Source organism: Polypterus senegalus, chromosome 12 (genome assembly GCF_016835505.1).
Source record: "Polypterus senegalus isolate Bchr_013 chromosome 12, ASM1683550v1, whole genome shotgun sequence".
Lineage (NCBI taxonomy): Eukaryota > Metazoa > Chordata > Cladistia > Polypteriformes > Polypteridae > Polypterus > Polypterus senegalus.
This window is the reverse complement of record NC_053165.1, coordinates 28,476,782-28,716,464: the sequence shown is the minus strand read 5'-3', so window position 1 is coordinate 28,716,464 and position 239,683 is coordinate 28,476,782. Positions and strand designations below refer to the sequence as shown.

The 239,683-nt window shown below is 38.3% G+C and overlaps 4 protein-coding genes and 1 long non-coding RNA gene across 7 annotated transcripts; 2 read left to right on the top strand and 3 right to left on the bottom strand.

Moving 5' to 3' along the window:
• Positions 1-21,120: 21,120 nt before the first annotated feature.
• crebl2 (cAMP responsive element binding protein-like 2) lies at positions 21,121-38,252 on the bottom strand. Of its 2 annotated transcripts, none has more exons than XM_039770839.1 (4): positions 37,986-38,252; positions 31,151-31,348; positions 29,158-29,331; positions 21,121-23,325 (listed from the first exon to the last, which is right to left on the bottom strand). In XM_039770839.1, exons 1-3 carry the CDS (start codon positions 37,998-38,000, stop codon positions 29,185-29,187), a joined length of 360 nt encoding a protein of 119 aa, XP_039626773.1. In that variant the 5' UTR covers positions 38,001-38,252; the 3' UTR covers positions 21,121-23,325; positions 29,158-29,184. The 2 variants fall into 2 exon arrangements, with proteins under 2 accessions (XP_039626773.1, XP_039626772.1); XM_039770838.1 differs by having other exon boundaries at positions 21,127-23,325; positions 29,184-29,331.
• A 327-nt stretch (positions 38,253-38,579) lies between these two features.
• On the top strand, positions 38,580-119,347 carry pes (pescadillo). Its single transcript, XM_039770761.1, has 15 exons — positions 38,580-38,810; positions 39,899-39,978; positions 52,448-52,601; positions 56,812-56,921; positions 83,354-83,525; positions 88,438-88,527; positions 93,736-93,852; positions 98,618-98,695; positions 101,226-101,315; positions 103,070-103,200; positions 112,223-112,348; positions 115,864-116,048; positions 116,137-116,261; positions 118,143-118,304; positions 118,595-119,347. The coding sequence occupies exons 1-15, from the start codon at positions 38,787-38,789 to the stop codon at positions 118,673-118,675; spliced, it is 1,725 nt and encodes a 574-aa protein (XP_039626695.1). The 5' UTR covers positions 38,580-38,786; the 3' UTR covers positions 118,676-119,347.
• gal3st1a (galactose-3-O-sulfotransferase 1a) lies at positions 119,339-178,171 on the top strand. 2 transcript variants are annotated; one of them, XM_039770762.1, is made up of 3 exons: positions 119,339-121,014; positions 175,588-175,735; positions 176,334-178,171. In XM_039770762.1, the coding sequence occupies exons 1-3, from the start codon at positions 120,957-120,959 to the stop codon at positions 177,487-177,489; spliced, it is 1,362 nt and encodes a 453-aa protein (XP_039626696.1). In that variant the 5' UTR covers positions 119,339-120,956; the 3' UTR covers positions 177,490-178,171. The 2 variants fall into 2 exon arrangements, with proteins under 2 accessions (XP_039626696.1, XP_039626697.1); XM_039770763.1 differs by lacking the exon at positions 119,339-121,014 and adding an exon at positions 135,280-135,350.
• LOC120540205 lies at positions 126,803-135,137 on the bottom strand. Its single transcript, XR_005635775.1, has 3 exons — positions 135,066-135,137; positions 128,793-128,896; positions 126,803-128,417 (listed from the first exon to the last, which is right to left on the bottom strand). It is a non-coding gene; the product is annotated as an uncharacterized LOC120540205 (long non-coding RNA).
• Positions 178,172-188,207: 10,036 nt separating the features above from the next.
• lztr1 (leucine-zipper-like transcription regulator 1) lies at positions 188,208-233,304 on the bottom strand. The gene is made up of 20 exons (XM_039770718.1): positions 232,909-233,304; positions 229,610-229,672; positions 229,469-229,525; positions 229,284-229,363; positions 228,014-228,122; positions 227,242-227,325; positions 226,856-226,913; positions 226,555-226,694; positions 225,692-225,893; positions 223,304-223,414; positions 217,749-217,841; positions 209,283-209,378; positions 204,607-204,790; positions 202,438-202,607; positions 199,495-199,651; positions 199,258-199,384; positions 197,069-197,218; positions 195,979-196,084; positions 195,051-195,131; positions 188,208-188,943 (listed from the first exon to the last, which is right to left on the bottom strand). Exons 1-20 carry the CDS (start codon positions 233,055-233,057, stop codon positions 188,827-188,829), a joined length of 2,334 nt encoding a protein of 777 aa, XP_039626652.1. The 5' UTR covers positions 233,058-233,304; the 3' UTR covers positions 188,208-188,826.
• Between the last annotated feature and the right edge of the window lie 6,379 nt (positions 233,305-239,683).

Below are 239,683 nucleotides of genomic sequence, written 5' to 3'. Positions count from 1 at the left end.
TGCAGCTGGGCAGTTACATCATTTCATAGGGATAATTTATTATTATTACAAAACTGCTGGGGGTATTTTCCGTACGTCGCTTAAATCATCCGAGATCTGATGCCTCATCTTGGATGTGTTAATGCCGGTGAAGCTCATCTGGGATAAGTCAGTTTTTCAAACGCAGCCATGTAGTAGATTAGTCTAGTTGGACCTAATCATCCGAGATGAATGCGCGCGTCCGCGCTGATTGAAAAGCCCAAATATATTGAGTCTAGAAAACATGATCAGCAAGTCTTTGACAGGCTGCCACAAAATGACCAAAGAACGGGCGCTTCTTCATCCTCTTCTTCTTCTTCTTCTTCTTGCAGCAGGACCTTTTATTCGAAGGATATGAAGAATTTGAAGATTTAATATGCACAAGGGATAACACTGCAAAAGCAGCCCAGACCAGAAAAGACGGCTGGCAAAAAGTGGCCGACAACTTAAACGCGAAGTAGTGTGCATTGTATTTACTGAATGCAGCATTTCATTTCCTAAGTGTCAGATGAATTATTATTTAATATGTCATAATTCCAGATCAAACGTGAGCACAAGGAGAACATGGGAACAGGTTAAAGTGAAGTACAAGAATATACTTCAAACTGGTAAATATTGCTGTAAAACTATTTAAAGTATTGTTGACATAAAGAATCATATATAATATAAAAAACATTAATTTTAAAGCTAATAAGAAGGCAGACAAGCAAAAAAAAGGTGGAGGTCCACCTAACGCCTGCAGAAGAGTTGTCTCTCCAGGAAAATACCCATCGCCCTGTTTCTGAGGGCATTTTCTTTTGTTGGGTCAGTTGCAGTGAATGTCATATCCCTAGAACTTGTGTCAGACCAACGAGATATTGACGGAGGTCAAATATTTGATGAAGACACTGTGCCTGATTATTCATCAGGAGGAGAGGTACATTTTCCAAATAATGTTTGATCAAACTCCACTCTGATCAGTCCCATGTGCCCCAATCACATTTGGAAATCCTGGGTAATGAGAATGTTAGGCAGATTGTGAGATTCTTTACGGAACTCTGGGTGTTTTGCCTTTGTACCTGCAATGGCATGAAATGCCTCTTTTATTGTTTGCATACGCAGGTGTCCAGGAAACACTATGAAAACCCGAAGGAAATATTTCAGAGCCAAACAGACTTTACGAATTGCCTGGCAAACTGCACTTTTAGACAGATTTTCCGCATCGCCTACATTATATAAAAAAGTGCCGCTTGCAGAAAACCTCAAAGCAATGCATACTGTCTGTATGGTCGCCGAGTTTGACTTCGAATATAAGGTGCTAATAAATCTTTGATGTACAACATTCCCCCTCGGCTAAAGCGGTATCTTTCGAAAAGAATTTCCTCCAGGAGCAATAAAGGATCTTGTCGATCGCGCAAAACTTTCTCTTCTTATAATTTGTATACCGATAGCAATTGGTCGCTCATTCATGAACGGCGAAGCCATAACTGAAAGAATTCCATGCGTGGACACTGAAGTGTGTGAGCTAATCGTTGTTTACATAAAACAAACCTGCTCCGAGCATTGAGGATTTGGATGTGCTGCTATGACAACACATCCAGCAAGTGTTTCGAAAAACCGACAGATCCAGGATCAGGCCAAATCTATTACATCCGGCTAAACGAGTAATCCACGTACGTAAAATACCCCCCAGGTAGACAATGATTTTTTTTTAAATGCAGTGAAACATTAAAACAGTAAATACAGCAGCATTTCTTTACGTTTTAAAATAAACGATCTGATTTAAATGCCTGTTAGGCCAATGGTGCTTGTGTATGTTCTTAGCAACTGAGGAAACTTTGCGTGAATATTTTCCCAATGCGATTGCATTTAGAGAAACACACTTTGTCAAACACCTGGCGCAGCATTTGCTTTGTTTCAATGTTGTGTCCTTTCATCTGTATCATTAGCACAATGTCACTGTTGCACAGCAGCATTTGTGGTACACAAGTCTTTCCTAGTGAAAAGTGAGGTTCATGCAAGCACCAAAAAATGTAAAAATGCATGCATGCACCATCTAGTGGCTGTAGTTGAGTGTGAGTAGAGCGAATAGTTCCATGCACACACAAGTCTTTCATATATATATATATATATATATATATATATATATATATATATATATATATATATATATATATATATATATATATATATATATATATATACACTGCTCAAAAAAATAAAGGAACACTTTGAAAACACATCAGATCTCAATGGGAAAAAGAAATCCTCCTGGATATCTATACTGATATAGACTGGGTAATGTGTTAGGAACGAAAGGATGCCACATCGCTTGATGGAAATGAAAATGATCAACCTACAGAGCCCTGAATTCAAAGACGCCCCAAAAATCAGAGTGAAAAAATGACGTGGCAGGCTAGTCCATTTTGCCAAAATGTAATTGCAGCAACTCAAAATTGTACGCAGCACTTTGTATGGCCCCTGTGTTCTTCTATACATGCCTGACAACATCGGTGCATGCTTCTAATGAGATGACAGATGGTGTTGTGGGGGATCTCCTCCCAGATCTGGACCAGGGCATCACTGAGCTCCTGGACAGTCTGAGGTGCAACCTGGTGGCATTGGATGGACCAAAACATAATGTCCCAGAGGTGTTCTATTGGATTTAGGTCAGGAAAGTGTGGTGGCCAGTCAATGGTATCAATTCCTTCATCCTCCAGGAACTGCCTGCATACTCTCACCACATGAGGCCAGGAATTGTCGTGCACCAGGAGCCACTGTACCAGCATAGGGTCTGACAATGGGTCCAAGGATTTCATCCTGATACCTAATGGCAGCCAAGGTGCCTTTGTCAAGCCTGTAGCGGTCTGTGTGACCCTCCATGGATATGCCTCCCCAGACAATCATTAACCCACCACCAAACTGCTCATGCTGAATGATGTTACAGGCAGCATAATGTTCTCCATGGCTTCTCCAGACCCTTTCACTTCTGTCACGTGCTCAGGGTGAACCTGCTCTCATCTGTAAAGCACAGGGCACCAGTGGTGCATCTGCCAATTCTGGTATTCTATGGCGAATGCCAATCGAGCTGCATGCTGCTGGGCAGTGAGCTCAGGGCCCATTAGAGGACATGGGGCCCTTGGGTCACCCTCATGAAGTCTTTCTGGTTGTTTGGTCAGAGACATTCACACCAGTGGCCTGCTGGAGGTCATTTTGTAGGGCTCTGGCAGTGCTCATCCTGTTCCTCCTTGCCCAAAGGAGCAGATACTGGTCCTGCTGATGGGTTATGGACCTTCTATGGCCCTCTCCAGCTCTCCTAGAGTAACTGCTTGTCTCCTAGAATCTCCTCCATGCCCTTGAGACTGTGCAGGGAGACACAGCAAACCTTCTGGCAATGACACGTATTGATGTGCCATCCTGGAGAAGTTGGACTACCTGTGCAACCTCTGTAGGGTCCAGGTATCGCCTCATGCTACCAGTAGTGACACTGACTGTAGCCAAATGCAAAACTAGTGAAGAAACAGTCAGAAAAGATGAGGAGGGAAAAATGTCAGTGGCCTCCACCTGTTAAACCATTCCTGTTTTGGGGGTCATCTCATTGTTGCCCCTCTAGTGCATCTGTTGTTAATTTCATTAACAGCAAAGCAGCTGAAACTGATTAACAACCCCCTCTGCTACTTAACTGACCAAATTAATATCCCATAAGTTTCATTGACTTTATGCTATACTCTGATTAAAAAGTGTTCCTTTAATTCTTTTGAGCAGTATATATATATATATATATATATATATATATTTCATTTCTTATGCCTAACGTCATATCGCTTGCATTTCCTTTTCATTATTCATTCTTGTTATTTCATCATTGTGCCTATCAGTAAGTGTCAGAAAAATGACTGACAAAGTTCTTTGTTTCTAGAGATTTCTAGCAAAAGGAGATTCAGCTCCTAGATAGACAATGATTTGGTTCACTGAACCAAAACAATATTGTTTTACATTTTACAGAATACAGTTGGCACACCCTGGAGTCTGAGACCTTAGAAAATCCTGGAAGTTAAATGACATCATCAGTGCAACAGCGTTCAGAACTGACACGTCCAATGCTTTACTATCTGAGTTTGTGGATTCAAAGAAAAAACAACTTAGTGCATGTATTAGTTTTGCTATGTAGACTTCCCAGAGCTTGACTTTGACTTTAGATTTCCTTGGTATGATTTTTGCTTTTAGATTTGTGTACAGACAAAAGACGATCAATCTTTCAATCAAAAAACAGAGCTCACTAGAGCCCACACTTTCAACATAGTTAGGCAAAAATAACAGTTTTAATTTTTAAGCCATATTCATGTTGGGTATGCTGTTACTGAAATAATTAAATAAAGAAATAATTAAAGAAATACATAAAGAAAAAAGAAACAAAAGATTTCATAACACATTTCATTAATTATGCTGACATAGTGTTATATTTGTATTTATTTATTGCCATACTTCACAATAAATGTGTTCATTTGCATATTTGTTTACTGTTTTATTTATTTAATTTTGTTCAAAATATTCCTCCATGGGCGGCACGGTGGCGCAGTGGTAGCGCTGCTGCCTAGCAGTTAGGAGACCTGGGTTCGCTTCCCGGGTCCTCCCTGCGTGGAGTTTGCATGTTCTCCCCGTGTCTGCGTAGGTTTCCTCCCACAATCCAAAGACATGCAGGTTAGGTGGATTGGCGATTCTAAATTGGCCCTAGTGTGTGCTTGGTGTGTGGGTGTGTTTGTGTGTGTCCTGCGGTGGGTTGGCACCCTGCCAAGGATTGGTTCCTGCCTTGTGCCCTGTGTTGGCTGGGATTGGCTCCAGCAGACCCCCGTGACCCTGTATTTGGATTCAGCGGGTTAGAAAATGGATGGATGGATATTCCTCCATAGGCAAATGCCATTTACCCTGGAAATGCCAGTAACATCTCTGAGTACGGCACCCATGACAATGTAAGAAAGACAAAAAAGCAAAATGGCATTGCATAACAACAAAAACAAGATGGTAATGAAACATAGCAAACCCAAAATTAAAGTGAAAGTAAAAACGAGGGCCAAAAATGAAATCTTACAAATGCTACAGAAAAGTGTGAGGAAAAATTACCAAACTACTACAGTACTATTCAGTGACAGTGTTGTGATTTTTAGGAGGAATTGTTTCAGACAGATCAGAAGAGACATAGTCAAAGCGAAACAATAGTCAGTACTGGGAAACCGCAATATCTTATGACAAAACCAAAAAGTGAAACCAAATCTTAGCCAAGAAAGTAAACTAAAATCAAAACCAAACCTCCAAAAGGACTGATTATTTTAGCAAAGAGGATAAAGTTTGACATACAGTATAGTATATCTATAAAGATGGATAAGGAAGTGTCAGAAGGTGACCTTTAAACCCATAGCATAGTTAACATGAGGGTCTCAGCCTTCATGACACTGCCCCTAGCAACCATGGCTGTGTTGGCAGGTAAAAAAAATGCTGACATCCATAATAAACAAAATTGCATGAGAAACAGCCCAAATAAATTTACAAAACCTAAACTATAGATTTTTGCTACTAACAAACATGAAAGTCCAAAATAAAGTTTCAAATTACACAAATCTATAACCAATAATGAATTAAAAAATTACTAAACACATGCTTTATAACCGGCAGGGTAGTAAATTGGTTCATGACATGCAATTACCTTAATCTATATTATAAAATAACCATTTTATTGCTGATCACAGAGGATCAAATTACATATATTTCATGAAAAGTACCTATTCTAATGATTCTGGTTAGATGTGCCTTGTGTATATATACTGAGTGATATCATTCTCCATAGCTAATTCTTTAAATATCCCATAAAAACAGAGTAAGATTTCAATGTTCTTACATTTCTTGTATGAACATGTGCTATATAAATAAATGTTGTTCAGGCAATAATGGAGCACTAAAAAGCTCCTCCGGATTTCTGCAATTTGTGATTTTAAATATTGGAGAAACCAAATTTAACATTTAATTTCACCTTTAGAATGTTTTTCATGAAGCTAAACTTATTTCACATCTTATTGTGACACAAATATATTCTTACTTTACACCATTTTGGGGTACCTTTTGTTAATGGTTATCATAGTGTTACTGTGCAGGGTTAATGTGAATGCTATGCACTTACTGGTCAATTCATAAAAGACTTAGTGTGCATGTTCAATATTTCTTGTGTATATCAGACTTCATCCTTGTCAGTCGAACTTTGGTTAGTGTTTTTGTTTTGGCAAATACATTCCTGCTATTACAGTTTCGACAGTTGTCATGGTTTCTGACTACATCTCATCTCCTGATCCACGTCAAGTCAGGTCAGGTTGGGGAGCCTGCACTGGTACTGCGCATTGTCATACCCACCACACGATGAAACAGCTCGGGATCCCAGTTGGTAACCCCCACAGGCAGATATTGTGGTCCAGTCACACCTTCCAGAAATGACCATCTATCTGCACGCAGCCAGATGTTACATGGGTGTCCCCTTGGTCTGGTCCACTTGCTCAGATCCTCAACAGTTAGAATCATGTGAGCCGGATCACCCTCAGGGAAATCGCACCACACGGCCGTAGTGCCGTAACTGATACTCCATCACAGTCCAGCAACCTCATGATTCCCCATGCACTCCCAATCTGTCTATTAACTTCATCTCCTGGTCCCTTACTGTATAATCATTATTATCATCTGCTTTCTTTCGCCACTGGCAGAACAGTATACAATGTTCCAAAGTGAATCTTGAATTAATGAATTTTGACTGGGAGAAATTCAAAAAGTGTTTCACACCAGACATTGAAATTTTGTACCTCACTGTGACCAAACAATGGAGCCATGGCAAATCTCAAACAATAATAATTTACAAAATCCAAGGCAACATCATAAGATCTTGTGCACAGTTTTTATTATATTGAAATTGTAAACCATATCAATCATATAATACAAAAAGCCTAACAAAGCTAATCCTGTTCACCTAATTTCTCGAAAATGATATCAAGTTGAGTTTTGATAGTCACTAAAGTCCTAATTACCATGTCTTTTATTTTGATTCCTAACCTTTCATGTAGGGTCTTATAAAAAGCACTCTGAAAATCAAGCAAGATCATTTGAATCTCCCTGCTCATAGCCTTCTTTTGCTCTCTCATACAATTCCAACATATTAGTAAAAATCAACCTCTCCTATCTAAACTCATGCTGGCTGCTCACTAACACAAGCATGTGATGCTCAGTCTTATTCTTAATTCAGTAATTGCTTTCATTAATTTATCGTGATGTATGTTAAGAGTACTGTCTTATAGTTACTTGGATCTGCCCAAGCACTCCTTTTATATAACAGGATAATATTTGCAATCTTCCAGTCCTTATGAATCTCTACAGCATGCACTGACTTTTGAAAAATATGTACCAAGGGTTTATATATGCACTCGCTAACCTCATTAAGCACTGTCACATGGTCCTGGTGATTTGTTTGACTTCAGCCTCCCTAATCCCTGCAGTACTTCACTCTCTAGAATTTCCATATCACTCCTGTCACTTTTAGCAAGTTATCCACTTTTTCATACATGGAAACTTCAGAAAAATGCAAGTTTAGAGCATTTGCTATTTTACAAACCACATATTTTAATTATTAGTTACTAATACACTTAGCCTCACCTGTGGATCTGAAGAAACACCACACTCATCTTTTTCAATAGGACACATGTGACTACCACCTTTCCTACACTCTGAGGAGCTGTTTGTGTGGAGCGCACTGCATCCAGACCTCAAGGCAGCTACAGAAGAGTAGGTGCAGAACCAAGGCGTAATATTGTATCCGAGTGGCTAGAAAAGCTTTGTGAACATTATAACAAGTGTAGTACTGTCCATTGAAATGATGTTCAATAATAAAACTTGATTGGGTTATTGCTTCTATTAATAAGACACACTCACAAATATTTGATCAGTCTTGATTTATTGGAAGAGTGCCCATCTAGCGCCACCTTTGTCTGACTAGTTACTTTTTTTGTCCTGGTTCTTCTCTTACCATCAAACTAATTTATTGTCATTTAAATTAATATTGAATTCTCATTAAGAGTGATTTATACAATACTGTAATAAAAAAGACATCACTGCAACATTTGGTATTGTTCTTGAAAAGAAATACTCAGAAAGATAGTATATATTTATGGGCTATCTGGAATTCAGCCCTGTATTTCTTATGTGAAACAGAAAAGCTACAGGGCGGATGTATAAGTAGGAGAAATTAAAGCTCTTGGTATCCATGTGAACGCTGCCATCATTTATTAATTCTAAGAAAATAAATCTCATAAAACATTTCAGTGGAGACCTGCAGTATTCGCTCTGTAGCAGCAGAGCTGAATGTAACATACAGCCAAACCACCACTGCTGTAAGTGAAACTACAACTGTATCATGGAAGACAATGATACTAAAATAATTAGAACATATATCAGTAATCATGAAAATATGAAATTAACAATAATGAAATAAAGATTAAATAGATAATGACACCTTGACATTGCACATCACCTCCACCCTTTGGCTAGTGGGTGGTGAGCCCACATGGCAGCTCCATTCACTGCAGCTGATAATATCATGCATTTGTCCCAACCTTAAAATATATTTTTACAGAGAATTCTTATTTCCTGTATTTCTTTTAAATACCATTGAATTCACAACTTGATCTGTGTTAATAAAAGAAACAGTTGACGCTGGTGCCATATAAAAAGTGAATTTGTAGAAGCATATTTTGCATCATACACTGTACATCTGTGCAGCTATTGCTGCCTCCTACATCATGCATTCAATTAGCAATATGTGATTAATATTTACACAACGTTTTAGGTCTGGATTACTTACTGCATTTCCAAGGGACAGAAATATGTGTGCATAGTAAGTGCCATGGTTCAGCCTGGATTTTCTCCCTGTCGCAAATGTGGCGTCTGTTTGTTTAATCTTTTCATTATCTCTTAAATTTTATTTTGTAAATATTATTGATTTTGTTTTTATTTTCTTTGAGCAATTCACTGCCAAGTGGAAAGTGACTGGGATCAGGATCAGCACCACCAAGTCTGAATTTAGATAAAGGGGACGTAACTGGCCTAAGTGGAGAAGTTAAAGTATCTCGGGATCTTGTTCATGAGTGATGGAAGAAGGAAACATGAGGTTGGTAAGTGGATTGGAGCGACGGCAGCTGTTCTATGGGCACTCTACTGGTCTGCAGTGGTGAAGCGAGTGCTGAGTCTAAATGCAAGAATGTTGGTTTACCAGTCGATCTACATCAATGTCCTCACCTATGACCATGATCTATGGGTAATGACCGAAAGAATGAGATTGTGAGTAAAAGTGGTAGAAATGAGGATTCCTTACAGGATGGCTGGGCAGACACTCGGTGATAAGGTGAGAAGGTAAGTGAATCAGGAAAGCCTCAGTAAAGAGTCACTGCTCCTTCAGATCAAGATGAGCCAATTGAGGTAGATTCAGTATGTCATAAAGATACCTAACCAGCTGCTCCCCCGGGTGGAGACCCTGCATCAGACCCTGCATACATTGGAAGTATTATATCTCTCAGTTGAATTAGGAATGCTAGGTAATTCTAGGGAAAGGGAAGTCTAAGCTGGCCTGATGCCACCATGACCTTCACCAGGAAAAGTGGCTTCAGAAAATGAGATGAGAAATTAGGTCATTTTCTTTATTGATATTTTTTAAAGTTTGTTTTCTGGTGCCTTGACCTTTAAACTATAATTTTCTTCATTGCCCAATCCATCCTTGGCTGTGACTATCAATGTCATGGGTTCAAAAAGGAGTGTGCCAGCTGCAGACAACTCTGGCATCACATGATCAGTGAACAAGTTTTAGTTGACCAAGGGCATGCTTGGTGTATATTGAACAAGTATGTTCCAGAATTCCATTCCCCTTCTGAAATTTTAATTGAGAGATCCCTTTCCCATCGTTCCCTAAGAAAATTAAGGGGCACTCTTTTTCATTGTAATTTTTGGAATATGGAGAACCTTGCACAGGATAAACTACTACAATGATAAAATACATATTATTTAAAAACAAAGAAAATTACAAAGTAAAAAAAAAAACAGATCAAAAATACAACATGACTCATGTTTTCTCTTGCCAACTCTTGATTACGTTTTAGACTTTAAGATCAAGAATCAGTGATGTGTGATTCATGTTACATTACAGTTGCCCTGATGAGTGAGAATATACACATGGGCAAGCAAGTTACCAGGCAACGATAAAATGATACGTCTGAACTGACCAAGGCTGAACTGGAGTAAACTTTGCCATGCTATGAAGCAGTGGAGACTCATTGAGGTTTGGTTCTACCTTTCCATTCAGCTGGAGGACCTGGCTGGTGGGTGTGCCCCCTGCTGACAGAAAGGCTGGTTTATACTTTGGTGCATAAATTTCAAACTGCCAGACATAGATAAAATGAAGAGAGCACCTGTTTCATTCCTGCTGTCACATATAATGAAGCTGTGGGAATGGGGAAAAACCCTAACAATATTAAAAGTGATTGGTTACACATGTTAAATACATTTTTTAACTCCATTTATGTTGCTTGATAGAACTCTGTGAGGTTAGAAATATGTAATGTCACTTCTAGGCTCTCTTTTTTCATAGCTAGATAGATAGATAATACTTTATATTTGTCCCCAAATGGAAAATGCAATTTTACAAAAGCTCAAAAAAAATTATTATTTGGGTGGTTACCTAACAGGTATCACTAGTAGTTGCTCAGCCATTTGGCAAACATCCGCCATGTAATGAGAAATGTCCAATTGTTTTATGTAAGATGTGGGAACTTTTACAGTGACTTACGGCGAATTCAGGTACTGTGAAATTTTGGGTACTGCAGAGAACCTAATGCTGGAAGGGTTTCATCAGACAGAGTGGAAAAAGCAGGAGAGGGACTGGAGATTTAGAAATGAGAAATGGTAAAAAAAAAAAAAAAAAGTAAAATTAAATGTGTGATCCAGACATTGAAATGCAAACTGAATTTGCCTTTGTCACTGCCCAGGGAAATAAGCTACATTATCTTGTCTGACTCACCAATAGAAATAATTTACCCAGTTTATAAGGACATCACAATATTATTTAGAAACTCTTTTCTATTCTTTTTTAATTATCAAATAAAATACCCTCTTCAATGTGAGCTAACCACCTGTAAAATGAAGCAAAGCTACATCTCACTGAATTCCTCTGAAAGCTATTTAAAAGCAGGTTATCAGGGAAATTCATGTTATTAATGAACAGCCTGCTTTATTTACGAAGAATGGAGAAGTGAAAATGCATCCCTTATAACGAAGTGATAAACATAATTATATTTTGAGTGAATCCTATGTCTCATAAAGTTAAATTCAATGCTGTAGTCTTTCAAATAAAGATTGGGTTTTAAGGTGTGTTTGTTTACTATGTTTCCATCAGTATCTGTGTGCAGGAAACAAAGTGTCCATCCATCCATCCATTATCCAACCTGCTATATCCTAACTACAGGGTCACGGGGGTCTGCTGGAGTCAATCCCAGCCAACACAGGGCGCAAAGCAGGAAACAAACTTCAGGCAGGGCGCCAGCCCACCACAGGGCACATACACACTAGGGACAATTTAGAATCGGCAATGCACCTAATCTGCATGTCTTTGGACTGTGGGAGGAAACAGGAGTACCCGGAGGAAACCCACGCAGACACAGGGTGGACCTGAGAAGCGAACCCGGGTCACCTAACTGCGAGGCAGCAGCGCTACCCACTGCGCCACCCGGAAACAAAGTTTCCATACCAAAAATGTATTCTTGGAAATTGTCTTAAAAGTAAAAGCACTTAACCTCCTTGACAGACTCATGCTTCCCTTCACCACGCTCACTTTGCATACCACAAAACAGCATCATACAGGCACCTCAAAATGTATTCCTTTTTTACTGAGTAGTGACAAACACACAAGTATGATGAGTGTTTTACAGGTTTCAAAGCAAAGGTACACGGGCGTTGTGAGAAGAGGACACTGTCAGTAACTGAGCTTCCACTTTCCTTCTTAGATAGGACAAATGAAGTCAGAATGGGACCAATGGCATCACTTCTGCTTGCATTTAAGTCCATTCCATCTGGTCTGTCAAGATAAAACGGTGAACAAGACTCGAAGTGAAGGGTCATTTGACTACCTCAGCCAAGGAAACTACAATGCAGCTGAATTGCTGCCATTTTCATGCTTAGCTTTGTTAATCAGGGTTCTTCCCAGCTGGGATCCCATCTCTTTTTATGTATTTTCTTTATAATCATTTTATAGTGTTATCATTTTTGCTTTGGACATCTGGAGCTACATAATTAACTTTTCTTTGCAGATTTTTTTTATTTTGTCAACTCAACTTTAACTTTTGGTCTGGTTAAAATTCAAGCATTTATATCAGTTTCCTACACCTGTACAACTTTATCTATAAAGCCTGTATTTTAAAGTAGTGGTTAATTTCCTGAGGTTTAAAGAGTGCCCATTGCACACCGTACCAGAGCTGAATAACCCCTATACAAACCTGTATGATTGTTTCATGTATAGAATGACACACTTTTCCATTGACCAGTTGGTTTGATCCAGGAGTGTGATGGATAGGATATGCTCAGCATAACAAGACTCAAGACACCAGCGTAGTTTTCCAAAACCAGGGTTACTGTTGTTACAAAGCAAACTCATTTTAACAATGCAAGCAACTCTTGGTGTAAGATATAGGTTTTGCTTCTTGTGCTTTCAAAAAATCCATCTTGTGTACCTATTGTGAAAGGTTCATCCTCTTTACTCAAGGCCCAATTGCTTATGAAAATATTTTTAAAGTTAGAATACAGAAAGTGGAGAAAATTGTGATCGATTTGGACTATTTTTTAACTCCCCCTAAAGTAGGAGACAGTCAAATTGAATATAAAATAAGCAAGGTGTGAAATACTGTATTGTTGACTCTGTCCTCCTAAAAAAGATGCAAGAGTTCTCTGAAAGTGTCATTCATGAAAGTTTTTCTTTCAAAGCAACAATTTTTACATACTAGCTTGGGTCAGCATCAGCATATGTATCCTTTATGGGTGTGTATAGATGATTGTGCACTTTGTTTTAGAGCACCTTGTATCAGTGAAAAGCAAGATAATAATAATTGCAGGTTGCTGTGAGGTTATCGCCTTCACATTACTGACAGTTCAGATGATGGTGTGTGAACAGACTCACGCACTGGGACTGGGATGCTTTGCCATTCTAAAAGCATGCATGTGCATGTGACCTGGAATAGAGCAGCTTAAAGCCTTAGTCATGTGGCACACCTCAGGGGTTTTAATAGTAGGCAGCCCTTGCCTGAAGTAAGTGCAATTTGTTTTTAGTTTGGATCAGGACTGGAGACCTTGTGCTTAATTACAAGAATTGCCTATAAATGGCTGTAATAATGGTCATGATGGGTACTAGCAATCTCCTTAGCATGATGAGGAATTTGGTTGCAAGGAAGAGACAGTTTTAAACTGGGGCTAAGTTTATTTTTCTTTATGAGCCCATTAAGTGCAAAGAGACTTTATGGCTCCTTTAAATTGATTTTCTTGTGTAGTTGGAAGACATTTCAAGTTCTTGTTTTTGTTGCACTTTTATTACTCACTTTTTAAAAGTATTTCTTATTAATTTTTAACAAAGTACACCTTTGACTGTTTTTAAATTAAGATTTGTGTTTTTTTGCACAATTAAAGCCCTTTGTTTTTGTAACTATGCCTTCTGTGTCTGCTGTCTTACTGTTCCGCTAGCCCTCGGGCCCCAAATTTTAACAAAACACTTTGAAGATCTTTGGATGTGACAGTATGTATTATAATTGTATGATAAACTAGCTGTGTTTAGTCATCTAAGTTGGGCTGAAATGTAAGCAATCATTGTAGACCTCAGCGTTAATATTTGCAGTGCACCATGCAATGCATAGGTCTCTGTTAAATGTCTAATTGGTATGGAATTATAAAAGAAGTGTTAATGTTTGTGAAATGCCATCTATTTGGATGACAAATGTAATGTATTTTATTATTAAAATTGTTTTTGATACATCATCTTTTGAAATGATAGAGACAGAGCAACTGGACAGACACACTGACATACACTTATTTTTTCAAGAATAATTTTCAATATTTCATTTTATAAACTTAAAAATAAAATATACTATAACTATTTTCCCTACAGATGTTCATTGTAGGTGGAAGAGCCAAATCATTTATGTTAATGTAAATGGTAAATTTACACAAGTTTTTGCTTAGTTGGAACTTGAATATAATGTTGCTTTAACAAAGATATGGAAGATTCTGTTCCACTCCATTTAAGTTAAAGGAAACAGAATGTTCTTAATATTAGCTCTGTGTGACAATAGTATGGCTCTTAGACTGAAGTTATACAGCTAGAGAGGAACATGAACTGTTAGTTAGGCAGTCATTAAGGGCATATAGTTTTCTATGCGGTATATGAGATAACATATAGAAACCTCAAGAAATGTAATCAAACTACTTAAGCCTCAGGTGGAATTACTTACTTAGACGTAGTTCTTCCTGTGATGGGCGGCGCCAAGCAATCAGCATCGAGCTTGGTGAGCAGTTGACTGCACAAATGTTTTTCAGAAAAGTGTGCCACCAGGTTTGCCTCAGTTGTCTTTGCTTCCATTTCCCATGCACTGGTGTCGACAACATGGCCTCTTTGGTAGGCATTCAGAGAACATGCAGCGAACATGGCCTGCAAAGCTGAAACCGGCATTCAATGACAATATTGGCTGGAGGGCAAGTGGCATTTCAATTATATACTTCACTTTTGATACAGTATGGTCAGGTGGAATACCAAAATAAACATTTTCCATTTTTCCCTATTCTTTTTTTTTTTTTTTTTGCATAAATGGTCAACCTATTTCCTTATTTCATCTGCGAATTATAATCTTCAAAACAAAGAGACTTGGACTTTTTGTACAACGAGCCATATTAGCGCTAGAATATCTTTCTGGTAGCTGCATTTGAACAATTTTTTAACTATTTTAAAATCCTCATCAAACGCAGCTATGATAGGTAACATTTCCATTTCAGTTTTTCTGAACTGTCAGACACTCTTAAGTAATTTGAAATGCACACAAATTTACCATTTAGACTTGGTGAAATGTTTATGGTGCACAGAATGAGAATACAGAATTATTGTCTTTTTTCTATGTCTTTCAAGAAAGAACAATACCAAAAAACATGGAGCTGCACTTTAATGTTTTGATTTTACAAAATAACCTAAACTGAGTTATTTCTTCTATGTTGCTAATGTTATGTCAGTGAAAGCCAATAGCTCTAGTTCTCCAGACAATATTTTAGGAAGCAATGGCCTGACTGTTGAACCTACATAAAAGAATATGGAAGGAAGTGACGCTACTGTGAAGTCATCCCACACTGTTCTATTGGCATATAAATAAACCAGTAAAGGGGAAACAAGGCAAAGGAGCATAAGACATGGCAGTATTAATGCAAACAGCCTATTGTTTTCTGAAAAGTGTTTACATTTAGCTGTGTAGTTCATCAAAATGTTGCAGAAAAAAAATCTGTATGAGCCACAACAGCATACATGACATGAAAATGCACCGAAGCCACAGAGATAAAGCACAAGGGATGGCCTCCTAAGAAAATGAATTTGACATAATCTCCAAAGAAACAGGGGTTTCCCTATACATTCACAGCCTACATTTTTTTTGTTGTTGTAATGTTACACCATCCTGTTCCAATTCATCCATGCTAAAATGACAGAATTGGACTGGAATTCCCTTTAGGAAAAATGTATATATTTTTGTTGTATCTTCAAATAAATAATGAATGTAATAAACAATAACAGCAGTTTACCTAAATAGTAGAATAGATTGGGACAGCCCCACAAACAAACAAGAGCAAACAGGTTTTGTAATAAATGACCAGAGATTCTTTTTTTAAAATTCCTGTGCAACAAGTATGCACGACCATATAAGAAAATAAACCTCTGGCATCTACAAAAAGGTTTCTCAAAGAGAAAAGGCCACGCCTTTGCTATGAAGTGCTGAAACGTGCACAAATAAGCAGAACAATTTGAGTGATAAGACACCACAAGTGCATAGTATTACAGTACTGTTGTAACAAATTGAATTTGTCTATTTAACTTCATTACAAATGGATAAATTTGACATTTTTGCCCATCAATCTACACTTAATTACCTATAATGTCAAAGTGAAAATAGATTTTCAGAAAAGTTTGCAAATTTATTTACAACCCAAAAACTGAAATGTCTCATTTCTCTAAGCATTCAACCCATTTGCTGTGGCACTCCAAGTTCTGCTCAGGCACACCCTGTTCGCTTTACTTCTCCTTGAGATGGGTGTAGAACTTGACTGGAGCCCAAATGTGGCACAAAACACACACCAGTGTACAAAAGGTCCCACAATTCACACTGCATGTCTGGACACAAACCAAGCATCGAAAGCCAAGGTAGTCTCTGTAGACTCCCGTAATCAAACTGTAGCGAGGCATAAATTAGGTCAAGGGGGGTAAAACCATTTCTGAAGCTTTGAAAGTTCCCAGAAGCACAGTGGCTTCAACAATTTTGAAATTGAATTATCTTAATTCTGTAGTGTAAGGAGAATGTATGGTGATTCAACTTTATCTTGCTGTCTTGCCTGCCATCTAGTGGATAAAACTAAATAATCCATGTTAGGTGATTTGCAGTATATCTAAGCAATTGCCCGTGGATCCCAGGATGGAAATCAACTATGAAGGAGGTTCGTCTTTGTTGCAGGTAACAAAACCTGGGCCCACGATGTGAAATCACAATTTAAGTAAGCATTCAAGTCACTTGTATCATGTTGGTGATTTGCTGCACAGGGTAATGTATAAGAAATTTATAATGTCTTAAAAATGAGGGGGATTCATGCCATAGTTTCACTATGAAACAAACACCAAGATGAATTTTGATAATATATGAAAAAGTAGTGGTTGATTCTTGAATCCTTGTCCATTTATACAAGTACAAGCCTTCTAATAAACATACAAAGCATACAAAAGTTGTGTTTTTTTTTTTTTTAAACTGATACAAAACCTTTTTTGTGATCACTTCAGGAATTTCCTCCGATTGTGGCATTTCATGCTTGCCGAATCCTTGTGCTGGCAGCTTGGTTAGGATCACAATAAGAGAGGTTGGCTGTGTTTAGTGGGACAGCTCTTATAATCTCTTTAACTAGGCAGATTTCATGAAATACATCTATTTTTCTTAACACAGTGCCAGTTAGTATAACTTTGTTCCATACATAAAAGTGGTATTTGTTCACTCATATGACCTTTATCTAATATTAGATGTTGGTTGAAGACCTGAAAACTTTGTTACAAAATCTGCAAAAACAGATGAAAATAGGAAGAAAATAACTTTTTCATGGCACTGTTTAAGCTTTTGATAGGGCATGCACAAATGCAGGGAATTGGTTTAAATTTCAGATTAATTCTTGTGACTGAATCTCAAAGGCTATTTTGATGAAATTGGACATTTATATTTTGAATTTGGATTTAATTATTGATGCCTTAAAGCAGGGATTTTCAAACTCGGTCCTAGGGAGCCACTGTGGGTGCAGCTTTTTGTTCCAGCCAGTTTCATAATCAGTGACAACAACCGATAATTAGCCCCCTTATTCTACATTCGGAAAAGCTCAGCCACATGATTTTTACATTTCTAAGACATTTAGAAATATTTCTATTGTTGCTATAGATTTAAATGCTGAACTGTCTTTTGTTGATTTCATTAAATGTTGCTCTTTTTCTGTGCAGTTTGAGGTCTTCATTGTATCTTAATAATGACAATTAAAAATGAGGAGATCAGTCATCCAGGCAAACAACTCAGAATCATGAAAGGCTGCAACTGATTTAGTGTCGGACCCACTAATTAGAAAATAATGGATTAAACAAACAAAATATTGTTAAAAAGAAAAAAATATATATATTCCCATGCAACTGCATTTTTACATTTTAGTATTTTTTTTTTTAACCAAACCTAGTTTCCTTATTTCCATATTGTTCCAAAAACACAGAATCTGGAAAATAACCGTTCACTTAATTAGCCCAGAAGTACAACTAAAGACAGAAGCTGGTTGGAACTAAAACCTGCATTGATAGCGAGTCGCCAGGGCCAAGTTTGAAAACCCCTGCTTTAAGATACTGCATTGAATAGCATGTGAGATTTAATGGCATCATTTCCTCTGTATAAACCATTAATACTGGAATGCTCCAAGGCAGCGTCCTGTCTCCTGTACTGTATTTTACAAATGTGTGTCGGGCTTTGTCACCAGCCAGCACATTTAATAAACATGCAAACAAAATGGTACTGGTGGGGTTCTTAAAAGCTGTCACTCCAGTTAGTATTTGGTAGAAAACTTTACTAAAATAGAGCTCTAAAAATGTTCTTGAAATAAATGCAAAGAAAACTAAAAAGATGGTAACCAATTTTAGAATAATAAAGAAAGAGATCCTATGTATGGAAATGAATGGTGAACTAGTAGAATCCTACAGGCAATTAGGAATGGAGACCGATAACCAATTAAAATTCTATCAAAATGCTTTGGATAAAGACAAAACAAAATTACAGCAAAATCAGTTTTTCTTCCATAAACTGGCTGACTTTAATGTGAACTGTCACATTCTCCATGTTTAACTTACCTACTCTTTCTTTTGGCTTAGTCTGCAAACTCCAGTGCCAATTAAAAACAACCAGTAGTGTAATTTGGAGTGGAACAAAAATTAGTGCAACAGCTATAGGAGGACCAGGTTCTTAAAAAGCTTCACTAAATTCTCAATCACACACTCCCAAATACACTGCAAATTTAATTTTAGCTCTGTGGCATTAAATAGATTCTTACAACTTGAATAAAATCTGACAGATACAAGAGACCACTTGTACCCTCAGCAATCAAGACTGTTAATTGAAAACAGTTAACTGGAATGCTGACATTGATGCACAAACCAACTGAATTTCCCTGTATGGAATAATGAAGTTAAGCTGATTGCAAAGAAAGTACTGTTTCAACACACACCACTTATCACAACACAGAAATCATTGGAAATAGTTTTTTTTAACACAACAGTAATCCTTTAACAGCTTATATGAAGTGTGATTTAGATGGATATTTTTTGCAATGTGATTGGATGAGACTGTAAACTGACAATCAGCTATGGGTTTGCTATGTGTTGGAAATATTAGCACGATAAAAAGAACTAAGCTCTTCTTCGATGTATACTATGAAAGCTGCTGAAACACTAATCAGTCAACTTCAAAGTTGTGCTTTCTTCTATTGTACTGTTATGCAATTAGAACATTGCTGTCTTCTGTCTCTCAAGGTTTTTGTTTTTTGATGTCTTTAAGAACTGATCAAGAATACTTTCAGTAGTACACGTGACAAGCTTACTACTCATATCTTACCCTGTTCCCCATTAAATTGTGCTAAATAAAATGTTTTCTATTACCTCATGTGCCGAGTTTACTTATTAATTTTTGACAAATTGTATGAACTTGCAGCTGGCTAAATATAGTCACTGCTGAGAAATGTATTTTGACTCCTTTTGTTTAACCAGAAAAAATTATTAAAACACAAATAAACATTGTGTGTGTGTGTATATAAAATATATATATATATATATATATATATATATATATAAAATATATATATATATATATATATATATATATATATATATATATATATATATATATATAAAATATATATATATATATATATATATATATATAAAATATATATATATATATATAAAATATATATATATATATAAAATATATATATATATATATATATATATATACACACACACACAAACGTTTGGATCTTACCATACAGGGAGTAAGAACATGCACAATAGTCCTTAAAATCCTTATTAGCTTCTGGTACAAGGTTAAATTCATTGTTATGTTTGTTTAGAATACTGCAGTGGGAAACCATACAAACCTGAAGAAGTCAAAATTTGCACAAATACATTTAAAATGTACCCTTTAAGGTAATTTCAGCTTGGTGCCAATTCAGTACATACTGTATGTAACTTCCTTCTCAACAAAAACAAAGCTGTGGTGTTCTCCAATATGCAGACTTGGTGTGATAAGTTATTGAAAACAATCTTCCCTGTTCTTCCAAAATTCTGTTTCTTCCCCTAATCTATCCGATTGTCTTGCATCCCTTAAAATGCCCCTATACTGCTTTGCTTCTGCACAGAAAGTAAGCAAACAATTTTTTTACCCTTGAAATGTACTATCCTTTTATTTCCTTCAGACTCCCGTTTGAATTATTATTATTCTAGGCCCTTCACTCCTGACTAGAAAACAATACATTTCCAAAGCTCTACTGATGCGGCAACAATTAGGAAAAAAAAAACAAAACAGAAAAAACAAACCAAAGGCAGGTTTCACCCTTTGAGTTAAACCAACCCACACCTACAGAGGTTAGGTAAGTGTGGTACCTGACAACGTTTTGAACAATAGACCTTTGTAAAATTCAATTCTTATCAATTAATCACTTCTTCTACTTGGTCCTTCTTTAAATCAAAAATGAACTGCTGCACTGTTACTCTCCAAAATCTTTGTCAGGTATGTCATTGCCATTATGTGTTTTCTCTCTGTAAAATACAGTTAAAGTCTAAATTATATCATATAAAAAAGCTAGGATCCACTTAGGATGTAACCAAAATATATTTATGAGTTTAAAAAAATGTTCTGTAAAAGTGGTACATTTGAAAGACAAAATGGCTATGCATTATTGTACAAACACATAAAAATCATACATATGATGGGTACAATTTTATGTACTTGATCAAATAACCTAGACACACAGACATATTGTTACTGTTAAATCAGTGTATAGTGCTAAAGTAACCCCAAAAGTATTTATTTGGTAGCAGTGTTCCTAAATGAATACATTAACATGTTCATTTAACACTAGTGATTTTGCTGTGCAGGCTTCTAAAGGTTCAAGCAAGTTCCCAGCTTAAGTAGTACTACTTATATAAGGTAGCATTAAACCTTTTAAATATTTCAAAACAGACAATTATAAAAAAAATCCATGTTACAATCACTAAGAAAGCACTTTTAATAAATATCAGAAACAATTTCTTACATTATAGTCATATATACGCAACAATAGATGAAAAGTTCAAAGAAAACAAGAATGATTGAACATTACCTTTTCAGTTGTTATGTTTTACATGAAATTTGTGTTATAAAATGTTGATGCTAAAGTTTAGCAAGTCTATATGCTAATGCAAATGGGTCACGTGGCCCTTTTATTTAAGAAAGGAAAAGTGGTCCATACTGTTAGGTAATATCAAGTATAATCTTAAAGGCATTGAAAATAATGCTACAAAGCATAGATATATACCCTAGTTATTTGTATTAAAACATAAACTTGATATTTTTCCAAGACAAAAGTTAGTTTTTCACAAACAAGTTTTACTAATAACACTCCAACCTCCAGTCCTCGCAGAAGCAACATCATTAAAAAAAAAACACCCCTGGTCACTCCACCAAGTTTGTTAAAATGTCCTTCATTGCCAACCGATGACATAGTTCGTATCCTGACAGAGACGCCATCTGTTTCTGAATTTCTGAATCAGTTTTTTTCTTGGAAGCCATGTGTGGTCACGCTGCTGTTCACCATGCAAAAGGACCCAAAGTCCAATTACATGCACAAGGTACACCACAAATTCAATTCTTGCATCATGTTACACATATCACGTCATAAGGTCTCGATTATGATCAAGGTTCAAAGCCCAGTGGTTTGTAAGACAACCCTTACAATTTTATAAATTAGATAAAAATAAATATTAGTTTGTCACATGAAACTGCATTGTACAGTGAAGCATATTTTATAAAAAAATAAAAAACTAATCTGGTCTTCCATTGTATAATGTAATGAAAACCCTCAAAACTTACCAAATATGTCTATTTTGCAAGCCAAAAATTTTGAGTATTGATCCACTCCTTGAGATTATAAACATACTATCTTGTGCTACCCATCTAAGATGGGATGCAATCTAAGAAATCAATGTAGACAACAGCATATTCAGCAATGGTAGTACACCATCTATTTTGAAAGCATTTTGTAATGCATTTACCAATAAAACGCATCACATTTTTATTCCAACAGATATTCCATTACCAACATTAGCATTGTTTTTACAAACCGCATGCCAAATTGCATAACAGAGACGCAGAAAATTAACAGTCCCACTTAAATACACTTGTTGTTTTATAAGGACGGTTCGCAAAACAGAGCATCCTCATCATTTTAACAAGGAAAAAGGCAAACCATTGGTGTGAGATTCAACAATTTTAAAAGGGTCAGGGGGTATAAGTTTACCCTGGAAAGTCATAGCCAACTGTCATTACTGACAGTGAATGTGGATGGTCTGATGTGATGTCTCAGTTGTGTAGACAACTAGACAATAATAACTGAAAAAGTCACTCAATAGACAATAATAACTGAAAAAGTCACTCAATCACTTATATTCATTCACTACACAGACATTTTTTTCTTTATTTCGCAAAGATTCTGCCTGCTGTAGCTGTATTGATAATGCACACAATGTAGTTCAGTGAAAGAAGGTATCGGCATCCATTCATCCATTTTCCTAACTCTCTTAACCAGGACAAAGTCACAGGGAGCCTATCTTAGCAAACCTCAGATGCAAGGCAGAAACAATCCCCGGACAGGGTGGCAGTCCATCGCAGGGTGAACAAAGAAACACACATGGGCCACTTTAGCAATGCCAGTCCTCCTAACCTGCATTGGAGTGCGGGAAGAAACCAGTGCTTCCAGAGGGAACATGCAAACTACATGCAGGGAACCCCATTCTCTTCACTGCAAGACAGCAGTGCTGCACAATAATAATGCTGTCCTCTATATCCTGCATGCATGAATATATTTATATATACTGTATATAAAAAATATGGAAGGCACATTTTCTTAAATCAAAACATTTGATATTTCAAAGAGGACATATTCAGTAAGGTTTTTCATCACATTGGGACTTCTGTACCCTTTTTTAAATGTATAAATTATACTTCACTTTAGTCTGCACTTTCATGTGGGAAATTAAAATTTAGCAGGATTGTGAGGAAATAACTGACTTAAAACTTCAATACCAAACTGGCCCCTTAAATGTGATAAGTAATACTCCCTTTGTTACACATGGAACTTTTCACTTTTAAAATAATTGTTTATTAGCATTGGAGATCACAAGAAAGAAGTGCTTCAGGTTCATTCTTCTTGCTGAAAAACAATTATAAAGATAATATTACAATATATACACATAAATGTATATGAAATGCACTCATTCATTGACTCACTCACTCATCAATAAAACACTATTTCAAATGTTTAAAAGCTGAAATTTGGCAGGATGGTACATCTAGGACAGTTTTGTATCCACGAAGAAAGAACATTCTGATATATCAATAGGGGTAAAAACGCCACCTACAATATAAAAAACTAAAATATCCCAGAATCAAAAAAGGTTTTGACTGATATGACTGATAGCTAATCCCCATTTTTCTCAGTAATAATAGAGTAGGGAGTAGGCTCTGCGGATATGCCAAGTACTATACATTGACAGTACGGCGCTGAAACTTAGCCTAGACAAAAACAGTGCCAATCGGCTGTTTGAAGCCTTGCCTGTTAAAGCAAATGAAGGCTACTAGCAGAAGCAATGGACAGAGTACACAAAGAGCACCACTGACCAATAGGGTCAATAGACAAGTGATGAAGGGGTAGCCTCCTGGACAGCAAAATGTGCAGTATGGACAGTGAACTGTGAATTGGAAGAAGGTAAGCTTTGCAAAGCTCAAATGCTGGTGCCAGGCACTGTGGTTGTGAGTGCTGGTGTGTTACTTGCCCAAAATACTTCTCTTGTTCCAGCATAAGCAAGGATCTTGTCACAAAGAGGTAGTTTGTATGGTAATTTTCCCTAAACAATAATGGAATGTGAACTTTTTTATTAATCATAAAATGTGCATTTGGTAAAGAAGGAACACATTACCGAAGAGTTGAGCAGCAAGTGTAAAAATCTTATTCTTTTTCAACATGCTTAAATATTTAAAAAAAAAACTGTCAGAAATAAGTGGGGCCAACAAACACATGGAATTGACGTCATTTTCTGAAAAAAAATCCTAAAATCAAAATCACTTGATTACTACATTGTGTTGTGGAATTATTGACTTTAAAAGGGCCAAAAGTCCAGGAAAAATGGCAGCCTTTAGTGAAGTTGACGGATTTTATTTTTATTTTTAAGATTAGGGGGCTTCGCTCGCCAACCCCCATCCTGCAGTACCTGCCAGCCACTTTGCATCTTTGCCACTCACGTATGTGGATTTCACTTTCACCAAACAACAAATCTTAATTCTCGCGAATACGTCTCTTCATTGGGAAGAAACACTACTTTTTTTTTCCCCCCTGATGGTAACACGAATTAGACAATCTACAAGTCTCTGACTTAAAGTTTCAATCTGAACAATATATTCAATCTCTTTTTGCTGTTCCATTATTTCACGAGTAATAATTTCCGTTTGCAGTAATACGATCTTTACGATCATTTTTTGGGACTTTCAAACTTTAGTACTTTCATTATCTCTAACCCGCTCTGTATGTGTATCATGCCGACATTTTAGAATTCTTTACAATGTTCTACTTTGTCATCTACTTTTTGTCTTTTATTTCCGGCCCTGGGCGTGGTTAAATCTCTTGGCACAATGTCTCGCCTTGCGGAACGTGAAAGTATCTGTCTGAAAAAGTCACATCTCGTCTCGTCTCAGGCTAAAAAGTCTCGTCTCATCCCAGGATTTCTTTTATATATAATAGAGAGATATTTTACATAGAAAAGCCAAAATTTTATGAACCTATATTTAAATTTAAGACCGTACAGGAATTAACAGAATAACAGAAATATTTTGTAGAAATAGGTGTGGTGGTTTTTGCGTGATGCTCGAACAGACAGGCAGAAACTCAGTTTTATATCTGAATATACCCTATTTGTTTAAAGTATATAAAACAACTGTAAAATAAACTAAAATCAACAAGCTTTTAGATGCAATGCATGAAATGTGCCAGATTTATTTTAAAAAAATTGATTAATCATTTAGTATTACTAGCAACTTATTGTATGTATTTCAGATATAAAGGAGCGGTCTACATTATTTCAATCTGTCTACTTCCATACTGTTCACAATCTCATGTAGTTTACTTATTCTGTGAGCAAATCTACTCTGCTCAAGTGTGCTCAAACAAATGGACTAGAGGTGTTAAAAACAGATTTGCTGCAGTGCTTGGAAATGACCACTATAATTTTTTTATAGGCTTAAGATTAAAAGGAGCAATGCAAAAACACTTCACTACCATATAAAAGAAAAACATATGCCTAAGGCATTATAGATTAATTGTATTAATTTGCTAGCAGAATACCCGTGCTTCGCAGCAGAGAAGTAGCGTGTCAAAGAAGTTATGAAAAAAAAGGAAACATTTTAATAATAACGTAACATGATTGACAATGTAATTGTTTTGTCATTAGTGTTGCTGGCATATATATATTATATTATATATATTATATAAACTGCTCAAAAAAATTAAAGGAACACTTTGAAAACACATCAGATCTCAATGGGAAAAAGAAATCCTCCTGGATATCTATACTGATAATAGACTGGGTAATGTGTTAGGAACGAAAGGATGCCACTTCGTTTGATGGAAATGAAAATGATCAACCTACAGAGCCCCGAATTCAAAGACGCCCCAAAATCAGAGTGAAAAGTTATGTGGCAGGCTAGTCCATTTTGCCAAAATTTAATTGCAGCAACTCAAAATTGTACGCAGCACTTTGTATGACCCCTGTGTTCTTGTATACATGCCTGACAACATCGGTGCATGCTTCTAATGAGATGACAGGTGGTGTTGTGGGGGATCTCCTCCCAGATCTGGACCAGGGCATCACTGAGCTCCTGGACAGTCTGAGGTGCAACCTGGTGGCATTGGATGGACCAAAACATAATGTCCCAGAGGTGTTCTATTGGATTTAGGTCAGGAAAGTGTGGTGGCCAGTCAATGGTATCAATTCCTTCATCCTCCAGGAACTGCCTGCATACTCTCACCACATGAGGCCAGGAATTGTCGTGCACCAGGAGCCACTGTACCGGCATAGGGTCTGACAATGGGGCCAAGGATTTCATCCTGATACCTAATGGCAGCCAAGGTGCCTTTGTCAAGCCTGTAGCGGTCTGTGTGACCCTCCATGGATATGCCTCCCCAGTCAATCATTAACCCACCACCAAACTGCTCATGCTGAATGATGTTACAGGCAACATAATGTTCTCCATGGCTTCTCCAGACCCTTTCACTACTGTCACGTGCTCAGGGTGAACCTGCTCTCATCTGTAAAAAGCACAGGACACCAGTGGTGCATCTGCCAATTCTGGTATTCTATGGCGAATGCCAATCGAGCTGCATGCTGCTGGGCAGTGAGCTCAGGGCCCATTAGAGGACATTCACCCCCATGAAGTCTTTCTGGTTGTTTGGTCAGAGACATTCACACCAGTGGCCTGCTGGAGGTCATTTTGTAGGGCTCTGGCAGTGCTCATCCTGTTCCTCCTTGCCCAAAGGAGCAGATACTGGTCCTGCTGATGGGTTATGGACCTTCTATGGCCCTCTCCAGCTCTCCTAGAGTAACTGCTTGTCTCCTAGAATCTCCTCCATGCCCATGAGACTATGCAGGGAGACACAGCAAACCTTCTGGCAATGACACGTATTGATGTGCCATCCTGGAGAAGTTGGACTACCTGTGCAACCTCTGTAGAGTCCAGGTATCGCCTCATGCTACCAGTAGTGACACTGACTGTAGCCAAATGCAAAACTAGTGAAGAAACAGTCAGAAAAGATGAGGAGGGAAAAATGTCAGTGGCCTCCACCTGTTAAACCATTCCTGTTTTGGGGGTCATCTCATTGTTGCCCCTCTAGTGCATGTGTTGTTAATTTCATTAACACCACAGCAGCTGAAACTGATTAACAACCCCCTCTGCTACTTAACTGACCAGATTAATATCCCATAAGTTTCATTGACTTTATGCTATACTCTGATTAAAAAGTGTTCCTTTAATTCTTTTGAACAGTATATATAAATATACACACACACACACACACACACACAGGGTGGGCCATTAATATGGATACACCTTAATAAAATGGGAATGGTTGGTGATATTAACTTCCTGTTTGTGGCACATTAGTATATGTGAGGGGGGAAACTTTTCAAGATGGGTGGTGACCATGGTGGCCATTTGGAAGTCGGCCATTTTACATCCAACTTTTGTTTTTTCAATAGGAAGAGGGTCATTTGACACATCAGACTTATTGGGAATTTCACAAGAAAAACAATGGTGTGCTTGGTTTTAACTTAACTTTATTCTTTCATGAGTTATTTACAAGTTTCTCTTTGTTTACAGCCATTGACATGTCGCAGAGGTTAACACGTGAGGAGCGGATAGAAATTGTGTTGATGTCTGGTGAACGCAGTAACCGGGTCATTGCAGCACATTTCAATGCAAAACACCCTACGAGACCACCCATCTCCAATGCTATAGTTAGAAAACTGCTTGCTAAGTTTCGTGAAACTGGTTCAGTGTTGGATTTGCCAAAATGTGGACGCATGAAAACTGTCACTAATGAAGAAACATCAGTGGCTGTCCTAGCTTCATTCAGCAAGAGCCCACAGCGTAGCACTCGCCGCATGTCACTGGAGAGTGGCATTAGTCGAACATCCCTTCGTTGGATATTAGCTACTCACAAATGGCACCCTTACAAACTCCAGCTACTGCAGCATCTCAACGAGGATGACCTAGATCGGCGCACTGAATTTGCAGAATGGGCAAAACAAAAATTGGAACAGGACCCTTAGTTTACGCAGAAGATTTTGTTCAGTGATGAGGCAAACTTATGTGAATGGTGAAGTTAACAAACAAAACCACTGCTATTGGTCTGACACTAACCCACATTGGATAGATCCCTCCAAGACTGTTGGAACAAAAAAATTGATGGTATGGTGTGGTATATGGGGTACAAAGTTAGTGGGGCCATTCTTCATCAATGGAAACCTCAAGGCCACTGGATATGCTAAATTGCTACATGATGATGTGTTTCCCTCTTTATGCACTGAAGCTGGCACGTTCCCCGAGTTTTTCCAGCAAGATGGTGCACCACCACATTATGGGTGTCAGGTCCGAGCATTCCTAGATGAACAGTTTCCTGGAAAGTGGATTGGTCATCGTGGGCCAGTTGAATGGCCCCCAAGGTCTCCCGATCTGACCCCCTTAGACTTTTATCTTTGGGGTCATCTGAAGGCAATTGTCTATGCTGTGAAGATACGAGATGTGCAGCACCTGAAACTACGGATACTGGAAGCCTGTGCTAGCATTTCTCCTGCAGTGTTGCTATCAGTGTGTGAAGAGTTGGAGAAGAGGGTTGCATTGACAATCCAACACAATGGGCAGCACATTGAACACATTTTATAAGTGGTCAGAAACTTGTAAATAACTCATGAAAGAATAAAGTTACATTAAAACCAAGCACACCATTGTTTTTCTTGTGAAATTCCCAATAGGTTTGATGTGTCACATGACCCTCTTCCTATTGAAAAACAATATATATATATATATATATATATATATATATATATATATATACACATATATATATATATATATATATATACACACACACATTCATATATATACATTACAGTAAATGGAGAAGAATAGCTTTTAGTTATGACCATTACGCGTAGAATTTCAAAATGAAACCTGCCCAACTTTTGTAAGTAAGCTGTAAGGAATGAGCCTGACAAACTTCAGCCTTCTACCTACACGGGAAGTTAGAGAATTAGTGGTGAGTGAGTGAGTGAGTGAGGGCTTTGCCTTTTATTAGTATAGATAACAGTATTAATGTAAACTCCTGGCTTTTTAAAACAAAAAAATAACTCAGAAGACAGTCTTGATTTTAAACATAACATAGCTCATGGAAAATATTAACTATAAATTTATACAAATACTTAATTACTTTTTTTACCTTATTTTATACTTGGAAAAACTCACATTAATGATTGCCAGAAGAATTATTTTTTCCATTTTTTGAGGACTTGCTTGCGATTTGTGGTGCTTTGTTAAGTTCATCCCCAGTCAGAAGAGCCTTGATTTCTGATGGAATTTTTCCCTGATCCATTGCAGAGCACCACTGTTTGTACTAAAATAAAATCCATACATACATAGTTAGCATGTTTGAACATTTAATTTGACATCTTCTCAAACATTCACAACTACCAATCTATTATAAAAAGATGTATAATACTATTATAGAAAATTAAATTAAATTGACTCACAGGCAGTTGTTATATAATGTACCGAGTTAAATTATCTGATAACAGTAATTAAATTTTGCCAGCACCAACATCAAAATACAGCGCTATAAACATTTTGCGCCCAACTGGTTTATCTGTGTTATTTCATATTTTTCCATATTGAGTCTGGTCTCGGTCCAAAGTCTGGTGCCTCATTGTTTGGTATTCTATGTTATTACACAACTCACTCAACATTGTAGACAACATAATTAAAAAGATAATTAGGGTTAGTCATTAAAATACTTGAAAATTCAGCAGTTAGCATACTCGTATCTCATATATACTAGTTGTAAATCCATGCCTGAGCACTGTTTATATGCAAGTACTTCTGCATCCTTTCTCATTACAAAAATATGCAGACTACATGTGTAGAGACTCTTAACAGTCCCATATAAACAAGTATGTATACTCTCATGATGTAGTTAATATTAATTTGAGTAGTTGCTCTTATAAAATACACCCAAGACCTACGATGTCCCATTAAAGTACAAAGAACATTAAAATAGTATTTAACAATTTCCAGACATCTGCAAATAAGGTCAGTGATCATGCACCCTTTACAATAAAGACCTTATTCAAAAACGGGATCCGTGACAGAGAACCTAGGTAGAAAACCATGATACCATACTACATAAGTTTAGATTAACGCATAAAATAATATCCCCATGTTGTATTTATTCACTCAGGAGTTACCGTTATATATGTTTTTATTTGGAAATCTAATATGTGACAATCTTTGTTAAATTATTCATGACACACAAATTATACTGAAACCCGCTGAAATGACAAACATAAAAAATGTCATGCTAATGAACTATTTTCTGAATCCTTATCTAATTAGGTACATTGATTAGGGAAATTTGATTTTTTACAAAAGTTCTGTCAATCAATAGATACACACAAAATACTAGAGTCAGAGTTGCCAATAATTGTGGCATCTTGGAGGTGTTTTTTCTCAGAATAAATTTATTTCAGTTAAAAGGTTGGATGTGTAATTTTTTTCAGTGTGCAATTAAAGTAATTCACCTAAAAAGGTGTTTTTTTTAAATATATAAGCTTTTTTTATATATCTTTACATAAGATGACAATAATAGTGAATGGAACTGTATTTTGGGGCATTTTAAAATGATCAGAACATTTCTTATGAATTACAAAATACTTCTGTGTTATGTTAGCAAGTGTCCACTTTCAATCCTGAGAATGCATGGCACTCAAGATTGGAAAAGTTTCTTTTAATAAATGTAAAAAAAAAAATTACTGAAATAAACAGAGCTTCAAAGAAACTGTTGATTGCACAGTTATTTTGAATTAGTCTTCAATGTGCCTGGACATTACACATCCAGCGGAAAAAGCAAAAGTCAACTGAATTTACTGAAGAATGGAATATTTGATTAGCTCAACCAGTAAGTTAGATGGTATGCAATGCAAGAATCACAAAAGTATGTATTTTGGACCACTGCTCATTTTAAAAATGAGAAATTACTTATGTAAACATATTGTACTGAGGTACATTAGCAAATATAGCAGATGCAATAGACAATTAAAACTTAACATATTGACAACTCATTTTTGCAGAATTTTAATTGTATTAAAATTTAAATAGCTGTTTTAGCTATTCGAGGTGCCACTTCATTTTCTTTTTTTCTGAGGGGTTTTTCATATTACCATTTCCAGTTCTTCTCGAAGGGCACAAATTGCTCGCTCTCGGCTAGACACTAATTCCTCTAGGTATTGATATCTCAGCTTTTTTCTTGCCCTGCATTCTCGTGCACTTTGTCGACTCCTCTCAAGCTTTGCTTTCAAATCAATTTTCACAGGTTTACGTCCTCTCTTGCCTGGCTTTTTGACCTTTCCACCCATCATCTACAAAAGGTGAAGGAAAAAAAAAAAATCAAAAAGCTCCAAAAGAATGTTCAATTCAGTCACAATAATGTATTTATTCTATCAAATCTAATAGCATAAATACAGCATACTTACCAAAAGTTACTTTCACTCAAAAACAATTTAAAAGGTTAAAAATGTAATAATTTGACTTTTTAAAGCAAGGTGTAAACCTTAAGTAGTAAAGTTAGATATACTAGTATGATAAAAGTTTGGAACTGGGCAACAAAGTCAAAGGATATTAAAAACTACAGTATTAAATACAACCAATAGAGAAGACAAATAAATAAATGTAGGTGTTAGTTGACTGTTCAGCACTGAGGAGATCTGGAAACCAAGTATTAGGATTAGTGAAGTTGGCTTCTAACTTAAGCATGGACTTTGACAAGAATGAAAGTAGGACATCAAATTCTGCATATCACTACTAAGTTTGTAATAGCAAACAATATTACAATAGAATTCTACTCAAAAATGAAGTACATTATGCAATAAAGGCAAGTTATGATGGAAAAAATGAGTCCCACATTACCAATTATTTTACAGCATATGCGGAGTCGCCTTTGATGAGAATTTGACAGAAAGACAACATATCACACTATCCTAAAAATTGACGAGGAAACTGATAGGGTGACAGCATAAGTTCTCTTTCTGGGCCATGCACTGTCAAGCAAAAGAGGTAATGACAGTATAAATTAGGTCATTCTGACATTTTGAACCAAGCAAATCTAATTAAATGTCTGTGATGGTTAACGTAAGTATTCCATGGGTTGTGTGTGTGAAAAAGATCCAAGTCTTCAGCCTGATAGGATTATAGCAGTAGTAATGAAATGAAAATTATCAACACTGTAAACTACTGTTTAAACAGTTCTGTCTCAAAAGGTCCAGTTCCACGTTTGAATCTTGGCCTAAGAACTGCTTATGCGGAGATTACATTTTCCACCAAATCAGAAATTAAGGACACTGCCAGGATGTTATGAAAATGGCCTTTAATATATTAAGTAGAAAGTAAACCATAAACAGATGAACCATGGTATGTCACAAATGCAAGAAATGCCGCTTTCAGTTTTACTTCAGCGTCTCAGTAAATCATCAGCAGCCTTGCTTGCACTCTCAAATTGTTAATAATAATAATACTACATTTTATTTATATAGCACCTTTCCCATGCTCAAGGCACTTACAGAATATTTAGTTAACAGACATAATAATGAACTGCAGAAAAAGCCACAAACAAAAATTCCAAGTTCCGAAACAAATTTGTTGCATGCCATTCTTGTATGCCAAGATCTGATAATATTTCACTTTGCAAAAAAAATGTATGCATGTATGCAAGGAAGTATCATGTAACCCTAAGAAAGCTAGCCCCCTTTAGCATTATATTTGGAATAGCATTAACTGGAAATATGGGTAAAAAAATTCAATTTTTTTTAAACAGAAATAAGAAAATATCAAAACATCAATATAAAGATTAGGAAAATATGTCTAATGTTCTCTGCTGTACTGATGTAGATTTAGTATGTGTCCTTCATGTTTTAAAACAGTCACCAATGCACAGCATGACATTATAAATGGGACAATAGAAGCATTTCACTTTTCACAAGCAACTTTTGCTGCTCATGTATAAGAGAGTAGAATGACAGTGCCTGACCGGCACAATCAACACACTCCTTGTGTTATTATAAAGTACCACACTGCACAAGGCCTAGTAAATTCCAAATTTCCCAACACGAACAACAGTTTCTGCATTTTCAACAGTTCTTACGGGGACAAAATGTTTTTTTCTTATTGCAATCATTTGGACTTTTGGCCACACAGCTACATGCACCATGGTGAACCTTCAGGTGACTTAACTCACCAGGCATATCACAGTCAAAGTCTGATAACCAATTCACATTGTCATCACTATTACGTGATTCAACTAATGGCTCAGTTTCAATTTATTCTAAAGTTGGTTTAACAGCTTTTCATGTGCATGCCATTGTGTTTTGGTGAAGGCTCTGCCCAACTCATGAATATTGCGGAGTTACCTTACAGTGGCAAAATGCATAGGAACAGTTGGGATTTTTGGCAGCATCATGTTAATTTTACACACTAGATGAAAGCTTAAGACTATCCCAAGTGTTATTTGGGCTTAACATTGTAAAGTGGATCAATAAACGTCACCTCGAATCAGACTTGGGCTGAACTGTATTTTCATAGAATTCAGAGGCAAAGTCACACGTGGGTTTAATACCAAGGTGTTTAATTAATCTGTAGTTGAGCTTTAAAAACAAAAACAGCAAATATGCAGTTGTAATGCAACATATGATTGTAAGTATCCTTAGGTAAGTGTGTTTCCCAAATATACAATAATGGTAACAAATAGTACTTGTTTTATTTCTGGAGTGCCATGATCATAATGTCAACAAAAATTTTCATCAGCCTCAGCCAGGTTCATGTGCTCCATTAGGCAGCGATTATGCCAGCCGCAGTGACTTTTGCATAAAAAATTAGTTGGCGGACTGATAAAATTACATTAAATTGTTCTAAACATTTGTTATTAAATAATAACACCTGAAAATGTACACTTACTTGTGGCATAGCAGGTCCACGGCTCTGAAAGAATGGCTTTTTTTTTTTAAATAAATTCATTGGCCTGCTCACCCGTGGGGAGTTGATGAGGTAACTGTGGCAAGATGCACCTGCATGTGAAGGTGCGATCGTTCTCAATTGCTTCGTTCGCACCCCGAGCAATGCACTGTGGACACTGTTTTTGGTTTTATTTTTAATAAAAGCGCTTTTGTACTTTGCTCCTTCCCCTTGCTTCAAGAGTGTTTTATCCTCATTTGCACAGCTCATCCGGTTACATCAGGGGTTCTCAACGTCAGTCCTGGGGACCCCCTGTGGCTGCAGGTTTTTGTTCCAACCAGATTCCTAATCAGTGACAACACCTTATAGCACTGATCTCATTTATTTAGCTGGTATTTTTTTTCTTTAATTCGACATTCAGAAAAGCATAGCAGCATGACTTTTACATTTATAAGACATTTATAAATATTTCTGCTTTTGTTCTAGATTTAAATGCTTAACTCTCTTTTGTTGATTTCATTATATTTTGCACTCAGTGCAGTTTTTCCCCCTTCGTTGTATCTTATTAATGACAATTTAAAACAAGCAGATCAGACACCCAGGCAAACAACACTGAATAATCAAAGGCTGCATCTACTTTAGAGTCAGACCCACTAATTAGTAAATAATGGATTAAACAATTAGAACACCTAGAAAAGTAGAATGAAAAATCAAGATGAAAATGCTGTTAAAAAGAAAAAAAAAATACATTATTCCTATACAACTGCTTGGTACATTTTTATATATACTGCTCAAAAGAATTAAAGGAACACTTTTAATCAGAGTATAGCATAAAGTCAATGAAACTTATGGGATATTAACCTGGTCAGTTAAGTAGCAGATGGGGTTGTTAATCAGTTTCAGCTGCTGTGGTGTTAATGAAATTAACAACAGATGCACTAGAGGGGCAACAATGAGATGACCCCCAAAACAGGAATGGTTTAACAGGTGGAGGCCACTGACATTTTTCCCTCCTCATCTTTTCTGACTGTTTCTTCACGAGTTTTGCATTTGGCTACAGTCAGTGTCACTACTGGTAGCACGAGGTGATACCTGGACCCTACAGAGGTTGCACAGGTAGTCCAACTTCTCCAGGATGGCACATCAATACGTGTCATTGCTAGAAGGTTTGCTGTGTCTCCTTGCACGGTCTCAAGGGCATGGATGAGATTCTAGGAGACAAGCAGTTACTCTAGGAGAGCTGGAGAGGGCCATAGAAGGTCCATAACCCATCAGCAGGACCAGTATCTGCTCCTTTGGGCAAGGAGGAACAGGATGAGCACTGCCAGAGCCCTACAAAATGACCTCCAGCAGGCCACTGGTGTGAATGTCTCTGACCAAACAATCAGAAACAGACTTCATGAGGGTTGCCTGAGGGCCCAAATGTCTACTGCGCCCTGTGCTCACTGCACAGCACCGGGGAGCTCAATTGGCATTTGCCATAGAATACCAGAATTGGCAGGTCCACCACTGGCGTCCTGTGCTTCTCACAGATGAGAGCAGGTTCACCTTGAGTATACTGTATGTGAAAGACGTGAAAGGGTCAGGAGAAGCCGTGGAGAATATTATGCTGCCTGTAACATCGTTTAGCATGACTGGTTTGGTGGTGAGTCAGTGATGATCTTGGAGGCATATCCATGGAGCGACTCACAGACCTCTACAGGCTAGACAACGGCATCTTGACTGCCATTAGGTATCGGGATGAAATCCTTGAACCCATTGTCAGACCCTACGCTGGTGCAGTAGGTCCTGGTTTCCTCCTAATGCACGACAATGCCCGGCCTCATGTGGCAAGAGTATGCAGGCAGTACCTGGAGGATGAAGGAATTGAAACAATTGAATGGCTTTCACGATCCCCTGACTTAAACCCAATAGAACATCTGTGGGACATTATGTTTCGGTCCATTAGGCGCCGCCAGGTTGCTCCTCAGACTGTACAACAGCTCAGGGATGCCCTCATACAGATCTGGGAGGAAATGCCACAAGACACCATCCGTCGTCTCATTAGGAGCATGCCCGACGTTGTCAAGCATGCATACAAGCTCGTGGGGCCACACAAGATACTGAAAAGCATTTTGAGTAGCAGAAATTAAGTTTTTGAAAAAATGGACTAGCCTTCCACATCTTCATTTCACTCTGATTTTAGGGTGTCTACACAATTGAGCCCTCTGTAGGCAGAAAACTTTTATTTCCATTAAAAGACTTGGCATCCTTTTGTTCCTAAGACATTGCCCTGTCGTTATTTGTATAGATATCCAACTTCATATTGAGATCTGATGTATCTAATGTGTTTCTTTAAAGTGTTCCTTTAATTTTTGTGAGCAGTGTGTGTGTGTATATATATATATATATATATATATATATATATATATATATATATATATATATATATATATATATATTTTAGCAAACTTTCTAATTAATACATTGTTCCTTAAACAAATAACTTGGGAAATATCAGTTCATTTAATTAGCACAGGACTTTAATTAAAAACAGAAGCAACAGGGGGTTCCCCAGGACCGACATTGAGAACCCCTGGGTTACATTACCAATGGTGGTGGGTTCGAGAGGCTCTCAGAAGAGAAGTGGGGGCATGGAGCAGGACCTGCACTGGTCGCATTACTATAAACACTTATTCCATTTCAGACCATAAATTTTCATTTGATACAATGTGAAACTCACTTGTAGCACATCCAAAACAAAAATAATCTAAAATATCAGACAAGAAGAAAGAGAAAATCATTTTTACATTTATTTACTTAGCAGATACTTTTATCCAAAGTGACATAAAAGAGGTCAACATAATCAAGTAGGCATCAGTCTGGTGAACTCTGTGGGCAAGCAGCAAAAATTTGAACTTAAAAACGTGCCACTACAGAAAGCCACTGTTGTGCTCTAAAAAACAGTGACATGTTTGGTGACACATGCCGTTACTCCTGCCAGTGGAGGGCTGCAGTAGTCCTGACATGACAAGACCAAAGCCTGGACCAGGAGCTGCACTGCATTTTCTATCAGATATGGTCTGATCTTGTGGATATTGTATAGACTGAATATGCAAGAACAAGAGACAGCAGCAAGATGGCCAGTAAAAGACAGATGGTCATCAATCACAATCCCAAGGTTACAAACCGACTTGCAAGTGTTTGTAATAATGAGCCAAGTTGAACAAAGATAGGGGGCTGAATAGACGGACAAGCTAGCACAATAAGGGGGTCTGTGCACGAACTAGAAAATGGTGCTCCTTTATTCAGACATGAAGAGATTCTGGAAGGCCTTACTGCTACAGCTGCGTATCATTAGCATAGCACCGATAAGGAAATCCATGGAACTGAATGATAACGGCCTAATACCGAGATGCATAAAGAGAACTGGTACTCAATTAATCCTATGAAGCCTTCATTGAGCTGTTCTTATTTCGCGTGAATTGTGTTATTTGTCAAATTTCGATCCATCTTTCCCATGACTCCGTCTGTATAACTATTACCAACACTGCTGGAAATTACTTGACCACGTTTTAAATCACCATTATTTAAAAACAACGATCATTCGAGTATATATATATATATATATATATATATACACACACACACGTACGCAAATGTAACAAATTACAATTTTCTTCTCTATAATTTGTTCATGGGTAAATCGTCTCAACTCAGCACTTACTAGGATAAAAATCACTACAAGCAAAATCGAATGTCGTGCTTCAAACTAACACAACCACAGTGAACGAGCCCTTTTTGTGAAAAAGCGTTGAGTGTTTAATGCGAAATCATGGGAGTTACCCTCAATGAGAAAAACATAATCGGACATGATTCATTTTTAATCATTGAACAAAACAATAACATTATTTTTTTTACCTCCAATAAAAATGAACTGGAATATTGAAATTAAAAAATAAAGTAATTTAGGTAAAATGCATCCTATATTTAAAATCCACATACAATTTTATAATTCCAAACAGTCATCCATGTTTGCAGATGTGTTTAAATATAAGCATCATACGAACTTACCTTGTTATCGTCCATTTAACCAATTAAAAAAAGTTTCAGAAAAACACGAAGAAAATAAGTGCAAACAGATGGAGAAAATCACTAATAAATGTTGTAAAAATAAAAGTTAGCTGTGTAAAACTCAGTAAGAAACAAACATATTTAACGGTATAACTGACAATGCACTGCGGTCTTTAAAAAAGAAAACCTTCTTGTTTTAAAGCCCTTCATTGTCGTGCGCTCTCAGTAAACGAGCAGCTTCCTGTTTTGTTTCGTGGCAGGAATTTCAATATCCGGGGTTACTTCAGGCAATGACTTTTAATTTCCGGGATTGATTGTAAACAAATCCGTTATCCACGCCTTGCAATAAATACGTATTCATTTAAAACAATTTATAAATTTAAAAATGGATCCATTATCATTCTCTTATTATATCATATTATAATTTTCCTGTTAAACACTCCAAGGTACTTTATTTAAAAAAAAAAGTTGGCGTTCGGTGAACCAATACCTAGGGAACATGGCGTCCTTTTCAATATCTGCGTTTGTCAGATGTTTCTATGGCCGAAACTTGGGCCGACCAGTCCGGCCCAGAGTGTTTTTTTTCGGTGTCGGTTTATGGGTTAAAAAAAATACATGTATTATTTGATGAAATCGTATGATATATTTATTATCCTTCCCACAAGTGCCTTTATTTTTCACTGGAAAAAAAATTATAGTTGAAACAGGCACGAACTGGGACGTCCACAGGTCCTGATTTTGGACAGCGTTTCCACGTGCAGATTAGACGACGCGTTTCTGAGCTGTACGTTAATATCAGAAATGGGAGGCCAGGAAAAGAAAAAGGTAAGGTTATCTTACTTGCACTTACATGTTTTGAGAGCTAATTATTTGTAAATTTAGATAGTGTTAATATTGAATGTCTAGTATGATTTGTACTGTTAATAACCGTACCAAAACGATACTAATATCGCGTAATTGTAATTTGACTGTGAATATGTCTGTACTACAAATGTAAAAATAATCATCTGTAAAATGGCAGTGCTTTTTAAAGTTTGCCTTAAGTTAAGTTTTCTTCTTTAAAAACTTAAAGCAATGCAAAGCAAAACGTACAGCGAAAAAGATATTCAGATTTTGTTGTATCTTTTCATTAGTTTCCTTTACTCTGCTAATGCAGTATAGAGGTGCGGGATGTTAGAGTTGTGTAGAGCGTACAGCGTACCTGGTCAGAGATAAAACCAGGACGGGGTGCCAGTGCATCGTAGAACACATTCACGTACATATAGAGCCAGTGCCTAGGGGTACATATAGACAGCAGAGTGGACTGGTCTGACAACACAGTGAAGCTGTACAACAAGGGCCAGAGGAGACTTTCGTCTTTTGAGTTGTGCAGCGGTTTAAGTCATGTTCTATTTTATCTATGTTTTGTTGCACATGTTTCTTACACATTAATTCGCTCAGTAAATTTCTTCAAATTGCTTTCACTATGTGTTCATGTGCTGAGCCGGTAACATCACTTAGAGAGGCCCAAACAAATCAGCTAGGTAAATTTAATTAAAAGGGTAGGCTCAGTTGGGGGGATGCATTATGGAGCCCATGGAGGTAGTAGCAAAGGAGAGTATTAAACCAAAACTGAGTGCCATTATGAACCGTACATCAAGAAACACTACTGGGGCTCCTTTATATCAACAGCAGTACTTATGCAAAACTCCTCCTGTGATTGCCAAGCCAGGAGTTTTCTTTCTTTTTATTTTTAGTTTAATTTTAATAATTTTGGTGTGTGTTCAGACCATTTTGGTGCGTTTGTGTATGTTTATGTATCTACTTATTTAATAACATATTTACCATACTTTTGTAAAAAAGCCAGAATTGCCCCTGGGGAGAAATTAAATTCTGTTTGTTGTACCTTTTTACATTTCCTATTTCCTTTGCAGTATGAAAGAGGATCTGCCACTAATTATATTACTAGAAACCAAGCAAGGAAGAAATTGCAACTTAGCCTTCCAGATTTTAGGTAGGTAATTTTTTCAGTAATCAATTATGAATGTTTATCAAATTAGGGGAGTCTGATTTGGTTATGTAAAAGAGCATAAAGTATATATTTTAATATTTAATAATTTTTTTAATCATAACAATTTGGTACTCAAGGGTTGATTTTACATATGGCTACCACCTGTTTGGAGTTGTTTAGTTTAAAGCTGATAGATCAGTCTTTTACTTTAGAGAGTGTGTGGGTGTGTTTATGTGCACTGACCTTTTTGAGGTGCTACTTCAGTGTAACCTAAAACATCAACTAAAATCTGTTGTTTATGTAAACCTTTTAGAAATATTGGTATATTAACTAGGATAAAGTCACTACAGTGTTTCTTGCAAACACAATCAAACCATCATCATGTATTATGTTTCTGCAATTAAAACTGGAAGTGAAACCGCATTAAAACATCAGTAATAAGGTCAAATCTGCCCATCTATTTGTCAGCAATCACAGCATTTGTATAGCAGAAAAAATATAAATATTACTTAGATATTACAGCTATGATTATATCCCAGATCTTATCCAGATTCTTTTTTTGTGATCTTTTATTGAATTTATTAAACAACATATAACATTCCATCCATCCATTCTCTTCCGCTTCTCCGGGGTCGGGTCACGGGGGTAGCAGCTTAAGCAGAGTGGCCCAGACTTCCCTCTCCCTGGCCACTTCTTCCAGCTCTTCCGGGAGAATCCCAAGGCGTTCCCAGGCCAGCCGAGAGACAGTCCCTCCAGCGTGCCCTGGGTCTTCCCCGGGGCCTCCTCCCGGTTGGATGTGCCCGGAACACCTCACCCGGGAGGCGTCCAGGAGTCATCCTGATCAGATGTCTGAGCCACCTCATCTGACTCCTCTCGATGTGGAGGAGCAGCGGCTCTACTCTGAGCTCCTCCCGGATGACTGAGCTTCTCACCCTATCTTTAAGGGAAAGCCCAGACACCCTGCGGAGGAAACTCATTTCAGCCGCTTGTATTTGCGATCTCGTTCTTTCGGTCACTACCCATAGCTCATGACCATAGGTGAGGGTTGGAACGTAGAACGACTGGCAAATTGAGAGCTTTGCCTTACGGCTCAGCTCTTTTTTTCACCGATGCAGAGCCCGCATCACTGCAGATGCCGCACCGATCCGCCTGTCATCTCACGTCCATTCTTCCCTCACTCGTGAACAAGACCCCGAGATACTTGAACTCCTCCACTTGAGGCAGGATCTCACCCCCAACCCTTTTCCGGCTGAGGACCATGGTCTCAGATTTGGAGGTGCTGATTCTCATCCCAGCCGCTTCACACTCAGCTGCGAACCGCTCCAGAGAGAACTGAAGATCACGGCCTGATGAAGCAAACAGGACAACATCATCTGCAAAAGCAGTGACCCAATCCTGAGTCCACCAAACCGGACCCCTTCAACACCCTGGTTGCGCTTAGAAATTCTGTCCATAAAAGTTATGAACAGAATCGGTGACAAAGGGCAGCCCTGGCGGAGTCCAACTCTCACTGGAAACGGGCTCGACTTACTGCCGGCAATGCGGACCAAGCTCTGACACGGTTGTACAGGGACCGAACAGCTCTTATCAGGGGTCCGTACCCCATACTCCCGAGCACCCCACAGGATCCCCGAGGGACACGGTCGAATGCCTTTTCCAAGTCCACAAAACACATGTAGACTGGTCGGGCAAACTCCCATGCACCCTCCAGGACTCTGCTAAGGGTGAAGAGCTGGTCCACTGTTCGCGACCAGGACGAAAACCACACTGTTCCTCCTGAATCCGAGGTTCGACTATCTGACGGACCCTCCCTCCAGAACCCCGAATAGACTTTTCCAGGGAGGCTGAGGAGTGTGATCCCTCTATAGTTGGAACACACCCTCCGGTCCCCCTTTTTAAAGAGGGGACCACCACCCCGTCTGCCAATCCAGAGGCACTGTCCCGATGTCCATGCGATGTTGCAGAGGCGTGTCAACCAAGACAGTCCTACAACATCCAGAGCCTTAAGGAACTCGGTGTATCTCATCCACCCCGGGGCCCTGCCACCAAGGAGTTTTTTGACCACCTCGGTGACTTCAGTCCCAGAGATGGGAGAGCCCACCTCAGAGTCCCCAGGCTCTGCTTCCTCATTGGAAGGCATGTTAGTGGGATTGAGGAGGTCTTGAAGTACTCCCCCACACCCACTAACGCCCAGTGAGGTCAGCAGCGCACCATCCCCACCATATACGGTGTTGACACTGCACTGCTTCCCTCCTGAGACGCCGGACGGTGGACCAGAATCTCCTGAAGCCGTCCGAAAGTCGCTCTCCATGGCCTCTCCAAACTCCTCCCATGCCCGAAGTTTTGCCTCAGCAACAACGAAGCCGCATTCCGCTTGGCCTGCGGTACCTATCAGCTGCCTCCAGAGACCCACAGGACAAAAAGTCCTATAGGACTCCTTCTTCAGCTTGACGGCATCCCTCACGCCGGTGTCCACCAACAGGTTCGGGGATTGCCGCCACGACAGGCACCGACCACCTTGCGGCCACAGCTCTGGTCTGCCGCCTCAACAATAGAGGCACGGAACATGGCCCATTCGACTCAATGTCCCCACCTCCCTCGGGGCGTGGTTGAAGTTCTGCCGAGGTGGGAGTTGAAGCTACTTCTGACAGGGGACTCTGCCAGCCGTTCCCAGCAGACCCTCACAACACGCTTGGGCCTACCAGGTCTGACCGCATCTCCCCCACCATTGAAGCCAACTCACCACCAGGTGGTGATCAGTTGACAGCTCCGCCCCTCTCTTCACCCGAGTGTCCAAGACATATGGCCGCAAGTCCGACGACACGACCACAAAGTCGATCATCGAACTGAGGCCTAGGGTGTCCTGGTGCCAAGTGCACATATGAACACCCTTATGCTTGAACATGGTGTTCGTTATGGACAATCCATGACGAGCACAGAAGTCCAATAACAAAACACCGCTCGGGTTCAGATGGGGGCCATTCCTCCCAATCACGCCCTTCCAGGTCTCACTGTCATTGCCCGTGAGCATTGAAGTCTCCCAGCAAAACGAGGGAATCCCAGAAGGTATGCCCTCTAGCACCCTCCAGAGACTCCAAAAAGGGTGGATACTCCAAACTGCTGTTCGGCGCATACGCACAAACAACAGTCGGGACCCTTAGAAGGCGGAGGGAGGCCACCCTCTCGTCCACCGAGGTAAACCCCAATGCACAGGCTCCAAGTCGGGGACAATAAGTATGCCCACACCTGCTCGGCCTCTCACGGGGCAACTCCAGAGTGGTAGAGAGTCCAGCCCTCTCAAGGAGATTGGTTCCAGAGTCCAAGCTGTGTGTCGAGGTGAGTCCGACTATATCTAGCCAGAACCTCTTGACCTCGCGCACTAGCTCAGGCTCCTTCCCCTTCAGAGGGGTGACATTCCACGTCCCAAGAGCCATTTTCTGTAGCCGAGGATCAGACCACCCAACTCGCACTGCACCCAACCTCCTTGGCCTCTCCCATAGGTGGTGAGCCCATGGGAAGGAGGTCCCACGTTACCTCTTCTGGCTGAGCCCCATGGGTGCAGGCCCGGCCACCAGGCGCTGGCCATCGAGCCCCACCTCCAGGCCTGCCTCCAGAGGTGGGCCCCCGGTGACCCACATCCGGGCAAGGGAAAACGTCATCCAAGGTTTTTGTTCTTCATCGGAGGTTTGTTTGTTGACTCAAGTCAAAACTTAACATAACTAAATTCAAATCAACCCCCACCCATGAGAAAGAGAGGAAGGTCAATAGCCAGAGTAAAACAATTCAGAGTAGTAAAGAGAGAAAGGTGTCACTCTCCCCATGTAAATGCTTATTCTAAAATATTATTGATTAGATATTGATTTGGAACAGATCCTCTAAGTGAGAATTTCATTTTTTTTCAAGTTTCAAATACTATATAACATCAGTTACACACTGACTTAAAAGAGGTGGGGTAGGATTCTTCCAGTTGAGCAAGATAAGTCTGCATGCTAGTAGTGAAGTAAAGGCAATTACAGTTTGTTTGTCCTTCTCCACTTTAAGTTCGTCTGGGAATATACCAAACACATCTGTTAATGGGTTAGGGATGATTGTGACACCAAGTTTGTCTGTTAGGGATTTAAAATGTTTTGTCCAGAAAGATGTTGGTTTGGTGAAGGCCCAAAACATGTGGCCCAGTGAGGCTGGAACTTGATTGCAACATTCGCAGGTTGGATCTTGCCCTGGAAACATTTTGGACCATTTTTAAGCAAGATAGATGTGCTCAATAAAATAATTTTGAGTTCAATTATTCAATGTTTTGCACATATGGAGCTAGAGTGAATTCTGTGTTTGGCTGCCTTTAAAAGGAAGGAACTTTAAAATGTTTTTTATATTTTATAGAAATTCTGTGCGAGTCCCCAAGACTGATCAAAGTGATGAAAATTGGGCAGATTTTGTTTAGCAAAGTTTCTAATTTAGAGATAGTGGAAAAATTGTTATTGATGGGAGACTAAATTTGGAGTGCAATTCTTCATAGGTTACAAAGACATTATTTACTGTATATACTCATGGATAAGTTCTCCCACGGATAAGTTGGGACTTGATTTTACCATATAATTTCCGGTATTTTATAATGTCGGTCGTATAAGTTGAATGCGGAAAACTCACACTGCCTTTTTTTTTTTTTTTTTTATTTTAAAAACCTATATGGGTGTGCCAATGTGCTGTATCAGTACATGCTCCTAACCTTTCTCTCTCGTGCCTATGTGACCACACGGCAATACCCAAACTATTCGAAGCAATGTTTGCAGTGAATTGTTTTTTTTATTTTTTTTTTCTCTTCTCACACCCTCGTACACCTTTATCATAATAGCATCCCTTATCTACAATGGAGCATTTGATCAGAAGAAAATGTGAAGCTAGTTTTAAATTAAACATCGTTGAAGTAGCGAAAGAAGTTGGTAAGTGCACTGCTGCAACAAAATTCGATGCGTCTGAGAAACTGACTTGAGATTGGAGGAGGCAAGAAGATGATAAAAAAAAAAAAAAAATTAAGTGTTGCTTTTTTGAATGGCCATTGTTCTGATTCTGCGTCTGATTTTTTTTTTATGATCGATTTTTCGGGTTTCAAGACCCGAATTATACAGGAGTGTATATGTTATCTACAAATCTCTAAATGATTTAATCCCATTTGTTTTGCCAAGCATTAAAAACTGTAAGTTTGATAGGGTGGAAAAAAGTGGTTATCATGTAGAGGAGCCACAGATAAAATATTCTCTAACTTAAAGTGCTTCCTACATAAATTCAGAAGGAATATGGAAACAAAGACAATTGTGTTGTTAGTATATTGGTGATAACTTGTATTTATGGGTGTACGAAGCAAAGAATATAAAGAAGTACTGCAGGATTTTATTTCTATTGGAGACCAAGCTAGTGTGTGTTCATCTATTTGTGTCAGCGTCCAGGTTTTAATAGCTTGTATGTTTGACGCCCAGTAATAAAATTTAAAATTAGGTAGCGCCGTGTCACCTTGTGATTTAGGTTGTTGTAGGGTCACCTTTTGAATGCATGGGTTTTTTGAATTCCAAATAAATGAGGTTATGATTGAATCTATTTTCTTAAAACAACATTTGTTTATGTATATGGAGATGTTTTGAAATTGAAACAGAAGCTTATGGGGGATATTCAGTTTAGTTAAGTCAAGTTGGGGAGCATGTACTGATACAGTGCGTTGCCAAAACCCCACTACACGACGAAACAACTCTGGATCCCAGTTGGCAACCCCCCTGGTAGACACGTGGTCCTGTTCCACCCTCCAGAAGTGACCCTCTATCTGCCGTAGCCAGGTGTTACGTGGCGACCTCTTGGCTTGGTCCAGCCACTCGGGTTCCCAACAATGAGGATCTTACGAGCCACATGGCCGTAGTGCCGTAACTGATGCTCCCTCACAATGCAGGTAAATGTGCCTCATTCGGAACTCCATGAGCAACCACTCATTTGACACAAAGTCAAACCAACGGTACCCAAGGATTTTCTGGAGAAACACAGTACCAAAGGAGTCCAGTCTTCGTCTCAGGTCACTGGATAGCATCCATGTCTTGCACCAGGACTCTAAAGACTTGGACCTTCGTCCTTTTTCATAGATATTGGGTGCACCGCATGCCTCTTTCCAGCGACCTCATGGCGTCCCCATGCTCTCCCAATCCATCTACTGACTTCATAGGAAGATTCACGAGAGGCATGAATGTCACTGCCAAGGTAAGTAAACCTCTCAACAAGGTCAACACTCTCTCCACAAACGGACACACTGCTAATGGCTGTGCGCAAGAGGTCATTAAAGGCCTAGTTTTTATCCAGGACACTCGCAAGACCAGACACTGAGACTCCTCACTCAGTCTCTTGAACCTCCATTGACTCTGCGAAGATCTCCGCATCGTCAGAACATCAAGATCCGTGAATCTTTCTTCACTAACAGATGCCCCACAGCCACTAGACCCCACAACCTTGTCCACATTTCTCAGAACAATTTTTCTCTTAAATCACAGGCACATAGTGCAACGATGTCAGGCAGAAATTGAGGATCGCATTGAAAATGTAATTTCTATACCACAGCGGTCGTGTAGCGTCTTTCACATGGGATCTGCTACCGAGAGATGATCCAGATACATTTAAGCTGCTGTTAGTGCTACTTACCTGTTGTGTTATAGCGCTCTTAAAATGTATTTTACCTGAAAGCACTCCAGTACTGCTCAATGTATCTTCTTAAATGTTAATGTCTTACTGTTTAATAATTTATATACTACATTTTATTTTTTTCCCTTGCACTCAGTGAGCAAAGTCACTGGGTAATCGGCTAGTTGTTAATAATTAAATGTGAGGGCATGGTGGCATCAGCGGTAGCGATGAGCTGGCACCCCATTCAGGGATTGTTCCTGCCTCGAGCTGTATGCTTGCTGGGACTGGTGCGACCCTGGATGGATAGATGAATGGAATAATTAAACATGTGCAACAAATATTTTTCAACGTTCCTTAAAAGTTTTGAACAATCTGCGTTCTAACCTTACAGATGACTTGACATTTATTACAAAGCTGATTGAGTGGTAACTGGTTACTGGGAGAAAAAAAAGATGAGAATTGGGGATAGTACGTTTGAAAGAGACAGTACTGCTGCAATAAATTATTTAATTAAGGGTCACACAGGAACAATCTGTGGACGGGCTGTAGCTCATTGCTACCACTGCACCACCATGCCCCAATGTTTAATATACACTTTAATTCCTATCATCATGAAAATTATTTTAAGTATACATCTTGGTTTTAAAATTGTTCAGAGAGCTGAAATATCATGAATGTAATGTATTCTGTGTCCTTTCGGCATAAGAGAAAACCTGTTTAAGATGCATGTAATGATTCACACACTAGAGTACATAGTAGAACACATACAATACGAAACATTTAACATGCTTTAGTTACGATGGGATCTGAGAAACTCTAGTAAATGAAACATTGATTTTAAGATTAAGTGTATGACGTTCTACTTTAATGACAAAATAAACTACTAGTTTGAAGTGGACATTTAACCTTTTTTTAATCTATGTCCCAATTTTTTTTTTCCTCTATACACTAATATGCTTCCGTATGATACTCGAATGGTGGCAATGACTCGCCTTTTACGGCAACTTTATCTGACCACTTTTTTTATTTTTTATTTTTTTTTATTTTGGGCACTGTGCCTTTCTGAAGTTGAACTTTGGAGTTTCTTCACACTTTGTATCACTCGATTGACTTCCTTTTGTTGCTTATACCACTGCTTAAGCCAACAAATAGTCCGTTTTTCCTTGCCTCAACTTTTCTGATTCGTTGAAATTCTATTTTTCACATGCCTTTTTCCATTGTCTTTTAACCGAACACTGAACAGAAAAGGCTGTTTATATTGATTTGCATATTAAAATATGCAAAATTCTGAGTGAAGTCAGGGTGGGGTGTTAGGCGCATGCACAAGCGTTACTTTTCACACTGACCGGGATTTATGTAGCAGAAGTGCTTGAAAGTTTTGTGCATCTGAATTTTTTTGTGCATACGCACATTTCCACTTTTGTCCATATGCCATATTTTACGCACGCCGTTGTGCATGAGGCCTCTTGTGCTTTCCCGCTCTGAAGTGCGTTTATAGTGTCTAATAATGCTTAAAGTGTCAGAGGTTTATCCAATTCCTATGCACTTATAGTATCTAGCTGTTGGTATCCATAAAGTATTAAAAATGCATTAGATTGTGTCTTCTTTAAACTGGGTAGAATATATGGACTTGTAGTAGTCTCTTAATGTGTGGATTAGAATCATTGGCCATGAAAATATATCTCCATCTGTGTTGGTGATTACTGATATTACATTGTGAGCTTCCTGCTTATGGATTTGTTGTATGATCTGGCCTCACTTGGGGAGGCAAAATGGGGGGGTGGGGGTTTGGGGGAGGAGAGAAAGAAAGCAAGCTATTTCTGATCTATCCTTTTCATCCCTACAATTGTTAAGTGCCAACACAACAATAGACTTTATAGCCATAACTCTTTGCAGTATTGGACTTTTAAGGTTAAAGCTATCATATATAATAATGTACAATCTTAATTTAAGATTATAAAATAACAAAAGATCATAAGCAATACCTCAATGACCAAATGTCAAAGATCTCAATCACGAGCTAAAGAGAGAGAAAATATTCTCTCACCTAACCGGTCTAAATGCCAAAATAGTATTTTTACAGGAGACTCACTTAATCGACAAGGATCAGTTTCGGTTGCAAAGACACTGGACTGGCAAAATATTCCACTCCAGCTATACAAAGAAATCTAGACATATCAGAATCTTAATTCACAGAACAATTTCATTTGTGGTATTGGATGTAGTTTCAGATCCTGAAGGGCGATATGTGCTGGTTATGAGTAATTTATTTAATTGCAGAGTTTTTTGGATAAATATCTACGCACCAAGTGTGGATGATATAGACTTATTTATATAAACGTATTTGCTTCCATTTCTAATTTTGAACACTCACAAAATTATAATGGCTAGATAGTTTTAATTGTGTTTGAAATCCAGACCTGGATAGGTCTTCACCTACAGGGGTGACAATATCTAAGTGCAAAAATAATCACACCATTTTTAATTGATCATTACTTATCAGTTCCATGGTGATTTCTAAACCCATACATGAGAGCTTATTCCTTCTTCTCACCAGTACATCATTGTTACTCAAGAATTTAGTATTTCTTTATAGGTAACAATTTTTGCCCACAATTAAATCTTGCAAATACAACACCATCGCTATCTTTGACCATGCCCCTCTAATCATGGAGCTCACATCACTATGCCCCACTATGCTTTGCATTGATCACTATAGCACAAATTATTTTTCATACACTGGTTAGTGCTGGGAGGTATAGCAGTTTATACTGAAAACTTTTTTATTTTTGTTATGATATGGATTTTTCTCATACCGCAACACCAGTTTAAATAGCCTAAACAACATTCGGAATGAGGAGCAGCGGGAAACTGTTTAAGGGGGGGACCTTTTTCACTGCTACACCGCTAAACATGCATGTATGCAATGGAATACATGCATTAGTTGAGGTATTGAGCGGTGAAAATTGACCGAGAACATTCCGAACTAAAGCTGTAGCAGACAATAAAGTTGAACATGATGATACAGAAGAACTTTTACCGAAAAAAGGAGTCATGTCTGGAGATACTTTGGTTTTAAAAGGTTGGATATGGGTCAGACAACTATTTACTGCAAATGCTGTTGAGCTAAAGTTGTCGCCGGAGGCAGCAACATGAGCAATGTTCTGCGCCTCCTTAGCCACAAACATGCTTTGGAGTACCATGAATTTTTGGAACTAAGATTGGCATCCTCCATGTCCTCAGGTAAAACTGAAAAAGCTAGAGGACACTTGAATCAGACATCACTTTTAGACGCGTTTGCTAGAGGTACGACAAAAAAAGCAAGTGGTGGATCGAGATAACCAACGCCCTTACAATCCAAATACAATACAAACATTAACAGAAAGTTTAGTTGGGTTACAAAAAATTTTTACTACTAGACATTAAGCCCATTACAATAACGGGCACTAGAACAGTATTGCATAAACGTTAGTAGGAACAGTCTATATTAAATGGCAAGGGACCTTGACCTCATTCCGTTTGTTGTTTTAATTTTTTTGTTAAAAATATTTTTGCAAGAAGCCTAAAGTAAAATATTAAAAATAAAATGGAAATGTATATGACAATACAGTAAGTATAATTAATATTGCCTTAATGTAAAACTTTGTAACAATCTGTAATACACAATATCTAAAGAAGATATTTTGGAAGAAGTTTTTATTTTTTTTACCTCATGAAATTTTTCAATAAAATTTCATTATAGACAACATTTTTTGTATATACTCTGAGTTTGGCAACAGTTTCCCTTGTTCAGGACCATCTACCACGTTGACAACAACATCTGTAAAACTTCTAAATCTTGATAATGCAACATATAACTGACTGTGGCTGAATACTGGTTCTGGCAAGTAAATGCCAACTTTTTCTAAGGTTTGCCCTTGAACTTTATTAATTGTTATGGCAAAGGCTAATGTATCTGGAAATTTTCGCCTTCTTAAGGTAAAGGGTAAATTAGTAGAGGATGGAGCCAAATCAATACGGGGAATATTCTGACGCTCATTTTCTTTTTCTTCAATCGATCTATTTGCTCGTATTTTTCTTTGTCTTTTAGCCTTTCTTTTGTTGATATTTGCTTGCTGAGCTGACCATTCTTCCAGGAGATGTTGCTTATATACGATTTGAGTGTCTGTGTCTTTTGTCCTACTTGACGTGTCCTTTTTGGGTGGCATGTTGTTAGTAGATAGTTAGTTAGTAAACATGCGCGGGGCAGTAGTGTGGCGTCTCCCCAGCAACAGATTTTATGTGCGTGGCTGCGACTACCCAATTAGCACTCTCCCCAGCAATGCTGTCCTTTATTTGCTTATCATGTGTGGCGAGGCTACGCTATTCACTGTGTGCCCAGCTTCCAGTGTGTGTGCGTCCACGCACCGAGCCCCGCGCATGCGCACTTCACCAGAAGAGACGCACACAGGGCTTTTATTAAAGAGGATTTATTCCTTTTCTAAGACGTGTTCAGTGCAATACAACTTTTGACAAGCACCTCTGGATATTTTACTAAGTCTTAATGCCTCTTTGGATGGTTGAAAATATGTTGTCAAAATTATAGTTTAAGTTTTTCGCAAAATTTGTTCAATAAAAAAGGTTCTATATTTTGACTACAACTGTCATGCAATGTGATTCCTTCTCTTCATTAGTGCCACCCCCTTGAAAACTATCAGTTTACGGGGCTATTCAAACCTGTATTAATACTTGTGTGCACATTAAAATGTTTTTTTTGTGCAATGTAAAATTCCCATATAGTGGAATAGGTTATTCTTAGCCAGTCTACTGCAGTAATTAAATAAAAATACAGTTGAATACTGTGAAACCGGTATAATTTTGAAAAATACCGTGATATAGAATTTTGGTCATACCACCCAGCACTAAGTGTCTGCTCTAGAATACTGTTACACTTCCTAGATTTCATTCCAACCAATTTAACTGTTCATGTTGTCTTGTCATTTTTACATTTAATCTATGAAAAGGAAGTTTCCTATTTGAACTTGAACTTTTGGTAAAGGGTGTCAGTGCTTTGGCACTGCCTCTTAAACAATGTGCTAGTCAGTGCTGTTTTTATTCCAATGAGTTTACTACTCTGTCAAATTGTTATTTATTCTCTTAATCCATACATTGTGTTTCAAACACATGAGAATTTCTGGCTTGGATAATAAAGTGCTGCTGCTGTGAATAATGTGTGCAGGTGTCATTAAGATGGTCAAACCTGTCAATATGTACCACATGTTTATATTTAAATGTATTAACATTTTAATACAGCTGGTCCCGTTGTGTCCACAAAAGAACATCATGTTAGAAGTTTGTTCCATCCATGCTTCCCCAGCTGAAGTCACTAGCATTCAGAATAGCTCTTCATTAGCGTACACTTTTCCAGTATCACATAATGCAAAAACATTGTTTCTGAATAATTTTTCTTTTAATTTGAAACAATTTCTTAAGTGTGTATTTTTAATTGTTTTTAAATGTTTTTACAAATGACAGTTGACAAAGAAGACAACAGGTGCTAAAACAAATAACAATGTCTTCCTATAAAAGTAATTCACAAAAACAAACACATGTGCTTACTGTATATCAATTATCTAATTAAACACCAGTTGTAGTGAAAGAAATAAAGCTTGGGAATTAAGTGCAAGCTTTTGCAGAAATAGTGTTTTTTTCCCCTCTGTTGCATGTGTGCTTCTCTTTGTAGTAATTTTAGTTATGTTTTAAGCTGTATGACCCATGTCAAATTTCATTTATACATATATGTAAATTATGGATTAACCTGTTGCATTTTTACTCCTAGGCGATTGTGCATACTTAAGGGAATATACCCTCATGAGCCCAAACACAAAAAGAAGGTGAACAAGGGTTCTACAGCACCTCGAACTTTTTACCTGGTGAAGGATATAAGGTTTCTTCTGCACGAGCCTATTGTCAACAAATTTAGAGAGTACAAGGTAAGGTCCAGATCCAGGGCCTCTTTCCTTTATGTCTATGAAGAGACTTGTGTATAATATTTCATATACTGCTACTTGATCAGTGCTGAATTCCTGAGAACTATGATAAAACAATTATGATATTGGATATAGGGAAAAAGTGCTAAAAATGTGAGACAGTAGAATATATGGGAAAAGAGGTACCATTCAGGTACCCAGTGTATTACTAATGTAATACTAATTGGCTCATAGATTTTTGAAAGCATCTTATACTGAAGTAGCTCCTCCTGCACATTCATACTTAAATACACATTTATCCTTAAACTGCCACATACTTTTTTCTAATCCACCCCTGAACAGCAAATACTTTTTTGCTGCACTTATTAAGAAAACGTTACAATTCAAGAAAAAGTGAAATTTTAACAGAATACATTTTTTTCATGCAAAGCACACACTGCCAATAAACTGTAAAAACTATATATAAAAAAATACTGCAACAATCTATTATTATATAAGGAAATTCAGTGAATCACAGAGCCAACTGCGCATGAAATGGCTGCACACAAGCACACAGATGCCAACGTTGATTCTTGCAGGTTAGTCTAGTGCAGTGGCTGAATATCAGGGATGGGGACAGCAGTGGTCATGAGTTGGCTGCTCAACGATTGTACGTTACTGATCAGCTCCGGCGTGCTGTCAAATTGAACTGGGAACTAACTACAGCCTTTGAATGTATGTCACCGAATATACTCGGCTCCTGCATGCTGGCAAATTGCAGTGGGAACCGACTATAGCCGCTTCCGGTGGTTTAAGGGTTAACAAATTTTTTTTGATTAATGTGCTTAAAGAATAGTTAATGACTGGTACAGTGCTGAACTTTTTTGTTTCTGTATTTCTTATTTAAATGTCCACATTTGGGCTTTTCATGACAGATGCCCATAATTTTCATTTCTTTAAAATGTTCACGATGAGCTGACTGCCTTTAAAATTAAATCTGAAAAATCATTAACACACAAAATAAGAAACAGTTCTCATGAATAACTTACAAGAAAATTGACCGTAGATGTACCCATGGCTAAAGCTAAAAGAAGGACATTGAAGCAGAAAAATGAGGACTTTGTAGGATCGTTTTACCTATACCACAGTTCTCCAGGTGCTGGATTTGAACCTAGTGCACTGGATTTGTAAAATGGCATTGCTAATCAGTGTGATTTATTGTGCCACCAAAGCTAAGAATATATTAATTATATTTTAATGAAATATTTCAAATTTCTTAAATTCACAGTTATAGCCTTGTGTTGACTGCTCAACTGTCTTAAAGTTCCAGACAATTATACTCTGACAAGATACAGGGAAAAGTCAAACAAAATGACACCTAATAATAGCTAACTGAATAGATTACAATATGCAAGCTTTCAAGGCAACTAAGGCCCTAAGAATGTGTATAGTATAGACTAGCAAAATACCCGCGCTTCACAGTGGCAAAGTACTGCCTTAAAAGTTTTATTAAGAAGAAATTTAAATCTTTTTATACTGAGCGAAAATATACCAATAATTATTTGTTAAGAATCTCTTTGTATACCACATTGTGAGTTCGGCCCTCCGGTTGTAATATGACCAAGCTGTGTGCTGAGCTTACTCTTAAGCATGCAACGTACAGTTGGCCATGTGAACAGTAATCTTGTTTCAAATCTCACAGCTTGGATTGCTGCTGTCATAATTGGTTTGAGTTTCATGGTTTGTTTCAATTATGACAGTATTTGTAGGACTTGTGTTGAAGAGACATTCGGCGTCTGTCAAGTGCTGCAAGTATACAACCAGTTTCATTGATAACTTCACATCCAGCTTTTGAGAGTTTAAACATTCATAAACATCAAAGTGTCCACTACTGAAATTGTCACCTGTGAATCTAAGATGTTGACGAGGCATTGGCGGTTGTCCAAAGGTGTAAAATATTTGGCCATTTCGGTACACTTGAAAGCGACAACCGAACAATTCAGCGGCAGCCATCAACTCACATGCAGATGCATAGGTGAAGGGCTTAAGCATTTCATTCTTATAGTGCTCCTGTGTAGTATAATTATCTCCTGTACCGTCATTAGTCCACACCTTGAACCTGTCCCAGTCATTCAGTACATAAGATGTTCCTCCGGATATCAAGAGTGAGCCTGATATGGCCGTGCAATATGTAACAAAGAGAATGGAAAAGGTAGGTGCCATCTCCGGGCATGGAAACCACTCGGTAAGTGGCAGTTCTTTGATCGATGGTGATTACCTTGATAGACATGTTAATGCAGGTACGGTTGGAATGATAAAGGAAATGGGTACCTGAACAATGTAAAGTAAGTCTAAAATACCTACACAATAACTACAATCGTAATAAATGAACAATAAAACAGCGGAGAAGCCGTGGATTAAATAAAAAGGCTGTAGTTATCAGCAGGGAGACATGAATCCCGTGGCGAAGCAAGGAAGGGAATGTAGAGACTGGAGCGACGGATGGCCTTATATAGGCAGGCAGTGAACAACGTGGGAGGCGTTTGGATGGGGGACCCAACGCCGCCTCACATGGTGACCGAGCTGCAGGCTATGGACGTATATATATGTACGTAAGTACGATTCAGTTAGTGTTGGGAACCCGCGTATCAAATTTCTTGAAGATGGGCCCATAAGTAACAAAGACTGTTGAAAAGTTCAATATGGCAGCCGACAGTGGCATCATACCACCGAAATAAGTACCAAATTTCAGCCTTCTACCTACACGGAAAGTTGGAGAATTAGTGACGTTGGAAAGTTCAATATGGTGGCTAAAAGTGGCGTCATACCATCGAAATAAGTACGTACATCAGTTTCGGTTAGCGCAGGGAAGCCGCCTACCAAATTTCGTGAAGATGGGGCCATAAATAAGAAACTTCAACATGGTGGACGTTATCGACCATTACGTTTAGAATTTCGAAATGAAACCTAACTTTTGTAAGTAAGCTGTAAGGAATAAGCCTGCCAAATTTGAGCCTTCTACCTACACGGGAAGTTGGAGAATTAGTGATGAGTCAGTGAGTGAGTGAGTCAGTCAGTAAGTGAGTCAGTGAGGGCTTTGCCTTTTATTAGTATAAATTAAAAAAAACTTAAGTTTATGTTATGTAGATTTTTTTGCATTAATTTACTGATGTAATTCTTTCTTGTTAAGTTTGGCATTTTGGCTGACTAGTGGAAATCTCTACATGCAATCTTTAAAATATTTAAAGTTAAAATATTAGATGTAACACATTATTTGAAAGACTGCCCATTAACGTTATCCAGTTAAAATATTTCAAACCTCTGTAAACCTTAAAAAGATAAGTTGTGACATATAAAAGGTGCCTGAAATAATATCAGAGTGCTTTTCAGACTGTGGGTTTTTGATCCGTACAGCATGTTTTCATTCCCCCCACTGTGGTGTCTGAAATACCCTTTTATGTTAAATTTAAAGGGGTGGATTCCCTGCTTTTGTTGAATCTAGGAATACTAATGCACATTTACAGAATTAGGACATTTAATTGGTTTGAATTGTTGCTCTTACTATATCTGTTAATTTTCTATGTTTTAATTAACTGTTTATCATAGTGCATGTTGATTGGTCATGCAAGTAAGAATTTCTCCATACTGTGTATAGTCTGCCATACTACTACTAGTACCATATTTCTACCTTTAGGGATATGGTTTATACTTTTACTTTTTATTTAACTGTAGTTTATAATAAATTTCAGTGTATTGTAGAATTGAATCACAATATTTAGTATCTATAAAATTACATCATTATTGTATCAAGACAGTTTCTGTCCCTGCTGGAAAACATTTTAATATGTATGATGTTGCCCCCTTTATTCAAAATAGCACTAGCTATATTGTTTAAATTTGTTCTTTTTCTGAGACTCTGAAAAAGCCTAACTATTGGGTATATGGTATTTCTTTTACAAGATTGAGTTGTTTCCTTTCATACGTTATTTATTGGTGTCGTTCACTCTTTTTTTGTTTTGAATGAGTGTTCAATTGGAAAGTCCTTCATTGCTCTGCTTCCTTTAAAATAAAATTGCAAAGTTTTAATATGTAATTGACTTTTAGCTGCATTTCAATTTAGTGATATTTTTCTTTACGGGTACTGATAGTTAAAAGTAACAATGTATTGAGTGCAAATAATGCTCACTGGAATCCTGTTATCCAGTTAAAACTGTATTGATCTTCTCCTTTCCAGGTTTTTGTTCGAAAGCTCCGAAAGGCATATGGCAAAGCAGAATGGTCCACTGTACAACACTTGAGAGAGAACAAACCCAGTTATAAGCTAGATCACATTGTCAAGGAAAGGTGGGTATGGATTTGAACACCGTTTTGTTAATGATGCAGTTAAATAGACAAGAATGTTTCACTGCGAAGAATATGACTTAGTTCAGAGATCAAAAATGCTTTTATATTTATGTTATGTTAATGTGATGTGGGTTTGCACCTGCAGATTCAATTGGAGCTGACCAGTATTTGAAATTTTAAAATATATCACACATCCAAATTTATGTATTGCCATTACTGAGCATGGTGGGGTTTTTTTTGTCTCCTGCATCATGTTTCAGTCACTATTGAGGATTCATTCATTAAATCTTTAAAATATGACTGAGAAAAATATTTTGCCGTGTGTTTGACTTATTGTGTTAATTACAAAACATAAGCATGCCATTCGACAGTGGACTGAGTCTCTTACGGGAATTACATTTTTTTTTTTTCTGACAGAAAGGCAACACCAAACCCCTCTTGCAGCACCCCCTCCCCTTCCCAAAAAAACAAAAAATGAAAACAAGGTTTTTTTTATTGTTTTTATAAAGTGGCTATGAAGTAGTAGCATGCATAAAATCAGGAACAGGAAATTTACCAGTTTAAAAAATATAAACCATGTTCTTCTGTAGTTTTCAAACAAAAACAAAGCTTAATTACATGAACAAAAACAGTTTATATATTAAACTTGGAATACAGTTATAGAGTAGAATAGCTGTTAAATGCAATCCAAAATTAACTCAATGCAGTGTTCTAAGAAACATAATTGCTTCTGCCAGATCCTTATTCATACAAGCTCTTAAATCTGACTTATTTTTAAAACTGAAAATAGTCTTTCAACACTGACCTGGGTGGATGGCGTTCAAGGTTATTATAGTTTTGCCTTTTTATATTCGTTTTTGTTTCTATATTTTTTCTGACCTTACTTGGAAATTCTGTTTAGTTTTAGTTTTCCTTCGTGTATTTTTAGTTTTAATTTAGTTTTTATTTCACAAAGGCATTTCTGTTTCATTTTTATACATATTAGTTTCAGTTTAGTTTTAGTAATTCTGGCATGGCCTACGGAGTTAGTTTTGTGTCACCAAAGAACTGTACACTTAACAGATTTGAGTGGATATGAGTTTAATGTTAGTGGAAGCTTACTACACTGCCTGGTTTACTATCTGGTTTTGTTTTTGTCTGATAAAAACAAGCATAATCAAAACATAGACACTGAATATGAACAATTTTACACAATTTTATAATTTAGGAAGAACAGGGCCCTTAGACTTGAATCGGTGTGCAAACGCCACCTAGCTGTATTGAGGGAAACAATGAACAACAAGCATGTAGTGTCAAGTTTAGGGGTGGTGAGTCTTGAATAGCCCACCATACGAACAGTAAATCCATAATAAGCAAGGCAAGAGCAGGTATTAAGAGTATGGACAGATTCAAAACAACAGAGACTGCATCTGAGATTAAGAACAAAACTACCACAGCAGGTTTGGATACAAGGCAGGAAAAATCCTTGGTATGCAATATGTATGATAAGGCTGATGTTAAGAAGAACAAGGATATGATATCTCAACTATCTATTTTGAGACAGAGAGAAAAACATTGAAAAAAGGGAGACAAATATTTTAAAATATAATTCTGCTAATGGATTACTTTCACAATATCCGGTACTTTCACAATATCAGTTGTGAATATGAATTTAAAAAGATAAATTAATAAATATAGAATAATACAAAAACCCATTAGTATGTTTAGTTTTTCATCACTTGTCAGACTCTCTACCTTTGTATCGCTTTGTTGTTAAACGATGTTTTTAAAGCAAAAGTGATTGGTCAGCAACAATATGCTGATCTTGTGTGATGACCTAGTCAGTCTCTCGATCAGTGCTGTTTTATTTTCAAAAACCGGGAGTGGTCTCCCCTCGACTTTCTTGTATACTCAGATATGGGGATGGATATTTGAGGAGTAAACCACAAGACAATGATATTTTTAAATTATGTACATTAAGGATCCATCCAACCCGCTATATATTCTAACTACAGTGTCATGGGGGTCCACTGGAGCCAATCCCAGCCAACACAGGGTGCAAGGCAGGGCGCCAGCCCACTGCAGGGCACACACCCACATACCAAGCACACACTAGGGACAATTTAGAATTGCCAATGCACATAACCTGCATGTCTTTGGTCTGTGGCAGGAAACTGGAGTACCTGCAGGAAACCCACGCAGACATGGGGAGAACATGCAAACTTCACGCAGGGAGGACCCAGGAAGCGAAAACTTAACAAGGGTTAAAAACTAACGGCAAGAATATTCGTTCAAAAACGAAAACTAAAAATATTTTAGTAAATTATTATTTTATTTCAGTTAGTCTTTCCAGCTACTTTAATAGTTTCATTTAGTTTTAGTTTTTCATTTTGGTTTTATTTTATCTCAGTTTCCGAAAATGTTTTTTTAATGATAGTTTCAGTGTTGATTTTAGTTTTCGTTAACTATAGTAACCTTGGTGGCATTGCTGTTACAGTTCTAGCCACATCACTAATAATCCCTGGATCAACAAGTAAGGTTTCTTCTACAGTCAGTTTCGATGAGAGATCATACTTTTCAGCTTCTTTTAATTCTTTGAAAAGCTCCTGCTGGAATCTCTTTATTTGTACATTTACTGTTGTTTATCTTTCACGCATAGGCAATGTTGCTCTGCTTTTGAAACTTCCATTTTGTTCAAGTAGGAATCAAAGTCTAATTCTTCATTTGAAGAGGATAATCCTGTGTTACCAGTGCTTATAGCTTCATCCAGTGGTGGTGTTTCAGGTAGTAGTAATCCCTTCATGAATGTTTTTCCATTAGTAATCTGGTCACTGCTCAACAAAATTTGGCCCATTGGATCAACATAAATAGCAGTTAACAAGATTTGATTATCTGGTAAGAGACTCTCTCTTTTCTTCATTGAAGATACGATGCCATCAGCTATTAACCCTCCACTTTTGTTCAGGCAATACAGTGCATCTGGAAAGTATTCACAGCGCATCACTTTTTCCACATTTTGTTATGTTACAGCCTTATTCCAAAATGGATTAATTTCATTTTTTTCTTCAGAATTCCACACACAACACCCCATAATGACAACGTGAAAAAAGTTTACTTGAGGTTTTTGCAAATTTATTAAAAATAAAAAAAAGTGAGAAATCACATGTACTTAAGTATTCACATTTTTTGCTCAATACTTTGTCGATACACCTTTGGCAGCAGTTACAGCCTCAAGTCTTTTTGAATATGATGCCACAAGCTTGGCACACCTATCCTTGGTCAGTTTTGCCCAGTCCTCTTCGCAGCACCTTCACGCTCCATCAGGTTGGTTGGGAAGCGTTGGTGCACAGCCATTCTAAGATCTCTCCAGAGATGTTCAATCGGATTCAAGTCTGGGCTCTGGCTGGGCCACTCAAGGACATTCACAGAGTTGTCCTGAAGCCACTCTTTTGATATCTTGGCTGTGTGCTTAGGGTCGTTGTCCTGCTGAAAGATGAACCGTCACCCCAGTCTGAGGTCAAGAGCGCTCTGGAGCAGGTTTTCATCCAGGATGTCTCTGTACATTGCTGCAGTCATCTTTCCCTTCATCCTGACTAGTCTCCCAGTTCCTGCCGCTGACATCCCCACAGCATATAGCTGCCTCTACCATGCTTCACTGTAGGGATGGTATTGGCCTGGGGCCTCATGTATAAACTGTGCGTACGCACAGAAATGTTGCGTAAGAACTTTTCCACATTCAAATCACGATGTATAAAACCTACACTTGGCGTAAAGCCACGCACTTTTCCACGGTACCTCATGCCTTGTACGCAAGTTCTCCGCTCGGTTTTGCAGACTGGCGGCACCCAGCGTCAAAGCAATGGTACTGTTCCTGTGTGATTACTCATTATTGTCATGACGCGGCTTTATAAATACGCTGAAACTAACAGCATATTGTTTATTAGTGTAATGCATCTGATTGTAATTAACTCGTAACAATATAATGGTCCAGGGAACAGCCATAGTATTCCAAATACCATAACTGCTTTAGCGTTGTTAATCTCACTGCACCTTCCTCTTCTTCTTCTTATTTTTCTTCTTCTTCTTTCAGCTCCTGCCGTTAGGAGTTGCCACAGCGGATCATCTTTTTCCATATTACTCTCACTGCACCACTCGGAGTATTTATATCACTGTATCTGAGTGTGAATCACAGCAGCAGCTGATCGGAAAGAGAATTATCAGTATACAGTTTCATGGACACACTGTCTCGGCCACGGCAAAACATTTCAAAGCCTTTCCTGTACGGACCTCGCGGTTCAGAAACAGTTTCATCCCAAGAACTTTAAATGCACTCAATGAATTGCACCTTGTAGAACTGTTTGTACTTATAAGTACAATCACCCCACTGTAAACTTGCACTACAGTTATAATATCGCACAACCTGAGCCACTTTATAAAGCACGTATTTACATATGATGACGATATCATTTTTAAGGTGAAATGCAGCAAAATATGTTTGTTAAATTATACAGATAAAACTTTAACTTCATTTAAATAATCTATATTCTTCACTGGGAGTGTCGTGAAGGATAGAATAATTAAACATGTACTACGAAGATATATCAGTGTTCTTTAAATGTTTTGAAGAATCGGCGCTAAGCTTACAGATGGCTTAACGTGTATTACAGAGCTGATTGTATGGCGATCGGTTACTTGGGGAAAGAAAAGCACTGACTGCAGTGACGGCTACGCCAATATATATTGAATATAAAACATAAAGAGAAAACAACAACACAGCAAAAAACGCAGCGACAAATTTCGGCAAAAGTTAAATGCTTGTGTCATGAGCATGAGGCGGCTATGCAGTGTCTGCAACGGACGTGGCCATCCACCGTGCATGACATTGGCGGGCGAAGGAGCCACCGATTCTTTCTCTGCCCAGTGCCACCACAAGCCTAGTGCCGCCCCTGATTGTACTGCTGCAATAAATTATTTCATCGAAGTGAAACCCATGTTTAATAACGTGCTTTAACTCCTATCATCATGAAAATGACATCACGTATACATCTCAGTATTTTAGTTATTCAAAGAGCTGTAATATCACAAATGTATTTGATTCTGTGTCCAGTTGGAGGAAGAGAGCCGGTTTAAGAAGCAAGTAATTCACACACACAGAGCACATAGAAGATCAAATACAAAACAAAGCATTTAACGTGCTACTTTAATTACGATGTGATTTGAGAAACTGGTTAATTAAACGATTTTAAGATGAATTTTATGATGTTCTACTTTAATGACAAAATAAACTATGTGATTAAAGTGGAAATGCCGAGATTGAAGTTGACATTTCGTGCTTTTTCCCCACCGTGTGCCTTTTTTCTCTGTACCTAATAAGCTTTCATATGACACTCAGACAGTGGGCTTACAACTCGGCTTTTCACTGCGACTTTGATATGTGACTTCTTTTTTATTTCCGGCACTGTGCGATTTTGTGAACGTGAGCTTTCAAGTTTCTCCAACACGCTATGTCACTCGATCAACTTCCTTTTGTTGATTATACCACGGTTTATTTGAACAAATAGTATGTTTTCCTTTGCCTCCACTTGGTATTCGCTGAAATTCTTATATTTTCCTCGTGCTTTTCCCATTGTCTTTTCACAGAAGGCTGCGCTTAAGGGCGATTTATATTATATTGCATATTCAAAGAGGCGTAATTCTGGGAGGAGTTGGGGCGTTACATAAAGCGAGTGCACGAGCGTTAGTTTTCACGCTGATTGGGATTTATGTAGCGGAAGAACGTGGAAGTTGGAGTAAGCACAGATTCCTGCATCTGGATTTTTCTGTGCGTAAGCACATTTTGGCTTTTGTGCTTACGCTATGTTATAGTGCGAGTTCTACGCACGGCATTATACATGAGGCCCCTGGTGATGAGCGGTGCCTGGTTTCCTCCAAATGTGACGCCTGGCATTCACACCAAAGAGTTCAATCTTTGTCTCATCAGACCAGAGAATTTTGTTTCTCATGGTCCAAGAGTCCTTCAGGTGCCTTTTTGGCAAACTCCAGGCAGGCTGCCATGTGCCTTTTACTAAGGAGTGGCTTCCGTCTGGCCACATAACGGTACATCGGCAGGTGGATTTCCGGAGACTCGTTATAAATTTGATTAACTCAAATACTCAATACAGTGGACTCTTGACTTACAAACTTAATTCGTTCGCGAAGGCTAACCCATAATGCGTTCCGAACCTCCCACTGCAACACTTAACCTTTTCATAATAAAGAAGGATTATTATACATTTTATTAATAAAATCAACAACCTAAACACTTTTTTGAATAAATTCTTTATTTAATTTAAAGTACCAGCAGCAAAGTTACTTCTTCATCTGAAAGATGGTGCTGTGGTTTCATCATTAACTACTTCCGTATTCATCGGCAAAACCGGCATTGCACTGGAAGTCTTGAATCTGAAACGATACTCTTTGTATAAGTCGACCCCCAAACTCCAAGCCAAATATCCAGGATGAAATTCTACGGTAATCCATTTTGGAATAAGGCTGTAACATAACAAAATGTGGAGAAAGTGATGTGCTGTGAATACTTTCCGGATGCACTGTATATCAAACTCTTCCATTCCAAGAAAAATTTACCAGGTGTTTAAATCTTCATATTGCAACCGTTTGGTGACAGTAAAGTGGTAAGAAAGTAGACTTTGCAGTTTTTACTTGTACCCAATGGCTTTCAGTTAATAAAATATTGACATTGTCCAGTTCTTCAAAAAAGTCTTTTAGTCCAAGCAAACGCTTTACCATCAAATAAGTGCTTCCCTACCGTGTTGTTTGATCCAAAATGGCTCCTTTTCCTGCATGTCTTTAAAATGGCATCTGTTTTAGGGGCCCTGGCTGGAACAGTTACTTGCCTCAATTTGCCAAGTAGAGTAGCTGCATGATGATCTTTCAATCCATCTTTTATCACAAGTTGCAGAGTATGAGCAGCACAATGCATATGTTTACGTAGTAGTAAACTTGGATGCTTCTTTAGTAATGTTATCCAAAATTTCACTATTCTCTTCGGTTTCACTTTCTCCAATGCTTGCAGAACTGTCATCCTCTTATATTTGTTTGTCACTTTCTTCATCTACTTTATTCATTTTCTCAATTGTGCTTAACATGTTAGAAGCATTATCTGTCACAATACATAGAATCTCTTCCTTTTCAATTTCAAACTCTTGTCGAGCAGGTTGTGTGCAAAGTTATGCTAAAGTTCAGACCTGGGTGGGAGCATATGTGGAGAGTGCAGACAGAACTCCTGAACACACATCAGGCCACAGCACACACCTACACCTACATCATTACACTTGTTCACACTCGAATGAAGTTTTTAAACACATTATAACTAAAATAAAATGAAAACACTTTTTGTAACATAGCATAATCCAGATTAGAATATGTGAATGTCAGGTTGTATAATAACTCCGCTGAACCTGACACTAGTAGTAATACAGCTATACACTGGGCTTTGTTCTTAATCAGAGAAGTACTTAATTATGACTATTGTTTGCGAAATGGGACATTTGAACTTGCTGAATTTTTTTTTCATTACAATTTAAATTTATTAGGAGTTGGTACATTTTTGCCAACTCCGGCCCAGACTCCAGGTACCCAAAATTGTATCCAACTCTGACTCCATAGCCCTGGTTGAAGCAGTGGCACAAGCTTCAAGTTTCTGTAATCTCAATGCCAGTAATGTACAAGGGTTTGGTGATGGAAAGGAGTTTTGAGATCAAAAGCTCATGCTCTGAATTCACCACACAAGGATGAGATTCAAGTTCAAGGATTTTTTTACCTGCATGCCGAGCCAAATCACTGGCCAATCCAATTGTGAGATCGCAAATAAAAAACATTTTACAGCCATCCACACATGCACAGGATCATCAACAGAGCTGGAGATAATATTATTGAGTTGTTTAAGCTTTGAGGCAAGCATATCAAAGAAATGTTTCTTAAATGGCCAAGACGTTGAACCCTCCAGTGAGTGGCTTGAGATGATGGAGTTAGGTCAGTTTTCATCATTATGTAGCAATTGTGTTTGAGACTAATCATTTTAAGAGATAAGGTAATGGAAAGGGAAGCATGCAACTTAGAAATAGTAATGTAATCTAATATCAAATATGACCAGTGCCTGCTGGAAGAAAAGACAGAGTTTTAGCAGAGGGATTTAACAGCCGAAAAGAATCAACCAAGTTCAAATCAGAGGCAGATTTGCACAGCAAGCGATTTGACTGAAGAATGCGTTGAGAAAGAGACTGGGGTTTTGTTTAGCAGTGTATTCATAAAGGCATTTGTGTCCATACCAGCAGTAATATTGAATCCCTACAGATTCAGAATTTTGGTCATTACATGTTAAAACAATGCAGAGTCTTATGGTATTGATGAGAAGATGCAACATAAGGCTATTTTCCTACCACCTAATTCAATAGGTACGTAACATAATCTGCCAGCATCATCTGAATCCATGTCAGGTATTTTTGGCTGCAAGTCGCACTGGAGAAGTATTTCCACTCCACATTTTTTAGTGGTAGCTGATGCACATTAGCCTAGATTCCTGAATGAACTCAGCATCCACTGTGTTTCGCCATAAGTAATCAAAGACAGCAATATGCTTTGCGCCCAAACCAATTCTTGAGATGTTCCAATAGGCAAGCAGAAGATTGGCCATGGAACAGTAAAGAACAAAGACATCTAGAAGAAGAAAATTAACAAGACAAAAAGAACCAGTGTCTCTACATCTGCGTGACCTGTCCACACCAGAAATGCAAGCATCCAAAACCATTCACCAGCCTACTAACCATTAATCTCCTAAAATGAACCCCCATTCAATCCACCAATACCTATATGCAGATAATTACTAAAATGTAAGAGAATAAGAACACTAATACAGGCTTGAAGCCCACTGAATTAGGTATCCCAGCTTTATATCTGACTAGTGCTGGTTCAGTAGTTGGTGATTGGAGCGGATTTCAGTGGACAAGTTGGTGATGGGATCAGAGGAGACGATGAGGTGATGAGTAGGTATGGTGTCAAGGAGAGGAATGAAGAAGGTCAGATGATAGTGGATTTTGCCAAAAGAATGGACATGGCTGTGGTGAATATGTATTGTAACAAGGGGGAGGAATATAGGGTTGCGTACAAGATTGGAGGAAGATGCACACAGGTGGATTACATCCTATGCAGAAGAGTCAATCTGAAGGAGATTGAAGACTGCAGAGTGGTGGCAGGGGAAAGTGTAGTTAAGCAGCATAGGATGGTGGTCTGTAGAATAATATTGGATATCAAGAGGAGGAAGAGAGTGAGGGCAGAGCCAAGGATCAAATGGTGTAATTTGGAAAAGGAAGACTGCAAGGTTGAATTTAGGGAGAAGTTGAGACAGGCTCTGGGTGGTAGTGAAAAGTTACCAGACAGTTGGGAAACTACAGCAGATGTAGTAAGGGTGACAGCAAGAAAGGCGCTTGGCGTGACATCTGGAAAAAGGAAGGATGAAAAGGAAACCTGGAGGTGGAATGTGGAAGTGCAGAAGAGTATACAGAGGAAGAAGTGGGATGATCGGAGAGATGCAGAAAGTAGACAAGAGTACAAGAAGATGAGGCTCAAGGTGAAGAGAGAGGTGGCGAAGACTAAAGAAGAGGTGTATAAGGAGTTGTACAAGAGCTTGGACACTGAGGGAGAAAAGGACCTGTACCGATTGGCTAGTCAGAGGGACCAAGCTGGGAAGGATGTGCAGCAAGTTTCTATCTCTATCTATATCTCTATATCTTCTATCTCTATCTATATCTCTATATCTCTATATCTCTATATCTCTATATCTCTATATCTCTAAGGACACGCAAGACAGAGAGCCCCGTCCGCCAACTGTAAGACCATGGGATACGCACGAAAAGTGGCCAGGCCCACCAACTGTAAGACCATGGGATACGCTCGACAGAACCCTGCCCGCCAACTGTAACCCTCCTCACGCATCCACCATCGCTCTCGAGGCATGTGCACTGCCTGCTCATGTGCCCGCACACAACAACTGACCAAACACGGCTTCAGTCGCTTTCGTCTGTGCTACAGTCCACATGCACCTCTGGGCCACGTTGACTTTTCATTGTTCTTTTCGGTTCCAGCTGCTTTTATATTTTTATATATATATATATATATATATATATATATATATATATATATATATATATATATATATATATATATATATATATATATATAATAGACCACGTCGCCCGACCATGGGGTACACACAACAAAGCCCCGACCTCCCACTCTAACCCTCCTCCCACGTCATGGGGAACGCACGACAGAGCCCCGCCCGCCAACTCTCACCCTCGTCTTGCGTCATTTACACCAGAATTTCAATGCAACGTTTGCTCCAAAGCCTTCACACTCCAGAAATATCTCTAAGCACATTTAATCACACACTTCACTGAACACACGCATTCCACACAGGACTTTCAGTGCACCATTTGTTCCAAAACCTTCCGACTGCAGTGATTTCTCAACACACATTTAAAAACACACTCCACTGAATGAATGATACAATGTGAACATTGCCAGCAGTGCTTCAAAACAACTTGTGCTCTCAAGAAGCACTTACAAACTCATTCTTCTCACACTTTCACTTGCACATTTTGTAATGAGGACTTCATGGCTGAGATGGATCTCCTCAGCCATGTGCAAATCCATTCAACACAATCATTTGTCTGCAGCCACGCTGATGTGATGTCACCTTTCCACTATCCTCTTCCTGAAAAACATTTACAAACACATTTCACACCGGAATTTCAATGCAACATTTGCTTAAAAACCTTCACACTCCAGAAATATCTCAAAGCACATTTAAATACACCACTGAACAAATGCATTCCACACAGGTCTTTCAATGCACTATTTGTTCGAAAACGTTCCGGCTGCAGAGATATCTCAACTCACATTTGATATCACACTCCACTGAACAACTGTCTTTCAGGAAGTGTTCACACATCAATAAATATGCGGCGTATGCTACATCGCGTGTTGGCTAGTAAAGGATAAAATGGACACATACTCACAAGCAAGGAGGGTGTGTTGAGCAGATGGAAAGAGTACTTTCAGAGGCTGATGAATGAAGAGAACGAGAGAAGGTTGGATGATGTGGCGATAGTGAATCAGGAAGTGCAGCGGATTAGCAAGAAGGAAGTAAGGACAGCTATGAAGAAGATGAAGAATGGAAAGGCCGTTGGTCCAGATCATATACAGGTGTTGGTCATGAAATTAGATTATCATGACAAAGTTGATTTATTTCAGTGATTCCATTCAAAAAGTGAAACTTGTATATTAGATTCATTCATTACACACAGACTGATGTATTTCAAATGTTTATTTCTTTTAATTTTGATGATTATAACTGACAACTAATGAAAGTCCCAAATTCAGTATCTCGGAAAATTTGAATATTGTGAAAAGGTTCAATATTGAAGACACCTGGTGCCACACTCTAATCAGCTAATTAACTCAAAACACCTGCAAAAGCCTTTAAAATGGTCTCAGTCTTGTTCTGTAGGCTACACAATCATGGGGAAGACTTCTGACTTGACAGTTGTCCAAAAGACGACCATTGACACCTTGCACAAGGAGGGCAAGACACAAAAGGTCATTGCTAAAGAGTCTGGCTGTTCACAGAGCTCTGTGTCCAAGCACAATAATAGAGAGGCGAAGGGAAGGACAAGATGTGGTAGAAAAAAAAAGTGTACAAGCAATAGGGATAACCGCACCCTGGAGAGGATTGTGAAACAAAACCCATTCAATACTGTGGGGGAGATTCGCAAAGAGTGGACTGCAGCTGGAGTCAGTGCTTCAAGAACCACCACGCACAGACCTAAGCAAGACATGGGTTTCAGCGGTCGCATTCCTTGTGTCAAGCCACTCTTGAACAAGAGACATCGTCAGAAGCGTCTCGCCTGGGCTAAAGACAAAAAGGACTGGACTGCTGCCGAGTGGTCCAAAGTTATGTTCTCTGATGAAAGTAAATTTTGCATTTCCTTTGGAAATCAAGGTCCCAGAGTCTGGAGGAAGAGAGGAGAAGCACAGAATCCACGTTGCTTGAGGTCCAGTGTAAAGTTTCCACAGTCAGGGATGGTTTGGGGTGCCATGTCATCTGCTGGTGTTGGTCAATTGTGTTTTCTGAGGTCCAAGGTCAACGCAGCTGTCTACCAGGAAGTTTTAGAGCACTTCATGCTTCCTGCTGCTGACGAACTTTATGGAGATGCAGATTTCATTTTCCAACAGGACCTGGCACCTGCACAAAGTGCCAAAGTTACCAGTACCTGGTTTAAGGACCATGGTATCCCTGTTCTTGATTGGCCAGCAAACTCGCCTGACCTTAACCCCATAGAAAATCTATGGGGGTATTGTGAAGAGGAAGATGCAATACGCCAGACCCAACAATTCTGAAGAGCTGAAGGCCACTATCAGAGCAACATGGGCTCTCATAACACCTGAGCAGTGCCACAGACTGATCGACTCCATGCCACGCCGCATTGCTGCAGTAATCCAGGCCAAAGGAGCCCCAACTAAATATAGAGTGCTGTACATGCTCATACTTTTCATGTTCATTCCTTTCAGTTGGCCAACATTTCTAAAAATCCTTTTTTGCATTGGTCTTAATGGATATTCTAATTTTCTGAGATACTGAATTTGGGACTTTCATTAGTTGTCAGTTATAATCATCAAAATTATGTCTGTGTGTAATGAATGAATCTAATATACAAGTTTCACTTTTTGAATGGAATTACTGAAATAAATCAACTTTGTCATGATATTCTAATTTTATGACCAGCACCTGTATGATCTGAAAACATATAGGGCTACATAGAAGATGGAGGCAACAGCCACTTAAGACACTAAAAAATACAAAGTACAGCCAGAAAGCTAACTGAAGAGGTGTCCTCCATTGATAACAGAGGATGGTTAATTTACATAGGAAATGAATTTCCCCAATACCACTAAACCATTATGAGTTTATCAGTTATTTTCTGGTGTGCCTCCCAAATCTTTTTCTTTCTCTCTTTATAGTCATTGATATACTTTGAAGAGACTCATTCTTCTCACGCCATCTGCTACCATATACAACCACATCAGCTTCAGCCACTCTCTTAGCCTTATATTCTCCATCTCCATCACATTGCATCACTTCACCCAATCATCTCATGCCCAGAACAAGTTAGTATGTTCATCCTCCACCTTCCCAGGAATGAAACCAAACTTAATTTTGCTTTTTCAGATCATACAGGTGCTGGTCATAAAATTAGAATATCATGACAAAGTTGATTTATTTCAGTAATTCCATTCAAAAAGTGAAACTTGTATATTAGATTCATTCATTACACACAGACTGATGTATTTCAAATGTTTATTTCTTTTAATTTTGATGATTATAACTGACAACTAATGAAAGTCCCAAATTCAGTATCTCGGAAAATTAGAATATCAATTAAGACCAATGCAAAAACGATTTTTAGAAATGTTGGCCAACTGAAAGGTATGAACATGAAAAGTATGAGCATGTACAGCACTCAATATTTAGTTGGGGCTCCTTTGGCCTGGATTACTGCAGCAATGCGGCGTGGCATGGAGTCGATCAGTCTGTGGCACTGCTCAGGTGTTATGAGAGCCCATGTTGCTCTGATAGTGGCCTTCAGCTCTTCTGAATTGTTGGGTCTGGTGTATTGCATCTTCCTCTTCACAATACCCCATAGATTTTCTATGGGGTTAAGGTCAGGCGAGTTTGCTGGCCAATCAAGAACAGGGATACCATGGTCCTTAAACCAGGTACTGGTAGTTTTGGCACTTTGTGCAGGTGCCAGGTCCTGTTGGAAAATGAAATCTGCATCTCCATAAAGTTCGTCAGCAGCAGGAAGCATGAAGTGCTCTAAAACTTCCTGGTAGACGGCTGTGTTGACCTTGGACCTCAGAAAACACAATGGACCAACACCAGCAGATGACATGGCACCCCAAACCATCACTGACTGTGGAAACTTTACACTGGACCTCAAGAAACGTGGATTCTGTGCCTCTCCTCTCTTCCTCCAGACTCTGGGACCTTGATTTCCAAAGGAAATGCAAAATTTACTTTCATCAGAGAACATAACTTTGGACCACTCAGCAGCAGTTTTGTCTTTAGCCCAGGCGAGATGCTTCTGACTTTGTCTCTTGTTCAAGAGTGGCTTGACACAAGGAATGCACACGCTGAAACCCATGTCTTGCATACATCTGTGCGTGGTGGTTCTTGAAGCACTGACTCCAGCTGCAGTCCACTCTTTGTGAATCTCCCCCACAGTTTTGAATGGGTTTTGTTTCACAATCCTCTCCAGGGTGCGGTTATCCCAATTGCTTGTACACTTTTTTTTTCTACCACATCTTGTCCTTCCCTTCACCTCTCTATTAATGTGCTTGGACACAGAGCTCTGTGAACAGCCAGCCTCTTTAGCAATGACCTTTTGTGTCTTGCCCTCCTTGTGCAAGGTGTCAATGGTCGTCTTTTGGACAACTGTCAAGTCAGCAGTCTTCCCCATGATTGTGTAGCCTACAGAACTAGACTGAGAGACCATTTAAAGCCTTTTGTAGGTGTTTTGAGTTAATCAGCTGATTAGAGTGTGGCACCAGGTGTCTTCAATATTGAACCTTTGCACAATATTCTAATTTTCTGAGATACTGAATTTGGGACTTTCATTAGTTGTCAGTTATAATCATCAAAATTAAAAGAAATAAACATTTGAAATACATCAGTCTGTGTGTAATGAATGAATCTAATATACAAGTTTCACTTTTTGAATGGAATTACTGAAATAAATCAACTTTGTCATGATATTCTAATTTTATGACCGGCACCTGTACCTGTGAAAGCATGGAGGTGTTTAGGAGAGATGGCAGTGGAGTTTTTAACCAGATTGTATAATGTAATCTTGAAAAGTGACAGGATGCCTAAGGAGTGGAGATGATGTGTACTGGTGCCGAAATTTAAGTATAAGGGGGGTGTGCAGGACTGTAGTAACTACAAGGAGGTAAAATTGTTGAGCCACAGCATGAAGTTATGGGAAAGAGTAGTAGAAGCTAGGTTAAGAAGTGAGGTGATGATTAGTGAGCAGCAGTATGGTTTAATGACAGAAAAGAGCACCACAGATGTGATGTTTGCTCTGAAGGTGTTGATAGAGAAGCATAGAGAAGGCCAGAAGGAGTTGCATTGTGTCTTTGTGGACCTGGAGAAAGCATAAGACAGTGTGCCTCTAGAGGAGCTGTGATATTGTATGAAGAAGTCTGGAGTGGCAGAGAAGTATGTAAGAGTTGTGCAGGATATGTACAAGGGAAATGTGACAGTGGTAAGGTTTGCGGTAGGAGTGACGGATGCATTCAAGGTAGAGGTGGGATTACATTAGGGATCGGCTCTGAGCCCTTTCTTATTTGCAATGGTGATGGACAGGTTGACAGATGAGATTAGACAGGAGTCCCCGTTGCCTATGATGTTTGCTGATGACATTGTGGTCTGTAGCGATAGTAGGGACCAGGTTGGGGAGACCCTGGAGAGGTGGAGATATGCTCTAGAGGGGAGAGGAATGAAGGTCAGTAGGAACAAGACAGAATACATGTGTGTGAATGTCAGAGGAGGTCAGAGGAATGGTGAGGATGCAGGGAGTAGAGTTGGCAAAGGTGGATGAGTTGAAATACTTGGGATCCAACTGTACAGAGTAATGGGGATTGTGGAAGAGAGGTGAAAAAGAGAGTGCAAGCAGGGTGGAATGGGTGGAGAAGAGTGTCAGGAGTGATTTGTGACAGACGGGTATCAGCAGGAGTGAAAGGGAAGATTTACAGGACAGTAGTGAGACCAGCTATGTTATATGGGTTGGAGATGGTGGGACTGACCAGAAAGCAGGAGACAGAGCTGGAGGTAGCAGAGTTAAAGATGCTAAGATTTGCACTGGGTGTGACGAGGATGGATAGGATTAGAAATGAGGACATTACAGGGTCAGCTCAAGTTGGACGGTTGGGAGACAAAGTCAGAGAGGTAAGATTGCATTGGTTTGGACATGTGCAGAGGAGAGATGCCGAGTATACAGGCAGTCCCCGGGTTACGTACGAGATAGGGACTGTAGGTTTGTACTTAAGTTGATTTTGTATGCAAGTCGGAACAGGTACATTATTTCAATAAATGACATTGTTGACCAACTGTAACCAAGTGCTCTGCCAATGAATGATGGAGTTTCACCTCTCTCTGACCTTTTTATTATTTCTACTTTATTTTCAATGGTGATGGTTTTTCTCTTCTTTACTGTATCACCAGCACTTGCATCAGATTTGTGTTTCAGAGACATTCTTGAAGGGTGAAGACAAAAGGTTAAGATGAGCCCTTCTGCACAGCACTATACATGCTATCACAGCAGGAAGGCACCTGTCGTCAACACATCTGGTGTATTGAACGAGAGACAACTTCCTGCTATGTGCGTAACAGTATAAGCAGGCTTGCTATTGAGAATGAATAGGGACAGCGAGGGGGGTTCATCACTTGCCCACCACACAGTCGCCTCCACTACAGTATGCTGCCTGCAGCGGCCGCCCACTGAAAACGAACACGGTGCGGCCAAAAGGAGGGCAGTGAATCGCCCACAACCGTCCCCATTCAACAGGCATCCATCCGAGGCACACTACAGTGCTGCCGCCCCGTTCACCCTCAATGGCCTCTGTTCAGCCACAACCGGGTCGCTGCTTGCAGCATTACCAGCTGCCCACCGAGAATGAACTGGGCCAGCCATGTGTGATGGGTGTACAGTGAAACGCCCGACCCCCCGCTCCATGCAGCCTGCGTCCAGTTAGGAGCAGTAACTGCGGCGGCATAGTGGGCAGGCAGCGATCTGCCCCATGAAGCCTCTCTCCTGTACACGAGCAATAACTGTGGCCCCAGTGACTATGGACCACGGGTCACCGGTAGCTGCCAGGGGGCCGCCTATGGGACACTACACTGTATGAGCAGCGAAATCTCCCCCCTTCAGCCACCGCTTGCAACATCCCTAGGTCGAAGATGACGGAGTGGCAGTTACCGAGGCACATGTGTTGCAGCTGCGGCAACATTCTTAAGTCGTAGGTCGGATGTCCGTAACCTGTAGACTACCAGGATTAGGAGAAGGATGCTAAGGATAGAGCTTCCAGGGAAGAGGAAAAGAGGAAGGCCTAAGAGAAGGTTTATGGATGTGGTGAGAGAGGACAGGTGATGGGTGTAAAAGAGCAAGATGCAGAGGACCGAAAGATATGGAAGGACATGGTCAGCTGTGGCAACCACTAACGGGAGTAGCTGAAAGAAGAGCAGAAGTGTTGGTTCAGTAGTTAATTTTTGACTTCAATGCCAACTTTCAAAACTTAGTATTGGTGCAAACATGATAGCAAAGCAAATAATGGATAGAATTGTCATTGCATCTCCCAAGGCATGTGAAATCTTGGGATAGGCAGCAAAAAAGGTTGCAAGTCCTTGAACACGTTTAATGACTGGAGCCATAGTCTTTCTGACTTAAGCTGTTGCTGAACAAAAGTCAGGAAAAAAGATTTCCTGTCTTTCATTGGATAGCTTAGGTTTTTTCCTAGCCTGCTTCACAATAACTTGATGGCCGTTTAAATTTGAAAAACACAATCGTTAATAGCCTTTAGATGGGATTAATTTTGGTTAGAAATGTAAATCCTGCGACATCTCTCCACAACAGGTGAATACTTCTGGAAGTCTAGAAAGATTTGGTCATATACAGGGAGTGCAGAATTATTAGGCAAGTTGTATTTTTGAGGATTAATTTTAATATGGAACAAACACAGTGCTATCAGTCAATCCAAAATGTTAATAAACCTGAAACCTGAGTGTTTCACAACGGAAATGTGAGTGTGAACATCATCAGGGGAATACATATGTGCGCACAATTATTAGGCAACTATTAGTGTGCAGATTTATTATGCAACTAAAGGAAAAATGAAAATTTTCCCATCTCACTTGTTTATTTTCATCTGTTATAGTGAGAATAATAAACAAACACCTCAAAATTTACAAATAAACATCTCTGACATTTCAAAAAAAATAAATCAATCAATCAATGACCAATATAGCCACCCTTCTTTCCAATAACAGTCATAAGCCTTTCCATTCATGGAGTCTGTCAGTTTCTTGATCTGTTGACGATCAGCTTTTTGTGGAGCAGTGACTACAGCCTCCCAGACACTCTTCAGAGAGGTGTATTGTTTTTCTCCCCCATAAATCTAGCGTTTAAGAAGTGCCCACAAGTTCTCGATAGGGTTTAGGTCAGATGAGGAAGGGGGGCCATGTCATTATTCCTTCATCTTTAAGGCCTTTACTGGCTGGCCACGCAGTGGAGAACTTCGATGCAAGTGATGGAGCATTGGCCTGCATAAAATCATGGTCTTTTCCTGTATCACTGTTTGAAGAAAGTGTCTTGAAAAACTGGCAGTAGGTTTGGGAGTTGATTTTGAGTTCATCTTCAATGCAAAAGGTCCAACTAGCTCATCTTTAAAAATACCAGCTCATACCAGTACCCCACCTCCACGTTGGAGTGGAGCTCTGTGCCCATTACTGATCCACAGGTCCATCCATCTGGTCCATCAAGAGTCACTCTCATCTCATCGGTCCATAAAACCTTTGAAAAAAATCTGTCTTCAGATATTTCTTGGCCCAGTTTTGACGTTTCAACTTATGTTTCTTGTTCAGTGGTGGTTGGGTTTCAGCCCTCCTTACCTTGGCCATGTCTTTGAGCACTGAACACCTTGTACTTCTGGGCACTCCAGGTAGGTTGCAGCTCTGGAATATGAAAGTACTGGAGGATAATGGGTTCCTGGTAGCTTCACGTTTGATTCTTCTCAAATCTTTGGCAGCTAATTTGCATCTTTTGTTCTCAACACGTTTCTTGCGACCCTGTTGACTATTTGCAACAAAATGTTTGATGGTTCTGTGATCACACACCAATATCTTAGCAATTCCAAAAGTGCTGCATCCCTCTGAAAGACTTTTTACAATTTTTGACTTTTCAGAGTCCGTTAAATCTCTTTTTTGGCCCATTTTGCCCGAGGAAAACTAGCTGCCTAATAATTCTGCACACCTTGATATAGGGTGTTGATCTCCTTAGGCCACACCCTCCCTCATTACACAAATACACATCACCTGACGTGCTTCAATCCAATAAGCATTCAAGTTAATACAGCTTGGAGTTGGAATATACGCATTAAAAATGATGATATGGTCAAAATACTCACTTGCCTAATAATTCTGCACTCCCTGTATTGTTTAGAAATTCAATGGCATTTTCACTTTCAGCATTCTCTTTGATTTTCAAGACAAACATTGTTTCTGCTTTTTCTGTCTTCAGGTTCAGAACGCATAGTACTTAATGATACCAATTGACGAGTTACGTGCTTTTTCCATGCTCTAAGCAGACTGGGTGATTTGACGTGTAGATTATGTAACATGAGATTTATTCATGAATGTTTTTGATACTGTTTGCTCCTGCCCAGTGCTGGTCAAAATTGGGTCTCATTCTCTTCATACTCTGTGGACATACAGATTAAAATATGTTTCTCTTCCATCGCTACTGACTTCACAGCAGTAGTAACATATAAAAAAAAATGTAATTTTTGAGTGGAGTATTGCTTTAATCCATAAAATAGTCCCACCTGTAGCAAAAGATTTAGTATCCAATCCTGAATTGTGCTATATCATGGTGGTGGATAATGTATTCAAATCTAAAGGAGTTCTGGTATATGGATATGTACCTAATAACCTAATGTTGATGACAGAGAATTTATGTAAAATATATTTGCATTGGTTCTTAACTAAAGAAGTCATGAAATTATAATGGCTGTAGATTTGAGTTTTACATCCAGACTTGGATAAGACCTCAACTACAGCAACTTTAACATCTAAAATTGCAATGACAATTACACAATTCATTGCAGATCACAATCTACCACACCTACGGGGATTTGTACATCCACATTCAAGAGAATATTACCTGTTCTAGCCAGTACATCATAGTTACTCAAGAACTGATTATTACTTTATGGCAATTGTCATCTCAAATCACACTCCTCTTTTGGGCCATACATCACTATGCCCTACATCCTTGGCTCACAAGTGGCATCTTCATTGTTCTATTTAAGTTTTTTGTTTTTTTTTAATATTGTTTTGCTTTTTTCCCTTTTGTTTTTGTGTTTTTCTTTTTCTCTGTAATGATTTTGAGGTAAATGGTTGTATTTGGCATATTATTATTATTATTTGTTTAACACTAGAATTACCAGAGCCTATGAAAAAACTCGTAATTCCGTCCCACCTTAAATCGCTTCTTAAATCCCTTGACACCTCTCCGCCAGCGTCCTTTGTCTTCTAAATGTGCTGATAAAGAGAAGCCTTGGAGCAGCCGGCTATTCCACCACCAAGCCCCCCCCCTTCCCAAATTTAGAACGTGCACGAACTTCTCTCAGCTCATGCCTTGATTGAGTATCTGAGAGTAAAGTGGAGTTTTCGAGTGGATATAATAGATCGTTATTTGGAACGCACGCATTTCATGTCTGTTCCGTTTCTACAGTAATCTGTCTACATGTTGCTCTATGCTGTTTCTTTTGTACTCCAGGACATGCAGAGGAGAGAATGGTAAAGAGCAGTAACTTCGTCGCTATATGCAATCATCAGATACTCCCCATCTGCCCGTGTCGCTCAGACACAGGAACATATGTTGGTGTAAAAGTATAACAAAAGTGCACTTTTATTCAAGACTACCTGTATAACCGAAGAAAAAAGAAAGCAAGTTACAGTATGCATTTAATACAACAGCTTGCATGGTGCAATGCTAAGAAGTGCTGATTTCCATTCCGTGCTATATAAAATCATTACATTTAAATATTAACAGTTCCCACACACCCAAGGACCGTCCTTCCTACATTTACGACACGTGTACTTGTTGCAGTGTACACACCTCTCTGTGCTATGGTTCCTATTACACTGAATGAGCACCTGACACTGTACTTTCTTTCCTGGGGGAAGCTGAGGTCTTAGAAATGAAGCTTGTTGATGCTGTATCATCTTTTCTTTATCCATCGCCTTTTCCTGTAAGAAGCGATGACGAAGTTCCTCTGCAAGGTGAGCCATGAACACTCTTTTCTCAGTGGACCCCATGCATGCCTTGTACGGTACGTGTGCGTTCATCGCTGCTAGGTCAAGGATGTTGTAGAACACAGCAACCAGCCACCTGCATGTTCCTGTTTGCACTGAATAAGCACGCACCTTCTGGTCCATGATGTCAACACCACACTGGGGAAAAAGGAAAGACAAATATATGTGACATTTTGAAGAAATCATTTTATCACCAGAATAGCACAAGAAAACATCGTCACACTAATATTTTTTTCATTAGCATACATTCATGTGGTTGTAGTCTGTGACCGTATTTGGTTTTTTTCGATCTTGCCCAATCTCCACATCATGGTGCATTGTGCTCAGAATGCAGACAGACTTCTTCTTTTTGGGCACATACACTGTCAGCATGGCACTGGGAGATCTAAACACCAGCATGGAGAATTGTTCGTGTACTGAACTGACTTTAGCTGCAGGTGGAAGTTCCCGTCGCACTTTATTCATGGTGCCAAGCAGAGTTGTGTTGCGGTGCAGCAGTCTATTAGCCAGCGAAAGTGACGTGAAAAAGTTGTCTGTTATGGTTCTGCCTTTGTCCAGAAACGGCTTCATAAGCTTTATCACCACAGACTTGGAAAGTCTTTCTCCTGTGGGACGACTGGGATCTTTTCCTAAATAAGGAGTGGCATTGCACATGTACTTTGTCTCCAAATCTGCCGCAATCCAAAACTTTATGCCAAATTTGTCAGACTTGGTGGCAATGTATTGTTAGAATGGACAACGGACCTTGGTTGGAAACAGTTGCTCATCAACTGTAATATGCTGCCCTGGGTTGTAACTCAGAACACAGTTCTCAACAAAACGTTGCCAGATGTCCGAAATTGCAGCAAATCTGTTGTTTTTCACACGTTCTGCACGAGTGTCTTTGTTGTCAAAGCGCAAATGCCGCATGATAGTCTGATAGCGGTGACAGGGCATCGTATCTTTGATGGCCGGTACAACAAATAGTTCTGACCAGGCAGCACCAACTGTAGTCATCGCTGCTCTTGTCAAAAGAATGGAGATAAATGCCATCAGTTCAGAGAGGGAGAGGCTCCAGCAGGGGTCTGCTCTGCAACCTTCGTGGACTGTGCAATCTCTGATTGTCAACAACATACCTATGTCGATCAAACACAAGAAGCTCTGCAGTCTACTGGTTACTTTACGCTGTAGGAAGATAAGTAAATAAATTAAGGTAAATAGGTAAACAACATTCGATGCATCTTTTATATAAGTAACATAAAAATGTTTTTCATATACAGCCCATCAAAAAACATTATTGAAATCAGGACATAGCACGATACCTTGGCGAGCTCCGTAGGTCCAGCTGCTTCGCTGAAGGACATGTGTGTGACAGATTGACTGGCAGAACGACTCCCAACTTCTTGCTGTATGCAAATGGTGCCATCTTTTGCCTTTATGCCTGGTGCAGCTGCGCTGTTCTTATGTTGAACTGGACGTTTCTTGCGGGGAGGGCTTCTGTTCTCTTTCTCTGACATAGAATCCTCATCTGGGCTTTCCTCTGTGTCTGTCTCGTCATCTTCCTCGATATCGAAAATAAGTTCCTCACCACCATCTCAGTTGCAATCGTCCATTTCTTGCAGCAGAGCCAAAGCCTCCGAAGGGGACAACCTCCTCTTTCGTGACAGAGCTGTGGCCATTGCAGTGTCTGTTTGCTCAAAATAATCAAGCACAACTGATTCACCTATGTTTGCGGCTTGCAATTGTTTGCAATTTGCAGCTCTATTCATTATCTCAAAACACCACGCACATTCACAGCAATTCCCAGTTATGTCCACCACTCCCACCCACTCCCACAACCATACAGAAGTGATCCCACTTCAGAGAATTTCCAGTTCCTGCATAAATTCACACCCAATATAATATTGCATTAGTGCGATGATGTTTTGACATATATTGTCTCTTTCTTTCAGGTGTGTAATAGAAACCACAGCATAGAGAGAAGTGTGTATAGTGCTTCTTACAGGAAAAGGCAATGGAAAAGTGCACTTTTGTTGTACTTTTACACCAACATATGTTCCTGTGTCTGAGCGACACGGGCAGATGGGGAGTGTCTGATGATTGCATATAGCGCTGAAGTTACTGCTCTTTACCATTCTCTCCTCTGCATGTCCTGGAGTACAAAAGAAACAGCATAGAGCAACATGCGGGGACTGGCAGGAACACTAAATAAAACTGAATAAAAAGAAAATCAAGTGACAGTGAGATACGAAGAAGGCAGCTTCGCCAGCATTTGTGTGTCAGAAAATTGGGGGGGGGGGGGGGGTTGGGGAAGGTGTGTTAGGGCTCATTTATACTTCACGCTCAGAACGCGTACGCGTCTGCATCATGGCTGCCACGCATTCCCAGTGTTCATTTCACGCGTCCTCTGAGCAGGTCCTCAGACATTAACGCGACGCGTGCGCGAGTTGCAGTACCAGCAAAAAGTCGGGAGGCGCAGTGTGATAAAAGTCGGAACGTGACGTCAGAGTCTCTGTTTACTATCTACATGTGACAGCAAGCCTCTATGGAGATCCTTCGGGGTTCGATGTGCACGCTTTGCTGTTTGATGAATGGTTCAAAGTGTTGAAGCAAAATGCCGACATACAGATGCATTCGTGGTGCTTTTATATTCAAGCGTCGCATATTCTCGATCGTAATGACACGATACATTTTAAAAGTCTCACATACCATCTTTTGTGCCGTCTATTTTTTATTTTTTTACTTTACCTGCTGTCAGGTCCAAGAAGCTCGTAGCGATTAAAAACTGGGATGCGTTTACGATGGTCTGCTTTAATAATAAATTAAACTCTGAGGTTAAAGTGGACATTTGAGATTAAAGCGAAATGTCCACTTTAATCTAAAATACACGTTTTCACCGTGTCTTTTATTTTTTTCTCAGTGGCTCAAATACAGCGTTATACATTATGTTGCCGATGTGAAGTTGTAAAAAAAATAGACGGCACTGAGACTTTTAAAGTGTATCGTGTCATTACGATTGGGAATATGCGACGCTTGAATATAAAAGCACCACAAATGCATTTGTATGTCGGCATTTTGCTTCACCACATCGAAGCATCCATCCCGTAGGATCGGCATAGAGGCTTTCTGTCACATGTAGATAGTTCCCGAATGTAATGACACGATACATTTTAAAAGTCTCGCATACCATCTTTTGTGTCGTCTTTTTTAATTTTTTAATTTTTGCAACTTAACAACAGCAACATAATGTATAGCGTTATATTTGAACCACTGAGAAAAAAATAAAGGACAAGGTGAAAACGTGTATTTTGTGATTAAAGTGGAAATTTCGGCTTTAATCTCGAAATGTCCACTTTAACCTCGTAGTTTACTTTATCATTAAAGCAGACCATCGTAAACGCGTCATCCCAGTTTTTAATCGCTACGAGCTTCTTGGACCTGACAGCTGCGGCAAGCAGAAAAAGATCACCACACAGAACAAATTAAATGTATGATATTCCAACTCTCTGCACATATAGAATTTTTAGATTCATACTTGATATCACTTTCATGATGAAATGCATTAAAGTGTGTATGTTACATTTTACATATAATTTCATTTAAATAATGAATACTGTTAATAATTACACACATGGGGATGTCACGGTGGCGGAGCAATAGCACTGCTGTCTCGCAGGGAGTTACGTTGCTGGTATTTCCTGCTTGTATTCCACACTGTGCTCCGGTTTCCTTCAAAGATAAGCAGATTTGGGGATTTGGTGCGCTAAAATGCGCTAGTGTATGTGTGCTTGTATTCACCTTGCGATGAGCGGAGACCTCGTCCAGGGATTGTTTCTTAGTCGTGCCCAATGCTTGTTGGAATGGACACATCCCTGGATTGATAGATTTAATCAATAAACATCCTTTTCAGAGATATTGCGGTAAGGTGTTATCGGAATTTAATAGGTGTTTTAGGCAATTCACAACACAGAGAAGCCAAACATGTTCTCACCGTGATAATATCTCACACTGCCACCTGGTGGACTCCTCCAGATTTACGTAAAGTACGCGCGCAAGTATAAACACTTCAATGCTTGTGTAGCAGGAGCGTCCGCTGCAGCATGCGTCGCGTCGTGTGAAGTATAAATGAGCCCTAAGTATGCATTGTGGTACACTGCAGAGCTATAGCGCGTCTTTATGTGAAAACGGCCGTGTCAGATGGGGTTGTATGGATTGATTCTGAATGCGACTGAGAGAATGAAAAGTGAATTAAAAAAAAAACAAAGCTAACCTTTATAAGGATCATAAATTACACCAGCTGTTACAGACTGAAATCAAATGTACGCTTTTGTTCTAAAATAGTAAGACTAAGAGCAGTTTACTTCTCAAAACGGAACGGTGCAGAATCGAACTCGCAACCTTTTGATTCCCAAGCAAGAACTGATTCTAGTGCACCACGGAGGCAGTTACAATAAACCGCTGTCAATGTCGCATTTTAAGGCGGCTTTTTGTTTCTGCAGTTATATTTTTGAATAAAAGCGCAATTGTGTGTTATTTGTACCTTTTGTGAAAATGTTTCTTTGATATTTGGACTTTAGGTTTTATACATTATATAGTTTATGCCTACATTTTGTCATCTACTACTAGAATATAAAAAACGTTTCTGTTTTAACAATGTGTTTACACAGATTACTGTAGAAACGGAACAGACATGAAATGCAAGCGTTCCAAATAACGATCTATTATTTCCACTCTAAAACTCCACTTCACTCCCAGATACTCAATCAAGGCATGAGCTGAGAGAAGTTCGTGCACGTTCTAAATTGGTGGGGGGATGGAATAGCTGGCTGCTTCTAGCTTCTCTTTATCAGCACATTTAGAAGACAAAGGACGCTGGCGGAGAGGTGTCAAGGGATTTAAGAAGCGATTTAAGGTGGGATGGAATTACGAGTTTTTTCGTAGGCTCTGGTAATTCTAGTGTTAAGTAGTATGCCATTATAATCTGCCTTTTGAAAGATAGATCATTTAAATAAGTGAGGAGTGTAAAATTAAGAGAAAAGTGTATGTTTATAGCAATAATTTCTAATTAGGAAAATAGGTTTGAGTAAAAATATGCAGCTACTATGTTGCTCCAGGATTAGCTTTCTAGTCCTCTGATCTATGTGATTGATTGTTCTTCTACATTGTTTGCCTATTTCTGTCTCACATTATCTTGAGAAGTTTACTGTATAATAGCTTTGTTGTTTTGTATTAATTCTTCTTGCATGCTTTGTTTCCTTGTTCCCAGGTATCCTACTTTCATTGATGCCCTCCGTGATCTGGATGATGCCCTTTGTATGTGTTTCCTGTTTTCTACATTTGCTCGTACAGGAAAATGTCACGTTCAAACAATTCAGCTTTGCCGCCGTCTTACAGTGGAATGGATGAATTACATTATCTACTCCCGCTCCCTCAGAAAGGTGTACTATCTTTTCTTTCTTTTTTAATTTGGAAGGTGTTTTTTATTTTGTAATTAGAATATTTCACATATGCTAATCTCATATAAAAGCAAAATAGCTAAGAGGTGTTTGGAAATGGAAATTTTATCAATTATGGGGCCCGTCTTTACATTGGAAGTTGCTATGGAAAAAAAGAGGATGGTGGCAAAATTGGATGCCATTGTAAAAAATTCCATCCATCTTCTTCAGAAGGCAGTGTACTAAAAACACTTCTGTAGGTCTTTTTTGTTTGCTGCTGTCAGGATATTCAGTGTTTCTTTCCTGCATCCCAAACTAAATGCTGATACAAATTCATTTAGCCGTTTCTGCAGAATATTTATTTATTTATTTGTCCTTTGAATATGTATCTTTGTTTTACATTTTTGCTGGTACATGCATAAAGTTGATCTCATCTAAATTTAATTGACCAATATTTATTAAATAGTTATTTTAGAAAGGGTTTTTTTTTTTTTTTAAACTTCTTACAAAATAGACCTAATCTTAATAATTAGCCAATTGTTTTTAAAACATCCTACCTGTAAGCATCGGCTTAGTTTTAAACATATCACATTTTAGGTTTGTGTACTGTGTTTGAAGTTCCTAAAGTATGTTCCATGTGTTCCTGATTTTTTTCAATGAAATTAGGTCCCAAGTTAAAGTTTCTTGATTAGAGTTAGAGCTTTGTTTGTGAAAGGTTTAAATAACCCTTCTGATAATGGCTTCTGCATTCTTTTGATTGCCATTTTTAATGATAACTTTGAATGCATCTGAAATTTACTTATTAATGCATCCAATTTTAGAAGCAGAATTTATGTAGTGTCTTGTTGTTTTACTAAGTGCTTAGTCATTATAGAGCATTAGTGTACCAAACAAAATAAATAACTTTCAGTGTTAGAGCTTGGTTCTCTAAATGTGCTATGTACACGACTCGTGGCATATTCTATGAAGTAGAAACGGATACGTTTTTAGAGTTTGGTTCTCTAAATGTGCAATGTATATGACTCATGGTATATTCTGTGAAGTAGAAACGGTTAAGATATCATTGTTCTGTCAAGTTCATGTTCACCATTTGAGTTCACACTGTCACTTTCAGCTTCTCTTGTGTCATTACACTGTTTTGCTTTTTCTTCTACATATTGAAATAGTAACATTGGATTATAGGATCATTTATTATCATGAGTACAGAGTACAGGTGAGGTCAGGTTGGGGAGCATACATTGGTACAGGGTGTTGCCGCACCCACCACATGACAAAACAGCCCAGGATCCTGATTGGCAGCCCCCCAGGCAGACACACGGTCCAGTTCAACCCTTTGGAAATGACCCTCTATCTGCCGTGGTTAAGTGGGTGTCCCGTTCACCTGTTCCAGCCACTCGGGTCCTAAACAATGAGGATCCTGCGAGCCGGATGACCCTTGGGGAATATACTCATTCGGGACTCCTATCAGCAACCGCTCATTCGACACAAAGTCAAACCAGTGGTACCCAAGGATTCTCCAAAGAGACAAAGTACCAAATGAGTCCAGTCTTCATCTCAGGTCAGTGGATGGTGTCCATGTCTCACAACCATATAGCAAGACAGTAAGCTCCAGGACTCAATACTTGGACCTTTGTCCTTTTACATAGATACCGAGAGCATCACACACCCCTCTCCAAAGACCTCATGACCCCCCCCATGCTCTCCCAATCCATCTACTGACTTAATAGGAAGAGTCACCAGAGACATGAATGTCACTGCCAAGGTAAGTAAACCTCTCGACAAGATCGACAGTCTCTCCACAGGTAGGCACACTGCTGATGGCTGTGCCTAAGAGGTCATTAAAGGCCTGGATCTTGGTTTTTATCCAGGACATTCATAAGGCCAGACATTCAAATTCTTCGCTCACTCTCTTTAGAGCTCGACCAGAGCCTCCATTGACTCTGCAAAGATCACAGCATTGTTAGGAAAGTAAAGATCACAACAAGTCCCATTTTCCAGTAAGTTGGGATGAGGCCAGTCTCCCAAATGGAAGCAAGGATTGCTTACAATGCCAGGAGGACAATCTTGCCACCAACCTGGAGAAGTTCACCCTGGATACCACAGATCCCTGCAGCCTTCGGTTCACAGCTAATTGGAGGATCAGCCTCAAGAACCGTGGATGCAGAGATATCCAATGTCCAATCTGGATAATCAGCTTTAAAAGAGTGCATGGAAATTCTATTTTGCATGTGTTAATAATTATTGACTGAAGAGTATTACACAATGTGGGTAGTGTTACATACTCCTTCATCTTGGATTGCAAGTTGCTGTCTGATTAGCTATTGTGTAAGTTCTTTGACCAGATCATTTTTTCCTATATTACCTAGTATGCCTGGCATATTTTTAACAGATTTGTCTTTCATAATATCTTGGGAACATTTCATGACCACATTGGTTTATTTCATGCTTTGCAATAGCACACTTTTAAATTTTGCAGTTAGTATGGGGTAAATTTACATCACTTCATTAGTATTAGTAGCATATATTTCATATTATTTGATTATTTTTTCTAAATACAAACTTTATTAGACAGAAGCTATCAGATTTTTTTTATCTGCTGTTTTGCATTCCTTAAATATGTGAAGTTTACATAGTATATAGTTTTTAATGTAACAAGTTTTTGAGTGTCTTTTGAAGAATGACTGAGATTAATTATTTGACCCGAGTTAAAAGGTAGAATGATTAAACTTATAATTAAATGCTAGCTTTAGACAAATGCGAACAATGTCTTTATGGGGGTTGGGGAATTAATTTTACAAAATTATTTTAGAAATGCGGCCACATAAGCATACGGTGTCTCATCAGCTTTACTTTTAGGTTGGCAAGTGATTCAGTGCAGTATGGAAAGTAAGAAAATAAAATTCTAGCCATGTAAGGCTGCAACTAACAATTTATTTTTATAATTGATTTAATCTGTCAGTTATTTTGATGATTGATTAGTTGAGTTGTAAACAAAATGTCATTTGAAATTAAACACAAAGTGCATGAGTTGGAACTTTTCACCAAATACACATTTGAATAAAAGTTTCAGAAATGTATATTTAAAAAAATGGACTACTTGTGGATATTTTAAGCAATTATAGATTTTTATATAACATTTATAAAATACATTTAAAATAAATAGATTAAATATTTAGTAGCACTTCTGGCTCTGGTTGTGCAAATAACACACACACACACACACACACACACACTTTCCTTAAAAGCAATTTTCAATAAATTAGCTGAACTTGCAGTTTGGCTTATGTATTCAGAATCACATTAAATAGACACTTTACACAGTTAAGTTACAAGTTTTTTTTTTTCTTCTCTCGGTTTCTATGAAAGCATCATGTAAATGTAAATCTGACCACCACAATATTCCACCATCAAAGAATCTGTTGTGCAGTCTTGACTTTATTAAGGGTTATTTTTTGTAACAATTTGATACTGTTGTCATATATGGGGAAATGTCCAGACTATTTTTTTCTTTTGCAGCAAAACAAGTGGTTTCATTTGTGTGAGACTATTTTTTATGTCTGGGAATGTTTTACCACTAAAGATTCTTTTTCACATTTGTTTGCAGCCAACACACTGCCACAGCCTGCTGCATTTCATTAGCCATTGGAAGTGTACTGTTAGATTTTCCCATTTGAAACTGTGTAATGCCACAAAAATCTGTTTTGCTGGCTAAACTAGGCTTCCTACAAGCAACATTATTGTGTCTTCCTCAAGATCAGGGGTTTTTAAACTCTGTTCTGGGAAGCCACTCTGGCTGCAGGTTTTTGTTCCAACCAGCTTCTGCTTTTAATTGGAATCCTGGGATAATTAAGTGAACTGTTATTTCCCAGATTCTGTGTTTTGGGACCAATATAGAAATGTTTAGTTCAAAAAAATTAAGATGTACTAAGCAGTTATATGGGAGTAATGCATTTTTTTTCTTTTAAACAATATTTTCATCTTGATTTTCATTCTATTTTTCCAGCTGTTGTAATTGTTTAAGTAAACCATTATGTTGTTTGGTTGGATGTTTTTAATTAACACTATTAAGATACAATGAAGGGAGCAAGCTGCACAAAGAAAGGGCAAATTATAATGAAATCAATAAAAGAAAGTTAAGCATTTAAATTTATAGCAAAAATAGAGGATTGACTCCATCTCGAGCTTTGATGATCATTTCAATCATAATGATTTTGATTAAGCTGATGTACAGTGGAACCATGGGTCACGACTGTCTCGGACCACGTACAAATCGGGTTATGATCAAAAAGTTTGCCAAACTTTTGCATCTGTTCACGACCACACACTCTGGTGACAAACAAGCCAGTTTTCCTTCCGGTTTGTACGCGCCGATTTCTACACATGTTCAGTCTCTCCCTGTGCAGTGAGCAAGAGAGAGCGAGCACGCGAGAAGGCAGTTAAGGAAGGCAATAAGGCCGAGAAGGCAGTTAAAGAATGCACCGGGCTTGTTTTTAAAGAGGCTGCAAGGTTATTTTTCCCTGTTCAAGGTTTTTCTCAGTGTTATCCAATGTTTTTTACATTTAGTTTACTATTACCCTGTGCGTTCTATGGTATAATTAACTATTTTTGTGCTTTAAAATCTTTAAAAAATATATATATATATTTACATAGAGCTTATATGGTCCGGAACGGATTAATTGTATTTACATACAATCCTATGGGGGAAATAACTTCGGGTTGCAACCAGAGTTTTGGAACAAATGACGGTCGTGACCCGAGGTTCCACTGTATTTGATTAAAGCCTACTGTATGTTTAAACAGTTTACAAGCAACATTTTCCAAAGAGTAAAACAAAGTTTACACTTCTACTTCCTGTGACTCATTTAATATGTACTGTTTGTTAAGGGGTAGTTCATGGTTTTTTATTTTTCCTCAGGTATTTCTGTCCATTCGTGGAATTTACTACCAGGCTGAGGTTTTGGGACAGCCTATAACCTGGCTTATTCCATACCAGTTTGCCCATGATGTAAGTAACAGAAATATGCTAAGTCTTATTTAATTAAATCTGTAACTGCTGTTTTTCTTGTAATTCAAAATTTACTTCTTAAAATGTCCATATATCCAGTTACTGAACTCCCCTACTGTATTTCAGGATGGACACTACAAAAGCCAGAGCCTAATCCAGCAGCAACTGATGTATTGCATACATCAGCTCTAGACTGAATGCAAGTCCCTTTCAGTGAACATTTACACACTCACTCACTCACTATGGTCAGGCCAAGAGTTAAAATTAGTTATCTGTAGCTGTTGGGCTGTAGTGTAGTGTAACTGCCTTAGATGGTGTTTTTGTTTTTTCCTAAAATTGCTTATGATAAAATAGAATGGCTATCTGCCTGTCATTTCCTACTCATTATACATTCATGCGTAGACTTACCACTCCATTTGGGACTAGCCATTTGGTCACATGTCGGTCACAAAGTGTACAGGTAATTGCAACTGAGGCTGTACTCTGTGGTTCCAGTCCAGGTCATCTGTATTCAAACTTTGACTTTTGGGATGCAGAAGAAAACTCTTTAGACTACAAAGAAAGAAATAAAACAAACGTGGAGAACATACTAATGCTACTCAGTGACTGATTGTGGAATTCAAACCCCAGGCACAAAGTCAATAATATAGAAGTGGTTAACTCTTTGTTTACATGCTACCCTCACAGTTACATGTCTAGTGTCCAATGCTGTACTAATGCAGATTTAGTACACATACTTTGTGCGGCATGTTTTGAAAAAGTCAACAATGCATAGCCCAATGTTGCAATATGGACAGTAAAAGGCAGTTTCTTTGCATACTTTCCTAATATTTTTTTCTGTTCCTTGTCCAAGAGATGGTATAATGTCAGGGGCTGAACCATGCTATTGATGCACCCATTGTGTAATTGTACACATCCACAGTGCAAGGCCACAGTGAACTTTCACGCGATTGAATTCATTGGGCATGTCACGGTCGTTTGGCCTTGCAGTGTCATGTGCATGATTTTCACTGTCCATGTTGGTATATGATGACCGACTCACATAATCATCACTGTCACTCATATTTAGCAATGGTTTAGTTTTAGTTTGTTCTAAAAGTGGCTTTACTGATTTTAAGTTTCCATTGTGTTTTTGGTTGAAGGCTCTGCCCCACTCATTAATATTGATGATTTACGATAGAGGGTACCATAAAGTGGCAGAATGCATAGCAATATATTTTTTTTCACAGCATGATGTTATTTCATCCAGTAGATGGGAGAAGAATACTTTCGCAAGAGTCATTCGGGCTTAATGATGTAAAGCAGATCATTATACTCGCCCTAGGTCTAGCTTAGGTTTAATTGTAATAACCACCAAGGAGTTAATTGTGATAGTTAAAAAAATAATAATCAGTGTCTATGCAAATACAATCAAGCATAAATTCCGTGTAATATCTGCAACAGTATTAAAGATTACCACAGCATGCATACTCCATTCTGATCCTAAACATACTAATTGTATTGTTTTCTTTATCTTTTGCTTGTAAAGGTCACTGATTATTTGCTGCCTTCCGATGCTTTGAAAAGTTTCTCAGTTGCCACTTGTAATGTCTCATGTTCTCACATCATTCTGCACTATAAGCAATATTGATTGGATATTTCTAATATTTTTTGCCGCTGTCATTATTTTGTGGGTTCATTTCTAAACCATATCACTGCCTTTCTTGGTTTTGCATAAGCTCTTCACTTTCCCTACTTTGCTGCAACTATGAATTTGGTTCAGAATGAGTGAAGGTGACTTTTTTTTGTCCTCTTTTAAAACCCCTTTATTTAATCTTTATAAGAAATGTTAATAAAACATATAATATTTTAGTTATACTAATACATATTAACTCTTGGTGAATTACACCAAGAGTTACACATATTTAATGCATTTATTTTCCCAGGTTAATCATTTTCCATGTGAGTTTGCACAGCCTCCCTGTGTCTGTATGGATTAACATCCAACTTTCCTGAAGACCTATATAATGCTCTCCATAATGTTTAGGGCAAAGACACATTTTTCCTTTATTTACTCCTTTGCTCCACAGTGGTGCTGGGCAATATGATGATCTATATCGTGGGGACGATAGAAAAGTGTCTATCGTCCTATTTCTCTTCTATCGTTTCTATCGTTTCTAACCTAATTTTATCAATTACTAAAGAAAATATTGCACTAAATAGGCTATGACAAATGAATGATAATGTCTTGTCGCTATGCAATGCATACTCTACCCTTTATATAAGTGATAATCAAGAATAAAAATGAACTTTTAGCAAAGAAACTCCATCTTGTGGTTTTGTGACAGTTCAGTTAAATGTCACTTCAAAATAAAGTTGCAAAAAAAAGTATGCAATGATATTTTTGTCAAACTTTTCAGAGAATAACTGGAAACGTACTTTATTGTGGTGGTATATCGTGATATATATCGTTATTGTGATATAAAATAATCCATATCGTGATATATGATTTTTCCATATCGCCCAGCACTACTCCACAGTTTAAATTACAAATCAAACATTTCAGACATGATTAAAGTGCACATTGCAGACTTTAATTTAAGGGTATCTGCATACATTTCAATCACACCATGCTGAAATGAAAACACTTTTTCTACATAGTTGTCTCAAATATTATGGTGTCCAGAAATGGGGGAATTGTTGTCACAGGTGTTTGTGATTACCTAGGTGTATTTCACTTTCTCATTAGAACAGGCATTAGACACCTGGACTTGCTTCTATGCTTTGGATTCTATAGTTGTCCTCATGTTGAACAATGACGAGAGCTATGGCATGAAAGTCAAAAGAAGCCATTATAAGACTGAAAAACAAGGATAAAACCATTAGAGACATTGGTGAAACCTTAAGATGTCCTAAATTGACTGTCTGGAACATCATTAAAAAGAGAGAACACACTGGTGAGGTCAGTAATTGCAAAGGGACTCCTGGGCCATAGAAGACATCCACTGCTAATAATATTCGTTATGATTAAGAAACATTACCAAATGTCTGTCTGACGGATCAGAAACGTTCTTGAGGAGACAGATATGCATGAGTCAGCAGAAGACTTCATGAACAGAAATATAGAAGTCACACTGCAAGATGCAAACCCTTAGTCACAAAAATGGGATGACCAGATTATAGTTTGTGAAAAAGTACTTAAGAGTCTGCAGAATTCTGAAAAAAGTTCTTCTCCACATATGAGATAACGATGAACCTGTGTCAGAATGATGGTAAGAGCAAAGTTTGGAGACACAAAGGAAGTACCCAAGACCCAATGCATTGGAGCTTGTCCTGACAGCACTGGGTTCAATATAGAAGTCTATACAGGACACCAGCTCATCCAAGATGTCACTCATGGTCGTGCCCACTCATGACCAGATTTGACCACTGGATGATTACAGCAAATGTGTGTGTGCGCTATGTCAGTCTAGTCTGTGTGTATGCATGTGCATGTCACATGTAAGTTTTACTAGTTCATAACTTCGCTAAAATAGGCTATTATTTGATGTAATCAGCAAAATTGTCCTGCCAACCTGTACTGGAATAGAAATGCCAAAGAAGTTTCCATGTGTTTGAACGTCTGCGTAAATGGTTAGTGCGAGGTTTCAGAATCATCGATTTGTTTCCATTATTGTTAGGCAGTCTGATTCTATTGCTTGTAAAGATGTGGATGCATATTGTAAATTGCTTAATAGAAACTGTTTTGAGAAATGGTATAAGAAGGGTGTTTTGAGTAGTGGCGTAAGAAGTTTTGTTGATGTCTGCTGTGGACAAACAAAAGGCACTTTTAAGGCATTTGTTTGTGAATTGCAAATTGTTTATATAGTTTATTGGAGTAGTTTCAGTAGATATTCCCAAAAAAGTTTTTCTTTTTTTTTTTTCTGCTCTTTCTTCCTGCTTTACTGATTGGGTACTTCTGGAATAGAGAGAGGTGGACTGTAACCTGGGCAAAGCAGTGAAATGCCAATGTGTACCTTGGGGTCAGGCTTGATTAGCTTGTAAATATTTGTGGAAGGCCATTGCTGGGGAAAAAAAAGTTGTGATGTGAATAGTTTTTGATATTTATTATTTGATTGAATGTGCTGAAACATGTCATCTTTGCACACTCAAGACCTTGGTGACTAATAATCAAAAATCAAAAACATTCGTCATAATTGGTTAGTGTGTATTTTCATAATATGCCTTTGCTTGTTCAAAACTACTCTATGCAGCTGAGGTGTTGTTAGAACAAATAGAAAGATGCACATGACCCTTACCTTCCTGAGTTTGTGCTGAAAACAAAAGTATAAAACACTTGAATCACTCACTGCATATGAATATAATGAAATCTACACAAATTTCAAAGCATGGTAGAATCTCCTGAGCTCAGTTTAGATATATAGATATCTATATAGGTAGAACTTTATTTGACTGCAGGGAAAATATGTTTTTTTACAAAACCTCTTTAAATAAGTAAATAATAAATGGGTAGATACGCCAGTTTAGCCCAAGAATTCATAGATTAGAAAAATAACACCTCAGTGATTTGGATGGTCTGTGTGAGAATGAGGCAAGGGTTGACAAGGGACCATCTGTATGTTCTGTTTTTATGTATTCTGTTTTTGTTGCATTTAATTGTTAGCATGTCTGGTACATAAGTTCAGGTGCACTTTATTGAAAGAAAATGGCTTAAGTTTTATGTGTTTTGTGCTAATGAATGATCAGCGTTTCATTGTTGACTTTTTTGCATATTGCATCAAAGACCTAGCCTTATGGATGATGCAATTAGCAATTGACCTACAGCTGTGGCTTTGTTTTTATTATTTCTGAATGTCCTATAGGAGGGCTTAAGTTGCTTGCCAAGCAGAGGCTGCTCTTGCGTCTGCTAAACTGGTGGAGGAAAATATATTAGGACTATAGTTCTTCATGCCAGGTGCATGTAATGGTGTATGAACTCAAATCCTAGCGGTCAAAAATTCTTACCAGTATTAAGTGAGAGTTTTGCAGCAAGTATCATGTAGAATACAATTTTTATAAAATGAATACAGTATTTTTTTCTGATAATGGTTCCAGAGGTAATTTTAGTATTCAAAAAAACAACTTTAGCACAGCAGTAACTTTTCATAACATGGTTTTTTTTTTTAAGTTGTTGAATAGAATTGGCTGTATTTTTTAATTTCATTTTCATTTTTTTTTTTTAACTTGCAGCATCCAACTGATGTAGATTACAGAGTAATGGCCACATTTACTGAATTTTACACAACTCTTCTTGGTTTCATAAACTTTCGTCTTTATCAGAACTTAAATCTTCTTTACCCACCAAAGGTGAGTATCTCATACATTACCATACTTTCTCCCCTTGGTATATCCAAATAAAATGTAATTCACATTGTGAATAATTTTAGATTTGTTATTGATTAAAACATTTTTCAATTAAAGCTTTAGAGTTTTTGGTATTACTTTAGCAGTTAATGATATTGATTTTATTCTACGTTTTGATATATTTTATTTCATTATACTTTAAGAAAGATTGGATCTACTCTGATAAATACTTTCACTAAAAGGAAAACAAAGATTTTTTTTTTTTGTTTGGATTTGATTAACTCAGATGTCAAATTAGTTTTCTGCTAAATTTGCAAGCTCTCTTATTCCCTTTTTTTGTTTGTGTGTTGTCAGCAAGTAGTATACTCTGAAAATTTGAGTTTGTTTCTGTTCACATGTCAACAAACATTGGCAATAAATCTACATCGCATCTCTTTTGGCACTTTCTTTTTCATTTACCATTAAAAAGGGTATTGCTGGTTAATTGTCAACAATTCTGATGTCTTCATAATATTTACAGTCTAATAGATTTGGGTTTGGTTAGTTTACGTTAGGGAATTTTTTGTGGTGGTCACAGTTTTAAATTCTGCTAGCTTCAAAATCAGTTACAAATAAGTTTCTGAGGCATGTGTATATTGGATATAAATCAGAGCAAAACTAAATATGGATTACTGAACAGCTGACAGTTTACAGTCATTGAACTGGAGTCTGGCAGTTCTCCAGATAGTCAGCTAGGCAGTTTTGTTGACATAATCTTGAATAAAACAATTGCCTCCAGTTAGGGTGGAGACGTCTTAGATAAATAAAAATTTAAAAAATTACATGTTATTGACATAATCTCTGCTTTTAGATCCAATCCAGGTGTGAAAGGAGTGCAGTATATTATTTTAAATTAATCACCTAGTTCTTTCTTTTTGCAGAGATATTGTATGTTCTGAGATTTTTTTTTTAGTTTGTTTGCACATAGACATGAAGTACCACTTTGATGCCCGTGATTCAAGAAAAAATATTATTGGTGCTGAAATGTAGTGTCAGATAAATGTGATTATAGGCAAATTTAGTCAATTTGTTTTCAATGGAACCTGGAAAACCCTGTGTTTTTCATAGTTAGGAGATGTAACATAATGAATTATGGACTCCACAATTTGTTATTTTTACCCTCAAAGGATGAGCTGCTCAGTGCTGAATACCTATTCTGAGTAAGAATAAGTAACCTGGGATGCATTATGTTCATATTCTTAGGAGTTAGAAAACCTTCCGATTGTAAACCATCCAGTATGTGACCATATTTGTAATGCTGATGCTGTATTTTTCCACACATTGTTTACAAGGGAAGCTGGAGAATTTGAGATTGAATCAAGATTTTTAGATTATGCAAATTTACAAGCAAAATTTTCATTTGCAATGAAGATCAGAATGTCATAAGATGTTCCACTAGTTTCTTTGCCAACATGTCTAACCTAACAAAATGTTTTTCATAAAATTGTCTGACATCTGTGGGATAAGTAAAGCTTAATTTACCATATGATGTGTAGTAGAGAAGGTATTTTAGGAAAAGAGGAGGAATAAGATGATGTGTGGTCTATAAGGGTGCAAAGAGAAATGCTTAAAGCTAACCAAGAGAGTTGCAAATAAAGGAATGAATGAATAATGTATTCAGGATCATGAAACAGAATTCAAAAGAAAGATCTAGGGTAGATGCAAAATACTTAGAAAAAAATACCGAAGGGAACATTTTAATTTAATAGAACCCAGATTAAGTGGTTCCTAGATTTAGTACTCGGAGAACAGTATGGCTGTGGGTTTTTGTACCAAGCAATTTTACAATAGGTGCATCTTAATTTAAAATTACCTCATTGTTTAGTGAGCTTTACTTTTTTATCCTCTTACAGATACTTAAACTTTTTTTTGAGTATTTTTGCCAAAACTCCAGTTTTGCCTATGTTTCTTTGCCATTCTCTTTTTAATTCATCCTTTTTTTATAGAAGTTGGAGAAGTTAAAAAGAAAACGGCATATGAAACAATCATTTAAACCTGTGCCAAAAAATATGTATGTATAAACCAAATAGTTAAACAATTAGCCAAGTTAAAAGTAAGAATGACACACCGATTGTGAATTCAGTGGGATAAAAGCCTGAATCGGTCTGGCTCCTCCAGGACTAAACTTGAAAAATACTTGATTAAGGATAAGTAGAAGAAATTTATAGAGATGTTTCCGAATAAAGTGAACGGAAGGTGAATGGTTCCATGGTGAGAAAATAAAGACCTAGTTGAACGTCTAAAAAAGTTGGAAAAGATGAAGGTAGCTAAAGCAGCTTCCCAACTTTAGTGTTCACAGCAATTGTGAATGCAGTAGAATCTCCAGTGGTTCAGTGTGATTGAGTGTGAAAGGAGGATTCTTGAAGATTAAAAAGTATACTCATTCTAGTTTACAAAGGAAAGGGCAATCCTTTGGAGTGTGCATCATGTCAAGCAATTAGGCTTTTGGAGTAAGTAATAAAGGTGGTTCACAGAGTAATAGAGAAAAGAATTGGAAATCAAATGAAAACAAAATTAAGTTTGGTTTCATTCCTGGGAAGGTGGAGGATGAACATACTAACTTGTTCTGGGCATGAGATGATTGGGTGAAGTGATGCAATGTGATGGAGATGGAGAATATAAGGCTAAGAGAGTGGCTGAAGCTGATGTGGTTGTATATGGTAGCAGATGGCGTGAGAAGAATGAGTCTCTTCAAAGTATATCAATGACTATAAAGAGAGAAAGAAAAAGATTTGGGAGGCACACCAGAAAATAACTGATAAACTCATGATAATGGTTTAGTGGTATTGGGGAAATTCATTTCCTATGTAAATTAACCATCCTCTGTTATCAATGGAGGACACCTCTTCAGTTAGCTTTCTGGCTGTACTTTGTATTTTTTAGTGTCTTAAGTGGCTATTGCCTCCATCTTCTATGTAGTCCTATATGTTTTCAGATCATACAGGTGCTGGTCATAAAATTAGAATATCATGACAAAGTTGATTTATTTCAGTAATTCCATTCAAAAAGTGAAACTTGTATATTAGATTCATTCATTACACACAGACTGATGTATTTCAAATGTTTATTTCTTTTAATTTTGATGATTATAACTGACAACTAATGAAAGTCCCAAATTCAGTATCTCAGAAAATTAGAATATCCATTAAGACCAATGCAAAAAAGGATTTTTAGAAATGTTGGCCAACTGAAAGGAATGAACATGAAAAGTATGAGCATGTACAGCACTCAATATTTAGTTGGGGCTCCTTTGGCCTGGATTACTGCAGCAATGCGGCGTGGCATGGAGTCGATCAGTCTGTGGCACTGCTCAGGTGTTATGAGAGCCCATGTTGCTCTGATAGTGGCCTTCAGCTCTTCTGAATTGTTGGGTCTGGCGTATTGCATCTTCCTCTTCACAATACCCCATAGATTTTCTATGGGGTTAAGGTCAGGCGAGTTTGCTGGCCAATCAAGAACAGGGATACCATGGTCCTTAAACCAGGTACTGGTAACTTTGGCACTTTGTGCAGGTGCCAGGTCCTGTTGGAAAATGAAATCTGCATCTCCATAAAGTTCGTCAGCAGCAGGAAGCATGAAGTGCTCTAAAACTTCCTGGTAGACAGCTGCGTTGACCTTGGACCTCAGAAAACACAATTGACCAACACCAGCAGATGACATGGCACCCCAAACCATCACTGACTGTGGAAACTTTACACTGGACCTCAAGCAACGTGGATTCTGTGCTTCTCCTCTCTTCCTCCAGACTCTGGGACCTTGATTTCCAAAGGAAATGCAAAATTTACTTTCATCAGAGAACATAACTTTGGACCACTCGGCAGCAGTCCAGTCCTTTTTGTCTTTAGCCCAGGCGAGACGCTTCTGACGATGTCTCTTGTTCAAGAGTGGCTTGACACAAGGAATGCGACCGCTGAAACCCATGTCTTGCTTAGGTCTGTGCGTGGTGGTTCTTGAAGCACTGACTCCAGCTGCAGTCCACTCTTTGTGAATCTCCCCCACAGTTTTGAATGGGTTTTGTTTCACAATCCTCTCCAGGGTGCGGTTATCCCTATTGCTTGTACACTTTTTTCTACCACATCTTGTCCTTCCCTTCGCCTCTCTATTATTGTGCTTGGACACAGAGCTCTGTGAACAGCCAGCCTCTTTAGCAATGACCTTTTGTGTCTTGCCCTCCTTGTGCAAGGTGTCAATGGTCGTCTTTTGGACAACTGTCAAGTCAGCAGTCTTCCCCATGATTGTGTAGCCTACAGAACTAGACTGAGACCATTTAAAGGCTTTTGCAGGTGTTTTGAGTTAATTAGCTGATTAGAGTGTGGCACCAGGTGTCTTCAATATTGAACCTTTTCACAATATTCAAATTTTCCGAGATACTGAATTTGGGACTTTCATTAGTTGTCAGTTATAATCATCAAAATTAAAAGAAATAAACATTTGAAATACATCAGTCTGTGTGTAATGAATGAATCTAATATACAAGTTTCACTTTTTGAATGGAATTACTGAAATAAATCAACTTTGTCATGATATTCTAATTTTATGACCGGCACCTGTAGTTTCCATATTACTGTAAAAATAAAGGACTATAGCACAATACTCCCACCAACTACAGGAGTTAAATTTGTAAATTGAACCTGCAACATTGCAGTTCAGTCCTCCGCTTGAGTCCACATTGTCAGTACTAGAGTTGCATGTTTGTCTTTGTTAATGTATCCATTGCTTTAAATTATAGCTGGAGAGTCCCACTGAAGAACTGATGACATCAGAATACGGAGAAGACTATGCCATGGGTTCTGAAAGTTATTTAGAGGTACTAGTTACTTTTGAAGCATTTTCTGGGTGTCCCAGAATTAAGGATATGTTCTGCAATATTCTTAATACTTTTTCCACCTGATAACAATGTAATAAAACATCTTTAGTTTTGAACAGAGAAGTTTCGTTGGAGACCTTATAATGCTTCAGCCTATCCCGATACCCAACACTGAACGTCACCACACTTTTGGTGGTGTATTTATGTCAGATAGTAAGTCAGCCTTAAACCTCCCTCAGACCCCTTTCTACGATATCGATAGATTAAGAAATATATAATTTGCATCATATCAACAAAATGACAGAGAGAAATAAACAAGACGTAACTGTATTAAATTAATCTTATAAAACTACATAAACATAAATGGCAACAATCGAATCCATAAACGCAAAAACACACCTTCGTATACAGTATGCAAAGAACACAAAAAAAAAACCTTTGATGCATACTACCTACAAAGTCCAAACTGTGCTGACACTTCTGATAATGGTAGTCGTTTTTAATCTTTCTTTTTCGCCCAGAGTCTCCCAGATGAGCAAAGATTTATTTCACCTCATCCAAGTTACTCCCTCATGACTGTCCCGTCCGCTTCTATCCCAGAGCTTGTCAGGTGGCGAAGTGTATGAGATGGCCACCTCCAAAAATTAACTCAAATCCTTGAGTGAGCCTGTCTTCTGTCTGACCATGGATGGACTGTGTTTGCTGAATCTCTTTTCTCTTGCCTTTCATGGTTAGACTGTGATGGAAATTAAAGTTTATTGTAGTTAAGACTAAAGCAAAGAGGCACTTTATACAAAGAGTTATGGGAATCTATTACTGAGTCAAGTAGTTGAAGTAGAAGCCTATAATGGCAACATTCAACAATGCTTTTAAACTTGTCCAGTTGTCTTAACCAGATAACTAATGTATTAGATAGCCAAATGAGTTTAAGTGATAACCTCTTTTTTTTTTTTTTTTTTACATATACACTTACGATCTTATTCATTGTCATTTTCATTTAACATTTCCAGTCAAGGGTTGCAGGAGCAACATACTGACTTTACCCAACCCTCCTAGGAACCTGACAAAGAAAATTCTTCCAGGAGGTCTTGGATCTGCCCCTAATAATAATGCCTTTGATGATAGCAAGACTATCCCTGTCAGTCTTAGGGCTCATTTATACTTCACGCTCAGAACGCGTACGCGCCTGCATCATGGCTGCCACGCGTTCCCAGCGTTCATTTCACGCGTCCTCTGAGCAGGTCCTCAGAAATTAACGCGACGCGTGCGCAAGTTGCAGTACCAGCAAAAAGTCGGAGGGCGCAGTGTGCTAAAAGTCGGAACGTGACGTCAGAGTCTCTGTTTACTATCTACATGTGACAGCAAGCCTCTATGGAGATCCTTCGGGGATCGATGTGCGCACTTTCCTGTTTGATGAATGGCTCAAATACAGCACTATACATTATGTTGCCGATGTGAAGTTGCAAAAAAAAAAATAGACGGCACAAAAGATAGTATGTGAGACTTTTAAAATGTATCGTGTCATTTATATATGTCTTTTTTATTTTTTAATTTTTGCAACTTAACAACAGCAACATAATGTATAGCGTTATATTTGAGCCACTGAGAAAAAAATAAAGGACACGGTGAAAACGTGTATTTTGCGATTAAAGTGGAAATTTCGGCTTTAATCTCGCAATGTCCACTTTAACCTCGTAGTTTACTTTATCGTAAAGCAGGCGGTCGTAAACATCATCCCAGTTTTTAATCGCTACGAGCTTCTTGGACCTGACAGCAGGTAAAGTTAAACAATAAAAAATAAATGGCACAAAAGGGATTTGGGGATTTGGTGCCGCTAAAATGACGCTAGTGTATGTGTGTGCTTGTATTCACCTTGCGATGAGCTGAGGCCTCGTCAAGGGACTGTTTCTCACTCGTGCCCAATGCTTCCTGGAATGGACACACACATCCCTGGATTTATGGATTTAATCAATAAACATCCTTTTCAGAGATATTGCGGTAAGGTGTTATCGGAATTTAATAGGTGTTTTAGGCAATTCACAAAACAGAGAGGCCGGACATGTTCTCACCGCGATATCTCGCACTGCCACCTGGTGGATTCCTCCAGATTTACGCAAAGAACACGCGCAAGTATAAACACTACAGCGCCTGCGTAGCAGGAGCGTCCACTGCAGCATGCGTCGTGTCGCATGAAGTATAACTCTGGCCTTATGATAATGTGCATTTTATGTGTTTCTTATTAAGCAATTATCCTTAATTCCATACTGATAGAATATTATTATAGATTAGAATGAATTATTTTTTTAAAGTATGAGTTAATCATTTGGCAAACATAAGCAGCATGCTTTAGATAAAATTAACTACATTTTTAAAGCATTATTACGCATTTTGTCCACATTTGAATTAAATTGCATCAAGAGTGATGAAAATGTTCATGCTGTAATTAAACACCCTGCTTTTTTAGTTAAGCTTTTAGTATATACTTATTCCTATACAGAGTTAGTTCTTGAAAGTTTCTGCTTTTTTGCAGAGATTATCAGCTCTCTCTGCAAGTATAGCTCCTGTTATTCCCTCTAAAGAAGACGATGAAGTTCAACTTGATGAATTTCCAACAGAGGGGGTAAGTAGAGTCCCATTTTTTATATATATATTTGTTCTCATTTTTCTAACTGAGCTTAACATTTTTTTTGAAAAGTAAATGTGTGAGTGTTACTGCTATTCATTAATTTTTGTTTTGACATTATTCTATGCATTGTTTGGATTACTTGTTTTTTTTCCTTATCACCTTCAGGATAATTTAGCCCATTGCCAATGAATCTATTGAGCATTGCTATAAAGACCATGCCCAGCACAGAAGTGCTTGTCTAGTAATATTAAATAGCAATTTTTGCTACATATGCAGCAGTTTGGATGTGAAATGAAAGATACATATGAGATTTGCTGCAGAATAACCCTTTTTATTTATTTTAACATATGCTTTAAAGTTATAGAATACCACCATTTTTGTGTTCAACTCTTCCATTCTAGGCAAGCAGAAGTATTTAGACAGTTGGCTGTTTGTGTTTTTTTGCTTCATTGGGTATGCATATATCAAAGTGATATGAATGTGCAGTATTGAATTTATCCACCTAGTTTTTCTGGGGTGTTTTATTTTTCCTCCTAAGTCTGGTACAGTATTTCTAAAGGTCTGGTTTGTTTAGGTAGATGTGAATATGGCAGTCAAACTCAGGTGCAGACTAAAATAGCCAGACTGAGATGTTTGGGGAAAGTGTGGTCTCATCACAGTACTAAACAAACCCTGGAGCAGTTCTCATGATGTATGAATGTGATATGACACAGGACCAATGTAACTACAGGAAATACTTCATCATGACAAAATTGTGTGCTGTGGTAGTCACGCTAAGTGTCTTCTGTCAGTAATTGGGGAGTTTCTTTTACAGCAGAGTCGAGGGTTAACATGGAACATTAAGACCAATTAAAAAGTAAAAATAAATATGCACAAAGGTGCAAATGTGACACAATGTTCATAAATTACCAGTAATTGGATAAAACCTAGCCTCTTAATAATGTACTTCTCGCATGATCATAGGAAAAAAGTGTAAATTCAGGGTCAGTCAAACTACATTAAAGAGGAGGTAAGGATCAGTAGTACCCTGTGAGATTGATGATCAAGCTCCGTTCTATTAGACCACAAAGCGTTACAAGTCAAGCAACCTGTCAATGCAATCACTTTTCAGGCATGATGTAGATACTCTACCTTTGACTTTTATGTAAATAATGTTGATCAAACATTGCAAAATGAATATTATTAACAAGTAGTTATAGGAGTTACGATAGTAGACATGTGATTTGAGATAACCTAAATTCAGGTTGCGTTCATATGGTGGCTACTGGGAAGTAAATACGCAACACCATACAGCTTAATGAAGCTCAGCTGATGTGCTTCAGCTCTGTGACACTAGACATATTAGTGGATGCCCTCAGAAGAGCTTGCTTTCATTTGTAATTTCACTTATTTGAAATATGTCCTTTTTGTTCCATGCACAGTAGTACAGAATTTTCAATAATTTTTTCAGTTATTTGATAATACTTACTTTGCTCATATAGCTGTGACCTAATTCAACCTAATAATAATGGAAAATGTGGAGGTGCACAAACAACTGTTGACAATCCTCCATTGTGTCTCTTCCTGAGGAAAAACATTTCAGCCTAATGAAAGAAGTTCATGACGCACCTATAAGATATTTATTGATGTGTTTAGATCACTTGAATGTTTGCCATATGAAACATGACCAAACTAACTAGAAAGTACTATTTTTGGCTTATTTGTTCATTTGTTTTATGATGATGGTGTAATGTTTGTTTTTTCAACAGGAAGATGCTAATCAGACAGAGTTGAGGGAGAAGGAAAATAAGCAAGCAGAGGCTCAGCTAAAACTTTTTGAAGGTCTCAAATTCTTTCTTAATAGGGAGGTGCCAAGAGAGTCACTTGCCTTTGTAATAAGGTATGGTTGATCCTTTTATTCTTTCACAAAACCATGTTTCTCTGTCAAAATGGTAAAAAATTGAAAAAATACATTTAAACTCTTTGCTTTTAATGTTTTTCTTTGTAAACATCATAAAGATGTGCAGGTTAGGTTGACTGGGCAGTCCTAATTTGGCCAATCATGAGTATGAGTATGGATGTGAGTGTATCATGCAATATGCTGGCATCCTGTCTAGGGTTTTTTCCTACTTTGTGCTCAATGCATCCAAGATAGCCTCTAACTCACCACAACTCTGAACTAGGTAAACAGTTTGGAAAATGGATGAATGGATCAATGTTTGGATCCTTGACTTTAGTAAATGACAGAAGTATAAGAAACAAGTCTAAACTAACTAGAATGAGTATACCCCTTTCTAAAGTATAAATATTTTTGCCATGTTTCAATGCGTTTTGTTCAAATTGGGGAAAAAAAAATCAATCCAAGGTCACAAAGTCTATCCCTGTCCACATTATACATAAGGCAGGAACCAACCCACTGTAGGACATACATTCATGGCTGATGTAATGTGTGCATTTTTGAGATGTGGAATAATTACCAGAGTACCTAGAGAGAAACCTAATAACTGCACACACTGTGAGAATGAGTCTACAGTCTGACAAGGCCAGGATTTATACCCAGTCTCTTAGGGTTGTGATATGGCTGCACAAATCATCTTGTTGCCCTAGTTTGACAGTTGTAGTCACAATGGAGCATTTGATTCTAGAAGCTATAGTCATTAGGACTGTAGCTAACGACTGTTTTGTTAATCAATTTTTGTTTCAGTAAATCAGAGGTTTTAAAGTGTAACACATGTCCAAAAGTTCTAACATTTTTCTTGCATAATAAAAATGTTTTATTCCTTGCACAATACTCCTTCATAACAAAGGTAGATTTGTATTCTAAACTGATACTTGGGCAGCTCATAAAAGAAGAAGTTGAAAGTCTTATTGAGGTGGTACTGGATTATCCTTAAATGTGAAGAAAAGAGGAAAAACCATTACTGTGATTGGTTTTCTTTCTTTGACGATATCACGTTAAAGGTTACAAGACATGGATTTGTACCATGTGTGAAGAGGGAATGCCTCCATACTTTAAGTTCTTTTGTCTTCACCCTCCTCTGTTACATCCTCCACCTACAGCATATATCAAAATGTGATTACCCTTACATGGAAATGACGTACATAATGTGCAAGATGACAAGTAATCAATAACAATTTGGCAACTGTTTTCTTCACTGAGTATTAATTTTATATTCATTAGTTGTTGTAGACCTAGTTGTCATAGCGTCAGTCTCATTTTAGACCAGGTATAAAATGACCAAGTAATATCAACGTAATTGTTACTCTTTATTTAGAATATTTACAGCATTGTATAAAATAAGATGACTAAGGATGTATAAGGAAAAAAATCCACAGTTTTGAAAGAAAAGAACACATTAACCTCACTTACACACAGAGACAGACATACATAATCAAATATCTAGTAAATCAGTCAACAGTGGTTATTTGTTAATGCAAAAAAACTATAAAATAAAGAATTTACCACAGTTAAAGCTGTTAATATATTGCTCTAGGTGACTTTTGTCACATTGGTTTCTTTCCTGTGTTATCTTTCTCAGGCAAGACTAGCAAGAAAGACTCTTTCTATTATTGAATATATATATATTTTTAATCTTAGGGAAGGGTACTGAGATATTTAAAGGTTTAAACTCTGAATGTGTAAGTACTATAGCTAAAATTACGTAGGTGTTTTTCAATTCTGGTTTGAGTGGCACATGCAACTTGAGCTTGGTTACTTTTTTAAAAAAAAAAATGCAGAAAAGCAAATCTATATCTGCAATATAAATGTACATAAGCAAGTTCAGCCCATGCAATAAAACATATAAATGTACAGTGGTACCTTGACTTATGTCCCAATGAACAAGTTTTTTGAGATATGAGCAGTCTCTTGGCTGATTTTTTGCTTTGACTTGAGAGCTAAAATTTGGGTTACGAGCCTGCTTCAGATACCCCACCCCACTTGTAGTTCGCGCAGCGAATGCCGCAACATCCGTGTCTCACTCGTTCACTTTAAGCAGTTAGCTCACAGTGGAAGCATCAGTGTTGTGCTCGCATTTGTGCTTGCAGTTATTTTGCAAAACATTTTTTCCAACTATGGGTCCAAAGAAAGCAAGTGTGACGGACAGTGCAGAGAAGAAGCGGATGATGTGCATTGAATTAAAGAAGAAATTGTCAAAAAACATGAGCAAGGTGTGCGTGTAGTCAACTTGGCAAAGCAGTACGAGCGCAGCACTTCTACAATCTGCACCATACTGAAGCAGAAGGAGTCAATAAAGGCTATAACGCCAGCCAAGGTCGTTAAAATAATTTCTAAACAGCGGACATCTATCCATGAAAATATGGAGAAGCTGCTGATTGTGTGGTTAACGGAGAAGCAGCTCGCAGGAGATACCGTGACGGAGGCTATAATCTGCGAGAAGGCATAAGCTATTTACACTGATTTGCTGTAGTAGACCCCAGGCACTTGGACGGACGAGGCATCAGGCAAGCCGTTTAAAGCCTGACGGGGCTGGTTCGAGAATTTTAAAAAGAGATCCAGCATTCACTCCGTTGTCAGGCATGGTGAGGCAGCGAGCGCAAATGTGAATGCATCGGAGGATTACCTCAAAACTTTTGCCGGAATTATAGCAGCCGAAGGATACATCCCCCAGCAAATCTTCAACTGTGATGAGACAGGACTCTTCTGGAAGATGCCAAGGAAGACTTGTATAGCGGCAGAGGAGAGGAGAATGGCAGGCCACATACCTATGAAGGATAGGCTAACCCTCGCACTGTGCGCCAATGCGAGTGGCGTCTGCAAGATTAAGCTGCTGCTCGTTTATCATTCAGAAAACCCCAGAGCCTTTAAGTCACAAAAGATTCTGAAAGAAAAACTGCAGGTTATGTGGAGGGCAAACCCGAGGGCCGTGGGTCACCAGGCAGTTTGTGGAGTGGGTGAATTTGGTCTTTGCTCCTAATGTTAAAAAATATCTCCAGGAAAATAACTTCCCCCTACAAGCCCTTATCGTCCTGGACAATGTGCCTGCTCACCCACCTAACCTTGAAGATGACATCCTCAAAGAGTTCAAGTTTATAAAGGTTCTCTACCTTACACCCAACACCACCCCTATCCTGCAGCCCATGGACCAGCAGGTGATTTCTAATTTCAAAAAGCTCTTCACCAAGCACCTGTTCTGCCGCTGATTTGAGGTGACGGAGAGTACAAAGCTCACCCTTCGAGAGTTCTGGAAGGACCACTATAACATTGTGATATGCCTCAGAATTATCCATATGGCCTGGCAGGGTGTTAAAAAGAGGACCTTGACCTCTGCGTGGAAGAAGCTGTGGCCTGAGGTTTTGTCTGAAACAGACTTTGAAAGACTCGAACCCGAAGCGGCAGTGGTGGAGATTTTATCCCTCGGCAAGTCCATGGAGCTGGAAATGCATGAAGGTGACATCAACAAGCTCATCGAGGAGCACTCCGAGGAACTGACAACGGAGGAGCTAAAGGAGCTACATACACAGCAGTACACAGAGGTTTTGCAGGAAATAGTGACGTGGAGGAAGTTCTCGACAAGTGAGATAAAGGGAATGTAGGAGAAACTTTCAGACTTTATTCAAAAGAAACGCCCAGAAAAAGTAGCAACTGGGGCGCGACGGCGCTATTTAATGACACTTGCATAACGCATTTTAGAAACATTCTGAAAGGGAGGATGAAACAGATCTCATTGGACAGGTTTTTATTGAAAACCCCTGCAGATGAAAGTGAGGAAGGTGCGGCGAAAAGGGGAAAAAATCAGCAAATAAGATTGTTATTCAGTTCAGCCTTTCTCCACCACCTCCATCAGCATCTTCAGCTCGTCTGATCTCCAAGGTAAATGCTGTACATTATACTTAATAAAACCAGTTTATTGCAGTACATTCTATTGTATTGTGTTTTATCCAATATTTGTTATTTATAAGTACATTTTTCTTATTTAAAAACATGTAACAAAAAAAATTTTGTCTTTGGGGGTCCCCGAACGGATTAATGGCATTTCAGTTCATTTCAATGGGGAAAATTGATTTGAGATACGAGAATTTTGATTTACGAGCTCAGTCACGGAATGAATTAAACTCTTATCTCAAGGTACCACTGTATAAGTAAATGTTTGTAATTTTTAATCTGCTATTTGGTAAGAATATAATGAGCTTTATTATTCATTATTTATATTTGAAAACATTTTAATGTTTATCTCAGACACATTTAACACTGAGTTATTTTTTTTATAAAAATAGGTAAAATTCAGTTAAACGAACTGCCAGGAACCTAAAAAATATTTTGTTTGGAATGAGATTGTGTATTTGTTGCTATAGTGCTTTCTTTAACTTGCGTCCTGGCATTTGCAATCATTTCAATAGCTTCTTTCGCGTTAATTTTAATCTCTTCCTGTCTACAAGTTATGCTGACGAGAATTTTTCTCAGCATTTCCTTGCAATAATACATTGTCAGGGTGCAAATGGCCCAAACCTAATGGCTGAAGCACTGCTAAGCAATTGGGTGGGAGGAATTCAATGCAAACATTATCTAGATGTGGAAGCATGTTGTGGGCAGCACAATTATTAATCCGAAGCCAAATCATCCTTTTCTTCTACTTCATATTGTGAGGATTCTGAATTCTTTATGGATCCCTCCCACCCAACGGGAACGTCACGCTGAAGTGCGTCCCGAAACGCATTTACCGTGTCTGTGGAAGATTGTTTGTCCTTTGCCGGGGCAAGGCAACAGCAGGCTCACAGCGGAGCAGTGAGGTGCCACAGAACCGAATCCTAAAAGATCGTGGGCACGCTACAAGTCCCTGTCTTACACCCCAAAAAAAAAAGGCCGAGTCTCAGTACTTTAGCAAAACCAGCTTTATTCCGCTTGAAACAGGAGCAGCATGGTTACTTATTGTAGCGTGTTCTGCCACTTTCCTACACACAGACACAGCAGTCTGTGACCAGGTTAGTGGCCAATTAATACTGTTCCGTGCATTTACAAAGAACAGTCTTCCACAGACGTGGTGATCGCACTTCGGGACGTTCTTAAGTGTGTTGTTCAGTTGAGGGAGGTCCCAAGAGAGTTTAAAAACCTCACATTTTCTTGAATGAGTGCCACATAAACAGGAATGTTTCTTGAACGAGCATCACTGAACCACATAAGCTGCTTTTTCGGTGTCTTCAAATGCAGCAGTTAGCATACATATGTAACCAGAGATATTGTTCTTTTTTTTGCTCGGCCTTTCAAGACCGTTGACATTGTTAATGGCGAAATTCCAAATTCACTAGCACAATCTTTTTTTTTTTTTTGCCACAGTCGAGAGCTGCAAAAATGTAGTTTTTTTTTCTTCTGATGTGAACTGTTGTGGTTTTATCGTGTCAGACGTTTCTATAGGATGGTGACAATGAGTTAAATTCCAATAGATGTTTTTCAAATGTTAACGAGCAATAAGCCACAAGTATCACTGAAAACCACAGAAAACTAAAACCGCAAAAAAAAACCGTACGAGGAAAGCTCGAATAAAGAAAAAAAATTACAATATTTCTGTCTGAGGATCGTTGTGCACAACTGAGCTGTGGCCACAGAACTAACTGCTCTATGGATGATTCATTCAGGCATTTCAAGGTCTTTTGGGCACTTTTTTGTAATGAAAGTATCTGCTGAATGTACAGGGTGGGCCATTTATATGGATACACCTTAATAAAATGGGAATGGTTGGTGATATTAACTTCCTGTTTGTGGCACATTAATATATGTGAGGGGGAAAACTTTTCAAGCTGGGTGGTGACCATGGTCGGCCATTTTGGATCCAACTTTTGTTTTTTCAATAGGAAGAGGGTCATGTGACACATCAAACTTATTGGGAATTTCACAAGAAAAACAATGGTGTGCTTGGTTTTAACTTTATTCTTTCATGAGTTACTTACAAGTTTCTGACCACTTATAAAATGTGTTCAATGTGCTGCCCATTGTGTTGGATTGTCAATGCAACCCTGTTCTCCCACTCTTCACAAACTGATAGCAACACCGCAGGAGAAATGCTAGCACAGGCTTCCAGTATCCGTAGTTTCAGGTGCTGCACATCTCGTATCTTTACAGCATAGACAATTGCCTTCAGATGACCCCAAAGATAAAAGTCTAAGGGGTCAGATCGGAGACCTTGGGGCCATTCAACTGGCCCACGACGACCAATCCACTTTCCAGGAAACTGTTCATCTAGGAATGCTCGGACCTGACACCCATAATGTGGTGGTGCACCATCTTGCTGGAAAAACTCAGGGAACATGCCAGCTTCAGTGCATAAAGAGGGAAACACATCATCATGTAGCAATTTCGCATATCCAGTGGCCTTGAGGTTTCCATTGATGAAGAATGGCCCCACTATCTTTTTACCCCATATACCACACCATACCATCAATTTTTTTGTTCCAACAGTCTTGGAGGGATCTATCCAATGTGGGTTAGTGTCAGACCAATAGCGGTGGTTTTGTTTGTTAACTTCACCATTCACATAAAAGTTTGCCTCATCACTGAACAAAATCTTCTGCGTAAACTGAGGGTCCTGTTCCAATTTTTGTTTTGCCCATTCTGCAAATTCAGTGCGCCGATCTAGGTCATCCTCGTTGAGATGCTGCAGTAGCTGGAGTTTGTAAGGGTGCCATTTGTGAGTAGCTAATATCCGCCGAAGGGTGTTCGACTAATGCCACTCTCCAGTGACATGCGGCGAGTGCTACGCTGTGGGCTCTTGCTGAATGAAGCTAGGACAGCCACTGATGTTTCTTCATTAGTGACAGTTTTCATGCGTCCACATTTTGGCAAATCCAACACTGAACCAGTTTCACGAAACTTAGCAAGCAGTTTGCTAACTGTAGCATGGGAGATGGGTGGTCTCGTAGGGTGTCTTGCATTGAAATCTGCTGCAATGACCCGGTTACTGCGTTCACCAGACATCAACACAATTTCTGTCCGCTCCTCGCGTGTTAACCTCTGCGACATGTCAATGGCTGTAAACAAAGAGAAACTTGTAAATAACTCATGAAAGAATAAAGTTACGTTAAAACCAAGCACACCATGGTTTTTCTTGTGAAATTCCCAATAAGTATGATGTGTCACATGACCCTCTTCCTATTGAAAAAACAAAAGTTGGATCCAAAATGGCCGACTCCAAAATGGCCGACTTCAAAATGGCCACCATGGTCACCACCCATCTTGAAAAGTTTTCCCCCTCACATATACTAATGTGCCACAAACAGGAAGTTAATATCACCAACCATTCCCATTTTATTAAGGTGTATCCATATAAATGGCCCACCCTGTACTTCATAGTAACGAGATTTCTATAGACTTATGTCATATGGGGAAATTGTCAGGACCATAAAAATATTCGTTGTAATGGAATTTTACCTGTACGTTATTTTAATAGATTCCTAAATACTGCGAAAATATGCAGATATGTGCATTTTCTTAAAAATATTTTTTCCCCACAGTTATTTTTGATTGTCCACTTGAACAGATTTGTGTGTCCATATACCATGTATGTGTAAGCATATGTACTCAATCTCCACTTTATTAGGTATACCTGTTCAACTGCTTGTTAATGCAAATATCTAATCGGCCAATCACATGGCAGCAACTAAATGCATTTAGGCATGTAGACATTGTCAAGACAACCTGCTGAATTTCAAGCTGAGCAACAGAATGGGGAAGAAGGGTGATTTAAGTGACTTTGAATGTGGCATGGTTGTTGTTGCCAGACTGGCTTGTCTCAGTATTTCAGAAACTGCTGATCTTCTAGGATTTTAACACACAACCATCTCTAGGATTTACAGAGAATAGTCCGAAAAAGGGAAAATAACCAGTGAATAACGAAAAAGCCTTGTTAATGCAATAGGTCAGAGGAGAATGGCCAGACTGGTTCGAGCTGGTAGAAAGGCAATTATAACTCATATAACTACTCATTACAACTGAGGTATGCAGAATAGCATCTCTGAACGCACAATATGTCGAACTTTGAAGCAGATGGGCTACAGCCGCAGGAGACCACACTGGATGCCACTCCTGTCAGATAAGAACAGGTAACTGAGACTACAATTGGCATGGGTTCACCAAAATTGAACAATAGAAAATTTTGAAAGACATTGCCTGGTTTGCTAGGTCTCGATTTCTGCTTTAATGTCTGGATGGTGGGGTCAAAATTTGTATCAACGGTTCAGGCTGGTGTTGGGGATATTTTCTTGGCACACTGTGAGCCCCTTTACACTAGCTGAGCCACAGTCTACCTGAGTATTGTTTCCGATGATGTCCATCCCTTTATGATCACCGTGTGCCCATATTCTGATGGCTACTTCCAGTAGGGTAACGCGCCTTGTCACAAAGCTCAGATCATCTCAAAACGGGTTTCTTAAGATGACAATGAGTTCACTGTACTCAAAATAGTCTGGACAGTGACCAGATCTCAATATGGTAGGTTGTAAAGGGAGATTCACATCATGGATGTGTAGCCAGCAAATGTGTGATGTTATTGTGTCAATATGGACCAAAATTCCTGAGAAATGTTTCCAGAACTTTTTTGAATTTATGCCATGAACAATTAATGGCAGTTCTGAAGGCAAAAGGGGATCCAACCTTGTACAAGCCAGGTGTACCTAATATAGTGGCCGGTGAGTGTATGTGTGTATATGTACAGGAGTATATATTTATGTACATATTTACTATACAATATGCTCATTATACTGGGGGTGTTTGGATATGTTAATCCTACATTTGCATTAATCGAAGGTAATTTAAAATGTTTCAAGTTATTCTGATAACAAGGTCATAAAAGCAGTACATATTTACTGCTTTTATAAATTTTGCAATTTCCCATTAAAACATTTCAAATTGATCTTTTGACTGGGCTTATTCTGATTTTTTTGGTCTGCCTTTTGTTCTCTCATTTCAACAGGTGTTTTGGTGGGCTGGTTTCTTGGGACCGGTCTTTGTGCATTGGTGCTACATATGAAGTTACAGATGAAACTATCACCCATCAAATAGTAGACAGACCTAGTGTTGATAAGCAGTATTTGAACAGGTAGGATTCATTACTTCTGAAAATTCAGCAACGTGGATCAAATCTTTATTAATATTTTGTACTCTTTTCAGTTTATTTTAGCACTTCCTTTCCCAAAATCATTTCATGTGTTTTTAGTATATATTTATAATGTTAAATAGCATTTCAAGAACAGCTGAATGCTAAAGAGCAGAAACGCATGATTTCTATTTTTACATCTGCTGTAAAAGGTACTTCATGATCCCAAATATGTGTTCTTTGTATATTTTGTTTGCTGTGAATCTGGTTTTGATTCTTTCTTTTCAGAGTTTAATAGACTTTTTTTTCCTATAATTGTATTACTTGGAGAGATTCCATGTTTAAAGGATGCACTGACCTTGAAGCAAACAGGAACTTTAACAGGTCATACAGGAATATTAGTGTGATTTTTCTGGGTATTTTTTATAAATATTTCACAAAATACTTTTTTTTACTAGATGGGCTATTAGACCACTAGAGTGGGGAAAGAAATTCAACTGTGGTGCAATCACGAATAAGTTACGTACAAGCTGTACTGTTTTGAATGTTAAGGTGGGAATGTAAGAACATGAATAATGACTACATTCTCATTTTATACACCATCAGAGCCATTGATGCAGCAATTGCATCTTTGCTTGAAGTTGTGTATGTCAGTCCTGTTAAAAGCACATTGTGATGATCCATGACAACGTGTATCCGGGTAATATGGGAATAAATAGGATGGGGATGGTCCACGAGGATGTAAAAAATTCAGTCGCATCTCTCCAGTGCTGGGCATAGCTTCTTCAACTTATCCTAGCCATGTACCTTCATCTCCAGATGTTGAGGGGACCAGCCATAGGTTCGGGATCAGGTGGGTCTGCTAAATCACTACTGGAAGAGTCAGGCAGACAGATCTGTTTGTTCTTGGGTGTGGGTTTTAAAAGACTCACACAACAATTTCTGCAGATGTGTTGACCTGACCTTAAATTGAGATTTGGGTGATCCTTTATTGCTGTCTCAGGCACATCTTTTAAAGCATGGGTTATCTTCTTGAGATGACATTTGAAAGGTTCATAACAAGATCTCTGATTGAGTTCAAACAACTTATCTACCGAAGACATAGCGAAAATATATGCTCCTGCAGCAAAGAGGGTGCTTTTATACAACTACTGGAAGAATATGGAAAGGCCACACGGCTGAGTCCAACCACTGGACTATCAGGGCTATTGTGATACTAATTGGAAAGATCACTAATCTCTATGCATTTTCAATCCAGCTGTTCAATTTTTAATAATAATTTAAAGTATTAATCTAGTCAAGCTTTATTAGCCATTACCAGTAGTTGCATTTGAAATCCGCCATCACAAAATGCATGTGTGCTGCTCTATGACAAAGACTACTGGGATATAGCAACTCATTTTATCTTCCCAAAGAGCCCGATTTCTGAAATGGCTTGACCTGTCCCAATGTTAATATTCAATCTGCTAATGTGTAAATGCTAAGTAATGGCATGTGTAAGATGGTGTAATAATGCTTCTGCATGATCTTTAGTCCATAAACATACACGATTATTTTCTAGTTTTGTTTTTACATCAGCACTGCATGCAAAAGTCCTGGTACCTTTTTAATCCTTTAAATTTACCCAGTGTCTATTAGACATAAAGGTAACTGAGATGCTTGACTGTATACCATGTGAAAAATTGTCTATGTGGTGAATCCTTCCTGTATTTCTCTACTCAGTTTTTCAGGTAAAAGATACTATAGTGTTTCCAGTACAAACCTTCTGCAACAGAGAGATGCTTGAAAGAGAAATACTAATTATTCTTAATTAAGATCTACTCTGAGTCTGTTAACTATCCAAATACTGTAAATATTGCTGCATCATCATGTGTGTTCTACTATTAAGTTAATTCAGGAGTCATCTGAAATTCTCTAATAATTAAAACATGCCATTTATGACCTCTTTCAAAAATAAATAATAAGTCACAACACATGGAATCTATGTGAAAACAAGCTGTGCTTACTATCCACTGCCTGCATACTGTAAATATTGCTGCATCGTCATGTGTGCTCTACTATTAAGTTAATTCAGGATTCATCTGAAATTCTCTAATAATTAAAACATGCCATTTATGACCTCTTTCAAAAATAAATAAATAAAAAGTCACAATACATGGGAAAACAAGTTGTGCTTACTATCAACTGCCTGCCATGCTGTAATACACAAGTCGCATTTTGAAAGAAATACTGTCGTGCATGTCTTGGTGGGTTTTTTTTTCAGCAGCCAAACACCCTGAACTATTTGTCATATTGCTGAAAGAGGCCACTGCCATCAGAGAATACCATTGTCATGAAGGGGTGTATGTGGTCTGCAACAATCTTTAGATAGTTTAGATAGGTGGTACATGTCAAAGTTACATTCACATGAATGTCATGACCCTAGGGTTTCTCAAACGAACATTGTCCAAGCATTACACTGCCTATAATGGTTTGTCCTCTTCCCATAGTGTATTCTGCTGCAGTTTCTTCCCCCAAATGAATAACACATACACACACCTGTCCTCATGGTCTAAAAGAAAATGTCATTCAGTAGAACAGGCCACTTTCTTCTATTGCATCATGTTCCACTTCTGATGCTCATGTGCCCATTGCAGGTGCTTTCAGTGGTGAATAGGGGTGAGCATGAGCTCTCTTAAATATTCTTGGCTATGCAGCCCCAAACACAGCAAGCTGTGATTCCCTGTGTGTTCTTGCACATTTCACTCATGGCCAGCATTAAGTTTAACATCCGTTTGTGCTACAGTACCTTGTCAGACCAGCTGGCCTTGGCTCTCCACACAAATGAATGAGCCTTGGCCACCCTTGACCCTGTCTCCGGTTCATTGGTTTTCCTTCCTTGGAACACTTTTGGTAGGTACTAACCACTGCATACCAGGAACACCTGCCATTTTGGAGATGTTTTGACCTAATCGTCTAGCCAACTCAATCTGGCCATTGTTGAAGTTGCTCAGATCATTGCACTTGCCAGTTTTTCCTGCTTCCAACACATCATCTTCAGTTTCTGACTATTTGCTGCCCCCTCATAAAAGGTGCCATTGTAACGATTTAGTCAATGTTAGTCAATTCACCGTTCAGAGTTTTTAGTGTTGCGGATGATTAGTGTATAAATCTACATTTTATAAAATAATTACCAAATTGGAGATGCAGCTTTACATAAAACAAGCTTTACTTTCTTAAATACATTTGTTTTCATATTAAATTCTCTGGGAACCTTCCATTTCTTGACCATTTAAAAGTTTAATAAAGTAGTTATCTTTACTGTTCCATTCAACAGTCTGTGTACTGCTCGGGACCTAATGCTGGCTGTATTGGTTTTCATCTTTATGCCTTATGCCCATGCCCCTGTATTCAATTTTGTAGGTGTGTGAATATATATTTTCTGCTTTTACTGTTTGCTGTTTAGTGTTCTTTACATTGGCATTGGAGGCTGCTAACCGTATATTTTTCATAGGAGTACCAAAAATTGTATTTTGCAGATATTATATCCAGCCTCAGTGGATATATGACTCTGTCAATGCTAGACTCCGTCTCCCAGTGGAAGACTATTTTTTGGGTGTAACACTGCCCCCTCATCTGTCTCCATTTGTGGAAGAAAAAGAAGGAGATTACATACCTCCCGAAAAACTGAAAATAATGGCCTTGCAAAGGGGAGAGAAGCCAGGTATGTAAACTGAATTTCTTTTTACACCTGCAATTTAATGAATAAAAAAAGTGTTTTTTATTTTTTAATATTTATCTTGTTTTCTTAGTTGAACTAAACAAAGATGACAATGATGATGAATCCAGTTCTGAAGAGGAAGCTATAGACACAGGTGGCGATGAAGCACAGGAGGAGAATCTTAGACAACCTGTACATAAAAAAGTGAATGTCAAGGTATATATGCCCAATACATTAACTTTAGTACACACAATTCATCCCACAATTATTGGGTTGTAGAAAAAATTACCTTAATCTCCCACTAAAAAAATTAGAGAAATGTAACCTATAATTGAAGTAAATTTATTCTGAGAAAAAATAATCCCTTATAAAGAAATAACTATTTTCAGTAAAACATGTGCAATGATTATTTGCAGCCCTAGAAATTGTTATGAATAAAGTGCAATCACCCAAGTATTTTTTTCTATTGATATCTGACTTAAGTTAATCAGGATATGTAGAAACATTCTAAGCAGTGATCCTGTTTCACTGGGGTGTAAATATGAGGTGTCGGGCCAAATTCCCATATTCATTCACCAATGCGGGAAAGATAAGAATGCACAATTCAAACGAGGGAAACGTGTGTTGACCTTCATAAGTCGAGGAATGGCTATGAAAAAAAATAAATATATCTATACTAATAAAAGGCAAAGCACTCACTGACTCACTCACTCACTGACTCACTAATTCTCCAACTTCCCATGTAAGTAGAAGGCTGAAATTTGGCAGGCTTATTCCTTACAGCTTACTTACACAAGTTAACCAGGTTTAATTTCGAAATTCTATACGTAATGGTCGACAACGTCCGCCATGTTGAACCTTCTTATTTATGGCCCCATCTTCACGAAATTTGGTAGGTGGCTTCCCTGCGCTAACCGAAACCGATGTACGTACTTATTTCGGTGGTATGACGCCACTGTCTGCCGCCTTTGTTACTAATGGGCCCATCTTCAAGACATTTGGTACGCAGGTTCCCAACGCTAACTGAATCCTACTTACATACATATATACATTCATAGCCTGCAGCTCAGTTGCCGTGTGAGGCGGCGTTGGGTCCCCCATCCCAACGCCTCCCACGTAGTTGGCTACTTGCCTGAAAATGCCCATATCTATAGTTAAGGCAATAATTTAGCCTTTAGCTAAAATTATTGTGTAAATGAAGATTAAATCTACACATGTCTTTTTTTTTTTATAAACATAACTACATTCTCAAGACATATGAAATCATTGATTGCTAAAGCCGCTGACAGCCATCAAAGTACCACTGTCTACTACACTACTTTTTCTGTTTATCAGTGATTCTCTGTGAACCAAACCATTCCAGCGTATGTGTAAAACTTATTCTTAACCATTTTCAGTCATTGTCCTTGTTGAAGAAGTAATTTCATAGCAACAGCTGAAATACACTGAATTCCCTTAATAATTTTCAACAGTTTTATTATGTGCCACCTCTTAATCTACATTTACCTAAAATAAAAAGATACAAAACTTCATACTTTCCTCACAGCTCATGTCTGGCAGATCTGCAATCAATCTTAATGCTCTTCCCTATACTTTTTAGCCCTGCTTTGCTTGTTTTGTGATGTGGAGAACAAAACTGCATACATTATTCCCAATAAGACACCATGAGCACTTTATAGTTTAAGCATTGTCTCACCTGGCTGATAACCTGTATATTGTTCTATTTAATATTCTGTTAGCCGTCTTACTTTGCTAAATACTTTTATTTGTGCAGATTTTTATATTGCATTTGTATTGATCAGTTGACCCAATAATTTTTAGACCTATTATGCTTCACTTTGTGTTATTCAGCTGCAACAAGTTTATTGTGTAAATTGATATTATTATATTTTGCCTCTTCACCATGTAATTTAATGTTAGATGATATCTGATTTAGTTAGGCATTTTAGATTTTACACCTGTATGCATACAGGTTGCTCAAACATGGAAAATTTAAAAATTTCTCAGATTTACTTTTTTTAAGAAATGTTCGCAGTGGTGTGGGTTATTTTTCGTGTGTGTTTTGCTGACCATGTACTTTTCTCTCCCCCCCCCCAGAAACTTCCAGTCAAAGTAACTGCTGGAAAAATCCGTGTACAGAAGGTGAATGTAAATCAGGAAAAAGCTGAGGAGAAGCGTTTAGCTATCATGATGATGAAAAAGAGGGAAAAATATCTCTATGATAAGATCATGTTTGGGAAGAAAAGAAAAGTCCGCGAGGTTAGTTTTCTACATTTTAGTTTTTATTAATATTAATTGCTTTTACAAATTAACCATTCTGAGTATTGTTCAAGTGGGACTATGACTAGGCAGTTATTTCAGATATTGCTTTAAACATGACTCATTGATTTTTTTATTTTTTTTTAACAAAACATAATCTTTTATACATTTTAATTACAAGCTCTAAACCCCAAAGTCACTGTTTATAAAATGAAGAAAATAATATAGCTCTTTTGGAGTGTTAAATAATAATGGATTAACAAATACATTGTCATTCCTTTATTTTATAGGTGAACAAACTTGCAGCCAAAAGAAAAGCTCATGAGGAAACCATGAAGGCAATTAAAAAGAAAAAGAAATCCCAAAAGTGACCGCACAGCAAAATCATTTAGATAGGACTTGCAGGGCAGCATCATGCTGAGCATTTTCATGTCATTATTGTCACCTCCTCAAATAGTGAAAACAAGTGCCTCATTTCAGACACTAAATGTGGCTGCCATCAGATATCTTGCTGTACCTTAAGGAATTTTTAAGAGCTGTAGTTTTTCATTTGGGATATCTTAACTCAATACTCTGTTATATAAGATACAGTGCACACTATGAATTTGCCCAACTTCTGGCAACTGCAGTCTATCCAGACACTTAATTTTGTAACTATGCAGCTAGTATGTTACGCTCCAAAGAAATGAGTAATAGAAGTTCAGAGGTTATTGTCATACCCCAAGTATTTTAGTTCTAACTTTAATTACTTTTATCTGAGTTACTGCTTGTAAATTGTTACAAAAGCAAATTTCAATAATTGGCATTTCCTGGCAATTGGTAAACTAATAAGTGGTTGGCACTTGTATGGTTAAAAAAAAATCATGTAAATTAATAGGGTTATCCTAAATTTCTTGTTTGAATTTTTCATTTTTTCCAAATATATTTATTGACATGTCATTCTTAAACAACAACTAATTACCGGATTTGAATATGTGAACTTTTTCATGTACACGTACACAAGTGCTGTTTCTAATGACCAAAATCTCATTTGCTTTTTTTATTATTTTCCCAGAAGCAGTAATTTGAGGGATATGTAAAACCTTGTTTTGTCTTATTCTGTCAAAGGTGCTGCCATTTAACTTCAATGTAGCTTCATGTTTGCATTGTTTTTTGAACCCATATTAAAACTTTTTATCTGACTGTAGTGCTTTAAATGATATATTGGTGTATAGGTGTAATAAAGATACAAATTGTTTAGATACTAAAGTTATATTTTTTTCCATTTTCCCCATATGGCAAAGTTATTGCAAATATATAAGTAAGAAAGCAGGTACAAATTAAAGAAACTTTGAAAGTTTGTCAGTTTTTGCAAGGATAATATTAGCAAACTTCAAACTATTTTGCCACTGTGTCTTTTTTTTCATTCAGCCTAAAATTACAAAAAAGCAAAATAGAAGCTTGAAATGTAAACACGCTGTTGTTAAATTGTAATTATTTTTATATTCTGAATTTATTTTGATGATATTGTTATGCCTGCTGTCCCTTATGTATTACTGCCAACTACTCAAGATATGAACACAATTGTTTATGGGATAATCGGTGGGTGATTGCTTCATGTAGTGCCATCTAGGACTTAATGACTAAGTTGGTTCATGTTCTCATTTCAGCCCATTGAAATAAATGTACTTGCAGTGAATCATTGCCTTTAAAAGATTTACTCAGTTCTAAAACACACGTACCTGTTAGTGTATATCATGTTTAATTTGAAAAATTTAATCTTACTGTGTACATGGAGGCACATCATTTTAAAATCTTTCACTAACCTGAGTAAATTATTTATTTTTATTTTATTGGGATTCTTTTTATTGCTTGTATTAAAAAAGTGATTGTAATCTAGTTTTTTGTGGATTTTTTCCGGTGCTTTTCAATATTGGAACTGTGTATCTTTGTTTATATACTAAAATAAGAGACTCCATGTCCTTTCTCTGGGATGTTTCTGTACTCTGGTGCCTTCTGAGATGTGCCGGGGTTGTGCAGGTTCAGAGCCAAGATAGAGGCTCATTAAACGCCACCTCTGAATTTTAGACTGCTGCAACATTTTGATGAAAACAGACCCCTTCGTTCTCTAGAGATTGACACACACTGTCACTGTTTAGTAAGGGGGGTGGGGGTGGAGGGGTGGATGCAATTGAATACAATTGGTCTGTGTTTGAATCAGGGAAAAAAATGCACTCCATCATTACAAAGAGCAGCTTTTCCGGAGTGAAACTGGAGCTCTACCTCATCCTTTTGGATTTTGCTATATCAAATTCACCTCATGGAATTGTCACTGCTATAGTGTTTTTGTTATTAATAATGAGTCCATATTCATGTCCCTTGGTATAGGGTATCCTTTTTCATTATATGGTTGTGATTAATTGCAAGCCTTTGCTTCTTCGGCTAGTCAGACAAATTTTTTCACCCCTCAAAAAGGATGTAAACATCCCTTATTAGTGAATTTTATGGATGCATATTTTAAGTGATGTTGTCGTGGGATTGGATCATCAAGTGCTGACAGGTTGGAGTCACAAAGTAAGAACTTTTGCACGTCTGAAACGTTGTTTACCAGACTTGTGAATCGCATTGGGCAATGATAATTTCATAGGATGATCCTTGTGCTTTGCATATAGCATGAATTTTTGGTTAAACTGGAATTTCCACGTATGGTACAATTTTTTACAGCTTAAAGGTAAGCCCTTTTTTTTTTTTTTTTTTTTTTAAGAATGTTAGTGTCAGATTTTTTTTTAACATTTAACTTCAGCTTTTTTGATAAGGCAGTATGGATTTGTTGTAATGTGTGGCGATTTATTTACAGCTAACACTTTTTTCTTCAATTGTGACTGTCGCTTTTAATGTGTTTCTTTAAATAATTCAATAGAATACAGAATAACCTTTGAGATGTAATGGGGTCCAATTCTGTTGCTTAGTTCTTTGAAAGCCTACCCCACAGCTCCTTGGTTGTAGCATCTGTTTCTCTTATTCAATATGGCCTTTTATTCAATGCACACATTCCGGGCATTTTTGCCTTACTTTGTGCCCATTTTGTGCATAACTCTGGTAAAGAAAGAGAATTAACAAAAGCTTTTATGTTGCAGTAGCTGTCCCCAGAATATCTCCCACCCACCTTATATTTCACATTCTTCTTGTGGCATAACTTGCATTGACATCTTGGATATGACAGGAATTTGTACTTGGCTAAAATACATTGCTTGCAGAGTTAGTTTCTAAGAGGTGACTGCTACATGCTGGGCGAAGCTTAAAATGTTACTTCACTGCTGTTAGAATGAAGAGTGTTTTGTTTTAGGCTATGTCCAGCTGCAAGGATAAGAGCCAATTACTGCTTGGATTATTTGTTATATTGCAGCTTTCACCATGAACACATTGTACAAGGAGGAGGCATGAGAAATAAGGGTAAAGCATAATGAGCCACCAGATTTTTCACTTTCTCTTCAATAGTCATCTTTTAGAAACAAGAATATGTTCGATAGCAGATTAATTTCCAAAGTACCATGAGGAAAACTGAAAAAATGTACACTTCACTGTGGCAGGGCAGGTTTGTTGTTAATTTGAAAAAGACTTGTGTATAGAATCATTGTGTTTTTAGGTAATGCTTTTTAATCCAAACCCCCCTACCACCCCCGCATCTCTGTTTTATTTTGTTTGCATGACACTTAAGACTCAAGTCATTTTCTACTCTAAAGTTTGCATTGCCTATCCCCCCATTTTAGTTATGGCCTGGAAAAATAGTCTGACACTTTCTTTCAAATCAATCTTTCCCCTTCTGAATTACAGATAGTGCGGGTTTTTGTTTTATTTTAATGCCAATAACATTTAAAGAAAAAGTTCTGCAAATCTTATTTTTCCTTTTTTTCTTCTGCTATCTTAAATCTTAATTACCCCTATTCCTTAGCAAATATTTTAAACGTCCGGTGTGATTAAGGCATGCCTAAAATTGGTAATATTTTTTTTACCTGTTTGTGTTAAATCCATAGTGTTGTTGCTTGAGTAAGACATTTTCAAAAAATTGATGAAAACTAATTAAGGACAAAGGGAGTAATACTATGGCTGTGTGAAAAGGTATATAATACACCAGTTAACTAATGTGATTGTAGCACAAAAGGTTGCATGCAATTTATATTTTTTTTAGCAATAAATATGTGGTATGCTGACACAGTTATCACATGTTACTGATTTCAGTATGAAATCAAGTAAAGACAAGCATTTGGTTATTTTATGCTTGTTAAAGCAATAATAATAATATTTGTTTCAGGCAGTTCTTGCATAGCACTGTTGAGTGATAATCAGTTCAGAGTTTAAAGGCAGAAATACAGATTTAAAATGGCAAACTTGTTTATATGATCTTTATTGTTACACGATTTGCATTAAACTATAATATTCATGAATACAAATCTGTTTAAGCAAACAGTAAGCTAAAAGTATCTTGTTACAGTGTGCCTAGTTTACATGAGTCAGACTAATCAAGTTCTGTTTGTAAGGACAAGCATAGTAATGCAACTTAATAAAGTATATGTTGTAAAGAATATGTTCTGGTGGTAGCATATTAAGAGAAAAGAAGAACAGTTCCCGCTCTGATGGTGACATAGTCCTTTTAGAATTTTAATGATACTTCTGTAAATGTAAGTATTGAAACATTGTGTGGAAAGCTGCGTTTAAATCTGAACACATAGTAACATCGCTGACTGTGCATGCATGTTTGTGCTGGGGCCATTGTGAATGTCAGATTAAAATTTTTCAGATAAGTTGTAGTATTTAAGATAACATAAAAATTAGGATACTAAAAAAAAATTGTCAAAAATGATTCGGTGCTGCAAAAATATTAAATGAGTGGGGTTTTTTTATTATTTTTTTTTGGTACTTATTTGGCTGCAGGTATGAGAGGAGAGATTTGGTTTGGTTCTAGAAATTCAAGTAATTTCCTGCTGTTTGAGATAGCAAGCCAAGAATGATACAGTTTAACCCTTCCAACGTCAAGCTTAATAATATAAACTAATAATTTTCATATTGCTAACTTGGGAAGAAAGTCTTTCACCATCACTTAAGAATAGTAATTATTTGATGCATTTTGGTAAATGTGCGTTGGGGCATTTTATAATTTAATAAAATCCTACATTTGTCAAGCAAGAGTAAATCCACAATCCAGCCTTGTCCTAGGGACAGGCGGTGGTGATGTGGCCTTTTTTTTGTTAAATCCATTATTGATTTTGAGTCTCCACAGAGCAGTTTTGATTAATTTATATTTTTTCATGTAATTCTGTATTACAAGAGCACACAATTCGGTTTCAAAAATCTAAATACCTGTAGATTGGTGCTGAATCAGTCGCATCTTACAAGTACATGCAACAACCACTGTTTATTCCTGATGGAAAGAGAAACTCAATACTGTAGTCAAAACCGTATTTCCTGCTGTCAGATGGGAGTCCCTTTATCTGTCTGTTAACTTTGACTGCTGCTTTTTAATGTTCAGTTAAAGATTAGGCTCCTACAGATGGAAGGCTGATCCTGCTTATTTTTTGTGGTAAACCAAGCTATTGAAATGGTGGGTTCATTAAGCAACTGGGTTCACAGACTACGGTTAAGCTTTGGTTTTATAGTCAAACTGTTTAAGGACTGCAGAGAAGTTGGTCCAGTTCACTATATTCCCACTATGGCCCTCATTTTTTTCCCCACTTATCCAGATGATCTAAATTCATGAAGTAACTCCTTTGCTCTTCTGTCTCATCCTGGAACAAAAGAATCAAATAGACTCGTATATTTACTGGATACTAGTGTGTGGCAATGAAGCACTCTCCGGTTTCATATCAGACCTGAAAACACCTGCCATTAATCTGCTCCAACTGCCCAGACACTATTGAATCAAACAGAAAAAAGACTGTTTCAATGTGAGAGCCCTAGTTCAGGAGACAATTATGTAACTGCTCTGTGCCTACCTTGAAAGAGCATAAACTTGCTGTTTCTAAATGGTGCCAACTCCAGTCCTCACCTGTTACCTGTATAAGCCCATTGTAAACAAGAAGGGGAAAAAATAAGCAGAATTTATTAAATACTGAAGCAGCTCATTGACAAGTCTCAGGTGGAAATCAAGATAACAGGCACCCTAAAAATCACACAAACTACAAATAGAAAGTAAAAAAAAATCCCTTGTCAAATCATGTGCTGAGAACATTGTAAATGCAAAGAATTATTATTATTATTATTGTGATCATAGCTGAAACAAGAGTTGGCCATTGAAAACAAATTCAGACATACCACAATATAAACAGACTTTTAAAAAATTACACTGTTGAATGATTAACGTAGTTAATATTCATTCTTATTCCCCAGAGAACTTACATCATCATCTGTAGCACCAATTAATTAACCTAACTTGTTGCAAACATGGACACAAAGGGGCAAAGTTAGGTGTGTGGTGGGTGGTCGTGTGAGTTCTAGTGACTGGGCTGGGAGAAGACCCCAAGATTTCTGGAGAGACTGGAGCACGATACGCTCATTAGAAACTAAATAGAAACAAATGACCAAGTGTTAAGCTGCTGTGAATGTCAAGAAAATCATTTTTATTGGGGAGTGGGTCTTGTCTTTCTAAATTAAAGTACTAGAATTGATACAGTAGAATAAACCAAATAATTATTGGTGTGCCAGTATGTACGTACGTCCGTCCATCTTCCATATGGTAATCAGTGCTGCTAATTTTGCTCATAGATTTTATTGATTGTGTGCACACAGTTTGTGTGAGGAACTTGCAAACTTGGGTGTGACTGCTGAACCTAATGTGATGTGGGCGACCTTCTGTGACAAGACCCTGAAGGTTCCCAGAAGCAGGAGCTTCATCTCGCAGGCCACTGTGGATATTATCAAGAGGATAATCTGGTATTGCTTGATGGCAACTCCAGTCTGTACTTGTTTATAGTATGAAGAAAGTCCTGCAACACCAGCTGACACTAAGGAAAAGTGATTGACTCCTTAAATGTAACATTTGGCAACACAATGCTTAGCTGCAATAACTTCAGCAAAAGCTTCCCTTATTTCAGTATCGGTCTTTCATGTCACTGTGGAAGTACAGTATTGTAGCCCACTCTTCCGTGTAGAATCTTCATTTCAGAAACATCGGTAAAAGAACCGTTCATTTCAGGTTCTGACACAACATCTTTATTAAGTTTAGATTTGGACTTGTAACTATGTCAGCCTAAAACTTGAAATTTGTTTCTATTCAGCTACTCTAAGGTGGACTTGATGTATTGAGGATCATTGTATTGCTGCATGACCCGCTACATTTCAGCTTCAGCACAGACATGACTGGTACAGAGTAGAATTCATGACAAATTGTCAGTGTTAGGGCAGCAAAAAAATACCTACACCATCACTCTAGCAGCACTGTGTTTGACTGTTGGTATGATTTTAATTCTGTGGGGCACTGCGTCATATTGAGACTTGTCCAAAGAACTTCTTTTGTCCTATCTGTCCATAGAACATTCTCTTAAAAGGCTTGGGGGGATTATCCAGTTACTTCCTTGCAAATGAGACACAAATGTTCGTGTCAGCAATCATCTTGCTGCTCTCCATCCATCCATTATCCAACCCGCTATATCCTAAGTACAGGGTCACGGGGGTCTGCTGGAGCCAATCCCAGCCAACACAAGGCACCAGCCCACCGCAGTGCTGCTCTCCAATGAAGCGTGTTTTTGCCCAGTGTCCTCCTGATTGTAGAGTTGTGATTACTGATCTTTAGTGAGATGAGAAACGTCTGCATTTATTTACATGTTTTAGGATCTTTTGTGATTGGAAGATGCACCTTGGAGTAAGTATGGCAGAAGTGCCAGTCTGGAGAAAACTCCCTACCCTTTCTGTTGTTTTCCTTTTAGAGGTTAAGGCTTTCACTGTGGTCTGGTGGAGACCTTGAGCCACAGACATGTACTGGTTGAATCTTGGAGCTGGCAAATGGAGTCTGATGGTAAGGATTAGAGCAGGTTTGGCTATATTTCATCTCCTGTTTTGCACAGTGGTACCTAGTGTTGGGCAACTTTGTTCATAAATAAATAAATAAATAAAGATACATGTTGACCAGGAAGCAGTTTATGTAATAATAGATGTTGGTTATAGAAACCTTCAACAACTAAGGAAAACTGGAAGCAGCAAATACTTTTTATGGCACTGTATTTAGATTTATATCACAACATAACTGTTGACACTTAAGCAGCTCACAGGTAGTTCTGTTTCACTTGAACTATAAAAGGTCAACTGCTGCTTATTCATTTTTAATATATGAATATGTACTAAAAGATAAACCAATATCTTATTTTACTAAATGGTTTACCTACAATGCCAAATTGAAAATGTTACAAATTGTATATCATCAAATTTCATTGCCATTAAACCTTTTGTATTTAGTAGCTACTGTAATTGCTGTTAGTACAGTAATCCCCAGTAATAGTAACAATCCCCTTTGTATACAATATGCTTGATTTTTTTTTTTTCCTTCTGGGGCAAACAACTCCAAAATAAAATTCATTCCAGAGACCATAAACCCTCAGCCTGGCACAGCTTGGAGTCATGAAGGGAAAAAAGTAAGAGAAATGCATTATTAGCCTAAATGTTACCAGAGAAGAAATATGTGTCTGTGGCTTTTATCCATGACCTGTAGAAATCCAATAAATGTACAGTAAATCATCCTTTAAGTGTTATCAGTCTCTGGCACAGGTAATTGTACTCGGTAGTATACAACATGGGTTTGGTAAGTGAACAAACGCCAGGAAACAATAATGGACAATAGTATGTCGTTGGTTGAGCCACATACATAAAATAGTGAAGCAGTGAAATATTTACAGATGCTCTGAACCAATTTTTAAAAAAGACATTTTATTTAGTAAATAACGTTGTACATAGTAGAGGTGTCCTGAGGAACAGAGTAAAAAGAACTGACTGGAGATCAATGCAGAGTATGGGCTACAAGATGCTGAACATCTGAACATTCAGCCTCTCTTTATAGTCCTCCCTGCTGGCTCTCATGAGAGGCAGGCTAACACGATCAAACCCCAACTCAACTTTCTGTTTGCTGTTTTTGTATTACCATTATACCATACAGTGCAGAGCAGAATATCCTATAAAACTTGGGAAATGAATACTTCTAAAATAACGACAAAGTCCCCTCAGTGCTCTTTTATCAGGTGGCTGGCCTGGTACAATCGCCCTTCGAAGGAACTGCAGGCCCTCCAAAGCATTTTCGCTGGCCCCTGTCGATCTGGAGAAGCAGAGGTCCTAGCAGCCGTCCCCTTGTACTGCTACTCATCTGACCCTGTCACAGAAAGTGAGCCGAAGAAACTCCCTTTGGCCTGTTACACTTGTGATGTCATTCTAGTGGTGGGTGCAAACCGTTCATGAACACGGGTGAATGTGGGGGCTTTCTCTGCAAAAACGAGGATTGTAAGACATGCAGGCGACTTGTGTTGACGGGAATCTTCACCCACGTAACACTTAGGAGAACCACGGCGGCCTTCTATTCTATTGTTGTTCACAGTATCTCCGCTTCTCTCACTTTAATGTACATTATTTCAAACTGGGGTGAGAAAACTACTGCAGTGAGGCAGCTGAATTATTTTATAAGATTAGGCAGCTTTGTATTGAAAACTTCTTAGCTTTTAGCCTACAGAGCAATGGCAGACCTTACTTTGAATAGACTCTTTGATTCTTATTACCTTGAAAGTGTGGGAAAAGGGTTTTCGAGGGGGGGAGCAGAAAGCAGACCATTGTTGATTTTAAATACTGTCTGTGTAGTGTATTGTTCTGTGGAAAAGAAACATTCAACATACAATGACTTTCTGTGTTTATGTCGACAAAGTTTTGGTACAACAAGATGGCATTTGAATTGCAGGTAAGAATAATTCAACTGCCATCCTCACTTTCTTGGCTTATGATTCATTCTGAGCCTTTTCAGTTATTCTTTCCACCTAAATCCTGGGCTTCTCTCTGTTACTTTTCTTTTTATGACTGTAACTAAATACCAACCCATCTTTTGAGGAGGACACCAGCTGTAATTTAGAGGCGTTTACCCAGCAGGCTTGATAGATGCAATTTCAGTATCTGTAAGGAGAGAAGAATGCCGATTACGTGATACGGATTATTACAAGTTCCTCCCACGTCCCGGAGACGTGCATGCCAGCTTCATTACAGACTCTAAACTGGCTGGGTAGAGTTTGCTTGTGCCCTGTGACAGACTGGTACCCTAACCAGGCCAGGTTTCTGCTTTGTACCAAACACTGCTGGGTTAGGTTCAGTCCCCCAACTGATAAAGAGTGGAGGAATATAGCAAGTGGGCTTTTCATAGATGCTTAAAACTTCCTTGAGAGCTCATGGTGCCTACAGAACAACCAAATCAATTATTGAAATATTACTTTTGGTGCTCTTAGGAATCTTTTTTTTTTTTTTTTAAGTTTGGTCCAGTGCCTTCAGACTTACCTGTTTAAGAAACCCAAATCCCACATTGTTTGGCTCCTCATGATGGCAAGTCATGCAAGACATCAAGTTGTATGGGGTTTCCTCCTTATTTCTGACTCCTACGCCTGAAAAAACATAATTTTTAGGCTAATTTTGACAAAGAGCAAACTAATAGGTGCCTTCAACAAAAATGTTCAGAAGAACTTGAAATTGACCGTACCCCATCAACTGACCCTATGGGCATATAGAGGTCAAAGATACGCCATTTCACAAAACTTTGGAAAAAATGGGGGTTGGTAATGTAGGCATTGAGGAGTGTCATTTTATGATATGTCGAGGTTACTGATCACAAATAGAATATTTTTTGATATTTGATTCTTTACTGGTGGTCCTCACCCCCTAAGAGCTACTCCCAGAAGGTAAAAATGACAAATTACAAACATAAGCATTGGTATTGTTTAGACTGTCTCAAGGTCAGTGATCATGAATAGTCTTCTATGGACCCCATCAGAGGGTGAAAAATGACAAGACTTCTGTTACAATTGAGAATATTTAGACTTTAAACAAGCACACATTTTCATATTTCAAATATATGACACAACTATTTATTATGTACATCTACCTCATGAAGTAAATCAATACAATTCTTATGCAAGCCCCTGATTAGGCCGACCTACGCTAATTCAGACTTTAAGATGAATTATTTATATTGTGGTCCCCTGCACTTTTAATAACCTAACCTCAGTAATCCAAAGCCAGTCACTCTTTTCACCAATAGTGAAAAAGAGGAACAAAAGTAGAAGTGTTTGGTGGTAGTACACTGACCTGCTTGGTGGGCACTGCCTATTGATCCACAAGTGTGCGCTGACCTTCTAGCCTTCTCTTTAGTATTTTGTAAATATGAAGTAGTATCTAAAGTCAAGTATGAACAGTTCTGCTGCAGGACGTGGTGGGCAGGCGAACTAGGCACCTGCCTAAAATGGCACTCAAGTAGGGGCAGCCAAATATACCACTTTAAGTTATTAATCGACCTATTAGGAACTTGATGGAGGACCAGGGGCCTCATCTATAAACAGTGCGTATGCACAGAGATGTTGTCTAAGAACGTTTCTGTGTTCAAATCGTGATGTATAAAACCTAAACTTGGCGTTAATCCAAGTCCATCAACTGCTTCTTGTAGAACTGTTTGTACTTATAAGTACAATTACCTCACTGTAAACTTGCACTACAGTTATAATATTGCACAACCTTAGCCACTTTACAAAGCACGTATTTACATAGGATGACAATATCATTTTTAAGATGAAATGCAGCAAAATATGTTTATTATATTATACAGATAAAACTTTAACTTCATTTAAATAATCCATATTGTTAATAAATAAACATATGAGGACACAGTGCTGCCACGCTAGTGAGCCGCTGGCGCTCCATTCACGGATTGTTCCTGCCTTGCACTGTATTCTTGCTTGTGCTGGCGCGACACTGGAAGGGATAGAATAATTAAACACGTACTACAAAGATATTCCAATGTTCCTTAAAAGTTTTGAAGAATCGTCGTTCTAAGCTTACAGATGGCTTAACGATAGATAGATTATAGAGCTGATTGTGTGGCAATTGGGTATTTGGAAAAAGAAAAGGAAGGATAGGAATTGGAGGTTAGTACTTTTGAAAGAGACAGTACCGCTATAATAAATTATTTCATTGAAGGTCGTGCACAGCAAAGCAAGCATCTTGTGTGAGACATGAACAATCACTGCGCCACCGTGTTCCCATGTTTAATAACATGCTTTAACTCCTATCATCATGAAAATGATATCAAGTATACATCTCAGTATTTTAATTATTCAGAGAGCTGTAATATCATGAATGTAATGGATTCTGTGTCCTGTCGGAGGAAGAGAAAGCCAGTTTAAGAAGCACATAGTGATTCACACACATAGAGCACATAGAAGATCACATACAAAACAAAGCATTCAACATGCTACTTTAGTTATGATGGGATTTGAGAAACTAGTAAATTAAACGATTTTAAGATAAAGTTTATGATGTTCTACATTAATAACAAAATTAACTACGTGATTAAAGTGGAAATTTCGAGATTAAAGTTGACATTTTGCGCTACCCTAATAAGCTTTTTTTTTGTCTGTACCCTAATAAGCTTTCATATGACACTCAGACGGTGGGCTACAACTTGCCTTTTCACAGTGACTTTGATATCTGACTTCTTTTTTATTTCGGGCACTGTGAGACTTTGTGAACTTGAGCTTTCGAGTTTCTCTGACGTGCTATGTCACTTGATCAACTTCTTTTTCTTGTTTATACCACTGTTTAAACCAACAAATAGTATGTTTTTCCTTACCTCCACTTGGTATTCGCTGAAATTCTTCTATTTCCACTGTGCTTTTGCCATTGCCTTTTCACAGAATGCTGAGCTTAAGGGCTGTTTATATTGATTTTCATATTCAAAGATGCGTAACTCTGGGAGGAGTTTGGGTGGGGCAGCAGGCGCATGCATTACTTTTCACGCTGACCGGGATTTATGGAGCGGAAGAACGTGAAAGTTGGTGAACGCACAGATTTATGCATCTGGATTTTTTTGTGTGTACGCACTTTTCTGCTTTTGTCCTTACGCCATGTTATAGCATGAATTCTACGCACAGTGTTATGCATGAGGCCCCAGGTCATCTTCCCAAGCTCTTGTGTTGAACAGGTGAGGAACATGTTTGTCTCAGCTCATGTTGCCTACCCACAACTTGATGCCACTGATGTTGATCAGCAAAGTACTGCACATGAAAACCAACAAAAGCTGTTTCACTACAGATACTAAAAGAGGAGAGTGTTAAAAAGTGCAGGCACTACAAAAAACACAAAGACTCATCCATCTTGGTGGTTTCTGTAGAAAGCAGTTTCCCAAAGATAATACTGAAACAAAATCAACCTCCAGATTACAAGGACACTCAAATAGTTCAATAAACTGGCAACAACTTCCAAAGAGCATGAGCTCAGACAGAAAATTGGAATAGATGAAATTTGGACCTCCAACATCAACATGTATACTTTTGCATACTGAAATGTTTTTTTTCAGTTGTTTCAGTTAACTGCCAGTCTGGTTTGAGTTAAAATGTTGTACCCTGTAGGCTTCCAGTTTGTGTCTTTCAACTTGAGTAGGAGAGAGACAACATGCTAACTAGAATTTATTCATTCTGGTGCCCCACTGGTTATGTCAAAAGCATTCAAGTGTTTTCAGTTTGTTATTACAGTTTATTGTGTGCGGACTGATGGGCAGAAATGGGAAATTTCTCCATTGAAGAAGAAACCTACAACCCAGTAAACAGTGCAGAAAGTGACGGGGTCTAAATCCTTTCGGAATCCACTGCAGCCTACTTATGAAGAACTGAAAGCATGCAGTGCCGTAGCACTACAATATTTACTGTGTATGGTGGGCACTGGATTGCATATGGCTTTTATTTCTTATTGCCCAATGGTTCAGAAAAGGTGGCACAGTTGTGTTTTACCTAGAGTAGTAGAATTTGGCACACAACTGCCACGAGGCTACCATCATTTGCCAGCTTTCACTATTATAAATATTGCTTGGTGATACAGAAGGTAATCCACAAGGTTATGGGTTCAGTTGCTGAACAAGTTTTTCAATCTTTAATGCTCAGATTGTATTAATATACACATATTTGGACTTTGCCTTTAAATTGCCTAGGCATAGTGTTACAACGCTTGTTTGGGATGGCAGTTACATTCATCACTCACTTGAACAACCCCAAATATCTTAAATGAATCATCTAAGAACTGGAAGTTTAGTCAACTTGGGTTTACGTGCCCTTTACTGTTATGTTCTTGCAAACACTCAGACGGAATACAACTGTCTGACTCCCAATAGCCGTATTGTATTGTTTTACCTTATTTTCACGTTCTTCCAAGGTTTGGTCTAAACATTTGACCATCTGTATGAGTCTTTTACCAGTGGTCTTCCAAATGCCAGAAGGACCATGCTCTCATTTATGCTAAATATCTTTGTTTCTTCATTTTCTTCAGATAGATGTTCATAGTTTTTATTTTGCTTCAGAACTATTTCCCTGTTGGCAAGTTTGTTATCTTATTTGTCATCCTTATTTTGACATAGGCTTGATGCAGATTTTGGATCCATATTTATCTTCCTGTTTCTTCCTTTATTCTCTGTGTACATGTCTACTTTTAGATGTACTGTTTATGTACCTGTTATGAATCCTGATAATATCTGACCCTAACCCTTCAAGTCTGGAGTTCTGCCTAATCACTAACTGCTCAGCGTACACTTGACTACTCTAATTTACTATATATGTTTTGCCTGTTTTATATTTCTATAGTTATATTCTATATTAATAATGACATAAAATGTGTGAAAATTATGGAAAACTGTGATTTATGTAGTTTACATACAGTATTTAAACAATATTGATGATATTGAGATCTGTGGCGATAGTAGAGAGTAGGTTGAGGAGACTCTGGAGAGGTGGAGATATGAGAGGAGAGGAATGGAGGTCAGTGGGAACAAGACAGAATACATGTGTGTGAATGACAGGGAGGTCAGTGGAATGGTGAGGATGCAGGGAGTAGAGTTGGTCAAGGTGGATGAGTTTAAATACTTGGGATCAACAGTACAGAGTAATGGGGATTGTGGAAGAGAGGTGAAAAAGAGAGTGCAGGCAGGGTGGAATGGGTGGAGAAGAGTGTCAGGAGTGATTTGTGACAGACGGGTATCAGCAAGAGTGAGAGGGAAGGTCTACAGGACGGTATTGAGATGAGCTGTGTTATATGGGCTGGAGACGGTGGCACTGACCAGAAAGCAGGAGATAGCAGAGTTAAAGATGCTAAGATTTGCATTGGGTGTGACGAGGATGGACAGGATTAGAAATGAGTACATTAGAGGGATAGCTCAAGTGGGATGGTTGGGAGACAAAGTCAGAGAGGCGAGATTGCGTTAGTTTGGACATGTGCAGAGGAGAGATGCTGGGCATATTGGAAGAAGGATGCTAAGGATAGAGCTGCCAGGGAAGAGGAAAAGAGGAAGGCCTAAGAGAAGGTTTATGGATGTAGTGAGAGAGGACAAGCAGGTGATGGGTGTAACAGGACAAAATGTAGAGGACAGAAAGATATGGAAGAAAATGGTCCGCTGTGGCAACCCCTAACGGGAGCAGCCGAAAGAAGAAGATAAACATATGTATGTGGTTCATATATTTAAGGATATATGTATAAGGTTTGGGGGCACCATTTGCACCTTTGCCTATAGGGCAGCAAAAGAACCATTCACCAGAAGAATCCAGAAAGATTCTTTATTTGGAACTGTAACAGGTTCCATAAATAACCATGACTAAGATAACAGGTTTGTGAAATGCCAATGCCTTCCTGATTTTAGGACTCTTTCTGTATATACAACAACACTGACAAAATTCAGGTTTTCTTAACCTGCTGGTATCCTGCCAGGTAGCCTATTAGACACTAAAGATTTATATTTTGTCCACTTACAATTTTCAAATCCCATACCACCAATTTCTCATGTAAAGAACACTTCCGATCATGAAACGGTTCTTTGCCAAGAAATGATTTTAATAGGAGCCTCATAACGGATGTACGTTGCCATTACAGAACCAGTATTTGTAATATTGTATGTCGATTTGGACAGCAAGTACATTTGCGGTTTGGTTGTACCGTATCCGTTTTTGAAAAAAACAAAAAAGTGCACTTCATGAATCCGTTATATTTCGGCGGACCAGTTTTACATACAGTAGTTCCAAAACGGTGAACAATTCATTAAACCAGCAAGTGTAATGAACGTGTAAATATCTCTAAATATCAGATATGTAATATTTGTTACGTTATCGACTGATTGAAACCGAGACGGCCCGGTAAAAGCTGGTCACTTCATTTATACTTTATGCGGTGTTGCCACGGCTGCTTGCTATACGCGCTAGACAGCAAGGTGACATTCGGTGGGGTCGGAGGACATTTCGGTGATTAGTGGTGTCTTTTGCATGCTAATAACCTCCCCAATCGCACCTGAAAAGCCATTTGCAAGGTGACATCGGGTTAATTATGAACAGTCGGACTATTTTTAACAATGATTTGTATTCCAGGCAAGAACAGGCGGATTAACCTGGCATTCGAGTTGGTTTAAAACGCAAATTGCAAAGATTTGGGCCAACGTTTTCAATAAGAAAATTTAAGGTTCAGTATTTTATTTATTTTACGCAGGACTGGAAGTTATACATACAGTATATGTAAAAAGTATAGAGACCCTACCTGCTCGTGTTACTGCGTGCGCGTCCCCAAACTGAAAATCACAGAAAAGTGCCAGAAAGCGCGAGTGCGAGCAGGCGGGTGGAGGCGCGCTCACAGAGGGACGGTCTCAGTCGATAGAAAAGCGCGCGCCCATTGTCGCCAGTGGCTGTCAACAGCACAGCAGTGCAGGTGAACAGGAGGAGGAAGAGAAGGAGACGACCAGTGCGAGTCGGGGCACCTTCTCTGTCCTCCACTGGCGGAGAAGACTCAGGGCGCCAGTCGCCACGATGCTTCCAGCGTGACCAGGTGAGGTTTTTTTCATACATTTTAGGCGTTCGGAAACTTACAGGAGACGGTCACTGTCACCCTTGCGCCGTCACATCCCACCTGAGACCGATTTAAACTGATAGTGAGCGGGGTAGTTGTTGAATGACGTGACTAACCGGTTTAATAAAGAACACTTTTCAAAACAGTTGTGCAGATTGAAATCTCTTCTCAGAAACGCTTTTTTCTGATATAAAGTTTACAGCACGTTAGCCACATGAACTCCATTTAAAAACGTCCTTTCCAACACTCAAGGACACGGTTCTTAAGCATTTAAATGCACAGGGGAAAACTGAAAAATAAAGACTAACTGAAAATAATACATCTATTTAGAGTACCTGGATAAAAAAGCACATCTGAAGACTTTAAATAGTAATAGCAGAAAGTGACTTATGTTTAAAAAAAACAAAACAAAAAAAAAATACCAATACGTTGTGTTATTAAAAGTGGGGGCTCCCTCCTTCAGTGGTGTCCAACTCCGATCCTAAAGTGCGCTGAGCTGCATGTTTTCCTTCCTGCCACTTAGGCCCACTTAATCACTGACCAATGTCTACCGTTAATTGACTTTTTCCCGTTCATTTTAATCACCTTGTTTTTCAAACTCGCTCCTCTGAATTGCTTTTTTTCCTTAAATGGCAGCCAAATAAAAATAAGATGTGAAGGGAGCCGACACATGACCAGGTAAGGCGGGGCCTCGAACACCAACAAATTCCACTTTTACCAGTTTCTTAATCAGAAGTCAATTCTTGTTGTTAATTAAACCTGCTATTTAATTCCATGGTGTGTTGGTGCTCTCCTTCTGCCAACAGCAGAGAATGTTACGTTAATCTGCTCAGGTCCCCAATACCGAGATCTTCACCTTTTTATTATTTTCAAATATTGTATAGCGGTCATGAGTTGGCTTGTTTTGTATTTCATTCTTGTTAGGCTGCTCGTTAAGGAACAAAAAAAAAAAAAAAACAATTAAGGACAAGTCAATTACAATTAAGGCAAAATAAGTAAATTAGCAGCAAAATTGATCACTAATTAAGAAAATGGTTATGGATGAAAACCTGCAGGCCTCCAGGATTGGAGCTGGGCACCTATGCGGACTAGGTGCTGTTTAGTTTTGGAGACGATAAACAATTTAAACTACTGATATCCTGTGCCACTTTCTTTCTTACCAGAAAGTAGTGTGCTGGGGTGGTATCATGACTTCAAAAGAGGTCCACTGAATCAAGAAGCTGATTACAAAGACAGGCCCAATTTTGAGACACACTCTTGATCTGTTAGGCAGTGGTGGAGGACAAAGTGAAGATAAAACTGATGGCCATTATAAACAGTGCTGCACATCCTGTCTCTGATGTACTAACACTAAGAAATTTCTGCCAACAAATTATTCAGCAGAGGTATGTCAGGTTACTGGGGCCCCTTTATACATGGGTGGAGGTTACAGGGTGCCCCCCAGTGGATGCACACTGTTACTAAAATAAGTGTCAAAGTTTTTTTTTTATCTCTATTTATTTTAAAGGCCACAGTTAATGTAAATATGTTAATAATTAATACACTACACAGTGATATAGTAGTAGCTCTGCTGTCTTGTAGTAAGGAATCTGGGGAACATACAGGTTGGACGAATTATTGATACTGAAGCATTTCCCTGATGTGTGTGTATGTGTGTATGTGTGCTCATCCTGAGATGGGCTTATGACCTGTCAAGCAATTGTTCCTCCCAGCGCCTGTAGCTTGCTAGGATAGGCTTCAGCTGCCCCCTGTCCTGGATAAGTGGGTTTAGAGGATGGATGGATCCTGAATTTTATAATCTGTCCTGCCAAAAGCAACTCTCTCTCTTTTTTCAACCCTTAAAACAGATTGAGAAGTATTCTGATCAGTTTCAGTCACAGATTATTATTTGTTTTTTTGTTTGACATTTACCTTGAGACCAGTCACATCAGTTTCTACATTTTGGCTATAGTACTTTTTTTCTTTAACATATGTGATAGATCTCCTGTCACAGATCCTCAGTAGTCAGCACAAGCAATTGAATGGCAGTGTGCATGTGCCCAGAGCCTACACCTGACTGTACAAACAGTGGCATGGCAATCTGAGCAAAACTCCATCGCATGTCATACTGAGACAAAATGTTTAGAAACCACAAATGTAATATCTGTCTCTTTGGTGAAGCAAATAAATAACAGAGAGCGTACCAGCTTTCAATTCTGTTAACTAAGTCGCACCCAATTGTTTCACTAGTGCTTATTTTGTCACAATTAAAATACATAATTTTAAAAAGCAGTGTTTTCTGTCCTTTAATATCATTAATGGCATTTGTGTACTTTTTCATACTATGCAACTGCTGAATGTGTTCATGCATGTGGACTTGCTTCATATGGTCCATTTATATTATCAACAATTTACAGGGTTTGATATGGGATGTGATAGAAATATGTAGCAGTACACACGTAAACATAAAGGTGCCAGAGTGATTTATCAGAGCAATGCCATAGGGGAGCCATGTTTGGTTCCAAAAGAAACATTCCACATGAACGTTCCAGAAAGAACCTTTATTTAGACCTGTAACAGGCTCCATATAGTAAATAACCATGAATAGATTGCAATAGATTTGTGAAATATCAATGGCTCATGATTTGAAAAGGACTCATGCTGCCTACAGTAAATAAATTGTTAAATTTGTCTTGACTGTATGGAATATTATCTGCTTCTACTTAAGATCAATAAAAATATATTTAAAAAATAATACAGGCTAAGTTCAAGTTTTCCTAATCGGTTAGTGTCTTGCAGCCTCCCATACATTAAAGATTTTATTTTTTTTCTATATATTAGGAGGTTTTTTTCAAAGCACAAAGAACCAGCTTGATATGCAAAGATCCTTTCCCAGAATAAAATTGTGTTTTTTTAAGCAAAGGTTCAACGAAGAACCACACAACCCAATAAAGAGCCAAGTAGAACCATTAAAGAACCAGTATTTTTGAGAGTGTATAGTTGAAGTTAAAGGTAATACTTTAGTTTTAGGTACTGCACAAATGCATCTATTATTCATTTACTTTAAAAGAAATAAGACTTTAACAAAGGCTTCTTTTGGTCTTCATAGCACCTATAAAATGTCATCTCTGTGCAGTGTGACATATTGACATTACGGTAAAATGACTTATTAATACGAAGGATTCACAGATCTTATACTAAATAATACCAAGAGAAATGTGCCTCAGCTAAGACACCTCAGACCACTCCAAAGTGAAGTTATGTTAGCAGGTCACAGAGATGAGTAAACACTTTACTGATAAATAACTTGTGTTATGAAGACCCAAAGAAGTGTTTGTTAAGGTCTTGTTACATAAAAGTAAATGAGTAAGAGATGTGCGGTAGATTAACTAAAGTGTTACCAGACTAAAAAATGCATTTTTTTTTTTTTATGGTTCATCTATCTAGGCCTAAATGTCAAACTCTGCTATGCCTTTTTATACATGTGGCAATAAGCCTTTATAATGCCTCACTGTGATGCTCTCTTACATTTAACAGTAAGTTTTTCTTATTTTTTGTAATTCTTTGTGTGTGTTTGAGGGAGGTTTTTGTTTATATTTCTTGAGTTTCTGTAAAATGTTATCTGTCTGTCTAAAGGGATATCAAGAAGAAGAATGTCACCTGGTATGTCAAAGTCTTTGTATGGCTGCTGTAGAATGTTCTTAAAAAGTTGATGTCTGATTGACAGAAGATATGGGTAAGGCAGGGAAATATCATTTTGCTGAGATTTGAACGTATTGACTACCAGCATTACAATAAAATTGCCAAAAGTCAGTACTTTGGTGCTGGTTAATTGGTAATTGTGGGTCTAAGTGGAAAAGCACTCTTGAAATAGAAGAAAACAGATTTACTTACATCTCTGTGCAGTGTTCCACATTCACATGATAGTAAAATGACTTGTTAATAGGAAGGATTCACAAGATTTACACTAAATATGTAATATCAAGATACATGTGTCTCAATTTAGCTGCCTCAGACCACTCCAAAGTGATTTTTTTTAGTAGGTCACATTGCACAGATGAATAAGCACTTTACTGAAGATTTTTAAGCATCGTGAAAACCAAAAGACGCCTTAGGTCAGGGGTGCCCAATGCGTCCATCACGATCGAGCGGTAGATCGCAAAGGTAGTGCAGGTAGATCGCGTTGCATTCAAAAAAAAATATTTTAAACGTTAGTCTATCATATATCCAGATATAGATTGACATACAGGGCGGCCAGTCTGAGATCTCTTTTCTTCTAACACGCTGATCATCCCGCACGCACTAACAAACGCGTGAGCTACTGCAAAAATCCGGCTGTTATCTAGTTAGCTTTCTAATTTATATCGACTAAAGAAGGGATAAAAAAAATTGTTTGGGGAGGGTATGGGCTGGATGGGGAATTGGAAGAGGAATGTATTCTCACAATGTCACAATCAAAGTGCGTTTGTCGGATCTGTCACATCTATCATTGCTATTCCAAAGAAGGAAAATGTGGAAACGAACTTTCGAACTGTTCATAAAAACTACGAAACTGACGTCCTTCCAAAAAGCGATCTGAGAAAGAGAAAGGAGAGGGAACTAAAATCGTAGTTAATCAGACAGACGTCATTTTTTACTCAGCCGAATTCAAAAGCTCCTTGACTGCATTATTCGGCTCTTCTTATTTATGCGAGTCAGCCTTTTCCCACATGACGATTATTAAATCCAAATACTGTAGTGACCATAAATGAATTGTTATTGTGCCATAAAGGTTATTCAGTTATGCAAGGTATGACAACATACATTTTATGTATAAAGTATACTCAGTATATATATATATATATATATATATATATATATATATATATATATATATATATAATGTTGGTAAATCATTTCGACCTGGTCATTTTAAAAGTAGCTCGCAAGCCGAAAAAGTGTGGGCACCCCTGCCTTAGGTTAAAGTCTTATTGCATAAGAGTAAATGAGTAACAGATGCATTTTCATTACAACACTCTCCAAACTGATAGACATCAATGTCTTGAACAAGTGCATGGCAGGGTTTATACCATCGACTGATGCCGCCTCTGCAGAGGAAAGGGCCAAAGCGGGTAGCGGTGCATGAAATCAAACCTGATCCCACTCGCTAACCCAAGCTATCTTTTTAAATCACCCGCTTTCATTTGGATAATCGCTTTTTTCATGCTTGAAAATAACTTGCCTGATTGCCTTGAAAACAGATTAAACCTTTGGGGTATTTATTCTCTAAAACCATCTGTATGCTTTTGCTGCCCGCAAAAATATCTGATCAATTTCAGTGAGAAGTAATGTGAAACAAGGGAGGGGAAACTGGGGGTAAATACATTTTGCAGCTTGCCATCAGCATAGAAACAGAATCTGGAGCTTTGTTATATCATGAGATCAGTCAATGGGAGAATGTAAATAATGAATAAGAGCGTGCAAAGTACAGAACCCTGAGGAACGTATTAGGTAACAACGACAGGAATAGATCCGTGGTCATCAAGAGACACCAAGTACTGTCTGTCAGACAGACAGGGTCAAAGCCCATGCCAAACTAACACCCTTAAGGCCCAAATGGCATGGCTGAAGGTATCGGTATAGCGACAGAGGGGAAGACTACATCCAAGGCAGTGGAAAAGCCAAGTGATATTAGTAATTGATAAATTAATTCTTTCAGGGTTTAGAAGAAGGTAAATTAGCACCTGCAATCGTATGTGTAGCTTGGAAACTGCGGTAATCTCTATAAAGATTGTGTTTTCTTTGTGGCAGCTGCATGGTATCCTCGAGGATTTAGTTCAGGAACAATACATTGGGGAGAGGTCTATAGGAAATAATATTTTCTGAATAAAGCCTTGTTTTTTAAGAATTGGTGTAACCAGAGTCATTTTACCTGAAGTAGCACAATTGACACATTCATAATATTAACATTTCAGGGCAAAGACCAGGCATTCTGTTATGTGCCTCGAGGACGTCAGTAGGACTGGCCTCAGAGGACCAACTGCAGGACATTGCTTTAGTAAGCTTAAAGATTATGACATTGTCTTAGTCAGGACTAACTGCTTTGCTTGACTTTGTCGGCAATGGGGAAGAAATCTAGGTTTGACTTGAAAAAATTGATCATACTTTGGAAGAAAAAAATATTTATTTCAGATAAGATTCTGCTGACCATTAATACAATTATTGTGCTCTTTATATGCTTCACTGTGTACAGAAAATTCTGTATTAACATGCTTGCCAGATGTTTTGGCATATCGTTTTAAGTTAAATTAAGGCATAGGATGTAAAAAAAGAGACGGCATTTGATTTTCGAGGAGTGAGAAGGTCAAGCAAGGAAGAAAGAACACTAATATAATAGTTAAGTTTTACTCTGATTTTATTTTTTTTTATTTCTGTTGGCTTTACATAGTAACTGTAAAAAGTATTGAGCATTCTTTTACTAATTTAGCAAAAAAGTGCAAGTAAGATTTTTTTATTTGCCACTTTTTTTTAAATGTGTCTCCTGCGTAGGCCCTTTACAGATTTCTGTTATTATTGCTAAACAGAATGTTGTGTTTATTTTGTGTGAGGACTGTGAGTACCCCTCACTGTGGCACATGGGAATGCGGTGAGGTCAGATGTGGACAGGATTGAATGATACCCTTAGACAGATAGATAGATACTTTATTAATCCCAAGGGGAAATTTACATACTCCAGCAGCAGCATACTGATAAAAACAATATTGAATTAAAGATTGATAACAATGAAAGTATTACAGACAGACAATGATTTTGTATAATATTAACGTATACCTCCCCGGATGGAATTGAAGAGTCTCATAGTGTGGGGGAGGAACGATCTCCTCAGTCTGTCAGTGGAGCAGGACGGTGACAGCAGTCTGTCGCTGAAACTGCTCCTCTGTCTGGAGATGATCCTGTTCAGTGGATGCAGTGGATTCTCCATTATTGACAGGAGCCTGCTCCGTGCCTGCCGCGGATGTCAAACTGTCCAGCTCTGTGCCTACAATAGAGCCTGCCTTCCTCACCAGTTTGTCCAGGTGTGAGGCATCCCTCTTCTTTATACTGCCTCCCCAGCACACCACCACATAGAAGAGGGTTCTCGCCACAACTGTCTGATAGAACATCTGCAGCATCTTATTACAGATGTTGAAAGATGCCAGCCTTCTAAGGAACTATAGCCGGCTCATTTATCATCCAGCTGCACTCCCAGGTATTTATAGGTCTGCACCCTCTGCACACAGTCACCTCTGATGATCATGGGGTCCATGAGGAGCCTGGGCCTCCTAAAGTCCACCACCAGCTCCTTGGTTTTGCTGGTGTTTAGTCGTAGGTGGTTTGAGTCACACCATTTAACAAAGTCTTTAATTAGTTTCCTATACTCCTCCTCCTGCCCACTCCAGATGCAGCCCACAACAGCATTGATGTCTATTTATGGAAGATATCAAACATTTTAAGCCATTTTAGGTGCATTTAATGCATGAAGCATCTATTACAAAAGCCCATGTCTGGCTATCTGTCCATCTGTATGTCCACATACAACAACTCGGTCCTCCATGGACCAGTTTTGTTGAGATGTGGCACTCAGATGCTCAATTCAAGTGAGTCAACGCCAGGTGGAACAAACACAAACAGCTCACACAGCAGCACTCTTCTCCTGCTGCTTTTAGGTTAGTTAACTAATGTGGGTACAAAAATGCCACTGGCAATAAATGGAAGGGGAAAGCAAAGATGTAAGCATATATAAGACTGAATTGACTAAACAATTTTATCTGCAGATTATTATTATAAATAACTAACATTGCTAAATGGTGCTTTAACTAATAAATAGTGAAGGCGTTGCTGCCTAGGATGTGTTTAGAAATGGACAGTGACATTTAGAGGTGGGGGACTGCAGTAGTTTGAGCCCCTGATCTCTGGCGCCCAGCCCTGATCTTTCAGTCCCAGCTACTGTATCCATGAACAATTGTGGCAAGCCCCTAATCTTCTTGGCCATCATATTCCTTTTATACAATAAATCAGTTTCTTTCCAAGTTCTTATTTATACTATTTTAATGAATTACTGTGTTTTACTGAATATTAATACCTAGATGGGGAACTTATTTCAGTTCCTTTCCTCTTTATAGAGTAATATTAATATTAATTTTTACTAGTATTAGTCATTTTGTATTAATAGGTATTTTTCAATTCCTAATTATTAGATACTACTCTATTTGGCATACTTTCAAATCTTATGTTTAAGAAAGTTGAACAACAGTTACTCACAGCCCCTCCACCAGTAACACACATCAATTGATGACATTTTCATATCACTCAAACTGCAAGCTGCTGTGTAAAAAAGCTGTTGAGTCACCACAAGCATCTTTGCTCCATTTTTAACTCCATTGTAAAATGCTGTTAAAAAGCATGTTGTTAATGTAGTCTAGTAACACATGGAATTGAATTCTGTTGTCACTATTACTTTTGATTATGGTCCATTGTAACAAAACTATTTTATAATCAGAAATGTAATAATTAACTCTTGGATGAAGTAATGCAAAAACTGAAATGCTTCAGCTTTCATATCAGTTAAGTTTGTCGCCGAATGCACCTGAATGTTACTCCATGTGTATATCGTCTAACTTGTTAGACCATATTTTGTGCAGGAAATTACACCCTTATGATAAAAAATAAACCAATAGGTGCCTCCAGAAGAAATGTCCAGAAGGACTTGAAGTTGTCCATGCAACATCAACCAACCTCGGGGTTCACCCCCTAATAGGATATGAGGGGTCAAAGTTACTCCTTTTTGCAAAACTATTAAAATATGGGAATCTGTCATATGGGCATGTGGAGTGTTGTTTTGTGCTATTTTGAGGTTTCTGGTCACAAATATGATAATATTTTTGATGTCTGATTTTTCTTTGGTGCTCCTAGCCTTCTAAGAGCCACTATGGTTGAAATTTCAAACATAAGCCTATACGGTATCATTTTAGACTGTTTCAAGGTCAATGATTAAGAATATGTTATTTTTAATTTCTCTGTATTACAATCGAGGATATTTAGACTTTAAATATTTAAATTGATGCACATGTTTTAACATTGCAAATATTAGGAAAAAGTATTCCTGTTTATTATGCACTTCTACATCATGAAGTAAATCATTACATTTGTAACGAATACCCTCTGTACAAATTTAAATTAAGGGTGGCTTTCACTAATTCAGAATTTATTTTTGTTTGTAACATTAATTTAAAAATGTGTACTCTACAGTATATGTGAGCCACGTGGTAAGTTCACACAATCAAAAGAAAGTTGCAGACAAGTCATTTCTTGAATACTGATGTACTAGAACGTCGAGTGGAGTTGAGAAGATTGTCTTCTATTACCATATCCCATCACTGACATGACATTCTAGGACTACCTGGTGGATCTTTGGAGTTGAATTTTAAATGTAAGTTCTGTTATTTTAATGCATAACGTTTCAGACGCAGCTACTGGGAACCTGAAACCGACCAGACACCACACTCACTGAGCTTCTCGCCGCACTGATCTGAGTTCCCTCAGGCCAGTAAGTTAGGATTCCGCTGTCCGTCGATGGTGCTTACCGAACGTCCGTGTAAGCCTCGTTTATACTTACAAAGGGAAGTCGGCGCGCAGACAGCACCGCAAAGGGAGCGAGGGGTGAGCCACAAAAACGCGTTTCTCCTAGTTGTTCGGTCAGTGTCACACAGCTAGTAATGTCACAACAGAGACTCAACTGATGGAAGAGAGGTTGTGCCTGCCATTACCTACTTTAAGAGGAAGAAAAGGACAGGCTGGAGTGTCAGACCTATGGACCAGACGTGGTGAAGGTTGGGCGAGTGTAATGCAGTCGTGAGTGGGGGACCCACGTGATGAGCAGATGCATTTAAAATGTTTTGGCAGGTCTTCCTTGAGGTTTGGTGACCAGTTGCGTCATATTCATTTCCGTAAACAACCTACGCAGAAATTCACCGTTTTGTATACCCGTCTGCCCCGTAGTTCGAAACATTTCCGCGCGGCAAAAAAAAACAAAAAACGCGCGTGTCTTATCTCCAAGTTTGACGTCATTTTCGCTCTGCGGTCTTCGCGCCCAGAGCGAACGCGTCCAGTAGGCTAGTCTGGTGTGGACGCGCTGCACGAGGCACCGTCATCCTAGTTGTAACATTACTGTTATTGTTAAAAGATGACAACATCTTTTAATTTTAAAAATTATGTACCGATATAAGTAAACAACGTAAAATAAAATTCCTAAAAAAAGCAACAATGGCGGTCAGGGATACTTATGATTATCCCGAATAACACACACACTGTCCTCATGCGATTTAAATATAATAGAACCTACAGCAAGAAGCAATTGTAGAGGAGCAAACGCGGACATAAATACAAGTGAGATAGACTACTGGTGAAATGCGACGAACACGCACCATGGAGATTGACTTGAACGTTTCTGCTTCTGAAAGGTATGCAATTACATCTTTAACGGAGTTAGAAAGAACGACCCTTCATAGGTAGCATCTGGAGATAGCGAGGATTGTCCTCATAATGGTGTTCTTCAGGGGTTTTATCTAATGATGCTTCTGCAAAGTCTTTTGTACAAAATACTGGCAACACCTTAGTAAGTGATTGTGAAAAGAAAATAGAATAGGTTTGCTTTTCAGAAAGCTTTAATAAAATGTACATCAAATAATACAGGAAATACGTTACCTCTTAAAGCATTGTCGGACAACCGGTGCGAATTATCTAGGGGCGCCGCGAAAACTTTTGTAAAATATTTAAAATTGCTAGTGTTTTTGAACTTTTGTTTGATTAAAAAGATAATGTTCCCCTCTTTTAAGTCAGTGGGAAACTGATGTGTTATATTATTTAAAATTGGAAAAAATCAAATACTCAGTTAGAGGATCTGTACAGACTTTTTTCAAAACATGGCAGGATCTAATCAGTAATATTTTAAAATAAGTTTATAAAGCACAGAGAATTTATTAATTTAGGTATTTTTACAAGCCTTAAATTTTACACCGTTTGGTTTGCTCTCTCTCTCAAGGGTGAGGATCGATCTGTTCTTAACATAATTCTTTTTTTTGTAAAAACTTGATTGCTATGTATTGATTGTAATAAAATTAATAAATAAAAAAAAAAAAAAAAAGATAATGTTTAAAAAATATATTTTATGTTGGAAAAACTAGATAACGGTTAATCAGATTGTTGAATAAACGAATGTATTTATTTTGAATGCAAGTTAAAAATTTCGCTGTTCATTCAGCATAATATCAACATCACTTACAAAGTCTCGTTGTTAGAAGATCTCGCTCACTGTACGGATAGAAGAAGGCGGAGCAAATATAGAATGAGAAAATACGAATGCTACATTTCGGCTCATACCGACGAGAGAGTATCGCTGTAGCTGCAGCTCTCACCACTTAATCGTCTTGAGTATTACTATGGAAAAATTAACCAAATTTTCGCTCTGACATCGCTGATCAACACAGTTAAATTTGTAAACTCAGTGACCTTTTCCAGTTCTTTGTGGTGAAAAACATTTTGTTGTGACGCAAGCATTCGATGCTTCCTTGTAATTTAATTTTCAACGATTATCACTCGCTTTTTATTTACGGCAATTTAAATTAAACTTTATCTAGAAAAATTCATACATAGTTTATTCTCGTTACGACTTTATTTATGGGCAGTCCCTAAGGTGCGCAGCGAAAGAAAATTTTTGGGCTTAGTGCGCCGCAACTCGAAAAAGGCTGCCTTTCACTGTCTTAAAGCGTCGATTTTAATATCATTTCACATTGGCAGTGAAAAAAACTTAACATAGTAGACTGTGATGCTTAGCATGTTGTCGTAATAAGGTACATTTGCCAAAACAATAAAAACGACTTCCCTTTCTAAAGGTGCTGTTTCGAATAGTATAATGAGCGAAGATATTCCTAAGCAGCTTTGAATTGACAGACACGACCGATAAAGCCTTTGAGCTGATAGGCACGGTGGTGGCTCTGCTGCCTCGCAGTAAGCAGCCTGTGGCTCATGGTTCGTGGTTCGTGGTTCGTGGTTCGTGTCCCGGTGTGCGGGTTAGGAAGATGGATGTACTTGTACAAGTGCACAGTGCACAATTAACAGATGTAAATACTACAGTTCCCATGAGGCTTTGTGGTGGAATTCTGGGGCTGATTAGGATATTGGACGGGCACTTCATGCTTGAATAGGCAGTTGTGTAGTAAACGTCGGACTAGTAAGATGTTTTCAATCATGCAATAAAATATTAAGAACCAAATTAAGGCGGAATCGCATGACAGTCTTTTTGATTATAATCTATGTTAGGTACGTAGACTGTGATGTAAATTTAATTAGAAACAGAATTTCTGAACTCTTTGCAATTAAAGATTTATAGAACTGTCAATAATTTATTTTTTCCTGCATTGTCTTTTTGCTTCTTAAATATATTTTATGACCCACAGACTGTATTTCATTTTGTACTTATGGCCGGTAAAAATATTAGTCACAACAATGAGAAAAGTAGCGCCAGATATATAGAGTATGCATTGTATTGCACTGAGGAAATGTTAGTAATAGAAGTATATGTACTGGGCTGCATGAAGCTTGAGGTTAAGACAGTTAAGTCCTATGGTTCAAATGCAAGACGTTTTGAAAATGTGTGATGTAATACGCAGATTTTCGTTGCTTTCTTAAGACTTTGTGTCCAGTGCACAGTAATAACTGTATTTTTACTTTCTGCTAGATACAGATCGGGACATGAAGACATATTTCTTAGCTGACATATTTAAACTTTTAAATGAGAATAACATATTGTATATCTTCAGTGAACCTGTATAGAAATATTTGATAGTTATAAAAGAAGGGCAACAGAAGAATAATACAACTTTGGAAGCACAAATTGAAACTGTCTGCTTTGATTACTGTAACATCTTAACTGACCGAATAAATGAGGCAAAAATAAGAAATGAAGATTACAGTTCTAACCAACTACACTTCCTGTGATTAATCATTTGAAAATGTTGCTTAAATTTGAAGGCTGCTTTAAGTCAAGTTAGCACCCAATTAAAGTTTTTTATTGTAAGTTCTGAATCCATTTCATCTCAATGAATGAGTAAAGAATTCTCCGGATGATTCGGTGGATACCAGATACTTTGCATTAAAAACAAAATTACGAGGGTAAATCAAAACATAAAGACATTTTGAATACTACAAGATAACCACAACCATTAGAAGGATATATGGCTTATGGGTAATTTGAACATGCACAGCGCAGCATTCTGCCATTAGTCTAGTTCAGAGGTTCTCAAGCTCGGTCCTGGGGGCCCACAGTGGCTGCAGGTTTTGCTCCAACCAGCCTGTGTTTTTAATTGGACTCCTGTGCTAATTAACTGAACTGTTGTTTCACAGATTCCCTGTTTTGGGAACAATATACAAATTAGAAAACTAAGTTTGTTAAAAAAAATGTAATAAGCAGTTATATGTATTTTTTTTCTTTTTAACAGTATTTTCATCTTTATTGTCATTCTACTTTTCTAGGTGTTCTTATTGTTTAATTAATCTGTTATTTACTACTTTGTGGGGCTGACGCTAAAGTAGTTGCATCCTTTCACGATTGAGTGTTGTTTGGGTTTCTGCTCTGCTTGTTTTTAATTGTCATTATTAAGATTCAATGAAGGGAGCAAACTGCACAGGGAAAGGGCGGAATGTAATAAAAAGAGAGTTAAGCATTTAAATCCATAGCATAAACAGAAATATTTCCAAGTTTCTTAGAAATGTAAAAATCATGCTGCTGTGCTTTTCTGAATGTAGAATAAAAGATCAATAATACCAGCTAATTAAATGAGATCAGTGCTATCAGGTGTTGTCACTGATTAGGAATCTGGTTGGAACAAAAACCTGCAGCCACAGTGGGCCTCCAAGACCGAGTTTGAGAACCCCTGGTCTAGTTGAACCCAAGGTCAAATTAACATGGACACTTTGCAGTGGGATTGCACCACTGTTGACCAAAGTGTTGTTGTGTGATTTCCTTGGGCAGAGGAAAGTGACTTGGCTCCACATTCCTTGGTTGCTTCCTTCCAAGAGCCACCTGAATCCGGAACCATCGATACCATGACTGAGGATGAGCTGTGCAAATAAGGACAAACACAGTCAGCAAGGGGTCTGGAGCAGGTGCTTAGTTCTTTTATTTAAAAACAAAATAAACTGTGTCCAAAAGTGTAGTGCAGATATCTTCAAATAAATATTCTATAAAATGATGTGCAAAGTAATGGTTAAAATATCATATAAATAAATCCTGTAAAAACAAGGTTAATTTTGGTAGAAATCTGTCCATATGTTTAAAACACAAGAGACACAGTGTTGCTTTCTAAAAAAACCATCAAGTTCTCCACTTACTTTGCACGGGATTGTGCAACCCAAGGAGATGTCCTTCTGACTGGCATAGCCAACCCTTCAGCTGCGCTCAGGTCCTCGCTGAGCCTCTCTCTTCTGTCTCCCACTGTCATTCCTCAGCCAGTTTTAGACTTGATTCAAAAGTTGCCGTCTATCTCTTAAATCCCATTTAAGTTATTTTTTATTCATTTTTTTCTTCTTTTTTTCTTTAACCTTTTATAAAACTGTAGGAACACAGGCAGCTGGCGCTGGATACAAGGTGAGTGCCGGCCCTGGATGGGGTACCAGGCCATCGCAAGGCACACTCACTTACACATTTAACACTCACCGTGCTTTTTTGGGATGCAGCAGGTAACCTTGAGAAAATACTCATGGGCAGCCAGAGAACATACAAATTCCATTCAGAAAGTACGCAGAGGTAAGGAGAAGTATACCAACCCAGGACTCTGAAATGTAGCCAATTTGCCACTCTTTTTTTTTTTGAAGAATTAGTGTTTATACTTTTAGTAAAACTGTTAGACTTGTAAAAGAGAATATGTGGTTGGGGAATCAGATTTGACAATGATTTTCTTTAATTTACTTTCTTTGACTCTTTATCAGGAGGGTTTCATCGCATGTCAGTGTTTTATTGCAGTTGAGCATAAATCCACTGCCCGTTTAAATACGTTATAGGTTATAAAAATTACAAGACTTTATTGTTAGGCTATAATTTGTCAGTTGTTTATCCACTTTAGCAACAGTTCTTATTTTCCGTATCTGACAATCAGGAGTGAAGAAACTGTAATGTGTGGGGAGCTATGTTATTTATGTTTTAATTTTGGATTTGATATACTGTACTTTATTAATACCAGAGGGGAAATTGTCTTTTTGCAAGCTCTTTGCAGGTAAGAGCACAGGGTCAGCCATTGTAATGTGCAATTTTCAGGTTAAGGGCACAGCCGCTGGGAAAGAATAACACTCACATACTCCACATACTGTATATCCATCTCAGTTTCTGTAGGTGAATGTTGAGAACGTATTGCTTGTGCTTTAATGTGGACAAAGAACAAGGCTGGTCATACATGTTTCATTTCCATAATACATGTTTCATTACCATATAAGTCCCCCCATCTCTGAAAGGATTTTTAAAATACGCATAATTTTGACTGAATAAAATGGATTGCAGTAGGCATCTTAGTTATGTCTCCATTTGCAAGCACATTTTAGTGATCATTTTAGAGAAGTAGGGTTTCTATAAAAAAGATCAGTAGAATGCAAAGTAATGCTTCACCAAGGGATGCTAACTTTAATTTTTAGATATGGATCACTTTAATACATGATGGCGGATGTCTTGTTTGTTCTGTCATAAGTAAGATTATAAATAATAGTGCTAATCAGGTTGGTAGCAAAACAGACCTATTACAAGAGTTCTAACTTGATATCAATTATTTTACACATAGTACTTAAAATTATAAGCATAGCTTTCTGGAAAAACATATTTCTCTAGTTAGGAAAAACATATAATTTTTCTCCTTTATGTAGTTGGTAACAGAACAGCATTTTCTTCATGAGCTTTAATTATGTAAAATGACACATTACCTTTCTCCTATAGATTATAGTTTGTACTTCTAGAGTCAAGTTTATATAAAACATAGCGGAAAATATCACGTCAGCATAATTTATTTCCTCATTCTTAATCTTTATTTTTTTAAATAGGCAATGTTTGGAGAATAATGCATACAAAACGGCGCAACATCATTTAAATAGTCGTCAGTTAATAGCCACCACTAGCTTGAAGCATCAAAATGCTTCATATGGGATTTTTCTTTTATTTTCCTTGGAATCAGCTTCACACCTAAAACACACTATTTTTGATGTGTTGTATACACACTGCAGTCACACTGTTTTGATCCATTTCCTGAACATTATAATACAACATATTTTTGAATAGTGCACAGACATGGAGCGGTGTGAATAATATCATGTCATTTTCTATTCCAGACCAGGGTTGTGGTGGGGGTGTGGGCTAAAGTCTATCCCGGCTAGCACAGGGCGTAAGGCAGGAACAACCCCTGAACAGGGTGCCAGTCCATTGCAGGGCAAATAAACACACACACACACACTCCAGCCACACACTAGGGCCAATTTAGTGTTGCCAATTCACCTAACCTGCATGCCTTTGGACAGTGAGAAGAAACTAGAGCACCAGGAGAAAACTCATGCAGAGATCTGATAAACTGTTTGCATTTAGCTACTTAGAAGAGCCCTTTGAGACACCTGTTAGAAATCTTTCACATATATTTAAAGCAATATTAATGTAAGAATCAAAGAACATATAGCATACAGTATCTTATTTTTGGTGAAACAGATTATAGATGGCTCCAATAATTTTTGGAAATCATGACAGAAAGGTAGCATGCTAGTGTTCCCACTTACTACTAGCTGTCTACTTCTGTCTAACATGCTGCTGTCCCACTCAGCTTTTATTAATAATTCATTCAGAACTTGCATTAATAGTCATTTACTAATTGCATTGTAACAATGGTGAGAGTCAGAAGTTTCCTTAATGCCATTGCGCTACTGTGCTGCCTCAGTGCAAACAATTCTCAGTTAAAATAAAAGCATAGATTATACTAATTACTGAATATTTGATTTGATACACTTTGTTAATCCCTGAAATGAAATTGCTTTTCTTTGATTATTTGGAGGTCAGAGTGCATGGTCATCCATTGTATAGCAGCCCTGGAGCAAATTCAGGTTAAGGGCCTTGCTAAATGGTCCAATGGAGCAGGACACCTTCTGGCAGTAATAGGATTTGAATCGGCAACCTTCTAGATACCAGTACAGAGTCTTAGCCTCAGAGTCACCACATACAAATACAGAACTGGTACACATATAAACACAGATTTGTTTAAAAAAATCACAGTATACAGGGTAGAACTTGAGCATAAATGGAAATCAGCAATATCTATTAATTAACTGATGATTTATGGCCAGTTGAACCACAGAATAGATTAACAGCTTATAAGAGAAAGTCAAAAACAAAGTCACAGTCCTGGAGACCTTGGGTAACTGGCTGCCTACCCCCTTCTGGGTTTTTTATAGTGGAGTCTGTGTTGGCTGTCTAATCTGATGAGAGAATCTTTCCATACATTGATTCCAACGCTCCTTTTAAAGCACTCTGGGTCATCAGCCATATACTTACATATGCAGTTCCTGTGATCAAACGTACAGTGATGGCCTTGCCTCTATTTAATGCTAGTCTACTGGATGTGAGTGGGAAACTCAACAAAACAAAAAAACTCTGCCTTTGATTATATTTGGGTTAATAAAGTGGTATATGACTAAAAAATATTTCAACTGTTGTTGAATCTAAGTTGACATACCAATCATTTCTAAAGTTATCATTTTACTGGAAGGTTCATTAGCACAAACATTGTCAATCGGCTTGGCTTAACTGTCCATCCATCCATTCATTGTCCACCATTTATCCAAGGTCGGGTCGCAGGGGCAGTAGCCTAAGCAGGGAAGCCCAGATCTCCCTCTCCCCGGCCACCTCCTCCAGCTCCTCTAGGGGGACCAAAAGGCGTTCCCAAGCCAGCCGGGAGATATAATCCCTCCAGCATGTCCTGGGTCTACCTTATGGCCTTCTCCCAGTGAGACGTGCCTGGAACAACCCCCCAGGGAGGTGTCCAGGGGGCATCCTGACTAGATGCCGAACCATCTCAACTGACTCCTCTACATGTGGAGGAGCAGCGACTCTACTCCGAGTCTCTCCCAGATGACTGAACTCCTCACCCTATCTCTAAGGGAAAGTCCAGCCACCCTGCGGAGAAAACTCATTTCAGCCTCTTGTATCCGTGATCTTGCTCTTTCGGTCACTACCCAAAGCTTGTGGCCATAGGCGAGGGTTGAAACGTAGATCAACTGGTAAATCGACAGACTCACCTTTTGGCTCTGCTCTGTCTTCACCACGACAGACCGTTGCAGAGCCTGCATTACTGCGGATGCCACACCGATCCATCTGTCAACTTCCCGCTCCATTCTTCCCTAACTCGTGAACAAGACCCCGAGATACTTGAACTCCTCCACTTGAGGCAGTAATGTGTTCTCCAGTATCCATTAATTTTGCCAAATCAATCTACTATGCATTTTGAAAAGACTACGCCACCTGTTTCAATCAATGTTTAGTACAGTTCTCTTGTCTGTAAACACAGCTACAGTAGCAGGGTCTGAGGTGTTTGAGGTGTTGGTATGGTCAGTGAGCATGGCCATTTTTGTGACAGTTGATGCATCGTACGGTAGCTAAGATCTAGGTTATGAGGGTTTATGATGTGAAATATCTTTGTGTTTCTATAAAAAGATGTGTGATTGCTGGAGAAATGTTTTATGTATGGCTGTGATGAAGTTAACCTTGTATTTAGTGTGACAGTTAATGTTTTCATCCATTGTTGTGGTTTGTGAACACAATCATGTTTGTACAATACAATTTAGGTTTGTTGTCTAAATGTTGTTGGAATATTTTTATAAAAGGAAATGGGCTAAACAAAATGTTAAAGAGTGTCTTTTACTAAGAAAAAATAATGTGATTTTGCCTGATTGGTTAAGTGGTGTGGTTTTGTTGTTATTTTTTTTTAATGATTTTTTACCATTGTTTTGATTTTTGTCACAGGCAGGTTTTGATATATTTGGCACCATTTTGTGTTTTCTGGTGCTTTGCATTGCTACACATAAATGGAGTTGTGTTAAAACTTTGTTCAAAAGGATATGCACTCACTGTAGTACAAATTAAACCAAAAAGAATGAAAGACATTATCTTTTCCATCTGTTCACATCAAACAGCTACCCCAAGACGATTATCAAACAATGTTTTCATAGGAGACACCCTAGGCCCCAGCAAACAACTGGCACTAACCTGATCTCCCATTCTACATGGTACAGTCTTCCTTATTACTATGGCGTATCTGGAACCACAGCACACATCCTATTTAGATCAGGAATTACTCCAGCAAACACTCTACAGATGGTTCTTTTTAGTGCCAAAAGTAATAAATATGCAACAGAGACACGACAATCAGTATACCATGCAATTCATGCCCAGCTGTATACGTGGGACAAACAGCTAAAACACTTTCAACAAGTGCTTTATACAAGAACATGTCGATAGTGTCGAAAGGAAACACCCATGGCCTTTGATGTATACATATACCAGTTCAACTGAACATATGTTTAACTGGGACATGCTGCAAAAGTAAGATTCAGGACAAATACTATGAGTGCAAGAGAACTGGCTGAGTTGTGGTTATCAAATGAAAATGCCATTAGCAGACACTTGGACATGAACCCAGCATATGCAGGCTTAAAAAGAAGAACATCCAAATAAAAAAAATACTTTTAAGACCAACACCCTCTGCCCACCCATCTACCCTCTTCATCATTTGCTATATATTGCCTTTGCTTCCTGTTTGTCTAATCATTTTCCTCTGATGAAGATACCTACTAGGTGTTGAAAGCTCAGGAATAAAAAACTATTTTAAGATACAAGGTTAATTTTTTCTCCCTTTATGGATTTCTAGCTATCACTGTGCATACTGTATCACAGTCCTTCACCTTCAAGTATTTTTATGTATATATAATTATAAAATTTTAGCCCCCATGGCTTGTCAATAAAATCAGGAATCACAACAAAATTCTACCAAATTGAAATAAAGAAGACAAAGCAATATTCATCTTGTAAAGAGATTATTTTTCTTTGCTTAAAGAAAAACATTTTTTCCTCTAATGGGCTTGTTTCAACTGATCTTACTGGAAACTGTAAGCAATTAACATTAACAAGATAACTGCTAAATTTTATTTCTTTTTCACCATGTAGCTTTGAGTAAAAGTGGCAGGCCTGCAGGAAGTTGTTGCAAGAAATTGTCCAAACGTTCCTATTGAATATATTTTATATTAGTGCTGTCAAGTATTTTATTAAATATGTGTTATGAATGGGAGCCCCAAACCACATAATCCCAAAAACACTTGCATAAATGCCCACTAATGTGGGAAATCCTGTCACAAAAACCCAACTAGATACAAATGGGGCCACATAGAATTTTTATAAAATGATGTTTTATTTTCAGAAGCTCAATGAAGGTTTGTAGAGGTTAAAAAAGGAATTGTCAGCAAGGCCAACTAAGGCAAACACAAGTTGCAATACAAAATCTCAAAAATGATCAAAATACAGAGTGAAATATAAAAAATCTAGTAAATCACCAAGCCCACTATATTCATAAAAAGTATAAGAACTCACCACTCATAAGCACATTCGAAATAAACCACCAGGAACTGTGGAAGACCCTCCAAATTTAGAGGGCAGTTCCTGATGCTGATTGGCCAGTGGCCTCATCTTTTGGAGGACCACCCACAAAACGCATGGAGCATAACAAAGGCAACTTGCATGCATAGAGAAAAAAATGATACATATAATGAACATAAGTAAAAAATCAAGAATGAACAAAAGATACTTCAGAACATGAATTTGCACTCCAGCCAGGGGAGGAATCCTGGCTAAAAACATAACAGAAAGATGCTAGAAAACAGTGTGAAAATGCAGCTTATATCAGGAAAAAAACAACCTGCCAACATGTGATGGAAATAACAGGAATATGTACCTGTGTTCAGAATTATTTTGTTACTGTTTACTCATTTAGGAACATTTTGAATCTAATTATTATTTTGAATTTGTTATCACACCACCATTTTGTTTTCTTGGGCAATACGTTTTTCAAAAATTAGGCACAGGGTGCAGCTATTATATAAAGAAAGGTTCAACCTTCTGCTGATTCAATTAAGGTCACTTTCATTTACAAAAATAGTGACTTCTTATAGGCAAGATATTCTGTACATTGTGGTTGTCACTAGTAGTTATCCCTTGAATGATAGGTCTTTGTTCTTAATTGGGTCAATTTCGCACCCTCTTGCTTGAGAAGTTTGCAGAGGGACTTCTGGAAAGATGTCCGCACAACATCTGATTTACACCTGTGTTATGAAATGAAGTCCCGGCAGACCCTGGTACAACCTGGAGTTCAGTTACTTAGTTTGAAATGCAAGCAGTGGTGTTGTGCAGCTGGGAGACTGCATCCTTATAAAATCTGCTTTATTAATAGGCCTGGTGTGTCGTGAAAGCCCAGCAGAATGCGTAGTTCCCATTTTGTCATACAGGGTACCAGCAGCAACCCCTGCGGTCAAAAGCAAAAAGTGTGACAGTTCATAGTAAGACACATACAGTCACCAGTCAACTTAACATGGAAGGAAGCCCTAAACAGATTGGGGCTGCATAGGCAAACACAACACAGAGACTGGGCATTGAACTTTGGATTTAACAGAGCCAATTTCGGCACCACCACGTTTCCTCATTTTGTGACCTTAACTAGCCCTAAATGTTAACCCACATTGCATAGGTGAGTACATGTCTGAGTGCTTACTGCAGTATGCATTTAATTCAGATCCTTTAGGTAAGAAGGAGCATGTCCCAGCAGTATTAGATGCAAAGCAGGAGCCAGTCCTAGTTGAGAAACATAGCACACATGTTCATACATCTAAACCAACTCATGCCAAGCCATTTTAGACTTAACACAGAAACCACTAGGGAACAAAGAAAGAATATACATGACTCACATGGACACTGACTTTAATGATAATCAAAACCAGGTTACTGATGGTGCAAGTTCACAGAGGACTGCTACTCTGATTTACAGTTATAGGCTGGCAACATGAGAGGCGCTCAAGCACAGGCATGGCGTGGATGCCAACTCCTGGTAACTTAATCTGTTCTTATTGGGTTACACAGCTTTAGTGGTCTTCAGATGTGGATAATTGGTCAGTCACTGGGAAACCTGGTACTGTTTGTAAGTCTTGTCAGGCAATTTTGGATAATTTTATAAAATCAGTAAATCAGCCAGTGGCTGCTGTATGAGACTTTGCTCCAAGTACTGTATCTAAATTAGAGGGAAGCAGATTAGAGCAGTACAAAATTATTTTATTACTCCCGACAGAGAGATGGCGAATCTAAAACCAGTACTGGTACTGAAATGTATATATCTGTTCCCCTACTATAGTTGTCTTCAGTTTGAGGGATTGATGTGGCCAAATCTCCCCCATCTCATGAGTCACCTGTGCCTTAGATGAGTGACTGCTTTAATTATGTCTTTTGTGTGCTTTATGAGACCCGTTTTGTGGATATCGAATTGTGTTTTGGCAAGAGGAACTCAGTTTTATGATGCTCTACCATTTTTGACACTTGACTTTCCTTAAAGGATGGGTTACATTTACTTATTAGGCTGATGTCTTTATTCAAGGTGACTTACAACATTTATGATACAATTGCTTATATTTCTTTTGCTTTTCCAGTTGGAGCACAGGCAGGTCAAATGACTTGCTTACAGCGTCAGTAACAGTATTTGAACCCGCAACCTCAGGACTGAAGTCCAAAGCCTTAACCACTACGCCACACTGCCTGCCAGATGCCATACATTAGAAGGGGGTGGTATTATGTTTGGTCGGCTACATGCTTCGCCTTGCCTCACACTTGTCATTTCATTGAACCCACGGTTACTCTGCCTTGTCATTAGATGAGTTGGCCAATGTAATTATTTATTTACATGTTTAAACAAGACATCGCTGCTGTGTCTTCAGTCTGTTCAGAATGCTGCTGATAGATTGTTAACTAGCTCCAGTAAGTGGTCTCACTTTACTCCGATTTTTCTTTTTTTGTCTTCCAGTGGAATTTAGAATCCGCTGTAAATTTTAGTATTCACCAATAGACTTCTGCATGATCAAACACCACAATATATTTCAGATTGTTTACAACATTATGTAAAGCTGAAATGATGGAATATCTCTTCTTGTGCTTTATGGGCTGTTGATGCAATTGATACATTTGAAAAACAGTTGAAGAGGCATCTTTTTTAGGTTAGCATATGGGTAGCTCTTCCATTTTATGTTCATTTGTTGAAATGTTAGTTTAATTTTATTTTTTATTGCTTACAACTGTGTGTGTTAATTGATTTCTATGGTGTACAGCACTTTGACTCTGTCTGAGATAGGCATTTTATACATAAATAAATACATCCATACATACATAAAATGGCTTAAGTATGCTCAGCCACTTGGAAACTTGGAGTTCTTCTTAAGTTTTTCCAAGCAATTTGGATAATTTAATAAAACCTGTAAATCAGCCAGTGGCTGCTGATTTAATAGCTGCTTGAATATTTTCTAATTTTATAACTTAATAAAGTGTATGACCTGGCTCTCCCTGTTGGATGTTGTTAATTTGCGCCTGTAAGGGTACAGAACACTAGAACGTAGTGAACTTTTTGCTTTTGTTTTTCTCATCACAGAGAGTAGTTTATTGAAATGAGCTGCTTTAGGCCTCATCTTCAGATGACACAACTTTCTCACTTCTCAAACTGTCTCTTTCCTTGCCTTCCTTGCAAGTAAATGAAAGTGTATCCACTATTAGTGCAGAATGTCATATTCTGGGCTGCCTAAGTTTTATAAATTGTAGTTATTACATGCCAGTTACAGGAAATGTAGTCAGGTCTACTTGGCACAAGTCACCAGTCCCACTGTGCTAAACTAACATTTCTACATATTTTTAGCACAAGGGTATGACAGTATGTAATACTGAGTAGAGATTTGATGGATGCTGTCTATTTCTTGTTTCTCTAAACTTGTAACAGTGTTTGTGATAGGTTTGTCATCATCATTTTCTAACCTGCGTAATCCAGACCAGGGTTGCGGTTCAGTTACTGGAGCTTGTTCTAAACAACATAGAGTGCAAAGCAGGAGCAAGACCTGGACAAGTAGTCAGTCCATCACAGGATGAACACAAACACACATAAAAACACACACACTAGGGCCAAATTAGTGTTGCCAATCCACATAACCTGCATTTCTTCATACAGTGGGAGGAAACCCACGCAGACATGAGGAAAACATGTAAACTCCACATAGGAAGGGACTGGGACAAGAACCCTGGTCTGCTTACTGCAAGGCAGCAGCTCTTACCACTCTGTAACCATTTAATACCCTGTGATGGACTGGCTCCCTGTCCATGGTTTGTTCCTGTCTCATGCCCTGTGCTAGCTGGGATAGGCTCCAGCAGACCCCACGAACCTGTTCAGAACTAAGCAGGTAGAAAATGACTGACTGATTTATGATAAACTGCTTTCATTTAGCCATTTGGAAGACACTTTGGCTACTCTTGTTCTAAGTCCTTCACAGATGTTTAAAGTAACATTAATGTAAAACCCAAAGAACATTTACTTTTGGAGAAACGGATTACTTGCTGGCTCCAATAATAATCGGAGAACATGACAGAAAGCTAGCATGCTGGTGTCCCTACTTACTAGCTGTCTACTTTTGTTTGACCAGCCACTGTCCTGCTCTGTTTTTATTAATAATTCATTCAGAACTCACATTAACTATCATTTGCAAATTGCATTGTAACAATGACTAGGAACTGTATACGGGTGTAGGTCATCACAGACTGCTTTTCCAAGTACACATGAATAGTGTGGGGTAAAAACTAGTTCTGCAAGAAATGTGAAACCCACTTAAAATTACTATTTGATTACAAGAAAGGGTTAGCTGAAGCTATACAAATAAATGCCAGCAGACACTGCCTGGTCTTAATGAGCGCAGCAGTACAATAGTGATGGGGGTTTAAAATGAGATGGCTAGTAATTTCTGGACTGCATATCTTCACAGGCTATGAATTATAATCTTGTTCTTTGGAGAACATACTGCTAATCCTGCTATATAAAATAAATATTTATTAATTGATGTAACGCAATTACTTGCAACAAATTAAATTTACATTTACATGACATTTTTAAAGTGTGTTAAGTGCATTGTTTCTGAAATATTATAGATAGATAGATGGATGGATAGATAGATAGATACTTTATTAATCCCAAGGGGAAATTCACATAATCCAGCAGCAGTATACTGATACAAAGAAACAATATTAAATTAAATAGTAATAAAAATGAAAAAAAAATAAAATAAAATTAATGTTAGCATTTACTCCACCGGGTGGAATTGAAGAGTCGCATAGTGTGGGGGAGGATATGATTCAGTATCTTAGTTTCATGAAATGATATTTAGAGTAGGAGTGCAGCAGCTAGCATCTTCAGCACCTTTAAACCTTGGGTTATTTTTGTTTTAAATTAATAAACTATGTCAGGCTGAAAGGCCTATTTTAATGCTGGCTGCTCTGAAAGTTGTCATTGGTCCGAATAGAACAAATCACATTAGTAAAATCTACTGCTTGTTAAGCAAAACAAATTTAAAGAGCCACGTAAAACAGATTGTTTCTGAGGTGCGTACTGCTTCAGGTAACTAAATCGGACTGCGTAAATTTCTGTGTAGGGCAGAGGGGCATTTCTGAGGACAAATAAGACATATAGAAAAAGCACTGGCTGCATAGTCTGAATACTCTGAACATCTTGGGAAGGAGTGGAATGGGGGCAGAGAGAGCTAGGGACTGGCTAGCTTTAACAGCTCAGAGAACGTTTGAGACCGTAAAATTACATGTGTGACACAAAAGTAGTCAGATTACAAAATAAAATGCAAAAACTTTGAAATGACAAACAGTGAAGTAAATGCATGGAAATAGTGATAGACCAAATATTTAATATAAGTGGAACCAAGTTGTTTGCACCTACTGCAAATGGAAACACTTGAAGGTGAATCCCATGTAACTGCAAAAAAAAAAAAACAAAAGTTTTAACAAGAATTTAAGAATAACAAACTCCTTCAGACACAAGTCAGGATGACTGACTAGACATGCGATGATTTTAGCTCTCTTAAGGTGTTTGAGGCAGCAGGGGCAGTTGCAAGACCTCAGAGCTGGAAGTGACAATATGGGTTGTCACGCTGTTGATCTTTAGCTCTGAGGATAGGAGGACAGGAGTGGCAGTGAGTAACAGCGCCACCCCATGGTTTGGAGTGGAATTACCAATATCAGAGCCTTCAAATTTTCTCAGAAATGGTGATAGGGGTGGGGATGGGGATGAGATAAGTGTCATATAATAAAAATACATTTTATTTATACAGCACCTTTCCCATGCTCAAAGCATTGTACGTATATGGGGTATCAGAAGGTACAGCACATATTCAACTTAGGCGTCAAAATAGTGCACAAGCCTACAAACACTCTGCACACAGTCCTTTTTAATGCTAAAAGCAAGAAATTAGAAGCAGGAACACGGAACGCAGGTTACTGCAAGCCATTTTGATTCATGCCCAGCGGTAAACGTGGGACAGACATCTAAAACACTCGCAACATGTACACAGGAGCATTGTAATGCTGTCAAAAGGAAGGACACACAGTTTCTGATTTACACACATAAACAAGTTAACTTGACACACATTTAAATGGAACTTGGTAAAATTCAAGATTAATACTAAAAGTGCCAGAGAACTGGCTTAATCATGGCTATCCAATGAAAACATCATTAACAGATATTTAAACATGAACATTGCATATGCAGGCTTGAAAAGGTGAACATACACACAATAAATGAGACTTTATGACCAACACCCACCAAACCCCACCTCATTAATCCCAACATCCACCTCCCTTCCCCTCCTTATTTGCTATATATTGCCTTGGATTCCTATATGTCTAATTGTTTTCCTCTGATGATGATTCCTGCTTGGAGTGGAAAGCTTGTGAATAAAAAAACTATTTTAAGATATGTGATTCATTTTCTCCCTTTATGGATTTCATTTTGTGCTCAATGAATTGCACAGTATTACTCATTAAGGATTTTTCACTTGAATATTTTGTTAATCAAGATCTGATGTGTGATTTAAGTGTTCTAATTTTTTGAGCAGTGTATATGTGGACAAAAGATACTAACAAACAACACAAAACATAAAATTACAAAAGCTTAATTTAACTTTTCTCTCCTATAGAAAAAAGCAGGCAACTTATCAGTTCTTTCACTTGGCTTAGATAGAACTTTCCTGTCTTATAGGAAAAAGGCATACAATGTATGAATTCTAATTTTTCAATTCAAGATGTTAAGATGGATAAGTTCTCTGGCTGGTTATGAAGTTTCCCCCACCACACCAAGTTCTTTCTCTCGGGTTGTGAGTGCATGAGCGTGTCTTACTGGATTTAGGGTGAGAAACTTGTAATAGTCAGAACTTAATCCCACACAAGGTTATTATCTTTATTTATGGTTACACCAATGAGTGCATTAGCTGGCTTTGTCCTATTTATTAAATTACAATTAATAGTTCTTGGAAACAAAGTAATTTGTACTTATAATTTGAGGTGTTTGATACTTTGTTCCTCCAAACAAGTGCAATGATTCTCCACATGATTTCTATTCTTTGTTCAGGATATCTCCTTCTTTGAATTTGTTCATACCTTTTAGTTGCAGACAAAACTTTAGTTTCCTTTGAGGGTATTTACACAAAGTGTCCTTAAATGCTAGTAGAGTTACACCGGCTAGGTCAGCTGGTGATCAATGACTGTCGTTAGCAATTTGAATATCTATTAATTATATAGTGATCTATCTATCTATCTATCTATCTATCTATCTATCTATCTATCTATCTATCTATCTATCTATCTATCTATCTATCTATCTATCTATCTATCTATCTATCTATCGGTTGGTCGGTCGGTCGGTTGGTCTGTCTGTCATAGATAGTGTCCACTGTTACATTTTGTTTCTATCCTTCTGAGTAAAGGGATCACAAAAACTCAACACCTGATAAATGAGAACTTGAGGTCCTGGCACACTACTGCCCACCTCGCTGCTGTGTTAGGGTCTGACAGAGCACTTAGCCAAATTCTTCCTTAATCAACTGAATTCGACATTGCACATTTTAGTTGCAGACTCCTATGTGCGGAATATTTTACAGGTGTAAGAACATTAAATAGAGTCAAGAGGACATCATCTCCTGTCATTATGGTGAGACCAAATGTCTCTGACTATGCAGGCAGAACAGGACCCATTGTAAGATTTGGTGATCTGGAAAGGAAACAGTTTGAACTTCTTGACAAAAAAGATTTGTATGACCTGTGTGTTAAGGTTACTTTACAAATTATTGAAATCATTAGACCAGTGTGGAAAGCCTTTTGCAAATTTCCAACCCCAGTAAAAGGTGGTAGTCTTGGAATGGAGGCTTGTGCGCTTGGCTCTTGTTACCAATGCCTTCCTCAACACAATACAAGCCGCAGATTCACATCAGTGTCCATGTTGCACCAAATTAGAAGCCATTTTTCATCTTTTCCTATATTTTTAAAAACTAGATTTGCTTTTTATTGGGTTAGAAATTGATTTTACAGATTTTGTTTTTATTTTTTGAATAAAATACAAGAAAGTCAAGAATAAGTGCACAGTTGAGAATTTCCTGTTAGGAGAGACAAAACTAGTAATTTTAAAAACAAGACAAAGCAAAGAAAAAAATGTAAAAAAATGTACTGCTAATGTTTAGAGCACTCATAAAGAGCAGACTGAAACTTGAATATATGTATTATAGACTGATTAATGAGGTCAGAATATTTTTTTGACATATGGGGAGTTGGGCAAATACTGACCTTCATTATTCTTTGTTCATATTACGATTGGTATTTGTTAACCATCACATTGTTGTTTTTCTGAGCATTTCATGGAATCTATGGAATTTGGTGAGTAGGAGGCATGTACTGGGGGAGTATCGGTGGAGTAAATTAATTGTTTCTTGTGAAACTGTTGATCATTTATTAACAGTATAAATTGATGTGTTGGTGTTTTCTATTATTGACCTAAATAAATTTTCTATCTATCTATCTATCTATCTATCTATCTATCTATCTATCTATCTATCTATCTATCTATCTATCTATCTATCTATCTATCTATCTATCTATCTATCTATCTAGTTGTGGTAAACTTTTAATTTTCACTGAGCTTGCTCTATCTCAGGTGGCAGAAGATATCTGACTAATCACATTACTGTATTTAAAAGTTGAGATTCAAGACATGAGAATCCAAATGAAGGCAGTAAGGTGATCAATTTAGGAATCTGAGCCACAAAAATGATAGAAATTGGAGCACAAAAGAAAGACCTGAAATGCACTGTAAGAAGAAAGAATATGAAGTTCAGGTTACATCGATATTGGAAACATTGCCATGTATAACAGAGTTATTGTTATTTGTTCTGCAGTGTGCCTAGCTATACAGTGATGCAGACAATGGGCAGATATAGATAAAGATCTGATTGTGTAAGTTGAATTGTTAGGCCAAGTTCTCCAATACTCTCTGACTGTGTGAAGTCAAACTAGTTACATTACATAAACCGCCTGTGGTCAGACTGGATGCAGGAACATCATTTACAAGAGGATTGCTTCTCGTATGACTTCTCAGAAAAATGAAAGTCAGAAGAACTGCCCATTGCTGACCCTATTGTTTCTCCATTAAATAAGATTGTAGATTGGCATGATAGTAATTTATCTGCATATTATACACCTTCTGTGCCCATTATTCATTGCTTATTCCTACCTCGGTGCCCATTAATGAGGCAACAGTTTAAACTAGAAATGTTACAAAGGGCCCTGAATGCTTCAACAGTTTGCTATGTCACTAACTGTCCTGTTTCATTTTCTGAAAGATCTCATCCATCCAGCCATTTTAGAGTCACAGCGAGCACTGGAGTGAGGGGTGCATGGCAGTACCCAGATGGTGCATTACAAAAATTAACACTGCTTTAACAAATCCCATACCAAATGGCATATAACAGAGACATACTGTATGCAGTGCATTTGTCAATCCAACAGATGGCGCATCACAAACTTTTGTAGTAATGCATTTTATTAAAACAGATGTTTGGGTTGTGCCATTTGAAAGAAATGAGAAATACAATGCATTTTTGATAGATAGATACTTTATTAATTCCAAGGGGAAATTCACATGCTCCAGCAGCAGAACACTGATAAAAAAATATTAAATTAAAGAGTGATAAAAATGCTGGTATAACAGACAATAACTTTGTATAATGTTAACATTTACCCAACCTGGGTATTACTACATGCATTACAAAGCACAGACAGATGGTGCACTACAAATGTTCATGCTAAAGTCTATGTTGTTATTTAGATTTCAACCAATCTTAGACTGGTAACACAGTTACTATAGTATAATTCGGCAAACCTCGCTTGGACTTGAAGATATATTTTTTATTTTGAATTATTTCTTTTAGGTAACAAGGCCCATTTTCAATGAAAGGCATTTATTTATTGACCACTTACTGTATGTTTTGAATGGCACAGAACGCCCTATGGAAAATACTAGGCTGACCCGCCATTTAAGGCGACCGACTTTTAAGTTGACCTCTTCTTAAGGCAATTCAATATGTAGATCAATATGATATTTTATACAAACTCATTAATTTGGTTATATTGCATTTGAGCAGTATTACTTTAATACTCGTAGTTTCTGTTATTTTTGTGATATATTTTCTATATTGAGGTCGCCCTTTTGAACCCCCCTGATATTTACTACGAGGTGAGGCATTTGTACTCCATCAACATGAATTATTTCCAGAGACATAATTTTGTCTATTTTTCCAGTGCATCGCACAAAAGCAAGGGAACGATGGGAGCACCAGAACTCTGCTCACATCATGTCGCTTCGTACCGCAAGCTGCAAGTAGTAAGTCTGTGATAAGCGGAATACCGCTACGCTTTCCACTCACGGGACGGAAGGACAATCCCGACCGCTTTTATATAGTAAGAAAGAAGAAGAAGATATCGCACAGTCTGGAGTAGAAAATCATCTTTTACCTGGAAAAACAAAACTACAAATCCCATTGTGCATTGCAAAATGGACGGGGCGTGTGTGAAACTCCGCGCCTGCGTAGCACTCACGGGACGGAAGGACAATCCTGACCGCTTTTATATAGAAGGATTCTTCACCGACGATAACCACATAAATGAAGACTCCATGCAAAATAGCACTGCACCTTCTAAGTGTGTTTTAAAATATAAGAACTAATTAAGTACTAACCACATTGAAGTCAATAGTGGGAAACTGCAGCCATTATTATGATTACTTACCGGACATCTTTGTCGTAGGCAAATTAAAACATTGATAGATACAATTCTGCACATTGTTTTTGTTTTTCCAGTTTGAGTAAAGGCAGGTGAAGTGTTTTGGTCAGGGTCACACGGTGTGAGGAGTGATATTTCAACCCACAACTTCAGGTTTTTAAGTGAAAAGCCCTAATCACCACACCACACGACCTGCCTTACTATTACAAATTTCCGGGTGTTGAGTCTATGTGTCTTGTTGGTGAACTGTTCTAGGGAGACATTCCAGTAAGAATTTGTTAGTACTATGTCCACATAGCAGTAAACCTGGAATAGTACTAAGTATTTTATTCACATTCTTTACTTCTGGATTCCTGCAGTCTTACTTTGGATCATTTGAATTACTAGGGGGGTGCAGCATCAGAGGAGGTGACACCCAAATGACTGTTCATAAAATTTTAGTGCTTTTAATTTTAGTGCAGTGTCCTCAATCTGAAATTGCCAACAGGGAAAACTCAATGGAACAGTTGAGTGTCCATAGACTCAAATCACCAAGAGAGACCTCCCCCACTCATTGAAACATTGACAGTCTGCACACCATTAATAGTTGGAACAACCATGCTATGTGATCAGCTGTCTGAGAGAAGGAGTTCTATTCATCAAGTCACCCTGTGGGCAGCCTCTTTCGTCCTGGTTACCACACTGTGTGAGACACCAACCCTAGTGATGTCACTGCTCTGGGTCATTGATTAACATTTTTTCACTTGTGTCATTAATTCATGATTAGGATGAGGATCAGATTGTCCCTACGACACACTAGAATATGGATCTTTTATGTCTAAGCTATTCCAGTGTATCTTTGGCTTTCCAGGAACATCAAGGGATATGAAGCAGAGTTGTAATATACATCTTGATATCTCTGTGGTATACGGATGAGTATATATTTTCTTAAACTTAAACTCCTCGATAACAATAATCTCCTAGATTATGTTTAATAAGGATAATAATATTAATAACTAGCAAATGACCCGCACTTTGCAGCGGCAAAGTACTGCCTTAAAATTTTTATTAAGAAGAAAATTAAACCTTTTATAAACTGAGGGAAGATATACCAATAATTATTTGTTAAGGATCTCTTTGTATACCACATTGTGAGTTCGGCCCTCCGGTTGTAATATGACCAAGCTGTGCGCTGAGCTTACTCTTGAACATGCAAAGCACAGTTGGCCATGTGAACAGTAATCTTGTTTCAAATCTCACAGCTTGGATTGCTGCTGTTATAATCGGTTTGAGTTTCATGGTTTGTTTCAATTACGACAGTATTTGTAGGACTTGTGTTGAAGTGACATTCGGCATCTGTCAAGCGTTGTAAGTATACAACCAGTTTTATTGATAACTTCACATCCAGCTTTTGAGAGTTTAAACATTCATAAACATCAAAGTGTCCACTACTGAAATCGTCAATTGTGAATCCAAGATGTTTAAGAGGCATTGGCGGTTGTGGAAAGGTGTAAAATATTTGGCCATTTCGGTACACTTGAAAGCGACAACCGAACAATTCACCGGCAGCCATCAACTCACATTTCACTCTTCTAGTGCTCCTGTGTAGTATAATTATCTCCTGTACCGTCATCAGTCCACACCTTGAACCTGTCCCAGTCATTCAATACATAAGACACAATGTTCCTCCGGATATCAAGAGTGAGCCTGCTATGGCCGTGCAATATGTAACACCGAGAATGTAAAAGGCAGGTGCCATCTCAGGGCATGGAAACCACTCGGTAAGTGACAGTTCTTTGATCGATGGTGAGCACCTCGATAGACATGTTAATGGGGGTACAGTTGGAATGATAAAGGAAATGGGTACCTGAACAATGTAAACTAAGTCTAAAATACCTACACAATAACTACAATTGTAATAAACGAACAATAAAACAGCGGAGAAGCTGTGGAGTAAAAAAAAAGGCTGTAGTTATCAGCAGGGAGACGTGAATCCCGTGGCAAAGCAAGGAAGGGAATGTAGAGACAGGAGCGATGGACGGCCTTATATAGGCAGGCAGCCAACAATGTGAGAGGCGTTGGGATGGGGGACCGAGCTGCAGGCTATGGACGTATATATGTACGTAAGTAGGATTCAGTTAGCGTTGGGAACCCGCGTACCAAATTTCTTGAAGATGGGCCCATAAGTAACAAAGACCGTTGGAAAGTTCAATATGGCGGCCGACTGTGGCGTCATACCACTGGAATAAGTATGTACATTGGTTTCGGTTAGCGCAGGGAAGCCGCCTACCAAATTTCGTGAAGATGGGGCCATAAATAAGAAAGTTCAACATGGTGGACGTTGTCGACCCTTATGACTGTTACACGTAGAATTTCGAAATGAAAAATGCTTAACTTTTGTAAGTAAGCTGTAAGGAATGAGCCTGCCAAATTTCAGCCTCCTACCTACACAGGAAGTTGGAGAATTAGTGACGTTGGAAAGCTCAATATAGCGGCCGACCGTGGCGTCATACCACCGAAATAAGTATGTACATCGGCTTCGGTTAGCGCAGGGAAGTCGCCTACCAAATTTCGTGAAGATGGGGCCATAAATAAGAAAGTTCAACATGGCGGATGTTGTCGACCATTATGACCATTACGTATAGAATTTTGAAATGAAACCTGCTTAACTTTTGTAAGTAAGCTGTAAGGAATAAGCCTGCCAAATTTCAGCCTTCTACCTACACGGGAAGTTGGAGAATTAGTGATGAGTGAGTGAGTGAGTTAGTCAGTCAGTGAGGGCTTTGCCTTTTATTAGTATAGATTCATTACATTTACATAGAACTTTTCTCACTACCCAATGCTTTTTACAGATTTACAGAGTAAGTGGGGAGACACTTCAACCACCACCAATGTGTAGCACCCATCTTGATAATGTGACAACAGCCATTTTTGCACCAGTATGCTTACATTAGCTATTAAGTGGTTAGAGAGAAAGATGAGAGAGTGATAGAGATAGCCAGTTAGAGACAGGAGATAATTAGGGGACATGGTGGGCAATTTACCCTGGACATTGGGATACACCCTGCTCTTTATGAAGGATGCCCAGGGATCTTTAATGACCACAGATTGTCAGGACCTCAGTTTTAGGCCTCATCTGAAGGACAGTGCTATTTTTCCAGCACAATGTTTCCATCACTCCACTGGGACATTGGGATCCATATTCAAACCACAGGGTAAGTTTCCCTTGCTGGCCTCACTGACATCTCTTCCAGCAGCAACCCAAGCTTTTTCTGGTTGGTCTCCCATCCAAGTACTGACCAGGCCTGCACATGCTCAGCTTCAGGTGGATGTCCTGTTCTGAAATGCAAGTGGTATGACCACTGGTATATCCACTTGCATGACTGATCTTTTTTAAAATGCCACTTCTGCCCACATTGAAAAGTTTTTATTCTTGCCTGCAGGAGCAACCTTTGGGTTATTAACTTGCTTGATGTTAATTCTCCACATAAACTGTAGGTACCCAGCAGACTGTTCAGAATGTCTTTGTGCTTTTCTCTATTACTTTTATCCTCCATCCTAACAAATTTTTCAATGACATATCACTGTATCGTTAAGTTCCCATTGCCATGCAGTTGTGTCATTGCAGTGATGTACTAATGATCTAATGCTTGCACTGTTTAACACCAAGGCCAAAGCATACATTTTCGTGTCATCCGATTAAAAATACTTTCCATTTGGTCTCAGAATCTCCTTTGTTCATTCTTGCAAATTAGTCAAAGATTTTTAAACAATGACTTTTGTTTCACTCCTGTTCCATGAACAAACTGCTGTATGTGCAGTTTTACTCATAGCAGCTGACAAGGACAGTAAGCCGTTTCTTTAGGGTTGTCATGGACTGCTTGATCTCTTTTTATAACTAGTGCCTGTTTTGCTGGGATATTCCATTTTGTAGGCTGCCCAGAACTTTGCGTATTCATAGCTGTGCCATATTGTCTGTTATCTCTTTTTAACTGTCTGTACTGTGCTTTGGGGATTTTCAAGTTTGGAGAATCTTATAAGATCCTTAATATGGATTGACATTTTATTTCAAGGCATTTTCACACCCACTTAATTTGTTGTGTTTTTTTTTTTTTTATACTCCAGTGCAATTTCTTTGAAATTGTGGTTCATTTAGGTTCATGTGAATACACCTATCATTCGAATCAAAACAACCAGACTAAGATGCTTTCAGAAGCGTGGTCTTGATGTTGTACAAACTGTTTTGTCATGTATGGCGATCCTATTTTCCCCTTTATATTTTTTATTATATAAACTGAACCAAAAACCCTCCAATCCCATACACTGGTTTACCACTCGTGGTCAGATACACTATCTCAGTTCAACTCTTCCTCTCCTCTCCCCTTCTTTAATATGACCTGAGGCAATTAGACAAAGTGAAATAACAGGCAGGAGAAAGAGTTACACACTTAACTACACATTATTAATAAAAAATCTTATAATATTATAAGTAATTTCATGCAAACAAACAGAATATGGCATTGCAAACCAAGACAATGCAATCTGATAATGTTAGATGTGTAATTTCAGGTTGCCCCATGACTTACAGTTGCATTTGATTCTACCTGGTCAGATCACCAGGCAGCTTGCTTTCTTCAAGTCATCATCTGGTCAGCTTTCATCAGGATGCAACATGACAGACAGAGATATCTTTATAAGCCTCTCTCTGTATTGTCCCTGTGTACCCCTGATGGACTATTCACTAATGGAATAGCATTGTCAGTCCTCCCATTTCAAGTAATTTTGTCACCATCCTTCAAAAAACAACTAAGAAAGGAAATGCAAGTCGTTAAGTAATAAAACTAGCCCTCTTGGTCACAGATTGCCAGCAATTCAGTTATAGAAACCAGTATTCCTGAAGTTTCGGGGTAGAGAAAAAAGTGGGTTGTACTTTTCATATAGCATTAAAATGTAAAATGCTAATTCTAGAAATAAAGATATAGAAACTATTTTATCGACTTGTACAAAACATATTACTTCACCACTCCAAAAGAGCCCTGGAGCAGTTTGCATGAAGTTGAAACACAAAACCAATGTAACTACATGAAATACTACACATTACTGGTGAAATTGTGTATGATGAGTGTGGTAGTCATGCTAAGCATCTGCTGTCAGTAATTAGGAAATTTCATCCATCCATCCATTATCCAACCCACTACATCCTAACTACAGGATCACAGGGGTCTGCTGGAGCCAATCCCAACCAACACAGGGCGCAAGGCAGGGAACAAATTCTGGACAGGGCGCCAGCCCACCACAGGACACATACATACACCCACAATTTAGAATCGCATGTCTTTGAACTGTGGGAGGAAACTGGAGCACCTGGAGGAAACCCACGCAGACACAGGGAGAACATGCAAAAGTGATGCATGAAGTGAACCCAGGTCTCCTAACTGCAAGGCAGCAGCGCTACCACTGCGCCACTGTGCTGCCCAGGAAATTTCATTAAAAGCATAATACAGGCGAGGTTTAACATGAGCATTAGAAATAATAAAAATGTGTAAGTACATAGGTATAAATGTGACAAAATTTGAATACAATAACTCCCACAAGTACCAGTTAACTAGAGAAAGCCTAGCACCTGATACATGGCTCTTACATGCGTGATTGTGCAGCAATTGAAAAAGAATAATAAAGGTGTAAATTCATCCGTGATCCGGTGGATCAAAAAACATGCAGTACAGGGGTATCGAGAAGCGAACAGCAGTGCTCCATGAGACAGATGATCAAACCCCTTGATTTCACACTGTGAAGCTATGTGTGCAGCTGTGTCGGAATAACTTTTCGCACGTGATGTGTATATACTGACTTTAACATATATAAATTATAACCAAACAATCCAAGATGAACATTATTTACAAATAGTTAGAAGAGTTAAGACAGTAGACATTTGATTTGACATAGCTTAAATTGAGCTAATGTTCATATGATGGCCCTTGGGAGAAAATGCACAACATCTTACAGTGGAATGAAGCTGGCACCATACTGTCAAAACAACAGAAGCACATCAGCGTATGCCATCAGCAGAGCTTGCCTCCTTTTCTAAGCACACTTATTTAAAATGTGTTCTTTTCTACCATGTATACTAGCTCATATTTTCAAATATTTTCCCAGTTATTTGATAAGTCATTTTGCTCAGAGAGCCTTATTGGCAAATAAAACAAATAATTAAGGAAATATAGGGTGATGGGCAAACACAGCTGTTCTCAACCCTTGTGTGATATTTTTTTGTGGAAAATCTGCCCAATGAAAAATACGCCCATGGGATATTTATTGATATGTTGAATTCACTTGCAAATCTACAGTGTGAAATGCAACCAAATTACCTGGAAATTGAAACATGGTTAACGAAAAATCCCCTGATTCGGAACAAAGTAAACAGACTTGGAGTGTCAAAACACCTTCAGACTTGTTTTCAACATTCCTCTTGTCTTAATGATTTTTTAAGTGGGGTCTCTAGCCGCAGCTGTGGGATCTTTTAGAGGTAGCTGAATTTAACTCTAACTCAACAATACAATTCATTTTTGAATCCCCAACACACCACAGGCACATGGGGAGCCCACTGCTGCAGCAGCAACAGCAGTAGGGGAAAAGAATGAACCAGCCTGACAACATGAACACACTTGTGTTTGGAATAGGAATAGAAACTGTTACGCTCTGTGGCGGGTCTCTCTGGAGCTTGGCATTTTGTATCCTTTGTATTTTGTTGTTTACCATTCAGTTTTAGTTTGAAACGTGTTCCTTTTCTGTTAACTCCTTTTGTATATTTAAGTAGTTTTTTCTCTTTTCTGTTAATTATGCCATGTGTTTTTGAGAAACCCCTAAGTGAATTACAAGTACCAAATAACTTTTAAGTGTACTGAAATTACTGAAGATTTTTTTTCTGTTTGACATAACAGCTGCCATATTATCTTGGAACCTGTAGTAAACTTTTAGGAGGCAAAGACAGCTGATGAGGATATGAGAATGGACGTTTGACACTTTTTATTAAGATTATATGTCAGTGCAATAAAACTAAAATGCAAGAGAGACAGGGCTACGTTTTGGTGGCATTTATAACATTATGGTCAACAGAACTTCAAAGAGAAACATTTTGCACTATCTGCAAGGGTAACAAATGTGAAACACGACACTGATTCAGTACCATAGTTGGCATCAAGAACAAAAAGCAGAATAAAGTGTTGCAAAATGATTGGTGTCAAGGAAGTACTTTATGTCCCACAGGTTACATGTGTACTGATTATTCAAATATCTTATGAAAATTGTGAAGTGTAGTTGGAATAAAGTTCATTTATTGGGACATTCAGGCCTATTGGTCATGTCCTCTTTATTGGACAGACTGTTCCTTACACTAAATTTTCTATTCTTTACAGTGTTGTAAAGCAAATTCATTTACTTTTGTTTATTCTTTTCACTTCTTTTTGGTACAGTATGTGGTGATTTGCACTCTCTATCTATCTATCTATCTATCTATCTATCTATCTATCTATCTATCTATCTATCTGTTATATAGTGCCTTTCATATCTATCTATCTATCTATCTATCTATCTATCTATCTATCTATCTATCTATCTATCCTTATATAGTGCCCTTCAAATCAATATATCTATTACAGAGTATCTTTCATATCTGTCTGTCAATCAAGCTGTCTATTTTATGGTGCCTTTTCTACCTATCTATTTTATAGTTTCTTTCTATCTATTCTTATATAGTCTTTCATTATAATCTATCTATATTGTGCCTTTCACATCTATCTATTATATAGTATCTTTCATTTCTGTCTACATGTCTATTCTTATATAGTTTCTTTCACATCTATCTATTATGCAGTCTTTCATTTCTATCTATTTTATAGATAGTCTCAGTCCTTTCTGTCAAAGTGATTGTATTTTTGTCCCCCAGCTGTATAGCACAGCTTAACAGGTCTGGGATAAAGAAGCTGGTAGAAGATGGGCATTATTTATAGGGAATTACAAATAAATGCTAACGATACATGTACCTTTAGCATTTACGTTAACAGTTAAACGTAATTAGTACTCCTAATTTTCCACTCATTCTCTTACACCGAGGTCATCAGCTGTAGCCCTTATGTACTCACCAGCTTTTGAGGCAAACGAGAGCTTCTTCCTCTTAGTAACTGAATTTTTTAGCAATGTACTTTTATGCAGACGGTTCCATGGCAGTTCTATTTGATGCCACGTCAAGCACATTGAAAAGAGTAAATGGAAGGACTGAATTTCTGCCTTTATTTTTTGTACCCCCTCTGAATTTGCCAGCATAATGGGGCCTGTTCTGAGTATTGAATAGAATATAAAGGAGTCTGTCAGGGGTGTCGGTCATAGTGAAGATGGCTCTCTCCACCACTTGACTTGCTTCTCATGCACACTGAGCCACACACGTATCAGAATAATGTCGAGTTGGAAGTGGTGAATTGTGTATTTTGGTATACCTCCACTGGGGCTTCTGTGGTCCACAGGTTATCGCAGTTTTGATTACTGTTGAACTTTTAGTACCAGAATTGCTATGTTTTCACTTGTTTCTCCTAGTCTTTCTCACAAGAAGATAAGTTTGCCCCTGCTGCTTGTGTTTTGGCAAGTCTACATCTGATTTCCTTGTAATGTTGACATGCCTTAATTCTCCTGAGGTTGGAAAGGATGGAGGAAAAAACAAAAAAAAAAAAGACAGGAATGCATGGTCAACTTACTGTTTTCTTTCTTTGTCTTTTTGTCTCTGATCAGGTGGCGGCCTTTTTGGGATCATGTTGCCAAAGCAGGTGAAGCACTGGAAGTCAATGTGCAAAGGGCTGGTGCTTGGCACCTTGGTCACAAGTTGTATGATCCTGCTGTACTCTTACGCTACTCCTACTGTTCATCTCAACATACAAGAGTAAGTGTGATGTTGTCCATCTGTCATGACCTAGATAGAAAAGGATGTATCAGCTCTAAATATCCTCAGCATGACAGTCAGGTGAGGGAGGAGGAAATGTGAATCTTATCACAGATTGTACACACAGTGGCCATAAGGATGAGAAATGAGATGTAACTAGAGATGTTTCACTTTATTTGAGCCCTCCCTAGAGAAGTTTCATACAAGTCAAATATGAAATTCCACTGGTCAATTGTTGGCAGAGGAATATAATCAATATTTCTAAATATTGCCTCCTCCATGTCAGCCAGTAGATCAATATGTAGTGATGAACAGCCCTTGAGCCATATTTTTACAATGTTGCATACTGATTTGGCTTCAAAGCAGCTTGATTTGAAAGTCTTTACTTCCTTTGGAGAAATCAGTTTGTTCTTTAAATACAATGACGCATCTTTTCCCCCATTAGTTGTTGTTCTACATTTTAAAAGTGATTGGCAGCTTGAAACTGAAGCCGACTTAATATACTGTTGTATCTTCTAGGGGTATGCATGACTCCAAATATACATCAGCGTTACCGTGCAATCATCTCCTCTGCTTTTCCTTCTTCTTCTTTAAACAGGGCGCCAGTACCCTACTCCTGTGATTATCAGCCAGTAAACATTCGAGCTCTCCAGGCTTTCAACACTTCCCAGAATGCTCAAGGGCGTGGGGCTGCCTGCACGCCCAAGGTGGATATCATGTTCATGAAGACCCACAAAACAGCAAGCAGCACTATCCTGAACATTTTGTTCCGCTTTGGACAGAAGCACAGGCTCAAGTTCGCTTTCCCGGAGAGTCGTAATGACTTTCTCTACCCTGCTTCCTTCCAGCGATCTCATGTCAAGGACTATCAGCCTGGCATGTGCTTTAACATCATCTGTAACCACATGCGCTTCAACGAAGAGGAGGTTCGCAAGCTGCTTCCAGCGGACACAATCTACTTCACAATTATCAGAGATCCTGCGGATCTCTTTGAGTCTTCCTTTCACTACTTTGGTCGCATTATTCCATTTACTTGGAAGATTTCTGCAGATGATAAACTGGCAGAGTTCCTTCGTGATCCATGGCACTATTATGACCCGGAGGGCTTCAACTCCTTCTACCTCAAGAATCTGCTCTTTTTTGACTTTGGCTATGATAACAATCTAAATCCAGATGATGGGCAAGTGGATAAAAGTATAAAGGCAATTGAGAACCGATTTGACCTGGTCATGTTGCTAGAGTATTTCGATGAATCGCTGATTCTCCTGAAAGACATTTTATGCTTGGACATGGAGGATATCCTTTATTTCAAGCTTAATGCTCGCAAGGATTCTCCTGTATCACGGCTTCCCCTGGAATTGCGCAGCCTGGCGTCTGACTGGAATAAAATTGACCTAAAACTATACAATCACTTCAATGCCACCTTTTGGAACAAAGTGAAGCAGTATGGAAATGAGCGGATGGCCCTGGATGTGGCTGAACTGCAGCGAAGAAATGCGGAGATGACAGCCGTGTGCATTGAGGGAGGTCAAGCTGTGGAGTCCAGCTTGATTCAGGAATCATCCATGCAGCCCTGGCAACCCATTGGGGAAAAATCTATTCTAGGCTATAACCTAAAGAAGAACATTGATAAAAAGAACCGGAAACTTTGTCGAAAAATGCTCACTCCAGAAATCCAGTATTTGACAGAACTGGGAGTCAATCTGTGGATAACAAAGCTCTGGGCCCACATCCGAGAATTTCTAAATTGGTAGCACAGTCTTCCTTCCCTTATTGATTTGCACTCACGGGCTGCTCGTTTGCTAGTGAAAAATTTGAAGACTTATCATTGTATTACTGAATGCAAGAAACTCAGAGTTCAGTGCATGCCTTTCAAACACAATACTAGCAACATCGGAACAACCCCCCCCGAAGGGCTGGCAGTGTCTTCACCGTTTTAATAAGGGAATATGATCAAAGAAAAATAACTTTGACAAGTTCTACCACTGTTACTTTTGAAGAAGAGTTTTGTCAGAAATGATTTGTGATGAATATGATCAAAGAAAATAAGTTTGACAAGTTCTACCACTGTTACTTTTGGAGAAGAGTTTGTCAGAAATTATTTGTGATGATAGATTTATTTGAGGTCCTTGTGCCCATGGTTTAACATGGGGGCCAGGAGGTGATGAGATAAATTATGTCTAATTGCGAGGCTTTCCTTAGACATGCAGTAAAAAAGGTGAAAGGATTAAGTGAGCAGTGGCTTCCATTGAAACAAGGTGCTTACCTGCAGTCTCACTGGGCATGGCTCTGTTACACAAGGACCAGTGCGGGTATGCCTAGGACTGAGATGAGTGGATGTTCCCCACTGCTACACAAAATGTCCATGGAAGTAATATCGAGTGGCACTGTGTTCAGGCACTTATCACAAAGTCATTAAAGGAGCATGAGACACTGTGAAGTGTTGGGATACAGTAAATGAACATCTCAGTTACGGTAGCTTTGTGTTGTACTGTAGCACGTTCTTAACACGCTTACTGCATCCATACCAAGTATATCCTGTCAGACAAGGCCAGCAGGTAACTACATCTACTTGGGCAATGGAAATGATCATGCTGGCCTACGCCCATCACGTCCTTACGAAATTCACTAAAATTTGTTTTAGACCCTTTATCTCCCAGATCATTTTTCTGCACTGTTTTTACACACTTTTCAAAATAATTTCTCTATAAGTGTTTTGTGGAAACATCATGTCATACTGAACTATGTGAATGTCTGTTATTGAAAAACCTCATGGAAGGACGGCCCCAGCTAATCTATAAGAGAATGTACTAAAATACAGCCATGCACGCCAAAATCAATAATACATTTTAACATTCCTATACATTTCGAAACTTTTCAACATCCATTGTTTTGCTTTTGGCTTAGACTATTAACAGTTTCATCCTGTTTCTTACAAGTAGTTACTCTCACCAGCTTTCACAACACAGTCTTTTTATGCCCAACAATTGCATATTTCTTTGAAAGATAATCTCACAAACGTTTGTCCACCTTAATGAAAGGATAAGTGTCTGTGTGTCTGTCTGGCTGCTATGTCTCTGTCTTTCCAAGAGAGGGCACATCACAAACATTTGTAGCAAAAAAATGCCCTCTGTAATGCATAGACATTGGCATACAACACAGACATGCATGGCATTTGTCATTACAACAGATGGTGCATCACAAATATTGTACTTGTGTGTGTGTGTGTGTGTGTGTATACACCTGTATATATATATATATATATATATATATATATATATATATATATATATATATATATATATATATATATATATATATACTTACACACACACACACAAATGAACTGTCTATCTCACACTGTGTCAAGTGTTACTTAAAACTAGTAAAAATAATTGCAGAATGTTTTATATTTTTTCGATGTTCTGTTTCTTTCCATTTAAATATTTAAAACGGCTTTTTCTCACCAATTCAGGACTTTTGCACATCCAGAAAGACAATGTGGACTTCGAAAGGGTGATCAGTTAATCTACCATTCATAGATAACTGAGTCAAACTCCCACTTAAACTCAAAAGGCTTCCAGCTTGTTTATACCCTGACAGATAAGGCTGCTGAATCTTTTAGTTTGCACAGAGATCGGCTAGCAATTTCTGCTATGGCTGGTGGGAGAAGAAGCTCCCTTGTTTTATAGTCAGCTTAGGTTCTGTGCCTTCTTGGAACGTAAACATCACTGAATTGCTTCAGATTTATTCAAAAGCACTAATGGCCTGGTTGGTTTTAGACATTTTACATTCTTTATTATTATTATTTGGACTTTTCATGATATATATCTCAGCTTTCATTTCACGCACAGTTACAAAACCGTAAACTCCCAGTAACATGCTGTGTGAGTGAAAGGGACTCCAGTTTCTTAATTCTTTAGAAGTATTGCAAACATTACTGAATATTATATAATCATTACTGAAAGTAAGTACATTTATTGTTTTGTATATGTTGCTATTTTTTGTTTTAGGCATAATGCACATAAGCATTAGAATTCATGGACAGCAGGAGCTGGAAACTGTCAACATTTTGCTTAAAACAAATCAAAACAGTCAAAATATAAATGTTTGCATTAGGTTGGGGATTATAATTTGTGCATATTTACTTACCATTTCACACATTTAAAATGCAACATTTATCATACCCCTGTCACTTGCTTCTTTAACGTATGGAAGTGTTAAAATTTCAGTATTCATATTAAGTATTACAGCTTATGCAACTGTAGTACACTCTGGCAGCAGCCCATTTCATAGATAAGGATGTAACCTGACAGCTGGCTGGGCACGTTTTTACACACATCATGTAGGGAGCCATTTCATTATTTTTACTTTTATAAGTGTACAACTGATATATATATATATATATATATATATATTAGACAAAATCACATTTACATATAACAACAGCCATATGCCATGCATTTTTCATTCCAACAGATGGTTCATCTCAAACATTTGTAGTAATAAAATGCATTACATTTGTAATTCAAGCATCGCAAACATTAATGCTACTTTTACAAATCTATATAGTTTGTTTGACTATGTGTTATTTCTTCAGCTCACTTTGTTTGGTTGCCCTTCATTGTTCACCTTAATAAAAGGATAAGTGTCTGGTTGGTTGCAATGTCTCTGTAATTTCAAAAGATAGCATGTCATAAACATTTTAGTAATAAAATGCAATGTTTTTGTCATTTCACAAACATTAACACTGCTTTCACAAATCCCATACCAAATGGCATATAACCGAGACCTGCATTGCATTATTTATTCCAACAGATGGTGCATCACAAACATGTGTAGTGCTTCATTTTATTACTATATGCATTACAAATTATCTTCCAATAGATGGTGCACTGCAAATGTTAACACTGAGGTCTATGTTGATTACTTGAATTTCATCCCATCTTTAATCGGTAGCGCAGCTGGGGAAAGAATATTTGAACAGTTTCCAATATGCAAAGACCCTACAAAAACAATACAAGCAAAAAAGAATGTATTCATCAAGGTTCAGTGAATTGAAATTTAAGTCAGGATTTCTATTCCAAGGTAAGCCATTGAAATTAACCAAAACACAATTTCACTTTTGCCATATGTCATCACTTGAGTCTTTAAATAGAAGCGGTTCTTTCAGGTAAATGGACACTGTTTACCTTCTTTAAAATAGAAGGAGCTTGTGGCCACAAGTCTAACCTGCAGTCAAGAACAGACTCCAGATACTTACTTTTGTTGAACATCTCCTCTAAATCACCACTTCCACACATCTGAGTTGGGTGTGGGCTTTTTCCTGAATTGTATTTCATATCTACTGTAATGGTCAGCTCCTGCAGCACTGGCCCATAGTGCCACTACACTGCTTTCAATTGGTTAACACTGTTAATTTGTACCGTTTCAAGTTTTGACTGTTTTTGTTTTTAAAAGTAACCAACTATTAAATATGAAATGATTAAATGAAGAAAAATTTTGGACAACAGTTCAGCTTGCCAGTAAGCTACTGCTGAAGAAAAATCCACAAATGGTAACTTAGTCTGCGTCTTATTGAAATGTGCTATATGGTGAAGTTACAGAGGAAGGCTCAGTGTCACATACTGCGACTCATACACCGACTTTAGTATCAGTTTCATTGTCTTTTTCTTCATACATGTATAAGAATAAATTATGGTCAAAATTTCAACTTCAAGATTTAAATGTAGTTGCATGTTGTCTGCATTATTAATTTCTTAACATTTCTGGTGTTAGATCTTTTTCACAATTTCACACTAAAGTAAACCTGTGATGGACTGGTGCGCTCTGTCAAGGGTTTGTTCCCTGCCTTGAATTCTATACTAGCTGGGATGGGCTCCAGGAGAGCCCTGTGACCCTGCTCTAAGCTGCAATGCAATTTTAACAGTGGCATGGAGACAAAACAGCATGGGGTTCTAAAACCACTAACAAGCCTTATTGCCTTCCTTAAAAAAAGCAATAAACTATGAAGGCGTCAAACCCATCATGGCTTGCTTTGTTCACCTGTCCTTACAGAGACAAATGTGAAGCCTACCTAGCTAACTCGTTTCTGATGTGTTCAAAGCAATGATTACCGTTCTGAAAGTGGAACACTGTAAATGAGCAAAAACATTTACTCAGAAACAGACAATAAGCAAAAAGCCCAAGCAAATAAGGAATTGATGACAATAAATGGCTAATAAAAAGACATCAAATAACAGATTTTGTATTTTCAGATAGAATTAGGGACCCCTACGATCCGATTCTCAGATTTCTGCCCCAGGCCTGAAAGTTGCACTCTTACTCACACAGCCACACTATTTCATATTTATTATGATCCTGAAAGTCAAAATGACATCCATCACCACCCCAAAAACAACAAAACACAATTAGATGACATACTGTATGTGTGTGGCACATGACTGACCGATAACAATCAATTTACAATCCTGAAATGTTACAACCCTGTTCATTTTTAACAGATTGGTTCATGAAAACTTCCGTCTTTTTATGGGAGGTGAACCTAAAAATTGTTTGCAAGATACTGTTTCAAATAAAACTTGTAGAAAACTAAAAGGTCTACAGTTTGTTTTGTCACTTCCCCACATCAAAAACTAGTTATATTTTCTCTTATTTAACATTTACTATGGAGAAAGGTTTTGTCATCTATGGAAATGTTTTTTGGGTGTAAACCGGTTGGTGATCAAACCCTCCTGTTTACAAAGTGTGCATGTTGTACACCACTGGACAAGAACCCTACCATGCTGGACTTGCGCTACTTTGGTGTTATCAATGGTACACAATGCGTACACGTCACCCAACTGATCGCGAGATTTGAAATCGAAAGCCAAATGAGATCCAGTTCACTATTCATCTGCTGGGAAAGTGGACCAGTCTTCAATGAGGGCTACTCCATAGGTGGGCTTTGCAGACGTTGAAAATTTTGATCTTTTCTGATGCATAGTCAGTAAACCTAACATTTTTGCTCCTTGGTGACATTTTCCTAAACCTGTTGCCCTTCTTGATTCCAGTCTACTTACGGTGCAAGTTCAATCCCAGTTTTATCTTTAGACTGGAGCGATCCACATGGAACAGACAGGCAAGCACTCATAAGCCATTCAACCTTATTGTAGTATGAGGACTTTTTTGACATGTAGCTTCTATTTTTGATGTTTATTTCTAATGTAGGCTTAGAAAACTTGAATTTTGTTTGTGTTTTTCTTTGTTTAAGTGTGCTACATGATCTAAATTTGTCATGTTTGTCAGGGACAAGTTTAAGTCACTTCTAACTTCTACATTTACAACAGGTGCTGAAAATAGTTACCATGAGCATCTGTGCACTGATTATGGTGAACTACTGCTTGAAAAATGTTGGTCAAAGTGTCCAGTGAGACTAATGCACATGCTGTTTCAATTTCTTCTTGAGGTGCTGCCAGTGGTTTCATTCATAGAAGTAACAACATCTTCTGCGACAATCTTTACTGTATAGAGGTGTGATCAAAAATACAGTGAATAAAAGGAAAATACATAAAGTAAAAAAATTATTACAGTAAGACGCATTGCTATTAATCCCCTTCAAAATATGCCCCATATTGAACACACTTATCCCATTGTTCTTGCCACTTTCTGACGCAGATCTAGAAGTGCTTTTCCGTGAGTGTCTTTAGTTGTGCTGTCGTGGCTGCCTCAATGTCCTGCATGGCAAGCAAGAGCCAACATCAAGGTTAGGATGAGGATTGTGTTTTTTGACCTTGATGGAATTGTGTGAGTGGAGTTTGTACCCAGGAATGCTAAGGTGAACTCTGAATATTCTAAGTTTTTATGAGAGCATTTAAGAAAAGATGTGCGTAGAAAACGAGCTGAGAAAGGGGCAAACGGTTTCATCCTCCATGATGAGAACGCTGCATGTCACACATCGCTTCTGGTACGGCAATTTATGTCAAATAGAAATATTACGTGTCATCCAGTGTAACGTCTGCATTGACTTAGGACTGGACGTTGACGATAAGAGCTTTGGTGCAATTCCATGTTTGCTTCTCAGTCAGCACACAATAAACCCCAATGACAAAGTGAAGACAGGTTTTCAGAAAAGTTTGCAAAATTATTAGATGTCAAAAACTGAAGTCTCTCATTAAAATAAATGTTCAGACCCTTAATTTTTTGTTTTGATTTTAATTAAATTCAAATAACATTCCATACAGTAGTATAGGAGAAAGCTGGAGCAGAAGTTGGAGAATAACAGCATGAAGGAAGTGTGGGATGGGATGAAGATCATCACTGGCTGCAGCTCGAAGTGGGTTGCCACCATCGAGAGAGACGTGGAGAGAGCAAACCTGATGAACAACTTCTTTAACAGGTTTGACCATCCTAACCCACTCTCACCCCAGAGTACTTCACCCTCCACCCTTCCTTCTGCTGATACCAGCAAAGGAGAGACATCCTTACCCACAATTACAGCTGCCCAGGTAAGCAGAGAGCTGAGGAGACTTCGTGCCAGCAAAGCAACGGGTCCAGATGGAGTATCGCCACGAATGCTGAAGGCCTGTGTGCTGGAGCTGGGAAGTCCTTTACAGCGCATCTTCAACCTAAGCCTGGAGCAGGGGAGAGTCCCGAGGCTTTGGAAAACATCTTGTATCACCCCAGTCCCAAAGGTATCACGTCCTAGTGAGCTGAATGACTTCCGGCCTGTCGCTCTGACGTCACATGTGATGAAAAGACCATGGAGCATCTGCTGCTTCACCACCTGAGGCCAAAGGTCCGCCATGCCCTTGACCCTCTGCAGTTCGCATACCAGATGAGAGCGGAGGATGCCATCATCTATATGCTACACCGATCCCTCTCCCACTTGGACAGAGGCAGTGGTGCTGTTAGAATTATGTTTCTGGACTTCTCTAGCGTCTTCAATACCATCCAACCTCTGCTCCTTACGGACAAGCTGACAGAGATGGGACTACATTCATACCTGGTGGCATGGATCGTGAACTGTCTTACAGACAGACCTCAGTATTTACGTCTCGGGAACTGCAGGTCTGACATTGTGGTCAGCAGCATAGGAGCATTGCAAGGGACTGAACTTTTTCCGGTCCTGTTCAGCCTACATACATCGGACTTCCAATACAACTCGGAGTCCTGCCACGTGCAAACGTTCACTGACAACACTGCTATCGTGGGCTGCATCAGGAGTGGGCAGGAGGAGGAGAACAGGAACCTAATCAAGGACTTTGTTAAATGGTGCGACTCAAACTATCTACAACTGAACACCAGCAAAACCAAGGAGCTGATGGTGGATTTTAGGAGACCCAGGCCCCTCATGGACCCCGTGATCATCAGAGGTGACTGTGTGCAGAGGGTGCAGACCTATAAATACCTGGGAGTGCAGCTGGATGATAAATTGGACTGGACTGCCAATACTGGTGCTCTGTGAAAGAGAGGACAGAGCCGACTATACTTTCTTAGAAGGTTGGAGTCCTTAAACATCTGCAATAAGATGCTGCAGATGTTCTATCAGACAGTTGTGGCGAGCGCCCTCTTCTACATGGTGGTGTGCTGGGGAGGCAGCATAAAGAAGAAGGACGCCTCACACCTGGACAAACTGGTGAGGAAGGCAGACTCTATTATAGGCATGCAGCTGGACAGTTTGACATCCGTGGCAGAGCGATGGACGCTGAGCAGGCTCCTGTCAATCATGGAGAATCCACTGAACAGGATCATCTCCAGAGAGAGGAGCAGCTTCAGCGACAGACTGCTGTCACCGTCCTGCTCCACTGACAGACTGAGGAGATCGTTCCTCCCCACACTATGTGACTCTTCAATTCCACCCTGGGTAAACATTATCATTATACAAAGTTATTGTTTGTTATACCTGCATTTTTTTCACTCTTTAATTTTGTTTATTTCTATCAGTATGCTGCTGCTGGAGTATGTGAATTTCCCCTTGGGATTAGTAAAGTATCTATCTATCTGTCTATCTATCTATCTACAAATAACACTCAAGTTTCACAAAAAAAAACCAGATTTGAAACAAATCAACTCCCACCCCTGAAAAAGAGAGCTGGGCCAGCAGAGTAAAATTTTAAGCTAGTAAAAATAAGTAAATGGATAAATTAATAAATGAATAAAGATAACTGAAGTAAAAGAGAGAACCTGCTTTCTCAATTTAATTGCTTATTCTGAAATGTTATTGATTAGATACTGCCAGGTTTTGAAAATGTGCGAATTTGATTTTTCCAGTTTCAAATGGTATATAACATCAGTTACCCATTGACTTAGAACAGGAGAGTTAGACTTATCTTGCTCAATTGGAAGGATCCTATGTGCTAATTGTGTAGTAGAGGCAGTTACAGTTTGCTTGGAAGTACCTTAATTCAGTACTTGGCAGCGATTACAGCTTCATGGTTAAGACTCTACAACCTTTGCACACCTGGATTTTGGCAGTTTATCCCATTTTTTTCCTGGCCGATCTGCTCAAGCTCTGTTAAATTGGATGGAAAGTGTCTGTAAACTGCCATCTTCACGTCTTCCCCAGATGTTCTGTGGGGTTTAAGTCTGGGCCAATCAAGAACATTCAGAGACTTGTCCAAAACCCACCCCAGCGTTATCTATATGTCAGGCTAAAAGCTGAACCATCACCACAGTGTGTGGTCACCGGCACTCTGGAGCAGGTTTTCTTCAAGGACTTCTCTGCATTCACCCTCCTCTCAATTCCAACCCATCTCCCTGTCCCTGCTCTTGAGAAGCACCACCATGCTTCACCAAAGGGATGGAATAAAGCAGATGACGAGAAGTACCTGGTCTTTGACAGTGTGTTTGGAGTTCTGTCCACAATTTGTGTTTCATCAGACAAGAGAACCTTTTCCCATCCATTTCTTGTATGGAAAGGGGGTGGGGCTTTGAAATACAAGTTATCGGGTCTACTAATAGTGACAAACACCGTTTAGCTTCGATCTGTGAACTCATCATTTGACCTTTCATGAATTTTTTTTTTTTAATTAAGTGGTGATCCTCACTACTATTGGGATTTGTTACAAAATCACAATAAATTTACTGAAAATCCCTTCTAAGTTACTGTACATCTCTCTGTTTGGGTTGCACTATGTGGTGGAATGTTTAAGGGGTGAAACTATAACAAGAATTAGCTTAAATTAGATTTAGAAGACCTAAACAAAAAATAGCAGTACAGTACAATAAATGAATGATCATGGACACCGGAGCCTTTGCAACTGAATTCTGCTCTGTGAATGCCTCCTGTATGAACGTACAGCTGCACAATCAAAACGCTCTGTGCTAATGAATATGGCAGGTCTTCTTTCCACCACACACAGCTAACCCAACTAACAAAACAAAATAAGATGTGCATATAGCCTTCTTGTTACCTTCACTGGAGTACATGTGCTGCTGCTAAAACCAGAGCAGGGCTTCTCTGTTGTGTGCCACCCAGGAGGACAAGTTATTACCCTCGAGAACTACTTGAATTTGAGACAGGGATTCAACAGGGTGCTGGAGACGTTCATTAGGGTATATGGCCCTTGCCGACTCTAAAACAGTGTTTTCAAACTGCCAATCCACCATAGAATATATTTGCCAGTCTGCATAAAAAAAATTCTTAATTGTCAGGTCAGGTTTGTTAGCGAATGTAAATATTTTCCAGATTTAATTTCAGATTACAGTATATAACCTTGTCAACTTTTTGTGGACTGGTAGAAGATTCAGAAAAGTGGAAAATATGATAACTCCTCCTTCCTAGCATTACACAGTTCCTACACTCTCATCAGCCACAAACCTTCCTTAAGACCTCACCCTGAAGCTGTGCTGTTGAATTACACGATCACCAGTACGTACCGGTGACAATAGACAGGACAGAGCATTGTATTTGTGCTTTTTTTTACTTCAAAATCTGACCCACCCATCTGCACGTGGCAGCAGAGATCAAGAGTTGTCACAGCTGATGGCATTTTTGCGATCTTCAATCGCCCGGATGTGGTGATAATTAGGTCAATGCATCATCATCTTCTGGTTCTTAGCTGATAAAAATGGTGTATGGCGTAGTCTGCTGCTGCTGTAGCCGTTTCAACTTCATGGGCCGAGCGATGTCCTCTGCACGCTGCTCCTGTAAAGGGCTGGGCCTTGAACACGCATGACCAATTCTCCCCTGGCCTCTCTAATTAACAAATTGGTTTTACTTACAGAACTGCTGCTTACTGAATGTGCTTTCTTGATCACACAATGCTCTTTCAATTCTTCAGACTGTTGTAAAAAAATGTTCTTTAAACAAATCTGGCCCTTTATAAACTGATGATTAACTACGGAGCTGTGGATAAGCAAAGATGATAACGGAAAGAGGAAAAGCGGGATTAGCAGTGGCATTTTTCAGTGGCAGTTAACTGAAGGAAAAATAAAAAGTTATTACAAATGTGCATATTTAACTTCAAGGACAACAAAGACAGGAAAAGTATTTTAGTGTCAATTTTGGTTTCCTTTAATTGCAGTTTCGGTTCTCACAAGTTCATAATTAGGCACCAGAAGCAGCATTTCCATGGGAAAAAAAAAACAAAACACATGACATGAGGCAGAGGAGTTTGAGTTGTTATAAAAAGGCACAGTACAAGATACAAGCAGGACTGGAGAGTTTTATAGCAGTAAAAGGCACTATAAATATCATGACATATGTACCAATACTATGGTGGCAATGGAAAGTACAGTGAAAAATGAGTCACATCCAAACTGGCATTTGGTCTCAAAGAAAATGCACACTAGCAGAGTTCTGCGTAACACTTTATAAAGGTTATACGTTTGCAAACAGAAATTATATAAAACATTTCAAATTGGCTATAATATACAAAACACATGCATTTATAGAATCACATTTATTATACAGATACTGCTCAGAAGTGCAGAAATGAAAAATTACAGCCAAAGACAAGTCAGTTGGTCATCTGGGACACTGACAACCAAGGACACAGAAATGAACACCTCCGTGCTTTTTTAGATTCCTGCATGTGCACTGCAGGCATACAAATAAGGAGTGCCATCATCGTAGAGAAGCTGCGCATCAGAAGCTGCCCAGAATGAAGCTAAATGTCTGCACCCATTTCTGCACACTGCCTATCGGAAATGTGATTGGCTAGGGACTCAATGATGTCAAGCAGCAGCAGCTGGCTGAGGGATCTCAGGTTAGGCAACTTGGACACCTTAAGGAGGTAAAAATTAAAAAAAAAAACATGTATATATAAAAATAAAAAAAAATAACAACAACTAAAAAGCAACTTGAGAAATGCTTAAAGGTTAAATATTAATATTGTAGGAGGTAATGGCTGGGGGCACTAGCTAGCACTTTGACCCTATCAGGCTATGTTATGTTCAGGCAGCACCGTTCACTACTGCACTAATATCATGACATCTGACACATAACGAGAAGAATCAATTTGAAAATGGGTCTGTAAGGCAACACTGAAAAAGCAAAAAAAAACTCATCAGTGTGGGCAGCTGTCTTCAATGCTATGTAATGGAGTCAAGAGCCACACAGTTCTTCATCTCTAGCAATCACTGACTAATGCACAAATCAATACTGATACCTACAGAAACAAACATTAAAATACACCTGTACATTAAAGGAATACTCCACTCAAAATTTAGATTTTTGTATGTTACATACCCGTGTAGCTTCTAGGGACATCCAGGAATGAAGAACAATGATAAAGTTTATAATAGAATGGCCAACTAAGGTGACCAACACTTAAAAGCAAATGACAGCAAAAACAAAAAAGTCTCACACACAATCCTTGTGTTACGTTATCCAGCTGTATGCTCACAACGTGCCAAATGGGCATTTTTTTTGCCAAAATATTGTTAAATAGAACAGAGAGGAGCACATGCAGGAAACACACTAACACAGACTTGAGTTTTGGAATTGGAGATCCACTTTCTCCCCCCACTTCATGCACTGGTCAAGGGTCTGGTTTTCAATTCAAAGGCGCGATCCTGTGTGACACATTTGCTGTTCACGCTCCTCTCCGATTTTTACAGAAGTATTTACTTTGGCACAATAACTAACGAGTAACACATGATTTATTTTTCTGTTTTTTGAGGTTGTTTGCCGTTGTCCAATGTTGGTCCCCATAGATGCCTACTCCATCATAAACTTTGTTGTCTTGTGTTCTCCATGAATACATGAGATTATTATTTATTTTTTCTCTCTCAGCACTAAAAAGCACATGGGGTAAGTAACATTAAAAAAAGGCTTTTGGCTGCATTATTCTTTTATTATTATTTTTAATATAATGAATTATTTGTCTGACACCTTTATTCAAAGGGTCTGTACTACATTTGAGATACAATTGATGACATTTTTGTATTTCTTTTTTGCTACTGGCACACAGGCAGGTGGAGTGACTCGCTGAGGGTCATACTGTGTCAGTAGCAGGATCTGCAGTCTCACCCTCAGGGTTAGAAGTCCAACGCCACACTGCCGTAAGTGACATGTATTCTGTGGCTACCAGCATACAATTGTGATTATTCAAGCAATTTCTCTATCAGTCTGGAAACAGGAGGTGCTCCAGATACAGAAGTATCTTATTGTACACTCGACCATAATACTAAACACACCATGAGTGTGGAAGGCTTCTTTTGTTTCACTGCTTACTACTAAATCAGGGCCTAATGGTAAAGTACTGTATGATGGAGTTTCCACTGAAGCCTGCATACTGTATTCATGAGGCCCGACTGAAAAGTAATGAGACCGTTCTGGTTTCTGTTTTATGGAGGGTAGATATGGGAATACTGTGCAGGTGTTAGAGAGTGGCATACTGTACACCCTCCATCTACATCAACAAGGGGTAAGAGGCCATTATGTTGAAAGAGTGGATCCTGGATTTGCATCCATTTGTATAGGGAAAGCTGGAGCTGTTTGGTTGTTTCTGAATGATGGTAAGTGATCAAGATTATGGAATGTGCCTACAGGGTGGAGGGCATGTTACCTCTGTATGCGATTTGGAATATGACTGCTTAAATATGAACACAGCCATTAGAAATAGTGTGCACACTTATGTATCCGGAAGAACAATTTCTTTCTTTTAAAAAAAAAAATAAAAATACTGATTTTGTTTTTCATTTAAATAGAAACATGTTTACAGTATCATATTACAGTAAGAAAAGTCTACTCTGATTTGTCTTGATTTCAGCCTGCACAACAACAAAAGCAGACACTTCAATAATGGTGAGTAGGCTCTTTCTATGCAAAGTGAATGCAGCGAAGCTGGGCCTAGTGTTGGGTTGTGTGCGGGGCCTGGCTCAAAACAATGCCATTTTTATATTTGCCACTTCGGCAGTTCTTGCATTTGCTGGATAGGACAGAGTTTTTACACAAGTAAAACAAGAACACAGCTCATCTAGAAATCATTCTAAAGTAGAACAGATGGGTATCTGTGCTCACAAAAGGTCACTAAGGTTGCCATACTCTTTATGATAAGCAAGACTGAAATTACTGGGCCTTTAATGTTGTTCAGAAATAAATTAAACAGGCCAGGGTCACACTACACACTGATGTAAATATAACACGCATCACATAACATTCTCAATCCTGATTAAAAGATAAGCTTGGTATTTTTCACAATCATGATGTATACAATCTGCCAAAATGAGAAAAGTTCTAAAGTGACTGAACCCTTTTTGTTTGTTTTTTCAATATTTTTTTAAAAAAAATGACTCACCAGTTCTTGAGTTTTAAAATGGAGGTAGTGGAATCAGGGTCCAAACCTGAATACAAAAGCCTTAAAACTCACTATCTACATCCAGCTTTTGGCCAGCAAAGGTTCTGATTTAAGAAAACGTCTTTCACTTTTCCAAGTGTTTTTTGTTCTCCTTGTGAGAACAAAAGTAAACTGGAAGTAAAACTTATTTCATCACAGATTCCTGATAATATTTTTTGAGGCAATGATACACTTCCTGTTTTGACAGTCCGCTTGCAGCAGCTGTCATGTGTGAAATTTTAACATTTACCCTGGATAGTCACCCCCCAATTCACCACATTTCATGCTTCAGACAGCATGTTATTTTACTTTTATCTATTCAATGATTATATTCTGCCGTGGCTTTAACAAATGATGCGCTGTACAAAAGTGTGCAGAGTGTTAGACATACTGGCAGTATTCCCTGAAATCATCCGATTTGATTACGCCTCTGCCATTTATGCACATATCATATTCTTTTCTTATGCCATACAAGTGTACTCAAATCATACCTTTTTATGGGCACACGTACAGTACTGAATCACATACAAACACGGTGGATTGCCAATGGATGTGCACTTGCACCGTACAATTTGTTTTATAAATATAACAAGCTTTTTGCCTATTATATTCTGTGTTGTTATTTTACAAAGCCTACTATGCCAGATTCACATTGAGAGGCAGTGGAGTGCAGGTTGGTGAAGTGTGCACATTAACAGTTTTGTTGTTCTTTGAACACATAATAATAAATCTAAACTGAACTGATTATACTACAAAGCCTTAGATTTTTGAAAAAGCCAAGTCTGCTAAGTAAAATGGATTGCAGTTCCCAGCAGCTCTTGGAGCACTGTGCTATTGGGCAGCTTTCGCTGTTGCTGTTGGGGCTAGTGAGAGAAAGAAAATGAGGCCCTGAATTTAAAAGGAAGCCATAAGAAACAAGAAAGATGGTGATCATCTTTTTTTGTTGCCGGTAACTGGCTGGATTACAATTCCGCTCACCCTGGGGATTCCAGCTTTCACTGTATTGGCATTCTTGTCCCATTATCTGGTTGTTTTTTGGTTTTGTCTAAGTTGGAAAACATCTTCATCTAATATTATATTTATATAGCACCTTTCCCATGCTCAAGGCACTTCATCGGCAGAGTACACTCCAGGCTTCTAAAAAATCTTCACTGAACCACAGCATCACAAAACTTTGTTATACTAGCCATCCTCCGCGGCTTCACCCGCGTATTAGTGAAACAGGACCAGGAGGAGGGCCTGGCCCAGCTCTCTACTCCTGACGTCACTCTTCCCCCTTCCCTCGGCCCACAGCCTCTGTCTCAGATAAGCGCAAATATCACTCCTGCAAGTGAACTATGATTCTTAGTCCAATGAGAGAAGTCGCAAAATCAAAAGGAATGTTCAAGCAAATTTTTGAAAAAAAGCCGATCTAAATCCGTTAAGTAGTTCTCTCATGAAAAGCAGACAGACATACAAACAGGTCTATAAAACTATAAGAAATTTCCTGCTTGGACCATGAAGTTTTTAAAACCATTTCTTAGCGAGCACCTATGGGCCAAGGGTAGCCTACATTCCAAATTTCAAGTCCTCATGGTTCGGGAGATTTCGTGATGAGTGAGTCAGTAGTATTTGGCTTTTATATATTGTCACACAGGTGCGCATGGGAGGCAGCTAAAGGGCTTGAGTAAGGACAGTTCCGAGACATACCGGGATGTGGAAGATTACACCAACTCTTTTTCTCCCTTGCCTGCAGACCATTCACGGGAGATTCCACCTGGTCCTCTTGACATCACTTCCGGGACCGAGCCAATGGAAAGAGACCTTGCCAGCTCCGGCCCCTGTGATGTCACGTCCGGGCTCACACCAATGACAGAAGACCTACATGAGCTCGACCCCTTTGACTTCACTTCCTGTCTTCCCCTTTAAAAGCCTCTGCCTTTTCCCTATTCCCTCAGTTCTGTTTTGGACTCGGTTTTGTGCACAGCAGTGTTGTATTTGCTGAACATTACTTTTGCAGCCAGGATACCAGATTATACGGGTGGCTACCCCAAACCTTTATATGACTCTGCCTCGTGTTTATTACTATATACATTTATTTATATTTATATATATATATATATATATATATATATATATATATATATATATATATATATATATATATATATATATATATATATATATATATAAATTCAGGGGGATATTCACTGGGGATTTCATTTAATTTACCACCCTTATCTATGAATATTGGACAGTGTTGTGAGGGTTTACTTTTATCGTGTTGTGCCTAGTATTTAGCTTTTTTTTTGGTAGCTGTGGTGTACTCCTGTGTTGAAACAGATTGAAATGCCACAAAAAAAGTATCAAATTTTATAGTACATGTGGAGGATACTGTAATAAAAGAGCTAAGGACAAAGCTTTGTAATGAGTGAAAGAAATTAGCTAGTTTCTCAGTTTCTTTTTTGCTAGACATTTACTTAAGCCCATAATATGATGAGGCAGTTGTGGTTAAAACCATTTTAACTTTTAATTATTTGTATCACATGTAGTGAAAGACTGGGTGATTAAGTGTGCCATTTTTTTCAGTTATTTTTGTCTACAGAACAGAGACAGCAGTTCATGCCAATGTCACTAAGCGCTTGGAGATGACTTTTTGAAGGGAAACCAAACCCCTGGGGTTAAAAGGTTATCGCGGAGGTAGACGATCAGCAGGGCAGAGCTGGTCTCCATTTAAAATGGTTGAATCCCACTTTTTTCTATCCTAAAATAACATTGATCCATTGTTTTGTAAATACAGTAGATGTGCAATCTCAAGACATGTATCATTAATGCTCAATAGCAATCATGCCTTGAAAAAGGGACATACAGTATTTGGTAAGTTTTAAGGCTTTTGTTTTTACTTTTGGACCCCTATCTTATGACTTCTATTTTAAAAAGCAAGAACAGGCTAGATATTTTTTAAAATTTATAAAAAAAAAGGTCCCGTTTAGAACACAATTTCAAAATAATATGCGCCATGATTGTGAACAAATAACTTTGACTTGTCATACACCAAATTTATCCTGCAATCTAATTAAGAATCACGAAGGGAAGTCATTCGTTACATTAATGCATAATTAACACCTTCGCAATGTTTAACCGACACAATCATAATACTCAACATCAAAAATAAAACAAATCTTTCTTCGTAACACTGACCTAGTGAGAGTTATTAACATTCCAAGATGTATCACTTGAGCTCATTACCTGTCTGTAAACATCTTTTAAAGTTCTCAAAAATGAAGCTGCTTTTCAAACATCAATCCCTGGACAGCTTCCACCCAAACATACCAGGAACAGGAAAAATGGGATTTTACTCAAGAGAAATACATGAGGGTGAAACAAATTTATAAACCGTTTTTCCTTAAGTCCATCTTGAGTTTTTGTAGGGTGTTTGTACTCAGAATTTAACTGAAGGCCCTACTCCTTTTCAGCATATAAAAGTAATACTATGATGTCATTTGAGTTGGACCACAGAATGGAATGGTGGGACAGCAGATACCCAGAGTGCCAGAAAAGAGGCAACCCACCTTGATAAACTGATGTACAATGATATGGAGGCAGTGCTTTTTCATATCCAAGGCCTGTGTCTTATCTGCAGCTTCCAGGATCTGAAAAACACAAAATCACTTAAAGTGTAAAATGTGCCAGACATACTTTTTTGACTCCATTTCATTATAGTTACTTATTCAAATATATTTTGTTGAACATAAAATACACAAACTGTCCTTTAGTACTCCTTTTTTTTTTCTAATTTAACAATGTGGTTCATTACTTCATGGCACTGAATTGTCATGGAGTTGGAGACTTCCCAGTCCAACCTGGTGGCTAAGCAGATCACAGATGTTCACAAAGTGTAAATCCTTTTTAATCAGAGTGCAGTGATCTACAGTGAACTTCTCACTTTACCAATTATTTCAATTATAGTGGCATGGCCTGTTTTCTACCATTTAAATGCAAGGCTTTGAGTTTTAGTGTGTATATTCCAATATGTTCTTGCCATCTTTCTAAATTGTATGCCTGCAAATTGCCAGCAACTGATTTAATACTTCAGACAAAGTATGCCATGAATGTATAAGAGGTTTTGTGAAAATTCATAAAGATATTTACATTTATAGTCAGCTGTACTGTTCTAAGTTGTGATTCTTTTAAGTATATACTTTCATTTATATTCTAGTCCTGGGCTGTGAGTTGCTATTGTTTATATTGGCAGTAGGTTTTGGTGAAGCCATAGATCCCTCTTCCACTCTAACAATTGTACAAATGTAGATACAGTATATGAATGTAAAGATTTTTACATTTAGTTATTCAAACTTTCCTATTCCCTCCTTAAATTGGGAAAGCACTGTTGTAAGTATAATTTATGAACAAATGTATTAAGTATAGAACATAAATAAACTTATAAAAAGAACCTAATCCACTAAACAATAACTGACATACTAGTAAAAACACCTCTACCTGCAACACATTTTCAACTGTGACATTCATCTCCAAGTTTTGCTTGCAGTAGGCCTGAAGTCTGTTATTTGAGAATCCATAGTAATAAGGTGCAGCAAATAAATACCTATATGTTATAGTTAAGAAAGACAATAACTGCACTCATAGTGGTGAACAGCTGTATCCAGAAAATAAATAAGTAGGTATTCATTTTTTTTCAGTCAAGAAGTGTAACAGTCACAAGTAGAAAATCACAGTTTGAAAAGTTCACAAAAAAAGATGAAGCATAGCAACTGCAGCGGGAGCTGTATAAAGGTTCCAACCATTAGTGGAGATATCAAAGTTTTCAATTATTGGGAATCTTTTCTCACATTTTAAAAAGGTTCTGGAGTTGAGCAAAGCCGCCTTCATAGTGGTTCACTTCATCAAAACGACAAGGCTCATGCTTAGTGACTATTAACTAAGGTGTCTTTAACACACTGTTCCTTTTACTCTTTAATTCTCAATTCTGCACTAACTTTTATTTTCACAATTATGTGCTCTGGTTTCCCGAATTGATATTACTCAACTGGACTGTTCAGTTTCAGATGGACAGACACTGGCTTTATTGCCGGGGCACTCTTTTCACATGATATAATATAAACTGGAAACATTCCGGTGATTAAAAAACAGTGCAGCAGATTCTTGATGGGCAAAGTGCTTTTTAAATTTAGAATATTTTTCTGGAATGCATCATTAACTGTATACCTACCCTAAAACACTTACATGCAATTCTTGCTGCATAATAGGGCAGTTTAGATTTGCTACTGTGTATGTGAATGGGTAGTGCAGGCCAGCTGAAGCAGCCAGAGAAAGAAACACGTACTGTACATAGCACTGAACTGGTAATTGAACCACAGTCCAGACATGCACTGCAATGCTACACATTTCAGCCTTCTTTAATTGGCTAACTAAAACACAAGGAATTGCCTTCAACCCCCAGAATCACGTTCTCTTAAAAATGTTTCCCCACATTCTTTTTGTGTATATTTAAGAATAAAATTATTTGTAGCACAACTGCAATCTGTTTTATTTCCCAGCTAAAAAATAGAAAATGTACTTAAAAGGATACAAGGAATCCTCAGGAGGCATATTAACATCTCCATAGTAGATGTACCGCAGCATGGACTCAAACGCCTGCTTGCTTGGGACCATCTCACCAATGGAAATATTTACCTGACCATCTTCAGGCATGAATGACCGGAACATTGCTTCAAAGTAGCTGAAGAAAAAGCAAGGTAATGACAGCCAATTTACACAAACACTGTCTTCATTAAAACATTTTTCTTATACTAAACTTTGATGAGAACAGCACAGTAATTGGGGACAGACAACTCTTTATGTATACACTTAAGCACATCAGGTTTTGTTTGGTCTGACTGCCAACTTGCATGCAAGAGTACGGGTTCTGCTACTTAAAATACCTGGAACATATTACTATACAGCAAATAAATAATAGCGATAATGACGCAGAGTTGTTTTCTTCATTTTACATGCCTAGCACAGTGTTGAGCCTGAAAGCCACTAAACTGAAAGAAAAAAAGGAAAAGTAATAAATACACTATACAGCAACATGAAATTTGGCATCAATTCCAAATGTAGACAACTACTGTATTTGTTTTTTACTCACAAATCTTTAAGAATACCTTTCTCTTTAAATAGACAAACAGTGAAGAGTTCATTGCCAGGATCAACTACCGAATGCAAAAACAGGTTCATTATCCTTAGAGGTGCAGTAATACAGAAAGAGAAGATAAATTGTTTACAATGTTGACATGTACAAGTCAGGCTTTTAGGAGACACTATAAGCTGATTCTAAATACTGCATATGGATTTTTTTTTTTTCAATATTTACTTCATCAGTCAATTTGTAAATGTAAATCTCAAAAGCAAAGGCAGAGAAACATCAACTGTAGCATTGCACCCTTTCAGCAAAAAAGCTGCCATTAGATACGTTTGAAGTCATATAGAAACAATATAATACCACAGCATATATAAGATGTATATTTTTCTGAAAAAGACTGGAGGAGTATGGACAGCCAATTGTCCACCCATTGAGGTATCATGCGAAGCCACATCCTGCAAAAAATGACAACTGATAAGCCTAAACCACCAAACAATAAAAAACTAAGTATTTTGATTATCAGCAAGTGTCTTATAAATAAAAGTGTCCGTATGTGTGTGTGTGTATATATATATATATATATATATATATATATATATATATATATATATATATATATATATATATAAATGTTTCAGTAAGATATTAAAGTGATAAAAAGGTGCTTTACTGCCAGCCAACATGGTGGACTACTTGGAATGCTGTACTATTTAATGCCAAAGGTCATGTCCTAATCAGTGATTTAAAAACACAATGAAAATCTTCCTGTTCACTTTCCAACTTTGAACAATCCATTTTATACCTATGTATAATGAGGTCCTGTGTTCATTTTTTGTAATTTCCATAAAAAATTACTAATTTCTGAAATTAAGAACACAGAACATAAAGAAATTTGACAATTGCAAGGAGACAATTCAGTAAATCATGCTCATTTGCTTGGCTGAGAGCTAAGCTGTCTCAATATCTCATCCAGATACTTCATAAAGGTTGAAACAGTTTCTGCTCCCACCATACGGGTCGGTAGTTTATTCCAGATTCCCATAACTCGTTGTGTAAAAAAGTGCTCCCTTGCTTCAGTTCTACATGAGCTTCTCCTTAATTTTTTCTCCTTATTAATTTCCCCTTGGGATTAATAAAGTATCTATCTATCTAACTAATTACCACTGATGTCCTTGAGTATATGATTCACTATTAAGTTGAAAGAATTCTGCTCAATGTTCTTTATCAAGACCTTTGAGGATTTTGAAGACCTTGATTAGGTTCCCACAAAGTCTCCTCTGTTTGAGAATAGCCAGGTTTGAGTCTCTGAATCTTTCACAATGAGATATGCCCTTTAAGTTCTGCAATAAACTTGGTTGCTCTCACTGCACTGCTTCATGTGCCGGCATGTCTTTATGATCCATTTGTTTTTACAGCAGCAAAACACAGAAGAATGAGTAGTAAATTTGCTCGACTTTGCACTTAGTATGCTGTTTTTTGTTAAATCATATACTATAGACAATAATACAAATACATAGTGTGCCAAGGATTTTGGAGTTTTAGCACAATTTGGAAATATTAAAATACAAAATTAGATAGCTTCTGAAGGAAAATATGAAATATGTGATTCTTATTATACTTTCTGCTCAGACACTTACCTTGAGCGAGCAGCCAAAATTGCTTTATGTGCAGGCCGTGGATGACCATCCAAAAGAAGAGTGATGTCAAAAAATTCTAATCCAGCTCCTTCCAGGTAGGCTTTCATATCTTGCACCAGGGATGTTCCTTTAGGATGATAAATTACAAATATTATCATAATTAAAAAAATGAAGTGTCAGCTTTGAAGGGTTAAAGATACAATAGCAGTTCCAGAGAAGACAACTAGACACTTATACCTATGTCCACAGGTTGGTCACAATACACTCTGGAAGGTGGCTGCTGTTTCCGCCGAACAATCTCCACAATCAAAGGGGTTGACAAATGCTCAAACTCTTTGGTCATTATAACTTGGTTGAAGTGTGACTCTTTCACTACAAAATTTAGACAGTGCTCCTAAAGAAAAAAAAAGTATACTAATTAGTGTTTTTTGTACACCTTCAAAATTGATATAATTTAAAAATCTTTTTGCTTGACATGGAATAAACAAAAGTTTTAGGCACATCATTCCAAGGCGTTTCAAAATCAGCATACTATGACTAATTCATCTTTATTCTCAAAAGAGTTGAATTTACAGGGCCAATACTTTATAAAAGTCTGCTTCTAAATTAAATCAGATTTGTTTCTGTATTATTTTATATGTCAAGCTAGTTTCTTGTAAAATGTGATTGTTTTATTGTTACTGTCTTTAAGGATTCAGTGTTACTTTCATATATTTTCAGTTGATTCCATCAAATTATCTTTGACAACCACCAGGACACAGTTAACAGTATGACATGTTATATATAAGAATACCCAGGACTTTCTATCGTTTTGTTACAGGAAGCGCCTTCACTGTCATCCCGGAGGACATGCTAGAATTCAGATGGCAAAGTGACTAAAGTACAACTTACAAATAGGCTTTGGAATGGAGGAATCTAATGTTTATTTTTACACTTCCCAGAATAAAACAGGTCAGCTCAATTCACATATTCTAGTATTCTGCATTTGGCACATTTGATGACATATCCTGGTAAGAATTCACTAGTTCTACTATTCCCATAACTGAATAAAATAAATCCAATACACTTCTCCAACGGCATAAAGGATGCTCCATAAAAAAAAAACCTATGGTACTTCCTTAACTGTAACTGGAGAGACTAAAATGGCATTCCATGTGAATTTCACTTGAGTCTACACAATACAATTCAGAATATATTTTTTCCAAGCTGTGACAGATTTGCTGACCACTTACATGTATTTTCTGCCTTCAAATGTACACATTTTAGCCTTTAAAAACATAATGTGGCAGTAACTCTACCTAAAGGGTTACATAAGCAAAATTAAATGGTTTACCCTTGTAGTAGTTGAGTTATGTACCAAGTTAGCTATTTACGAATGCAATGAAAAGTAAGGCAGGATGACACCTTTTAGTTTTCGAGGCACTGCAGGCACCTACATGGTGTACCCTTGAAAGTTTATAGAAGCAAGTTTACCATTTATATTGCTTTTAGTTCTTCCTTAGAGGGACACAAGAGTGTCCACTGCTAAACTAACACAGAGAACACCCAATATAAAATGAACAAGTAGGATGAGGCTGCGAATGGTTTCTTTTTATTCTTAGTAAAAAGAAAGCACAAGAAAGAAATATTAAAGGGGTGTTAAAACAATAATAGTCTTAGTTAAAGTTATATAGAGTACAGTTTAATTAAATCCAAGCTCTAAAGGGCTCTTCTGCTCATAACCTCTTCTCTCCTGACTCAGCATGTACTGTGCATACTCATCCTGCTACCTAATTTTAACAATAAAGAAGTCACTTACAACGCAAAGCTAAATGTGTAGGTACAGTATTAAATGCACCAGTCAGGATATTAGTAGTCCCACTCCCTCAGAAGAAATCCAGTTTTATCTATTGATATCATAAGTAATCATTGAAATAAGTAAGGTATTTACAGCAGTATACTATGACTTAGCAAGTTTATGCCCAATGGCTGTTGACCGTGCACTCCTTAGCCTATTTTCTTCCATACTCTGGGAGCATTTTATAAATGAATATGCTGCCTTTATATCATGTGTCCTGTGGAAGGATCCCACTGAAAGTGTGGTTGTGTTCTTTTCTTCTTAAGCTTATATTAAAAGCACTAATGAAACTCTAATTAAATCATTTGTTAAACAATTTAAGAAAATACAATGCCTATACATTTATCTCAATTTGTAAATGTTGAGTAAAGGAATACTCCTCTCCAATTTTTTTTTTTTTTAAATGTGTTACTTACCCCACATAGTTTGCAGAGATGGCTGAGAAAAATCTTTACTCTTACATTTTCATGCAGAATGGAGATAACGTTTCTTATAGGTGTCTATGGTAAGCAGTACTTGACATTATTCATGTAACATAATCCACATGGCAAGCCATCTAGTCCTAAGCTTAAAATGTCCCAAACAAATCAATTTTTACTAAAATATTACTAAACCATTGCCAGAAAACACTTGTGAACGAAAATGGAATATTCTCAGCTGCAAATGAGCTTTTGAATTGCAGACCCCCTCCCACTGTTACATTTATATTCACACTGTGAAGCTAAACTGGTGCACCTTGTGAGTATTTAGCAGCAGTCTGTGGAACTGCAAGGGTGGATTGACCTTCTGCTTGTTCAAACATCTCAGATAGACACAATAAAGTGTCGTCATATTCTCATCCTGATAAGGTTTACACTCACTTTTCATTGACCTTTAACCTTTAGTTTTATATGTCTCTCAGTGTTTCAATTCAAATGTGTGATGGTGTCTGAGCATGTGCCATTTTCATTCATCAGAGCACTTTCCAGAAGTGTTTTTTTTTTTTTGGATATATTAATCCTCGAGGGGAAATTGTCTTTTCATATGATCTTTCTGAATCAGAGGGCAGGGTCAGCCATTGCTCAGTGCATCTGGAGCAATTTTAAGGTTAAAGGCCTTGCTCAATGGCCCAACGGAGTAGGATCCCTTCTGGCAGTAGAGGGATTTTTGCTCCTGGTAATCTTTAGACACCTATTCAATCAGAAATGTTGCTATCTCCATTCTGTATGAAAACATAAAATTAAACATCTTTCTCTGCCATCAATACAAACTACATGGGGTATGTAACATTAAAAAAGTAGTATTACTTTATGAAGTCTTTTGCACTAGAAAGCCAAAGTCTATAATTTCATAATTCATTTTACCTTAAGCTGATCCAGTTGTAACTTGTTAGCGTTTTCACACACAATAAGGACATTCTGCAGATCAACAGACGCCTCAATGTACTGTAAACAGAGTTGCTCCAGGCGCGATAACTTGAAGCTCAAAGCGAGTTTATATACATCCATGATAAGAAGAACGTCCTGCACGTGACCTATGAGGCATGATTTAAAAAGAAAAATATCAACACTCAAATATATTCATTTTATATATTCCAGGATTAATGCAAGAGAAATGGGATAATTCAAGAAGAACTTCACAGGCTTGACACCAATAAAGAGAATCATTTTTGACCAAACTGATTACAGAAAAAAAGAAAGAGTACTGGGGGAGAAGATGTTGGGGTCTTGTGATAAAAACTCAGAAATAGGAAAGCTTCATAGAAAACTTTGAACTTCTAACCCAAAAGTACTTGAATCATTTGTGCTAATGTGACCATGAGAAAGTTACTGGATAGTCCTGGTTTCCAACTTTTAAAAAAATCGTCAAAAAGCAAACATTTAGATATAAAGCACTGTTCACAATCAAAAGTACAAAGTTTTCTAATATGTAAATCTCTAGTACTGTGATTTCATAATTTTAAATTGAGTTAAACATGTTTAACTTATAACTGCTGTAATACTTCTAAATTAAACATAGAATAAGGTTCTTAATCTGAGGTCTGTGGACCCCTAGGGGATCCATGGATGGGCTTCAGGAGGTCTGTGAGGGTCAGATAAAAATTAACATTTATATTCACTATACAGCCCGGTACTGTTGATTTAGAGTAGATGTAGTAATAATAATGGTAGTAGAAAACGTAGTAGATCTGTTTTAAATTGCACAAGAGGATTGTATTTCATAATTATAATGAGTAACCATTACGTTTAGTATAAAAAAAGTAGTGTTTTTTTTAGATTGTTTACTTTAAAGTTTAATAATACTTTGTGTATGTCATATATGTATGACACAATCAAATCTCGATAAATAAAGGTGACCCAGGCCCCTCCTGGACCCGTGATTATCAGAGGCGACTGTGTGCAGTGGGTGAAGACCTATAAATATCTGGGAGTGCAGCTGGATGATAAATTGGACTGGACTGCCAATACTGATGCTCTGTGCAAGAAAGGTCAGAGCTGACTATACTTTCTTAGAAGGCTGGCGTCCTTCAAAATCTGCAATAAGATGCTGCAGATGTTCTATCAGACGGTTGTGGCGAGCACCCTCTTCTACACGGTGGTGAGCTGGGGAAGCAGCATAAAGAAGAAGGACGCCTCACACCTGGAAAAAAACTGGTGCGGAAGGCAGGCTCTATTATAGGCATGGGGCAGTTTGACATCCGTGGCAGAGTAACAGGCACTGAGCAAACTCCTGTCAATCATGGAGAATCCACTTCATCCACTGAACAGGATCATCTCCATCCAAACAGAGGAGCAGCTTCAGTGACAGACTGCTGTCAATGTCCTGCTCCACTGACAGACTGAGTAGATCGTTCCTCCACCACACTATGCGACTCTTCAATTCCACCCTGGGGGGGGTAAACGTTAACATTATACAAAGTTATTGTCTGTTTTACCTGCATTTTTATTACTCTTTAATTTAATATTGTCTTTTATCAGTATGCTGCTGCTGGAGTATGTGAATTTCCCCTTGGGATTAATAAAGTATCTATGTAAAGTACATTATGTTCATTGCATGCAAAGTTGTGTTTATGTGAAAATTTCTGGGGAAGGGTCCATAGCTTTCATCAGATTCTTAAAGGGATCCGTGACTCAAAAAAGGTTAAGAATCACTGATCTAGGAGGACATCAGAGCAGAGCCACTGCTTTATCCTGACAGGGAGCAATTCAAATGATTTGAGAAGAACCTTTGAAACCACCATCTGGGAATTGCATCAGAAGTGGGAGACCAGTGTTAAGTATAAGGAAGCCTGGTCAAGATTTGCTTAGCCATTTAACCGCAGTGGGGCCCACTAGGACTAACGAGTGACATATTTGAATAATAAGCAAATCTTTACCAATGTGGGCATTTGTTGACTCAACAATGATCAGATAATTTTGTTAAGGGAAGTTTTCATTATTTTATTTTTATATAATGTCCTTAATTAGGCACCTGAACTGGTGTGATCTGAAACTCTCCCATGAAGTATGCGTACATGGGCAATTAGATATTACCTTTCCGTGGATACTTGATTTTGTCTGTGTAAAGGAACTGCATAAGAATCTCAAAAGGCTGGGCTTCTGCCTCTCGGATGCTGACTTCTAGCAGGGGCTGCAGACATAACTGCTTTGTGCTGTTGGCTACATCCTTTTGAGTGCCAGCTGACACTTCATCCTCTAAAACTTCAGGCTTGCATTTCTGCTTAAAATTAAGGAAAAAAATATATTGATGGCAATGTTGTGCTTTTTGCATATAAAACAATTAACTGCCCATAACTTCATATTACCCTAAAGAATGAGTTTTTTCCATATAATAAACATTAACAACCATGTTTAAGGTATCACTTGCACATGCTGCATGTTATTTATTGCTATGCTTCCATTTATTCATCTATATAATATGATTTGTCTATTTTTTGCATTTATCTTTATAATCTGAACATCTTTACATATTTTTACTGATTTATACACATTGAAAACACATATACAGTTAGATCCATAAATATTTGGACAGAGACACCTTTTGTCTAATTTTGGTTCTGTACATTACCACAATGAATTTTAAATGAAACAACTCAGATGCAGTTGAAGTGCCGACTTCCAGCTTTAATTCAGTGGGTTGAACAAAAAGATTACATAAAAATGTGAGGCAACTAAACTATTTTTTAACACAATCCCTTCATTTCAGGGGCTCAAAAGTAATTGGACAAATTAAATAACTGGAAATAAAATGTTCATTTCTAATACTTGGTTGAAAACCCTTTGCTTGCAATGACAGCCTGCAGTCTTGAACTCATGGACATCACCAGATGCTGGGTTTCCTCCTTTTCAATGCTCTGCCAGGCCTTTACTGCAGCGGCTTTCAGTTGCTGTTTTTTGTGGGCCTTTCTGTCCGAAGTTTAGTCTTAAACAAGTGAAATGCCTGCTCAATTGGGTTAAGATCAGGTGACTGACTTGGCCTGTCAAGAATTTTCCACTTCTTTGCTTTAATAAACTGCTGGGTTGCTTTGGCTGTATGTTTTGGGTCATTGTCCATCTGTATCATGAAACGCCGCCCAATCAATTTGACTGCATTTAGCTGGATTTGAGCAGACAGTATGTCTCTGAACACCTCAGAATTCATTCGGCTGCTCCTGTCCTGTGTCACATCATCAATAGACACTAGTGTCCCAGTGCCACTGACAGCCATGCACGCCCAAGCCATCACACTGCCTGCCTCCACCGTGTTTTACAGATGATGTGGTATGCTTTGGATAATGAGCTCTTCCACACCTTCTCCATACTTTTTTCTTGCCATCATTCTGTTAGAGGTTGATCTTGGTTTCATCTGTGCAAAGAATGTTTTTCCAGAACTGTGCTGGCTTTTTTAGATGTTCTTTAGCAAAGTCCAATCTAGTCTTTCTATTCTTGAGGCTTATGAGTGGCTTGCACCTTGCAGTGCACCCTCTGTATTTACTTTCATGTAGTCTTCTCTTTATGGTAGACTTGGATATCGATACGCCGACCCCCTGGAGAGTGTTGTTCACTTGGTTGGCTGTTGTGAAGGGGTTTCTCTTCACCATGGAAATGATTCTGCGATCATCCACCACTGTTGTCTTCCGTGGACGTCCAGGTCTTTTTGCGTTGCTGAGTTCACCAGTGCTTGCTTTCTTTCTCAGGATGTACCAAACTGTAGATTTTGCCACTCGTAATATTGTAGCAATTTCTCAGATGGGTTTTTCTGTTTTCACAGCTTAAGGATGGCTTCTTTCACCTGCATGGAGAGCTCCTTTGACCGCATGTTGTCTGTTCACAGCAAAATCTTCCACATGCAAGCACCACACCTCAAATCAACTCCAGGCCTTTTATCTGCTTAATTGATATGACATCACGACGGACTTGAACACACCTGCCCATGAAATAGCCTTTGAGTCAATTGTCCAATTACTTTTGAGCCCCTGAAATGAAGGGATTGTGTTAAAAAATGCTTTAGTTGCCTCACATTTTTATGCAATTGTTTTGCAAAAAATTTGAAAAAAGTTGTCTCTGTCCAAATATTTATGGACCTACCTGTATATATGTCTATAGAGTTCCTAAAGAAAGTCTAAACACCCCCTGTAAATTATATATTTTGTTGATATATTTTGAAGCAAAAAAAAAAATAGTAAACTGAAACAATAACAAAAAAGCCAATGTACAGTTCCAATTTACTTGACGAATAAATAAAGTAAAGAAATTAGAGTAAATGTGGCATTTGCAAAAGTTTGCATACCCTGCTAACTCAGTGCTTTCCTTGGCAAAATATTACAGCTTGCGAATGTTTTTTGTAACTAGCAGTGAATCTCCGAATTCTTCTTTTGAAGGTTTCCCCCCATTCTTCCTTGTAGATCTTTCCCAGCTGTGAGATATTTTTTGGATGTTTGGAGTACACAGTACATTTGAGAACTATCTACAAATCTGCATTGATAATCAAGCAATCTGAGGACCAGAGAGACCATTTTGGAACCTTCACCTTGTGTTTCTTGAGGTACCTCCTAGTGATAGAATTCAAAGTGTGCTTTGGATTGTTGTTTTATGGTAGAAGCCATCCTTTTTTCAGCTTCACTTTTCTGACTGACTGTCTGATGTTGTACTCAAGGATGTATTAATATTCAGTGGAATCTATTCTTCGCTGTACAATTTTTCTATGCCGTTAGCTATCACACAAACCCAAACCATAATAAATCTAACCACATACTTAACAATAGGTAAGATGTTCTTTTCTTCATATGCTGCACTGATTTTTCTCCAAAAAAACCTCTTTGAGGTTGCAGCCAAATAATCAAATTTTAACATAATTTGACCTTGTTCTTGAAACTCCATGGGTCACCCCCACCCAGCACTTGATGTTTATGTACTGGTGCTTCACGGCACCTAATACTTCACACCACAAGGCCAATGGAGCAAATAACCAAGATGCAAAGTGATACGCATTTAAGAATGTTAAAAAAAAAAAAAAAAAACTGCACTTATTAACCATTGAGCGTTGCATCTTCCTTGAGCTTCACCAAACTTTCTCATTCCATTTCACAGCATGATCACATCCAGGATATCGCCCCGTCTTCAGTCAACCACCCCCCCATTGCTTAGCGGTGCTACTCGTATGGCCTGTCAGTCACTTCTGCTCTGTCCGTTATTTGCATAAAGCATGTAAATTGGTACAATAACAATACATTTTAATAAATAAAAAGTTCATTGGCAAATAAAAAAACACATGTTGGCAAATTTTCTATTTTTTTTTTAAAACACCATCAAATATTGAGATTTTGGAGTATTTAGTTTTTATATTATGAGGCTAGTTTTAAGGACATTAAAATGTCTTTTTTAGTAGATACCTACTGGCTAAGATGTATAATTCTGCTAAATTTAATCTTTTTTAGAAATACACTCAGACTGTAATCCATCTTTCCCTAATCCAGTACTGGATATGCAAACACTTCAACTGGTATTGAGTAAACTATTCAGGTTAGTAGCTGGCCTTATAAAAAGCTAAACTAGGTCAGAGAACTAATGTGATTACAGTAACCTGAGAAAACCAAGTCAGAGAAACTAATAAAAAGGACAGACTTCAGCACAAATGTTTGGTTTATATCATCGTTACTCAACCTTGCCTTACTCAGGAGCCACACTGAAAAAATATATTTTTGCAAGAGCTGCAATCCAAAAACGTCCCTTTCCCCCTTAAAACCTTTATGAATTTGAGAATAAGGATAAGGGATGAAAATCATGATGTAATAACTGTAATTTATTATTACTGCAACCACAAAATTCAACATTATTGGCAGTATTTCAACATTATCATTATGAGATGATTTCCAAGTGCTGATCACAAAGTCCATAATGGCAACAGACAGCATATTGCCGTTTTTCACAGCCCATAACAGTATAACAGACAGAACTGCTTATCATCACTGTCCATAACTGCAGGTAGGAAACGGACAGTGCATTGCTGATCATTTTTCACAGTCCGAAACAGCAAAGTGTTCCACTCAAACAACACAGGAACTGCTCCCATCTTCAACAGTCGTTGCCCTGTCTCATGAAGATCATCTTTTTAAAAATGCCAGCTACAAACTCGGCTATGGGGACTAACCATAGAGATCTCTCTCTCTGTGGATAGTGACGATCTATTAAGAGCATCGGAGGGAAATGTATGAAAGCTAAGTACCTTGTTGTACTTACTGGAAGCTCGACATAAGGGTACACAATAATGTTCAGTTTTAGAGCTATCTGTATGCTCAAAGTGCAAATCTTTTTTTCCTCTGAAATTTTCGCCACTAAACAAAAATCACAAAAAAATGAAATTAATTCTGTTGACAATGTTTTATCATTTTCTTTAAAGATTTTTTTATTCTTAAGTAGGACTTAAAAGAGTCACAACTGGCCTTTGAAGAGCCGCGGGTTGAGTACCACTGCTTTGTACTACATAAAAAGGTCACTTTATATAAAAATACAAAGTGAATGTAACATTAACAATTATTCTACAGCATCATTTCAAAGTCCAGAAAATGACAAATTCTATGAACTGCACCATGTACCTTCATTTCCCAGATAATAAACTGCATATGACTTGAACAGCAATATTAAACTCACCTTCAGCTCTTAAAAGATAATGGAGATCATGTAAGACTAAAACTGTTCCAAATATTTTATTTTTCTACATAATCACTTACCTGTCTCAATCTATCACGTGCCTGAGCAATCTTTTTTCTTAACCAGCGACATCTAGCAGTCACAATTGCAATGTGTCCCTTCACACGCTCCTCTTTCTAAATGATTTTGAAAAAAGAAAATTAATATAGAAGGAAAAAAAAAATCAAATCACCAAGCAACCTGATTTACTTCCAGACACCACATCATGTGGCAGTCTTTTTAAAGAAGCGCTTTCTCTTTCTCCTTTTTTTGGATAAACGTTAATTAATTAATAACCTTTTTTTTAAAAAAAAATAATACTAAGATTTAGACTCTATAACTTTTTAAAAGGACTTTTAGATTGATTTGAAGATATCTTGCTGTCATCGCAGACCCAAGCTTCAGCCCATCTCAAATGGCCTTTTTGGATGAGCTACAAACTTTCTAGTATCCATGCCAGAAGTTCTTAGGTGTATTTGGGGGTTTGTTGTTCATTATTTATATATAGTATATATTTTTCTCCTTCTCTTGAGCTTCTGTAAAGTTTTAATTTCCCCTCAGGGACAATAAAGTATATATATCTATCTATCTATCTGAACAGCAACATTTATAGGATACTAGCAGAATACCCGCGCTTGGCAGCGGAGAAGTAGTGTGTTAAAGAAGGAAAGAGAAAGAAAAGGAAACATTTTGAAAATAACGTAACATGATTGTCAATGTAATTGTTTTGTCACTGTTATGAGTGTCGCTGTGATATATATATATATAGCAAAATACCCACGCTTCGCAGCGATGTCATGTTTTAAAGAAGTTATGAAAAAGAAAAGGAAACATTTTAAAAATAATGTAACATGATTGTCAAAGTAATTGTTTTGTGTATTTGGTGGCAGCGTCACAAAGTTATTTTCGTCTAGCTGCATCAGAAAATGTACCACGACGCCTGACACGCCTCCTTTTACTGTTTTCTCACAGCTTGATTGTTGCTGTCATATATATATATATATATATATATACACACACACACACACACACACACACACACATACACACATATATATATATATATATATATACATACATATATACACATACATATCTTCATATCTACATATCTATATACAGATCTACATATACACACACACACATATACACACATATATATATATAGTGAACGATAGGGGGCGTCCTCACTCCCTTGAACCCCTGTCCACGACTCCAGACACCAGGTAAAAGTCCTCAAATCGACTTTATTTTTCTTCCACAGTGTACAAAGCACACTCTCCTCCACAATACTCATATAACTCACAATAATACACAAATAACCAATCCTCCAGCTCCCAGGCGTTGCCACCCTTCCACCCAGCTCAGCTCGTTGTCTGGGAGTTCCCATAGTCCTTTTATAATCCCTGACCGGAAGTGTTTCTGCCCAATAGTCCACAAGTCCTTTTCCCTTCCGGGTCAGGGTAAATAGTCCCTTTCTTCAACCCGGAAGTCCGTCGCTCTTCCTGTGACGAACCTCCGGGTCACAGGGCACGAAGAAGCCCTCGGTCCTCCCTGCAGCTCCCTCCTGTGGCCCCCACGGCATCCAGCAGGGCTTTGCATAAAAACTCCAATGTCCATGATGCCCTGCTGGTCTTCTGGGGACCTCCTCGCTGCAAGGAGGGCTCCACCTGGCGGCTTGGGGGTATTGGCCGGGATAAATGGCCGGCCATCCATTACAGTATTCCCCAGCGCTAATTATTATTCGGAGCGGCCTGCCCCGAGAGGGAAGTCTTCCTCCAAGAGGACGTCCTGGTTGAGCCTTGATTAAAATGAACATCTTGGTCCCTGGAGAACCTAGGGGGAATATTATTCCAAATTGACCTCTTGTCCCCCTCTCTCCAAGGACAGTTCCGCCAAATATGGCCCAACCTTCGGCACCCGTAACACTGCCTCTGTCCTTCTGGTATTCTTCCTACGGGACTGAAAACAATAAGGAACTGTTAGGTCCGCCCTTTGCTGGGAGAGAAACCCTGCCGCCTCTAACGGTGCTTTCACTTTTTCTGTCTCTTTTTCTTTCTTGTCAGGAGACCCCCGCTTTATCTTAGAGCCCTCCTGTTTAATCTGGGGCTTATATACAGTCTGGGTCTCTATTACAAGAAGAGAGCCCCTTTACTGTCTGCACCCTCTTGATTTATAAATTACGGCGGCGTCTTCAGGGCTGCCTCGCCCGAGTCAGCACTGTCTAGCTGCCCCGGATCGATTAGCCCTTCCGCCGACCACTCGTTAACGTGCCGACCTCTCTTGTAGGGTACGCCGTGTATTGGCACCGCTACTTATTAAACGCGGGCCCGGATCACACCGCCCTCTATTATATACGATACGGGTCTCGCTCACCTGTATCGCCGCATCATTCATTACGGGAGGCTCCTCACCAAATCGCCGCACATAGGCCCTCACCTTTTCCAACGGCTCTCTGGCTGCCGCTCCCAAATCCCCGACGATCTTTTCAATGGTCGTCAGGACCTGCAAGACACTCGCTACGGGCTCGATTAGTTTTCGAGCTCCCGTAAGTTAATATAATTATTTATTTCGACCGGCAGAACACTCACTTCCTCGCTCGTGTTACCTGCCGACCGGGAGCCAATAAGCACGCCCGCTTCAGGCACGTGCTCTGACGGTCTCGCGGAGGCTTCTGGGATTTGGAGTTCTCGGAGGGTCGAGTTGCCTTCTTCGCAAACTGCGGTCTGTCTTTAAGACTTTAGCGACATCCCGATCAGCTACTTCCCGACCCTCCTTACCTTCTTGTGGTTTGAGCGATGCCTCGCCGCCTCCCCTTCCCTTCGGAAAGACCAAGTCCGCTTCTCGGGCTTGAAGGTGCAAACAGCAGGACGGGAAGCTCCTCCTTCCCAGACTGCACCGGGTTTGCTACCGTGTCCCTTGTCGGCTGCCATCATGCGGAAGTCGATTTCTAGGTGCTCTGGCTTCGACAAGAGAAGGCCGTCGTCTTCGGGGCAGTCTCCTTTTCCCCTCGGAGCCTCCAGGTGGTCATCTCCAAGGTACATGCATGGGACAAGGTGAGAAACAATAAAAGGATTTTTAAAGTCGTTCCCGGCACGTACCTTAGAGGGATCGTTGCTTCCTGGAGGTTTCTCCGACTTGTAAGGCCTCTCCTTAACTCCTCCCGAAGGCCGCCATTGCACCTACGGCACTCCGCTGGCGTTGTCGCTTGCTTGCCCTTCTTCTTTCCCATTTTGGACTCAGTTTTTCGGTTTTGGCGATGCTGTGGTGATTCCTGATTCTGCAGTCTTCTCAGGGTTCGTTTCCACAGAAATTTTTGATTCAGGTCCTCTGCAAACGACGCTAGAGTATCCTGCCGACTACGCCACTGTGAACGATAGGGGGCGTCCTCACTCCCTTGAACCCCTGTCCACGACTCCAGACACCAGGTAAAAGTCCTCAAATCGACTTTATTTTTCTTCCACAGTGTACAAAGCACACTCTCCTCCACAATACTCATATAACTCACAATAATACACAAATAACCAATCCTCCAGCTCCCAGACGCGTTGCCACCCTTCCACCCAGCTCAGCTCGTTGTCTGGGAGTTCCCATAGTCCTTTTGTAATCCCTGACCCGGAAGTGTTTCTGCCCAATAGTCCACAAGTCCTTTTCCTTCCGAGTCAGGGTAAATAGTCCCTTTCTTCAACCCGAAGTCCGCCGCTCTTCCTGTGACGAACCTCCGGGTCACAGGGCTGAAGAAGCCCTCGGTCCTCCCTGCAGCTCCCTCCTGTGGCCCCACGGCATCCAGCAGGGCTTTGCATAAAACTCCAATGTCCATGATGCCCTGCTGGTCTTCTGGGGACCTCCTCGTGCAAGGAGGGCTCCACCTGGCGGCTTGGGGTATTGGCGGGATAAATGGCCGGCCATCCATTACAATATATATATATATATATATATATATATATATACACACACACACATATATATACACACACACACACACATACACATATATATATACATATACATACACATATATACACATACATACCTATCTACATCATATATACACACACATACATACATACACACACACAAATTATATATATGTGTGTATGTATGTATGTATGTATGTTTTTGTGTGTGTGTATATATATTCACATACATATACTTGTGTGTATGTATGTATGTATGTATGTGTGTGTGTGTGTATAGGTTTGGTCACTGAGTGCAAGGGAAAAATAATAAATTATAGTCAATAAGTTATTAAACAGTAAAACATTAACGTTTTAAGAAGTACAGGTACATTGAAATTACATTTTCTATGTGAACGCTCAAATTTGTGCCTCTGGTAATGTGCCTTACCGGCATTTAAAGAAAATTAGTTTTGTGTCCTCTGCAGTGTTAAGAGAGAAAGGCTTTGGTTTCGGATAAAAGGAAAAAAGGTGTAAAGAAAGGAAAGTTGCCTTTTTCTTTTATATAGTATAGAGAGATGTGTTCGCTGACGTTATGATCGCCTTTTGGGGACAGTCGCGGTGGGTCTTGTGTAGACTGGTGAGACGCCCCGCCATTAATCAGCTGTGATGGCACTGTCAGTCCTGCACTCGTGTGCGTGTCTTCATAATCCGAGCTGAGGACCTGATAATCGTATACTAGCAAAAGAAAGTGTGAATCGCCTTAATATTATTTTGCCGTGGTGTAGAAAAGGGGTCCCGTGTTTGCACTTGTCTGGGCTATAGCGCAGGGGGAGGATGAAAAAAATTAAAAGTGCTCACTTTGACTTAAGGCAGAAGCGCAGTCAGCGCCTCAAAGGCCGGCACAGCTATGCACGCGCGCTGGTTGCTCGACTTTTGCTGGGCAGGAGACCCCAGTTTTGCAGACACGCTCATGATATCAAAAGTCTCAGCGCTTTGGAGGTCATTCATATATATATATATATATATAGCAAAATACCCGCTACCAGCGGAGAAGTAGTGTGTTAAAGAAGTAATGAAAAAGAAAAGGAAACATTTTAATAATAACGTAACATGATTGACATTGTCATGAGTGTTGCTGTCATATATATGCCTGCCTAAATAAGTCACCCTCGCTTTGCTCTTACTTTTTACCGCTCATTTAATCATGGCTAGTGGCGGAAAAATTATAAAATGGAAGGAGGATGGCTTTACCAAAACAATTATTGATGGCGAATCGATTATTCATAAAGCTTGAATTGGTGATCTGTTTTTCTGTGTTAACCTCATATTTTTTCATACTTCTTCTCAAACTAAGGTGGTGCGAGGGTAAAATGAATCGGGATGCGCTTGATCAATGTAATCGTATACCAGGAAATCATGCATTGACAAAAGCTCCCCTTTGATTGTAATGCAAAGTGTGATTAAATGCATTATTTTTTAACGCATTATGGAGCACATGCATCAAGCTTCTCAGCTGTGCTTGTGCTAAGAAAAGGAAAGATTTTAAAAATAACGTAACACGATTGTCAATGTGACCTTTTGTAAGTAGTGCCTGGAGGATTCAGTGTGTAGAAACTCTAGAGACAGCGTGTGTATTAACTTGTGGATTTTTCTGTGAGTATTTGGTGGCAGTCTGACGGTTGCTTTGGAAGACGGCGTTAGCGGAGCTCAGCTCAGAGCAAATAAGATGAATGGGAGGGAGATGATGACGTGACTCCCCACCCGCCTTTAACTGTCAATCCCCACAAACACAGTCTCTCGGAATTTGCATAAGCACACCCCTTCACCTACAATTTTAACTTAGTTACAAAGTGATCAAAACTCTCGTTTATATCCCGCGTCCTCTCATTAAACTTGTATCCCGCATTACCTGTGGGCATGTGAAACGCCAGCGGTAGCCTGTCTATGAACTTAATTTAAAGTTTAGGTTTACACCTTGCTTTCTTTCCGAGGTAGCAGCACTCATGAATATGGTAGTATATGTCACTCGCTCGCTCCTTATTGTTTCGCTGCCTTCTGAATTATATAATGCATGTTTTCTTAAGCGCTTTTTGGAGGTCTTCCTGGTTTTCTACGCACTGCGTTGACAGTCAGTTCACGTGATTACGTGGGAGGCGTGATGATGTCACACGAAACTCCCCCACGCCTTTCCAGTTCAACTCTATTACAGTTAATGGAGAAAAATACCTTCCAGTTATGACCATTAGGCGTAGAATTTCGAAATGAAACCTCCCCAACTTTTGTAAGTAAGCTGTAAGGAATGAGCCTGCCAAATTTCAGCCTTCTACCTACACGGGAAGTTGGAGAATTAGTGATGAGTCAGTGAGTGAGGGCTTTGCCTTTTATTAGTATAGATAATTACAAATTTCCACTGCAAACCTAACAAAAATTCATTTTGGGGACAGAAAAAATCAAAACAAAAGACTGGAAAACATGGTTTCAGCTGAGTTAACATTAATAAGAAAAGTGAAATGCACTTCATTTGCATGTGTGTGAGTTCACCTTGTGATAGACTGGTGCCTTATCCAGGGATTGTTCCTGCCTTGCTCCCTTATAATGGCTGGGATCGGGTCCTGCCCCTTAACTCTTCTTGGGATTAGGCAGGCTTAGAAAAGGGCATGGGTATGGTATATCCTCAGAAGAAATGTGGTTAGCTTTAAATTGCAGCTTCTTCCTTGTATCTTTCAGCAAGACTCAGACCAAAGCCTGATCAAGCTGGTATATGCTGCATGAGCGGAAGGAAGGGGGCCTTATACACTGGACTGCTTACATTTGTAACAGTCAATAAACAGTGTCACTATAGTAATCATGCACAGTAATGATTCTAACACTAAAGGTTACTCTAAAACCAATTTGAAATATAAAATAAAAATCTCTGCGTTATGACCCCAGTATCTGTATCATATAATATCATCAGGACTGAGTTAGAATCTGGCATTTGTGATGCTCTTTCAGCCATCACAAGTTTATTTAAGAATTTCTTTTCAATAACTTGACTTTGCAAAATATACATTATGTTTACTCAGATATATACTGTACATATTAATGCTGCATTTTTGAAATATGAGTAATCTATTTTCATAACCCACTTATTCAGGGTAGTATATGACTCATTGTTACAAAAATATTTAATAAACAAAAATGTGAAACCTGTCTATTTGATGAAGAAATAAACAAAAATTAAAGGTTTCCAACCTACAAAACAGATGCCTAATCCCCAAACGGATCTGAATGCTACATGATGTACACTTTTATATTTACTCATGCAAAAAAAATAAATAAATAAATAAATAAAATCTAAGCCACTGCATTGCAAACAAGGATTTAACAAATAAAACTTGTATTTGCATTTACTTGACAAAGAAATAAGACTAAATGATCGGCGACAGGCAGATCAATGAATGGATGTCTGTTTAATGCCCAAAATATTTGAGCCAGACCTGCAGGAACACCTGGGGATGCTAGACAGCACGGTAGCCAGAGGACCTCAGGAGCTTCCTTGAACAACCCTGACCATGAGAGTGGTTCAGCAGCCTTCCCTGAAAGGAGTTCCCGCTTATGTTTTAAAAGGCCCTTCCATTCACCACTTGGGTTTTGTAAGGGCTTGTCTGACTTTAGAGCATGAAGGAGAAAAGATCAGAGGTTCAAGAAGGAAGACGGAAGTGAGCATGGAGAGGATATGTAAGGTTTGGGACACGAATAAGTGCTTAAGATACCCCACACAATAAATGGGGGCAAACTTGTACAAGTAACTTCAGAGGGGCCGTAGGTTTGTCGTTTTCTTTTGTCAATTTATTACTACATATTCTCCCTTTGTTAATATTGTAAGTATTTCATAATTCTGAGCCCTTTATCTTTTAGCCCATTTTGGGGTTGGGATCTGATCTGTAGCAACCCCAAATTATGATAGTACATGCATCTGTCAATGCACCAATGTTTTTGTATTTGTGTAACATTTAGGAAGTATCCAAATAATTACAGTTACAATCTAGAACTCTATAAACAAACTACACTGAGTTACTGGTTAAGATCAAGATAAAATTACTACTTCTTGCGGTTATCAGAATTACTAAACAATATTTTTTACCTCCTTCAGAAGAACTAAGCATTAAGAGTATCCCGATACAGACAAGTCACCCATAAATATAAGAAATGATCTGCTACAAAATGATTTTGTACTCTAGCTGACACGCTCCTTCCTTTGTCACACTTCAACTCCCAAGCCTAAAGCCGTTCACATGAATAGCCTTAAAATTGCACTGTAGGAATTATCCTGTGAACAGAGATATTCCCAAAAGCAGCCAATGTTTATGAAGGCACTCGTTTTGAACATCAATTCAGGAGAGACGTAAAGTGCTAAGCAACTAGTGTCATCATTTACAGCAACACTGATCAATACTCAACCCCCACCCCAACAACTCATCCATATACAGTAAGGGTCTGAGGCTAACATATTATTAAGTAAAAAAGAGATTTCATGGAAAAAGGAGGTAAACGCTGCTATGCAAATCAAACGCCTGCCATACAGAAGTGCAAACAGTGTTATTTTCATGCTTTCGTTTGCCATACCTCCCCCAGAATGAACTCCACGTCACAAAATTGTCTGTTCTCCCACAGCTTCCCATAGTCCTCGTGAAGGGTACACTTTGGATAGCAGGAAAACTAGTATAAAAAAAGACACAAAAAAGGTGAAAGAATATTTTTTTAAACAGAAAATTAAAAAGACATAGCAGGAGACACAGTTTAATATTTCTACAACGTGAAGACGTAGTTATTACAAAATTAGACTAGTCATGCAGTTTAAGATACTAAGATTGCAGAACATTTCCATTTTTTATCTGCTGCCATCTATATTTTCATACTGTATTTTGAAATAGCATGTTCAAGTTTTCAAGCAAAGGCTTTTGTATATTTCCTCAAATTTACCTTATGCCAGCAAACACTAGTGTCTTTGTACTTTGACTAGCCACAGTCTACCTAATCTAAAGTCAGCCTAACATACAGTAACTTGTGTCCTTTCTTTTTGTAAGCTATGCTTAATTAATCCCTCTATCCATGCATTTCTACAATGCGTTTTCATTTCAGTGTCTTGTAGAGCCATTGTCTATCCCGGCTGCAGCTGCACCACTCCTAGTTCCATCTTGAAGACATTCTCAAACATTACAAACTCATTCATACAAAGACAAATTAGAATTACGACTAATCCAATGCTGGAGTCTTTTATGTGTAAAAGAAAAAACTCTTCTGACGCAAGAAGAGCAGTACCCAAGCTAAGAATTAAAACCCATCATGATACTCCATGCTTAATTACCAACATATGCCTTAGCATGCTGCACACTATTGGTCCACATTCTAGTTACATTATAGCACAAAATGATGAGGAAACTAAAACAAAAAAATATTGAAGACATAATGTTGAAACATCACTTGAAAACACAACTAACCACAAAACTGAACTTCTGCAAATTGGCACTAAAGGGCAACTTAAGAAAATGAGGTCCTTCTCAGTGACTCTTGATGGTGATCTCATCAGACCTTCTTCTAATGCAAGGAATCTTAGTGTCATTTTTGATTCCTCCTTTTCTTATTCCACCCACCAGACTACATCAGTGACCTTCTCCATCACTGTGCTCCTGTTCGCCCAAACAGGTCCACTGATTCTGATAATCTTGTGCCCCACACTAACCTGCCCTCTATGGGTGACGGGGCCTTCAGCCTTATAGCACCCGGACTTTGGAATGACCTCACTAAATTAATCAGCTGACTCCATTCATTCTTTTAAAAAACAACTTAAAACTCATCTGTACAGGAAGCCATTTAACTTAACCTGACATTCTGCCCATTCTTTCACTTTACCTTTCTGTCTAGATGCTCAGGATAATGTGTGTGTGTGTTATATCACAAATTGTGGTATTTGATCAAAGTTTTCTTCTAGTACTGAATTTAGTGTTTTACTTTGGTTCATTGTCTTTTATTCTATTTAGTCCTTTGTACATCCTGTTGATAGTTATCCCTTTTTAGTGTTCTATGCGGAATATTATTTGTATCCAATGTTATATATAACCTGCTGTTCTTTCTGAGAATATGTGAAGTGCCTTGAGCATGGGAAAAGTGCTATATAAACAAAATATAATACTATTATTAATATACATTATTATGAAAGTGATACCCATTGACATTATGGCACCATCTAGTGGATTTCAAACTGTAAAACAGTTCAACTTATGTCTGATGCACACTTCATGGCTCAACATGTCTTCTAGTTTATTAAATCAATATTACTGCGTGTAGACAGTACACTGAAATTCTTGCATTTGCTTATCAGCATAGTGTAGTCTGCAAGCACATCATTTTTAATGACTGCAGTTCCTTTTAGTCATTCTGGTGTGTGTTCAGACTATAGTGTTTGTGTGGATTTATATTTATTTATTACTTTATTAAATGAGCTTCTGTCAAAAGCGAAATTTCCTTCTGGCAAACAAATTCTGTCCATAACTCCAATGGTGTCAAATCAAACACGTGTAAATTTCTGTCAGGGACTGCAGGCACATCACAATATGATTTCATTTGGGCAGCACTGGAATAGGCTGCAATCTCCGTCCATCTTTTTTCTTCATACCCCCCCCCGCCCACACTCTGTCATTGCACAACAAACAAAAAACATCAGAAGAGAGGCTTGTTACACTATGGAGCCAGCACCAATGTCTGTTTCCTTCTTCCTTCCAATATGTGCAAAACATAAATAAATTGAGTGGTACAGATAATGCATGCTGGATTAAGGACAAACCAACAAAGGCTATGATTTTTATGAACTGGTACTATTGAAGCACTGCCATCAAATTAATTTCAAGAAATACTCCACCTTCCAAAGTAAGTCAGACATTAAATAAATATGTGAACAGCACAATTACACAGATGTGCTACACCTACACTTAGGGATGGATATCAAGAACCAGTATTAAATTGGTACCAAAATATCAGTAAGATCCTGGAAAAAGGATGCTGCTATTGCTATTTTTATAATGTTTATTTAAACATTAGCAGTATTTTTAAATTCCTAACCGTCCCCTAATGACGATGACACTGCAGACGTCAGGTGATCACGTTGTAGTCTCGTAGCTGCGTGTTTACATTCTTTGCTCTTCAGTCATCAGCGCTGAAAAGTGTGGGCCTACTTTAGTAGATGTCATGATAATGTAGCTAAATGCATTAAATATAAAAAGGTAGTTGCATGTAAAGGGGGTAACACTAGCAACCTCTTGAAACACTTACAAGTACAACATTACATAAATGTGAAGCTTTGCAGCATGTCTGACTGCTTCAAGAAAGTGGCTGCTGAAATGCACTCAGACTGCAGCCTCGCAGCTCCAATGCTGCTGGAATTAGCCGAACTGAAAATGCGACTGTCTAGACATCATTAAGTCAAGGTAGCACTCGTCATCGTTATAAAAGTTGGTAAGTAGTTATTCACTCAGGACGTACAAAGACAGCATTGATTTTAACTTGTGTTCAGACAGCGTCAGTCAAGCAGCAGCTGCAGCTCTGTCAGTAGATACCAGAATTCAGACACCCACATCCACCCTGATCTCCATCGCTCAATGAGGAAAAATGGTGAAGGAAAAAACAGCAGAATTCCACAGAGCTGTGGCAAAGTTTATCGTGCAAGTTTTACAGCCCTTCATCACAGTGGAGTCAAGTTGGTTTAGGTATGCATAGCATAAATCGCTAACTGCTAGGTAGTTACCTTAAGTTTGAACTGAGCCGTCCTGACAACAAAGGATTAGTCAACCATAAGAAGTGTAGCCCTTTAAAACATGATTTATGAGGTGGTAATTGCAATGTTCATGATATCATTAAAATTGGATTAAAAACAGTTTATTTTATTATGCATGTCGTTAAATTGTCATGTAATTATATTTAGAATGCTTTAAACTTAAATAGTTAACATAAATACCAGCATTTATTTTATTGGCTTGAATGGTAGTTAATGAGGCACAGGTCATAGGTGAAGAAAAGAAAAAAAAAAAAAGAGGAAAAAGGGAAGCAGGGAGTAATGGCATAGGTATCGGTATAAAGTTGTTGACAAGATAGTGATATTTGAGCTTTACCATTGATATGAACAAATTCATCACAGTAAAACTAGAAGTTTATGTAACAAGCAGCGATTCCAGCACGGAGTTAACTGTTGGAAGAGAACACGTGGACATGCTGGTGGTTCGATGGACTGTGTCAAGAACGCCAAACCGGTCGGCTGTGGGGTGCCGTCCATGAAGGCCTGAACAAAGAAGTTGTCGGTGGGCATTGGAGTTCGTTGTCACTGTTAGATGATGTTGCAGCTGACCAACTATCACAGCTGACTTGAGACTTGACACTTGCCACAACAGATACGGGTGTCAGTTTGCTTCTGCTGGGAACAAGCAATTTCCACTTGCTCTTTTAGAGAGAAGACATAAGACACCAAGTAAAGCTGAAATTGCAAGCAAGTACCAGGCCGGCAACGTTTATGTGTGGTATCATTTTTTTTTTTTGTTGTTGCTGGCTTAGGTTTAATTAGCGGATTTTACTTTTTTTTTCATTATGGTTTCAGAGAAGGAAATGTTGAGTAAATACTAAAATTGTTTTTCTGGACTTAAATCTACTACATTTATCATTCTGTATGGGATGTGGGATGTATATATGTAAATAATAGGTCAAGCAGTTAAACTAAACAATTGAGTTCTTGTGTGTTTTCAATAATAACTGGCTTAGCCATAAAGGGAAAAAGAGGGCAGGATTTAGCATGTGGCTAAAGTATTATTAAATGTGGTTTAGTAACAAAGGGTGCAATTCACGGTAAAGTTATGTAAATAATTGAGTTAACTGGTTAAAATATTAGTTTATGTTTTTTGTCATAGTAAGAGTTTAGCAGACTGTAAGGTTGATTTAGATTATTAATTAGTTCATCAGATTATTAACATAGGATTGTTCATTAAAAGATAGCGCTGAGTATAACAAGAAGGTCAGGCTTAGATTTACTATTTGGGGGGGAAAAAAAAAAAAAAAACTGAACTCCGGTCAGCTCCCTCAGTAAAAGCCGAGGGGTGCTACAAAAGCAACGCAAAAATGGACAAAATTACTTATCTCAGTTGTAAAAAAGTTTTAATTTTTTTTCAACTGTAGGGAGACGACAACAACACTTCACATTATCTCACCAAATTATGGAGAGTAGTATTGATAAGAGTATCAAAAAGTATCGATATCGATAAAATCCTAAGGATATCCATCCCTACCTACACTGCATTACAGAAACATCATACACATGTTAAAGGCCGATATGTTGTGCCCACCTGAGATACAGCTCTTCACTGAACAATTTACTTTTCATATTATTAACAGACACCTCAGAAAATGAGATATTGCATAGATGGGTGTGTCTCAAACTTTACATGGGCCAGTTTTGAAGAGATACTACTGAAGTATATACCATAGATATTACACCAGGGCAGAATGTTGATCTTTCTCTTTTTGACTCTGCAGCAATGAGGAATTTGACCGCAAAGAATTCCTCTGAGCTCCCTTCCAACTAGAAAACAACATGTCTTCCATTCTCCAGGGTTTACATCCCAGAAGACAGTCTAGCATGTCATTGGTCTATACCAGCAAATGACCAAGGTACAGCCTGTGTAACAGATGCATAAGCATTCATTATTTTTTTTTTCCATCCTAGCTGATTAAAGAGACAATAATTGCAACTTCAATCCGTAACACTATTACAATACAGATATGCAGAAGAAAAAATAATGGAAAAAAAATAAAAACCTATTTGGGTTGAAACTTATGAATATGACAGTGATATTAACAGTCTTGGTTAATGTTTTCTTGTTTATTTCTATATTACTCTTTCTATAAATAAAATATAATTTCTGTCTGTCCAAGCATCGCGCAAAAACCACCACACATTTTTCTACAAAACCTATCAATTGCTTCCAGTCTAGTCAGACTTTGAATATATGTTTTGAATGGCTTCTTTAGAAACAGAGAACTGTAATCACCAAAATTAGAGTTGAAAATCAATCCTCCATAAGAAAGTTTTAAAAGAGATATAATGAAAACAAAAGAAAATGTTATTGTTATGTAATATGTACCTGAAACCTGTACATCTCTCCGCTCCGAACATTGTTGTCAACAGTCCCCCCAAATATATACATGGCATCGGAAATAACTGCAGCAGCATGAAAAAGCCTTCCAGTGGGCAACTAGAAAAAAAAAATTTTTTTGAGAAAAGAGGGGATTCAAAAATAAATGTAAAAATTCCATAACTTCAGAAATAACAATAACAAGTTCAAATAAAAGCAATATGCTTCATCTGCAGTATAGTTTTGGATATTAGCATATCTCAGCTTATGAATACCATGACATTTCATTGCATGCCCAGCTACAGCTTTACTCGATATGGTTTTAACAGAAATAACATGCAACTCTTTAAACTACAGGTCGGGAGCATACGTTGCCGCACCCACCACACGAACCACCGGATTCAATACAAATTCGTCACCAAGAAAGATGTTTTAGGCTTAAGAAACAGACAAAGTTCAGATTTTGACCATTTAGATATGTCTACACATAAGTGACTATGCTGTTTGAAATAATCTGAAATGGTACAAAAGAAAGAGGTAAGTTGTCACAGGTTTAAAAATTAACAAGTTTAAGTTACAATAACTGAAAAACAATGTTTTTTTCTAATGCTCTGCAAAAAAGACTTTCCAGGGACTAAGTAATGAGTTAATGACTGACATCTTTTCTGCAGTAATGGAAGTTAACTAAACCTTGTACTGATGTACCATTTCAGGTTATTCACTGAATTTCAACAGCTGAACTTTCAATAAAAACTGGAAAAATATGGATGTTCTAAAACATTTAACCTGTAGTGTGTGTGTATATATTTTAACAAATGGAAATACATGTAACTTAAGGTCAAATTAATAAAGAGCTAATACATAAACATCTCAGTGTAGTCAAAAACTACTTTACTGTAAAAGAAAAACTGTCTCGGCAAACAAAAATTTTACTAGTTACTTTTATACATATCCTACCTGCAGGCCTTTTCTCACCCAGCTTAATTATGCATTAAAAATTAAGTATTGCAAATGTGTATTACCTAAATTGAAGGTATTTTGTCTGTAGTACCGGTGCAAAAAACAAAGGAGGAAAATATTCTGAAAACATTCAGTGCTGTGCAGTTTAGTTCAAAATATCTCATTAACATTTACTTGCCTATTCTCACCTTTCATCTATTTTTAAAAGTCAACTGGGTTGAGACTCCAAAGTCCCCTGGGTACTGCTGTATTTTGCACTACACTACCATGTAATATTTACAATTCTTCATCTAAGAAAGGCCTTTCCTATATTTGAGTAAAGCTTTTTTATGAAGAGTCTATCAATACTCTGATGTCTTCTGGGAACATCAAACCATTTTCCTGTGCTGCTGTTAGTCTTAGCTTGCTTAAGCTAATAGATCATAATCTTTCAAATGTGCAACAACAATACTCGCTTTTCTCTGTCACCTCCCTGATGTTGTTATGATCTTTTGCTAAACTGACAATCAAAGCAGCCTAAGAAGAAAGCTAAGTTATGCAATAGTGACCAAACAAACTTGTATATAAAGTTTTGTTGTAGTAAATAATTCTACATAGAGGGGTCCATTAAGACTTCAGAATAACCTAATGATTAATAACTAACACAATACTAAATTATATGTATTTATCAAAATATTTATTTCTGCATTTCTATAACATCCTTAAGTATTTGTTCGTTGTTTTTGTATAATCAAAATATTTAATTACCTTTTTTATTAAAGAAAATCAATTATTAAATTAAAACAAAATCACTAGCCATTTATTTCACACCTTTTAAAACAGAAAAAAAAGTTACCCCACCTGATTAAAGCACTATTTACGTGTATTTCAGGTCTAAGCCATAATGTAAAAGCAAAAAAAATAAATAAAATAAATAAAAAAAAATCACATAATGTAATCAAATTTCACAAATATGGAATTTTAATTTAACTTAATAATGCATATGTGTTTTTTGTAGACAGAGGGAGCCTAAGACATTTCAAGCAGCACCAAGCAGAAGGCAGTACACCACTTGGATAATTATTTTTTTCTTTGAAAATTCTAGAAATACATTTACAAACATTGGCAACTCCCTTTCTTTTCTGTGTGCGAAATTACAAATATTAATAAACTAACAAAAAATGGAAAACCCAGAACTACTGTCTTTTGTAAATGCACTTGTGTGTTAAATATGTACTGGCTATTAATAAAATAGTGGTTCACTGAACTGTTCATATCTTTACTAGGTTACTGGATTATTGCCATTTCATTACAGAATAGATTTTTAAGTTATTAATGATATTTAACCCTTATTATGAAAGCATGTTACACGACTATGTTAATGTCTCTACTCCCTAAGTTAACAGGATAAGTACCTGAAGTCAACAGCTTCACTTTAAACTTAAGCAGCTGCCATACCTCACTGTCTGGACTGGGCTGAATCACCTCCCAAGTCTGGGAGTCAACATCATAGCAGTGAAGCTCGTTAGGAAGTGTATTGTCGGCAGCACCACCAAAAACATATAGATGTCGGTCAAATGCCACCATGGTGTGCCCATAACGTCTCTGGGGAGGTGGAGGTGAACCACGCAGGAGATGTTCAGTGGGAATACGAGTCCAGCTACAAATAAAGAAAGCAAGCTTTTAATATAATCCAAAAAACAGTTTTGTCATTAGTAGGATTTGTTGGAGCTTATAGGTGGCTTTAAAATTGTACAATGCTAAATATTTCTGTAATATTGTACAATGCTATTTCTGTGGGCCATTAAAGCATTTGTAACAACCTTCACCCCATGGTAAATGTATTAATCTACTCTTTTGCTAGTTTTATCTTACTTAAAACAATTCAGGTTTACATGCTTCCAGAGCCTTTTCCCCGCATCTGAGGGAGTAAGGCTTGAATCTATTTGGCAACTTGCCATTCAGGTCCCTTTTTATTCTTTTTCTACTGCTAAAATTTTAATATAAATAATAATAACATACATGATTTAATTAAATTTTAATAATAAATAATAAAAACTACTTTATCAAGCAATAATGCTCTTAATGAAAACTCATAGGTTTACTGGCAAAAGATATAAAAGATAGCACAAAAATAGTTGATTGTTACTCAAGTGTCTTCTAGAGAGCAGAGCTTTGGGTTAGTTTTTCTGATAGTCAATCATATCGATATGAAAAGTTATTCAAATATAAATTCAAGACTGGCAAACAAGTTATGTCTAAGTTACTAGTTAGACTATGTAAGCATCTGCAGTACTTAAAATGCAGAAGGGCAGACATACACTTTTTCTTTGAACTCAAATTGGAAGAGATTATTGGTAATCTTGGCTCCACTTTGACCGGAAAAGACAAACATTTTGTCACGACAGACTGCCACAGGAAAATTACAACATGAAGGAGGAATTTCACCACTCTGTTCAATCTAGGGAAAGAGAAAAGAAAAAAAAAAAGATTTTTTAACTTTACTCCTCTCAATGAAAGTAAACTTAACTGAATTTCCACACAAACTTCAGACGTTTGTAAATGGATGTACTACACAGCAATGTGAACACAAGAATTCCATTATTCACAACAGTGCCATACCTCTTCCCAACTTGTCTGCTCTCTGTCTTGAAGGCTAATGGTCCACATGTCACTTAACCTAAAATGAAATTGTAATCACATAGGTAACATTTGAACTATTTTAATCATTTATTGTTAAGACAGAAATTTTAGAATGAATGTGTATCTAAAAATGAACAGCAAAACATCACTTTAAATTGTTTTTTATTTACAAACATTTATTTTCATGCCAAATTATACAGCAGTACATGCATAGTTTATTGTATTCTTATTTCAACCAAAAATCTGCCTTACTATATATTTACATATTGGCATAAAATCAGGAGCTTTGGATACAAAATTTAGATTTTTCTCCCTATTTAACTCTTTTCTGTAAAATTAATCTCCAGCATAAAAGTTTGACTTACCTGGCATTTCCATCATACCCTGCAAAAATCCAAAGTTTATCACTGTACACAGTTGCTCCATGAGCTGACCTGGCAACAGGTAACCTGTTAATTAAAATATACACAAATATTAACAAAGATTTTCTCATATTTTCTAAAAACATATGACATTATTTTAAACCAATATTTGTTCTAGCCAGGTTTAAATCTTTGTATCCAACAAATGGCAGTGTATACGGCTGAATAAAATAGAAGAAAACAATATAAACTGTAATAAAATGTAAACTTATTCACTTTTTTTTTTTATAATCACTTTCCCCGCAATTATATAGTTCTAATTACTATGGTTCTAGTACTTAACACATAACAAAGAATCTAGTGTATTATCCATACATTTGGTAAAATCATGTTTCATTTTCTGGCCAGACTATCCTTGAAGCAATGGATACAAGGTAGGAGCTATGCAGTCCATCACAGGATACATACAAAGCCACAATCAAGACAATCCATAACCATCACTAACCTAACATGCATGTTGTTCAATTATGTGAGAAAGCCACATTAATAATCCAACACTCAAATTCCATAAAGAAAACAATACAGTACTCATGAAGGAAGTAACCCAGTACCGCACTGCACTAAAATTAGATAATACTGGAGATCATGTAGATAAAACCAAGTATACTATTGATCTGTCAGGCTACTCGACAAACCTAATTTACATAACTCGGTAGCAAAAAATGGAGCTGTTCTGAATGAAGTCAAGCAGGAAATGTCTTTTCTGAGCTCATACCTGCCTTCAACCTTCCACTCTGTCCACTGGCCAGTAGCAAACTTGTACTCAAACAAATCATTTTTATTCTTCAGGTTAGAATTGGAGTAAATGTCACCAGTGTAACCACCTGTAAATGAAAGAAATCTGTCAAATATGCAGGCAAAAATATTCATTAAACTTTAATTCCAAACACTAAACATGCAGAGTACCACTCACATATATAGTACACACTGTATATACGTGCATTTTTTAAAAAAGATAATAACTGTGATTTCCTTCTTCAAGACAGCATTAAATACTCAGGACTAAACACTGGTTCTAACCAATATCTTTTGAATTACAACAAATAAAACAATATCTCAAAAATAATAAAATTAGCCTCCAAAAATAAATAAAAGGTAGTGTTTTTTTCTTTTTCAAACACATAAAACAAATCATAATATCCCACACCTAATCTAGCCTTTACTCATATAACACTTGCTAAAGCTGACACTTGAACACCAGAAAGAGCACACCTGGAATAATTTTGTTAGATTGTAATCACTACGTTTAAAGCTCTAGCTCCCAATTTTTTTATTTAATTTTATCTGAAGAAAATAACATTCCATACAATCAAGTCTAACTTATACAATGAAGAAGATAACATTACGTAGAATCATGGTAAACTTAACAAAACAGAATTCAACCCTCGCCTGAGAGAGAGATAGAGAGACAGCCAACAGCAAAAACAAATCATTAAAAAAAAAAAGACAACAAAGAAGTGAGAATGTCCTTTTCCCCAATATAAATACTTACTCCAAAATGTTATTGATTAAACCTTGCCCTATTTTAAAAAGTTTGGAACAGATGCTCTAAGTGAGTGAGAATTTTACTTTTTCCAATTTCAAATAGTATCGAACATCAGTTACCCTCTTACTTATAAAAGGTGGGTTGGGTTCTTCAATGTCTAGTAGTGTGGTGTTGGTGATTACAATCAATTTGTCCTTCTCTACTTCTACCCCTCTGGGAGGACACCAAACACAGCTGTTAATGGGTTAGGAATGACTGTGATACCAAAGCTGTCCGACAGGCATTCAATGATGTATGTCCAGTATGATGTTAATTTAGTGACGCTGGAGTTAGATTGCAATGTTCGCAGGTAGGATCTTGCCCGGGATACACTTTGGACAATTTTAAACAAGATAAATGTTATCGATGAAAGATTTTAAGTTGAGTGATTGAATGGTTTGTGCATATGGAGCTAGCAACCAATTTAATAATTATATTCTCCCTTTACACGCTCACTTACCAAAAACAAACATGCTACTTCCATAGACCACCGCTGAGTGATGATACCTGGGTGCAGGGGGTGTTCCTGTTGTGAAAGCCCTTAATGAAAAAAAAGAGAACGGAATGAACAAATTTTCCTTTTAAAAGTGGGCACAAAAGGCCATGGGTTATTTTCTTTTATATAGACATGAAAAGAAACTCTACCTGCACCAAGAACAATCTTTCACATCAAAGCGCAGCAGGTCATTTAACATGTTCTTCCTAGGTTGGGGAACAAGAAATATTGTCCTCAAATATTAAGTGTCAAGTTCAACAAAACATGTGGTGCCATAAAGAATGACTTACCCATTGTCTCCTCCAAATACATATATTGCATCTTTGTATGCCACAACTGTGTGCTTACTGCGTCTAATAAGCAAAGAGGAGTAAAAATATTCCATTAATGTTAAAAATAAAATATTGTCTGTTAACAAAGATTTGTGTAGGAGAAGACCTACACCATTCCCTCATTATTGAATGCATCTCTCGTTATTTATCTTTGATCCAGTGTACAGGCGTTTCGTTACCCTACAAGAGAACCAAGAAATTGAAACTTTCCAAATAAGATTTATTTCTCGTCTTGTAGCCAACTAGGGTCAATGCTTCCAGAATTTCAATCTTGCTTGTTTCTTCACGTCTGTATCTACTAAACCCTAAACTGACAAGGCAACACCAGAAGACTTCAATTCTATCATACTGGTAAATACTCCAGGGTCTTGTTAAGCATAACTAGCACTGATAATGCTTTATTTCCCTTCTAAGAGCTACAGAAGGCGATGATTTCATGATTCTTTCTTTACTTCATAGCTCAGCTTATTCATTCACTCATTATTCCAGAAATATTTATTTCAATACAAAGTTACTGGGAATAGAAGACCATACAGACATCATGAAGAACAAGACTGAAGCCAACTCTAACAGGACACCGTCACTAACAACCCAAATTTATTTATATAAAAAATAATATAACATGAATGTCTGTGAGAGGAAGCCAGGACTGCCTAAAAAAAGTCAACACGATCACAGAGCAAATAGTATGTGTGAATAAAACTTGAGTACGATTAGACGGTAAGAGGCTTAGCAGTAACGTACCAGGCCACACATTAAAATTCATACTACCTACTTACTATAAATGGATGGATATTTCGGACAAAACTAAATATGCAGTAAATAAATGTGTTGTGAAATTGTGACAATATATAAATAAAAACAACATATAAGCATACATTATTAAATGTGCCACAAAATGTTTTTACTGCTTATTTGTTTACATATTTATTTAATTATTTAAGTAGTAAGAAACATGCACAGTTGCACCTTTGCACACAACCATAAGCAACAGGACTCCCAAGGCAAGGCAAGTTGTTCACGGCATGTGTTCATGAAGGACACAAGTACAAGAAAAAACTACTCAACGAATCAACTATTTTAATTCAAGAAGATTACACCATTCTCTCCATAGTCTGCATCTGAAGCATCTGTCTTTATATGTACCACTTGATAGCAGAAAACTTACATGCAGGATAAATCATAAGGAAGGAACTGACAACAGGAACCAAGAGAAGGCAGTCAGAATTATGGGATAAAAAAAGGACAGCAGATCTAAGATGTCCATCCATCCACCACAATCAAGGGGGCAGGAGACCATTCAAGGAAGTATAGGGTGCAAGGTGGCACCACTCTCTGGGCAGGGCACCAGTCCGCCTCAGGGTGAAAACACACACACATGTACACATCTAGGGCTGATTTAGCATTGTCAGTGCACCTAACCTGCATGTCTTTGGACTGTGGCACACCAGATTTAACACAAAGTGAATTTTCAGATATAATTTGAACTGACAAAACATACAGGTCTACAAGTATGAAGGCTTCTTATAAAATATGCTATACACACACTCTTCTCATTTCATTTTTTCTCTTGGTCTCTCTCCCTTTATGTACATAGGTTATGCAGATCTCGGTTCCAAACAGTTTAAAATCACTGGAGTTGTCCTGCACACACACAAACAAACACACCATAGAACCCACTTCAGAGCTCTTTCTTGTTTACAATGCATGCACTAACTGCACATGGCTCCCAAATACATACTTCGTAAACATCCCCTCCAGCTCTTTCTCTCACTTCCATAAACACATACATTCTTTATTACATTTTACACACTATAACTCACTCATTTCTCTGTCTGGAAAAAAACTTGCCTGTGGCCCCCACAGAATCAGCACGGGTGCTGCCCCTGATATGCGTGTTCTCCCCACTGCTCTTCTACATCCATATGAACGAAACCACCTCTAAGGACCCCTCTGTCAAACTCCTCAAATATGTGGACAACACAACCATCAGAAATGCTGACAAGTCTGCATACAGGAGGTAGGTTGGGCGGCTTGGCCTTTGGTGTTGTCAGAACAATTTGTGAGCTAAACACACTCGAAACTGTGGAAATGAACTGTGGAAAATATTCCCTCCCCACTACATAACAAAACAATAATGTGTCAGTTATAGAAGCCTTCACTTTTCTGGGATCAATAATCATTTGGAACTCGACATGGAAGTTCATCATTGATTCAATCATGAAAACGGCAGAGCAACAGGCGGAATTCCTGCGACTGCTGAAGGAACTCTGTCTACCACAGGAGCTGCTGATTCAGTTCTACACAGCAACCGGTGAATCCACTCTAAGCTCATCTGTAACAGTGTAGTTTGGATCGGATAGATCGACACTTTATTAATCTGAAGGGGAAATTCACATTTAGCAACTAAACATGTCAAGAACAGGCTAATGGACAACGGTACCTGTCTTCCCAACTTACAGAAACTATGCAATTCCAGAGTCATGAAGTGGCCAGGGAATATCATCACCATGCACTCATATCCAGGATACAATCTGCCAGGTATTACAGCAAAACAAACATACAAGAGCAGGTTCTTCCCATAGGCCTGAAAACTCACAAATGGTTAGTTAATTCAGATGACCTTGATAATATCTTGCAATATTCTTACATATAAGTAAATGCGAAATTCAGCATTTCTTGCACTGCCTTGTGCATTCTATGCACACGTGCTGTACACATTGTTTGTCTTTTATTTATCTCAGATTGCACTTATCATTTGTGTCAAGGTCTGTCATGTAACTATACTTGGAGAGTCATCAAAAAATTGAGTCAAATTATTTGTGTAGGCAAGCACACTTGGCCAATAAATGAGTGCAACACAGGAAATAATCAGAATCAAACAGTCCAAATCAAAACGCTCTTATTCTGCAGACGCCTCTAACACAACACGCAGTGTACATACTAACTACGGCTCCCTCACGCATATGATGCACCTACACCCTGAACTGGTGGTTTTCTTACTCCCACTGCATGAACTCACTGTACATCTCTCACTCTTTGGCACGCTGCATGAACTCACTGTACATCTCTCACTCTTTGGCACGCAGTAACGCTCACGCTGTGCACACACCTTTCTCTCAGATATTATACACGGATCTTTCGTACAACACAGACACGCACAGAGCTGCAGTATGACTGTTAACAATGCACATAATCGATCTCTGGCTCCAGTTTCAGCAACGCAGACGGTAGTTATGCGCTCAGCTAGCACTTACCTGGCTCCTACGAATTCATCACACGGCGGAAGTCTCCTCCATCGGTGAACGGTCTCGAAGGGCCCGAAATTTAACGTAAGATATTCGACGCTATCTGAACAACTGTGGTCAAATTCTACACTTGGGGCCACCTTGGACTTACAGGACATGATTCCCGGAAACCGTGAAATGCAGTATCTTCATAATAAAAACGAAACTCTATGGAAAAGAAAGCAAGTTCTAAAGCCGCCTGCCACCGTTGTACAGCAGTCAGATAATACTGTGTTGTCTCCTAAAGCACGACACTTTCACATTAATCCTAGACATTCCTGCTCCTGTAAAATCATACTTAAATGTGCACGATATGTGAATCAAACTATCACCAGTGGAAACACTGACCTTTGCCGATCGCACAGTAGGGAGTTGTAGTTTATTTCCTCACCAGAAGTCTTTAGAAGAGATGCACAATAAACTACAAAACCCAGGCTTCGGGCGAACCGCAAAGTTCTCTGGGTATAGCCCATTCTCAGTGAGCCGACTTCTTCGTGGGCACGGAGACGTAGTTGCTCATGTTGGTGGACCTTTCACCTGTGTTTATCGCGTAAAATGACAATGAAAAAATGCCCAACAGCTAACAAAGAAGATACATTATACATAAATAAATAATGAATAACCAGACGTTTATGATGTGTTATTAAACGTCGAAGGTACAGAGTCATACAAGACATGCTTTTCTTTATGTTTAGTAATACGATAGTAATATAATTATTGATAGAGATAGAATATAAGACTTGAACGAAAATAATTAGTTGTCTTTTGGTTTATGTGGATAATTAGCTCCAAACCATACCATTTTCCAAGCCCGCTTAATAACGCTGGAATCTATCCCAGCAAGCCGAGGACGCAAGTCACGAAAAAAAAGAATAACCTTGTTGTCTTCACAACCTTTTTTGGATTAAAAAAAGTTGCTTGATTTAGAAGTCTTATCTAGGTTTGTAGTTCCCACCGTTCAGTCCTCAGGTCTCAACTAATTTATTCTTTTAATTGACTTTCTGCCTCATTTAGGCATGTTTTTCACAAGCATCCAGAAAATTCAAACTGTGCTATATTTTTACTGAACGAAACAGGAATTTATCTGTGTGATATAGGTAAGATTTTTTTGTACGTTTTGGTCAATGAGACAGTTATTTACTATTATGCACACTGTTGGGTAAACCTGAAGTAGATTCTCCTTTCAGAGTCATTTGCGCGCATGTCTGCACTGCTCCATGTTAATTGTCTGTATTCAAATACAACTGAGAAAGCAGACTCCACAGAAAAAGCAAATTAATTAAAAACAAAACACAGTAAGCATTTATAAACTAACAGATATGTTTTAATTTTCAATGAGGGTAAACCTTATAACATTGGGTTTTTCTAAATGCAAAATAAAAGAAAAACCAATGGGTCAGTGAGATCAGTTGAAGGAAGCACTCACTGCCTGATTGAGAAACTGGTTGGAACAAAACTCTGAAGTCACCGGGGTCCCTGAGGATTGCACATTATGAAGCATTGGTCTGGGTGGCTGTAACTGAAATTAGGTTCTGTCTTTACACCTCACTGGTCAATCTCTAGTCCTCAGTCCTCAGGTTTTCCACTAAGCAACCGATCAGCTACGCCACCCAAAAGATTGAAATGGTGCCAACAAACTTTTGTTGTGTGTCGCAATTATCATTAAGGTCGACACAGTTACAAGAGTGGCAGCAACAACAGCACTTATTTCTATAGCATATTTTTATACACAGGAGCTTTTCAAAATTTCAAAGAAGTTTACAAGAAACAAAACCACATTTTTTTTTTTAGGAAGTTATTAAACAGAATTCGTTCAAATCATTTGTTTTTCTCTCTAATGTAGATAAAGTGAGCCTTTCTTTTTTTATAACATGAACAGTTCCAGTTCGCAGTGCTGAAAGTAGTCAAAGAGCCCAAGTGAATATGTAGGGAAAATAAAAACCACTGGGAACCCAGTTTTCAGATTTTTATTATGCTTCCAATGACGTAACAAATCTGGTGAAGTTTCTGGTACCATTTTCCTAATCAGAAGCAAAATACACACTTTTAGCGCCACTGCATTGTTAAAACTGTAACATTCAGGGTACAACAGGTACATGCTCTCAGTGTATTACACCCTGGTTTTTAGTAATCAGTTTTGAATACACTGTTCACATTGTAAACTGAACGTGAGTTCTCACAGCATATGTGGCCGGTCATCGCCCCCCAGTCTCCTTGTTCTCTTGCATTACTGTTACCTTGTGCTGTGTGGAGCTGTTGCTATTGTTTTTGGGCTTGCCTGTCAATTTTGCAGCATTCTTCCCACATAGGCAAAACCAGTAAATTGTACTTGTGGGAATTATACTAGGCATTGTCCTGAAAATTGCCAGGTTGGGTATCATAGGATACTTGACTCCAGATTTTATTATACTTGCATTTAGTCTTGTAATTTACAGTACAAGTAAATTCCTAGTAAAGTCTAAATATCCGTTAAAAGTAATGCCTGGTAACACAAATCCATTTTGTGCTGCCTGTTTAATTGACACATACTGTATTTTATTTACCTTAACTAATAAAATTATGGCAAATTCTAGAAAGTATTTGGTGCCATTTTGGGCTATCAGCATAAGCATCAACCCCCCAGCAATACTTGGATTAAATATGTTTGAGAATATTATATTAATTTCCCTTTGAAGACACTGTAAATCCATATGTATTGGCTATAATATTTGTGACATTATAAACTTCATTATTGTTGTCTTAAGTTTCAAAATATGAGAGGCAGAGTGAAAGTTTTCGTTGTTAGAAGCTTAGTAATTTGCCTTGATTTTTAATATACCAAAGATTTTCTTCAAACTTCGTCAATTTCCGAAGTTCAGTGGCGTGTTTGCAAGTTGCTGCCTTCAAGTTTGAACCTAAACATGCCTTAGGTGTGCTCATAAGCTCTGAAATGTCCATAACAAAGTTACAAAGCCAGTTTGCATTTTTGAAAATATTTTGTAGCAGGTTAATGAACACTTTGTTGTTTCCAGCCATGTTGAGGTGTGTTTTATTAATAGGAAAATGAACAATAATTTTTTGTCTACTTTGATTGAAGGCGATACTTACTGGAAGTCCACTTCTTCTTCTTTTGGCTGCTTCTGTTAGGGGTTGCCACAGAGGATCATCTTATTCCATATCTTTCTGTCCTCTGCATCTTGTTCTGTTACACCCATCACCTGCATGTCCTCTCTCACCACATCCAGAAACCTTCTCTTAGGCCTTCCTCTTTTCCTCTTCCCTGGCAGCTCCATCCTTAGCATCCTTCTCCCATTATACCCTTTTCTGCACATGTCCAAACCAATGCAATCTAGCCTTTCTGACCTTGTCTCCCAACCATCCTACTTGAGCTGACCCTCTAATGTCCTCATTTCTAATCCTGTTCATCCTTGTCACACCCAGTGCAAATCTTAACATCTTTAACTCTGCCACCTCCAGCTTGGCCTCCTGCTTTCTGGTCAGTGCCACCGTCTCCAACCCATATAACATAGCTGGTCCCCATACTGTCCTGTAGACCTTCCCTTTCACTCTTGCTGATACCCGCCTGTCACAAATCCCTCCTGACACTCTTCTCCACCCATTCCACCCTGTCTACACTCTCTTCTTCACCTCTCTTCCACAATCCCCATTACTCTGTACTGTTGATCCCAAGTATTTAAACTCATCCACTTTCACCAACTCTACTCCCTACATCCTCACCATTCCACTGACCTCCCTCTCATTTACACACGTATTCTGTCTTGTTCCTACTGACCTTCATTCCTCTCCTCTCTAGAGCATATCTCCACCTCTCCAGGGTCTCCTCAACCTGCTCCCTATTATCGCTACAGATCACAATGTCATCAGCAAACATCATAGTTCACAGGGACTCCTGTCTAATCTAATCTGTCAACCTGTCCATCACCATTGCAAATGAGAAAGGGCTCAGAGCCGATCCCTGATGTAATCCCACCTCCACCTTGAATGCATCCGTCACTCCTACCACAGACCTCACCACTGTCGCACTTCCCTCGTACATATCCTGTACAACTCTTACGTACTTCCCTGTCACTCCCAACTTCCTCATACAATACCACAGATCCTCTCGAGGAACCCTGTCATATGCTTTCTCCAGGTCCACAAAGACACAATGCAACTCCTTCTGGTCTTCTCTAAACTCAACACCCTGAGAGCAAACATCGCATCTGTGGTGCTCTTTCTTGACATGAAACCATCCTGCTGCTCACTAATCATCACTTCACTTCTTAACCTAGCTTCTACTACTCTTTCCCATAACTTCATGCTGTGGCTCATCTATTTTATTCCCCTGTAGTTACTGCAGTCCTGCACATCCCCCTTATTTTTAAATATCGGCACCAGTACACTTCTTCTCCACTCCTCAGGCATCCTCTCACTTTCCAATATTCCATTAAACAATCTGGTTAAAAACCCCACTGCCATCTCTCCTAAACACCTCCATGCTTCCATAGGTATGTCATCTGGACCAACGGCCTTTCCATTTTTTATCCTCTTCATAGCTGTCCTTACTTCCTCCTTGCTAATCCGTTGCACTTCCTGATTCACTATCTCCACATCATCCAACCTCTTCTCTCTCTCGTTCTCTTCATTCATCAGCCTCTCAAAGTACTCTTTCCATCTGCTCAACACACTCTCCTCGCTTGTGAGTATGTTTCCATCTTTATCCTTTATCACCCTAACCTGCTGCACATCTTTCCCAGCTTGGTCCCTCTGTCTAGCCAATCGGTACAGGTCCTTTTCTCCCTCCTTAGTGTCCAACCTCTCATACAACTCATCATACACCTTTTCTTTAGCCTTTGCCACCTCTCTCTTCACCTTGTGCCTTATCTCCTTGTACTCATGTCTACTTTCTGCATCTCTTTGACTATCCCACTTCTTCTTTGCCATCCTCTTCCTCTGTACAGTATACTCTCCTGTACTTCCCTATTCCACCACCAGGTTTCCTTTTCCTCTTTCCTCTGTCCAGATGTCACTCCAAGCACCCTTCTTCCTGTCACCCTTACTACATCTGCTGTAGTTTCCCAGCTGTCTGGTAACTCTTCACTACCACCCAGTGCCCGTCTCACCTCCTACCTAAACTCAACATTGCAGTCTTCCTTTTTCAACTTCCACCATTTGATCCTTGGCTCTGCCCTCACTTTCTTCCTCTTCTTGATCTCCAACGTCATCCTACAGACCACCATCCTATGCTGCTTAACTACACTTTCCCCTGCCACCACTTTGCAGTCTTCAATCTCCTTCAGATTGACTCTTCTGCAAAGGATGTAATCTACCTGTGTGCATCTTCCTCCACTCTTGTACGTAACCCTATGTTCCTCCCTCTTCTTAAAATACATATTCACCACAGCCATGTCCATCCTTTTGGCAAAATCCACTATCCTCTGACCTTCTTCATTCCTCTCCTTGACACCATACCTACCCATCACTTCCTCATCTCCACTGTTTCCTTCACCAACATGCCCATTGAAATCCACTCCAATCACCACTTTCTGTCCCTTGGGTACACTGTTCATCACTTCATCCAACTCACTACAAAAATCTTCTTTCTCACCCATTGCACACCCAACCTGCGGTGCATATGCACTAACAACATTCATCATCACACCTTCAATTTCCAGCTTTATAATCATCACTCTGCCTGACACATTTTTCACCTTGTCACACATGTGCGCATGGGAGGCAGCTAAAGGGCTTGAGTAAGGACAGTTCCGAGACATACCGGGATATGGCAGAGGGCACTGACTCTTTTTCTCCCTTGCCTGCAGACCATTCACGGGAGATTCCACCTGGTCCCCTTGACGTCACTTCCTGGACAGAGCCAATAGAAAGAGACCTTGCCAGCTCCAGCCCCTGTGATGTCACGTCCGGGCTCGCACCAATGACAGACCTACATGAGCCCGACCCCTTTGACTTCACTTCCTGTCTTCCCCTTTAAAAGCCTCCACCTTTTCCCTATTCCCTCAGTTCTGTTTTGGACTCAGTTTTGTGCACATCAGTGCTGTATTTGCTGAACATTACTTTTGCAGCCAGGATACCAGATTATACGGGAGGCTGCCCCAAACCTTTATATGACTCTGTCTCGCGTTTGTGACATTGGCGTAATCGGCAGGATGGAGGAGAAGGGGACAGGACCTGCAATGCACCCAGGTGGGAGCGTACCAGGGCTGAGTATTCAGGCGGGGAGGGTGTCCTGTGGTTTGGCGAGACCCGGTGCAGGCTCCGCTCCCGGCACGCATAACTAGGCTACCTAGAGAGGCCAGGGAGTGTGTGGGTGGGGCCCACAGAGTTGGGCTGCTCTGGAGGGGGGAGGCAAAAGGGGCTTATTATACTCTCTCGGAGGAGAGTGCCCACCTCCCTGTGAAACCACAGTCCCATTTACCACCTAGGGGTGCCCCAGACTGGCAGGTGAGTAAAATAAAAAACTGGAGGTTGGACCCAGAGCATCCAACCATCAAACAAGCCTGGTCCTTCTGGGCAATGGTAGGGCAGTGGCTACGTCCATTTGAAAACAAGCCCAACCACATAATAGAGCAGGTAGCTTGCTATCTGCTCCTGAAAGCGCTTCCCCATAGCTTCACCCAGCTGGTCTAGGGCAAGCAGTTTAAGAACATGGCAGAGCTTATAGAGCTTCTGGAGACACAAAGGGCAGCCTCGCACTCTGGGGGAGCAGAACCATCCCTTTGTCAAACTCAGCTGGAGTACGTCCCAA

What these genes read in the sequence shown, in the direction of transcription:
- gal3st1a (XM_039770762.1), top strand. Translation starts at nt 120,957, where the DNA reads ATGAATTTTTGGTTAAACTGGAATTTCCACGTATGGTACAATTTTTTA. An exon ending in CAATTTTTTACAGCTTAAAG is followed by an intron (nt 121,015 to 175,587) that starts GTAAGCCCTTTT and finishes GTCTCTGATCAG; the next exon opens with GTGGCGGCCTTTTTGGGATC. An exon ending in GTTCATCTCAACATACAAGA is followed by an intron (nt 175,736 to 176,333) that starts GTAAGTGTGATG and finishes TTCTTTAAACAG; the next exon opens with GGCGCCAGTACCCTACTCCT.
- pes (XM_039770761.1), top strand. Translation starts at nt 38,787, where the DNA reads ATGGGAGGCCAGGAAAAGAAAAAG. An exon ending in GATCACATTGTCAAGGAAAG is followed by an intron (nt 56,922 to 83,353) that starts GTGGGTATGGAT and finishes CCTTGTTCCCAG; the next exon opens with GTATCCTACTTTCATTGATG. An exon ending in GATAAGCAGTATTTGAACAG is followed by an intron (nt 112,349 to 115,863) that starts GTAGGATTCATT and finishes TGTATTTTGCAG; the next exon opens with ATATTATATCCAGCCTCAGT.
- crebl2 (XM_039770839.1), bottom strand. An exon ending in TTCGAGAAGAACTGGAAATG is followed by an intron (nt 29,332 to 31,150) that starts GTAATATGAAAA and finishes ATTTTATTTTAG; the next exon opens with TACAAACAGTGGTGCTCTGC.
- lztr1 (XM_039770718.1), bottom strand. Translation starts at nt 233,057, where the DNA reads ATGTCCTGTAAGTCCAAGGTGGCCCCAAGTGTAGAATTTGACCACAGT. An exon ending in GGGTATGATGGAAATGCCAG is followed by an intron (nt 226,914 to 227,241) that starts GTAAGTCAAACT and finishes ATTTCATTTTAG; the next exon opens with GTTAAGTGACATGTGGACCA. An exon ending in CACGTGATAGATTGAGACAG is followed by an intron (nt 204,791 to 209,282) that starts GTAAGTGATTAT and finishes AATTTTAAGCAG; the next exon opens with AAATGCAAGCCTGAAGTTTT.